The 243,929-nt window shown below is 44.0% G+C and overlaps 1 protein-coding gene and 1 long non-coding RNA gene across 2 annotated transcripts; one reads left to right on the plus strand and one right to left on the minus strand.

Annotated features, from left to right (window-relative positions):
* The first annotated feature begins 96,319 nt into the window (after positions 1-96,319).
* On the plus strand, positions 96,320-203,049 carry EGFL6 (EGF like domain multiple 6). Its single transcript, XM_068265311.1, has 12 exons — positions 96,320-96,569; positions 123,487-123,602; positions 140,679-140,771; positions 151,403-151,522; positions 155,022-155,141; positions 160,305-160,439; positions 161,706-161,828; positions 176,188-176,523; positions 187,122-187,202; positions 190,313-190,408; positions 191,856-192,118; positions 200,927-203,049. The coding sequence occupies exons 1-12, from the start codon at positions 96,463-96,465 to the stop codon at positions 201,017-201,019; spliced, it is 1,683 nt and encodes a 560-aa protein (XP_068121412.1). The 5' UTR covers positions 96,320-96,462; the 3' UTR covers positions 201,020-203,049.
* Positions 195,618-202,459, minus strand: LOC137544260 (uncharacterized). The gene is made up of 3 exons (XR_011025802.1): positions 202,273-202,459; positions 199,860-199,976; positions 195,618-196,181 (listed from the first exon to the last, which is right to left on the minus strand). It is a non-coding gene; the product is annotated as an uncharacterized lncRNA (long non-coding RNA).
* Positions 203,050-243,929: the final 40,880 nt, after the last annotated feature.

Consider the following 243,929-nt stretch of genomic DNA (forward strand, 5'->3'; position numbering starts at 1 on the left):
ATCCTATTAGCTTTTCATTAGTGCTCTGCTGGTAATGGACACCTCTATATGTGCATTGCATAGTGGTGATCCTTATCAAGCTGTTTCCTTACTCAGATTACACCTCTCTGACACTGCAGCTGTTCTTGGTAGGTTTTGGGGCTCCATATCAGTAGAATGCGTGGGGCCCCAAGTAAAACTCACACTTACTTACTCCACTGTAACAGGTGGTTTGCCCAATCCAGCCGGTGAATCAACTCGCACGACTCTTGGGCTGATATCGTGCAGTTGGCCACGTATGAAGTCATTTGAACAACTTGTACTTGTTTTAAATGTGGTCATATCGTGCAGTGTGTCATTCCGCTTGCGTACGCAGTATGTAAAAGAGTTGGTCGTTCAGTTGGTTGCTGCATGAAAAATACAAGTCGTGCAATCATTTGGTCATGCTGTCAGTCCTGCCATGGAGTTGGTCACACACTTTATTGGACGTGAGTATGAGCCTTAATGCCATGAAGAGCAACATGGAATATAACAATGACAAACATAATGTACCTGGCACACTGTGACCCTTCGTGTTCTAAAAACAATCCTTTTTCTGTTTCATGCAACATGTGACTTCAGTGTGTATGATAGCAGTAATTTCCTGCCAAGTATAACTGCAATTAACCCTCTACAGATCAAAGAGTCCCATAAGAACTGCCTGAGCTAAACAATAGATCTTATGTCATTATTCAGAAAGCTTGTCTTGGGACAAGAGAGAGTAAATATGAGGCCAGCATTTACACTGTCTTATCATTAACCGGTACAAACCAGGCCCAGAAGGGAACAAATCCAGCTATGAATAAGGTCACTTGGGTGTAATAGTTACATTTGTATTGTCATAGAATCCATTCATCCCTCTACCTACTAAGAATCATCATCAGTGCAGTCTCTCTTGACTCAGGTACATCAGAGGAATCTGCATTCATACATATTCCAGAACTGTAAAATGGTGATTCAGCAGTTTTGCTCAGTACATCAGGTCTGCCTGTTCATAGATTGATCTGCTCATCGTCTCTGATGACAGCACTTCCTGGAAGCTATAATCCAGCTGAGCTGGAAAGCATAATAAATGACTGTAAACTGAGCTACATAATGGGTATGCATACACTATCTTAACAGGAACACCACTGTAATTTAAGAGTAAAGGACCACTATAGAGGAAAGACATAAGAAGTTAAAATCTGACCGGTCTGACAGGTTTTAGGCTAGTCTATTACTCCTAGGGGGGGTGTTCTCCGTATTTATTTAATAATTTCAAAGGCATTGCCTGAATGGCAGTTGCTAAGTCTTAGATGCCCAAACAGTGGCTGGTTGGTATCTTATATATTATGACAGTTAGACTCAGTAACAGCTGTTGAGGAAATACTTTTGAAAACCCTGAGAATGAGAATGCCCCATGAGGAGATGGACTAGTACAAAACTTGTCAGATTTTAACTGCTTATTTTTTTTTGCTATAGTGGTCGTTTAAGGCAGCATGACAACCCATCCATGCATTTATTGCAATTGGTTTGTGCCTTTTTCTGATAGCACTTTAAAGGGAACCTGTAGTGAGGAAACTCACTTCAGGTTTGATACATCCCTAAGTAGATGGAAAGCTCTGCAAACCATAGAGCCTTCCCGAGTGTTGGTTTGTCCCATTGTTCCTGCGCTGTCCCCAATTAAAGTTATTCGACCTATTGAGTCGAATAGCTCTTTGATACTCCTCTGGCAGCCTTCAAAACTACTTGCATCCCCAAGTAGTTCTGAAGACAAGGGCTTCTGTACTGCACACGTGCAAGTTCGGGCTTGGGCATGCGCAGTACAGATGCGTCCCGAGCACTGGCGTAACAATAGGGGATGCGAACCCTGCCGCCGCGGGGGGCCCTAGGGCCCGCTCAGGGACTTTTGTGGGGCAGGAGGGGTCGCAGCATAAGAGGAGAGCGTGGCCGCAGATCAGTGGGGAGGGGGGACATCCCCCCCCCCTCCCTCACCTCGGGCTCTCTACTCAGTGCTTTCCCTCCTGCAATCATCGGTGGTAGCGGCGGCAGCAGGCTGAACACATTACCTCCTTCTCGCTGGAGGTCATCCGATCCCTAAGAGCTTCATGCTACTTCCTGTTTACACAGGAAGTTACATGAAGCACTTAGTGATCGGAAGACCTCCGGCGAGAAGGAGGTAATGTGTTCAGCCTGCTGCCGCCGCTGCCACCAATGATTGCAGGAGGGACAGCGCTGAGGGGAGAGCCCGAGGTGAGGGGGGGGGGGGGAATGTCCCCCCTCCCCACCGATCTGCGGCCACACTCTCCTCTTATGCTGTGACCCCTCCTGCCCCACAAAAGTCCCTGAGCCGTCCCTAGGGAGGTGGGGGGGCCAAGATTTTTTTTTTGCAGGGGGGCCCGGGGATTTCTAGGTACACCCCTGGTCCCGAGTAATTTCAAAGTCTGCCCGAGGAGTACTGAAGACCTAGCAAGTCAAATAACTTTAACCAAGGACAGCGAAAGAACATCGGGACAGACTGCAGCTTTCCCTTTACCAAGGGTTGTATCAAACCGGAAGTGAGTTTCCTCACTTCAGGTTTGCTCTAACAACTTCTAGGCATGTACAAGGAAATGCTGCAGACTTTCTGGGTTTTTTAACTCCTCTGCAAGAAATAATTTTTGTCTGTTTACATTTTACTGATAAAATCGCTGCTCTTTCAAAAGCCAAGAGGAGCATCTTCTCTTGTTTCAGTTAACTAAGGCTTTAGTTTACAAATGAATGCTTCCATCTTCTTGCTAATCGCAACAGTAAACAATGAACTTCCTGCTGTGGCTACAGGCATTTTATGACATAAGATAAAAATATTGTGAAGCATAACAAGGGCAGTCCTGACCTCTAGTGGGCAAAATGTTTAGCACTCTACATACCTGAGGTGAAACAGTGTTTACATGCTCACCATTCTTTGGTTTTATGAGGCCATGATGAATGCACAATATATGCAAACAGGACTTTCTACATGGTGTATTGGTGTAAAATATACTTACATAAACGACTTTCTAAACTACTTTAATTGTTTATATGGTTAAATGAAATTAACTGTACTTTTATTAGGTCACTAAGACCAGGCAAACTTCCAAGCATCTCAGCCAAGCTCCAAGCCTGCAGCAATTAATGCTCATAAATGGTTCCCAAGTGGTTTTTAATTCTCCCTTCCATCCTCTCTTGTTTGACTGCACTGTTTATAAGCCTTGTGCAAATGTCATCACCACCAGGGGCAAACCCAGGATTTTCAAGGGGGGATTCCTGAAAGGTCTCCCTCAGCCACACACAATACAGTATAATAATATGGTAGGACATCATGCTGGGTAAACATAGTGCAATTTCCTATCTGACAGGATCTGACAATTATTTCCTAAATGTCTGATCTGCTCCCGATCGACGGGATTAATCAGAAGCAGTTTGGATACAGATAATAATGAGGACAGCCAACATTGGTAATGAAGGGGAAAATGAAACATTCACACAGCAGGGCACAGGACTGTGCTCATACCTGACTCTGTTAAAGTGTACCAGAGCTGAATTAAGAAGAAAAATCATTACTTACCTGCTGCTAACTGGTCTGAGGGGGGATTCTTGTCATCTGTAATCCCCCCCTGCGTTTGCCTATGACCACTACAGGCATACAGCAGTACAAAAGACAAGCAGCCTGAAATTATTCATTTCTTACTGTAAACAATCTGAATCACATTCCAATATTTTAAAACATAAATGTAGGTAAACTGCATAATTGATAGCAGCCTTATTTTAAGAACTTTTAAAGTAAACCTAAGATAAAGTACACCAAAGGATTTTTACTTACCTAGGCCCTCCGGCATGTCAGATCTTTAGCAATGCCTGACACCCAATCGCATTGTTCTCACCACTCCCCCACTTGCCAAAAACCACTCCAAATATCATATGCAATCATTGTCCCCCCGCCCCTGCATAGTAACATGCGATGTCAGACAGAGGCTGATGACACATATGTACATCGTCATGGCTTCTCTGTTGCCCGGCAGTGATCAGTATCCAATCGCTTGTGAGACAGAGTACAGCTACATATCCACCCGTGGGTATGTAACTTTACTCTAGCAACTAAATCTATCTATCTTCCCTATACCCTAACCAGCCTTGTGCTATATACAATGCCAGATTTTAACTGAAAAGCTGGGGTCACACTGCACAGATGAAAAACTGATCCGGGGAAGAGATCAGTTTTTAAAAGGCATCAGTTTTTTATCCGCAACCCTCCGTTTTTTTTCAGATTTATCGCAGCCTCCCAAAGTTTGGCAGAATGGGCCGAACGGATCCATTCTAACTGAGCAATGTGAATGAATCTTATAGATTAACAAGGGTTTGTTTACCTCTGTTAGGATCCTGTCCATTTAGTTCCGCTTAACAGACCGTTTTTAAGGCCAGCATGGACCGAGCCTTAGTGCCTTCAATGAGACCTGGTGTTATTCAGTGTAATGGCAAGGTACCCGTTGCTGAGCCCATATATTGTGCATATATTTTTTGGTGCACAGCACATGCAATTCCTTTCCATTTAAAGAGGCATGAAATATGTGTGGAAATAGGGGTGTTGCTGAAATTTAAATACAACATAAAATAGAAAAACAATGACTAGAGAGATAGGATGGAATAAATCTAAATGGAGCGGACTGAGGTGAAGGGTGTGAGGAAAAAATAGGAGACATTAATGGCCTCAATTCACTAAGCTTAACTCCTGTCTTTAATAACTCTTCTGAGCTGTTTTACACTTATCACAATTATATCATCATGGTGATAACTGTAAAACAGCTCAGAAGAGTTATTAAAGACAGGAGTTAAGCTTAGTGAATTGAGGCCAATGTAGTAATTACACAGCACAGCAAGTGCAGGTGAACTATTTAGGGGATGGGAGAATACAATGAGGTGCATATTCATAAAATGCAGTGGAGTAGAGATGGCCCGAACGGTTCGCCGGCGAACGGTTCCCAGCGAACTTCAGTGGTTTGCGTTCGCGTGGAACCGGGAACTTTTGCGGAAGTTCAATTCGCCCCCATAGTGCATCATTAGGGTCAACTTTGACCCTCTACATCACAGTCAGCAGGCACAGGGTAGCCCATTAGGCTACACTCTCTCCTGGAGCCACTCACCCCCTTATAAAAGGCATGCAGCGTCAGGCTTTTCGATCACTCGTGCGCCTGCAGTAATTAGAGAAGGGAGAGCTGCTGTGCAGAGACCTATAGGGAAAGCTTAGTTAGGCTCTTGTAGGTTTGTTAGCTTGCTCCTTGCTGATTCTTATTGCTAAAAAAGCACCCCTCAACAGCTCTTTTGAGAGCTAATCTTGTTCTTCTGATCTATTTTTTTTTTGTGTGTGTGTGGCCCACTTGCATTATATACAGCCCAGTCAGTCAGTCGCAGCTGGCCTTTGGCCCCAAGATGGTATAATTACTACTGTGCCAGGTGCACATTATAATACCCATCACTGCATATACCTACCTGTTGTTCACTTCAGTGCACCCACCTACCTATGTGAGCGCATGCAGTGTCACTGTGACTGTCTGGTACCTGTCCGTGTGTGACAGGTGCACATTGTAATACCCATCACTGCATATACCTACCTGTTGTGTTCAGTGCACTCACCTATCTATGTGAGCGCCACTGTGCCTGTCCTGCACCTGTCTGTGTGATCACAGTGCACCCACCTACCTACGTGAGCTCACGCAGTGTGATACACCACTCCGTGCATACCTGTTAACTGCACCTGTGTGACTGCACATTGTATTAGTTAAGTCAGTGTATACCTTTCACTTCATCCCCCCCAATATGGACAAAACAAAAGGCAGAGGCAGGCCACTTGGCAGGTCTGCTCGAGGTCACGCTGTCATGATTTCGTGCGGCCCTCGACCAAAGTACAGTGTTCAGAAGAAAGCACGTGTCATCAACCCCCAATATTGTCAGGACGTAGTTGACTATTTAACACAGAATACCCCATCTTTCTCAGTTTCTGCACGGAAGCGTGACATATCTTCCTCCTCCTGCTCTGATTCTGGCACCCCACTTAACACTCAGTCGGCCGCCACCACCAGGGCTCAGCGGCGTGGAATTTTTTTTGTGTGTCTGCTCTCAGATGAGAGCATTGCCATCTGTACTCTCTGCCACAGAAAATTGAGCCGTGGAAAGACCAAGACCCGCGTAGGGACAACTACCTTACAAAGGCACATGATTACAAAGCACAAACTGCAATAAGATTACCGCCTGAGGAAAAGTAGCACACAAAAGCAAAGCCACACACGCCGCAGTGGAAGATACCAAGCCGCAATTTTTTCTCAAAAAAGGCGATACCTAAACTGTACCGTGATATTGAAAGGCAAGTGGTGACATCTCTGGCACACAGCGTTGGGTCAAGGGTCCATCTGACCACGGATGCCTGGTCTGCAAAGCACGCTCAGGCCTGCCCGAAGACTAAGTCAGTCCTCACACAGTATCTCTGCCTGCAGGCTGCTTGAATGCCTTCTCCGCCACCACCTACAGGGTCCAGGACTCCAGGTGGATTACTGAATTTCTAAGGCCACTGCTAGCAGCGGCCACTATACTAATTTTTCTGGTGCATGTACATGCCTGCCTAATTTTTCTGGGTGCGCTGCAGCTGCAGCAACAAAACAAAAGGCATGTACATGTGCCAATTTCGCTTCGTGATCATTACCTTGCAGTGAAGGGGCTTGCGTATCCCAATGAAGCAATGACCGACGGCTATATGAGTGTCTCAGGAGGGGAGGGGCACACCCAAGATGATAAGGTCGTTGCTTCATTGTGGACAGACCAAATTTGATCAGCTGGACAGTCACTGTTGTTCTATCATTGAGCTACCACAGCCCGGCGACCATATGGGCATGAAAACTACCACGGCCTCCACTCTCGCCATGGAGCGCACCAGTCCAGCGCGGCTGTCACAACACAAACAGCTGTTTGTGGTGCGTTACACAGTGAGTTTGGTGTGTCAGTGTGAAGCAGTACTCTAATTACACTCCCTGATTGATGTATACACATGCAAGATGTTTTAAAGCACTATAGGCCTCCAATTTAGCATGCAATGTGATTTCTGCCCTTAAAACGCTGCTTTGCGTCAAATCCAGATTTTTCTCCGGGACTTTTGGCGTCTATCCCACTCATCCATGCAAAAATTCAGATGTTAGACCTCTTGAAACATCTTTTCCATCACTTTTGTGGCCAGCATAAGTGTTTCTAGTTTTTAAAATTCGCCTCCCCATTGAAGTCTATTGCGGTTCGCGGAAGTTCGCGCGAACTGAACTTTTGTGGAAGTTCGCGGTTTGCGAACCGAAAATTGGAGGTTCAGGCCTTCTCTACAGGGGAGTTAAAAAAAAAAGTGAATTATCCTTGCGTTTTGCATGTGATTTGAAAATGCAGCAAAATTGCATGTAGTATAAAACAGCCCTGAGAGCTGGTCACAGCGTTACATGCAGGAACCAGATTAGGAGCTGCTTGGCTTTGTTCTGTGCCTCATGGCACTGCCTCTGATAGTCCATTGATTTCAAACAGTTACAACTGCTCTCTAGTGGCCCCAGTGCAAATGATTGCTGGCGAGAATGAGTACTTATTATGCAGCTAAATGTTTCCAGCCTTGTGTAATGTAAATTGTGCATTACTTGTATCTGAGTAACACCACTGGGGTTCATTTTGCATCATTATAGTTTGAGGTCTGTTAAGTGTTATTTACACCAGCTGCTGTGAAGCTTTTTCCTTTGCAATATTCGTTTGCTATCAAAAGCTTGTCTCTTCTCCTATGACTGTCTAATGTTGTGCATTAGTCAGAATTTTACCAGTAGGATCTCTGGGATTAAAAATGGAAACTGCAGCACCTTTGTGGAAAAAACTGCATCCTTTCCTCATCCTAATCCTATAAATGAAAATGTAGTTGTTGTACTTAATGTACTAGCTGATTTCTTTTACACATTCATAGAATAAGATATGAATATTTGCACAACAAACACTTAATCGCCACTCAGTGTTGAAAAAAGGCTGCAACAGTTTATCATCAATAGATATATATCAATAGAAGGATTTGGAAGAGTGTTTCAAATTGTGCACGTGTTAATTCAGCCTAATCATCTAAGTTACCATACCCACTACATGCACACACTACAAGTATATAAATAGACAGAAGATGGTTATTAATGACTGGAATACCATACAGTATATACTTGTGCATAAGCCAAGGTACCTACTTTTTGCTTAGAAACCAGGAAAAGGTGGTTGACTCACGTCCCTAGTTGACTCCATCCCCAGTATAGCCCCTCCACAGTACAAATAGTCAGATGTGCTCCCAGTATGAGGCATCCCCTTTACCAGCACAGTTAGCCAGTTGTGCCCTCAGTACTAGGCAGCCCTCCTCCCCGAAGCCAGTTGTAGCCCCAGTACTAGGCAGCCCCCTTCCCTGAAGTCAGATGTGTTCCCAGTACAAGGCAGCCCCCTCCCTGAAGTCAGATGTGTACCCAGTACAAGGCAGCCCCCTCCCTGAAGCCAGATGTGTACCCAGTACTAGGCAGTCCTCCTCCCTGTAGCCAGATGTTCTCCAAGCTGTTAGGCAGCCCCCCTCCCCATAGCCAGATGTGGCCCCAATACTAGGCATCCCCCTTCCCGTAACCAGATGCACTCCCAGTACTTGGTACCCCCCCTTCCGGAAGCCAGATGTGCCCATAGTACTAGGCAGTCCCCCTCCCCATAGCCAGGTGAGCCCCACGTTGTTAGACAGCCCCCCTCCCCATAGCTAGATATGACTGAAGGTTTAGGGAAGCCTCCCTCCCCACATTGTGAGCAGATCTTAGCAGAGTCTATAGTGGTGTCCATGGCCCACTGGGCTATGTGGATCAGAGCGGTATGGCTAGTGTAGTGATCCTGATGTTATGTGAGGTATTCCCTGCTGATTCCTTACCCCCTGCTGTGTCCGTGTTCTCCGCCCACTGGCAAAGTGGTGACCAGAGCGCAGCAATAGGTGCACTGACCTGTCCGCCCTGACAATGGTGGCTACGGTGGAGTGGAATCAGGAGAGCAGCAGCATCATGGGCAGTGCCTGGGGACCCCATAGCCTCTCTGACACACACACTGTGTCTCAATATGCCACTAGATGGGGTCCTAGGTATGAGACACCTGCATATAAGCACATTTTTGTGATGAAAAATTTGGCTTATACATACAATTGGCTTATACTGTATATATAAGTATGTGCAGCGGTATATAAGAAAACCGTTGCACTATAAAAAGTCATCTTTGAGGCCACTTGGTTTTATTGTCCTCTGTCTCTTAAAGATAATAGGATAACAGAGGCGCCAATAGGATAAAAAACACTAAAAGAACTTAAAAACCCATTTTGGTAATAGAGGAGGCAGTGGTGGACTCACCCCCTCCAAGCAGAACACACGACTGTGGATTTTCAGTCAAAACAATTTTATTGGATACTCCAAATAAAGTGCAACGCGTTTCACGGGATACAAACCCGCTTCATCAGGCAATAACAGATAGGAGTAAACAGCATCTGCCAGTATCATCAACACAGAGGCGCTCAGTGTTGATGATACTGGCAGATGCTGTTTACTCCTATCTGTTATTGCCTGATGAAGCGGGTTTGTATCCCGTGAAACGCGTTGCACTTTATTTGGAGTATCCAATAAAATTGTTTTGACTGAAAATCCACAGTCGTGTGTTCTGCTTGGAGGGGGTGAGTCCACCACTGCCTCCTCTATTACCAAAATGGGTTTTTAAGTTCTTTTAGTGTTTTTTATCCTATTGGCGCCTCTGTTATCATATTATCTACATCAAGTCCACCCTTGGTGGAGGGTTGTACCCTTCCTTCTTCAACTACAGAGAGCGACTTTTTAATCCTGAGTGGGGTCAGGACAATCTCCCCACCTGCTTTGACAGTGGTTGCCTACTTGGTAACCCTGGTTTGTGAGTATTAAATTAATATTATTACTCTATCAATTATACCTTACCAGTACATACTACACTATATTGGGCTCTTGGTGTTCTCTCTTTTTCTGTCTCTTAAAGAGACTCCGTAACAAAATTTGCATCCTGTTTTTTATCATCCTACAAGTTCCAAAAGCTATTCTAATGTGTTCTGGCTTACTGCAGCGCGTTCTACTATCACCATCTCTGTAATAAATCAACTTATCTCTCTCTTGTCAGACTTGTCAGCCTGTGTCTGGAAGGCTGCCAAGTTCTTCAGTGTTGTGGTTCTGTGATGCATCTCCCCCCCTCCAGGCCCCTCTCTGCACATTGCCTGTGTATTATTTAGATTAGGGCAGCTTCTCTCTTCTCCCTTATCTTTTACAAGCTGGATAAATCCTCCTTTGAGCTGGCTGGGCTTTCACATACTGAGGAATTACATACAGGCAGAGCTGTCTGCACTCTGCAGGAAGAAACAGCCTGACACTTCAGTGGAAGATAGCTGCAGGGGGAAAGCAACACACAAATGATCTCTTGAGATTCAAAAGGAAGGCTATATACAGCCTGCTTGTGTATTAATGTATTTTCTATGTGTGGACATACTGTACATCAACCTACTTCCTGTTTTGGTGGCCATTTTGTTTGTTTATAAACAAACTTTTTAAAGCGGTTTTTAACCACTTTTAATGCGGCGAGGAGCGGCGAAATTGTGACAGAGGGTAATAGGAGATGTCCCCTAACGGACTGGTATGTTTACTTTTGTGCGATTTTAACAATACAGATTCTCTTTAAAGATGAACTTTAACCTTGGATTTTAACTTCATCCCAATCAATACCCCCTTTCCCAAATCTTTTCCTTTTCTCAAACAGATCATCAGGTCTGTATGGCTGATATTCTGGTGAAACCCCTCCCACAGTGTGATGTCAGAACCATGATTCTGACAGTTTGCTGTCTGTGATTCTTGTTGTATTGTGGGAAATAGCAGCTGTTTCCAACTGCCAAGCATACAGTATCTCCTTTTGCGGAATGTTCATTTACTGAAAGTTATATGAACAAACATCACCTGGCAGGACTAAAGAGGTTGCCATCTGTGATAAATCAGGGAGAGGAAAGATTTTACAATGAGCAAACACCACTGACTAAATAATCTTATCAATGAATATTTTAAACAATAACCTATTTTGTTCATAACATTATTTTCACTTCAGTTCCTCTTTAAAGTTTCGCAAGCGTGAAGCCTCTGAACAAATCATAACGTGGGCAAACAAGTATGATGAAAGGCAACAGATGAAAGGCAGTGCGCCAAGAAAAAAATTCTATATGTGCAAAATTTGTCACGATTGTAAAATAAAACATTCTTAGCTCAAACAAGGGCATAAAGTATAAAAGACAATGTTTATTGTACAATAAAAATTGTCTTTTCTACCTTATGTCCTCGTTTGAGGTAAGATTATTTTATTTTACAATAATGACAAATTTTGCACATATAGAATTTTTTGTTGGGGCACCTCCTCCCATCTATAGTATCCGTTTCCTAGACAGGGGTCTTCCTTTTTGGAGAGTGACTGACAATTATTCTAAAGAAGTCTCATCCACATATCTATGTGGAGATGGGATTCCCCACTTGCTCATTAACCTGGTTGCTTTTAACAACCTGAGTTTGTAAGTAGTAATTTACTTATCATTTCATCCAATATACTGTACAGTGGGTTGCAAAAGTATTCGGCCCCCTTGAGGTTTTCCACATTTTGTCACATTACTGCCACAAACATGAATCAATTTTATTGGAATTCCACATGAAAGACCAACACAAAGTGGTGTACACGTGAGCAATGGAACGGAAATCATACATGATTCCAAACATTTTTTACAAATAAATAACTGCAAAGTGGTGTGTGCATAATTATTCGGCCACCTTTGATCTGAGTGCAGTCAGTTGCCTATAGATATTGCCTAATGAGTGCTAATGACTAAATAGAGTGCACCTGTGTGTAATCTAATCAATGTCAGTACAAATACAGCTGCTCTGTGAGGGCCTCAGAGGTTGTCTAAGAGAATATTGGGAGCAACAACACCATGAAGTCCAAAGAACTCACAAGACAGGTCAGGGATCAAGTTATTAAGAAATTTAAAGCAGGCTTAGGCTACAAAAAGATTTCCAAAGCCTTGAACATCCCACGGAGCACTGTTCAAGCGATCATTCAGAAATGGAAGGAGTATGGCACAACTGTAAACCTACCAAGACATGGCCATCCACCTAAACTCACAGGCCGAACAAGGAGAGCACTAATTAGAAATGCAGTCAAGAGGCCCATGGTGACTCTGGACGAGCTGCAGAGATCTACAGCTCAGGTGGGGGAATCTGTCCATTGGACAACTATTAGTCGTGCACTGCACAAAGTTGGCCTTTATGGAAGAGTGGCAAGAAGAAAGCCATTGTTAACAGAAAAGCATAAGAAGTCCTGTTTGCAGATTGCCACAAGCCATGTGGGGGACACAGCAAACATGTGGAAGAAGATGCTCTGGTCAGATGAGACCAAAAGTGAACTTTTTGGCCAAAATACAAAACGCTATGTGTGGCGGAAAACTAACACTGCACATCACTCTGAACACACCATCCCCATTGTTAAATATGGTGGAGGCAGTATCATGCTCTTGGGGTGCTTCTCTTCTGCAGGGACAGGGAAGCTGGTCAGAGTTGATGGGAAGATGGATGGAGCCAAATACAGGGCAATCTTGGAAGAAAACCTCTTGGAGTCTTCAAAAGACTTGAGACTGGGGCGGAGGTTCACCTTCCAGCAGGACAACGACCCTAAACATAAAGCTAGGGCAACAATGGAATGGTTTAAAACAAAACATATCCATGTGTTAGAATGGCTCAGTCAAAGTCCAGATCTAAATCCAATCGAAAATTTGTGACAAGATCTGAAAACTGCTGTTTACAAATGCTGTCCATCTAATCTGACTGAGCTGGAGCTGTTTTGCAAAGAAGAATGGGCAAGGATTTTAGTCTCTAGATGTGCAAAGCTGGTAGAGACATACCCTAAAAGACTGGCAGCTGTAATTGCAGCAAAAGGTGGTTCTACAAAGTATTGACTCACGGGGGGGGGGGGGGGGGGGTGAATAACTACGCACACCCATCTTTACAGTTATTTAATTGTAAAAAATGTTTGGAATCATGTATGATTTTCGTTCCACTTCTCACGTGTACACCACTTTGTATTGGTCTTTCACATGGAATTCCAATAAAATTGATTAATGTTTGTGGCAGTAATGTGACAAAATGCGGAAAACTTCAAGGGGGCCGAATACTTTTGCAAGCCACTGTAGATGGTAGGAGCAGGACAGAGAATGAGTCAGGAAAGAGTTATTTGAAACAAGGAAGAGATCACTGCTAGCTAGGAAAACAAAAGAGAAACATAAATTAGGGTTAGATAAAGTAATTAACATCTGCTGGGGTCAGTGTCAAAGCTGTAAAAGAGGTGAAGAAACTAGCAGAGCTCACTGATGTTTGTGAATGCCTGCATTAAAACTCAGCGGAACTTAGTTCTATCTGCTTTGTAATGTAAATCCCTGGTATTTCTCACATCGATCTGTATGTCCATCATGCAGAGGAATGGATTATCAGGTGATAGTTATGATTGATCCTGATTGTTATAACACATCAGGAAATGTAAGAGAGAGAAGCAGGGATTGGGGAATTCTGGAATTCAGCAGAGCAGGGCGCTGGTTGGCTGCGCTGCTGGACCAGAAGAGATGATTTACTTTGACATATGACCTCTTCTCTCTCCAAGTCATGCCGCCCTTCTTATCTTATCTGATTTTATCACCCTAGGCCGTGGCCTTGCTGGCCTTCCCAGAAATCCGGCCCTGTTAATACTCCACTATATAGGCACTCCTAGTGTTCCCTGTATCTTTTATTTAAAGTTCCTGAAGTTCCTTGAAGTTCTTCTACCAGACACACCCATTATCATTAACAAGTAATTATTGCTCTTGTCGATAACAACCGCCCCCGCCGATAATCAAGTGTGTGTACAGTTAATGGCGTAACTAGACTTATTAGGGCCGCCCTGAAAAAATGATAGCATGGGCTGCCCTTGGTCCCCAAACCCCTTGAGGGCCGGCGATTGACAGCAGAGTGTTCTGCTGTGAAGCAGTGTCTGGAAGCAGCAAAAAAATTAAGACACTCCCACTACTCTGCATGGTGAGAGGAGGTGGCAGGGATGGTATTGGTGAGCAACTGGAGAGGTTTTTATGCTAATTGGTAGCACTTGCAGCAAGAGGAAAGGGAAGAGGAGGGGTCCACAAAGCCTCTGGCCCCCCTGCGATGGCAGGGGTCGCAGGGGTGATTGCTACACCCATGTGTACAGTAACCCCTGACCACCGCTCCACAAGCGATCGATCCATGGATCAACTTGGCCAAGTGACAGCCAACTCCTTTGTGCTTGCTGCTCCCCCTCCCGCTGCGTGATTTCACGTATGCACCACTCCGTTCCCCCCCCCCCCCCCCCCCGCCCCGCATAGCAACAGAACACGTTGACAGCTACACAGCTGGCACACATCTGTCTAGGTCAACCTAGTGATGTTTCCCAAGGTTACAGTTCGAAAAGATACAGCGCTCACCACCCTTCCTGTACAGTTAGTTTGTATGCAGGTAGCTGCCAAGTAGGTGAAACCCGAGGATTCCACTTAAAGCAACAACGTTTTTGAGTACAGCAGCGCATCCAATGCTTTCCTTTCAATGTTGTCACCTGTTGAGAAACCTGGATGAAAGAGAAAAATATATGCACATAGCGTATGATCCTTTTAGCACAAGTACACCCTGTGTTGTCAAACACACTGTGCAGGGGATTTCTATCACCACACTCCCCCCTTCGTTTCCCTGCTCACCAAAGATAAGCTTGAAAACAGGCACATCAATGACCACCAACAGTTTGCTCTATAAAACATAAGGACATCCGCCTCCACATAGCGTAAAAAACTTCTTCTCCTGATGAGTCACGCCCATAGAGTGACAAAACGCGTAGGGCGGAGCTTCTGAACACGCACGCTTGGTAGAATACACACAGACGGAAGCAGCCGGTGCCACATCGAGGAAGCCTGGAGGGCGGTATGCGGCTTTATGTGATATGCTTTATTGATTTTACTATCTGGTATGCATATTTATGTGTGGGATTTTAACTTTATTAAAGAAGTTTTTTACGCTATGTGGAGGCGGATGTCCTTATGTTTTATAGAGCAAACCGTTGGTGGTCATTGATGTGCCTGTTTTCAAGCTTATCTTTGGTGAGCAGGGAAATGAAGGGGGGAGTGTGACCCCCAACCTGCAGAAATCCCCTGCACAGTGTGTTTGACAACACAGGGTGTACTTGTGCTAAAAGGATCATACGCTATGTGCATATATTTTTCTCTTTCATCCAGGTTTCTGAACAGGTGACAACATTGAAAGGAAAGCATTGGATGCGCTGCTGTACTCAAAAACGATGTTTCCCAAGGGAATCGGACCCCAGATCCCCGACAGACAACAAAGGTCAAAGTTGTGCACGCACCTTTAAACCACACATCAACTATGTATGTATTTGTATTGCTGGATGTCCTAATTGTACAGAATTTTGAAGGCATTATGTGTCTCTGCTTCCCATTATTTGTATTGTACTATGTACAGTGCTATTGAAGATGTTGGAACTATATAAATAAAAAAAATCATATTTACCTTCAGCAAAACACATACAATTATCGGTGAAATTTGCCTTCTTAAAACAGAAGGAAACTTGTAATAATTTAGCTATAAGTGAACATTTGTGGCTACCCACAATGCACCACTACTGGCTGAATGGAGTAATGGTTAAGGGCTCTGCCTCTGACACAGGAGACCAGGGTTCGAATCTCGGCTCTGCCTGTTCAGTAAGCCAGCACCTATTCAGTAGGAGACCTTGGGCCAGTCTCCCTAACACTGCTACTGCCTATAGAGCGCGTCCTTGTGGCTGCAGCTCTGGCGCTTTGAGTCCGCCAGGAGAAAAGCGCGATATAAGTGTTCTGTGTTTGTTTGCTTGTTTGTTTGTTTATGTAAATTCTCTCTTTTCACCCCTGTAAGCCAGACAAGCATCCAGAACCGCGGGTGTATAGCAAGCCTATAGCTTTAAATATTACACAGCTACATCAACCGCACATGTTGACAGCCTGTTTCAGGCTTTTGGCCCTCATCAGTACATGGCAATTATCTCATAAGTTTATTTTCCCTTCAAGTTTGCTTTAAACATTACACCTTCAGCTATACTAGTGGCTGCACCCAAGAATCTACATAGACCAGACATATACCCCTTAGGGCTGCATCCATGATTTCACAGCTCGCACGATTGGTTGTCTGGGGCATTGTGCATGTCAGGCAATGTATGAAATACAAAAGCCCAGGGGGGTGGCTGCAAGTCAGTAGTATTTTTAGTTTACTACAGATGATAGCATTTTAAATGCCTTTTCAACTGACACATCTGTACTTAGCTGATATAGAGTGCGCCATCATGGAGCTTTGTTGCTCCTCCATTGTCAACTTTTTTTAACAATAACAAATTAATAGAATTGCCTGCTTTAGGCACTCTCAATGCCATGTAATGGTAAAATATTTGCAATCTTTTCGTTCTTTGGACTTGTAACCCTTTAGTAGCCACGTGAGGCTGGTTTCACACTACAAATTTGCGTTAGCATTGTGGTGCGCCCCGCAACGCACTGCCAAAAACAGAACTTCAGGGAACACTGCGTCAGTACACGGTGTTCCCTGTCTGGCATCTGTCCAGAAAGGAAGTGACACGTGCTTGCAATATACCCTGTGGTAACTGTAATGATCCGCTCAGCTGGCTGCACAGGCAGACAGCTGTTTGACCATTCCTTATGTCTGAGGGATGCAGGTCTCTGGAAAAGAGACCTGGCTTCATCTTGTAACTTTCAGAGTTGCTTTGCTGAGGGATTTGCATACATGCAAATTGCCCAGCTGTCTCCTTTGAGGGCTGGCAGTATAAAAGCCTTCTGCTCCCAGAATGCTTGGCTGGTCATCCATCTTGGTTTGTTGAAACACTCCTAGAGTGTCAGCCGTGCTATTTCTTGTTATAGTTATCTTAGAGTAATTCTTGGGACTGCACTAGGCAGCTTCCCTAGTGCAGTTAGATCAGGGGTGCCCAATAGGTCGATCGCGATCTACCGGTAGATCGCGACCGCCTTTTTAGTAGATCGCGGCCGCTTGGCCGCGTCCTGTCAAATCTGAAGCCGCTCACAGTGCAGCTGTCAGATTTTGCTTCCTAAGCAGCTTCACGGAGAAAATGGGAGAGGCGCGGCTAAAGGGGAGGCGTGGCTGAGGGGGAGTGGAGCGAATGAGGAGAAAGGTCTCCTCCCCTCCAGAGTCCAGGCTGTGTGACTCATCACACAGCGTCTTCTCTGCTCCAGGCAGCAAGTACCAGTAAGTTAAATTTTTAATAAATCGGCCTCTATTTGCACATGAAGATCATTTACATGCAACAGTTCGGCCACATGAACCCAGCTGTGGCTGCTCCATCTCCCCTGCCACTTTATATGTAAAACATAAAGACATAGTAACTGTAAGCAGTTCTCTGGGCACACACACAGCACTGTAGAGATCTGTGTATTCTGTGCAGAGTATGTCCTCTTTCCCAGCCGAATCTGACTCGTACAGACCTCAGTGACACATGAGTGAAAAGTGTGTTCTGATCTGTTTTTTTATCTTCTTGGAGTGGAGACAGCAGAAACTTTTGGCATGCAGGAGAGTAGCTGACTGGGCCGCTGAGAGGAGCAAATTAAGAGACAGGTCTCCTCCCCTCCAGACTGCTAGGCAAGTGAGAACACTGGACAAATAGCTTCAGGAGGATTTCTGAAGCTATTTGCAACGTTTGAAGGGAGAAAGATTGAACTGCTGGGATAGGGAGAGGGGGTTCAGGACATGTAGGGGAGAAGGCTCCTGCAGTTACTATTTGCTAGGCTTTTTTTTTTTTGAGAGGGGGGGGGGGGTTAGGGTGTAACAAAAATCCTTATGTATGCTGGGGGGGGGGGGTAGGGGGGGTCAGGTAGATCTCCTAGACTCGTCAGGTTAAAAAGTAGCTCGCAAGCCGAAAAAGTGTGGGCACCCCTGAGTTAGATTGTTATCTGTTTTGTCTGTATTGCCTTTCTGTTGCGATTGTCCTGTCGCCAATGGTGGTTGTCAGGAAATCGTTCTGTCTGTCTGGGGGTGCTAACTAGAGCAGCGGTTGCTACTGGTAGCTCCTTCTGTTCATCTGTCTTGCTTGGATCGCACTAGCCTCTAGCGGTAGCGGCTGTGGATCCTTCTGATCTGCTTTCTTGGAGTATAGCTGGAGCAGCGGTTGCTACCAGCTATCTCATCTGCCTGTCTTGCTTGGATCGCACTAGCCCCTAGCGGTAGCGGCTGTGGATCCTTCTGATCTGCAATCCTGTTTCTGTACCTGGATCGCACTCGCTCTGGCGGAAAGAGCAGTGGATCTTCCCTTTCCTTTTCCTGAACCCAGATCGCACTCGCTCTGTCGATAAGAGCAGTGGATCTTTCCTAGCCTGTTCCTGAACCCGGATCGCACTCGCTCTGACGGCAAGAGCAGTGGATCTTTCCTTTCTTATTCCTGTTTTCCATTTGTCTGTCTTGTCTGATACGAACGCTTGCTGTAGGCTCGGTGAGGTAACCGTTAAGCAATCGCTCACGTCCTCTGTTCCGTGTTTGTCTGTCGGTGGTTAGTTAGGGTGGTGTGCTTGTCTCTGTTGCGCTTAACGTGCGGAGACCGCGCTGTGAACGCGTTCGCTGTTGCGAATGAGTGCGGTGTTCGCGTTTAGTTAGCGTTGTTGTTTTCGTTATTTTCTCATTGTCGTTTGCTGTGCCTTTGCTCCTCTCGTGTTCTGTTCTGATCTGTCTTGTGTCACTTCTGGCGATCGCCTTTCTCGCGATCGCGTTCCTGCTTTTGTTTCAGCTGATGTGTGTTCATCCTGTACCTGTGCTCTTTCTCTTTAAGGGCTGTTCAGCACCGCATTGTCTTGATCTGTACAATCCCCATCTGGCATCTGTGGCCGTGCAGCGGTTGTACTCGTCTGCACTCCACAGCGCCATCTGCCGGTGGGAATTGCCCTCTGCTGGTGCATTGCACCTAGCCTGGGTTCACTTTATTATATGCTTGTGGAGGGTTTTCGTTGTGTCAGTGCGCATCTTGTGCGCTGACCACGAAAACGATTCTGCAAACATTACAGTAACGTAGGTATGCGCTAGCTTTAATTCGGGCACTTTCGCCGCAGCGAATCGCAACGTGAAAAGTATGGACTTCCCCACAGACTTTCATTAGGCTGTTCTGGGTCCCAATCACATGATATGACATGTGATAGAGATCCACAGCATGAAGTCTCTTCCATCACCTCTCTTCCACCAGCTATCTCTTCCATCACCTCTCTTCCACCAGCGACACTGCAATGCTGACACCATCATCTGGGTCCCGGCAGTCACATGTCATATGTGATCAGGGTTTAGAACAGGATGATGGCATTGAAGTGCCACGGGTGAAGGAAGAGAAGAGGAAGTGAAGAGCCAATCCAGTGTCCAGGAAAAGTAGATATGAAACTGCTTCCTGCGGCCACTCTGTCTCAGTTCCTGTGTCTTCTGATCCTTGCTCTGTTTCCTGACCTTTTTGTAATCTATCCTGTTTAGATTGATGGCATTGTTTTTACCTTGCACTTGTACAAATTGTTGCACATTTTTTATTAAACACAGCTTGCCTGTCTTAGCTTTTGCATATGCTGCAAAGGTAATCACCAGCTCCACTCACTAGTTTTGAAGTTTATAATAGGGCTATAAATGTGTGAGAGAAACAGTGTTGGAGGGATCTATAACCATACCTATTTTTGCACTTGCCCACTCATGCCACGTACTCCACCATGTCTCAGTAGTTTTATTTTTGACATTTAGATCTACAATTTGACCCTCAGGTAAGAAAGGCTGGAGATACTGATCTAGACAATCAAGTACATTGGAACGATAGGTAGGAAAGTTGGGTTCCCACAACACAGCATAACACGAGTATCAAATATGCACTGGTCCCAGTTTTTAACAATTTCGCTGCAAGATTGCCAGATTCCCATGTTAAGTTACCAGAAGCTGACAAAGGCTAGAGAAGAGCTGGTCAGGGGAAAGGCAGGTAATCTGAGCTCTGGAGATTGGCTGGAAATATAGGCTCTGCATAGACCGCAGTGTTAATTGCAGCTACAGTGGCACCCAGTGTACAATTTGGTTGTTGGCAATAGAGTTTGGTAGTGAGAAATTTACTGTAGCAAAAATAGGCCCAAGTGTACCAGAAAGCAGTGCTCTGCTAAACTACAGCCGAGTGCCAAGGGATTATTTAGGGCAAGGGGAGTTGACTGTGGCAGGTGTAGCGGAAATGGATTACTGTTTCTACAACAACAACAATAAATAACATTTGTAAAGCGCTTTTCTCCCATGGGACTCAAAGCGCATAAGCATGGCTCTGACCATCGAGGTAAAGAGGAAGAATTTTATAAGTCCGGAAATGCCAGGCTAAACAGGTGGCTTTTCAGTCTGGATTTGAATAGCTCTAGGGATGGTGTTGTCTTTACTGGGTGTGGCAGGGAGTTCCAAAGAGTAGGGGCAGCATGACAGAAGGCTCTATCTCCAGATTTTTTGAGGTGCACTCTGGGAGTGACCATCTGAGGTTGTGAGAGGTGTGGTGCAGCTTCAGCAGGTCCTTCATGTATCCAGGGCCCAGATTGTGCAGGGATTTGAATGTCAGCAGTCCAATCTTGAATAGTATTCTCCATTCTACTGGTAGCCAGTGCAGTCAGCGAAGGATCGGTGTAATGTGACAGTGGCGACAGTGGCGAGGCTGGTTTGTTAGCAATCTGGCAGCAGCATTCTGCACTAATTGCAGGCGACGCAGGTCCTTTTTTAGGAGCCCAGCATAAAGGGCATTGCAGTAGTCCAGCCGTGATGTGATAAAGGCGTGAACTAGGGTTGGAAGAGCCTCTGGGGGAATCAGATGTTTCATCTTTGCAATGTTCTTCAGATGAAAGTAGGAAGATTTAACTACAGATGAAATTTGGTTTCTGACCTGTTTGGCACCTCAGGAAAAGCACTCTTTGTCACAGTGGTAAATTTATTTAGTGTTTGGAGTGGAAGGGGTGAGGAAAGTGTTAGGAGTAGGTGTGTGTGTGTGTGTGTGTGGGGGGGGGGGGGGGGTTAGCGTGAGAATTAGGTTAGTTATGGGTATAGCCAGGGCTGGGTTTACCATAAGGCACTGTAGGCACATTGGTAAAATTACTAATATTCTGCTGTAATCTGTTTCTGTGCCTTTTTTAGATGTATGTGGACAGAGGTATTATTTGCTGCAGTTTTCCATGAAAGGAAAATATACTATCCTCTTTTTTATGATTGTGAGACTAAACTTTTTCAGAATTTTGTGAGCATGACTGTACAAAAGAGGAAAACACTAGATCTGGAAACGAGGAGGCACTGTTTTGCAGTACCCCCTTCCTTAAGTGAGGGAGAGGGCTATCCCAAAGAATGCTGTGTATTTAATGCAAATAATATAAGATGCAAGTGTTCCAACTTCCAAATTGTTAACTTGAGTGGAGTGGATTGTAAACTTGACTATTGGTTCGTTATCCTGCGCGTTGTCAAAGGCTCAGTGCGCCATTGACCCTTTGGCACGTTGAGCCTTTGGCAATGTGCAGGAGTGCAAAAAAAATTAACTATCTTTACTGACAAAAATAACAAAAAATAACATTCTGTGAAAATCGGAAAGGCACTTACCGAAAAGCGGAAATCCGTCAGAATCGGAAATTGACATTTTTGACTATATTCAAAGGCCCATACCCACTAAGCAATTTTTTCACGATATTGTGCAACATCATTTAACAAAAATTTGTTAAATGATGTTTATAGATGCACACCAGCCACGGTGACGGTGATCATTAGTTTTTGAATGACTGACATCTACAATTGAGGATTGTGGAGCATCATTCCGATCCTCATTGACATTCATGCGTTTCTCTGCGATCGTGTAAATGATCATTTACACAATCATTAATTTCCGACGGCGCAAATGACACTTGCAGATTTGGCCAGATGGATAAGGGATGATCGTTCGTCGGAGGAGATCCCCAATGCATCTGGCCGTAATCTGCCAGTGGGTACTTAGCTTTAAGGTGGCCATACACTGGCCCGATTCGCGGCCGTTTCGACAGCAGATTCGATCCTGGGATCGAATCTGCTGCCAATCGTTCGCGCTAAACGCACCCGCCGATCCGATTTCCTCCCGAAATCGGATCGGTCCGTCGATCGCGCCGTGCGGGAAAATACCCTCGATCGCCCGCGGGTAGGGTGCGCGTCGCTAGCGGCGGCCAATCCGATCAGGTATACATTACCTGACGCTGGCTCCCGGGCGTCTTCTCCGCACTGCACCGCTCTGTTCCGGCTCCATCCCGGCGCTTCCTGTGTCACTGCAGTGACCAGGAAGTTCAAATAGAGGGCGCTCTATTTGAACTTCCTGGTCACGGAGTGACACAGGAAGCGCCAGGATGGAGCAAGAACAGAGCGGTGCGGTGCAGCGCGGAGAAGACGCCCGGGAGCCAGCGTCAGGTAATGTATAGGGGAGGGGGCACAGGCGGCAGGAGCAGCTCAACAGATTGTGATCGGTTTCAGGCTGAAATCGATTGACAATCTGTTTGCAGTAAAGGCAGCCATACGATCCCTCTCTGAGATTCGATCAGATAGGGATCTGTCAGCTGGTCGATCTAATGGCAAATCGACCAGTGTATGGCTACCTTTAGAGTCATAGACTTATAGAGCCCTCACACCCTTACTGAGAAGCAGGGTAATTCAAGCTACTTTAGAGATTAGCAGAGGAGTACAAAGAGGAGGATTAAATGTATGTGATCTATCTGAAATAGATAAAACTGAAGTCACAACCTTTACAGCCTTTGAGAAAAATGCACTTTCATAGCATGAAAGGTAAACAATCAGTTCACTGCTTCTTCTGAAAATATAAGAAAAAGATGTATTAGCTTCTCATCCTCCTTGTGCTGAAACAAAGTGAACATGATGGGCAGGATGCTTTGTTTAGCTTTAATTAACTCTGAGAGCTATGCATAAGTAGGCTGGCTTAAGATAATTGAAATTTTGTATTATAGCTTGAATTACCGTAGGTACAGCTATTATATGTCAGCTGAAGGGGCTATCACATTATACCTGAACAAGATTGAATACAACAGGAACTAAAATATTGGTAGTTCATAGAGGAAACAAAGAGATAGATAGCAATCTTTGGTTTTGAGAATGTATGTGATTTATTATTATACTTTAAACAAGGCTGATGTAAAATAGAGCACAGTAATTTAACAGCTCCTTGAAGGATTTGCTTCTTGGACAAAGCTCAATTTTTTGTTATAAAACAAAATCCTTCAGTTTAATTAACTGCATATAATGCAGATAGTTGTGTTCAAATCCACGGCCGGCCTTTGAACTGAGCGAGGGCGCCAGCTTCCAAGGGGCGCATGTTCAGGGGTTTCTATTCCCCTCACTCACGGCTCCCTCCGATCTACGGCTCTCACTGTCAGCCCTGTTCAGCTGTGGGTGAATCGGCAGCTGTGATGACAGAGGGAGCCCAGTGGTGGCGCTGTGTATCTCAAATACAGGAAGTGTTAATTTCCTGAATGAGCACTTCCTGTATTTGAAGTATACAGCGGCTTCACTCGCTCTGCCATCAATGCTGCTGGGCCACCCACCGCTGAACTACAGGGCTGGCAGTCTGAGTGCCAGGGACGGAGGGAGCCACCACAGAGGGGAACTTGTTTGCCCACAGGTCTCTGTGACAGGAGCACATCGCCCCAGCTCCCCCAGAGTGCCAGCAAACTGCAAGCAAGGGGGACTTCAGCACATAGGCAAATGAGTCACTCAGGGGGCTTTACATAATGCCCAAACAGTACCTATTTTGTTTCATCAGTCCACAGAACACTACCACAAAAGTTTTGGGATAGTGTTCTGTGGACTGATGAAACAAAATTAGAACTGTTTGGGCCCATGGATCCACGCTATGTTTGGAGGAGGAAGAACAAGGCCTATGAAGAAAAGAACACCTTGCCTACTGTGAAGCATATCGGGGGGGGGGGGGGGGGGGGGGTCAATCATGCTTTAGGGCTATTTTGCTTCTGCAGGTACAGGGAAGCTTCAGCGTGTGCAAGATACCATGATTTCTCTTCAGTACCAGGAGATATTGGAAGAAAATGTGATGAAGTCCGTCACAAACCTGAGGCTTGAGAGATGTTGGACCTTTCAACAGGACAATGATCCCAAGCATACCTTTAAGTCCACTAGAGCATGGTTGCAGATTAAAGGCTGGAACATTTTTGAGTGACTCACAGTCATCAGACTTAAATCCAATTGAGAATCTCTGGTGGGACTTAAAGAAAGCAGTTGCAGCACGCAAGCCTAAGAATGTGACTGAACTGGAGGCTTTTGCCCATGAAGAATGGGCTAAGATACCCGTAGATTGCTGCAAGACACTTGTGTCAAGCTATGCTTCACGTTTAAAAGCTGTTATAACTGGAAAAGGATATTGTACTAAGTACTAAGAATGAATGTCACTTGGGGGTTGAATAAAACTGATAATGATGTGAGCACAGAAAAGACATTTGTGGTTATTTTATTATAAATGTTATGTTATATTCAGGACAGTTTCTAGGATAAATTGCACCCAGGGCGAGGGTGTAAAAATTGCGCCCCCTTCCCCCCCCCCCCCCCCCCCCACCCCCCACCCCATGGACTCGGGAACCTTACTCTTTAGGAACAGAAACACAGCCACAGGTCACAAGTAGATCTGCCTACTTTCTAGTGACCAGCCGCTCATCCAGGAGGAAGCAGGAAAACACCCAGGCGAAGAGAGCCCGGAAAGCCGACTCCTCCATGGGTGCTGCACACTCACAGCCTGCAGTACCGCTACAAGACATCAGGTGTCATCATGCGGTGGTGATGTGATGATGACTTGAAGTCTGACGCAGGCAGCCTAGGAGGAGTCAAGAAAGGTGATCGCGCTGGTAATTTCTTTCTTCTTCCATTTAGCTGCACTGCGCATCACCAGCTCCCTAGCGGTAATGTCCTTCTGCCTGCGCCCCCCTTCATCTACTTGCTGGTCTGCGCCCAGTGCGGTCGCCCTGCCCAAGAAACGGCCCTGGTTATATTTGTCTGACTTACAAGTGCCTCTTTGATTTAATTGTAAACAAGATGACTGAAATGATCAAAATCAATGTCAAACTGGCCAAAACACTCAATTTCAGTGGGGGTTGAATAATTTTGAACACGACTGTATATTGTCAATAAGTGTCTCTAACTTGACTGCAGTGCTTTAAGGCTCATTTGCTAAGTACACACTATGAAATTATCTGGCAGCTTTAGTGGCAGATCGATTATTTCCAACATGTCCGATCTGATTTCCGAACGATTTCCGATAGGAGTGAATGGAAAACAGTTGGAAATCGATCGGAAAATGCTTGGGAATCGATCGGAAATCGATCGGACATGTTGGAAATAATCAATTTGACAGTAAATCTGCCAAAAAATCTCAGTGTGTACCTAGCAATACACACCTATCAACAATCTGTCCAACTATCTTGTCAAACTTGTCTGTTGGAAGCTAAATTGGGTGTGTGTACAGCTGATAAACAACCAGATGACCAACTGATAACAGGTTGTTTGCCAGATCCAACCGGTGGATCAATCTGACCAACTATCAGGCAGGTTGGAATGTGTGTACAACTTCTATCGTTTTGAATGCTGATATATTATAAAGTTTGTCATTTAGCTTGCATGCATAGTATTCAAGTGAGTTGGTTGTTTAGTTGTTTGGTGTGTGTACGTACTTGTCAGGTAAACAACTTGTTGTTGGTTGGTCATGTTGTGTGGTTGGTTGTGCGTTAAGTTGGACGTGTGTACAGTACTGAAGTGATTAGGAAATTATAGCCACTGAAGGTCTGAACAAAAAGGCATTTTAGCATCAGATTTCCCACTATGTGCAGTACAGCCTCATACTGACATAAGGTCATTGGGATAACATGCTCTTTTTTCTCACAATCCCCAGGATGTTCTTTGATAGTGATGAGCACAAATTAAGCATAGATTTAATTTTGCATCAAAATTCGCAATTACGATGCAAAATTGTAAAGCAAAATTTGGGGGGGAAAAATCATAATTAATTTAGTCTGTAACTGTAATCATTTGTAATTTTGCATAATTTTTAAAGCCATTTTTTCCTTTGCATTCTTGAAATTAATTTTCCTCAAAAATGACAAGGTTTTTTTTGAAACATTCTTTTTTTTACTTTTACCACTATTCTTATTATTATATGTAGCAATTCTGGTGACAATAGCATGTGTGGGGGCTTTGCTATTTACCACTAAAGTCGGCACAAAATTACTTGAAAATTAGGCAAAAAATAGGAATGATTACATGAAATCAATTGAATTCACAAATCATTATTACGTATGAGCGTAATTGCAAAAATGTATGCAAATTTTCACATACTAGTACCGTATATACTCAAACTTGTGTATAAGTTGACTCCAATATTTGACCCTCTTAAGCTGGAATTTTTTATTGGCTCAAGTATAAGTCTACCAAGCAAAGTTAATGGCTTCATTTGGGGACCAGAAAGAATTTACAGCTGCACTTGGGGACCAGGAGGGCTTAATGACTTCACTGCATAAAGTATTGCAGCCTCATGTCCCTTAAGTGCAGCCCGTAACTCCACCAGGCCCCCAAGTGCAGCAATTATTCACTCCCCTTCCTGCAGCCCAGTGTTTTCCCCCCTGCCCCTTTCCTTGTTAATTATTGGGGCCAAGACTTTCAGACCTGTGCTTTATCAAGTGTCACTTTCCACTGGGTAAATTGCTGCAAATGGGAATGTCACTAAATAGCACACACATTACTCAGTGTGCTCAGTGTTGCCAGTGACTTGTGTATAGGTCAACCCCCCATACTTTTATTATGTAAGTCAGACCTAAATTTCTAGACTTATACTCGAGTATATACAGTAATTAGCTGATTACAATCATCACTATACCTTGCAAATTAAGTGAGCTAGAAAAGTATTTTTAAAATACGTAGCCTCAATATTAAAGGGGTACTAATGTGAAAAATTGTAAAATACAAAATACATACTTATAAAAAATACATTTCTCTCACCGTAAAATGCACTGGAAATTACTTTTTCCTATTTTGTTTTGACTTATGCTAGGGACATACAATGCAATTTCAAAGCAGGTCGAAATTATAATTTCTGACATATGCAATCTGCTCCCGATCAATAATATAACCAATTTTGTGCAGTAGTGATCTGAAGTTTACCGTTATTGATCAGAAGCAGGTTGGACATGTTGGGAATTATAATTTCGACCTGCTTTAAAAGTGCTTTTAAAAATAAAGAGAACCCCCATCAGAAGATGGACTAATCCAAAACCTGTCAGATCTGTTACATTTTTACTACCTACCATAGGTGACAGCGATATATATAGAGGAAAAAAAAGTAATTAATAGTACATTTTCTGGGGACAAATGTACATCTTAAATGAATGTATTTTAAATTATACAATTTTTCGCAATAGTGCTCCTTTAACTAAAAAAAATACTCAAAACAAACCTTTCAAACAATAAGGCAGGGGAACAAAATGTAACTTCCTTTCTACTTGGCCTCAAAGGTGATTAAATATGTAGGACTTCATCTACCTGAAATTCATACTTATTATGCAATGGGTATGGAAAAGAACCAACCTCTTAAATATTCTGTATGTTGCTTTTCAGCCTGAAATGAAGACGCGCTAAAAAGTACGTTTTCCAGCTGTGGTATTTATTCAATGAAACTTATAATAACCAAATAAAACATATAGCAAATTAGAAAAGAAAAGAAAAAAATGAGAAGGATCGATAATGGATCACCTCCTTATGTCAGTACTTTGTACAACTACAGGGATTTTTCAATGTCAGCTTTGCACTTTTAGATGCAGTGTTTGTTCACTCTTTTTCAGTCATGTAACAGCTTCAGACTCTCCATAGGGTTCTTGATAGCCTCTCCTCAGGGGAGGACTGGCCCAGGGGGACGGGGGGCAATTGCCCCCCGGGCCGCCCGAATCTTAAGTAATTAGGGCCAGCCGCTGCTATATGCAGCGGCCGCAGACATACCACAGGTGACAGGTTCGCAGTGGGGATCGCAACCTCGTGCGATATTTCCTGGCAAGTTGAAGTATCCAATCAGAGAAGGGGCTGAGGCGGCCGGCCGTGGTGTGCCCTTGTGCGTGGCTGCGCCTGCGGTGGATGCAAGCGGCACAAGGACACAAATAGCTTAGGTCCTCTCCGGCCCGGTGGGTTGACCCTGCTTGACTCCGCACCCCGCCTGGAGCCATTGCCGCCCGCAACGTGCTGCTGTGCCTGCGGTGTCATCGGAGTGAGCTGTCTCACTCTTCAGCTTTCTGTGCTGGGGGGGGCTGGGGGCCTGGAGCTGTGGCTACGAGTGGCTGGCTGGCCTGGCTGGGGGAGTCGGACACAGTCCTCCCCTGTGCTGCTGTGCCTGAGGTGTCGTCGGAGTGAGCTGTCTCACTCTTCAGCTTTCTGTGCTGGGGGGGCTGGGGGCCTGGAGCTGCGGCTACGAGTGGCTGGCTGTCCTGGCTGGAGGAGTCAGACACTCGGGGGGCTTGGAGTCGGAGATGCCACCTATAGCTGCTTGCTGCTGTGGAAAAGGAGGAGGTGTAGGACTGAGGAGACAGGAGGATAGAGGAGGTCGGGTCCAGGTCGCCAGAGGAGAAGGTGTTTTTTTTATAAATTCTGTTTTTGTACTTCTCCCTTCTTGTCACTGAGTTACTCACACTTTGCTGCCTGCCTGCTACCGCTGTCAAATTCAATTCTCTGCCCAGGCCAGTGCCCTCTGAGGTTTTTTTTGTGTGATAATCATCCCCATTCTGACCCTGGCCTGAGGGGGAACGTTTTTTCTTCTTGTAGTGTGATTGGCGGCAGGGGAGGGGGGAGGCAGGCAGTTAGGCACTGTCAAACAGGTAGTTGGAGGGGGGGGGGGGGTAGGTGTCAGACAGATAGTTTGTATGGTGGATGGGCAGGAGTGGGGTTAGGCATCACCAGGTAGGTAGGTTTGTGTGTGTGTGTGGGGGGGGGGGGGGGGTTGTTTAAAGAAGTTATCAGGCATTTTTAATGAAATAAGTGCTACTTACCCGGGGCTTCCTCCAGCCCCACGCTCCCAGCATGTCCCTCGCCGCAGCTCTGCAGTCAGCCATTCGCTGCCGTTGCCTCCCAGTCCCCGGCGATGGCACCAGTCCGACCTGGATGTTGGCCTGTACTGTGCCTGTGCGAGCAGCACTGTCAATCACCGCCACGTGGACCGGAGTGTACTCCGCAGGGCGCAGGCGCACTAGTTCTGCGTCTGCACAGTACGCTCTGGTCCACGTGGCGGTGATTGACAGCGCCGCTCGCACAGGCGCAGTCGGCCTGACGTCATCGCCGGGGGCTGGGAGGCAGCGGCAGCGAACAGCTGACTGCAGAGCTGCGGCGAGGGACATGCTGGGAGCTTGGGGCTGGACGAGCCCTGGGTAAGTAGCACTTATTTTCATAAAAAAAAAAAAGCCTGATAACTCCTTTAAGGTTAGGCATTAGACACAGACATGTAGATTGTGCGAAGAAATGGGGTTAGGCATCAGAGAGAGAGAGAGAGAGTGTGTGCGTGTGTGTGTCTGGGGCTGTTAGTCATCACAATTTGAAGATTTGCACACAAGAAAGATATGGCTTTGGGCTGGGGATGGCGTGAAACGGGCCTCTAGTTTGTGTTGTCCCCCCAGGCCAAAAGGTCCCAGTCCTCCCCTGCCTCTCCTCCTCAAAGTTTCCTCTTTGGTTTTAATGCAATTTGGAGGGACGATCTGCTCTGGACACTTTCCACTTCTTAATTACAGGCCGTGTTGTGCTTCGAGGGATTGATAAAGCCTTTGAATTATTTTGTATCTATCTTCTGACTTTAGCCATTTGATCTTTCTTTTGGCAGTGTCTTGCCACCTATAATTGATTGTTTGGTTTCATGTGCACTACCAACCACTAGAATGCTCCAGAAATTGCAGTTTAAATAATGATCTCATTAAAATAAGTAAACCTGATCAAACGTAGGAGCCAGATACCTTGTAGTGTTGGGCGAACAGTGTTCGCCACTGTTCGGGGTTCTGCAGAACATCACCCTGTTCGGGTGATGTTCGAGTTCGGCCGAACACCTGGTGGTGTTCGGCCGAACTGTTCGCGTTCGTCCGAACGGCTCAATTCCTGGCCGAACCTGGCCGAACAGGGCCCCTGTTCGGCCGAACAGGGCCCTGTTCGGCCGAATACGGCCCCCCTATGGGGTCGCAGGCATAAGGGGGGAGCATGCCCCGATCGCGGGGGGGGGGGTCGGAAATTCCCCCCACCCCCTCCGCTAGCGCTCCCCCCTCTGCCCGCTTCCCCATACAAAAGTTTAAGCAAAGTACCTGTAATATGGCCTGGATGGATGGCCTGGCAGTGGCACTGTGGAGTGAGGAGGAGGAGTCCGGAGAGTGACGCTTTGAGGGAGGCCGGGCAGCGAGCGTGAGGTCAGAGAAAGGGCGGAAGTACCACAAGGGTACTACCGCTGAACCGCCCGCTGCCCGGCCTCCCTCAACGCGTCACTCTCCGGACTCCTCCTCCTCACTCCACAGTGCTACTGCCAGGCCATCCACTATTACAGGTACTTTGCTTAAACTTTTGTATGGGGAAGCGGGCAGAGGGGGGAGCGCTAGCGGAGGGGGTGGGGGGAATTTCCGACCCCCCCCCCCCGCGATCGGGGCATGCTCCCCCCTTATGCCTGCGACCCCATAGGGCCCCCAAAAGCAGGATGTTCGGGAAGTTCGGGGTTCGGCCCGAACATGCCGAACATCTCGGCCATGTTCGGCGAACTTTCCCGAACCCGAACATCCAGGTGTTCGCCCATCACTAATACCTTGGAGTAATATTAAGAAGGTAATTACAGTAGGTACACCGAGTGTAACACGGTGATCTTTTATCCATCTCAGTGATTATTTATTATTTATGTATTTATCTGTTGCTTTTATATCTTTTATTTACCTGTTATATCTTGCAGTAAGTAAATATGGATGTATTTTTTGTGGGAGGGTATTTTTTATACCCAATGTATTGTACTACTACTGTACTTAAAATGCTGAAGAAAATTGCTAGAAACTTATTGAAGGGGTGGAATCAAAAGAAGTTGATTTGGTTCATTAAAATGGCATCATTCAAAAATAGTGTGCTAGTAAAAATCTTTCATATGATATATTAATATATAGACTATACCCATTACAATACCTAATACTTCCTTTAGAAATCTGCCACTGAATTTAAACAAACAAACAAACACTGAACATTTAAATCGTGCTTTTCTTCTGGCGGACTCAAAGCACCAGAGCTGCAGCCAATAGGACGCGCTCTATTGGCAGTAGCAGGAGAGTTGCCCAAGGTCTCCTACTGAATAGGTACTGGCATACTGAACAGGCAGAGCCGAGATTCAAACCCAGGTCTCCTGTGTCAGAGGCAGTGCCCTTAACCATTAAACTATCCAGCCAATTTAATAATTTCATATAAGGAGGTTAAGTGGAAGTATTCAAATTCTCAGTATTATCCATACCTGATTTATAGGGAGGGATGAAGGTAACACATATACCTTAGCACAAGCATACCTAACAACTGCTAAAGACTGGTGCACACCCTAAAAGTCTGAATATATTGAGAAAGGGAGAGTGCAGGAAGACCAATTTCTATTCTTTTTTTTCTATGGGTAGAAAAAGAGCTTTTGCCCTTAGTCCGTAAAAAGAATCCACTCATAGGAGCAGCACTAATAACATTTCACTGAACACGCAGACATCACAAAACTCCTTGACCCCAGGTTTTGTAAGACCAATCATATTAACCCCAGGCCTAGAGCCAGGAAATAATGAGAATTTTCTGCTAGACTGCACTAAAGACCAGCTCTCATAAGCAATGCACTTGCATGTTTCAACATGCAGATTTCAAAAGGGCAAGGTCATGGAAGTTAAACTTTTGCTCCTGTTTTCAAATAAGACCCTTCCTTCTAGCAAAAAGACAAGTCTCAAGACAGCAAACATCTTTTGAGCAGAAACATACACGTGCACAACTACTTACTTAGACATATGTTATCATGGGTATACATCATGCAACAGCTAAGTACAGGCTTTGCCCCTACACTCACCTCCATCTCCCCCCGTCTTACTCCTGGAGCGCCTGCCATGCATTTTCCCTAGAATTTATGATACAATAAAGGCTCTTTTGCAACAGAGGACAGTGCCAGGTCTTTTCTCTAACAGCTAAGCAATACTCTGCAAAGCTTCCAAAATAAATGGGAATTAGACTTCAAAGGAAGCAGTTTTCTGTGAACCCCATTAATAAAGTACCGTATTTTTCGGACCATAAGACGCACCGGACCATAAGACGCACCCAGGTATTAAGGACAAAAATCAAGAAAAAAATATATAACTAAACCTAGGTGCATCTATGATGCAAGGGTGTCTTATGGAGCTTACCCCCAAGCTAGCTCTATCTCCTAAGCTACATTGCCCATTTAAAGTAACCCCTGCTGCCTTCCTCAGCTCTATTAACCCCGCCTGCCTCCCAGTTACACTGGCTCCCCCCCCCCCCTTAGACTTCTGTATCCCTTGGCAATAGCAGGGAATAGCATAGTCCCTCCTCGTTTGGCCCCCGGCAGCCCAGAATTAAAAAAATACCTGTTCCATTTTGTCCTCCCCCCTCTCCTTTCCTGTAGCCCATGGCAACTGGCCAGTAATGAAAAAAAAAACACTTTCCCCGCAGCAGCCCCTCTCCCGCTACATCGTTTAGAGCCCCAAGAATCCAGAGAATAACAAATAAAACTTTGTCCGCGGTGATCCCCGCCCATCCCCCCGCCCCCCGCTGAGTCTCTTGTTGCCCCCAACAACAACACAATAGCCAAGTGTTACAACCGGAGGGCTCCAATGCCGCTATATGCAACTCTATCCCCACTGGCAATTGCAGAGTCTGAAGCGCTAAAGCGGAAGCCTAATTACCTGATCCAGCCGCCGCGATCGTCCATCTCGTGTCCTCCCATGCTTGCAGCCTCGCGTTGGTGACCTCTCACTGCGTGACCCAACAGAGGTCACCAACGCGAGGCTGCAAGCATGGGAGGACACGAGATGGACGATCGCTGGGGCTGGATCAGGTAATTAGGCTTCCGCTTTAGCGCTTCAGACTCTGCAATTGCCAGTGGGGATAGAGTTGCATATAGCGGCATTGGAGCCCTCCGGTTGTAACACTTGGCTATTGTGTTGTTGTTGGGGGCAACAAGAGACTCAGCGGGGGGCGGGGGGATGGGCGGGGATCACCGCGGACAAAGTTTTATTTGTTATTCTCTGGATTCTTGGGGCTCTAAACGATGTAGCGGGAGAGGGGCTGCTGCGGGGAAAGTGTTTTTTTTTTCATTACTGGCCAGTTGCGGGAAGTTAACTGCCAAAGGAAAGGTTTTATTTCCTCCTTAATCCTACCGTTGCAGGATACAGTAGCCTTGGCAGGGACTGCTGCGTGTATCCTAGTGTCTTTGTGCACTTGATGGGGACACCTGGCACAATCCAAAATGCACTATTCGGACCATAAGACGCAGTGACTTTTCCCCCCCACTTTTGGGGAAGAAAAAGTGCATCTTATAGTCCAAAAAATACGGTACATACTGTAAGGATTGTAATAGAAGCCAGAGATAGTAGAAATTGTGTGTTTTTCTGGGGGGGGGAACACTGCCTTGTGAAGATTTATGTGGAATAATCTGCTTTTAACCTCTCCCCAACCAAGATTTTAAACCTCATCACCACAGCAGATAGTTCGGGAGTGAGAGACAACCTCTCTTGCTCCTAATCTGCCCAGCAGCGAGCTTGTAAGAGCTCCCCTAGTGTCTGACTGGAATTCTGAATGGATGTTTGCCTCGTTAGGAGCCAGGAGGGGTGGGCAATTAGAATATAGGCAGCAATGGCAGGCAACCTTTCTTGAGGGTGTCCGCATGAGGCTGCAGTTTTAGGAGGGAACAATCGTTACCTTGCTGCTGCAGTCATGTGTAGAGATGGCCCGAACCTCCGATTTTAGGTTCGCGAACCTACCGCAAAAGTTCGGTTCGCGCGAACTTTCGCGAACCGCAATAGACTTCAATGGAGAGGTGAACTTGGAAACTTAGAAAAAATTATCCTGGTCACAAAAGTGATGGAAAAGATGTTTCAATGGGACTAATACCTGGAGGGAGACATGGTTAAGTGGAATAGACATCAAAAGTCCTGAAAAAAAATCTGGATTTGACACAAAGCAGTGTTTTAAGGTCAGAAATCTCATTGAATGTTCAATTGCAGGCCTACACTGCTTTACAACATCAGGAAGTGTAATCTTTCTTCCTCCCTTCCTCCCTCCTCTTGTCTTCCAGGGAATTGTAGGATTTCAAAAGCCAGCTTACATACATTGGCCGGGAATTGAACCCAGGTCTAGTGCTTGGTAGGCAGCTCTCCTCACCACTATACCACCACCAACACTACATGCTGAAGCCAGCCTAGCATGTACCAGTATGATATATCCAAGAGAAAAATGAGCTTGCTTAAGGATTTGTAGTATTTCAAAAGCCAACTCACATACATTGGCCAGGAATTGAACCCAGGCCTACCGTGTGGTATGCTGCTATCCTAACCATTATACCACCAACACAACACACTACAAAGCTACATGCTGAAGCCAGCCTAGCATGTACCATTATGATATATCCAAGAGAAAATTTAGCTTGCTTAGGGATTTGTAGTATGTCAAAAGCCAACTCACACACATTGGCCAGGAATCGAACCCAGGCCTACCGCATGGTAGGCTGCTATCCTAACCATTATACCACCAACACAACACACTACAATGCTACATGCTGAAGCCAGCCTAGCATGTACCATTATGATATATCCAAGAGAAAAATGAGCTTGCTTAGGGATTTGTAGTATGTCAAAAGCCAACTCACATACATTGGCCAGGAATCGAACCCAGGCCTACCACGTGGTAGGCTGCTATCCACACCATTATACCACCAACGCTACATGCTGAAACTTCTTGGAGCAGACTTACTTCCTTCCTCCAAAAGACACACATACATCCCCATAAAATCATTCAACAGCAACTGTGTGCACAGTCTTTTGCTACACAGTCTCTGTGGCACAATTGGTTAGCGCATTTGGCTGTTAACTGAAAGGTTGGTGGTTCAAGCCCACCCAGGCCTTGCCTTTTGTGTTCAACAGTTGTCCGAAGAGAACCCCAGATAGCCATGTAGATTAATCTCTCTCTATCTCTCTCTCTCTCTCTCTCGCTAGTAGGGATGGTCACCGCTTTCCGCGGGATTGTATTTTCCGCAATTTTGGGTGGAAATTGGTCATTCCGTTCCGTTTGGTCGGAACGGAATTGCTTTTTCAATCCGGCGGAGTTCAGAAATTGCCTGTGAAATTCTGCCGGTATCCGTTGATGGTTTTAAGCTGAAAATTCAGTTTAATGGCATCAAGTCCTAGAGAGAGAGAGAGAGAGAGAGAGCTCATTTTTCTCTTGGGTATATCACAATGGTACATGCTAGGCTGGTTTCAGCATGTAGCATTGTAGTATGTTGTGTTGGTGGTATAATGGTTAGGCTAGCAGCCTACCACGCGGTAGGCCTGGGTTCGATTCCTAGCCAATGTATGTGAGTTGGCTTTTGACATACTACCAATCCCTAAGCAAGCTCATTTTTCTCTTGAATATATCATAATGGTACATGCTAGGCTGGCTTCAGCATGTAGTGTTGGTGGTGGTATAGTGGTGAGGAGAGCTGCCTACCAAGCACTAGACCTGGGTTTAATTCCCGGCCAATGTATGTAAGAAGGCTTTTGAAATCCTACAATTCCCTGGAAGACAAGACCCAAGAATAACAATCAGCCTAGGAGCAAGCTAACAAGCCTAACTAAGCTCTCCCTAGCAGAGTCGGTCAGCAGCTGTCCCTTAACTAATTACTGAAGGCAGATGAGTGAGTAAAACAGCTGGAGAACCTTCTCTTTTATAAGGCGGGGGGGGGGGGGGGGAGGTGAGGCTCCAGGAGAGAGTGTAGTCTGATTGGTTACATTGTGCCTGCTGACTGTGTTGTAGACAGTCAAAGTTGACCTTAATGGAGCATTATGAGGTGAATCGAACTTCCGCAAAGGTTCGCCTTCGCCGGCAAACGCGAACCACCCAAAGTTCGCCTGGAACCGTTCACCGGCGAACCGTTTGGGCCATCTCTAGTCATGTGGCTGCAAACGCACAGTTGTGGGGGATGGGATAAAAATAGATAACTTCGCATATTTACAGAGTGCTTCGCAGGATGGCATCCCCTGTTAAAATGGACTAGTCTGCGGTCTGAAGCTATCAGTGTCATCATGCAATGCCTTTTTTAACCACTTGCCGACCGCGCACTCATACCGCGCGTCGGCAAAGTGGCAGCTGCAGGACCAGCGACGCAGTATTGCGTCGCCAGCTGCAGGCTGATTAATCAGGAAGCAGCCGCTCGCACGAGCGGCTGCTTCCTGTCAATTCACGGCGGGGGGCTCCGTGAATAGCCTGCGGGCCGCCGATGGCGGCTCGCAGGCTAAATGTAAACACAAGCGGAAATAATCCGCTTTGTTTACATTGTACGGCGCTGCTGCGCAGCAGCGCCGTAAGGCAGATCGGCGATCCCCGGCCAATCAGCGGCCGGGATCGCCGCCATGTGACAGGGGACGTCCTGTCACTGGCTGCACAGGACGGATAGCGTCCTGTGCAGCCCTGATCTCCGGGGGGGAGCAGGTAGGAGAGGGAGGGGGGAATTTCGCCGCGGAGGGGGGCTTTGAGGTGCCCCCCCCCGCCAGCAACATGCAGGCAGGAGAGATCGGACCCCCCCAGCACATCATCCCCCTAGTGGGGAAAAAAGGGGGGTGATCTGATCTCTCTGCCTGCTACATGATCTGTGCTGGGGGCTGCAGAGCCCACCCAGCACAGATCACTCAACACAGCGCTGGTCCTTAAGGGGGGGTAAAGGGTGGGTCCTCAAGTGGTTAAGGTTGAGATGCAAAAAAAACCCCAAAAAACAGTTTTCACTGACACTAGCTTTTATTAAGCATACATTTATAAAAGGTGCCAGATAAAACTAGTAGAATGTTGGTAATTTCACCCTCTGTAACCTACCTCTAACACTAACCTCCTCCAACCTATCTAACACTAATATTCCCTCACCTACAAATGACCCACATGCCTTTCCCTGCCCAGAACTTTTACTCTCTTACTACTCTCGGTGCTCTGGGGACAAAACACAAGCAGTGAACTCCTGGGACATAAGTTGCTGCAGCCCAGCGTGTCAGGCTACCAGTACTCCACACAAGCAGCTCAGTGGTCCGGGGACACAGAGCTGCTTCAGCATGAACACACAGTGAGTGATCACAAGGGCAACATATGCAGAGAGCCCCGGCATTAAAGCATAAAGCCAATCCAATCATTTGGTGAGACAATACCAAAACGTGTAGCGCACCTGTAGGTGTAGCTGTGTTAGATGGGTTATGCTCTTTTCCAACTCTGGTGACACCAACAACCTCCAGGGATACACATAAACCAGCAGTATAATGCTAAGCAATTTTATTGGATCCTGAGACCCAGTTATAAAGATAAAATTAACAATTTACCTTCTATCAATATGTTCTAACAGATAGGTCAAAGCATCTGAACTCACAGTTATAGCAATAATGGAATATATACTAACAGTCGCTTGCAAAGGAATGCAATGGAGAATGACACCTCCAAAGCCTCTGGAAAGGGTTTGGACCAAAGAAGCCCCAAAAAATCCAGAGATGTCAAATTCCAAAATCACAGAAAATTATTAAGTGCACTTTAAATGACACCTGTATAAACAGTCATAATCAAACTGTAACGATCGGTGTAACACAGAGAGGGTCTGATTACCGGTGATCTGCAATATCACTGAGAATGCAGATATATACCTGATTATTGATGATCTGCAGTATCACCGATAATCAGATATATCTCTAACCTCTGGACACCTGAGATGAGAGTGTTTTGGTGCAACAGTAATACTTTGAGGACCGCACCTGAAGATCAGGTGCTAGAGCAATAAGGAGTACTGCTCCGCAGCAAGTTCCTTCCTTAAGTCTGAACCTTCTCTTTTATAAGGCGGGGGGGGGGGGGGTGAGGCTCCAGGAGAGAGTGTAGTCTGATTGGTTACATTGTGCCTGCTGACTGTGTTGTAGACAGTCAAAGTTGACCTTAATGGAGCATTATGAGGTGAATCAAACTTCCCCAAAGGTTCGCAAAGGTTCGCCTTCGCCGGCAAACGCGAACCACCCAAAGTTCGCCTGGAACCGTTCGCCGGCGAACTGTTTGGGCCATCTCTAGTCATGTGGCTGTCCACCGAAAATCACTCACTGACAGCTGGCCTTGTGAATAGTTCCTTCAGATTAGGCAGGAAGAAAAAGTCAGTGATCTGTGAACACTCCTCTTAAGAAAGGATGCAGAGAAAGAATTTCACCTCACAGACAGCTCAGTTCTGTGTGTGGAACACTGTGCAATCCCTCAGATCTCTCTTCAGCCTCTTCTCTAGCTCTCGCCTTTAGGTCTCCACACAGTTCTCTCTCCTGCAGACTCACGCCACTAAGTTTCTAGCGCATTCCCTGTTCTCCGAGCTAAAACTTTCTTTCATTGGCTACAAACCTCTACAGTATAAAAACAGCTCTCCTATTGGTGACAGGCATTCTCCACCTAGATGTAGGAGAGAAAGTGCAAGCAAAGCAAACTATGCAAACTATGTATCAATTAACTGTTTCAGAACTGATTTCATAGATTACTGTAATGAATAGCGGAGATGCCGCCGCATGGGAGAGCGGCATGGCGGCTATCTCCGCATCCCAGCCGGCGGCTGCTGCGCAGCAGCAGCATGATGCTGCCTTGCCTGGTCCTTCTAGTGCACACAGATGGAGAACTACGCGCGTGCGCGCCAGGTCCTTTATGCTGCTAGAAGAGGAGTCAGCTGATCATGCCGATCAGATGACTCCAGCTATGCTCCGGATTGGCTGAGTGACTGGGGCGGCGCTGTGGAGCGCTTTTAGTATATATAGGACCCGCTTGTCACTTGAAAGTTGTCTGCTGTTGCAAACATATACGTGTGAGCGCTCAGACCTGAGTCAGATCCCACAGTGTGTTAGAACCAGCCGGAGCTGGGAATTCACACTGAGTCAGATTCCATTGATAGCTTTAAAAAACTATTGCTTGCTACTGTTTATGTATTAGACTAGTTCCCAGGTGTTGAGACCAAGGACCTCACACCTAAGACTAGGAGATTGCTATATTGTTACTATCATCTGTTAGACTAGTTCCCAGGTGTTGAGACCAAGGACCTCACACCTAAGACTAGGAGATTGCTATATTGTTACTATCATCTGTTAGACTAGTTCCCAGGTGTTGAGACCAAGGACCTCACACCTAAGACTAGGATTGATTTTTATACTGTTACCTGTTATGACCTCTGGCTTTCCTGACTACTCTCCTGTTCTCTGATTCGGTACTTCCGCCCATCTGATTACCTGTTGCCAACATTGCCTGTACCTGGATACCGAATCAGTCTTCCGCTTCTGTACTTTGTCTGTCCGTGTGTTGCCGACCTGGCTTGTCTGACCTTTCTGGCTGTCACCTAGCCCCTGGGTGATCAGCCTTACTGTATACCTGTGACGCCTGCTCTTCAGGTGGTTATTAGCTGCTATATCAGGCCTATGGTCACCAGCTCCACTGGAGACCATCGTGCAGCACAGTCAGTGGGTCTCTACTTATCCAAGGTCCACTGGCTGCAGTACAGTCTGATTCCCTGCCTCTCAGGGAATCCTTGGCTGCAGTACAGTCTGATTCCCTGCACCTCAGGGAATCCCTAGCTGCACACCAATCATCATCAATACTACTCCAGACAGTGATTCCTGCTTCTCAGGTATCCACTGGCTGCAGTACAGCCTGGTTCCCTGCCCCTCAGGGAATCCTTGGCTGCAGTAGTGTCTATATCTCTCGCCTCACGGGAGATAACTTCTCTGATTACTGTTGCACCAAACACTATATCACATTGGGTGTCCTGTGTCTAGCTATACTAGCATTATTGGTGATTCTGCAGATCACACATAATCAGGTATAGTACCTGTATTATTGGTGATACTGCAGATCACCAATAATCAGAAAAAATCTGTGTTGCTGACACCATTCGTTACAATTACACAGAGAATATAATTTGTACAGGTACTGAATAGCCATGTTGGCAGGATGGCTACACGTGCTTCTGGGTAGCCATCCCAAGTAAACAGAGACATAATAGCAATATAATACATGAGAAAACTCCCACCATATAATAATTATGTCCACCATATTGTAAACATCAACCCAGTGGAGAAAATGAGTGAATATGAAGAAGCTAAAATATAATTTTAGGGCTGATAGAATTCAGCCAAAAAGCGCTCCTCCTTCTCAGTGGGCAATATAATAGATACATCCTTGGCCACACTGATCTACCATACAATTCTAGAAAGCAGTGATAGTATAAGCCACCACCACATTCTTTGAAACAGTCTTGCCAAATGTAACAATCCCCCAGTTATAGCGGGGCATAGGGCACTTTTGGAGAAATCAGGGCCTCCCCCTGCCCTCTTCTAGGTACCCTCAGTGCATGGTTTTCCTCTTCATATAATCATGTGATGTTATCCAGGGGCGTACCTGTAGATAAATTGCCACACTCCCCCTAAAATCAACATCCTTTATTGTGTACATTTGTAATGGTTGCCTGTGTTTTTTTAGCTTTGGATATTGCTGAAGTTATAAATATGTAAATATTTAATCTTATTCCCTCTCTGTACTCTATTCTAACACTAACCTTCCACTCTCTTAACACCTAACACACTAACCTCCCACTCTGAGCCTAACCTTCCCCTCTTGAGTTTTTTGTACAGGCTCCCATGTGTGGGCCCTAGGCTGGAAACAGCTTCCTCCGCCTGGACACCACATCTAGAGGCAGGGGGTTCCTCATATTCATCCACTGGACAAGCACTGTGCATGCAAGATGTAAAAGTCAGATAGACTATGAGGAATTTATCAGCAAAAGACATATTTTCAATGTTCCAATCGTCGTACTAGTTCTTCCATCACTTGTCTTCCTTTGTATTAGCATGACGAGATTGGCCTTTAGAGATTGGATGTAAAATTTAGCATAATGTTACCAGTTTTTATTCAGTGAATACATTTACTCATGCTCTGTGTTGCAGGTCAAAAAGATGGATATCAAAAGAGAAAACAGGGAGTGGGGATTTACATAAATGAGGACCTTTAGCACAATGCACTAGGCCAAGGACATTTCATCTATGATCATTACCAAGAAAGTTTACATAGCAAGTCATTTCATAAGCCATTTATTCAGATTGAATGGAGAGTTCCAGAAGGTTCAAATGCAAGATGCATGGAAAAATATAAGAGGCTTTCCTGTGTAGATCAATAGTACTGTAAACAGACTAGAGGCAACATTTCAAAGGTACTGGCTAATTCAGGAAGGGATAGTGATGAAGGGAACAAGTTAGCTAAGCCCCTCCACCCAGTGTAATTTCCAGGAAGTCACCACACCTCATAGAACAGAACAATTATTGAATGCTACAAAGGTGCAGGAGCTGAGTTATGTCACAGATTTCTACTTTCCAGTACAAAGCTTATTATAGTTCTTAGAAATTGTATCTTTAAAGAGAAACAATGTTTTCGTTTTCTTTGTTTTTTTAAATGTTTTAAACATAAGCTGCACAAGGTCATTTCCAGTTTAATGTTGTTGTTCTTTTTCTATTTCAGTTTACAATAAGCTGTAGATTTCCAGAACTGGTGGTAAGCTCAGTTTTTACTTATTAGGAATCATAGAATCTATACTCTTTCTAAAGTACAGACTGCCTATACAGGAGCTCTTCTTGATTATTTTCAAAACCTAGGTTATTCCAGGATCTTTGCTGTGTACATTTGATATTGTTGCTAAACTTTAATTTGGTGTTATATGAATGAGTAGAGGTCTGCTTTAAAGGATACTAGAGGCCGGGATCGTCTTCTTCTTGTCGGCCAGGTCGGGACATACTGCACAGGCGCCGTCCGTGCTGCCCTCGTCCTACAGCACGTGCAGGTGGCCGGGAGCGCACTGTGCATGTGTATGATGTCACTGTGTCATGAACATGATGTCATACGCATACGCATGTCATACGCATACGCAGTGTGCTCCCAGCCATGGGCACGTGCTGTAGGACGAGGGCAGCCCAGCCGGCACCTGTGCAGTAAGTTCCGACCCGGTCGACTGGAACACAATCTCGGGGGGCTTTTTGGTGAGCTACAAGGGGCAGATAGGAAAACGGGGGAGCGGTGGGCATAAGGACAGGTAGTAGTATATGCCTGCTCCCCCCATTTTGCCACAGTTTTTGGGCTCTGGTATCCTTTAAGTCAGACACCTGTGCAGTTCAGGTATGAGTGTATTAGAATGGAGAATGTGCATACCTTTCCAGTACAACCAGGTGTGCTGAAATTACCTCTTTGTACAAGTTAAAACATGCTGTTAAGGATTGCGTATAATTGACCTCTTTGTTTGCCTGTATGAAGATAGTAAACAGGCTGATGTATATTCCACTGTATCTGTATTTTTCTACTGTACCTTGCTACAATGCAGCCAAATTCTTTTCTTGTCTTAAAGCACAGTTGTAGAACTTCAGTCCTTTAGGGCCATACCTATGTCAGTGTTTAGGATGGAGTGAGAAATGAGAAAATGTGTTCCACTTGCTGGACCACGCCTTTCCTGATTCAGTCCCATCAATTAATTTGAGCTGTGCCAAAGATGTTTGAGCACCTTGGGCCTATAGGTCTAGAGTTCGACATCCCTGTCTTAAAGGAATAACACTCTCAACTACATTGTGCAGCATGAAATTATGAAATAAGGTTTTATCCAGGACCGGTTCTCTCATGAAGCAAGGTGAAACATTTGCATCAGGCGCAGAGATTACAGGGGCAGCATTTTTGTACTGTGTTTACACCAACAGCCTGCAGTCAGAGTAGGAGAGCGAGACCAAGAGGTCATCATTGGGGAAAAGCAGCTTGTTACGCTGTGTGAGGAGTCTGACAGTGAGTCAGGAGGCGGGAGGTAGGAGAGTGGCAGGGAGGTGGCACTGCTGTCCTGTCTGAGGAGGAATGGAGTTGCTGAGGATGAGTAGTTTGTTTGTCACAGACTCAAAGCCAGCCAGTGTCCTATTGTGTCGAGCTGCAGCATGTCATGTGAGAACATTAAATGAAGCAGATAAAATTGTCGGGTGCCGTGCGATCATTCTAAATCGGGGGGGGGGGGGGGGGCAGGGGAGGCGTCATCCTCACAAGTTTGCCTCAGGCAGCATAAAGTTTAGAACTGGCCTTGGTTTTATCTGTATTTTTTATGTTTTATGTCTTGTACTTCCTGCTTAACCACTTGAGGACCCACCCTTTACCCCCCCTTAAGGACCAGCGCTAGTTTGATTGATCTGTGCTGGGTGGGCTCTGCAGCCCCCAGCACAGATCAGGGTGCAGGCAGGGAGATCAGATTGCCCCCCTTTTTTCCCCCCTATGGGGATGATGTGCTGGGGGGGTCTGATCTCTGCTGCCTGCGAGTGGCTGGCGGGGGGGGCACCTCAAAGCCCCCCTCCGCGGCGAAATGCTCCCCCTCCCTCTCCTACCTGGCCCCCTTTGGTAAGCCGGGCTGCACAGGACGCTATCCGTCCTGTGCAGCCAGTGACAGGCTGTCTCCTGTCACATGGCGGCGATCCCCGGCCGCTGATTGGCCGGGGATCGCCGATCTGCCTTACGGCGCTGCTGCGCAGCAGCGCCGTACAAATGTAAACAAAGCGGATTATTTCCGCTTGTGTTTACATCTAGCCTGCGAGCCGCCATCGGCGGCCCGCAGGCTATTCACGGAGCCCCCCGCCGTGATTTGACAGGAAGCAGCCGCTCGTACGAGCGGCTGCTTCCTGATTAATTAGGCTGCAGCTGGCGACGCAGTACTGCGTCGCTGGTCCTGCAGCTGCCACTTTGCCGACGCACGTTATGAGTGTGCGGTCGGCAAGTGGTTAATATTGCTTTCTTTCAGTTTCCATACATCTCTTTATTTATTTTATTTTTGTACAGTGTACCAAGTTTTGGCATGTAAGGTTGAAGGGATGTTCATCTACACTGCATTTTGGCTGTTTGGGGTTGGGGTTTCAAAAGTTATGTACACTAGACATTCCCCTGATGATGACGGCATAGAGCCGAAACCTGGTAGGGAAGGAGAGACGGGCTATCTCTACTACACACTGTGATAAGGTGCACTTGAAGTAACTCAGTGCAAAAACCTTATGAGCGTTTTGATGCAGTTGGGTCCAGTTTGCATGGACCCATAATGTAAGTTATTTTTTAATCATTTGTGATTTTGTGAAATAAAGTGTAACCCCCTGTGATAAAAGATTTACTAAGCCTGGCATTTGGTTTTGTCCTTGGTGGTGGACACTGTAGTCTGTATACCCTGTGAGCACTGGGTGACTGCAGGCTATAGCAGCAGAATTGGGGTGGCACAACAGCGCTGAGGATTACAAGTACACTAGACTTTCATCACCCCAAAAATATTGTTTGTGAAAGTCTTGGGTGACGATCTGGAATACAGGTTCTCTTTGATGTCAGTTGCCTCCTCAGTGATTCACCAAGATGGACAATAATTGGCCGGTCACCTTCCCTCTTCCACTCTACCATCCATGGTGGCCTGGAGGGGGAATAGTATTTAAAATCAATGGGAAGCCATACAGGCTGTATCCTGCGCCCAAGTCTCCTGCGCCGATTCCTCTCCTACGCAAGTGTAAAGCCAACCCGCACATCTGTAAACACATCACTGAAAACTGGCACACAAGATTGTTTTGGGCATTATCTAATGTGTTCATAACTTTTCTACAATGCCAACTCAAACCAAGTACTTCTTCAGTCCATACTCGGGGGGCTCAAATGAATCCCCTAGTCTTTTTCTACAGACAGTCCGCTCTCTGCAGAATTGATGTGGGTATAAGGGTAACCCTGCAGGTTTACTTCTGGACCCTACCACGGCCCGGAAAGAACAGAGATTAGTTAAAGAAAACCTGAACTGAAAATTAAAAGTCAAAACAAGCATATACAAGTCATACTTACCTTTCATGTAGTCTACTCCTCAGTATCTTTCTCCTCTCCTGCGTCCTTTTTGTTCACTGTGATCAATGGAATTCGCCATCCTCCATTTTGAAAATGGCCATTACCCCATAACAGCTTTCTGGTCAGCACACAGTTAAACTGTAACATCGCCCACTTGAGCCATAGGGAAACATGGACATTACCTGGTACATCAGTTTTCTTCTCAGCTATAACTGACAGCAACTGATATTTTACTGACAGCAACTGAAATATTTCAGATCTGACAAAATATTGTCAGAACTCAGAACTGGAAAGGATCATTGTCCGAAGAAAATGGTGAGCTTCTGGAAGGAACTGACGGTGAGGTAACTATGTAATGCTCATTTGAAGTTACCTCATGTGTTTATTTTAAATATTTTTACTCAGTACAGGTTCTCTTTAAGAAAAGAAACAGTATTAAAGAGTGTACATGTTGATAAAAAGAGGGTGGAGTATAACACAAAGTGGGGCGTTACTTTATGTGGTCAAAACATCACATACCGGTAGTTGTAAAACTGAACTCCTGTTCATGGCAGGAAATTATAGTTGTATCCGGGGAAGCCAAACATTCAGAAATGTCTGATGAGTATCATCCAATAGACTAGTGAGCTTTTCACTCACCAAGAATGTGTTCATTCTAGATTTAACGTCAGAAAAATGTACCTTTTCTAGTTTAAGAGATTTTGTCATTTTGGTTACAATAAAAAACAAGAAAGCAGCCAATTTGTTTTGAGAGGCTATGAGAGCTTCTATTTTGCCTTGTAGTAAAGCCTCCCATGGATCCCTTGGGATGAGCATGTGGAATAGGGAATGCAGTCACACGTGGATCAGTATAGGGAAGGTCCATGCTTATGGAGCATGTCCCTATCACCAGGCAACCATGAAAGCAATTGGGGCTTGATCCAGGATTTAGATGTACTGTTGTGGCTAGGACCATATACTGTACCACCTGGTGAAGACTCTATAAGTGGATTCCATTGTATGCAAGTCGATAGAGGATTTTGCTATTCTGTTCTGTCTAGCACTGAACCTAGTCATCGCAGAATTTAGATATTTTGAAGTTTTGGAAATCAGGCCTAATAAACTGCAAGTTAAGTACAATGGTCCTTGTTGAATGGGTGTTGTGTGAACATCATACCTTTGCATATTGAGTGAGGTTCAATGGAATGTTTTGAACATTTTACTTTATATTAGATGGAATGTAGGTAGACCTCTGTATGCTATTCTCTTAGATAAAAAATATTGTATCACATTTTGAAACTATCTAAAGTAGGGATGTCAAACTCAATCGCATAAGTGGCCAAAATATAAAACATAGTCTAAGTCACTGGCCAAATTAATTATTAAGACTTAACATTTATTGAACAGTCTCAAGATTAAACGGTGTTACTATAGAGACTTAAGAACCCGAACATAGTGAATCCAGCGCAGGAGATTTGGGCGAACAGGGAGTAACTTCGGCGCCATCAGAAGATGGAGCTGAAGTTACTTTTAAACACAATAATTTAGCTTCCAGCAATTGCTGGAAGCTGAATTATTGAATTATTTAATTCTCCACTATCCATGGCAGCCTGGAGGGGGAAAAATATTTAACACGGCCGGGACTTGTGCAGCAGCAGGATCAGCCATATACCGGGTGTATCCTGCCCCCAAGTCTCCTCTCGTACGCCTGGGAACCTGCTATTCCCCCTTCTGCAGAGTAGAGGTTTAAAGGACAACTATCAAATAAACTGTCATTCTGTAACCCGCAAATACCTATAGAGCTTTTAGCCCGTAACAAGAGAAGGTTTTTCAGAGGTCTCTTATCAAAGCCTGTGTGAAGGAAATGCCTTGTGTAACAGGTTCCTGCTTTATAAGTCAGCTCAAAGGCAGGAATGTACCATGTAGATAGATGCCACTTCTCTGTCACTATTTACAGAGGAATGATTTACTGTTTGTTTCTTCTTTCTCACAGATCATGAGAACAGCTGAGAGATTTTTTTTTCAGCTACGGAGAAAGGATCTAAAGAGAAGGAGTCTTTATTCCTGCACTTGGATGCTTACATCCACCATTCAGAATGAGCTCTTCCCAGCTGTAATCTTGACTGTTTACTTTAGAACTGCATGAAGGAGAGACACAGGAACAAGGCACACAGAGCTGCAGCTAATGAGATATGTCGTTCTGAAGACATTTCAGTCACAGGATTACAGCCAGTAAGGACTGTTTCTGTATGCTGGTTGTGCTGGTCCATAGAAATTACCACAGTGAAAACTGTTTTCCATAAATGTCATATTTTCTTCACATAAGAAATAAAAAGATGAAAAAAGCCTTTGTATTGCTACTTGCTAGAAATATATGTGGTATTTATAATTTGAATTAACTTTGATAGTTGTCCTTTAACACTAGATTTACCAGGGCTGCGCAAATTTGCGTTAATTCACTGGAGCTCACACTTAGTAGCACCCCTGCTGAGTTTTTTAACATGCTATCAACTCCATTGTTCTCTTTCTTTTGTTCTGAAAACAAGTACATTTCCATTTGTTTACTTGAACTAAATCACCTTGGGTCTAAGTTACTATTTGCCCACCTCCCATCCCCCACAACCAGAGAATTCTGTCCTTTGAAACCTCTAAAAGCTCTTCCCAATGTAATGTTATGTTTTTTTTTTACAAAACCTCATTGCTCCAGTGTGCACAGACACTCACTGCTGCCTGGTAAATGCTTGTTGCTGCCTAATAACTGATCACTGCTGCCTGGTAAATGCTCGTTGCTGCCTGGTAAATGCTCGTTGCTGCCTGGTAAATGCTCGTTGCTGCCTGGTAACTGCTCACTGCTGCCTGGTAACTGCTCGTTGCTGCCTGGTAACTGCTCGTTGCTGCCTGGTAACTGCTCGTTGCTGCCTGGTAACTGCTCGTTGCTGCCTGGTAACTGCTCGTTGCTGCCTGGTAACTGCTCACTGCTGCCTGGTAACTGCTCACTGCTGCCTGGTAACTGCTCACTGCTGCCTGGTAACTGCTCACTGCTGCCTGGTAACTGCTTTCTGTCTGGTAACTGCTTGCTGCTGCCTGGTAACTGCTTGCTGCTGCCTGGTAACTGCTCACTGCTGCCTGGTAACTGCTCACTGCTGCCTGGTAACTGCTCACTGCTGCCTGGTAACTGCTCACTGCTGCCTGGTAACTGCTCAGACACAGTGCACAGACACATAGGGTAACATTAGCAGCAGATTTAAAAACTCAAAACGCTCAGAAAAACTCCTCTGGTGTGCACCAGGCCTATGAGTACAAGGTAATGCATAGTCAGTCACTGGATGGGAGTCTGCTAAGGTTTGTCATTGCCATAATACATATGATATTTATATAAACCCACGACGGACAATTTCTTTACTTCACTGTCGCACAGACTGCTGCAGCGCAAAACAATGCTGTTGGGCACGGTGAATAAAGTCCGGTGTGAACTTCCTCCGCTTGCAAAAGACACTGCACAGCGAGAGGTATTATTATTATTTATTGTATGTATAAAGCGCCAACATATTACGCAGCGCTGGACACTAATTTAGGTTACAGACAATATTTAGGGGTGACATACAGCAATAAGACAATACAGGAATACATGCAAACTAGATCACGCAGCACAGTATGAGTACAAGGTAATGCTTAGTCACTGGATGGGAGCATGGAGATTAGGCAAGTTAGGTTCACTCAAATGCATAGCATGGGTTCACAGTAATGGAAGTGCATGATCAGGTAGGACACAAAAGGAGGAGGACCCTGCCCAAAGGCTTACAATCTAGAGGGAGAGGTAGGGACACGAAAGGTAGGGGACCAGAGTTTAGCTGTGGGTTTAGAGCAATTGTGAGGGGTGCTAGGCCAGAGTGAAAAGGTGAGTTTTGAGGGCCTTCTTGAAGGTGTTGAAGGAGGGGCTGCCCTAATGGGTGGAGGTAGGGAGTTCCATAGTGTTGGAGCGGCTCTTGAGAAGTCCTGGAGGCGTGCATGGGACTGGGTGATGCGGGGGACGGTCAGGCAAAGTTCATTGGAGGAGCGGAGTGAGCGGCTTGGTGTGTATCGATAACGTTTATATATATTGGTTTCACGCGAAAATTCTCGTTTCCGCGCAAAAACGGTATCGTTTCACGTGAAAATTCACGATCGCGCAAAACCAAAAATTCTGTTTTATTTTTCAGTGTTTCAAACTTTACAGAGTTTACAGCGTTTGCAGACCCAGTGTCCATCGTCCCTGCATTTGGCACAGGTGAATTTTTTACATGTTGCACAGGTAAACCTGCTGCGATTCCTGTTGCAGCTCTCTTGCACCTGGCACTGTGTTGTCTGTACAGTCCCTGGCACAGCAGCTGCAACAGCTTCAGCAGCCCGCCTTTGTGCCAATATTTCCTTGTGCTGCATGAATCGGCAACGGAGTTCCTTAGCTAGAAGACTCAGAAACAATCTTCTTTTGCCTGTCCACCCTGTACATGCCTTGTACAAAATGTAGGCATTCACCACCGCCAGGTCCAGCATATTGTAAAAAACTGCTACTGGCCACCTGCGTGTTGCTGCTCTTACGGAATATATCCGTGCCATTTGGTCCAACACGTCTACACCACACTGTAAAAGCAGAGAGAGAGAGAGACATGAGTATATGTGCTTTTTTCTATAGGCCTGTATAGTACACATCAGAAAACATTGTAGCACTGGCAGGGGCGTTCCTTGGGTCCTTGGAGATCGGGGCACCTGTGCGGTCCCCCCCCCCCCCCCCCCCCGATCCCCTCCCACCCCGCCCAGCCAGCAGCGTCAGACCTCGATCAGCCGGCGACCAGTTAGAGTGGGCGCTAGGACCTACCTAGCGGACACCGCTGATATGCGGAAGTGACATCACTTCCGCATATTTGCGCCTGGCACCCGCTCTAACTGGTCGGATCGCCCGCTGATCGAGGTCTGATGCTGCTGGCGAGTGACAGCAGGGACCCCCAGTTAGGTAGTGAGTGACAGCAGGGACCCCCGTTAGATAGTGAGTGACATCAGGGAACCCAGGTTAGATAGTGAGTGACAGGGACCCCCGTTAGGTAGTGAGTGACAGGCGCCCCCTCACCTCGCAGCCAGCAGCGTCAGACCTCGATCAGCGGGCGACCCGACCAGTTAGAGCGGGCGCCAGGCGCAAATATGCGGAAGTGATGTCACTTCCGCATATCAGCGGTGTCCGCTAGGTAGGTCCTTGCGCCCACACTAACTGGTCGCCGGCTGATCGAGGTCTGACGCTGCTGGCTGTCTGGCAGCGGGAACAGCTGCGGCGGCCGGGGGGGGGGGGGGTGTTGTGTGTGTGACAGCGGGGCCGTTCTTCCCGCGTGTCCTTGTCATCAAATCGAAGGTGTTGCATAATTGAAATTAATCTATTTCGGGGCATTGTCTCTTTGATTACTGGCACCCCAGTGATGTCACTTCCGCATATCAGCGGTGTCCGCTAGGGCCCCCCAAAATAGCGCTAGCGACGCCACTGAGGCCATGGTAAAATTATACACACATTCACATACCTTCATGTGGTTATAGTCTGTTATCGTGTTGGGTTTCCTCTTTCTGCCGTCACTGATCGTCACGTCTTGGTGCATGGAACGTAGAACACACACAGTCTTGTTTTTTTTAGTTGCATAAATTGTCAAGGAGACACTGCCACTTCTAAGCACTGAAGTGGAGAATACCTCTCGCTGTGCAGTGTCGTTTGCAAGCTGAGGAAGTTCACGCCGGACTTTATTCACCGTGCCCAATAGCGTTGTTTTGCGCCGCAGCAGTCTGTGCGACAGTGACAGTGAAGTAAAGAAATTGTCCGTGACATTTCTCCCATCATCCAAAAATGGCTCCATCAGATTCATGACCACGTTCTCTGCCAGCCTCTCTCCCTCCGACAGGACAGCATCACACCTTTTGGCCACCTCTACAGCATTCATATGTTGTGAAAAGCCAGCCTAATTGCATTACAGTATCTGCCATACTGCCATCAATGCCATGGCAATGGAATGCCTGTCATCATTTGTCATGTCAATGGAACACTGCCAAAAGTGCCAATTGCCCTCTGATTGCATTTTGCTGCATGAATCGGCAACAGAGTTCTGTGTCTGCGTGGGTTTCCTCCGGGCACTCCGGTTTCCTCCCACATCCCAAAAACATACAGATAAGTTAATTGGCTTCCCCATAAAATTGGCCCTAGATGACGATACATACACTACATGATACATACATAGACATACTGTATGATTATGACAGGGACTAGATTTTGAGCCACTCTGAGGGACAGTTAGTGACGAGACAATATACTCTGTACAGTGCTGCGTAATATGATACGGCAGGCATGTCTAAAGGTTTCCATCCAAGTCTCACACAGCTACTTTGTGTAAACAAATGTGCAAGGCCTTAGGTAATGGGTGGTTTGCACAACAATAGATTGAAGATAATCAACCCTGAAGACCTGTGAACATCTCAGCAGGAGTGAATAACACCTCTAGCCTTGCCACAGAAAATAGAAAACTCGGTAATTCTAGTGTTAAAGCGGATCCAAACCAAACATTTTTTTAATTCAAAATATTTAGTTGCACCACTCTGACACCTACAAAGATAAATAAACACTCCTTCAAGCCTATGAGCATTTCAGTGCATGCTTTTCATCCTCCTCTTTGCACAACTAGGGTTATACAGGTGGCAGCCATTAGCAATTCCTCCTTTGCCGGACACCACCTACTCCACCAGTTTGCCGGATTCTGTGCCTCCAATAATTGTAAAATATTTTATATTTGTCACCATGCAGCTGAAAAAAGGCTATTATTATAATTTAGAAAATAGGTTTTATTTCTGAAATCTTGTATTTTTAATTTGGGTCCATTTTAATATTTACCTGCTTCAGAGCGGCTTTGGGTCTCCTCTAATCTTTCCGACAGACACATGCTCTATGCTGCACACCTCTGGCTCCTGAATGCATGTCACGTGATCGGGAGCTGGACGTAAGTGGCATAGAAGGTGCCACTGCAAGGAAGAACAGAAGAAACACAACGTAACACTGGAGAAGGTACATAAATCATAAATACTGCTCTGCTGCGCTACTATGCTATGTGGGGACAGGGTGCCTGGGGGAGGCAAGGCACGTGTGTGTGTGTGTGTGTGTGTGTGTGTGTGTGTGTGTGTGTGTGTGTGTGTGTGTGTGTGTGTGTGTGTGTGTTTTTTACCAGCCACATGCAGGGGGGGGGTTGTATCCAAGGACGGGTCTGGACTGACAATGAGCCCAATCCAATTCACTTTTTCTCCTAGGGGATAATTTTCCACCTTTATTCTGTGTAAAATGACTTTTGTACTCTGCAATTGGAAAGTGCCACAAAGTAGGTGATAAAGTACTGTTAAAATTATTCTGAGTATTTCCTTGCTTGCTGGTGGCTTAAAAGGCATTTTATTTATAATGTGAAAATATCCTCTAGGAAAAACGTAGGAGAGAAAGTGAGTTGAATTAGGCCCAATGTTTCAGCCAGAAACACTGTCACCCTGTGGAGGAGAAGGCAGTGTACCGTTGTTCTTTTACAATTAATATTTGAAGTCAGAGGCGGGACAAGGTCCTCCAGCACCCAAGGCTGAGACACCAAAGTGCGCCCCTCCATCCCTCCCCCCAGCCATCACACACTGATTGCTATTAGAATAAGGCCTCTTGCACACTGCAAGCGATTCAGATTCCGCTTTTTAATCAGTTTTTACATCCGATTCAGATCCTGATTTGCAGTTTGCTCCCTGCACACTGCAAATCGGAATCTGAATCTGATGTAAAAACAGATTAAAAAGCGGAATCAGCTGAATCTGAATCGCGTGCAGTGTGCAAGAGGCCTAAGAGGCGCCACAGGGCCCACAACCTCCCCAACACCTTAATATCTAGTTATCTGGCTTGCAGTCACTGCTATGAATACCCTTTTCTTATTTCTTTCTGCTTCAAACACAATTAGGAATGACAGCTAAATGAATTGTGTGCCCCCTCCTACACTGTGCCCTGAGGCTGGAGCCTCTCCAGCCTATGCCTCGGCCCGGCCCTGTTTGAAGTGCTCAGGAGCCACATAAGGTAGCAAGGAGGGATGCATTTGGAGGTCTTGAGTTTGATACCTGTGAACTAAAGGAATCTGCTAGAGCCAGTTCAAATGGAAGATTATAATAGATTATGAGATTAATTAGATTAATTATTAGATTAATATAGATTATGGGTCATTTTCACAGCCCTTACAGTGAAGAACTGAAGATTAAACTTCCCTTCTCTCAGCCTGAAGGTGTTCCCTCATAAAGTTCAAATGAACAGGTTCTCACCACAATGCTGTTTCCACATTATATCATGATCAACTCCCCAACCAGAAAAAATAAGCTATTATCTGGATCTTGGCTTCATTTGTCAAACTCAGACATCCGGTGGCTACTCCCAAAATGGTATAATCACATTCTCATTACATTCAATATAAAAACACATTGTTAGCAATCATGTACTTGCACTGACTAACTGGCTTGATTTCAGTAATTAATCTCTCCCACTTAATGGCACTCACAATAGGAAATCCAGGAAAAGGATGTCCTGGACTGGTCTACACTGGAAATGAAGGATGTACATTGGAGAACAAGTGCCTGTATATTCAATGCAATGTCATGCTTTCTGATTCATTGTATAACAACCCATTCTTAAGTGATGTTTTATTACCATTAACTTCAAGTTTCATTCAATACACCTATCTTTAGACTTTAACGCATTATTGACACAACTTACTAGAATCTGCAAAATAAAACAAACCACAGCCACACAACAGCATCCTGATCCTGCACTACGTAACCAAATGTGTGTACATAAAAAAAGGGCACCAGGAAATTTGGGTTCCAGAATGGCCAATAGTAGAATATCGGTAAATTTACCAACATTCTACTTTTACAGTGCAAATGATGATAGTAAAATATTGGTAATAGATACTGATCCCTCCCTCTACTGATGCCTACCCTTAATCATTTATTTTGGATGTCTAACCTTAACCACCCCCCATGCCAGCCTTAACCAACCCCTGCTACTTCCAATCTGCCCCCCCCCCCCAAAATAAAAAACCACACACAAATCTTCAGGCGTTGCTATAGGTACCCGTATAAATAACAGCTAAGGAGGGAAATTTGGGTGCCCGCTATTTGTAGCAGTATCTTGCATTGCAGGCTGCCAAAATTTCCATCCATATCCATTATTTAAATGGGCACCTATGGCGGCGCTACAATTTCAGACAAACGCGGTTACCCAAATTTACTGAATCTGCCAAATGCTACCAGAATTTTAATCCGAAGATAAAGTACAGTCAGCGACTTCTTTAATAAGAAGATAAAAAAAACAGGCATTAATAGGGTTATCAGGTGTGTGCAGGTGTATGCAGGCAATGGGCTGAGAGTAGAAGTACGCTCTGTGAGGGAGTGCTCCTAATCCTCCTAGCTTGTTACAGGACCTGTATATAAAACATACTTATCCACAGAAGTCATCAATCAGATTCCAAACTATTCACCACGACCAAGACCAAAGAGCTGTCCAAGGATGTCAGGGACAAGATTGTAGACCTTCACAAGGCTGGGCTACAAGACTATTGCCAAGCAGCTTGGCGACAAGGGGACGACAGTTGGCATAATAATTTACAAATGGAAGAAACACAAAATAACTGTCATTATCGCTTAGCCTGGGACTCCAAGCAAGATCTCACCTTGTGGAGTTGCAATGATCATGAGAACAGTGACTAAGCAGCCTAAAGCTACACGAGGGAAACAGAAACTCAGGGCATCTGGGACCATATTCACCAAGAAAACAATTGGTCACACATTTAGCCATGAAGGACTAAAACCTCGCAGAGCCCACTAAGTCCCTCAGCTCAAGACTGCACATGTGCAGGAATGTCTGCAGCCTGCCAATGCACATCTGCAGGGCCGGATTTGTACTTCTTACCGCCCAAGGCCGACTATTACCAGCCGCCCCAACCGAAGCCGTATCCTACCACCTCTCTCCACACACACACACACACCTAAAAAAGTTTGGGCCGCTGGTGTCCACTATTGCGGATAGTGCCGAGGTCTCCATGGCAACGTGAAGTGAATCAATCACGTCACATAGGGGAACTGGTCAATCAAGCGATCTACAGGTGAGAGGCGTGGTGGGAGCTGTCCACCACACACACATAGTCAAAAGTGACTCACAACTGGACATTGGGAGGGGTCAGCAACACGTAAAAGTGAGTCCTGTACCCACTGCTGTCTCCACGGTAACAACGCTGGCCAATCAATAATTAAGAAATGGGTACTTAGAGAGTCTGCCTTCTGTATTCTGTACTATTTGCTGGTGCTGCCCCTGGTCCTTTCATCCCCCACACCAAGTGCGTGAGACCCGGCCTTCTGTAACTGCCTGCAGCTGCTGCTATGTCATTGAACAAGGTCTGGCTTTTTGCTAGTCACACACTGTTCACAAACGTTTGATTAACGGACTGCAGCTGCCTGTAGCACAGCACAGGCAGATGCCAGCTGGTACTAATAGTGCAGTTATCCTGACCCCTTTCATTTGTTTGGACACTTGCAAATAATGCCCACTGTCTCCACTGTCTGCAGGCCGCCCCTTGTTTATCTGGTGCCCTAGGCCATGGCCTATGGGGCCTTGCCAGAAATCCGGCCATGCACATCTGAATGATCCAGAGGAGATCTGGATTTATCAAATATTTAGTGACAGAAAGGGGCTACTTCTGCTTTAGATAAAGATTGGCCATCCCCACTCTGGTGCCGAGTACGGACATCTCTGTACACATGGATATGAAGCGCTGAATTGTTTTGATGGTTTTGTGCCTGAGACCTTTCTTGTCAAAGGTGATATAAAGCTGGGATGTGTGCGCCCACCAACCTCGTTTGAAATGTTCTTTTTCATGCTGCTGAGGTAGAATACTGTGTGCTCTACAGACAGTGTCTATCTGTATACCAGAAAGCTATTTAATCTGGGAGAAGGGTACAAACCAATTGTCAGAGGTTTTCATTAGAGAGATGCTGCTTACACATGATGTACCGCTTGCATCTCACATTCAGGGCCGGCCCGCTCATGAGGCGGGGTGAAACATTTGCCTCAGGCGGCAGATCTGGGGGGGCGGCACCCGCCTGTCCATGGATGCTGGGGGCCGCCCGCCGAGCTGGAGGGGTAGCTGGCAGAAAGGGGGTATTGGGCCTAGCGGTGGGGAGGGGGGTCGGACCCCCCCTCCCTCGCCTGGGTCCCCCAATCTGCGCTCCTCCTCCAGCGTTAAGTGCCAGCGTGCATATGATTAAGAGGCAACGGGCGGGGGAATCACTCACCTCTTCCGCGTTCCATCGTGTGCTCACAGGCAGTCTAGAAAGAAAACTTACCCAAAATACCAGTTAAAATCCTTCTACTGTGAATATAACTTGAACATAGTTAAAGATTTTTCATAACTTGTATCAACACTCTTCAAATGTGTCATCAGATGTTTAGTTCAGAAAATGTACTGGAAGGTCATCTGTACTCTGTGATACTGTATGTTAGTGAATGTGAATCAAAGTCAAATAATGGAATTGTCATCATTTAAGTATGAACCATAACCATAAATGCTGGTTTGACTACCAGGGCTGGTTTAAGTAAAATTGGGGTCCTGGTAAAAAATTAATGAGGGCCACCTGGCTTCTTTGGAAAGGTATGATGAGGAACAAGGATCAGAAAAGTGGCAGCTACGCCCCTGGACACCTACTAGGCCCTATGCACCTGCCTTAATTGCCTTGTGGATGATCCGGCTCTGTATGCATGCACCTATACACTTCAAACACATCTTAAATATTCATCTATGCATTGAAAAAAAAAAGAAATCAAACATCCAGCTTTGGATTCTGGTTTAAACTCCACTTTATACTTTGTCTCTCAGCAAATATGACGTTTTGAGTCACCCTCAGTTTATGCTGATTAAAAAAACCAAAAAAACAGCCTGACCTTGAAAGCAATAGAGATGGCCCGAACGGTTCGCCAGCGAACGGTTCACGGCGAACTTCCGGGGTTCGCGATCACGGAGAACCACGAACTTTACCGGAAGTTCGATTCGCCCCCATAGTGCATCATGAGGGTCAACTTTGACCCTCTACATCACAGTCAGCAGGCACATTGTAGCCAATCAGGCTACACTCCCTCCTGGAGGCCCTCCCCCCTTATAAAAGGAAGGCAGCGTCAGGCATTGGACTCACTCGTGTGCCTGCAGTAATTAGAGACAGGAAAGCTGCTGCAGACTCTCACATAGGGAAAGATTAGTTAGGCTCTTGTAGGCTTCTTAGCTTGCTCCTTGCTGATTCTTATTGCGAAAAAAGCACCCCTCAACAGCTCTTTTGAGAGCTAATCTTGTTCTTGTGATCTATTTTTTTTTGTGTGTGTCCCACTGACACTTGTGTTGCATAGACAGCCTTGGTAATTCCTACTGTGTGTGCCACTGCCAGGCCCAGCACATTCAGTGACTACCTTTGTGTGTGACAGGTGCACATTGTAATACCTATCACTGCATATACCTACCTACCTGTTGTTCACAGTGCACCCACCTACCTACGTGAGCTGAGCGCACGCACTGTCACTGTGCCTGTCCGGTACCTGTCTGTGTGTGACAGGTGCACATTATAATACCCATCACTGCATATACCTACCTGTTGTTCACTGCACCCACCCACCTACGTGAGCACACGCAGTGTCACTGTGCCTGTCCGGTACATGTCTGTGTGTGACAGGTGTACACTATAATACCCATCACTGCATATACCTACCTGTTGTTCACTGCGCACCCACCCACCTACGTGAGCGCTCACAGTGTCACTGTGCCTGTCCGGTACCTGTCTGTGTGTGACAAGTGCACATTGTAATACCCACTGTATATACCTACCTGTTGTTCACTGTGCACCCACCCACCTACGTGAGCGCACGCAGTGTCACTGTGCCTGTCCGGTACCTGTCCCACCCTGTACACCCAAGATAATAAGGTCATTGCTTCATTGTGGAAAGACCAAATTTGATCAGCTGGACAGTCACTGTTGTTCTATCATTGAGCTACCACAGCCCGGCGACCATATGGGCTTGAAAACTGCCATAGCCTGCACTCTCGTCATGGTGTGCACCAGTCCAGCACGGCCGTCACTACACAAACAGCTGTTTGCAGTGCATTACACAGTGAGTTTGGTGTGTCAGTGTGAAGCAGTACTCTAATTACACTCCCTGATTGATGTATACACATGCAAGATGTTTTAAAGCATGTTAGGCCTCCAATTTAGCATTCAATGTGATTCCTGCCCTTAAAACGCTGCTTTGCGTCAAACCCAGATTTTTCCCCGGGACTTTTGGCGTGTATCCCACTCCGCCATGCCCCCCTCCAGGTGTTAGGCCCCTTGAAACATCTTTTACATCACTTTTGTGGCCAGCATAAATGTTTCTAGCTTTCAAAGTTCGCCTCCCCATTGAAGTCTAGTGCAGTTTGCAAAGTTCGCGCGAATCGAACGTTTGGCGAAGGTTCGAGAACCCGGTTCGCGAACCTAAAATCAGAGGTTTGGGCCATCTCTGGAAAGCAATTCCAAGCCAGTGAAAGCTAATGTATTTGCACCTTGCAGCATGTGCAGTCACCCTGTTCCTCCACACCTCTCTGGGGGTGGTATTAGTAGATGAATAAGTACTTCAGGCAGGCTTCGTTACACTTCCACAGCCTCTGACTTGGAAACTCTTAAAGGACGGGTCCGAGCAAAAAAAAAATAAATAATAATAATAATAAGATCTACTTACCTGGGGCTTCCTTCATCCCCCTGCAGCATATCTGTCCCTTGCAGCAGCTTCGGTGTCCCTAGATCCCCTCCGTTGCAGATGCTGACCTCTCCAGGTCGGCATCAATTGCGCCACGCCACTTGCGATCGCTCTCTCACATAGCCTGGAGCATTCTGCACAGGTGCAGAATTACTGTACCTGTGCAAAATGCTCCTGGCTACTGAAGCGCACTTGAGAGCGGCACACTCGCGCAGATGCAGTAGAATCTAACCTGGCAAGGTCGGCATCTGCAACAGAGAGAATCCGGGGACACCGGAGCTTCAACGAGGGACAGATAGGCTGCCAGGGGCTGGAGGAAGTAGATCCTGTTTTGTTTTTTTGTTTTTTAAGCTTGCATCTGTCCTTTAAGGAGCTTTCCAGCAATTGTCCCATTTTCCTTGTAGACATACTGGCCCTGTGTATTGTGATTATTATTGGGTGTAGAGTTATACAGATGCATTTGTTTAATTTAAATGTAATGGGTTCAGTTCTCTTTGTGGTAATTTAGTTGTAGAGCGGTGGGGGAGGATATGAGCCAGCAGCTTGTAGGCCACCTACACAAATCCAATGCATGGGTGCAGGTAGTGAACCCCTCTTTCTGAACTGTTCCTTGTTGTTATATCGGGATGTCTTCCCAGAACCCAACAATAGATTGCCAATTAGCTGAGACAGGATGAAAAGCATGAGCTGTAGAATGCAAAGGCAGAAATCCCACCTGGATCATTTTGCACGTTTTTCTCAAATGCAAATTCACATGAGAACGGACAGCTCTTGAAAATCATCGGACTTGTTCATGTCAAATATGAATTTTTGCATGCAGTTAGAAGATAGCCTGTTGCACTATGTTGGACACTATGCACATGTTCTCTATTTATAGCTGCTGTGGAATAACGTAAACTTTTTTTCACATATGTTGTGTCCAAAAAAACCTTTTCGTGCATGCAAGTGTGAGCCCTGCCGAAAGCAAAGGTGCTGAAGTGGAGCAGAACTGGAAAATGAGCTGATGGGTGCATAACACATGCAAAGTCTATCCCTGTATTTTTACTTTTAGAACAATGAACTCAAATAAAATGAAAAACCCTTTTGGCCACTATCTGTGCATGGAAAAAGGATAAAGGAGCATAAAATGTAAATACCTGGCATAGATACAAATCTGGATCGTGAATCCCATAAGCATACACAAAGCTTCAGAAAAATTGCATACATCAAAAAGCTATATATTGTGAATTCTTCAGCCATAGATCAAAGCCAAAGAAGAAGGCCAGTAATGATGCCTTTTTAATGAAATTGTCTGCAAAATGTACACATCCCAGTCATACAGCTATGTTTTCCTATCTTTGTTATACTATATACCATAGATATTTTCAGTGTCAGTCCTATAGCTTTGTTTTCTTTTATCCTCCATAACTAAAATCACAATAAGAAGGAGGAGATACGTAAATGGCCCGTAGAATATGACTGATAGTTGTGTGCTAGCTGCTACTGAATATACTGGATGTAAACACCAGGATAATCCCTTATTATCATGGCAAAGTGTAAGACAGGATCAAAAGGGAAGTAAACTGCAATACATCTTTGTGTCAGAGGATATAAAACAAATGGAACCCCTTTGATGTATTTACAAAGGAAGTTATGTACTAAGTTTATTCATATTCTCTCCTTATTGAGGTATCATGACAGGCGTGACTTTTTCACTCTATGCTGTAAAGAAAACACTTCGTAGACTATAATAGGTCATGTGGAAAATGGAGATATTGTAAATGGACAGTAACATGAACAACTAGGCCAGTAACACAACATTATCAATGTCAAAAAGACTGAAACTAAACAAAAGTGCATAAGGCAAGCGTTTTACAGGGTACATGAATGGAAATTTTGAAAGCACAAGAGTTTATTAGGGAAGAATTTTTTTTACCCTATGGCACAAAAGGACTTGTAAATTTACTACTTTTTACTTTTTTTATTTCTCCTTTTATTTTGACCCATTGAATGGTCAAGTTTAGATCTGTTATATTTCCTGTAGCACTATAGAATTACACAGTGATATATATATATATATATATATATATATATATATATATATATATATATATATATATATATATATATATATATATATATATATATACTGTATATGTTTGATATTGTCACAGACTGTTAAAATCAGCTGATAACACCATATATCCTCTGTCTATGACATGTGCTATGTTTACTTTCTTTTGATTACTAAAATGTGGCCAGTAATTTATTGGTCTTGAGGTGTATGACTGACATGTTGTATATGTGCCACAATAAAAAGTTTTAAAAACAAAAAAGACTCACTACTTATAATTATCCTGTCAAAAATAAACTACTGCATTAGACAAGAAATAAAATATCATCATTATTTACTATGACAGCTTCCCTTTTAACATTGTTTAGAAAGTGCCTCAATATAATAAGCTTGTTTAAATGATCTCATTGAAATGTTTTAAAATATTTGCATAAGGGAGATCGTATGAGAAGAAATGAATGCATCTCCATGGCTGGACACTGTGAGTCAGGGTCCTGAGATTGTCCTGAGCTGGAGAATATTACAGAACACTAGAGAATATACTGTATGTAATCCAGCAAACCTGGGCTGGGTGGTTTAAATGCGTACGTTAAAAAGGGGCGATGGGAAAAAAGGGCGCCGGGTTTTTAACGATAAACATGGATTACGTTTAAAAATGTATTTCGTTTAAAAGTAATGTTTTTAAACGTTATAAATCATTAAATAATGTGTATTAAATCGGCAATTGTAAAAACGTTAATCTTTCGTTTAAATAATGAAACGCATAATAACGTTTAAAAAAAAATTACTAAGTAACCCTCCCTGTACCTACCCCTAACCCCTAGACCCCCCTGTTGATGCCTAAACCTAAGACCCCCCCTGTTGGTGCCTAAGTAACCCTCCCTGTACCTACCCCTAACCCCTAGACCCCCCTGTTAGTGCCTAAACCTAAGACCCCCCTGTTGGTGCCTAAACCTAAGACCCCCCTGTTAGTGCCTAAACCTAAGACCCCCCTGTTGGTGCCTAAACCTAAGACCCCCCTGTTGGTGCCTAAACCTAAGACCCCCTGTTGGTGCCTAAACCTAAGACCCCCCTGTTGGTGCCTAAACCTAAGACCCCCCTTTTGGTGCCTAAACCTAAGACCCCCTGTTGGTGCCTAAACCTAAGACCCCCCTGTTGGTGCCTAAACCTAAGACCCCCCTGTTGGTGCCTAAACCTAAGACCCCCCTGTTATTTTTTTCGTTTGAAAATAATGTAAAAGAAAAAAAAAAAGTAATGTTTTTCGTTTAAAAATAATGTTTGGGAAAAATATTGTACTGGTTTTCGTTTAAAAATAATATTTAAACATGTATAAATCATTAAATAATGTGTAATCATGAGAAACAGTAATAAAACATTAAGTCTCCGGGCGCCGCTTTTAAAACGTTAGTTTTCTCCGGCGCCCTTTTTTCCTACCGGGCGCCCATTAAACGATATTTATTATAGAAGTGAATGGCGGCGCCCGATTTGTCCACTAGCCTCAGGCGCCCGAATTTACTGTTTCCGGTTTAAATAGTGTCTGCCATATAGTGACAAAAGTTCACATCCATCGCCTGGATCATATAACAACATCCAACCAATGTTACTAACGTTCCCACAAGCTGAAGGACTTACTTTATCAAAAGCATCTGCTGTTAGTTGTCAAATGTGTAGAGCCCTCATCCTGGTCATGGCAGACCATTGTGAGAGTTAATTAACATTTGTGCTTCTACAGTGGCCTGCATGCACACTCAGCGAGGATTTTAGAAACAAATAAAGGACAACTTGGATGGATTTGGAAAAAATATCTTGATGCAGCTGCAGGTATATAATTGCAGTACCATAAATGCTAACTCACAGCAGACAATGTGCCCAATCCAATTCACTTTTTCTCCCGAGTTTTTTCCTAGGTGATATTTTCACAATATAAATAAAATGCCTTTTAAGCCACCAGCAGGCAAAAAAAAATACTCTGAATATTTTTGACAGTACATTTCACCTACTCACCTACAGATCCATGCCAGTGTTTAGGATGGACTGAGAAAGAGAGGAATGTGTTCTTCCTGATGGACCACACCTTTCCTGATTCAGACCCATCAATTAATTTGAGCTGCGTCAAAAATGTGTGAGGACCTCGGCCCTCAAAGGACCGGTTTGACATCCCTATTAAAAACGTAAGATGAAAGACGCAGTAAGGATGACCTCGAGGTCGACCTCTGCACCGGTGCGGACCACGGGCTGGCGGATGCGAGCAGAGATGCTGCGAGGGACATGTTGGCTGCAAGGGGCTGGAGGAAGCCCCAGGTAAGTATATCATTGGGCAGCACATTTTGCTTGATAACTCCTTTAAAAATGACTTGCTATTCCTGGTCAATTCCCAAATCCTATGACACTGCAGGTTGTTTTATACTAGACGTTTTGCGATTTCATTTCAAATTGTATGTAAAACACAAGGACATCTTCAAAGTAAAGAGAATTGCGGGAATCCTTTTATACGACTGCGATCTGATTGTGATCCGTTTTTTCCTGATTGTAAATGTCCAGCATGCTATTTGTCTTCTGCTTTTCACCTTGTGTTCCCAGCAGCCAGAGGAAATTACATAACGCAATCACAGAAAAATCGCAGAAAATTCACATTGCAAAATAGCAACAAAATCACATTGTGTTTGCAATTTGCAGTATAAAACCACTTCATGTCATTGTGTTCTCACCTTGTGTATCCTTTGGTGCCCTCTTTAAATTCAGACAGGCAGATGCTTGGGCCCATTAAGGGCCTCTATTAGCTTTTATACGCTTTCTTTTCAGATTTATTTATAGATAGAGAAGATCAGTGAAATACCAAATGTGAACTTTCTTGCAAATCCCACCACGCGGCTTGACATTGAGGCAAACAAAATGCAACTGTGGCTAACTTTGTTAGGCCTCTACTGCACACAATTTACCAGAATTGTATCATCTTGAAAGATTATCCTGCCATTGATCATCTCTATACACAAACAATGTAAAAAGTTACAGCTGACCTTCAGGCAGAAATTTAAACACATACTGTACATAGACAGTTTAATACTTCTACCTTAATAATTTTAACATTAAATTGTACTGTTAACTAAACATGACATTGCATAGCTCTTAGAAATTGATCCTTGGTTATTGATAGACACAGAAAAATGCCTCAGCCTTGGAATGTGGGCATCCACAGGGAGCAGTGCTCAATCAGTGATATATAAGGTGAATTACCAGATTAGGACACTAACATTGCTCAGCTCTCAGCTCAGGCATCTGTTTCCATGCAGGAAGTACAGGAACAGTATATAACCAACTAAGTTTTAAATATACTGTAATATATAAAAAAGGCTGGTTGTCTTTCAAAACACAGGCATCATTTATGAAAGGCTATTACACCACCTACACAAAGCTTATTCAGTGGTGCTTGGAAATTAGCGGTAATCATTCTCTTAGATGGTATAACAAGTACGTGGAGAAATTACATTTTGGTTCAAAATAAATGTTGTAGAGAGGTTAACACTCAACTCTCTGTTTACATCAACCATATAAAGAGATAGGGACTGTGCATTTGTTTTAGTCCCTCTCCCTCCTCCATATAGGTCGTCTGGTTCTTGGTGTTCCCCTAGTGCACTGTGTCCTGTGCATATCCGAAAATGCCGTAAATGCATGTAAAAGGTATTAAAAAAAAAGAGCATGAATTACAAAGACCCTTTTTTATCAATCATCATCTAAAAACAATTAATGTTAATCTTGGTGTGTAGTCAATTTGGTTCAAATGTCTCAGGTTACATACCCACTGAGTCTCTAGTTGTCATACTGATCCCACTGATCTGAATTTATTACACCCCCTCTGACCTGGAATTAATCTTTCCACTGCGCAAATCTCGTAAATTGCAACCATCCATGTTACCTTCATATACTTCTGCAAGGAAGCTAGAGACACTGTGAATTGTAAATTCTCTCCTAAAATTGTATATGTGCTTGGCTACGCATACCTTCAACATCCTGGTGCTTCTAACAACATAATCTTGGCTGCAAGGGCAACCCAGCACCTAGGCAACAATACACATATACATCTACAAATTCTCATTCGTACACTACACAATACATACATAGACACATGATTATGGTAGGGATTAGATTGCGAGCCCCTCTGAGGGACAGAGATACTCTGTCTGTACAGTGCTGTGGAAGATGTTGGCGCTATATAAATAATAAACAATATTTGAACATTAAATGTTTTGACAAGGTTAAAGCAACTAAAGCATTTAGCAACTCATACAGCTTTTACATGTAAAAAATATGTATTACTTTAAAACTCCACTGCATTCTGTACTGGTGGGTCAACAGAACTAGATATCATCTGTTTCAAGTTATAAGTCCTCCAATATAGGACGAAAAACTGCACCCAAAGCACCTTCTGATTTCAACAATCTGCAGTGCATTCTGACAAACCTGTCAGAAGGCGTGTACTGTATTCTAACAGCATAGAATATTCCACATCTCTAGGCTTTGAATTTTTTCCTAATACCCAGAGTTAAACCATATCACTTAGCAATATTATTATTTGCCACAGTTTCAGAATCGCTATGGGCACATCCCATTTCAACAAATATTTTATTCATGACTACACTTTGTTATCTATAGTCTGTAAGCAGTGGTGCTCATCACGACATAGTGATCACGACTAACTCTTGAGCACGAGCCGATTAAAAATCCGACTTGTGATTCAGATTCCAGCTGTAATCACGAGTCAGTAAAAAACCTGCTGATTATAGCGGTTAAAGCAGTATAAAACCCTGACATAATATTCAATAAAAACATGGTTTCCTACTGTTTATGTGCCATACAGTTATCATATTTGCATCTGTGCATAAGTATTATTATTCATTTAGAAATTACATGCTCCCAAAAGTACAGTTTTTTTGCTTTGAGTGCTGACTTTGCATTTTATTTATAACTGGTTTTATTCATTATGTATTGAAGGCAGAAATGTGTTGAGTACCTGTCTGTGTCCACAAGCAGTGCAGTTTCTAGGATACATTTCTCACAGGGCAAGTGTCAAAAAATACGCCCCCCCCCCCCCACTCCCTAAACAATGATGGTACTGTGCGTAAGAGTTGTTGGGGATCTTGAAGATCTGATCCGTTGTAGTTGCTATCACCGCTTGTCGCCAGCTGTCGTCACCTGTACCCACATCTCGAGACCACGGAAACGCTCATTGCTCAAAAAAATAATTGATGATTCCTTTAAAAATTGTTGTAAAAAATATGTATTGGGTACAGGCCTTTACAATTTGTAACTGGCTATACCACCTATACTTGAGGGGAGGGGGGGCAGCCAAAACAGAGGTAGAGTTCAGAAATAAAGAAAGCACCTACTAAGCCTACACAGGCGATCACATAGCGGATTGTCTAAGCAGGAATTAAACTAACTCACTACCAGCTTCAAAGCCATGGATCTTACACAGAATATTATATAGCAGATAATGCCTGGTACACACCATGCAACTTCCCATCAGATTGGACCTGTCAGAAATTATTGATTCGACGGTCAATCTGATTTCTGATCGATTTTGTATAGAAATGATTGGAAAATTGATCAGAAAAATGATGAGGAATCAGATCAGACCTGCCGGAAATTATCGATTCAACTGTCAATCTGACGGGAAATTGCATGGAGTGTACTAGGCATTAGAGTACAACTCCGACCAGGGCAGAGAGGAGCATCCCCCCACTTCCCCCGGAGAGTGTCCACAACGGGAGGAAAAGCGATAGAGGTCAATGAAGCTAGTGGGGGAGGGAGAAAGTCACTGGAGCTAGTGGGGGGAGGGAAGTCACATGGGCTAGTGGGGGGAGGGAGAAGGTCACTTGGGATAGTGGGGGACGCAGAAGGTTACTAGAGCTAGTGGAGGGAGAGGTAACTGGAGCTAGTGGTAGGTGGCAGAAGGTCACTGGGATTACTGGGTGGGGGGGGGGGGGAGAAGGTCACTAGGGCTAGTGGGAGGAGGGAGTTGGTCACTGGAGCTAGTGGGGGGGGGGGGAGAGGAGGTCATTGGGGTTACTGGGGGTAATCAAAAGGCCACTGTAGCTACTGGGCAGGAGAGAGAAGGTCACTAGGGCTAGCAGGGTCAGGAAGAAGTTCACTTGGGCTACCAGGGGGGAGGGAGGTCACTGAGTTGGGGAGGCATAAGGTCACTGGGGCTAGTGAGGGGAGGGAGGAGGTCACTGGAGCTAGTGGAGGGAGGGAAGAGGTCACCATCACTGGGGCTAGCAGGGACATTACAGAGGTCACTGGGGTTAGTGGGGGGGGGGGGGGAAGAAGGTCACCGGAGCTAGCGGGTGGAGGAGAAAGGTCACTGAAGACAGTGGGGACAGGTAGATTCATACTTACAAAATTCTGGCTGCAGGTGTCCATTCCTCCATTGTCCCAAGGGAGCGAGGCTTACTCAGGGCAGGTCTTCATCCTGTCAAGCACTCCTTAGTGCACAGGAGGCTGGGGGTGACCTCTCCCCTGTGCAGGGGGCGGGGCTTCTTCTGGACATGAGATGGGGCTTTGTCCTGGCACACTTCCTCCTTCCAGACACGTGCTCTTAAATGAGCTTCCAGGGGCTGCAAATGGCCTTTCCTGCATACGGAGGCAGGGCTCACATTAGCCAGCCACCCTAGCCATCCGTGTCCCATGCGGGGGGCGGGGCTTCCTGGATCGGGGCGGGGCTTATGGCGGCCAGGAAACTTCGCCTAAATGTCCCAAATGGGGACAGCATGGGGATAGCTGCTTGTAGCCACCATGGACCTGACCCCAGCACAATGACAAATCAGCCTCAGCCTCCAGCTGCCTGTCAGTTCCTTCTCCTGCCCCAGTCCCCACCACATGCAGGAACACATCAGCAGCAAGTTAAACTCCTTCATTGTCCTAATGGCTGCTGCAGGACGTCAGTGTCACCACTCGGTGGTCACGTGGTGATTACTTGACATCGGCAGCCAAGGCAACAGGACGCCCAGGAGGAGTCAGACATGACAGAAAGGTGATCGCAGCGCTGCTTCTCTTTCCTCTTCAGCGCGCATCACACTCTCTCTGTCAGTCCCGTCATTCTGCCTGCGCCCCCCTTCTCCTCAGTCCCGCACTGCGCCCCGTGCGGTGGCACTGTCCGCACGCCTGTAGAAACGGGCATGTCCACAAGCTTCTGCACAGTCAGAAAATGTGTCACATTCTTCACTTAATACAATTAAGTAAACACAAGATAACATTATCTCTCACTCTCTCTCACTTCGGATGCGTCCAGATTTCTCTGCACTGAACTTTCAAGACCTGTGTGTAACCCTTTGAATGCTGTCCTAGAAAAAAAATGCTGGTTGTATATAATATGTTGTAAATAATTTTTTAGAGCAAAGAAGAAATGCTGGGTTTCATTTCACTTTAATAGCAAAGCCGCCTTACATACTATAAACACATGCAGGGTATGTTAAGTAGAACAGTGGGAACAAGAGGATTTTTTTTTTTTCAAAGAGACCTAATAGTTTTTGAGAAATCAATTTTAAAGTTTCAATAGGAAAAAAATATACATTTAAATGTAAATGATAGATAATGAAGCAAACCTAACGGTAGTGTGAATTTACATATATCAAAAGAAAGAGCAATGAATTTCATGACGGGTATTCCAGGGAGTCCGTACAATTTCCAGGCGGTCCGTACCTGGGAGCCAGGTGATAATTAGCAGTGGGCAAAAACTGTTATCTTGCCTAGGGTCCGTAAGGACTGGAATTCATAATTTAAATGAGGCTCAATTGCCTCAGGTGTGCGGCTGGGAGAGAGGGGGTTACTTACCCATAAGTCCACTGTCTTCTATGCGTTTCAAACGTCTTGCACGCATCCTATTGGATGCGTTGTAAGACTCACTACCGTGTACTTCCTCCTTCCGGCTTCAAGGAGGAAGTGCGGTAGTGAGTCTTGCAATGCGTCCTATAGGACACGTGCAAGACGTTTGAAACGCATAGAGGACAACGGACTTATGGGTAAGTAACCCCCTCTCTCCCGGCCGCACACCTGAGGCAATTAAGCTTGCTCATTTAAATCATGAATTTGAGTCATTACAGACTCGTGAGCTCATCACTGCCCATTTCATCTTAATCCATTTCTGATTAAGTTCTAGGTTTTCTAGGATTAAGTTCTGATTTGAGCTCTGCGATTTTGTAGTGTAGTGGCGTGGACAGCCACTGGGGATCGGTTGAAAAGGGCGCCCGAGCTGCCTGTATGAAAAGGGCGCCGCCATAGACATCAATGTTATTTCTGGAAATATGGGCTACAAGGTGTAGAAAAGGGCGCCCAAGTTTTGATATAGGCTACAAGTGGGCTCCCCTTTGTAGCCCATATTTTTTCGGCTACAAGGTTTTCGGCTACAAGCGGGCTCCCCTTTGTAGCCCATATTTTTTTCGGCTACAGTAAGGTGCCCCTCTGTAGCCCATATTATTGACTTTTTTTGTAGCCAAAGTTTTTATATGGGCTACAAGCACTGTAAGCTGAATTATTTCATTCCCCCACTATCCATGGCGGCCTGGAGGGGGAATAGTAATTAACACATCCCGGAGTTTTTTTCTAGCCGAAGTTTTTATATGGGCTACACCAGGCGCCTTGGTTTTTTTGTAGCCGAAGTTTTTATATGGGGTACACCAAGCGTCTTTTTTGTAGCCGAACTTTATATGGGCTACACCAGGCGCCTTTTTTGTAGCCGAAGTTGGTATATATATGGGCTCCACCAGGCGCCCTTTTTTACCGGCGCCCTTTTCATGTAGACCCCAGCACTGTTTTTTTCAGCTCTTATCTCAACTGTCTCTCATTGTTTCTTCTTTGTTTATGTTTTTTCTGCAGAGAAAAGTTTACAGAGTGAGAGTCAATAGACTGATCAGTGAAATCATTGAAAATGCTGAGTGTATTGTGGAAATTGCAATTATTAGAGAATGATGCAATGCTATAAAAAAAAACTATATACGGTATATGAAAATTAAGATAGGACACTATTTTCTTTGCTTCTAATGTTCTAAAAATTATCCGTATTACACAACCAATTCATTATATCATGAGTTTTTTCTCTCTCCAGTGTTACTTTAAGTCTTAAATATACAGTTTTACACAGTTTGATTTCGAGGCTCTTTGAAGGAAGACATAAGCAGGTAGCTCTACAGAAGAACAAATCAAGATCTTCATAAAACACAGCTTACGGGGGAGATGCTGTTCACTAGGCATAATCTCTGTTCCAGAATAGTGACAGGCATTTGTATGCAATTTGCTGGGAATAAAGGTTTATGAGAAAACAGGCTGAAGGCCATTGATATGGATTTAATGCATGTACGAGTAGCTGCATTAAGCAACTTATTTTTTAATAATGTGTGAGTTGTCTTTTCCTAATTAGGAATATTACTGTTACAATGCGTACTGTACAGGAGATCACAGAACATAAGCTGAGGGCATGAAACCCTCATTAAAATGAAGTGATTTAAGATAAAGAACGTAATTTGATTCTTTGCAGACAAGCAAAACCCAGGACTAAAGATGACTGGTCATATAAAGTGTGTGTGCCGCAAAGTTTATGCATCCTATTTATTAAACTTTGCCGTAGTTTTAGATCATTGAAGCACCTAAATGATCCTGCAGACCTAGCGCATTAAAACAAGGGGGTGAAGGTTTCCAGGCCTTGCCGGGATCTTATCACACCATTCTGATGCTTGCTGAAAGGTAAATGGCTGTAGGCCTTAATACGTTGCATTGATTTGCGTCGCATCTCATTTTGGCACTTGGGACGCAACTTGAATCATCCCGATGCAATGCAACGCATTCAGCCATGCACACACCAGCATTTTCTGGTTTTACAGAACTAACTGAATTGACATACAGATTATTCAAAGAGAACAAATGCTGTTGGTCTGTGGGTATGCTGTGGGTGTGTACATTGCAGCATGAAGAATAATCACTCCCATCTCATCAGACATCTATTGCAAATGGCCTTGTGCAGAGGTATAGCACAGTGTAAATACCAGAGCGCTCACAGGTGTGTCTTTACAGCAACTTGGTAAAATGATTCAAATATATAAAGATGATTTAACAAGGATTTGTTTTTCTAAGGCATGATCACAGTGACTGTTGCGTCACATTCCCTGTGACAGCAGGAATGCAGCGCAACAGATCGGGACAGCTGCGCCACATGGTATCCATACGTTGCGTCAGATACAGTGATGCATGCAGTTAATGGGAAGTATTCTTCACTTCTATTGCTAACACGCATGTTTACCTGTAATGCAGTGCATGCAGTGCATTACCAAACCTCAACTCGTTATACCGCATATCAATTATTCTTTATTCATGTTTGTGACCTTGTTACAGGATTTTCATTAATTTCCTGTTCCTCTTACGGATGTCACAAGAAGCAAGACATCTCTAAAATACAAGGCAAACCCAATGCCTTAATGAAGTATGGATGTATTCAGTTCTTTAGCTCTGAGGTCTTTATTTCTGGCCAATGATTCGTGCCCCACAATTGAAGCAAGTAAAAACCGAGGGTAGTTTTAAACCTTCTCCACTTTATCCAAAGCAGAAAATAAATCCCTGGAGAAAAAGTTTAAGTTTCCCGATGATCGTCAGACCTAGAAAAGCTTAGTAAATTGGATTATATATGTTTGCATGTCTTAAACAAAGAATGTATTCATTGTTCCCAAGCAAATCTTGTTATGGCTGTACGTATTTTATGGAGGCAGAAAAGGGAAAAGGCACCAAAAGCCAAAGAGGAGAAACAAAAACACAGCCACACGGCTCACGTAATACAATTCACAGAGTTGCATACTCACACACATACACATTGTAGCTTTGGTTAACCATTAACATGAAATTGGCTGTCTTCATACATCGCTTTGTTCCCAGTATAGTTATAAAAGGAGAATTCTCAGTGTGAGGTGTCAGCCAAACTTTTACAACCTACCTTAATGTCTGTCTTTAGTTTTGATGGTGTCCTGATGAAATCTGCTGTAATTATCTGCAGCCTATACATATTATGCTGGGTACACACGGTATTATTTTCCGTGCGATAGATGGATCAGATAGATAAAATCCGTCATGTCTGATATTGCTCCCGATCGTTTCGGCGCTTGATTTCTCATAGCGGTGAATGGAAAAAGATAAGAGGAAAAAGGAATGAGGATAAGAGAATCGAGCGCAGAATCAAGTGCGGAATCGTGCCGAAAAAACGATCGGGTCGAAAAAAATCGCACGAAAAAAACATAATGTGTGTACCCAGCATTAGATTGTTTGAAACTGACCAACTGTTCCTCTGTAAAATATATAGTAATATCACATTTAATTTGATGAGAGTCCATATGCAGGAATTCAGAATGAGAGAGGGAGGGTTTCTTACAGGTGGAGAGACTACAATCATGTGCTCATCATTTGCTGCTGTTCTACATAGCTAAGCATGTCTATGATTGGGCTACCTTTACTTAAAGAGGAACTTCAGCCTAAACAAACATACTGTCATTAAGTTACATTAGTTATGTTAATTAAAATAGATAGGTAATATAATCTCTTGCCAACTCTGTTTTAAAAGAACAGGCAAATGTTTGTGATTTCATGAGGGCAGCCATCTTTTTGGTGGCACATGAGACACATTTCCAACTGTCCTTCCCAGTTGCTAGGCAACGAGAACAACAGCATCAGAATTCCCATCATGCTTTGCACAGCATCAGGGGAAAAAAGCCCGGGCAGTTTTCTGTGATGGGGCGGAGCTTAGCTAAAAATGCAGCTAAAAATGAGACTTCGGTAAGAAAAACAAAGTTCTGATGCTGTGAAACTGTTAAAGAAACACCAAGCCTTTTCAGTTCTGCTGAGTAGATTTTTAGTCTGCAGGTTCACTTTAAGCTGTTACTTGGAGTGCAGCCAAGAAAATTGAGGGAATATTGCCGGCTTGGGCCTGGACTATCACTTTTTGATGAAACAATGGATCATCTAGATTTTACTTAAAGCACTAGCGCTATCTGTCCACTTGGATGGCCTTGTTTCACTGCAAATCACCAAATGCAAAAGACAAACACAATCCTATTTACTCTGTGTATGCTGTGGTACAATTGCAGAGTCCCATTCCATTGTGTTGCATTACAACATACGTATAACCCAGCAACCAAAAACAACATTTTCAGGGGTATGTAATTTAATGCATGCAAATAAACAACTGACCAATATGCACCTTAATTGACAAAGATTGTGCATGTCAGCTTGTGCTATTCTAGCCTGTTGGTATAACACAACTTTAATCCCTTGCATCACAGCACAACTGATGTGTGAGCTGTTCATAGACTTTGAATCACACCACTTTACAGTGTTCAAAATAGTGCCTGTTACAGCACAATGTATTAGTGGGAAAGTACCCAAAGGCTACTTGCACACTGGAGCGTTGCTTTGTGTTGCAACTGACAATATAACGGCATTGCCACTGTGATGCAATTATATTGTAATGGTGCGTTCACATCAGTGCGTTAGCAATCTGGTGCAGTGGAATCCGTCAGAATAATGTAAGGCATGCTGTGTGTTACCGGCTGACATGCGCTTTTACATGCTGTGAAGAATACTTTTATATACTGTTCGCTTCACTGTATGTGTTACATCACACACAATGCGACTTTTCCTCTACATTGCAATTTAATCCTGCCTATACAGGATGTGAAATGCAATGACCCAGTATACAATTAGTCTTATCCTCAAATCCTAAGAACAGTTAAGGAACAATTAAGCATTTTAGGATATATTTTATAAAACTGGGATAAGTATGTGTTTACATCCACTGTGGCAAAGATGCGATGTAAAGACTGTTGCTCCTTAAAGGATAATATTGGCAGAGAGATCTGAGATATACACTGAAATGTTAAACATATCAGCTCTTGCAGAACAGGAAAGAGGCAATTTATTTTGAACTTTAGCTCTGTTTTCTCTCTTTGTTCTTTGCACATGTATTTTTATTGGAACCATTTTTTCATTTTTTTTCATATAAATAAAAGATCCTGGCAGACTTTATAAGCCAGACCTAAAGTATGGAATGAATATACATTGGTGATCTACCTTAAAGAAGAACTCCGTGGAGTATTACATAACAGTATTCATTAACTGCTTGTTTACATACTGGTTTTACTGGTTTGAGGATAAAATCATGCTGCATTTAGATCTATTTTTTTTTTTATCAAATGATGGTATTTTTGATGGTACAGTGACTCTGGTGGAGTGACAGAGTTCCTCACCTAATGAAATGGCATTGATTTTTTAATGATGGACAGCTTGATCATAGATGGCCTGTACTAACACTCTCTGACAACTTTATAAGGTGGATTGGCAGTGGCTGATAAGACTCTTTTTTATCTCTAAGGTGGTGTGTACACTCAGTTGAAGGAAGGGCCGTTTCCAATGCAGTGGAAATCGGGCCAAATCCGCAGAGTTTATCCGCATGCAAATCGTGCGGGAAACTTTGCCATAGGGGATAATGCTGCCGCCGTCCGAATCACTTGCCTTAGCGATTCGGACGACATTGCAGCCTTTTTTTTGTGCGGGAGGCAGCGAATCCCATAGCCATGCATGGCACAGCTTCTGGGATTCATCTGCGTACTCACAAACCAGGAATTGCCGCCGCACGTCTCTCAGCTGCGCGCGGGGGCTAGTGGAAACAAGCCCTTAAGCACTGCAGTGATTTGGATTATCTTTTTGCACTGAGATATTACTATACTGTACAATTGTATGGACACTGCACACCCATGTGGCAAAGCAGCACAACTCATAGCCCACAGTCTTAATGCACTCTAACTGTCCTACGGTCTATCAATTTCAGCTGAGATGAGGAATAGCTACTCGGGGTATGCAGGTTGTAGATAACAAAAATGCTCTTAATGTATGAAAATAATAACTGAGAACGCTTTGGAACAATAAGAGGGTTTTCTAGTGTGCCTGACCCGATAATGGCCTCTAAGTGTGTCACATGACATGCCATGGTTATTGTATTTACCTACTGTAATCTAAAAATTATTAAACAAACACTAAATATAGTTTACAGTGCATTCATGGTATAGGATGTCTGTTATTTTCTTTCACCCAGTGTTTGGCCTCATACCATAATTTATTAGTGTCTTCTGCATATCCCAGTCAGACACTGATGAGAATACCAGAGCACACAGGAAATATAAATACCTATAATCTGTATGCAGAAATTTACATGGTTAAACTGTAATGATTACTTTAAATATTATACTGTACATCGTAATATCAAAATTATTTTAATGGGGAAAAAATCCTACAATATGTAACTTTATACTTAATTACTGCATCTGTTGCCTCTTCTGCTTATACAAGTTTTTGAAGAACCGTTGTTATTATTATTACTAGTACTATTATAATTAGTATTATTGTTGTTGCTCTTATTATGTAATCTCAGTGACCCTCCATAAAAGATCATGCTTGCCTCAATCTATACTTGCACTTTTATTTGCTGTAGAGGTTTTTGATCATGCTTGAAAACCCTAGCAGCTTTATAAATATTTGTATTAGCAGACTATTCACCTCGTTGTGATTCAATCATTTATCTACATATTGGCTAATTTATTGCCAGGGATGGTAGCATTTGTTGTGCTGACAGTGATACTGACTGGGAAAGTTTCATACCAACTTGGAGACTGTTGGTTCAGTCCATTAACTCAAGAAAAAGGAGAAGTACATGAAAAAAGTCTTCTATTGAGATGGAGTGGCCACCAGTTCAGACATCTGGTGCAGAAAACGTTCAGCCTTTATTAAATCCTCCCACTGTCATCCACACTTTATATGGTCATGAGCAGCAGATGTTGGCTGGATCTGGCATCAATAATACCGATGGTTTTATTTTCAGAGTGTTTTTTTAGTGTTGTGTTGCAAATCTGAGGTCAAAAATGTGCCCAATGTCATCATCTGTCAAGTCTTTATGAGAAGCAGTAAAGGGACTCGTGCAAAGAGAAGGACAACTGCATGATACAAATTATTTTTTATGTCATTGTTAAACTAATCCTACAAGCTGGCTGGAGGCTTGAGAGAGCCAGCTGGGAGAATATCCCTCATCTGGGCAAATATCCATCAGGGGGAATGTCTCTTGTGCTAACAGTACATGTCTCCAATAGGGACAGATACGATGACAAAATAAAAAAATATACTTCATGGAATGGGAAGAATCAGAACCCTGATCAATTTTTTGTTTTTTGTACATTTCCTTTCCTCTAATAACTTAGTGCTTGGATACTACTTTTTACTTCTTCAGCTAAAAAAAGTATTTGAGAGAACAACTGGCTTGGACACTCTATGTGGCTCCCAGTGCTACTTATATTGTCTTTTTTTCCCAACATCTTAGGAACCCAATAACTCAAGACTACATGTATGTTACATTGTTTGGTGATAAATGAGACTTCTGCAGGTAAATAATCCTGCCTTGTAATTTTGAACAGGTGACCAGAATCAGAGGAGTACACATGTAAGATTTCAAGCACTGTGGATGTGGTTGCTTCAACTGCCTGGATTGCATCATGACACTATTCAAACTGAAAGGGCTGGCACAGTCTGAATCTGCAGCCTACAGAACAGATAGTCTGTCGAGCAGGCAGTGGCCAGTGTCTGGACTTGTTATTAGGTATTTCACAAGTCATTTATTTGACATTTGCAAATAAAGGAGTTTACACACGAACATAAAACACTGAGGGAGAAAAATGTAATTGCATATCGACCTGAGTGTCTACAGAGATCTATGAACACATTCGCCCATATGCAATTCCCTTTTGCCTCCGAGTTTTCTCCTAGGAGATAATTTGTCATCTTCTATTTAAAATATCTTTCCAGCACTTTTCAACTGAAAAAGTACTGAAAAGTATGTGAAAGAGTACTATCAAAATTATGTCGAGTATGTTCTTGCTTTCTGGTGGCTTAAAAGGCATTTTATTGACAAGTTTAAAATTATCCAAATTATGCAAAGGACAGAAAAGATGTGCAGCACTCCATGCAATCTGAATGTCAGTATAGAGGAAGGAATAAAAAAGCAATTCTCTCACCACCTTAGCCGGGTCTTTTGTCTTCCTCACTAAGGGACATGTGCTCCGTCAATGTAATCGAGAAGAAAGACTTGTAGTATTGCTTGCAACAAGAAAAAGATACATGCACCATCCGTCCTTGTGGTGGAACAGGTGGAACGCAGCGTGACCAAGTGTCTGTTTGTCACGAAACGGCCGTCGCTTCTCCCCCGTTACTGCCCGCCACCCACCTCCTGTACCACCACCGCCACACAGGCCAGTATGATGTACTGATACTGTAATGGTTCTTTTTGTGATGGATGTTTTCCAACCTCAATAAACACAAGCAGATAAGGACGGATGGTGCACGTATCTTTTTCTTGTTGCAAGCAAGTTTAAAAATATCACCTAGGAGAAAACTCAGGAGAAAAAGTTAATTGCATATGGACCATTTTGCCTGAAGTTGGACTTCCAAGAGAATTTTGCTGAACTGCTGAAATCAACTCAGTTGCTTGAATATCTGGATAGATCATGTTATGTTCAAATACTAGCCAGTATGTTTTTTTACTTAAAATGAAAAATTTAAAAACCATTGGATTTTCTATTACTGGCTATTTAAAAAATTGTAAGGTCCCTGACTGTCATGATAAATGTATGTCTTTACTATTTATTGAACCAGTAACCTGCAACAAGCATGCAGTAAGGGACTTTTGAGTTTATTGTTTGCATGCTGGTCCCAGGTCTTTATGGGATGAGCCTGATTGTCAATGAGAGAGCACCATCTAAACAATCATTATTGCCAGCTCTCATACCTCTATCTAGACATGTATACTTATAGAACAACCCGGCCTTTTCCTTGCAGCTCTGTTATCCTGGTGTTAATGACAAACAACGTCCTTTATATGATTCACACAGTATTTTGTGTATTTCCCTTGAGTCCCCTGATTTCCTCCAACATTCCAAAACATACTAGTCAGTTAACTGACTTCTCCCAAAAAACTAGTAGTGGACTCTGATAGGGCCCTTTTCCACCAGCGCGTTTGCGCTGGCTGAATCGCAAAAACGCAAACCGCTAGTGATTTTACAATCACTACGGTTTGCTTTTTAACATAGGAATCGCGGTAGGTCATTTCCACTACCGCGATTCGTTTTTTACTTGATCGCGATCGCGCCGCGGAGCGACTTTTGCCGCGATTTTGCTATGCAGTGCATAGCATAGCAAAATCGCGGCCGCGAACGTCGGTGAATCGCCGCTATTGCGATTCAGCAATCGCTAGCGTTCAGCGTGAACGCTAGCGATTGCTAGTGGAAAAGGGCCCATAGGGATATCAAATTAAATGGTCACATGTGCTCTGTAAAGCACTGTGTAATTTAAGAGAATAATATTGTTACATTTATATTGACTTGTTGAATAATAGTGCTTGTTTGACATCATACTTTTGTATTTTCACACTTGTGGATAGCCTAGGAATAGGCCACTGTGTATGCATATGTATTAGGGGTGTAAAGAAGAGTATTCTAATCATTCTATCAGTCAATGAAGGAAAAGGGGAAGACCCTGAACCATTGGATCAATGAGGTCCCAAAGAGCCTGAGACTCATGTAGAGAGCAAAACTCATAATAAAATATACAGTAGCAATAAAAAGTAAGTGAACCCTTTGGAATTATATGGATTTCTGCACAAATTGGTCCTAAAATGTGATCTGATCTTCAATAGACAATCACAGTCTGCTTAAACTAATACCACACAAATAATTAAATGTTTCCATGTTTTTATTGAACACATCATGTAAACATTCACAGTGAAGGTGGAAAAGGTATGTGAACCATTGGATTTAATAACTGGTTGGACCTCCTTTGGCAGCAATAAGTTCAACCAAACGTTTCCTGTAGTTGCAGATCAGACGTGCACAACGGTCAGGAGTCCTTTTTGACCATTCCTCTTTACAGAACTGTTTCAGTTCAGCAATATTCTTGGGATGTCTGGTGTAAATCGCTTTCCTGAGGTCATGCCACAGCATCTCAATCGGGTTGAGGTCAGGACTCTGACTGGGCCACTCCATAAGGCGTATTTTCTTCTGTTTAAGCCATTCTGTTGATGCTGACTTTCCAGCCCATTTAGCAAAGTGTCCATTCATAAAAGCTGTTTCCGCATGAAAAGCTACAATTCCTGAGCAGTGTGGGAAATTGCCGCCTTGTGCCGAGATTATCACAACACATGTCACTGAAGGTTAATTCATAAAGATGAGAGCAGGCGTAATGGGAACGGAGAGAACATGGACTGTTTAGAAAAGGAGATAAGCCAGCGATAACAGGCAAGATAATAGGCAAGCTAATGTGGACAGACCTCCCAGACAGCTGCAGTGAGAGCAGAACAAAAAAGGCACCCTGGAATACCAAGGCTGTGTTTTTTAACCCCTTGGGTACCTGTTTTCAGATATATTTCACATCAGAAAGCCTGCATGTGTAACATTTCTTGAAGTTCTTCTAAGCTGCAGCAATTAAATAGATTGTTTAGAAAGACTATTAGACAGAATCAGCGCAGATTCAGGGCAAGGAGAGGCAATTAAAAAAAAATGCACATGTAAAGGGATGCTGGGGCTGCCTCCTTTATACTAACTCTGTCTCTGCACAGAGAAAATGTATCAACTCAGCAGCACCGCCAGTTTAGTGCGGGAATTCCCCGACCTATTATCGGATGTGTAAACTTTTTTATGAATTAGCACACAAAAGTCTAAAATACCGATGCAGTATTTTCCCTCCAAGATTTTTTTCCCCGCAAATGTTTTATGAATAGAGCCCAAAATGTCTTGATAAACTTGATAAACTTGGGAATTCATTTTGCTTCAATGATAGCAATCTGCCCAGGGCCTGATGCAGCAAAGCAGCCCCAAACCTTGATGCCCCCACCACCATACTACACAGTTGGAATGAGGTTTTGATGTTGGTGTTCTGTGCCTCTTTTTCTTCACACATAGGCTATCGTTCATGTCACTAAATGTCAATTCATAAAGATTAGAGCAGGCGGTATTGGGATGGAAAATACCGCTTGCTTTAAAGATGCAATAAGGGTGCGGATAACAGCAAATTTAATGGAGACAGATCTCCCAGGCAGCAGCGGTGAAAGCAGAACAAAAAAGGATTTCCAGAATACCCCAGGCTGTGTTTTTTAACGTCTTGGGTACCTGTTTTCATATGTTTTTTATTACATCAGAAAGCCTGCATGTGTAACATTTTTTGAAGTTCTTCTAAGCTGTGGCAATTAATCCTAAAGTTAAAGACAGGCTGTTAATTAACTGCATGTAAAAATAACTACAGAGGAGGTAACTTAAAGCAGGAGGATTTTGGCAAACAATATTTCAACTTTCTTATCTTGTTTTATGTCCATAAACAAATGCAACCATTCCCCAGGGTTCCTGGGTGTATCAGAGGCTCTTGCAATCAACCAAAACTTCCTCCTCTCAGCCTATACTAAACCTCCCTTAGCATCACAGGCCTAACACCAACTGTAACACCTTCCTAGCCATTACTATGCCTGGGCAGCCCTCATTTTAAAGCAGTAGGATCAGCCATACTATGCCCAGGAAAAAAACACATATATAAGTAGATAAATACTTGATCTACTTACCGGTACATAGCACATGTATTGTAATGTCCACATTTTGATTTCAGTGAATTTTAGATAGTAAATGAAGAGATTTTTGATCCTGGTGGGAACCATGTCTTTTGCTTACCGTTTGAGGCTAAATCCTGATGTAATTTCTTCCCTTAACTTTTTTTTCTTTGCCCCTCCAATCGCTGAGTCACCTCAGCCTTGCTTGTAAACACAAGTGAGCAGAGGATCATGTTTCAGCGAGGTAGCTAGGCAGGGAAATAAAGGGAAGAGGAGGAATATATTATAGATAAAAAGAACCCCCAGCATGCAATTGAATGGCAATGGCTATTAAAGGGCCAGTGCTCCTAAGGTATGTGATAACCAAACCATAACAGCAGAAAAGGTTTTGAATGTAGGATTAGCATCTTTATCACTTAATACACTTAGACCAGTTGCTGTTGAAATTTGATTGTTATGGTGACTTTAAAGTGAACCAGAGACGAAGCACCCTCATGTATTTTACCATATAGTTCAGTGGGAACATTAGAGAAAACCCATACCATGCTTTCTGTTTCATTCTGCACTGCATAGCTTGTTTCTTATCAGACCTGATAAAATCCCCGACTGGCTTTGTCATAATGACTCAGCTATAATGATTCCTGAGCAGAGCCAGCAGGGGGCAGGCTTGGACTTGAAAAGACATGAGAGAACACAGACTGAGCTATAAATATTCCTTGAGAAAGCCAGACTGAATGCTCAGTCTGGGATTTTATCAGGGCTTATTAGAAGCAAGCTGTGCAGTGCAGAATGAAACAGAAAGCAGGTGTTTTCTCAAATGTTCCCACTGATATATATGGTAAAATACATGAGGGAGCTTCGTCTCTGGTTCCCTTTAAGGCTGCATTTCCACTTGTGCGGTGCGAATCGCCGCGGTAAAAATTTGCATGCGGATGCGAATTTCGCATGCGGGTCTATGTGAATTTTTATGCGAATTTGCATGCGAATTCGCAGGGATGACGATGTATGCGAATTTAACCATGGCAGTGCTGGTGTGCTTTTCCATTGTTTCTATGCGAATTTGCATGTGAATTTGCATGAAAATTTGCATAACCAAACCTCATGCAAATTTCCTATTAAAGGGAACCAGAGAGGAATGGGGGTGAAAAAAGGAAAAGATTTTATACATACCTGGGGCTTCTTCCAGCACCATAAGCCTGAATCACTCCCACGCCGCCGTCCTCCGCTTCCTGGATCCGTCGGTACCGGGCTCGTCACTTCCGGCGGACACGGCCAATTGTCCGCATCACAGGGGCTCCCTCCATACATGAACGCATGCGGCTGCGCAGTAGGCAGCCACATGTGTATCTGTATGGAGAGAGCACCCTGTGATGCGGAGAATTGGTCGCGTCCGCCGGCCGACTGGCCGACTCGCGGCAATGACGGGACCCGGTGGCGGCGGATCCAGGCAGCAGAGGACGGCGGCGTGGGAGCAATCCGTGCGTATGGGGCTGGAGGAAGCCCCAGGTATGTATATTTCATCCTCTCTGGTTCCCTTTAAATACATTGTATGCGATGCGCATAGCGGTATGCAGTATGCAAATTCTGATGGCTCTGCCATGCAAATTTTTTCTGCACAGAAAAATGCAAAGGAATCCTGACAAGTGGAAACAGTCCCATTCACTTGTATTGCTATGCGAATTTGCATGCAAAAAACACATGCAAATTCGCGATAGTGGAAATGAGCCCTAAAGAAAACCTGAACTGAAAATTAAAAGTCAAAATAAACATACACAAGTCATACTTACCTCCCGTGTAGTCTACTCTTCAAACTCTTTCTCCTTTCCCGCGTCCTGTTTGTCCACTGTGATCAAGGGAATTCTCTGTCCTCCATTTTGAAAATGGCCATTACAAAATGTTGTCAGAACTGGAAGGGATCATTGTCAGAAAAAAAGGTGCGCTTCTGAGAGGAACTGATGGCGAGGTAACTATGTAATGTTCATTTGAAGTGGGGGCAGCACAGTGGCGTAGTAGTTAGCTCTCTCGCCTTGCAGCGCTGGGTCCCTGGTTCGAATCCCAGCCAGGGCACTATCTGCAAAGAGTTTGTATGTTCTCTCCGTGTCTGCGTGGGTTTCCTCCGGGCACTCCGGTTTCCTCCCACATTCCAAAAACCTACAGATAAGTTAATTGGCTCCCCCGAAAAAAATTGGCCCTAGACTACAGTACTTACACTACATAATATAGACATATGGCAATGGTAGGGATTAGATTGTGAGCTCCTTTGAGGGACAGTTAGCGACAAGACAATATATATACATATACACATACACTGTACAGCGCTGCGTAATATGTCAGCGCTATATAAATACTAAATAATAATAATAAAAAAGTTACCTCATGTGTTTATTTTAAATAATTTTACTCAGTACTGGTTCCCATTAAGGACTGAAGTGATAAGATAACTCTCTCACTGTGAAAACTTATCTCTACACCTTAATAAGGCAAGCTTCTTTAGTGAATTAATACTGAACATACTGTACTGATCGATGTGTGGTGATAAGTTTTCTCTTGCCTTATCTCCAGCATAATCTTATTGAATTGAGACCAATGTCCTTTTCCTCCTCTGCAAATGTTCAAAGGTCCCTCCTCCTGCACATCACAGTACATGGGAGGGTAAGTGTATACAAAGTTATAGAGTTCTATAGCCTATAAAAGAAACACACCACACTAGTATCTGACAGACAGCCCTATATATAAAGAAACCTGACACCACTGGATTGGATGATGATTCTCCCGCATTTTTGGCAGCCGTCCAATTGACAGGTGAGGCAGAAAAAGGTCCAGCCTGACAACAGCATCTCCTCACAGGCTCTGAAAGGGCTGGTGCACACCGAGCGGCTTTTTGGGCGTTTTCAGATCCGCTTGCGGCTGCGGATCTGCTTGGTCAATGTATCTCAATGGGGTGGTGCACACCAGAGCGGCAGGCGTTTTGCAGAAACGAAAAATGCCTGGGTGAGGCATTTTTTGGATTTCGGATGCGTTTCTGCCTCAATGTTAAGTATAGGAAAAACGCAAACCGCTCTGAAAAACGGCACTTCAGAGCGGTTTTGCAGGCGTTTTTGTTACAGAAGCTGTTCAGTAACAGCTTTACTGTAACAATATATGAAATCTACTATACTGAAAACCGCAGCAGCAATCCGCAAAACGCTAGCAAAACGCCTCATAAAAATAAAAAAAAGCGTTTAAAAATCTGCTAGCATTTTGCGGATCTGCTAGCGGGTTTTGGTGTGCACCAGCCCAAAGAGAGGAGAGATCAAGGCAGGACACAGCACACAATACATGTATATATAGAGTACCACACTGCTACAGAGCAAATATTGATAACCCGATCAGTGTAATCAAACCCTTTGATACACCACCCACCCATGTAGCACCATGTATTTTTATGCATGAGGCTTTTCACCACCACACCCAATCAGGAGCCACTCACAACATGCGATGGCCACCATGGTCTAGGAGCACATTGCATAGTTCTAGGGTGAAGCTATACTTCGTCTGGTCTATATGCTGTAAAGATTAACAGCAAAAGCATTTCAGTTTGCTTACATTGATTTAGGTGCATATAAAATAAAGGTATTCTACCCCATTCCAAACAATGTTTGAGAATTTTATGGCTTGGTGGAGGTGTTCAAAATGAGTAACAATAAGACTGGTTTCACTGGGGCATTGTATTGTGTTATAATGCAACCAAATAAAGCAACCAAACATAACATTTGTGGTGACATGTAATATAACACAGGCAAAGAAGCAAGTGACAAATGTGCACCTTGATTGACAAACAGTGGGCTCAATTCTGGTAGCGTTTAGTAAATAATTACCTCATGGAATTGGGTTTATCTCATGAGGGAAATCAACTTTTGAATTCTGGTAGTTTAAGTAAAGTTTTACCTCATGTAATTTCATGAAGTAATTCATGTGGTAATTTTCCACAAAAAATGTGTGGTATTTAGAAGTGAAATACCTCACACTTGAATTCTGAAGTGAAATAAGGTGCATGTTTGCATGTCTTTTACCTCACATAATTAGACCTACCTCTACCACATGATAAATGCAGTGTTGTGACATAATTGTGATATCTGTCACATAACATGGAGCCTTTTCAGTCCCCACTCCCGACCCCCAGCCTCTAAAAGTGCTCCGACCTACCACCCCCCACCCTCTAAAACAGTGCTGTCCAACTTTGCGGACTCGGAGAGCCGTGTTTTTTCCAAACCACATGGTGGAGGGCCAGCCGCCCCCCCCCCCCCCACCCATAGGGGAAAAAAAATAGCAGCCGTTTCACCACAAAATGCAATTAGAGTGATAGCAGATTCTCCAAAAAATGCAATCAGATTGGCAGCAGATATCCCCACAAATACAATCTTATTGCCAGCAGATTTCCCCACAAATGCGATGAGATTGGCAGCAGATTTCCCCACAAATGCGATGAGATTGGCAGCAGATTTCCCCTCAAATGCGACGAGATTGGCAGCAGATTTCCCCACAAATGCGACGAGATTGGCAGCAGATTTCCCCACAAATGCAATCTTATTGGCAGCAGATTTCCCCACAAATGCGACGAGATTGGCAGCAGATTTCCCCACAAATGCGACGAGTTTGGCAGCAGATTACCCCACAAATGCAATCTTATTGGCAGCAGATTTCCTCACAAATGCGACGAGATTGGCAGCAGATTTCCCCACAAATGCGACGAGATTGGCAGCAGATTTCCCCACAAATGCGACGAGTTTGGCAGCAGATTTCCCCACAAATGCAATCTTATTGGCAGCAGATTTCCCCACAAAGGCAGGTCCCCAGTTAGTGGGGGTCCCAGAGATGAGGAGGGGGGCACAGCGCAGGAAGGGGGGAAATTGTGCACAGAGCAGCGGGGAGGGGGGAACCCTCCCCCTCCTCACCTAGGGCCCCCCCCTTCCTTGCTCCCCCCTCCCTCCTAAAGTGCAGCCAGCCAGCGGCAGCAGCGAGGAATCACTTACCGGCATGATCAGAGCAATAGCGCTGCATGCCGCTGGGCTGGGCTTGTCTCCGTCTCCTGCACTGATCAATCACGCTCTCACAGTACTTCCTGCGAGAGCGTGATTGGTCAGTGCAGGAGACGGAGACCAGCCCAGCGGCACACAGCGCTATTGCTATGATCATGCCGGTAAGTGATTCCTCGCTGCTGCCGCTGGCTGGCTGCACTTTTAGAGGGAGGGGGGAGCGCAGAAGGGAGGGCCCCTAGGTGCGGGAGAGGAGGGGGGGCATCCCCCCCCCTCCCCACTGCTCTGTGCACAATTTCCCCCCTTCCTGCGCTGTGCCCCCCTCCTCAACTCTGGGACCCTCAGGAGGCGTGCTGGCCGGGGCTTCCAGCAGTCTGGAAAATACCTCACTGTTTTCCCCCTGCATGTCGGTAATTTAGCGACCATAAGCAGCAGGTGGGAAAATGTACCGGAATTAAGCAAAGCAAAAAAAAATAACGAGTGAGGTATTTTCCCGACTGCTGATTACTTCGCCTCGCACAGCTACCAGAATTGAGCCCATTGTGTCAACCTGTATGATTCTAACAACGCACTGCACGTTCTGTGTTGTAACAACAGAATCTCTTGCATCGCAATTGATATGGTGTGATCTTTATAGACAGAGTAATTTCTAGGCAAAAATACACCCAGGGCAAGGGTGTAAAAAGTGCCCCCCCCCCCCCCTTCCCTGTGGAGCCAGGGATAGGTTCCCGCAGTATAGTTTAGCCAGGTCTAGTTGCACTCAGTATAGGTAGTCAGTTATAAGTCCCCCCAGTATAGGTAGCCAGACATAGGATCCCCAGTATAGGTAGCCAGCTATAGGTCCCCCCCCCCCAGTATAGGTTAGCCAGGTAGGTGCCTCCAGTATAGGTAGCCAGTATAGTTGCCCCAGTATAGGTTAGATAGGCAGGTGTCCCCGCTATAGGTTAGATAGATAAGTGCCCCCAGTACAGGTTAGCCAGGTAGGTGCCTCCAATATAGGTAGCCAGATTAGTTGCCCCCAGTATAGGCTAGCTAGGTAGGCATCCCCAGTATAGGTTAGCTAGGTAGGTGCCCATAGTATAGGTTAGATAGGTAGGTGCCCCCAGTATAGACTAGATAGGTAGCTGTCCCAATATAGGTTAGTTAGGTAGGTGCCCCCAGCAGGCCCCTTTTTAGGGCCATGCGGGGCGTGCCGCCGCCCGGGGCGCTGTTGGGAGGGGGGCGCTGTAATGGAGGGGGGAGCTGGAGCCGCGGGGAGGGCAGTCCGACCTCTCCCTCCCTCTCCCGGGCCGCCCTCCGTGCTCACCCATCAGATGCAGAGCGAGCAAGCAGGCAGGGAGCGCTGTTTACAACTCACCTCGCTGGCTCCAAGCGCTGCTCTCTCGCCTGTTTACCCGGAAGCAGCGTGTGTATCAGCGCGTAGGCAGATACGAGAAGACCGGCGGCGAGAGAGCAGCGCTTGGAGCCAGGGAGGTGAGTTGTAAACAGTGCTTCCTGGCTGCTCACTGACTCTGCATCTGAGGGGGGAGCACGGAGGGCGCCCGGGAGAGGAGAGGGAGAGGTCGGGCTGCCCTCCCCGCGGCTCCGGCTCCCCCCTCCATTATAGGGGACAGCTACCTATCTAACCTATACTGGGGGGCAGCTACCTAATCTAACCTACACTGGGGGGCAGCTACCTAATCTAACCTACACTGGGGGGCACCTACCTAATCTAACATACACTGGGGGGCAGCTACCTATCTAACCTACACTGGGGGCACCTACCTAATCTAACCTATACTGGGGGGCAGCTACCTATCTAACCTATACTGGGGGGCACCTACCTAATCTAACATACACTGGGGGGGGGGGCAGCTACCTATCTAACCTATACTGGGGGGCAGCTACCTATCTAACCTATACTGGGGGGCACCTACCTAATCTAACATACACTGGGGGCAGCTACCTATCTAACCTACACTGGGGGGCAGCTACCTATCTAACCTATACTGGGGGGCAACTACCTAATCTAACCTACACTGGGCGGCAGCTGCCTAATCTAACCTACACTGGGGGGCAGCTACCTATCTAACCTATACTGGGGGGCACCTACCTAATCTGACATACACTGGGGGGCAGCTACCTATCTAACCTACACTGGGGGGCAGCTACCTATCTAACCTACACTGGGGGGCAGCTACCTATCTAACCTATACTGGGGGGCAGCTACCTAATCTAACCTACGCTGGGGGGCAGCTACCTAATCTAACCTACGCTGGGGGGCAGCTACCTAATCTAACCTACGCTGGGGGGGCAGCTACCTAATCTAACCTACACTGGGGGGCAGCTACCTATCTAACCTATACTGAGGGGCACCTACCTAATCTAACATACAGTGGGGGGCAGCTACCCATCTAACCTACACTGGGGGGGCTGCTACCTATCTAACCTATACTGGGGGGCAGCTACCTAATCTAACCTACGCTGGGGAGAAGGTACCTATCTAACCTATACTGGGGGGCACCTACCTTATCTAACCTACACTGGGGGGCAGCTACCTAGTCTAACCTACACTGGGGGGCAGCTACCTATCTAACCTACACTGGGGGGCAGCTACCTATCTAACCTATACTGGGGGGCACCTACCTAATCTAACCTACACTGGGGGGCAGCTACCTATCTAACCTACACTGGGGGGCAGCTACCTATCTAACCTATACTGGGGGGCACCTACCTATCTAACCTATACTGGGGGGCACCTACCTAATCTAACCTACACTGGGGGCAGCTACCTATCTAACCTACACTGGGGGGGGGGCAGCTACCTAATCTAACCTATACTGGGGGGCAGCTACCTAATCTAACCTATACTGTGGGGAACCTACCTAACCTATACTGGGGGGAACCTACCTAACCTATACTGGGGGGGGGAGCTACCTAATCTAACCTATACTGGGGGGCACCTACCTATCTAACCTATACTGGGGGGCTGCTACCTAATCTAACCTATACTGGGGGGCAACTGTCTAATCTAGCCTGTACTGGGGGGCAGCTACCTAATCTAACCTATACTGGGGGGCACCTGTCTAATCTAGCCTATACTGGGGGGCAGCTACCTAATCTAACCTATACTGGGGGCAGCTACCTAATCTAACCTATACTGGGGGGCACCTACCTAACCTATACTGGGGGGGCAGCTACCTAATCTAACCTATACTGGGGGGCACCTACCTATCTAAACTATACTGGGGGGGGGGCAGCTACCTAATCTAACCTATACTAGGGAGCACCTGTCTAATCTAGCCTATACTGGGGGGCAGCTACCTAATCTAACCTATACTGGGGGGCACCTACCTATCTAACCTATACTGAGGGGCACCTACCTATCTAACCTATACTGGGGGGGGGGGCAGCTACCTATCTAACCTATACTGGGGGCACTCATCTAACCTGTATTGGGGGCACCTACCTACCTAGCTTACCTATACAGGTGGCAACTATACTGTCTACCTATATTGCAGGCACCTACTTAAATAACCTATACTGGGGGCACCTACCTATCTAACCTATGCTGGGGGCAACTATTCTGGCTACCTATATTAGAGGCACTCATTTAGCTAACCTGTACTGGGGCACCTACCTATCTAACTTATACCGGGGGCGCCTGCCTATCTAACCTATACTGGGGGCAACTATACTGGCTACCTATACTGGAGGCACCTACCTGGCTAACCTATAGCGGGGGCAACTATACTGGCTCACCTATGCCTGGCTACCTATACTGGGGTACCTATAGCTGGCTACCTATACTGGGGTACCTATTCTGGGCTACCTATACTGGGGGTACCTATACTAAGTGCAACTAGACCTGGCTTACCTATACTGCGGGCACCCATACCTTGCTTGAGGGGGGGGGGGGGCACAATTTTTACACCCTCGCCCTGGGTGCATTTTAGCCTAGAAACTGCACTGGCCCCCAGTATAGGCTAGATACTTAGGTGCCCCCAGTACAGGTTAGATAAGTAGGTGCCCCCAGTATAAGTTGGAAAGGTAGGTGCTCCCAGTATAGGCTAGATAGATAGGAGCCCCCAGTACAGGTTAGATAGGTAGATGCTCCCAGTATAGGCTAGATAGGTAGGTACCTGCAATATAGGTTAGATAGGTAGCTGCCCTCAGTATAGGTTAGATAGGTAGGTACCAGCAATATAGGTTAGATAGGTAGGTAGCTGCCCCCAGTATAGGTTAAATAGGTAGGCACTCCCAGTATAGGTTAGATAGGTAGCTGCCCCCAGTATAGGTTAGATAAGTAGGTGCCCACAGTATAGGTTAGATAGGTAGGTGCCCCCCAGTACAGGCTAGATAGGTAGGTGCCCTCAGTGTAGGTTAGATAGGTAGGTGCCCGCAGTATAGGCTAGATAGGTAGGTGCCCCCAGTATAGGTTAGATAGGTAGGTACTCCCAGTATAGGTTAGATAGGTAGCTGCCCCAAGTATAGGTTAGATAGGTAGGTTCCACCAGTATAGGCTAGATAGGTAGGTGCTCCTAGTAAAGGTTAGATAGGTGGTTACCCCCTGTATAGGTTAGATAGGTAGCTACCCCCAGTATAGGTCAGCTAGGTAGGTTCCCCCGGTATAGGCTAGATAGGTAGGTGCCTCCAGTATAGGTTAGATAGGTAGGTACCCCCCATTACAGGCTAGGTTGGTACAAGCCCCCAGCATAGGATAGATAAGTAGGTACCCCCAGTATAGGTTAGATAGGTAGGTGCCCCCAGTATAGTTTAGATAGGTATGTACCCCCAGTATAGGCTAGATAGGTAGGTGCCCCAGTATAGGTTAGATAGGTAGGTTCCCCCAGTATAGGTTAGATAGGTAGGTGCCCCCAGTATAAGCTAGATAGGTAGCTGCCCCCAATATAGGTTAGATAGGTAGGTACCCCCAGTACAGTCTGGATAGGTAGCTGCCCCCAGTATAGGTTAGATAGGTAGGTGTCCCCAGTATAGGTTAGATAGGTAGGTACCCCCAGTACAAGTTAGATAGGTAGCTGCCCCCAGTATAGGCTAGATAGGTAGGTACCCTCCTCCCCCCATAATGGAGGGGAGAGCGGCCCGACCACTCGCCCTCCCTTCCTCTCCCCAGCCGACCTCCGTGCTCCCCCCTCCAATGCAGAGTAAAGCGCAGCAGTAAGCAATGTAGAGAGCAATTCACCTGCCTGTGTTCCAATCGCCGGTCACTAGCCGCTGGTCTCTTCCTCTGCATATCCGCTTATACACACTATACTTCCTGCTAAGCTTTTCTCCATGGAGATAATTTTTCATCTTATCTAAAAAAATAACTTTTTAACACTTTGCAATTTAACCTCTAGCCGACCGCGTCACACTGCGGCGGCAGCCCCAGGACCGCCTAATGCCGATTGGCGTAAAGTCCTGGGGCTCTGTTTTGCAGGAGATCGCGCTCAGGCTGCGCGCGCATCTCCTGTTTCGTGGGCTGTTACACGGCGAAACCGCCGTGTATTTACATGTACAGTGTTGCGATCAGCAGCAGCGCTGTACTGGGGACAGCCGTATGACACGGCTGTCCTCCTGGGGGACAAGAGAGCGATTGGCTCTCATAGGCAGAAGCCTATGACAGCCGATCGACAGGATTGGCCGACTGGGGGGAGGGAGGGGTTTTAGTAAAACAAGAAAAAAAAGAAAATGACCATATTCATTATAAAAATAATAAAGTAAATATTTGTAAAAAAATAAAATAAACACTGTGGGGGGATCAGACCCCACCAACAGAGAGCTCTGTTGGTGGGGGGAAAAGAGGGGGGGAATCACTCGTGTGCTGTGTTGTGCGGCCCTGCAGCTTTGCCTTAAAGCTGCAGTGGCCAATTAAATAAAAAATAGCCTGATCACTAGGGGGTTTAACATCATGGTCCTCAAGAGGTTAAAAAGAACTAAAATGTAGGTAAAAAGGTAATATCAAACTTATAGTCATTTTTTTCTTGGTGGGAACCGTGAATTATTTTATTGATAAGTTTTGAAAATATCTCCTTTACAAAACTCAAGAGAAAAGTTAATATAATATGGCCCTATAGATCACACCATGCAGGGACGGATCTAGGGGGGGGCAAGCGGGTCTCTTGCCCCAGGCGCAGTTTGTTGAATACTTAAAAAGGCGGCAAAATGTGGATGGGGAATGGCAGTTTAGGCGCCAAAACCTGACCTTGCCCCAGGCGCAACTTGGGGCAACTTGGTCTAGATCCGTCCCTGACACCATGTTACCGTTGGCAAAAGAGTGTGCATTAAAACACTGCCGTGTGTCAGTGTAAAACACAATGCAGTGTGTCGCCTGCTCAGTGCAGCTAATTACTCAAGCAGTAAGATGAAGATTTGCATGCAGTCTATGTTCCTAATTAGGCACAATTTTCAGGCTTGTATTTTTGTGCAATTTGCAGTCAACGTTGGAAATGCATACTGGCTGCCAGTCAAAACTGAGATGATTTAATCATTTTAAATTACATAAAAGTCTAGTTTTGCACTAGGATATGGTTTCAGTTTAGATTTTCAGTGACCCTAATATATTCTATATATATAAAATCGGATGTATGTGTGTGTGTATGTGTGTATGTGTGTATGTATGTGCCGCGATCACTCAAAAACGGCTTGACCAATTTGAACAAAACTTGGTATACAGATCCCTTACTACCTGGGATGATATGTTCTGGAGGTCTCGCGTCCCCCCTGCACACCTGTGCGGAGCTACAAACAGCAAATCAGATTTCACCCATTCATGTCAATGAAGGTCAAGGCTGCCATTCTCACAGTAATCAAGCCAGAGTCCCCACACTTGGCACAGTTGGTCACTTGCTGACCGAGGTTACAAATCCAGGAAAAGTGGGCAGAGCATAAAACAGCCAATCAAATTTTAGCCATTCATTTTTAATGGGAAAATGTAAACTGCAGCCATTCTTAGACTGTTAATTGCAGGGTTCTCAAACTTGCCACAGTCGGTCACTGGGTGAATGAGATTAATACTCAAGAAAGTGAGTGGAGCCTACAACAGCCAATCAAAATTGACCTATTGATTTTCAAGGGGAATATTTAAACTGCTGCCATTCTTACACTGTTAATGGCAGAGGCTTCATGTTTGCTACAGTCGGTCTTTGGGTGACTGGGATTCAAATTCACTAAAGGGGCGGGGCCACAAACAGCCAATCAAATTTCCTTGCTGGATAAACTGCTTACATTCACACATTTTTGATGCCAGGAACCTCAAAGCTCACAAACTTGGTCATTGAGTGACTGTGTGTCAAGGTTACAAAAAAGTGGGCGGAGCCAAAAACAAATTTCACTGGTGAAATATAAACTGCAGCCATGCTTACACTGTTAATGGCAGGGTTCTCAAACTTTGCACAGTTGGTCACTGGGTCACTGGGATTAATATTCAGCAAAATGGGTGGAGCCTACAACAGCCAATCAAAATTCACCTGTTTATTTTCAAGGGGAATATTTAAATTGCTGCCATTCTTACACTGTTAATAGCAGATGCCTCAAACCTGGTATAGTTGGTCACTGGGTGACTGGGGTTCAAATTCAGAAATGGGGCGGAGCCACAAACAGCCAATCAGATTTTTTGCATTTCAATGGGAATATACAAATGATTGATACCAAGAACCCCAAAGCTCATAAACTTGGCAATTGAGTGACTATATGTCAAGGTTAGAAAAAGGGGGTGGCACCAACAACTACATTTTTTACATGGGAAAATATAAACTGCAACCATTCTTACACTGTTAATGGCAGGGTTCCCAGACTTGACACATGTGGTCACTGGGTTACTGGGATTAATATTTAGAAAGTGGGTTGAGCCTACAACAGCCAATCAAAATTCACCTATTGATTTTCAAGGGGAATATTTACGTTGCTACCATTCTTACACTGTGAATTGCAGAGGCCTCAAACCTGATACAGTCAGCCATTGGGTGACTGGGATCCAAATTCACTAAAGCAGATGGAGCCACAAACAGCCAATCAAAATTCAGGAAATTGGGTGGAGCCTACAACAGCCAATCAAAATTCACCTATTGATTTTCAAGGGGAATATTTGCATTGCTGCCATTCTTACACTCTTAATAGCAGATGCCTCAAATCTGGTACAGTCAGTCACTGGGAAACGGGGGTTTAAATTCTGAAACGGGGCGGGTCACAAACAGCCAATCAGATTTGTTTAATTTCAATGAAAAAATTATTGATGCCAAGGAACCCAAAGCTCATAAACTTGATCATTGAGTGACTGTATGTCAAGGTTAGAAACAGCCCAAAATAACTAACCTTTTACATGGGAAAATATAAACTGCAGCCATTCTTACACTGTTAATGGCAGGGTTCTCAAACTTTACACAGTTGGTCACTGGGTGACTGGGATTAATATTCAGAAAAGTAAGGGGAAGCCTACAACAGCCAATCTAAATTCACCTACTGATTTCCAAGGGGAATATTGAAACTGCTCTCATTCTTACACTGTTAATGGCAGAGGCCTCAAACTTGCTACAGTCAGTCATTAAGTAACTGGGGTTCAAATTCACTAAAAGGGGCGGAGCCACAAACAGCCAATCAAATTTCTTTGCTGGATAAACGGCTTCCATTCACACAATTTTGATGTCAGGAACTCGAAAGCTCACAAACTTGGTCATTGAGTGACTGTGTGTCAAGGTTACAAAAAGTGTGTAGAGTCAAAAACAGATTTCCCTGGGAAAATATAAACTGCAGCCCTTCTTCACTGTTAATGGAAGGTTTCTCAAACCTTTCACAGTTGGTTACTGGGTGACTGGGATTAATATTCAGGAAAAGTGGGTGGAGCCTAAAAAAGCCATTCAATATTCACCTGTTGATTTTCAAGAGTAATATTAAAATTGCTGGCATTCTTGCACTGTTAATGGCACAGTCCTCAAACCTGGTACAGTTGGTCATCGGGTCACTGGGGCTCAAATTCAGAAAAGGGGTCGGAGCCATAAACAGCCAATCAGATTTGTTTTTATTGATGCCAAGGACCTTAAAGCTCACAAACGTGGTCATTGAGTGACTGTGTGTCCAAGTTACAAAAAGTGGGGAGAGCCAAAAACAAATTTCACTGGGAAAATATAAACTGCAGGCCCTCTTACACTGTTAATGGCAGGGTTCTTAAACTTTGCCAAGATGGTCACTGGGTGACTGAGATTAATATTCAGGTGGGTGGAGCCTATTATGGCCAATCAAAATTTACCTGTTGATTTTCAAGGGTAATATTTAAATTGCTGCAATTTTTACACTGTTAATAGCAGATGCCTCAAACCTGCTATAGTTGGTCATTGGGTGACTGGGGTCCAAATGCTGGAGAGGGGTGGAGTCACAAACCATTAATCTGATTTATTTAATTTCTATGGGAATATACAAATTATTGATGCCAAAGCTCACTAACTTGGTCATTGAGTCTTTGTGTGTTAGGGTTAGAAAAAGTGGGTGGAGCCGACACCGGCCAAATACATACCCGGGAAACACCGGGTCATCAGCTAGTTATTAATATTATTATTTATAAGTTGCCAATATATTATGAAGCAAATGTTTAATAACAAATAAGGGACTGAAAATACAAACTTTGACATATAAAAATACAAAATATGACATAGGAGGAGAAGAAACCGTACCACAGATTTGGCTCACGAGTCTTTTAACAGCTTTATAAAGGTAGCCACACATACTATGAAAAGAATAAATATTATGGCAATTTAATAACAACAATCAGTTGTACAAAAAAATCAAAAGGTTTCTTTTAGTTTGAGTGAGAAATCTGATCAATTTTTCCTTTTCATCTATACAGGTCGATGTGGAGTGGCAAAAAATTCTGATAGATTTTTATTAAATTATAATGATGTAGGATAGATTGACCTACGCAATTTTTTCATTATTTTCAATCATTCTTTCCATAAAGATATAAATGAAAATAAAAAAAAAGTCATAAAATATAATAGTAATGTATTATGGATTGCATCATTTCCCGCAGCATCAAATGTTCCTGCACAAATTAATGTAACCATGTCAGTCCCCTGCGAAAGCATCTCTGTGACAAGGTATGATTAGCACCTAAAGTTAAACTCAAAACCCCACAAAGATGCACAAACTTCATGATAGAAATGAAAGGTGCAGAAAGTCAGTAGGTCAGAGTTATGCATGGCTGCAATGTTTTATTACTTCCCCGGTGTTAATGGGAGTCTGGGGGTTAAACTTTAAATACACTCACATACATCCATACACAGGCAGCCCACTCCTCCCAATGTAAGATCTTGCCACAGCCCACCAACTATCATTGACTGCTAGGGCAGACTGGATGGAATTTCACTACAGCTAAGTGTTGTATGCAGCTGCTGAAGGCAGGAAAAAGGCAGAGCTTACACCCAACAAAAGACAAGCCAGCGCGGAGAACACTTCCCCATTGCTTGTATTACTGCTGCTAAAGCAACACCAGGGATGGAGTGACCAGCCCTGCAGGGAAGAAGCCACATTGATCAGCACAGGAGGAATAGGACTGATGAAGAGGGAGTGAATTAACACACAGCAGTGAGAAGAAAAAGTTTTTCCCTAGCTTGCATTGTAGAATGAGACTTCCTGGAGCTGTGCTGGGCTCAGACATGCTGCTGCTGCTATGGATAACTGTTGGTGCTTACTTCACCCCTGCTGCAAGTAGGTTTGCAGAGTTTTCAAGGTGAGTGTGTATACACACATTAGCTGTATAATCATGCAATAGTAATACTGAATAAATACAGCTTTGGGGGGGGGGGAGTTATAACTTATAATACAGGAGCTGCTCAGAGCAATCAGTCTGATAAAACAAGGGAGCAGATTTGTCACTTCTAGTGCAATGAAAAGTGGAGCAGTTGCTCATTGACCAATCAGAATCCTTGATCTGGTCCTCTGCTCCACTTCTACTCCAGCTTTGCTCCAATAGCAGTGGCTGTGATACATCTGCTCCCTGATTCTGATTTCTGTCTCCAGGTAACCACATCACTTCAGTTTACTTGGCACCTGTCTTGGTAAATAAAGCACATCAATAATATCTCACCTTCCACATGATTTGGTATTTGTAAATTGTATATGCAATCTTATTGGGTATTTGTAGATTTTTTTTTGATACTCTGCAGTCCAAAACTACTATAGAGAGTGGAGTCGATGTGTCCCCGCTAGCCCCAGCAGCATGCATGCTGGAATGTTTGTAGTCTTATGATGGCTTGTGAATTTGTGAATGTATGGGATGCTGCTTTTAGATGAACACAAATGGATGCTTAGCAGGAGGATTTCCAGCCTAGAGTAAACAGTCTGAGCTGTGTTAAGCTATGCTGCAGGTCTGGCTCTTGTCATCCTAAGTGGTGCCTTGTGTGTGTGTCATTTGCCTGCTCTGTGCCAAGGTACTTACTCTGTAGGCAGGACCCAATGGACCTTCCCTAAGTGGCGGACAATTGAGTAAAGTGGCTGCAGGAAATTAGCGGTAGACAAATGTTCAGTGTGCCTTTCCGGGCGCTAGGCTGGGAGCTGATTAGATGGAAAAGTAGCATGTTTTTGCACCAGCATAATTGCCATGCATTTGTTTATACTGACACGTTCATTGGTTTCTGTGGGAGAAAGCAGGTGCAAGACTGGTGTGGAGACCCAAATCCATAATTGTTTCCAGATGTGTCATGGAGAGTAAGCCAGCAGCAGAGAGTTCCAGGAATCCCGCTGCCCTGGAAATCAGGAGTGTGAAGTGATGTGTTTCTCGCATGTCACCCCGCTCTTCCCTGGAGTCACAGCAACTCCACCAAGATATTTCCTTAGATGAAATATATAGTGGTTTTCTATTATAGGTTGACCACTATATGCCACTACAGTATAAGAAAAAAAAAATAGGAAAACATGAAAAGGTTACTTATAATAGTTATAATTGTATAGAGCTCCCCCTGCTACTTTGTAAGTGTAAAAAGGTTCTTGTTTTACTGCTGTGTTGTATATGAGATACGTTAATAATAGGACATAATTATCCCTCATCACGTCTCCAAGTCATTTTAGAGACCTGTTTAGAACAGCAGTAATGAGATGTTTTCTGTTTTCTAAAAAAAAAACGAAAAATAAATCTTTAACAGTTAAAGCAACAGGTGGAACACCAACAAACCTAAACATACATTGGAATATACTATATTTCCCTAACTGCAAAAATTAAAATATATTTTTAATATCAAAATAATATATAAATATGTTTTAAAACAGTATATATTTCTTTAACATATACTTCGTAGACCATCCTTTCTCAACCTTTGAACTGTGGAGGAACCCTGCAAATAACTTTTGGATTTCAAGGAACCCCTGCAAATAATTTTTTGGTCTTGAGGAACCCCTGCATTTATTTTTCAGGAGGCATTGTTTTTAAAAGTAGGTGAGGCTGTTATGTTACATAGTTACATACACCCCTGCAAAACGTTGATGCCCCCCCAATGTTCACACCCCTTTCCCTTACCTCTCCTTGGTGCTCTTCATGGCCTGGGGCCCCATCTCACAAGGGTCATAAAACAAGTGTGGCCATCGTGCCCTTCACACCCATAACAAGTGTAGGAACACATACGCCTGATCTGAAGCATACTCCCCTGTATCGGAGGAAGGGAAGGTTACTAGTTGGGGCCACCACAGCTCTGGGGAGCTGTGCCCCTCTAGTTATGCCCCGGGGCATGCCATACAAGCAAGACAAATGTTTTTCAGCCTAGCCATTATAAAATGGATAAGCTTTTATTTAGAGACTGTAGGACAAGCTATGTCCTATAGCCTAGGTTCTCATCATACAATATGCATACCCAAGAGGGTACATTAGCAGCTCATGGCAACCCACCAGCTCAGGACTTTGACTACAGAAATGTTTTCCCTTCCAGAACCTTTCGACCTTCCCACGCCATCTAGTGGCTGGAATTTGCTATGCATCCCTGTTTGCATGTGAGCAGGTGAGCTCACTTCCTGCATAATGTTTTATAAGCACTTCCTGGTCTCAGGCCTGGTTGCCTGAGCATCAGGTTTTCTGAGTCCTTGTTCCCTGTGTTCCTGTGTCCTAAGAGACTTTCCCTTATGAACTGATATCCTGGTTTTGATCCTTGGCAATCCTTTGACTACCCGTTTGACTTGCGTTCCTGTACCTCACCTGTTTCGGACTGATTTCCTGTTAATGGACTCCTGGCTTATCCCTGACTACGTCTACTGTCAGTTGTACCTGTACTTCGCATTGGATTATCTAGTCGCACTCAGCAGTCGCCTTCAGACGCACCCACCTTGACTCCAGGGCTGCGCCTATCCGGCCACACAGAGGATTCACGTATCCCAGGTACGTGACAGCAGGGTTCTGAAAGTACTTGGACCTTTCATAGTTAAAGCAAATTTGAAAGCAAAAAAAGAGAAAAAGAGATGCTTACCTAAATAGTGGGAAGCCTCTGAACGCTGTGGAGGCTTCCCATGTTTTCCTTCACCACATTGCTGTTTGCCGGGAACCTCATCTTGTTCCCTGCCAGGCCCCTGTCCATGTACAAGCACAGCCATAATGCCTGCACCTGCACAGAGAAGCCGCTCGTGAACAGATGAAAAATCCAAGCATGAACAGCTTTGTGTTACTGCCCTGCCATGGGCAATCTGCACGCATGCGCACTACTGCCGCACTCATATACGGAGGTAAGTGCGGCCACGAAAGTAAAACCCAACAAGCCATTGTAGGATATGTTCAGAGGGACTCCTGCGTGGGAAAGGTGGACTTGAGGATGATCCAGGAAGCCTCTGAATTATCCAGAAGCTACCCTCTACTGAGGAAAGAATCTAATTTTTCTATAATTCAGGTTTACTTTAATCCACTAAAGAAAGTATTAAGATTAAAAAATGGCAAATCTAATAACAGAAAACCTGAACAAAGTATTTTAGCTAAATAAAAGCATCAACACATGTCTGGACACATTTACGAATAATGATGTCATCATTCTGACAATAGGAAGGCTTGAAGTGTATTTGAGATGATGTTTCCTACATACTCAGGGGTGGAAAAATATAATATGGCATTTATACACCAGTCTTTCAGAAGCCAATGGAAACATTTCAGGAACTTCTTTAATTGAAAAAAACTCAAAAAGTAGGCATGGCTTCCTGGTGTAATGTGTGATGGCTATACAAACATGATACACCAGGAGATCATGCTTGTTATACGGACAGATAGTACAGGATTGTATCCATATCTAAATATACATCTACTAACTTGTTTTTTTTCAAGACATAGACACAGATGTGGTTTTCACTGAACCCCTGATTTTTTTTAAGTGCAAATAACACTTATGAATAGTATCGCACCAAAGCATTCAAATATTTATGCCTTACTTTGCCTCTGAGAAATTCATTTTTACGACATGAAAACACACAGAGCCACCTGAGCTTCTGTTTTGTGATTCCTTGAACAAGATTGTGTCTATCAAGATGCCTATTGCAGTTATAACTAGGTCCAATTTTCTGTATCTCCACGACAAAAGAAGCTGTTATTTTTTTTCCTCAAAACTACACAGGCTTATTTGGGTCACATTCTCCATTCCCACCATTGCTCATGCACTCTACATATCCCCATTTTACAACAAACACCTGCAAAAATTTCCAAAAAGATCAAGCATCAAACTTTCCTGTATGTTAGCTGTATAGTGCTTTCACAAGTGATTATGTTGTCTTAGAAGTGCTCTTGTGAGATGTTCATAGGCCAAAGTCACCCCTGACATTGTCAGCAACCCACCTAGTAATTGGATAGGTATCATGGAGGTTGGCATGGGCAGATCCTGCTGGACACAACCAGGAGGGATGTATATATGGGTGGATTAATGCATATCGCTAGTGACATCTTTTCATTGGTGTGGTTTTATCACCTTAAAGATAGTGTTTTTTTCCTTTCTGCAGCGTCGTTGAGGAGCTTACCCTTGCCTCCTCCAGCCACCAACCACAGCCATTTTTATATTGAGAGGGGTGAGGCACAGATACCGGAGCTTATAACACAGCAAGGAAAAAAACTGCACTATTGTGCACCCTGCTTAATTGCACTATTTAGAGCAAACAAAACTTTGTATGCCACTCATTGATGTTGATCCTGCAGCTGTCATGCTGACATGCATCATGTGATGCATGCTGGCCAGTGAGGGTGGGATTGCCAGGGTCCTCTCATCTACAGCTCAACAGTCAAATTCTATATTTGGCTACAGCACCATAGATTGTGATTCTTCTTGTTTGATATCTGACTTGGTCAAATTAAAAAAGCACTAAGAGCAGAGAACATCCAATGGATGAGCTGCAAACTGCAGATGCGTTTACCTGGCTGGCACATATGCAGGAAAATTGCAAATCACTTCCAGCTGCCCATACTGCATTGGTGACAGGAGTGCAGCTGCCAGTAGAAGGCGGGTCATCCATATTCAAGCACCTCTGCAGCACCAGTCACCACTGCAGTCACCCCAGGCGCTGTGTTTGTTGGTATTCCCAACGCCTTGTAGTGTTTTTGGTGTAAACAAGCCAGAGGGCATCCTATGACTAATAATGGATGTTTAGGGACATTGCTGTGTGGATAAACACAAAAGATGGGAGGCTCGTTTTTTTTTCCCATGGTGCAATATCTACCTCCAGTATATGCTCTAGGAATTTTACAAATACTATGGTGCATATTTGCATACGTAGACAAAATATTGAGCATCACAGCAGATCTAAATCTCTACTTCAAGGTTCTCTCCTAAGAGATAACATTTTTCTTTAACAAATTACTGAGTGCATGTGTTTCTAAGAGCTTGTACGTAGAAAACAAATGTATCTTTGTAATATATCTACAAAAGGAGGCATTGCTTAAACTACATTGTCAGGCTACCAAACAACAAAAAGACTAAGAATAAAAAAGTGGGACTTTTTAGTGGCAGCTTTAGAACTGATTTGGGACTAAAATACTGTCGAAGGGCCCTTTTCCACTAGCTGCGATCCAATTCAAAAAGCGGATTGCAGCCGTTTTTCTGAGCATCGCTAGAGCATCGTGATAACATGTAAATCACAGTGCTCATTTTCCACTACGACGTTTCATTCGTGATTCATTTTTTGCTGAATGACGATCATCGGCCAGTGAGATTTTTATCACGATCGCACTACATTCCCAATGGCGGCACAGTGCAACGTGGACAGTGGGAAAAGCAGCTTGCGTGATCGCAAGCGCAGGTGATTTGCGCTTGTGATCGCACTTGCTAATGGAAAAAGGCCCTTAATGCTTCATGATAGTCATTGACATTGTGATTTTTGTTAACTCATGAGACAAAATAACTATAGTGTAACTTTAATATTAATGTTTTTTAGTGTATTAACTATATTCAGTATTAGGCACAGATTTTTTTAGCATTTACTTAAATAAATATGAAATATTACCTCTGAATATGTCATATTTACCATGTGAAGCCATCATTCTAATCTGATGCCAGTATGGGCACACAAATCCAATACTCATTTTGTCTATTACTGGGACTTTATTTCCTATACCTTCTACATATATCAACATTGTATGTATAGATCGGCTGCCATTTGCCTGGAGGGTAAAACGAGTTCAGGCAGCAGAGATCAGGTACTAGAAGTTAAGTACTTCCAGGTTTGATCTTTGTTATTTTAAATCACTTGTCTGAAATTTAATGATACACATTCTGACAGAATTGGCAGATGACACCAAATGGAGAGAATACAGGCAGAGAAAAAAGCGCACAAAAGCACATAATAGATTTCTGGAAGGTAAGCACCATGTTAAACTGTTTACATTTTATATGTCAGTCTAGTTCAGTAATGTAAAAGTTCATCAATAAAAAGAGCTTAAAAACAACCAATAGCAGGCAATCTCCACAAGCTTGATGGCTGATTCTATGGAGGAACCACTGTCTGAAAGGTCTGTCAGATAGCACAGTAGCACTTGCTGAAAAAGAAAACTTTAATGTTACAAATACTTCAGAGATCAGGACCAAAGGTATTCAATTTCCAACTAACATTATCATATAGGATTAAAGAGACTCCGTAACAAAAATTGCATCCTGTTTTTTATCATCCTACAAGTTTCAAAAGCTATTCTAATGTGTTCTGGCTAACTGCAGCACTTTCTACTATCACAGTCTCTGTAATAAATCAATGTATCTTTCCCCTGTCAGACTTGTCAGCCTGTGTCTGGAAGGCTGCCAAGTTCTTCAGTGTTGTGGTTCTGCTATGAACTCCCCCTTCCATGCCCCTCTATGCACACTGCCTGTGTATTATTTAGATTAGGGCAGCTTCTATCTTCTCTCTCATCTTTTACAAGCTAGATAAATCCTCCTCTGAGCTGGCTGGGCTTTCACATACTGAGGAATTACAAACAAGGGCAAAGCTGTTTGCAGGAAGAAAAGAGCAGCCTGAAACTTCAGTGCATGAGAACTGCAGGGGGAAAGAAACATACAAATGATCTCTTGAGATTCAAAAGGAAGGGTGTATACAGCCTGCTTGTGTATGGATGTATTTTCTATGTGTGGACATACTGTACATCAACCTACTTCCTGTTTTGGTGGCCATTTTGTTTGTTTATAACTGTTTTTAACCACTTTTAATGCGGCGAGGAGCGGCGAAATTGTGACAGAGAGTAATAGGAGATGTCCCCTAACGCACTGGTATGTTTACTTTTGTGCGATTTTAACAATACAGATTCTCTTTAAATGACAAATAAATAAATACATATTCTACACATGAGCCTTTGTTTAACACAATTTTAATTTACATTTGAAAAAATACTACTTCTGCATTATAAATATATAACACTGTTTGTCCCAGGATTTAATACATATGCGCAAGAGTGATATTTCAGAAGGTTCAAGCATTTGCTTTAATGCCCTGAAGCATCCAATAAGGCTTTTAACATTTGGAAGGTTCCTTGCAATGGAGAGGGGCCAGAAAGTTGTCCTCCCCATTGAAGACCACCCTTGTGTGAATATTGACTGGCAAAAGCTCTTTCCCATGCCCATGTTCTAATAAACATAGGAGTATTAGTTTGGGGTGCTTATAGCATTGACTTACTTTACTTAATTCCTATGTCTATGAGCAAAGGATCTCAATAAGTGCTTTCTACCGTTTCCTGTCCTGTGCGATCTTGCCAATCTTGGTCCATGATGTCCTTGCATTCTTTATTTACTCCTCCACACTTTTTCTCCGAGTTGCTTTTGGTCTCCCTCTTTTACTTCCTACTTGGAGAATCCACCTTAAAGGACAGGTCTGAGAAAAAAAAAAACAAGATCTATTTACCTGGGGCTTCTTCCAGCCCCTCGCAGCCTATCTGTCCCTCACCGCAGCTCTGGTGTCCCCAGATCCCCTCCATTGCAGATGCAGACCTCGCCAGGTCGGCATCTACTCCGCCTGTGTGAGCGCATTCACATAGTCTGGAGCGTTTTACTCAGGCGCAGAAGCACTGCTCCTACACAGAACACTCCCGGCTGTGAGTGGGGCGCTCGTTCTGGCGCAGCAGATGTCAACCTGGTGAGGTCGACATCTGCAATGGAGGGAATTCCAGGGACACCGGAGCTGCACCGAGGGACAGATAGGCTGCCAGGGGCTGGAGGAAGCCCCAGGTAAGTAGATCCTGTTTCTTTTAAGCTCTCATCTGTCCTTTATGAATTCTTTCTCAATGGTGTTGTTCTTGTGATGAGTGTGGCCAATCCATCTCCACTTTCTTTATTTGATCTGTAAATCCACTGGTTCTTCTTTGGCTCTCTCCCTCAACTCTTTATTTCAAATTATATTTGGCTACCAGATATTGAATGTTAAGCACTATCCCTCTTCCGCATATGACCTTTCAGGGCATCTGAAATATGAGGAGAATGGAACATGGGATTACTTATCTCTTTCTTTTATGAAAAAAAATCAGAATAGAAATGTGTTTAAACAGGTGATCATAGTATTATCTCCCTGAAGTTAGAGACTGGCAATAATCCTTTAATTGTTGCTATTACAGAGTGATGAGCAAGCACCAAGAATTTCTGTGAATTTTATGTTACAAAACAGCTGTTCATTGTGTACGTCTCACATTACAAAGAGGTGCTGGCGACAATGCCATGTTTAAATACCTGTTATAAAGACAGAGGAAAAGCACTGTACAGTAGACAAATTACTAAAGACCCTTTTATCTCCTTCTCAGATCTTCACTTAAACTTGATTTTGTGACTCTGTCTGTGGTCTTACTTTTGCTGAAATAACATCATACAATTGAGTTTTCCAACACATACTTTTGTGGCTTATAGTAATAGTATTTGCACAGCAAATGTAGCTGGACCTGTGTATGACAACTAAGAGTCCTCAATATTTACAGGAAAAAATATATAAAACGTCTTGTTAGCTGTAAATTTAGCTAAAAGGTATCAAGTCAGCTGTGTCATTGTAACATCCTTACCTTCCAGCGGCAGGTCCCGCGGCGTCTTCAGCATGGTCCGGGCAAACAGCGGGGCTTTTGTGCCGACATCCTCTGGCGGCGTCCCCACTTTCCCTGTGGCGGTGAGTTCCGGCGCGCGCGTGCACAGTCCAGCCAATCGAGCGCGCGCGACTTCTGACAAGCCTTATAGGCTAAGGAGGAGGATCTAACTGTTTTCAGCAGTGATGACATCACTTTGTGGGAAGTGCTATCAATTGTGGGAGTGGTTGGCTGTCAAAGATCATGTGTATTTAAGGCCAGAGCACTCAGTCACTCGTTGGCTTTGATACTAATCAGTTCGCTGGTTCCTAGCCTAGATAGCATTCTTGAGCTACATTAATATATTGTGTAGATGCACAATATATATGTACTCTAGTTAGTCAGTTAATTATTTTGTAGTTATTTGTATATTCGTAATATTATCTTTGTAATATTATTGAAGTAACATCTATTGTATATTTATCTGTGTACCGAACCTCTTGCCTGCCTCTTGACCTTGCCTTAGTTTTATCCTTTTGTAACGCTGCCTTCTGATACATGTGTTCGACTTGGCCTGTACCTGACTACTCTATTGCCTCATCCTACTAATACGATTGACATCTGATTCACGTGTATGATCCTTCTTGATTACTGACTCTGATTTTGCTTAAACGACTTTGTACCAGGATATCTCTGACTCTGTGTATGACTTCGGCCTGAAACTGACTACGCTTACTTACTGCTTGTGTCTCGTGCTAGTTACACTAACACTTCGCTAATAAGCGTGACAGTAATATCAGAAAAACAGAACAAAAGATGAAACCAGAACATGATAAACCTGGATCTAAAGCATCTCACTCTATTGGGATTTAGTTTGGTAAAAACAGTTGTTTACCGAGTACTCCATTTTCATTTCACCCTCCTGATCTCATAAAAAGCCAAAGCAGAATTCCAGATGGACAATAGTTAAATGCCCAAGTATTAATAGGTTAATCATTAAAATATATAATTATATTTTCAAGTAGCTGGAAGTCAATTTGTAGAATGTACATAGAATGATATAACAGGCTACTGCTTTTTGAGGTGACAAGCTTGCTCGGTTGTGTGGGCTGGGAACGTGCATAGAATAAAGTATAAGCAGTATGGCTAAGAGCAGTGGCATATCTACAGTTCATGGAGCCCCACTGCAAAACTTTGATGGGGATCCCCAAAGTTCACACCCCTTCCCTTGTCTCCCCTTGGTGCCCTCTACAGCCTTGGGGACCATTTTACAGGGGTCATAAAACAAGTGTAGCCACCATGATCTTCACACCCATAACAAGTGTAGCCACAAAAACACCTGATCTGACATATAGTCCCCTGTCTCGGGGGAAAGGAAGGTTGGTAGTTTGGGCCTCAGCTCTGGGGCCCCCTGCAAAGGCAGATGCTGCTCCCCTCTAGTTACGCCCTTGGCGGAGAGGGAGGCATAGAGGCCCATTCTCTCTAATCAATCATTTATGCAACTCCATCTTCATGCTGGGTTCTTATTAGATGGGTTAAAAAGTGGGGCCAATAAAGAGCAGGATCCACCACCTGATCACCACAGTGCTGAGAAGACTTACTCAGTTTGTTGACCTCCTCTAGATTATACAGAACCACTTTTCCTACATTAGCAGTCCCTTTTCCATTTCCATTCTTCTCAGACTGAAGGGTTAATCACTCACACAGCACAATCATATTTTATCAGTGTAAAATTAGGAAATTGCACAGACTAGTCAATATAGTGAGTCTAAATTTTAGTGGGCTTTCCCAACATCCAATGTTGGAATTGTATGTTTCCCCACTTGAGACTCCTTAAAGAAAATGATGTCCACAGTCCAACCTCACCTCATAATAGTTCTGGCTTCTCTTCCTTGAATGCAGAAAAGAAAAGAAGGCAGCTGTGGCGAACGATGATCTAAAAGCAGTTCTGACCAACTTCTTTAGGTGGCCAACAAACAGTGTGTAGTTACCACTAGGGTGAACAGGTGGTGGATCATGCTCTGTAACAGGGACACCTCTTGTTTTATCTGCAGTTACATGAACCATGACTAATGGTGAAAGAAGTAATAAGTGCAGCTTTTTATAATATACTAGACTATTGTTTTTGGGACAGAATACCCGCCATTTTCTATATAGGCACACCAAATACCTGGTTGATGTAGGCGCAGGGCACTAACCTTGCCTGATGGCTGTTTTGCTTGTCAGAGCTTCTTCCAAGGCACTGTGGTACTTGCCTCGGAAGAAGCTCTTACCAGCAATAGGGCCATTAGGCAAATATAGTGCCTTGTGCCCAGCACCTTTACATCCACCAGGTATGTGCTCCTTCATCCACTGCATGGAGCTGAGGTGTTCATGATACAATAATGGCCTCAACAATGTCGGATGGCTCCTTCTCTTGTTTGCAAATACACTATTACTTGGTCCAGAGCACGCTATCCAGGCAGATGGTGAATGGAGCCGAAAACTGGGTATCTGAGTTTGGTAATGCCGGTATCTTTCATCTCTCTGATTAATATAACATGATAATAGTAAACTATTATATTTGTGTGTAGGACTTTGTTCTTCTCTGCTTGAGAATGATATAGAAGTTAGAAAGAAACTATACCTTCAAGAGTTTTGTGACAAATAACTGGTGAAAAACTGGAAAGCAAAAAAATATTCTTCATTTATATCTTGGTAAATAGGTCCATTACATTGCAGTGAAGCAATAAGCTGGCACAGCTCACCTCTACACATAAGACATTTTCCTAACAGGCATTCTAAAACTGAAGTAATCAGGCACTGGTGAACAAACACTGAAAATGGCATTAAAAAATTGAAGCAGCGTTTTTCACCACTGATTCATGTTGATATCAAAAGTATTATTGGAAATTTGGAACTGTCTGTGCCAATAGGTGAATAATGCTTGTATCACTGGTTGGGAAGGTGAGAGAAGGTTTAGTGTAGGGCTTTAGATTCTTGCTGAGGTATTTTATGTTTAGAATAGGGTTAATAGTTACATCTGGGGAAACGTGTTGGTTTAGGTTTATATTATTGATAGATAATTAAGTATGTAAGTTGGGGTTAACCATCAGTCAGAGGGTATTGTTTACTGCTAGGCTAATGTAAAAAAAATCAGGTTAGGATAAGGTACTTGGAAGGGAAAGGGTTACATTTAGGTAGAAGGTTAAAGCGGTATCGTCACCATAAAAATCAAATTTCAACAGCAACTGGTCTGAGTGTATTAAGTGATAAAGATGCTAATCCTGCATTCAAAACTTTCAAAACTTTTTCTGCTGTTATGATTTGGAGTTATCACATACTTAAGGAGCACTGGCCCTTTAGTAGTCGGTGCCAAAGAATTGCATGCTGGGAGTTCTTTTTATCTATAATGTATTCCTCCTCTTTCCTTTATTTCCCTGCCAGCTGCTTATCTGAAACCTAATCCCCTACTCACTTGTGTTTACAAGCAAGGCTGAGGCGTCTCAGCGATTGGAGGAGACAAGAAAAAAAGTAAAGGGCAGAAATGACATCACGAGTTAGCCTAACTGTGGGCAAAAGACATGGCCACCACCACTAACAGAATTCTCGTCATTTACTATAACATTTATATAACTCTCTTATATAATTCTCGTCATTTATATAACATTCACTGAAATCAAAACGTGGACAGTATAATACATGTGTTATGTAAGTAGATCAAGTATTTATCTACTTATATATGCGCTTTTTTCCCTGGCATAGTATGGCTGATCCTACTGCTTTAAAATGAGGGCTGCCCAGGCATAGTAATGGCTAGGAAGGTGTTACAGTTGGTGTTAGGCCTGTGATGCTAAGGGAGGTTTAGTGTAGGCTGGTAGAGTTGGGCCGAACGGTTCACCTGCGAACGGTTCCATGCGAACTTCAGTGGTTCGCGTTCGCGTCCCGCAGGCGAACCTTTGCGGAAGTTCGGTTCGCCCCATAATGCACATGGAGGGCCAACTTTGACCCTCTACATCACAGTCAGCAGGCCCAGTGTAGCCAATTAGGCTACACTAGCCCCTGGAGCCCCACCCCCCCTTATATAAGGCAGGCAGCGGCGGCCATTACGGTCACTCGTGTGCTGCCTGCGTTAGTGAGAGTAGGGCGAGCTGCTGCAGACTGTCTCTCAGGGAAAGATTAGTTAGGCTTAACTTGTTCCTGTCTGGCTGCATACCTGTTCTGTGAACCCACCACTGCATACCTGTGCTGTGAACCCACCACTGCATACCTGTGCTGTGAACCCACCACTGCATACCTGTGCTGTGAACCCACCACTGCATACCTGTGCTGTGAACCCACCACTGCATACCTGTTCAGTGAACCTGCCACTGCATACCTGTTCTGTTCAGTGGACCCGCCACTGTATACCTGTTCATTGAACCCACCACTGCATACCTGTGCTGTGAACCCACCACTGCATACCTGTTCTGTGAACCCACCACTGCATACCTGTTCAGTGAACCCGCCACTGCATACCTGTTCTGTTCAGTGGACCCGCCACTGTATAACTGTTCAGTGAACCCGCCACTGCATACCTGTTCTGTTCAGTGGACCCGCCACTGTATACCTGTTCAGTAAACCCGCCACTGCATACCTGTTGTGTTCAGTGAACCTGCCACTGCATACCTGTTCTGTGAACCCGCCACTGTATACCTGTTCTGTTTAGTGAACCCGCCACTGTATACCTGTTCTGTTTAGTGAACCCGCCACTGCATACCTGTTCTGTTCAGTGGACCCGCCACTGTATACCTGTTCAGTGAACCCGCCACTGTATACCTGTTCTGTTTAGTGAACCCGCCACTGCATACCTGTTCTGTTCAGTGGACCCGACACTGTATACCTGTTCAGTGAACCCGCCACTGCATACCTGTTGTGTTCAGTGAACCTGCCACTGCATACCTGTTCTGTGAACCCGCCACTGTATACCTGTTCTGTTTAGTGAACCCGCCACTGTATACCTGTTCTGTTTAGTGAACCCGCCACTGCATACCTGTTCTGTTCAGTGAACCTGCCACTGTATACCTGTTCTGTTTAGTGAACCCGCCACTGCATACCTGTTCTGTTCAGTGGACCCGCCACTGCATACCTGTTCTGTTCAGTGGACCCGCCACTGTATACCTGTTCTGTTTAGTGAACCCGCCACTGTATACCTGTTCTGTTTAGTGAACCCGCCACTGCATACCTGTTCTGTTCAGTGGACCTGCCACTGTATACCTGTTCAGTGAACCCGCCACTGTATACCTGTTCTGTTTAGTGAACCCGCCACTGCATACCTGTTCTGTTCAGTGGACCCGCCACTGTATACCTGTTCAGTGAACCCGCCACTGCATACCTGTTGTGTTCAGTGAACCTGCCACTGCATACCTGTTCTGTGAACCCGCCACTGTATACCTGTTCTGTTTAGTGAACCCGCCACTGTATACCTGTTCTGTTTAGTGAACCCGCCACTGAGTTTGGTGTGTCAGTGTGAAGCAGTACCTTAATTACACTACCTGATTGATGTATACACATGCAAGATGTTTGAAAGCACTTTAGGCCTGTCATTTAGCATTCAATGTGATTTCTGCCCTTAAAACGCTGCTTTGCGTCAAATCCAGATTTTTCCCTGGGACTTTTGGCATGTATCCCACTCCGCCATGCCCCCCTCCAGGTGTTAGACCCCTTGAAACATCTTTTCCATCACTTTTGTGGCCAGCATAATTATTTTTTTTTTTCAAAGTTCGCATCCCCATTGAAGTCTATTGCGGTTCGCGAACTTTAACGCGAACCGAACCTTCCGCGGAAGTTCGCGAACCAGGTTCGCGAACCTAAAATCGGAGGTTCGGCCCAACTCTATAGGCTGGGAGGAGGAAGTTTTGGTTGATTGCAAGAGCCTCTGATACACCCAGGAACCCTGGGGAATGGTTGCATTTGTGTATGGACATAAAACAAGATAAGAAAGATGAAATATTGTTTGCCAAAATCCTTTTACTGTATAGAACTGAACTCAGGGGAGTCATTTTTCTCCCAGCAAAAGAATGATTTCACTTTAAAGATATGTTATGGCATCCTATGGTGTCTGCCCCAATGTACAGCAGTTACAGCTGTTTGATTGACTACAAGTTTGCTTTACATGAATAACGTTGTTAAGTGGAACGTGTCTGATTGTTCCCACATGAACCATCAGGAATCTAGTTAGAGGGGAACTTTTATAGGACACATAAACTGTTCCTGCTTGTCAGATGTCACAAAATCTCATCACAATCATGACTTTTGCCAGACCGTCTGTATAGATCAGTATTTGGATAATCACAGGTATGTAAAAATTGTATTGTATGATTTATGTATCTTTAGTGCCACTTTGCATATTATAAAACGTGTCTTTTTATCCAGTATTTTCATTTCCATAATACTGCAGAAAAGCTTTCTCAAGTACTGGTGCAAAGTAATGGAGGAGAGCTGCAAAACTATAAAAGTTACTATTTTTACACACATGCAGCTTTCAGTGCCCATTGAGAATGTTGTTGGTGGAAAACAAACAGCTTCTAAAATTTGGTGTTCCACAATAAAGTAATTAGGAATCACTATGTGCACATTATGGGCTTGATTCACTAAACTGTGATAACCCATAGCACAGCTGCGCTAGCGTTTCTGCGTGCGTTTCCGTGCACAATCGTGAATTTCCACACGCAATCACGAATTTACGCTCACATTTGCATGGGAAAATTGGCTATGAGTTATCATGGTTTAGTGAATCAAGCCCTATGTGTGAAGAAAACAATTCATTTGCACCACTTTCAGGGCAGCTGATGGAGACGTATACAGTATATGATTTCTTCACACCCCTGTAAGCTATGCACTGGACTTCTGGTTTACAGCCTTTACATTTTAGGTTTTAAAGTTTCAGACAGCTGTTTCTTTCTTTCTTGGTCTTCATGGGTGAAAGGTATGGAGTTTAATGACTGTGGGCTTTCCATTATCTAAAAATGTGCAAGAAGTTAGACCCATAATCCATCACTAAAAGACACTGGATGGAGCCAGGCAACAAAAACTGTCATGACAAGCTCTACTACAGAGTTATTAAAATCCATCGCCTGCACCCCCCAGCCTCCCCCTCCGGGGTGCCGCTGTGTGAGTTCCAGGCAGTGAGAGAGCCTGGGACCCCCGCGGCCCCCCGGTTGTATGGGGGCATTGGGAAGCCTCCTCGTGGCGCCCCTGGATAGTGCTAATGTAGCATGAACTAATTCCCGCAGGGCGATTGCTTTGCGGTGTTGGTTTTTGACCCAGCATATTTTGGCATGCGAAAGCAAATGCATATTTGCATGAGCAATGTCTTGTGATTAGCCAATAGGCCAAATTTGCAAAGCCAGATTTGTCAGGTTCACTTGGTTGATGCACACATTTTATCTCTGGTGTAATTTGCGTTATTAAAATCCATATCTTGCTCTGTGGTCGGCCAAAACACACAGCATAATATATGTTTTTTTCTTTAGCATCACTAGATGCATGCCTACTGATGATTTTTTGTAAGCATGGTGCTGAATCCACCAGGGCTAGATTGCTTAGCGTCAGCCTGAAACAGATGTATATGTGAATAACTGAAAAAATGGCTAGAGGGTATGTGTGCTATAAACCATCAGTTCTGTTGTAGTGTTTGCTTTACATGCCTTGGGGACTTAACTTGTGTACACATGGAAATAATCACATGTACATAGCATATTTTTAAGAAGGCAAACTTTTGATCTAATATAAAAAATCCTAGTAATTCTGATTCTCTGTCACTTAACCCCCTTGCCATTCCAATTATGTCAGCAAGGGGGCGGCGCAGCACTTTTTTTAAAATTTTTAATTCATGTAGCTAGCCTAGCGCCAGCTACATGATAGCCGCTGACAAGCGGCATCTCCCTACCTACTCCGATTGCTGCCGGCGCTCTTTGCAAGCAGGAAATCCCGTTCAGAACGGGATTTCCTGCTCGGCTTCCCTGTCGCCATGGCGATGGGGCAGGATGACGTCACCGACGTCATGGACGTCAGAGGGAATCCCGATCCACCCCTCAGCGCTGCCTGGCACTGATTGGCCAGGCTGCGCAAGGGGTCTGGAAGGGGGAAGTGGCGCGGCGCGGCGGGTAGCGGCGAATCGTCGGCGATCGAGATATGCATGCAGCTAGCAAAGTGCTAGCTGCGTGCAATAAAAAAAATTGTGAAAATTGGCCCAGCGGGGCCTTAGAAATCCTCCTGCGCAGGTTACCCCGAGCTGAGCTCGGGATAACCGGCAAGGAGGTTAACTGGGCACCCTGACTCAGTATGTGTAAGTAACTTTGAAAGAAGACTGGCATCCATGTGAACAATCCATATCAGGGGCGTAACTAGACTTCATCTGGCCCCCTTGCAAAAATGATAGCATGTGGCCCACTTGGCACCCAAACCCCATGTGATCGGGAGCAGGTGAATGGCAGCATAGAGTGTTCTGCTGTGTAGCAGCATCTAGAAGCAGGAAGAAATTACACACTCTCCTGCACACGTTTTTTAGAGTGAATAGGGAACTTGGAAAGAGGTAGGAGGAGGGACCCCAAAGCCCCTGTGCCCTGTGATTGCTACGCCCATGATCCATATAATTACAAATTTAACATTATTGCATATTTCTTGTTGACAATTTTGCTCTCCATGATTGGTCTATGTACAGGATCTTCTCAAAAAATTAGCATACTGTGATAAAGTTCATTAATTTCTGTAATGTACTGATAAACATTAGACTTTTATATATTTTAGATTCATTACACACAACTGAAGTAGTTCAAGCCTTTTATTGTTTTAATCTTGATGATTTTGGCACACAGCTCATGAAAACCCAAAATTCCTATCTCAAAAAATTTGCATATTTCATCCGACCAATAAAAGAAAAGTGTTTTTAAAACAAAAAAAGTCAACCTTCAAATAATTATGTTCAGTAATGCACTCAATACTTGGCCGGGAATCCTTTTGCAGAAATGACTTTTGCTTCAATGCGGCATGGCATGGAGGCAATCAGCCTGTGGCACTGCTCAGGTGTTATGGAGGCCCAGGATGCTTCGATAGTGGCCTTAAGCTCATCCAGAGTGTTGGGTCTTGCGTCTCTCAACTTTCTCTTCACAATATCCCACAGATTCTCTATGGGGTTCAGGTCAGGAGAGTTAGCAGGCCAATTGAGCACAGTAATACCATGGTCAGTAAACCATTTACCAGTGATTTTGGCACTGTGAGCAGGTGCCAGGTTGTGCTGAAAAATGAAATCTTCATCTCTATAAAGCTTTTCAGCAGATGGAAGCATGAACCCACTTTTGACTGTTGCTCAGTGGTCCAAAGTACTTTTTTCGGATGAGAGCAACTTTTGCATGTCATTCGGAAATCAAGGTGCCAGAGTCTGGAGGAAGACTGGGGAGAGGGAAATGCCAAAATGCCTGAAGTCCAGTGTCAAGTACCCACAGTCAGTGGTGGTCTGGGGTGCCATGTCAGCTGCTGGTGTTGGTCCACTGTGTTTTATCAAGGGCAGGGTCAATGCAGCTAGCTATCAGGAGATTTTGGAGCACTTCATGCTTCCATCTGCTGAAAAGCTTTATGGAGATGATTTCATTTTTCAGCATGACCTGGCACCTGCTCACAGTGCCAAAACCACTGGTAAATGGTTTACTGACCATGGTATTACTGTGCTCAATTGGCCTGCCAACTCTCCTGACCTAAACCCCATAGAGAATCTGTGGGATATTGTGAAGAGAAAGTTGAGAGACGCAAGACCCAACACTCTGGATGAGCTTAAGGCCGCTATCGAAGCATCCTGGGCCTCCATAACACCTGAGCAGTGCCACAGGCTGATTGCCTCCATGTTACACCGCATTGAAGCAGTCATTTCTGCAAAAGAATTCCCGACCAAGTATTGGGTGCATAACTGAACATAATTATTTGAAGGTTGATTTTTTTCGTTTTAAAAACACTTTTCTTTTATTGGTCAGATGAAATATGCTAATTTTTTGAGATAGGAATTTTGGGTTTTCATGAGCTGTATGCCAAAATCATCAATATTAAAACAATAAAAGGCTTGAACTACTTCAGTTGTGTGTAATGAATCTAAAATATATGAAAGTCTAATGTTTATCAGTACATTACAGAAAATAATGAACTTTATCACAATATGCTAATTTTTTGAGAAGATCCTGTATATTTTCCCCTTTTTATGAGGCCCTGTATTTTTGTACCACTGAAAACAAATCCTTGCTTTCAACATCTGTTTGGTGATGCCTGTTATACATCAAGCAGTGATAATACAAATATGCTAGGACTTTCTTTTCCCACCCTTTTTCTACAACAGCACTCTTAAAAGTGGTCTTGGAGCAGCACACATTTTGTACATCAACACTTCGGTAATTTGTGGGAATCCAGATGTCCAAAGAAAATAAAATGATAACAAAGTTTATTTTTTTCTCATTGCAGATGTGCTGATTTCTGTGAATTAACAAATTATTATTAGGAAGTTATAGAGGATGATCAGCGTAACCAAACACTTTAACACCACTCCAGCTATTTCCTGCATAATCCTCTCCGCTGATCTTATAGTTTCCCCTATGGAGACCTCAGGAGATAAGAGACTTGTCCTGAAGGCTAGTTTCGTGATTTCATTGTATTAACATGGGAATTCTCAGTTTCATTCGCTAATTTAATTTTCTTTCCTACGTCCATTTAGAATATAAATCCAGTTATTTTGCTATGAAACTAGCCTGAATCTAAATAAAAACATACATCCTTTTTTGAGATTATTTTGTTTCTAAAAGTCAATGTAATGTAATGCTGTGCTAATAAATAAGGAAATGTACATTTGCCCATAAACCACTATCACAGTTTGGCAATCATCAAACTTACGGTAATAGTAGTTTAGTTTACTCATAGAGGGATAAGTGGTGGGCATGGAGATGATTTGTGTTCATTTCTTACTTCTGATCATGCAGTTTACATTGGTAAGGTAACCAGTAGTTCTTTGCTTAGCAAGCTAGACCTTGCCCTGAGTATTGGTATAGTAGTGCCATGGTTACTGAGAGTAGTATACTTGTGCTGTTGGTATTGGTAGTGCTCTCAGTATGGGTTTGGACATTGGCAGTGTGGTAATGCCCCTGGTATTGGGAGTGGTATGGTAGTGCCCCAGTATTGTCACTGGTGTGGTAATGCCCTTAGTATTGGCAGTGGTGTGGTAGTGCTCATGGTATTGGCAGTGGTCTAGAAGTACCCCTGGTTTTGGAAGTGGTATGGTAGTGCCCCTGGTATTGGCAGTGGTGTGCTGGTACCCCTTGTGTTTGCAGTGGTATGGTAGTGCCCATGCTATTGGCAGTGGTCTGGTAGTGTCCTTGGTGTTGGCAGTGTTGTGGTGGTAGTGCCCCTGGCATCAGTAGCGGTATGGAAGTGCCATGAATATTTTAGGTATAATAGTGTTTCTAATCATTGCCCATAACTAGTATGCCTGCATTTCGCTATATTCATAGTTTACGCTCATGTATTTAAATAAAGAAAAACTAAAGAAAATCTACAAACGAACAAGCAATATTTTACGTTAAAAACCTATACTAGTGATCACCAAAAAATAGGCAAAATTTTTCCTAAGGCAAAACTGACTCACATCAAAACCTCTTGGACTAAATTTAGGAGGCGTTGGAATTACAGTCCTTTAAAATTAATGTTTGTTTAAATTAAAGAAAAACAAATATCTGTATGTGTTGGTTGATAACATCAGCAGACCCCCGTTTGATACAATTTGACTGAGCTTGCCTCTGTCCTTAGAGGACATGCAGACATGAGGTCTTTATTTATCACATGAAGTTTGTTGCTTTGTCACAAAGCAGCTGAAAGTCAGTAGGGGGTCAACCAGAGATTAAGCCACACATTTCTCTCAGAGTGATACAATTAATTATAATATGACCACGATTGAAGTGTCTTTGCTTTTGATGTGCAGTTATTGAGAGAATCACATTTTTGACATTGGTAGCCAGGATTCGTCACAACTGCCAGCTAATCTCACAGTATCTACTATTAATGACATTTAGACACTTTAAGGGTAGTAACCCAGAACAGCCAGGCAGATTTTAGCTTATTTCAACGAGATCTAAGAAGTCATTTCTGGTTTTTACTAGTTTAGTGTACTTTACATATTATAATTTCGTGAAACTGCTCCCCATCTCCCCTGTTTGGTAGAGTGATGTATCCAGAAAAGCTCCGCTGAACAGAGGATAGCATCCAGTACTGTTTAAATGGACATCAAACCATTCATCCAAGGAAGGGGACAGACACTGCATTGCTAAACTTCTCACCGCTGATGGATGAAGATAGATACCTACAGATGAGTTGCCCAGGGCCGGATTTGTACTCTTCACCACCCTAGGCCACTGTCACCAGCCACCCCCTATCAGTATAGGTAGCAAGATGACCCCCCCCCTTTTCTCTGGTATATGTAGCCAGATGACTCCTCCCCCCTTTCCCTCCAGCATTGGTAGCCAGATGACTCCCTTAATCCCACCTTTTCCCACCCCCACCGTTCAGTATAAGTAGCCAGCTTACCTTAACACCACAGCAGCCATCTGTGTCACTCGTTTCTCCGCTTGTCTCCAGTGCAGAAGCTTCCTCTTCCTTTCTGTCTCCAATGCTGCCCAAGTCCATAGCAGCCGGCCACAATGCAAACGTGCAAAGAGAACAAGGTGGCTGCTGCACAGGTGGCTAGCAGCAGAGTATCATGGCCAGGTGCTCGCCTGATCTCCCTGCATTGCAGCATTTGCAAGCTAGCAAATGCTGCACCAGTTTAGCCTGCTGCTTTGGTGCCCTTCCTCCTGTGGTGCCCTAGGCCATGGCCAAGGTTGCCTTTTCCTAAATCCGGCCTTGGAGTTGCCAAATTGTTGATGAGTATCCCCTGGGGAACCCCTGAGTCAAGAATGTGAAAGACACATATTGCAAGATTCAGGCTCCCACAGAGGACACAAAGTTTTCCCTTTATAATGCACTGTGACAGTAATGGGAGGACATAGGCGATTCTAGAAACAGAGCTTGTAAAAGGATGGCAGTGGTGGCTACAGAGCAACTTCTACAAGATGGGAGACATGTGGTCAAGGTTGTTACAATAGAGTAAACGTAAGTTTTGCATGAGGCACAAAAAGTGCACAGTATGAAAAAAATACTGATTGATGATTCAGAGGTTTTCATCCATTACCAAAGAGCAACAGTGATTGTAGGTATGACAGATGGATACACTGTGATAATAGTTGCTTCACAGGGTACCTTTTCCTTCTGTGCCTCCCCATCAGACATCAGACCAGTGACTTCCTAATCACTAAATAATGGAACTACTGAATTAAAATAGCATTGGATTCATGATGGCAACAATGTCATGTCATGGTCATTGTAAATTGTACAGTATAGGGCAGCTACTTTATTTAAAGACCTCAGATTTTAGAGATCTGTTACGTCACAGTATACAGTACAATGTGCTATGTGGCGGCATTCACATGTGTACTGCTGCAATGGCATAGAGGACACCACATGATAATGTCCTGCTGAGACAAGAATACATTGCCATGGACACTGCAGTGCTGAATAGGGATGGCCAATGAAATGTAAATATTTCCAAGTTTATGCAGGATTATTCAAACTTTATATGCAAATTTGTGCAGCTTAAAAAAAAAGGCCCAATCGAATTACACCTCGGTGGGATTCAATTGGTCCATTTTCAAGTTGCATATATGTGCATACAAAATTTGCATAATCCTACATCAGTTCAGAATTATTTGCATCTCATTGACCATCTATAATGCTGAACAGGAAAAATGTGAACCTTATAGGTCATTTTATATACCAAGTTGCTTATTTATTTACAATACAAACACTTTCTTTCTGCATTTTAGTCATTCAAGGAATTTGTATACATGTTTAGCATGTCTCTATTTTCACTGTAAATCACCTGCACACTAAAAAGATCAGGTCAATAATTCAACCAACTGACTTTTACGCCTGTGACTGAGTCTGTTGAAAGACAAAGATTAATCGACATGTTGGATGAGATTTTTGACTGGTAGTGCAGATTTCTGTAGATTAGAAATGTGTACACTCTTCTCTATAATAAACTGATTCCATTGTATTGAGATGAAAAAAGGGGGGAAAAACTTACTTTGAATTCCTATTTTTATAAACGTTCTGTTTTTCTCCTATGGAAAGTGAAGCATAAGATATCTACCACAATAACTTCTGTATAAGTGTGTCAGCAAGCAACATGTGTATGTGTCTAACCAAGTGGTTAGAAGGCCATAGCATTACAGTAACATACATAACCCAAACCATGCAGAAACATTCATATCATTAGAAATAAAGCAACTTACAGTATGGCAACTTAGGGTCTGACCACTGGTGAAACACATCCCGGAGGTAGGGGCAGCTATGGGGGCCTGCTCCATCTCCTCCTACCATGCAGAGTAATGCAGGGAGCAGTGCAATATTTACCTGTCCACACTGTGTCAGGTCTTCCCTCCCTCCCAGCACCCTCATGCTCCATGCTGTCATCCTTCTATCCTACAGCTCCCGATGCCAGTAGGAAGAGGAGCCCTGACAGAGCAGGTTTTACTGGCCACTGATCATGGGGAGTTTTGCTTGGGGCACACCAGTTGGTGCGCCCTGTAATGCTGTATACATGGTTGTCTGTAAAGCAGAGAGACCTAGGGCCATATGCAATTCACTTTTTCACCTGAGTTTTCTGCTTGGTGATATTTTATAACTTGTCAATAAAACGCCTTTTAAATCACCAGCAAGCAAAAAAATACTCAAAATAATTTTGATAGTACTTTTTACCTATTTTCAAAACTTTTTTCCATTGCAAAGTGCTAAAAAGTTATTTTAAATCAAAGATGAAAATGTTTCTCCTAGGAGAAAACTCAGGTGAAAAAGTGGATTGCATATGCTAATAATTCTGGCTTGCATGCAAATGTAATTCAAATTATAAGCAGTCAGGAACTGGGCCAATCAAATGCACTCCCTGTTGTTTTTGTTTGGTCCAAATCTTGGATGCATACAATTTGCATTACATTTATATACAGGACGGAAATATTAGCATCTTGTTGACCATCTCTAGTGTTCATCGTAACAATATCTAACTATATTGAAATGTAAGTGTGAAGGTCTGTGGTACCTTCTTCCAGTGTGTGGTGTTATATATCACTCGATCCAGTAACCAGAATGGATTATACAATGATCCATGACCAAACTGATATAATCAGTTAAGATCTGGGGCCCATATGCAATTAACTTTTTCACCTGAGTTTTCTCCTAGGTGATATTTTCTAAACTTGTGAATACAATGCTTTTTAAACCACCAACAAGCAAATAAATACTGAAAATAGTTTTGGCAGTACTTTTTAACATACTTTTGGTACTTTTTCCATTGTAAAGTGCTAAAAAGATGAAAAATCATTTCCTTGGAGAAAACTCAGGAGGAAAAGTGAATTGCATATGGCCCATAGACTCCTAACCGATTCACTTTTTCTCCCAAGTGATGTTTATCTTACCTTTATATAAAATGCCTTTCAAGTCACCAGCAAGAAAGACAATACGCAGAATAATTTTTTGACAGTATTTTTTCTACTTTTTGGTAATTTTCAAATTGTAAAGCGCTGAAAGGTTATTTTAAATAGAAGATAAACATTATCTCCTAGGAGAAAACTCGGGAGAAAAATGGTGGATTTTCGGCACAGGGGGGGTTAGGTTTAGGCACCACGAGGGGGGGTAGGGTTAGGCACCACCAGGGGGGTAGGATTAGTTACCACTGGGGGGGGCAAGGTTTAGGCACCACCGAGGGGGGGGGGCTAGGTTTAGGCACCGCCGGGGGTTAGGTTTAGGCACCACCGGGGGGGTTAGGCACCACCGGGGGGATTTTAAGGTAAGGTACCTTCAGTGGAGGTATTAGGGTTATGGGAGGGTTCTGTGTGAGAGTAGGCTTAGCAATAGTAAATTATTGGTGCATAATATTGATATTCTACTATGGATATTTAGTAGTAGAATACTGGGAATTTTAGCGAGATTCTACTACCGGCAAACCCAGCGCCCTTTTTTCCGAACGCCTTTTTACATGTATGCTAAATTAATTTCAAATGGGCCCCTGTGTCTAGATTCCCATTTGCAGACACTCTACAAGTACACAGTGGTTCACAGTGGCACATCTCTATACATCTTGAGCCATGACCATAAAGAACTCACCACCTGAGCTGGTCTGTAGTGGTTGACATTGGCTGGCCCAGCCCGCTGGCTTGTATGCATCATACAGTGACTCCCACCAGCATTGCTCTAAAATGCTATAGTAAAGCCAGTGAAGTATCTTGTAGGACTGTGTACGCAAATGTATGCAAAGGTGCTAGCCGAGATATTCAGATCAGATCTCTGTATTCCGTGAAAATCCATGCATACAAGTTCTGGGGCTCCAAACTATGCTTGTAGATTTATTTTGTATGGTTAGGCTTTTTTGGTGGGTTTGGGTTTTGTATATAAGAACTTTCTTATTATATCACAGCAACACTTGGTCTTTGTTTTATAGTAGAATGTTAGAAAATTGTTTGAATTTGGTGAAGTTGACAGCACGTTTTGCCACAATTTTTTTTACAAAAAAGCGATCCAGGAGAAAAATAAACTATAAATAACATTCAGAACATTGGAAACTAGGGATATGGATGTTATTTCATACTGATCAGTTACTAGCAGGTGTAATTTTGTAATCCAAGTAACAGCTGGTAGAACTGAATTTGCCTCTTACTCTATCACCTGTGTGGGAAGCACTGGGTCTCCAGTTTCTATAGAGAGAGTTATGTTTTCATATACGCTGTGCTCTCATATTGTGCTCACACACTGCCGGAGGCTACTTATACATGTCACATATGTATGAACCTGAGATGAACAAAAATCTCAAGGGCCACTGCAATTTATTGTACTACTCATATAGCTCTTTTTTTTTTTTTTTTTTACAATGCATTGGGTTGCACAGTGGAATTAATACTGACCTTACATGAACTATATTTGTATGAAATAAAGATTCAGTTTTCACTCGCAACACTCAGACAGCATAGCAATGATGAGCAACAGAGTCTATCCAGGGCTGGTGCTATACTTTTTACTGCTTTAGGCAAACTTGTGAGGATGTGCCCCTCCCCCAGCATAGGTATCCAGTATAGTTGCCCCCAGTATAGGTTAGCCAAATAGTTGCCCCCAGTATAGGTAGCCAGTATAGTTGCCCCCAGGCCTAGTATATGTAGTCAGTTTAGTTGCCACCAGTATAGGTTAGCCAGGCAGGTGCCCCCAGTATAGGTATCCAGTAAAGTCGCCTCAGTATAGGTAGCCAGGTAGGTGCCCCCAGTATAGGTAGCCAGTATAATTGCCCCCAGTATAGGGAGCCAGTATAGTTGCCCCGGGAAAAGGTAGCCAGGTAGGTGCCCCCAGAATAGGTAGCCAGTATAGTTGCCCTGTATAGGTAGCCAGTATAGTTGCCCCAGTATAGGTAGCCACGTAGGTGGCCCAAGTATAGGTAGCCAGAATTTTCTTTTGATTCATTCAAAGAATATGGTTTTTAACATATTTTGAAAGAACCACAGGAAAACTAACAAAGTGTTAGGTCAGTATCAATTCATTTTACCCATGACTCCTGACTCATGTTCTGAAGTTGAACATTTCTTCATAATTATACCCTGCAGGTACCTATATTCCCAACAGGGACGGATCTAGGGGGGGGGGCAGGCGGGTCTCTTGCCCCAGGCGCAGTTTGTTGAATTCTTAAAAAGGCGGCAAAATTTGGATTGGGAATGGAAGTTTAGGCGCCAAAACCTGACCTTTAGGCGCCAAAACCTGACCTTTAGGTGCCAAAACCTGACATTTAGGCGCCAAAACCTGACCTTGCCCCAGGCGCAACTTGGTCTAGATCCGTCCCTGATTCCCAAGTAAAGTAGGTTATTCCTCCAGGTACAGTTACAGTTAGATATGCTAGTTTCAGAGTTTTAGCTTTGAGAGCACATAGGTAGTTCTGCTTGGCTACACAGTGTGTCATGGGTTTCTATATTACAGGACTGGCTGAGTCACAAATGTTTGATAAAGCAAGATTATCCTTACAGTCTATTGTTTTGAAATGTGTGAAATTTTTTCAATGTTTCTGCAGTTCTAGAGGACGTCGACAGCTGGTACTATCTCCAAACATACCCGGATTATGTCGGTATGGATCAAAATCAGAGTGCTGTTATGGATGGAAGCGAAACAGTAAGGGACTATGTGAGGGTAAGTGGCCTTCCTAAACCTTCTGCTGACCAGGACTGCATGTGTACCTTATACTTCCCACAGTAGCTAAACATTACTGGAATATTTCACTCATATGGAAAGGTTATTGTTTTTCTTAATATTTATTAAGAATTGACTGTATATAGCAACTTTATTTCATACTAGTGACCTTAGCCCGTTTAAAAACAGGCTAGTTCTTGTAACGATCGGTGTAACACAGAGAGGATCTGATCATCGGTGATCTGCAGTATCACCGAAAATACAGATATATACCCAATTATTGATGATCTGCAGTATCACCGATAATCAGATATATTTCTAACCTCTGGACACCTGAGAAATATGGGTGTTTGTGCAACAGTAATACTTTGAGGAGAGCACCCGTATAGAGGGTGCCAGGCAGTAAGAGATACTGCTCAGAGAACAGGTTCCTTCCAATGGTCTGATGCTCCCCAAGGGGCGGAGCCAGGCTGAGAGTGGGAAGGGCCAGAGTGTGAGTGACACCAATGGTGAGGTGTCACTGACAGGTCTGTGAACTATCTCCAAACAGGGAAGATAGTTCTCGAGGTCGGACAGGCCAGGTCGGCAACAGACAGACAGATCAGATACAGAGACAGGAGACAGATTCGGAGTCTAAAGACAAGTAGGGTTCAGCAACAGAGTATCGGTTATAGCGAAGTACCAAATCAGAGATCAAGAGAGTGGTCAGGAAAGCAGAAAGTCATAACAAATAATAACAATGCCTAGTCTTAGGTATGAGCTCCGTGATCATCAACACCCTGGAACTAGTCTGATATATAACAGAGTGATAATACAGTTCCCTAGTCTTGGGTGTGAGTTCCTTGATCATCAACACCCTGGAACTAGTCTGAAGTATAACAGAATGGTAATACAGTTCCCTAGTCTTGGGTGTGAGTTCCTTGATCATCAACACCCTGGAACTAGTCTGAAGTAATAACACAGAAAATATCACAGATACTGACAAGGTCTGAGTGCTACCACGTAGTGATCGCAACGCCAGACACCAGAGAAATGACCAGCACCCAGTATATATACTATAGTGCTCTCCAGCGCCTCCCCTAAGTGCTGGACCAATCAGAAATGGTTGAATTGTCAGCTGACCGGCTTGGTCAGCTGACACCCTTCTGGCTGTCATAAAAGTTCTGCCTCTCCACGCACGCGCGTGTCTTTCTGAATCTGTGTGGACTATCAGTTCCAGCCACGCCAGACATGTTTTGCAATGTATCGGCTGTGCAGGGCGCGGAACCAGCCGCACCGCTATCCGAGCATGCGGCGCTTTCTCCGCGTTCAGCCATGCTGACAGATGTAGGCCTATGCGTGCAAACCGCCGCGTCAGATGCGGAATCCGCCGCATTGGACGCGGAAACAGCCGCCTTGCTCTGAGCACCCGCGGCGGCTTTTCCGCATTTTCTCACAGTTCTGTCTTTACTTTGCCTCCCGCCGAGCGCATGCCCGCCCGCAGCCCGCACGCATGCCGCGTGCACACACGCCAGCCCCTTCTGGCCCCGTCCTCCCCTGGCTCTCGGCAGTGTCTCTGCGTCTTATTGCATTTTATTGTATAGGATAGTTCCACAATTCCACTACATAGTCCATAAGGTAATGACAAACCTGGTAATACCCAGACAGACTGACTGTCTTGAACCTATGCTTTTCTACAGCTTCGCCGTCTGTCTGGGTGTGTCCACCTTGCATTCATGAAATAGAGGTGCAAGGAAAAATGGGTGCGGGGTAAGCTGATATTTACAGCGGTAATGACAATAATAAAACATTGGTACATTTTACCGATATTTTACTACAGCTAAACCTAACCCTACTCACACAAAACCCTACTCAACTCAAATGCTTAACCCTAAAATCCCCTTTCCTGGTGCCAAACCTTAACCCCCCTCCCTTCCTGATGCCTAAACTTAAAACCCCTTTCCTGTTGCCTAACCTTAAAACCCACAACCTTTAAACCCTCCCCTTCCTGATGCCTAACTTTAACCACTAGCCACGATTGTGGCAGTATATCTAAGCCCTGCTTGAAGACTGTTTCCATCCCCGGGGCATTTAAATACACCTTTATTTCCAAATAAAATATTGTCACCATACATTGTACTAGGGACATATTTTAAATGTTGTAATAACCGTGACAAATAGACAAATAAAATGTGCGGATTTTATCAACAGTATCACGTTTTATTGTAAAACTATAATGGCTGAAACTTGAGAAATAATTTTTCCCATTTATTTTCTTATTATTCCCCATAAAATGCATATAGAATAAAATAATTCTTAGCAAAAATTACCACCAAAGAAAGCCTAATTGGTGATGAAAAAAACAATATATATAGATCATTTTGTTGTGACAAGTAGTGATAAAGTTATTGAATGAATGGAAGGAGTGCTGAAAGGTGAACATTTCTATTGTCCACAAGGGGAAAAAACCAGTGGTGAACTGGTTAAAACCCCCCTTCCTGACGCCTAACCGTCAAACCCCATTCCTGACGCATAACCTTAAAACCCCTCTTCCTGACGCCTAACCATAAAACCCCTTTCCTGACGCCTAATATTAAGAACCCCCTTCCTGATTCCTAACCTTAAACCCTCCTTCCTGACACCTAACCCTAAAACCCCTTTCCTGACGTCTAACATTAAAAACTCCTTCCTGATACCTAACATGAAAACCCCCCTTCCTCTGACGCAAATAACGTAAATCCTTAAAATTATGAATTTCAAAAACAATACATTTTAAAAACAGTACATTTAAAATTGATAAATTTCAAAAATGTAAAACAGTACATTTCAGACGATAATTTTCAAAAACTAAAAATTTCGGTTGAACAAGCCTGGTGCCCACCATTTATCAAGCACCCACATTTCTGATTTTGACACCGAATAGCTGATATTTGCATTAGGGCCTATGGGGGTGCCCAAATTGTCGATTAGCCGCAGGCGCCCAAATTTCCTGCTTCCATCCATCTTTGTCATAATCTTATGAACTTTTTAGTGAAATTGTGGAACCATATGAAATAAAGATTTCTAGCTACGAGCAGTGCCAGGAAATTGAATATGTACAAAGACTTTGCTGCATATGTATGCTACAGTTCTTACCCACAGCACACAGATCTCAGAGAAAGTTCCACACATACCTTGAGTGCTGCATAGGCTTTCATACCAGAACCGTGCACACAGGTTGTAGCTGTTTATCCTGGAGTGCCTGTATCAGTTTCTTTAACGCAGTGGATACATGAGCTATTTTTGCAGAAGATTTGCATGATATGTGCATAAGTGGAGAGCTCTTTTAATTGCAGTAATAACTTTTAAAGGTCTTTAATCACTCCATTTGGGTATACTTATTGTTCTTTCCAAATGGACTGTTAAATGCTGGCTTAAATAAGTAAAACATTTCCCTTTAGATGCTGTTGGCGAATATCTCCGGATGTATATGGAAACTTCACACTGTGTTGAGACTGCTTTATTATTTTCTGGCTTGGGCTCTACTCTTGCTTTTCCCTGCCAACTTCAATGCAGTGGTTTGGTCTACACAAGCTGACATCAGCACAGTTTGTTTTTAGTGATGCTTATTTCATTAATAACACTTTTTATTAAAGCCACCAGTATACGTTTGTGACTTTTTATTACTTTATCTGGAACTCTTGTACATTCCTCTTTTAAGCCTCATACATACACATGTCCAACAAAGTGCATGACCAACATTACAATATGACCAACACCACAACAAACTTTTTAAACGACTTGTATTTTCCACGCACCACCCAACTGAACAACCTGACCGCAATCAAAATAAGTGCGTCATTCAAACGATGTTGTACACAAGTGTCCAACTGCACGATATCAGCCCAAAAGTCACGTGAGTTGATCCACCAGATGCATTGGAAAAGTCGTTCGTCTAGTCATTTGCCACACGTACACACACCTGATTGTCATCCAACAGACTAAAATCAGACGACAATCAGGCAATTTGCTTGAGCGTGTGTACAGGCCTGTAGAGTTTTGGATGTATGGAGTAATAAAGGTTTTGTCTGCATTTTCTAAGGTGTGAGTCTTTGCTGCTGGAAAAAATTAAAGGAGTTTTGCCAACCAGTACACAAGCAGAAATAAATGCAGATTTTTCAAAAGTCTGAAAAGGGGCTAAATATGGGTGTGTGAGAGGTTCCTTCACTTTTTGTATCACACCTCCCACCACCTCAGATCAACAGGATCTATTAACATGGTCACCCCCAGACTGCACCGTAAAATCTATGAAGCTAGAGCTTTCTGTCATGCTGTTCCTACCCTTTTGAACTCCTTTCCATACCCATTTAAGACAGCTTAATCCCTGGAGGCATTTACTGTAAGTCTACACTGAAAAGCCACCTGTTTAGTCTGGCATGATTGGACACATAACTTTCCTCTTTAACACAGTCCACCCCACCACTAGCTATTGATCTCAGACATATCTATGCACTTTGAGTCCTATGAAAGAAAATCACTTTACAGAGGTATGCATGTTGTATTATATAGTATTGTATATTGTGTTGTACAGTATGTCTGCTGTCTCGCTCCATAAATGTACATATATCTGACATTTACACCTACATTTACATACTGTATACTCTACTTTAAAAAATCACTTATTTGGCCTTGGTCTGAAACAAGCTGAAATAATACTAGCATTAATTCCTGCAATATATATAAGTCATCTTCGCTGAACAAAAGTTGAATTTCCCTTAAAAGCATAATTATACATAGGTCAGAATTCAGATTTTTTTTTTTCCAAATGTAGTTCCCTCCGTAAAAGGAGCAGACACACCGGGGCACCTGGTATTTTCCTTGTAACAGCAGTGGTCCGAACTTTGCCCAAGCTTCATCTCTTCACAGCTGCTGTGTCAATCCGTTCCTTTCCAGCTGGCTAAAACATTTACATTCTGCACATAGACAAAAGCACAAGACTGCTATTTGGCTGCTGTAAGATTGCAGGGAGAACCTTTGCTGGGTAGTTTAGTGACTTTGTAGTTTTTTTGTCATGCATTTATACATGCCTGGCTTTTTTCACAGTGCATTACAGAGTACATTGGATTAATTTGTCATTATCAGCCTTCAAAACTGCTTACCATCTCATACCTCCCACCTTTTTGAGTTAAAGCGTACCTGAATTCACAAGTTCCTCTCTGATCTAAAAGATACTCAACAGCATAATAACCTTTTAAGAAAAAAAAATCTGTTACAACTGATACAAATCCTTCAATAAATCTACACTGTCTATTTCCTGCTTTCATGGAAGCAGACATATTGTTAACACCCTGTGTACCAATTAGCTCTCTGCCATGGCAGGTAGCTGACACAGCTGAAGGATCAAACGACAAATTGTGATTAGTCACAAATGAGGGGGAATTGGACAGGCTAAACTCTAAATACATACAGGGTGCATTTCTATATGTTTTCCTTCTCTTTTCAGGTCCACTTTAAAAAGGACCACTCCAGCGAAAAAAGTAAGAAGTTAAAATCTGACAAACGACAGGTTTTGGACTAGTCCATCTCCTCATGGGGGATTCTCAGGGTCTTCTTTGTTTTCAAAAGCATTTCCTGAACCGCAGTTGCTAAGTCCAACTGCCAAAATAGTGTGCATGTGAGTAGAGGCTGGCTGGTCTTACAGTTATGGCAGTTAAACTGCCATTCAGGAAATGCTTTTGAAAATAAAGAAAACCCTGAAAATCCCCATGAGGAAATGGTCAATTCGCTGGAGTAGTCCTTTAACCACTTAAGTGAAGTGAATCAAAAGACCGCACTCACGTCAGTGGGTAAGCTGGTGCCGGGCCCCAAGGCCATCAAATACTTTCGTCATGAAGGAGTCCGCACACAGACTGATCGGAGCAATCACCACAAGTTTATTGTCCCATCACATGTATATAAGTCCACAGTCTGACCTGCATAGGCCGACGATCGTTTCGGGGCCACTCAGGGTCCCCTTTATCAAGGCGGGTAGCAGAAAAGACATATACACCTTATCAGTGCAAAAACATCACAATAAATACCCCCAAACACAAATCCCCAACTCCGCCCGTGGGCGTGTACATCAATCAAAAAGACGTTTCACATTTGAATGACACAAACTATGTCCTGTCATTGGGCTTCCTCACCTGCCAGTCAGTCCGCCCTGCCCTGCTCACAGACTCAACAGGCCCACATCAGAGTCCACCTCACAGCGCTCACCTCCATGCGTGGGGTGGGCGTGGCCCATGGTCACTCGAAGGACCAATCCACCGTTTGGGCACTATCAACCAATCAGAGTGCCAGTGCGTCATGCATCACGCGTACGCACGGACGCATTGTCACATGGCGCACGTCCACCAATCGGAGTGCCAGTGCGTCACGCGTCACGCGTACGCACGGAAGCATTGTCCCATGGCATATGAATACACGCCATGACACGCGCACGCGTACAACCCAGCTGCATAAGGCAGTCTCCAAGGGGCGTGTGACTATGACGTCACACGTCACCATCATGTGGGTATATGCGTAATCAACACGGGGACGGCGCAGTACGTTTCACGCGCATGCGTACACTCCGCATCCCGTTGCCATGGTGGCAGACTATAACATTAAATGCAGTCCCATACTATTACAGTAAGGAACCGCACCACAAACATAATGTCCCTCTGACGGGCATGTAGAGCCCTAGAACAGGCGGACTGTATACTACACAGGTGAAGCTAATTCAAGCCACTGCTCAAACAGCATCATATTGTAAAAACATACATATTCACATTTAGGGATGTAAAGGATATGTTGAAGGGGGCATCCGACAACCCTCGAAGTGCACGTGACAACCCCTATGAAACATAAACATGAAACATATGTAATCATAAAAACATTTAAAAACAACCTGTTGCAAAAATTTTTTTTTGTTATATAGCACATTATCGCTCACCCAGAAAGCATGCCAGCCCATTGTTACTGTTAAGACCATTGGGTTTCACAGTATTCAATGTAAAAATCCAAAACGCTTCCCTTTGTAGCAAACGTTTTTTCCGATCCCCCCCTCTTCTAGGGGCCATTACCTGTTCAATAGCCATCCCCCTTAAGCTGTGCATGCTATGTCCTGCCTCAAGAAAATGCACTGCCACTGGTTTAGTGGCATCTGGTTTTCTACCCTTCTCCTCTGCCTCCAGCGCCATTGTAATGTCACTGCGATGCTTCTGAAATCGCTTCTTGAACGGCCCCGTGGTCTTACCCACATAGGTCAGGCCACAAGGACACTTCAAGAGATACACAACGAAGTCAGAATCGCAGTTCAGATATTGTTTAATGCTGTACTTCTGGCAAGTATGGGGGTGTACAAAATACCCTCCGGTGTTTAATGCTGTACATACATTACACTTGAAGCACTTAAAGCACCCAGTTTTCTTGGACAACACCACTTGGGGTTTGGCATATTTCTGCCAAGGATCGGCCTCCACCAATCTGGCTCTGAGATTGGGACATGACCTGTAGGAGTGCAGAGGTTTTTTCTTAATCAAATTTGGGAGAGATTTATCCGCCGTCAATATAGGTAAGTGAGTCTCCACAATACGCTGTATTCCCCTAGCTGCACGACTGAACGTCTGCACAAAGGGAATTCCCGTCTCTCTATTACGGTCCCGTCAATCCAATCCTCGCCATCTATCCTCTGCCCTCCTCAAGGCCATCTCAAGAACATCATCAGGGTAGCCCCTCTCCTTGAACCTGCGTGTCATCAGAGAAATCTGGGCCGCTCGATCGGACGCATCATTACAAATGCGCAGCACCCTCAGGTACTGAGACACTGGCAATGAATTCTTTAGGTGCTCAGGATGAAAACTTTCATACCTTAACAAACTATTGCGATCGGTGGGCTTCTGATACAGGGTCGTACGAAAACCCCAGTCCTCAATGATGACACGCACGTCCAGAAACATGACACTCGTCGGGGACCATTCAGGATTGAACACAATACCACTGGTTAGGCTGTTCAAAAACTCAATGAATGCCCGCAGGGCACTCTCGTCACCTCTCCAGACCAGAAAGATGTCGTCAATGAACCTCAGCCACTTGACGACACCCTCCCGGAACGGTGAGCTAGGAAAAATCATGGTTTCTTCAAGAAAACCCACAAAAAGATTTGCAAATGCGGGGGCTGCCGAACTTCCCATGGCAGTCCCCCTGCACTGTCTGAACCACATGTTTTCAAACCTAAAACAATTGTTTTCCAAAATCAGCTCAAGACAACTCAAAACAAACTCAGTGGGCAAACATTCCTGCTGAACATCAGGTTCTAAGCCCTTGGCTAGGAAATGTCTAATGGCAACAAGACCCTCCTGGTCTTGAAGAAACCATGATTTTTCCTAGCTCACCGTTCCGGGAGGGTGTCGTCAAGTGGCTGAGGTTCATTGACGACATCTTCCTGGTCTGGAGAGGTGACAAGAGTGCCCTGCGGGCATTCATTGAGTTTTTGAACAGCCTAACCAGTGGTATTGTGTTCAATCCTGAATGGTCCCCGACGAGTGTCACGTTTCTGGACGTGCGTGTCATCATTGAGGACTGGGGTTTTCGTATGACCCTGTATCAGAAGCCCACCGATCGCAATAGTTTGTTAAGGTATGAAAGTTTTCATCCTGAGCACCTAAAGAATTCATTGCCAGTGTCTCAGTACCTGAGGGTGCTGCGCATTTGTAATGATGCGTCCGATCGAGCGGCCCAGATTTCTCTGATGACACGCAGGTTCAAGGAGAGGGGCTACCCTGATGATGTTCTTGAGATGGCCTTGAGGAGGGCAGAGGATAGATGGCGAGGATTGGATCGACGGGACCGTAATAGAGAGACGGGAATTCCCTTTGTGCAGACGTTCAGTCGTGCAGCTAGGGGAATACAGCGTATTGTGGAGACTCACTTACCTATATTGACGGCGGATAAATCTCTCCCAAATTTGATTAAGAAAAAACCTCTGCACTCCTACAGGTCATGTCCCAATCTCAGAACCAGATTGGTGGAGGCCGATCCTTGGCAGAAATATGCCAAACCCCAAGTGGTGTTGTCCAAGAAAACTGGGTGCTTTAAGTGCTTCAAGTGTAATGTATGTACAGCATTAAACACCGGAGGGTATTTTGTACACCCCCATACTTGCCAGAAGTACAGCATTAAACAATATCTGAACTGCGATTCTGACTTCGTTGTGTATCTCTTGAAGTGTCCTTGTGGCCTGGCCTATGTGGGTAAGACCACGGGGCCGTTCAAGAAGCGATTTCAGAAGCATCGCAGTGACATTAAAATGGCGCTAGAGGCAGAGGAGAAGGGTAGAAAACCAGATGCCACTAAACCAGTGGCAGTGCATTTTCTTGAGGCAGGACATAGCATGCACAGCTTAAGGGGGATGGCTATTGAACAGGTAATGGCCCCTAGAAGAGGGGGGGATCGGAAAAAACGTTTGCTACAAAGGGAAGCGTTTTGGATTTTTACATTGAATACTGTGAAACCCAATGGTCTTAACAGTAACAATGGGCTGGCATGCTTTCTGGGTGAGCGATAATGTGCTATATAACAAAAAAATTTTTTGCAACAGGTTGTTTTTAAATGTTTTTATGAGTACATATGTTTCATGTTTATGTTTCATAGGGGTTGTCACGTGCACTTCGAGGGTTGTCGGATGCCCCCTTCAACATATCCTTTACATCCCTAAATGTGAATATGTATGTTTTTACAATATGATGCTGTTTGAGCAGTGGCTTGAATTAGCTTCACCTGTGTAGTATACAGTCCGCCTGTTCTAGGGCTCTACATGCCCGTCAGAGGGACATTATGTTTGTGGTGCGGTTCCTTACTGTAATAGTATGGGACTGCATTTAATGTTATAGTCTGCCACCATGGCAACGGGATGCGGAGTGTACGCATGCGCGTGAAACGTACTGCGCTGTCCCCGTGTTGATTACGCATATACCCACATGATGGTGACGTGTGACGTCATAGTCACACGCCCCTTGGAGACTGCCTTATGCAGCTGGGTTGTACGCGTGCGCGTGTCATGGCGTGTATTCATATGCCATGGGACAATGCTTCCGTGCGTACGCGTGACGCGTGACGCACTGGCACTCCGAATGGTGGACGTGCGCCATGTGACAATGCGTCCGTGCGTACGCGTGACGCATGACGCACTGGCACTCTGATTGGTTGATAGTGCCCAAACGGTGGATTGGTCCATTCGAGTGACCATGGGTCACGCCCACCCCACGCATGGAGGTGAGCGCTGTGAGGTGGACTCTGATGTGGGCCTGTTGAGTCTGTGAGCAGGGCAGGGCGGACTGACTGGCAGGTGAGGAAGCCCAATGACAGGACATAGTTTGTGTCATTCAAATGTGAAACGTCTTTTTGATTGATGTACACGCCCACGGGCGGAGTTGGGGATTTGTGTTTGGGGGTATTTATTGTGATGTTTTTGCACTGATAAGGTGTATATGTCTTTTCTGCTACCCGCCTTGATAAAGGGGACCCTGAGTGGCCCCGTAACGATCGTCGGCAGATGCAGGTCAGACTGTGGACTTATATACATGTGATGGGACTTTAACCACTTAAACCCCCGCGGTACGAATTTCTCCGTCCCTTTTTTCCCACCTAAAAAACCAGGGACGGAGAAATCCATACCTTCCGCGCTTCCGCCGCTGTCCGTGCTCCCGCCGCTCGTGCGCGTGCACCCGCCGCTCGTGCACGCCGCCGCCTGCTCGCACGGAGATCAATGAACGGGAAAATCCATTCCCGTTCGTTGATCTAAGCCCCCGCAATGATCGCGCTGCTTCTATTAGAAACAGCGCGATCATAGTGATTCTCCCAGCCTCCTACTGCTTCCTATAAGCGTCCAGAAGGACGCTTACAGGTCGCATGTAAACAAACACACTGTGGCCATCTTGTGGCCAAATAGTAAACTACACCCTAAAACCATTTTACATAAACAAACATTACATTTACACAATAAATTAACTCATTACCTCCAACACTCCCCAATTTTTTTATTTTTTTTTGTAATTAAAAAAAAAAAATACAATAAAAAAAAAACCATAAATAGTTACCTTAGGGACTGAACTTTTTAAATATTTATGTCAAGAGGGTATAACACTGTTACTTTATAAACTGCGGGCTTGTAATTAGGGATGGATGCAAAACTGAAAAAAATGCACCTTTATTTCCAAATAAAATATTGTCGCCAAACATTGTGATAGGGACATAATTTAAATGGTATTATAATGGGGACAAATGGTTAAATACATTTCATGGGTTTTAATTACAGTAGCATGCTTTATTTAAAAACTATAATGGCTGAAAACTGAAAAGTAATAATTTTTTCCCACATTTTTTCCTATTTTCCCATTAAAACACATTTAGAATAAAATAATTCTGGGCATAATGTCCCACCTAAAGAAAGCCTAATTGGTGGCGAAAAAAACAAGATATAGTTCATTTCATTGGAATAATTAATAATAAAGTTATAGACGAATTAATGGAAGGAGCGCTGAAAGGTGAAAATTGCTCTGGTGTTCAAGGGGTAAAACCCCTCAGTGGTGAAGTGGTTAAGAGAGAGGGACACTTTTAAGACACGTCCTGTCTCACCTCTCATCACTATTGTGTCAGACCCCTAGTTATTCTTCCCACAAAGAATTCATATGCAAAAGATGTCATTTTATACTTCATACCACACTGGCCCATTCTATCATCATTAGTTTTCCTTCATCTCTTAACCGCTTGCCGACCGCACGCTTATACCGTGCGTCGGCAAAGTGGCAGCTGCAGGACCAGCGACGCAGTACTGCGTCGCCGGCTGCAGGCTAATTAATCAGGAAGCAGCCGCTCGCGCGAGCGGCTGCTTCCTGTCAATTCACGGCGGGGGGCTCCGTGAATAGCCTGCGGGCCGCCGATGGCGGCTCGCAGGCTAAATGTAAACACAAGCGGAAATAATCCGCTTTGTTTACATTGTACGGCGCTGCTGCGCAGCAGCGCCGTAAGGCAGATCGGCGATCCCCGGCCAATCAGCGGCCGGGGATCGCCTCCATGTGACAGGGGACGTCCTGTCACTGGCTGCACAGGACGGATAGCGTCCTGTGCAGCCTCGATCGCTGGGGGGGGGGGCAGCAGGTAGGAGAGGGAGGGGGGAATTTCGCCGCGGAGGGGGGCTTTGAGGTGCCCCCCCCCCGCAACACCCAGCAGGCAGAAGAGATCAGACCCCCCCTGCACATCATCCCCATAGGGGGGGAAAAAGGGGGGCAATCTGATCTCTCTGCCTGCTACCTGATCTGTGCTGGGGGCTGCAGAGCCCACCCAGCACAGATCAGTAAAAACAGCGCTGGTCCTTAAGGGGGGGTAAAGGGTGGGTCATCAAGTGGTTAATTTTTGAAAATAAGAAATACATCCATTTGAAGGAAGAGTGTAAAGTAAATAAAATAAAATTTTCAATAGAAAAATTAATATATTTACATAAATAGTTGCATCAGTCCTGAAAGAGGGACAGATGAGGCAGAAAGAGCGACAGAGGGATTTGGTTCCCAAAGAGGGACTGCTCCTCCTTAAAAAGACAGTTGAGAGCTATGTAATCTAATGTCCCTACCACAGTCATAGTCTAATGTCCCTACCACAGTCATAGTCTAATGTCCCTACCACAGTCATAGTCTAGTGTCCCTACCACAGTCATAGTCTAATGTCCCTACCACAGTCATAGTCTAATGTCCCTACCACAGTCATAGTCTAGTGTCCCTACCACAGTCATAGTCTAGTGTCCCTACCACAGTCATAGTCTAGTGTCCCTACCACAGTCATAGTCTAGTGTCCCTACCACAGTCATAGTCTAATGTCCCTACCACAGTCATAGTCTAGTGTCCCTACCACAGTCATAGTCTAGTGTCCCTACCACAGTCATAGTCTAATGTCCCTACCACAGTCATAGTCTAATGTCCCTACCACAGTCATAGTCTAGTGTCCCTACCACAGTCATAGTCTAATGTCCCTACCACAGTCATAGTCTAGTGTCCCTACCACAGTCATAGTCTAGTGTCCCTACCACAGTCATAGTCTAGTGTCCCTACCACAGTCATAGTCTAGTGTCCCTACCACAGTCATAGTCTAATGTCCCTACCACAGTCATAGTCTAGTGTCCCTACCACAGTCATAGTCTAGTGTCCCTACCACAGTCATAGTCTAATGTCCCTACCACAGTCATTGTCTAGTGTCCCTACCACAGTCATAGTCTAGTGTCCCTACCACAGTCATAGTCTAATGTCCCTACCACAGTCATAGTCTAGTGTCCCTACCACAGTCATAGTCTAGTGTCCCTACCACAGTCATAGTCTAGTGTCCCTACCACAGTCATAGTCTAGTGTCCCTACCACAGTCATAGTCTAATGTCCCTACCACAGTCATAGTCTAGTGTCCCTACCACAGTCATAGTCTAGTGTCCCTACCACAGTCATAGTCTAATGTCCCTACCACAGTCATTGTCTAGTGTCCCAACCAAAGTCATAGTCTTATGTCCCAACCAAAGTCATAGTATTTTTTCTAAATTATTTTTGTTAAACTTTTTTCAGTTAGAAAAAGTAACATTTGCATCCAGTTCCACACCCAGATTGGGAAGCACAAATACAACCAACAAGTTACCTTCAAAAAGCTCCTAACCAGTGGACATTCCTCCCCCAAACCAAGCCACAGTCCAGCAGTTCATACTTTTTTTTTGTAAAGGCTCCTGCGCCCTTTCTTCCTAATTCGCCCTACTACAGCCTAAGGCCAAACAGCTAACTTACTACTATACTCTTGGGGTGTGTGAAGAAACTGGAGCAGCTGGAAAAAGCACACACAAGTACCGGGAAAATACACAAGCTCCATGTAGATAATGGCCTTTGTTAACCGAAGGACATGACTGCACTGTGTATTAGTCATTATCTCTAAAATAAATGTTGGTACAAGTAATTAAACATAACAACACACTGGTATTAAAACAAAGTAAACATAGTCTTTAAACTGAAAATAGTGTAAAAAAGAGGTTTAATCTTTCTTTGAAATTGTTAGATTCTGCAAATAGAATGAATAGTGCTTACTCTGACTCGAGACAAGGTGTCCTGGGAAATTATATATTTTCCTGGAACGTGTTAAATTGTTTAACACATCAACAGTCAAGCATTAATAAGGTTTATAAATGATATGAGTTTTCATTGGTGGTATCATTTGTACATTAAATAAATGTGTACGTTGTGATGGACTATCAGTGCATTGACTGTAATTCACATATCCAGTTTCAGTGTGTTGATATATTTATGGTTAGTCTGCTATGGTTTAACTACTAACAAAATATTTTTCTAAGGAACTCAGCCATGATTATAATCCTCTTTAAGGTCTTGGAGCCTTTGAGGGATTTGTTAAAACATTATTACGATACATTTTACAATCATACATTTGAATATAGTAGAGTTATACTTAGTATCAACCTTGAAATGCATACAAATGCATACTTTCTATTACTATAAGATTGCCATACATCTAGATTTGTGCTGCACAACTTTTTGCAACTTAGTGTTATTAAAAATATTTTATTATCTACAGCAGGTAATCACCTTCAAAACTGAGAGTAAGCTCAAACTGTGTGTTCTCTGGAGAATTGGTAACATTTCTCCATGTGTTCTGTTTGGAGTACTGTTGCCTTGAGACTGTTCGGAGACTCCCACCTTGCTGCATGAGTAATTCGCTACACAGAGTAGGATCCTTTATTATTAGTGTAAAAAGAAAACCTGGACTGATTCTTTAGCTGGCAACAAACTGTGATGCACCTACCTGACAATTTGTGGTAGAAATACTGTGGAATTTTGTGTTTTTTATGCATATAATAAAATAACCAAGCTGTTATAAGAATTGCAATTAAAGTAAACTTGAGATGAGTGGTATTTTACTTAACCGGGTTTGTTTCAGTCCCCATAGCCTTACAGGTCCCTCGGTTTCCTACTGGTCTGCTGCGCCAGCTGTGCCCCTCTATAAGGGGCTACTGCACATGCGCAGCCTGGGCTGCACATTTCATTGATCATGCACTTATGGCAGGGAGCATTCAGCCATCCATACGCAGTAGCCTGTGACTGGTCTAGTCAGCAAACTTTTGGAAGGGTGCAGTGTTGGAGCACAGCAGACAAGGAGGAAACCAAGGGACCTGTAACGCTACGGAAGTGGGGCTTGGGAGAAGTCCCAGGTATGTTAAATATAACTTTTCCCCATCTCAGTTACACTTTAATCGTTGCAAATATGAAGCTGAACTGAGTTTTTTTCTCCAACAAAGATTTCATAACATGTTTGTAGATTGTTAAAATTTACAAAAGGCAGAAAGATAACTAGAAAGGTTAGTAAGATACTAGAAGAACATATTTTTGTGGTTAAATACAGTTCAGCGAGAGTCCACACCAAGAGTTCAAGGAATCAAGTTTTTCAGTTTTTATAATTCATTTAGAACACATTTTTCCACTTGCTTATACTCCACTGAGAATGTGATTGTTATATACATGTGAATTGCAATGAGTGGCCTGTCCTTTGCTAGTCCCTGAGGAGGTAGTGTGTAGAGGTAGTGTAGTGTAAGACAAAACTAGTAGTGCAGAGGCTAAAGCAATCCCTAGACCTATCATTTCAAAGGAACCTAAACTGAGAAGGATATGGATTTTTCCTTGTAAAATAATACCAGTTGCTCGACTCTCCTGATGATCCTGTGTCTCTAATACCACAGCCCCTGAACAAGCATGCAGATCAGGTGTTCTGACTGAAGTCAGCCTGGATTAGCTGCATCCTTGTTTCAGGTCTGTGATTAAGAGACCAGCAGGACAGAAGCAAGTGGTATTGTTTAATAGGAAAAATCCATATCACTCTCAGTTAAGGTTCCCTTTTCGGACCGACGCAGTTTAAATCTACGTTGGGCGGTTGGCGCTGGAGTTCTGACCGGACGGAAACTCTATGTCCCATTCACCGTGCGTCCCCGCCCGTTCCCGCCGCTCTCGCCGCTTTTCATTGGCTCCTGGTCCTATCATTACTATAAGCCAATCCCATTGACTTACATTAAGTGACAGGGTCAGGAGCCAATGAAAGCGGCTCCTGACCGGCGCACAGCGCTCTGCCATCATAGAGACGGCAGAGCGAGCAGCCTGCGGCGGGGACAGAGGGGCGTGACCGGCGGGAGCGACGGATTATTGCGGCGATTCGTCGGTATGCAGCGTTTTAGCGTACCAGCAGCCTCTGGTCCTTAAGGGGGCAGAGGCTGCTGGTACCAAAGTGGTTAATGTTTATACAGTTGGTGTGTGCTGTGTTTACAAATGTTAAGATCATTTTTGTAAATTTGGTGTCATGAAAATTTGTAAAATTTGGGTTGGGGTGAGTACACACTAAACAAGCAATTGGGCACCAGCCAGTACATTCAATGGAACCCAGCAACACAAATATATGTCATTTGCTGCCTGACAAAGCAGGGTGTCCCTACGAAACGGCTCTCAGGCCATTTTCATTGCAATATATGTTGGTAGGTTTGAGCAAGAAATAATGGTGACCTTATTGGATGCACTGGCCGATGCCTGATTCATTCTTTACTCAACGTTTGCTACTTAAATCTTTCTTCTGGAGGCACGGCCACCGCACCTTCCTCCCCAGCTCCCCCCCCCCCCTTACAGTCAGACTTAAAGTGCCAATTTTTTATCTCTTTCCACATTATATAGTAACACACCCCAACACGCTAAGTGTGAACGTACCCTTATAGTCATTTTTGGGGAGAAAGTTAAACGTTTGGGGTAAACAAATTTTCTTGTGAACTTACATTTTTTTATTGCCCACTGACACTTTCACATACATGTGAAAGCGCTTGTTTTTACAAAACTAATAAAATGGACTAACTTACTTGAGACTAATGCCCCATTACTAGCAGCTATATAATCAACATTAAGAGGACATCTAAGTCAATAAAGCTGAGAGACACTGGTGTAAATAATCCTAATCAATGATAATAAATGACATTTAATAAAGCCGCTTCCTGGCACAAAATCTATTGATTTGTTTTGTCTCATTTCCTAGCTGTATGTGAGGAAGGCTGCAAGCATGGGGAATGTGTGGGACCAAATAAATGCAAATGTTTCCCTGGATTCACTGGGAAGAGCTGCAGCCAAGGTATGTATCATTTTATACCTGCTTTATGCGCATAATATGAATACAATATGTTTTTTTATTGCATCCTCTCTGTCTCTCTTTCCCTTGCCCTATTTGGCTGTGCCAAACTCTGAGAAAAGTATATGGAAGAAATGCTTTAGGTTCATAGGCATGCATGCAATACACTGCTTTGTAAATTCTCAGTAACAGGAAATACTGACATTTTCATTATTTAAACATAATAAATAAATAGTAGCCCTTCTGTCAGTTATTTTCTCTATCCCCATCTTCCAATACAGAATTCATTCAGTAAAAGGAAATGGATCACAGGTACAGTCTTATGTGTCTTACAGTATCTGGTTATCATCCAAAACAGAATATATGCTGATCTGTTCTGTACATGAACTGCATAATCAAAGTCTGGAACTCTTCAGTGCATCAAAATACATTTCCGGATTAATCATTATTATTATCTGTGCTTGATGACAATGTTGCCAAAAGAAATACTCCATGTATTTCTGGATGTTCTCTAAAGCAGTCTATCTACCGCTCAAAAGATCAAGAAAGCCCTGCACTGGAAGTTCCACTGTTTTATTGGCCCATATGCAAGTAACCTTTTCTCCTGAGTTTTCTGTTAGGTGATATTTTCACACCTCGTAAATAAAATGCTTTTTAAACCACCAGCTAGTTAGCAAATACTCAAAATAATTTTGATAGTACTTTTTAAAGTTATTTTAAAAAGATGTTGAAAAATGATCTCCTGGGAGAAAACTTGAGTTGCATATAGGCCATTATGTCTTACCTCTAAAAAGCCATGATTCCTTGGTCCCATGCTCTAACCTCCCAAGAATTGCAGTTTTCCCTAATTGAGGCTGTATGCTTGTATGCCTGAGAAAATAAGTATTCTCAGCCCTGTACTTTTACTTAATTAACCACCCGAATTACAAAAGCTTAAAGGGAAGCTAAAAAAAATTAAAAATCCAAATCCACTTACCAGGCTCCCGGTCTTCTCCGGTGGCGCACTCGACCTGGCCAGGCCCGGCTGCCAGGTCGGGCTCTTCTGCGCTCCAAAATGCGCCTCACACGGGCGCGCTGACGTCATCGGACGTCCTCTGGGCTGTACTGTGCAGTACAGCCCAGGGGACGTCCGATGACGTCAGCGCGCACCAGTGACACGCACGTTGGAGTGCAGAAGAGCTAGACCTGGCAGCCGGGCCTGGCCAGGTCGGGTGCGCCACCGAAGAAGACCGGGAGCCTGCGGAGCCGCGGCGAGGGCACGTCCTGCCTGCCACGGGCTGGAGGAAGCCCCAGGTAAGTGGATTTGGATTTTTATTTTTTTTAAGCTCCTGCGTAAACCTTCCCTTTAAAGTTGTGATTGATTGGGAAACAGATTTGGGATTAAAATGATCTTTTAAGGCGCCTACACACGCCATACTTCAGCCAACGACTGGTCCATTGTTGGTGGAAATATGGTGAGTGTACACGCCTTTAAAGCGGACCCGAACTCTTGCAAAGCATACAATGAAAAGTCTTTATTCCACATATACTGTATTTACTGAAGAAATACTGTGTTCTGTGTTTGATAAGGCAGATAAACCTGTCTAATTAGTTCTTAGCAGCAACTGTGAATAGACTGCAGAGAAGCTCTCCACACAGTGAAAACTGAGGCTTAACCCTTTCAGTGGCTTCTGCAAAAGTGTAACCTAGTAAAACAGGGTTTTTTTGGGGGTTGGAGGGGGGGGGGGGATTTCCATAAATTGTAATGAAGGATGTATTTTATCCATGAAGGTTATCATGCCGTAGCTACTCTTGTAGAGCAAATAGAAGGTTCTGCATTTATTTCCACTTTAAGGAGTGGCACTTGTGCTCAGAAATTCGGTCTAGAGCAGGCATGGGCAAACTTGGCCCTCCAGCTGTTACGGAACTACAAGTCCCACAATGCATTGCAAGAGTCTGACAGACACAGTCATGACTCATAATGGCAAATGCATTGTGGGACTTGTAGTTCCGTAACAGCTGGAGGGCCAAGTTTGCCCATGCCTGGTCTAGAGCTAACCTTCAGGGCTCAAACTCCTATACAGAGTCTACCTTGTTCCCTAAATACTTCCTTAGGGTAGCCAAAATACCTCACCGAGATGTTTCAAAGGTTGCCAGGCCATAGGCATTTTTTATTGCAACTCCTATGTTGCTGATATACCATGCAATGTAAGTGTTGCATGTATTGAGTGAATTTGCATAACTCAATACGTAAATTGCATGAACCCGGTAACACTAACATGTGCTATCTGCACATGTTACATTTACTGTCCTTTTGTGCACATACCCCATGATGGCTGTGCCCCAAGGTATCTTATATTTGTAAAATATTAGCAAATCATGGGGTGTATCACTAAACTGCCTTAAACACAATAACGTGCAAAAAGTCTTACTGCACAATGAGTAGAGCTGAATGCAATATATTACATGCAATTAATTACACTCGTGCACAAGACTTAAAGAGGAACGTTAACCAAGGATTGCACATCATTCCAATCAGTAGCTGATATGCTCTTTCCCATGAGACATCTTTATCTTTTCTAGACTAGAGCATCAGGAAGTCTGTGTCGATTATATTGTGGTGAAACTCCTCCCACAGGGTGATGTCATGAACACGGTCCTGACAGTTTTCTTTCTGTGAACCTTGTTGCATTGTGCAAAATAGCGGCAGTTTGCAACTCTCAAGCTATCAGTATTTCCCTCTGTACATATATAGATCAATAAAAAAACAACCGTTTAGCCTATCCAATTGTCAGTGTGTGTGGTTATAGATAATGGCAGTTGGTGCTGTCTTTTTTGTTCTTGTCTGCCAGCAGTAAATATGGTGATGTGCAGGCTCATTGTAGATCAAAATCAGTGGCATAGCAATAGGGGTTGCAGAAGTTGCGACCACATCGGGGCATTATTGGTCACTTCTATAGATGCTGTGAATAGTAGTAATCATTAATAAACTGTTCCCAGTCCCCCTTCTCACACTGTCTTTGGCAGGTTTTGGAGCACTATATCAATTGTTATGTATAGCGTTCTTGGGGGGCCCCAATGTAAAATTTGCACTGGGGCCCAGAGCTCCTTAGCTACGCCACTGATCAAAATAAATTAACAAATTACATGGCGAATATTAATAATTTCCTGATCTCGCTTCTATTTTTTAATTCTCACTTTGCAATGTATTTTTCCCCTACTACTATTGTTCTTTTTTTTTCCCTACTACTATTGTTGGGTAAAGTTCTCCAATGCACTTAATTCTGTTCAGTGTAGTGCACGTATCCTCTAGAATCTAACAATGGTTGATTTGCATATATTCAGCAGTGATGCCCTGGGAGAAATCTCAGCACTCACTCCAACCTGAATTATCGCAAATTATTTCTGTTTTAAGAAAGCAAAATTTTGTTTTTCTCTAGAATCTAACATGTTCATCTGCAATGTTTTTTGCATTTCCTTGATCATCATTCCCTAGTTGCAAGGTACAATGTTGCTTGAACACTATTTTAACTTGTAAGAAAGGGAGAGCTGTTTTTATCTTTACATATATAGTTAATTTCTTTTCTGTACATAGATACGTCCAAACATTTTTTTGCCAATAAAATATATCAAGGGATTTAAGGTCTCATTAAACAAAGCTAACATACATCTTTGCTGTCAAGCATGCCTGCCTATTACACAATAACAGCTGTGTGCTAAAAAGAAGTACAACTATCCCCTAATAACCTTAGAACTCTGCAAGTAATAAAAACATTCCTCGGACATGAGTATACAGTTTCGTTTTTAAGATTTTTTTTTACAAAAAAAATCTTGAAAAATCTATTTAATGAAATATTAAATGATGCCATTCATTCTGACAAAAAAAAGTAAATATACCATAGAATCTCATATTTGGCATTGTCCTACCCCCCCCTCCCCAACCTAACCTAACCCAACCTCAAATAGGCATTTTACAAAAATGTCTGCCAGTCTTTGACTTACACTGAGAGCATTTATTCCTCCTTCTTCCCCGTGCAGAATGATTTTGTCTGTTGTGTTTAAAAGGTTTCTCACATCAACCAGTATTTGAAATCCACAAACCAGCATTACTAGCCTTTTAGGCAAGGCCACATGGGTTTCTCGATGTAGAATGGCTGCATATACAGTACTGAGCAGATGGCACAAGCTGGTGTGTACCCCACCCCATTATGTCTGCACCTTTTCATTGGGGTGTACTCCATCCCCAGAGATAAGACAAGATTCCAATTCTACAAATACATTTCTACTGCCTCCTCATAGTGCTTTGGAATTTAAACAGCACAGGTGTGTTCCTGTTGCAATCAACCTCTTGTGGTCCCCAACCAGACCAACATTGGGCTGGATGCCAGTAGCAGTTGCTCAAGTGCATCTCCACTGTCCAACTCTGGCAAATAAACTTACTCCGCTGGCAAATAAACTTCTGTTTATCTAATATGTAGTAATATACACTATATAGCAGCTCATGCAGTTAATGACACAAATTGAATGATGTTTCAGGGAAAGGGGGTAGGAGAGATTTGGATCTCTAGATCCAGCAGTGTTCCGTCTTACCTGCCACATTATGTTCTGGCTCCTGTCTTCATCACCTCTTCCATTCCAGCTCCTACTAGTCCTGAGTCTGTGGAACCTATACATCTGGAGTTTGCTTAACCTCCGCTGCACACCACAGAATGCTTAAAGAGACACAACTCTTATCTATATCTGTACTACAGAGAACCTGGTCATTTTCCTCTGTACCACACATGTACTGCACATTAAGAAAAGGGCGGAGGCTACATCAGTAGCACCATTGTCCTCACTTCTGTCAGCAACCTATGTCTTTATATTTATTTTCTAACAAACCCAGAAAAATACATTAAGGTTCATGATGTTACTGACGTCAGGGCTGGTAGTTGCTTTCTGGACATCCAGCTGGCCAAGCAGCTCCATCTTTCACTCAAGTAAAAACTGCCAAGGTCTCCTTATCTGGCCAATAGTTCTGATATGAGGTGTGGCCCAAACACAAACTACATTTATCCTTTCCTGGTGTCTTAACCTACATTTTTCTGTTTCCTTTCAAAGTTGTACATGACAAGAAGACACATATACACATTCACTCCATTCAATTTACAATTACCCTTCTGAAATTGCTACTGGGACCAAAATTCTATTCTGTCATATCCAGCCAAAATAAACTGCTCTGAAGGCATAGCTCAATAGAATTTAAATAATGCATTCATCTAACCCTACTCTTCTTCTGCTAAACCAAAAATCCTAAACTTTTACTACCGAGACTTTAACAAAGTAAAGTTTACTCAGAAGTAACTACGCTCTTCCACTGGTCCTAGAGTTATTATAAAATGAGGTTTGCCTGCCTACAGTCTGGCCAGGGTCCAGGAAAAAAATAAGAGAAAAAAATGCCTCTCCAATTAATTTGGACTACAACTTTTAAAGAAAATCCGCGAGGAAAAAAACCTCCCCTCGGGGTACTCACCTCGGGAGAGGGAAGCCTCTGAAACCTAAAGAGTCTTCCCCTGTCCTCCCTCACAGACTTCCTCCATGACTGGGACTTCCCTACAGAGGCAAACAAACACAATGCCAGCCGCTGTTGCGCTCAGGCATGCTAGCAGCTTTCTGAAGGGCTACAGCAGAAATAGCTGAAACGGGTCTGCAGAGGTGGATAAGGGAAGCCTCATCAGGATCCAGAGGCTTCCCCCTCCAGAAGTATGTACCCCCCAAGGGCACTTTTTTCACCACAGGTTCTCTTTAAGTAGATTTCCAGTTACCAGACACAGCTATAAATGGGGCATACAGTGGGTGGGGAGGCTGGAAAAAATAAGCGGTCATGCAATCTCTGAACAACTTATACATTACACAGGTATGTACTTGGATTATTTATGTCATTGCAGGTACACTTTAAAAATAAAGCTCAATAGATGCTACGTCCAAGCTTCACTGAGAATGAATAAATTACTGTAAAACTTCCTTGACCCTGGGAGGTAATTAAATGTAGTCAATCAAATAATCTGGTTGATTAACCAGCCGTCAGCCAATTTACTCGCAGATGGTGGCTTTGATAGCTCAATTTCTTTCACTTCCTGGGTCAGTGGGCATTTTCATGTTAGAAGATTCCTTCATCACAACTTGTAACCAGTTCTGCTCCACCAAAGACTTTGTACACTAATGGCATTAGCATTATGGTAGCTAAGTAACCATGATATTTATGTTTCTAGGCACCCTTACTAATTAAATCATCATTTTAATTATGCAATGTTGTGCTAGGCTTCAACCTCCTTTCTGATTATGTTGAACATAAGTTAAAATTGTAATGTCTTTTCAGTCCTTCGGAAGGTTAATAGTTAAGGACCTGTTTCTTGGCAGTGCTGAAGAATGTTATGCTGACTGGTAATCCATCAATGAAAAGCCCTGGGAAGATCATACATGTCTGGACAATTTTTGTACCATGTACATTTTTCCTAATACTGTATTTTCTATACTCACTATTTTTAATGTGGCAGCAAATGTCAATTTATCAAATTCTCAGTTTTGATGCTGTTGAGCATGTGAAAGATGAGCCCCTAGAGTAGTGATAAGGGTTGCTTATCGTGACATGTGAGCTTCATATGTATGCTGGAAACACCAATCAATGATATTCCTCATTTAAAACATTTGTATTTCACACATAAGGCCCTGGTTGCTAGTGAATGCTGTACTGGAGATCAGCAGAGAATGTAATTGGCTCTCCAACCCTGGTGTGGGTTTATTAAAATTGTCAGCTATCAGGTGGTTAGAGTTTGCAAATTGCTCCTGGGTCATATTGGTCCATAACAAGCATTGCTGAGAGGTTAACCACTTGAGTACCAACAGTCTCTGGTCCCTTAAGGACCAGAGACTCCTGGTCCAAAAATGGGGCTCGCCAACGTCTCGCTCCATGGACTTGTTGTTCTCGCTGTTCACACCGTTCTTACATCGCTGAAACCCACTCGTGATTGGCTCACAGTGATCACAGGGCCAGAAGCCAATTAAATTGGCTCCTGAGTTGTTCATGAAGCTCTGCTGTCATAGCGACAGCAGGGCGAATGAGCTTCAGCGGCGCGAGAGTGGCATGATCGGTGGCAGCGGTGGTTCCATGCAGCGCGCTAATTGAAATCTACACCCTGGCAGAGATAACGTGGTCTAGAAGCATTTAAAGAATTTGAAATTACTATCATGTGCATACACCTGCCAGGTCGGCCTAAATTAATTTTAAAAAAGGGTCTTGATGGAATGGTATAAGTGACTGCAATTGGACAAGTTCACTAACCTTTCAGCAACCACCATTATGTCTTGATATGGCCGAGACCGAAGAACAAACCACGGCCAGCTAGCAGCAGTCAGGTAAGACCTGCAGCAGTGGCGTAGCTAAGGAGCTGTGGGCCCCGATGCAAGTTTTACAATGGGGCCCCCCCTAGCACTTCATACATAGCAATTGATACGGTGCACCAAAACCTGCCAATGGCAACTACAGAGTCAGAGGTGCAAGAAAGGGATGGGAAACAGTTTGTTAATGATTACCACTATTCAAAGTATCTATAGAAGTGATTATTCTGAGCACAGGACCAATAGAGAGCTAATACTGTAGTTGAGGGAGGGCCCTTCGGGGCCCCTCTGGCCCAAGGGCCCCGATGCGGTCGCTACCGCTGCACCCCCTATTGCTACGCCCCTGACCTGCAGCATTCCTTATGGTTTCTCAATTCTAGATGTAGACACTGGAAACCATAGCACAAAAGACTGGACTGGCATTGATGAGCTTGGGAAAAATGCAGGCAGAATTTGAAACTCAGATTTCAGACTGCCCATTAGAAAGTTTAAATTGGCATTGGAAAGGAATGAAATGTCATACCACATAAAGCATGGTGATGTTAAAATGTCAATGTCCCCGCACTAAATGTGATTGTTACACTTCAACTTGGACCTTGTAGTACCACAATCATGAAAACTAGTAAAATGTAAAATACACTAACATATGGAACTACATTCCAACCAGAGTAAAATGCACTGTAAATTATTTTTTTCTATGTTGCTGTCGCTTACAGTAGGCAGTAAAAATCTGACAGGTTTTGGACTAGTCATCACCTTAAGGGTAAATCTCAATATTTCCTTTTCTTTACACCTGTGAAAGGATCTATACAAAAATGCCGGCCACTCATCTACTCTCTTGTTCACTATTCTGCCAGCTGGACTCAGCAACTGCCATTCAGTAAGTGCTTTTGAGTCCGAAGATGTTCACCATCAAATATAATAAAGAATGTACAGTTCTGTAAAGAATAGTTTCAAAAATTCCAACAGATTCTATTCTACAATTAAAAGTACATCTGAAGTATTTTTAAATAAAAATGTTAGATACTTCTCTTGGGAGTGGAAAGACTCTGGAGGGTCCAAATGATTCTTGGCTTCCATATTGTCCATCTATCCAGCAAAGGGTCCCCCTAAACTTATTTGACTTGTTCTAGTCAAATACATTTCTTCTGGCCTCCCTTGTAGCCAAGGGCAAGCACATCCAGACTGTATCATAGAATGAAACTGCTCCTGCATGGCTTTTTTCCTCGTGCAAGTGCAACTTAGCAAGGAATGCTGGTAGAGGGTCGTCATAGAACTACAGTGGGTTGCAAAAGTATTCGGCCCCCTTGAAGTTTTCCACATTTTTTCACATTACTGCCACAAACATGCATCAATTTTATTGGAATTCCACGTGAAAGACCAATACAAAGTGGTGTACATGTAAGCAGTGGATCGAAAATCATACATCATTCCAAACATTTTTTACAAATAAATAACTGCAAAGTGGGGTGTGCGTAATTATTCGGCCCCCTGAGTCAATACTTTGTAGAACCACCTTTTGCTGCAATTACAGCTGCCAGTCTTTTAGGGTATGTCTCTACCAGCTTTGCACATCTAGAGACTGAAATCCTTGCCCATTCTTCTTTGCAAAACAGCTCCAGCTCAGTCAGATTAGATGGACAGCGTTTGTAAACAGCAGTTTTCAGATCTTGCCACAGATTCTCGATTGGATTTAGATCTGGACTGGGCCATTCTAACACATAGATATGTTTTGTTTTAAACCATTCCATTGTTGCCCTGGCTTTATGTTTAGGGTCATTGTCCTGCTGGAAGGTGAACCTCCGCCCCAGGCTCAAGTCTTTTGCAGTCTCCAAGAGGTTTTCTTCCAAGTTTGCCCTGTATTTGGCTCCATTCATCTTCCCATCAACCCTGACCAGCTTCCCTGTCTCTGCTGAAGAGATGCACCCCGAGCATGATGCTGCCACCACCATATTTGACAGTGGGGATGATGTGTTCAGAGTGATGTACAGTGTTAGTTTTCTGCCACACATAGCGTTTTGCATTTTGGCCAAAAAGTTCCATTTTGGTCTCATCTGACCAGAGCACCTTCTTCCACTTGGTTGCTATCCCCCCACATGGCTTGTGGCAAACTGTAAATGGGACGTCTTATGCTTTCTGTTAACAATGCCTTTCTTCTTGCCACTCTTCCATAAAAGCCAACTTTATACAGTGCATGACTAATAGTTGTCCTATGGACAGAGTCTCCCACCTTAGCTGTAGATCTCTGCAACTCGTCCAGAGTCACCATGGGCCTCTTGACTGCATTTCTGATCAGCGCTCTCCTTGTTCGGCCTGTGAGTTTAGGTGGATGGCCTTGTCTTGGTAGGTGTACAGTTGTGCCATACTCCTTCCATTTCTGAATGATCGCTTGAACAGTGCTCCGTGGGATGTTCAAGGCTTTGGAAATCTTTTTGTAAACTAAGCCTGCTTTAAATTTCTCAATAACTTGATCCCTGGCCTGTCTTGTGTGTTCTTTGGACTTCACGGTGTTGTTGCTCCCAATATTCTCTTAGACAACCTCTGAGGCCCTCACAGAGCAGCTGTATTTGTACTGACATTAGATTACACACAGGTGCACTCTATTTAGTCATTAGCACTCATCAGGCAAGGTTTATAGGCAACTGACTGCACTCAGATCAAAGGGGGCCGAATAATTATGCACACACCACTTTGCAGTTATTTATTTGTAAAAAATGTTTTGAATCTTATATGATTTTCGTTCCACTTCTCATGTGTACACCACTTTGTGTTGGTCTTTCATGTGGAATTCCAATAAAATTGATTCATGTTTGTGGCAGTAATATGACAAAATGTGGAAAACTTCAAGGGGGCCGAATACTTTTGCAACCCACTGTATGTAAATTTTTTTATTAATTAATTTTTATTTTTTTGTGGCTTTTGCACGACCTTTCCAAAAGAATGGTCCTGTTTTTTAGTGTAAGTTACAGAACTGACGAATTTACTATTTTAAAATGAGCAGGTCCCATTTGCCTTCCAGCCGTGAAGAGTTATATGATTAGATTCCTAGTTACAGATATTGGTATGCAGCCTAGTCAGTTTCTGGTCTCCCATTAATTATCTACAAGTCTTCTGTTTTAGTGTTTATAGTGCTATGCAGGCTAAACTTCAAATCCCCCCAAAACTGCATGAACTGCCAGTGACCTAATTATTCTTTCCAGCTCCAAAACTTTGTCTCAGCTATAAAACTGCTGTAGAGTTATGTGGCCACATATTTCTGAATGAAATGTCTTTTGCAGATCTGAATGAATGCGGTCTTAAGCCCCGTCCTTGTGAACACCGGTGTATGAACACTCATGGCAGCTATAAATGCTATTGTCTTAATGGCTACATGCTGATGCCAGATGGATCTTGTTCAAGTAAGTTAAATAAACAGTAAATATGTATCATTTTCTTTTGTTCCCAATTATATCCATGGCAGGTTGTACTTTTCTACATTTTTGCATCCACCGGAGAGGAAACAGCCTAGATATGAATTTCTTACTGAGTACAGTATACTATAGATTGTTGGAAATAATTCATAATATTTTTAATCAGTTGAACTACACAGATAATATTTAATCATGGAATATTTTTTTTTAGCACTGTGCACACAATGCAACCCACGGTACATAGGTAACAAGAGCGTTAACATAGCAATTCTTGCCTTACCCTGCAAGCTTGCTTTGACTCTGCAACACATGCTACTCTGCTGGCGTAAGTACCAGTAAAAATGCCGTGCAATTTCTACACTTGGCAATATTACTGGCTTTTAGTGCATCAAGTTCCTTATCTCTTTTCACCTTATGTATACAGTACTAATTTTTAAAGTACCAAAGAAGAAATAAAGTTCAAAAAAGAAGGTAGGGAAAGTATTATTGAACTTAATCAGGAACAACTTACTTGGGTTATGTTTATTCTTAGAAAGTGTTGAAAAGTTATTTTATAAATAAGGTAAAAAATAAGTAGAGATAGATAATGTGTAAGATATGTTTTGTTAACCAAACCCTGAAAGAGAACCCGAGGTGAATTTCAGGTAAAAAAATTAAATACTTACCTAAGGAGAGGGAAGCCTCTGCAATCTTCAGAGGTTTCCCTTCCCACTCCGTCCTCCGGTCTTTTACCTCTGCCGGGGACCCTCCAGCAAATCACGACCGCTCTCCTCTTCATGCAGGAGCGCGGCCGCGCTGCACTCAAGCATGGTCATGCCTGTGCAGATGCATGGAGCCACTAGTGTTACTGCGCAGGTGCAGCCGTGCTCGTGGAGTTGCAGTATGGACACACTCATGCTTGCAGAGGACCACAGTCACAAGCTTGGAATCCTACAAGAGCTTGTTGGTTTCCTTTGTGGGTCTGAGCTCAGCGACAGTGGACCAGAGAACGGCATGGGAATCATCTACAAGATCCAAAGGCTTCCCTCTTCTTAGGAAAGCATTTAACTTTTGACCCGAGGTTTGTGTCTGGTACAATTTAACATTAACAAATACATAAAAAATGTTAATCACTGAAGGGCTGAGAGTTTAGTACAATTATGTGCGTACCTAATGAACCCGCTTTCTGAGGTATCTTCTTGTATTTGGCTTTTGGTTTCATCTGAGTTTGACATGCCTGTTTTACACAGACACAGAAGACATACTTGTCAGGTCACACTGCAATGGACCCAGTAAGAACACCAGAGTAGCCACATTGTACAGATGAGTTTCACCAGTCCAGTGATCCTGTATGGTCCGTTGCAGGGTCTTCTGCCACTTTGGAGCAGATGCATGCCATTCATCCTGCTCTAAAAGTAATCATACTTGTTGAGACTGTTCATAGATGAAATACAAAGGACAGAATGGATACATCACACATATCATTGCCAGCTTTGTCACATCTGTTTTGTCTAATGTGCATTCCATGAGAAGTGCAGGGCAGCAGACCTAGTGAACCGAGCCTGAGGCTGCTTGGTAAAGGCATTTAAATCATTTCACTGCTTAAGTGTACTATTCCATTGTTCCCACCTACATTTTTGCTGAAAAGAAAAAGCTATAAGCTTGATTCATTAAGCTGCTAAAGCAGCACAGCTTAAATTGAGCAGCATAAGGTAAAATGCCAGCATGCAGGCTACGAGCAGTAGTGCTGCGTTGCATGCGCTGGTAACTCACGCGCGCTCCTTTTAAATAACGGCCGCTCCTTTAATCATGCCGTGAAACCCTCCGGATCCAGTGACTTTCTAGGACATGATCCCCGCACTTTGATTGGCCCAATAGACTGCCTGCCACTGAAATTTCAACTCGTGCTGCTCAATTTAAGCTGTGCTGCTTTAGCAAAGCAGTTTTATGAATCAAGCCCATATATGTCTGCTGCAGTTAAAAAAAGGTTTGTCCTGTTTTGCACTACTGTCTGGGGTATTTGTAGTAACAAATATTGCAATAAAATAGGATTCAAAGATCCAGTTAAATATACTACATTATTATTATTATTATTTTCTAGTATTTATATAGTATTGACATCTTCCGCAGCACTGTACAGAGTGTGTGTATTACTAACTGCCCCCTAACTGAGGGGATCACAATCTAATCCCTACTATAGTTACATGATATCCATAATAGTCTAGGGCCAATTTAGACTGGAAGTCATTTAACTTATCTGTATGTTACTATGGAACATACAGATAAGTTACAGATTAAACTCTTTCCAGACTTTCACACATTAGAGGATGAGAGAAAACTCTACATTCTACTAGGAGAAGAATAATCTGCAGTGACAATCGCTGCACACTACGTCGCAGCATGCCACAGACTGAGAGGAGCATAAAGGAACTATAAACCTTAAAATATCCATGAACTGCTTACCCATTGTACCCCTCTGCTTTGGCAATGCCTGCATGAATCTTGGTCATGCCAATAAAGCTATATTTGATTTGATGTTTTTGGGTTGTGGGAGGAAACTGGAGTGCCCAGAGGAAACCCACACAGACACAGGGAGAACATACAAACTCCATACTGATAGTGTCCTGGCTGGGATTCGCACTCAGGACCCATCACTGTAAGACGAGAGTGCTACCCACTATACCACTGTGCCACCCGTACTATATTTAAATCCAATGGGCATTGATAAAAAAACAATTAGCCAGAGGGAAGGCTCTGGGCTCTATAGAGCACTCTCATGCACTCACGCATGCGTAGTATGGAGCCGCCTGTTTTGGGAAGGATTAGGCTGCCAAAGACTTCCAAAGTCCCCCGTGGCGGGGGATTCAAATGGGGAAGCCAGCGCTTAATGGAGGAGACCAGAAGAGGAGCGGGAATGCTCTATAGGACCCAAAGCCTTCCCTTTTTTTTGGTATCTGGCTGATTTGTTTTTTTTCCAAACTAATTTTGCATTTTAAATCAAGCTTTCCACTTACATTGCCCTGGCATAAAGGTCCAATGGACCCGTTAGCAGCACTTTATAATTGAGAGACTGACTGCAGAGTGAGCTATGTCTCTTTCCCTTCATGTCTAATTTAGCTCACTGTGGATCAGCCTATTAGCACTGACCTTTTAATGTTATAGCCTGGTACTGGTACATATCCCAGCCTGTTATTGATTACACAATCTGCATGTCATTAGAAAAGGAAAGCTGAAACTGAAGCAAAATGTTTATTGATTTGAAAACTTTGAATAATTTGTAATGTTCTGTGTACAGCTTCTGCTTGCAAATGTATAGACGACTGTTGAAAAGCATATGACTTAGCTTTAATCAGTGTAACAAAACACAGCCTCCTTTAAGATACATTTTATGAAACATCTGATAAGGGCAGCGTTTAGTAGGTCCCAGTGAAGGTATCCAATTTTCTGTGTGTTATAGATGAGAAGCCTGCCATAATTGAAACCATGTGCTATTAATCTTGTTTCTCAGATTCCAGGACTTGTGCGATGGCAAACTGCCAGTATGGCTGTGAAGAAGTCAAGGGGGAGGTGCGATGTTCCTGCCCATCCACTGGACTGCAGCTGGGACCAGATGGAAGAAATTGCATAGGTGTGTTAAAATATATAGCCCAGGATTTCAGATGGCCACAAATTGCACCATTTGTGTCAGATCATGAGAAAAGGACCTCAAAACAGACGCTTAGCTAATTTTATAAAACCCTCAATCAGACAATACTTGCTGTAACTAAATTGTATCCTCTAAATACCGTAAGTGCCACTAATGGCTTGAATATGTAGTACAGAGTAACTTATATGTAGCAGTACCTTTACCACATCCTTATTTCTCAGTTGCAGTTTCTGTTCAACAAAGTAGCTGGATCTCATTACGGATTTTAATAGCATTAGCAACAAGGAAAACAGGGAGGGGATCAAAGGCCTGGCTAGAGAAGGGCGCAGATGGGCATCAGTCTTCTCGCTCAATAAATGACACAGAGATACCAAGCAGTGCAATGGAGATATTAAAAATATAACATGTTTATGCTATGTACAGAAAAACCTAATAGTTTGCTCATTGCCTAAAAACCTACAATGCATGAAGATTACCTGTATAAAACATTAAGTCCCTATTCACATAAGCGCAAAACGCAGTTGCACTTTGCAATTCTCATTTGTGTAATGGCAATCGCATTGCAATCACTCCGAAAAATGCAGGCAGTTAAAATCTGACAGAACGGACTCATCCCAGTGGCGTATCTAGGGAAGACAGCACACACACACACACACACACACACACACACACACACACACACACACACACACACACACACACACCACACACCACACACCACACACCACACACCACACACCACACACACCACACACCACACACACCACACACACCACACACACCACACACACCACACACACACACACACACACACACACACACACACACACACACACACACACACACACACACACACACAAACATCCACACACCTACACTCAACAGCATCCTGTCTAACCTTTTTGGACTGGTTAACCCCATCATGCAAAAAGAACACATGCGCACACACAAATACCAGAATGTAACAGTCACTATAAAATTATTAGGCTATCCTTCTGATCCTCTGCCTTAAGGCAAGGAACATACTTGACTGTTACGCGTTTTATGCACAGAAGGACTCATGTTAATTAAAGGGCTAGTTCCCACTTAATGTGTTGGGGTTTTTTTGCACTGAAAAAAAACTGACATTCTGCATGATAATTCTTCTCATTTTGTCAGTTTTCTGTATCAATTACATTAGCTGTTGTGAAAAAAACGCACGTGTTCTTCTGCATAGAAACACACTTACGGCCCATACTCACGGGCAACTTTTTGTGCCTGTCGCCAGCACACGTGAGCGTGTGGGAGACAGGCCGGCGACAGCTCCTCGCCAGGTCCCGTGCGACGGCGCATACTCACGGGCGACCTGTCGCCGCAACACGCGCGCGCCGCGTGTTGCGGCGACAATTGTAGCCCGTGAGTATGGGCCATTAGTGTGCAGAAAAAGTACACAGAAAAACACAAGCTGAAAACTGAAAGGCAAGTGTGTTCCCTGCCTTAGCCATAGACCCTGAACAAGCATGCAGATCAAAGGTCTATAACATCTGACATTAGCTGCATGCTTGTTTCAGGTGTGTGATTTAAACCCTAGTGCCCAGAAAGATCAGCACGATTTCCATGCAACTGGTATTGTTTAAAAGGAAATAAATATGGCAGCCACAACTCTCATATGAATGAAAGCAATGAAACTTTTGCAGTGACGATTATAGCATAATAAAAGCCTGACAACCTATTAAATATCAGTAGATAGATACTGAGCTAGAAATATAATGCATTTTAACTATTGAGGTACACTGTACAATAGAGAAGTTGTTAAAACTGGCCACAGAGATGCCAGCAGGATAATGGTGAAAGTGCAGAGAGTGTCATAAATAAAATAAGTAAACAGCACATTGAGATAAGGCTGAGGAATGTGTAAATGACAAAGAGGAGAATGAATAGGAGGAGATCATGTAAACTCCAGAAAAAAAGCATTTGCTGCTATCTCAGGGGACTGAGACATGATCTGTGGTAGGGAGAGTGGGAAAAGTTTGGAGCTCACCTCTCAATAGCGTCTAATGTAGATATATGACAAAGACTGAGACGGCCAGGCTGCTGGATGATTGTTACTCCCTTAGACTCAGGAATGCTGTCAGCAGCACTGCGCTCCCCCTGTTGTTTGAAGAAGGAGGTTGCCTGGGGCACGTGCCATGCCTGCACCCTTTTAGATACGCGTCTGCAGAGCCGGGACAAGGTCCTCCAGCACCCAAGGCTGAGACACCAAAGTGCGCCCCTCCATCCCTGCCACCCCAGCCATCACACACTGATTGCTATTAGACTAAGAGGCGCCACAGGGCCCACAACCTCCCCAACACCGTAATATCTAGTTATCTGGCTTGCAGTCACTGCTATGTATCCCCTTTTCTTAATTCTTTCTGCTTCAAACACAATTAGGAATGACAGCTGAATGAATTCTGCGCCCCCACCTACACTGCGCCCTGAGGCTGGAGCCTCTCCAGCCTATGCCTCGGCCCGGCCCTGCGCGTCTGACTAGTCCATCTTCTCATGGAGAATTCTCAGGGTTTTCTTTGTTTTAAAAAGAATTTCCTGTAATAATAGTTTAACTGCCAAAATAGTAAGATACCAGGCAGCCTCCCCACTCACTTGCACAGTATTTTGTCCGTTAGACTTACCAATACCAACTGCAGTTCAGGAAATTCTTTTGAAAACAAAGAAAACTCTGAGAATCCCCTATGAGGAGATGGACTAGTCTAAAACCTGTCGGTTCAGTCAGATTTTAACTGCCTACTTTTTTCGCTGCAGTGGTCTTTAAATGATATATTATATTCCCTAATATATAATATCACAATAATTATTATTATTATTATTGATTTATAAAGCGCCAACATATTCCGTGGCGCTGTACAAAGTAAGAAACAAACATGGCGTACATGATACAGACAATGGTGTACACTCATATACAAAATACATAATTAGTGACAAAATACAAAAAATTATACAGCATACAGAATACAAAATACAGAAGTGGTAATGACAGTGATAAAAGTAACATGATGAATAAAATGTATAATGATTTTCAAGACACAACAAAACAGGGAGAGAGCCCTGCCCTTGCAAGCTTACAATCTAAAGGGAATGGGGGGAAACAAGAGGAGGGGTAGTAAACGATAAAATATATAAAGGCAGTGTGTTTTAGGACAGTGTTTCTCAACATTTTCATGGTATGTACCCCTTTTAAAACCCTATACTCACCAAGTACCCCCTAACATAGTTAACATTATTACAAGTACCCCTTGACAAATATATATTAAATCGTAGTACATGAAAATTGGTTCTAAACAATTTCCAAGCATTTACCATTACTTTTAATTAGCTACAACACCAATTTGGTCTTGTTTAAATAATATTTATTATTTTCTAAATTCTAAATGTGTTGTTCTTGGTTAAGTATAACAAGCCCGAGTACCCCCTGGAACCATCAGAAGTACCCCCTGGGGTACGCGTACCACACGTTGAGAACCTAGGTTTTAGGATACCTAGTAGGAGTGCAATTTGGTCTTAGGACAAAGGGAAGCGGCATATGCTTGTCGGAACAAATGAGTTTTTAGAGAGCGTTTAAAAGTAACAAAGGTTGGCAAGTGATGGATGTGTTGTGGGAGGGGATTCCAGAGAAGGGGTGAAGCGCGTGCAAAATCTTGTAAGCGTGAATGTGAGGAGGTGATTCTAGAGGAGGACAACAGAAGATCGTGTGCAGATCTGAGATTGCGATTGGGTTTGTATCTGGAAATTAGTGAGGATATGTACCGGGGAGAGAGATTGTGGAGAGCTTTGTAGGTTAGGGTTAGGAGTTTGCACTGGATCCTGTGGTTAATTGGCAGCCAGTGAAGAGCTTGACAGAGAGGGTCAGCAGGGGAAGATCGAGAAGAAAGATGAATGAGACGAGCAGCTGAGTTCAGTACCGACTGGAGCTGGGCCAGTTTGTTAGAAGGTAGTCCACAAAGTAGTATGTTGCAGTAGTGCAGACGAGAAATTATAAGAGCATGTATTAACATTTTGGTTGTGTCTCGAGTGAGAAAGGGATGGATGCGAGAAATATTTTTGGGATGAAGATGGCAGGAGCTGGTTATGGAGTTAAAATGAGGAATAAAAGAGAGAGAAGAGTGGAATATTACCCCCAAGCACCGTGCTTTGGGAACTGAAGTTATGGGAGTGTTATTAACATTTATAGTTACTTCAGGCAGAGAGGCGGCTAGAGACGGTGGAAAAATTATTAGTTCTGTTTTACTCATATTAAGTTTTAGGAAGCGAGAGGACATGAAGGAGGATATAGCAGACAAGCAGTCAGGAACACGTTTGAGGAGGGAGATAAGGTCTGGGTCCGAGAGGTACAGTTGTGTATCGTCTGCATACAGGTGGTATTGAAACCCGAATGAGTTGATTAAGTCACCAAGACCGTGCATGTAGATGGAAAAGAGGAGGGGACCAAGGACAGAGCCTTGAGGAACCCCGACAGACAAAGCATGAGGAGAAGAGATCTGATCTGAGTAGGAGACTGTGAAGGACCTGAATACCAGCAAATTGTATCATTAGTGGCCACCTTTAGAATTACTAAAGCATAGGTTATATTAAGCATAATTAATAGATAAATGTCAGTATTGAGGCATTTAAAGGGTAAATTGGTGTTAAAGAGACAGCGCGCAGGGGGGTCTTTGGAGGAAACTAACTAGCAACAGAGGCTGGGCTCTATAGGCAGACCCAGCCTCTTTATAAGGATTGCGATGTAAGAACCCCGCCTCGGGTTCTCTTTAAGCATAATGTATGGGTGAATTTTAGTTTTGGGATGATTTTTAGGAGGTATGACATCAATGTAGAATGCACTGTATAATGGAATAACCTTTTACAAATATTCTTGTAAATATACCAAGAATGTCACAGGAACCATTAAGCAATCAGCTAACCTGAACTAGAGCATTAAGCTAATGTAGAAAGTATGAATTCCACAATGCATTGCTGCAGAGACTGGGCCTGGTCGCTCCTGGAACTCAGAATACCATAAGGAAGTAATCAAAATATAGGTTATTTTGTGTTGCTGACAAAATTGAATGTGCAAGTACAAATTTGTTCACTGTTAAAGTATAAAATTAACAAATATTATATCCCTTACAGATATTGATGAATGCGCTGTTGGAAAAGTGACATGTCCGTTTAACAGAAGATGTGTGAATACATTTGGAAGCTATTACTGCAAGTGCCAGAATGGTTATGAATTAAAATATGTGAATGGCAGATATGACTGCATAGGTGAGTCACCTAACAATGATCTAGTTGTATGTGGTCCAGTGTTAGACATGGTGAAAAATCCCCCCCCCCCCCCCCCCAAAAAAAAAAGAAGATGTTGACAGATTGCAAGGAATGTTGTACAGTTAGTCATTAAAGGTATTAATTACCTAAACAACTTTTTGTTGTTAGTTCTTCAGACTAACACAGTTTTATGTTCATAGTATTGTGTGATTTGATGTTTATGGAGCTAGTTTGTTTTCTGTTTAGATAGCAGACTTGTTTAGTATGCTTTTAAATTACTAATAGATTTCCTAGATTTCAGTACATGACCACTTCAGCCTGTATTTTCACCTTATGCATCTGAGCAATTTTCACATTTCAGTGCTCCTCCTATTCATTCGCCAATAACTTTATCACTACTAAATGATCTTGTTTTTTTCCGCCACCAATAAGGCTTTTATTTGGGTGGTACATTATGCTAAGAATTATTTTTTTCTAAATCCATTTTAATGGGAATATTAAGAAAAAAAAATGGAAAACAATTCATTATTTCTCAGTTTTTGGCCATTATAGTTTTAAAATATTACATGCTACCATAATTAAAACCAACTTATTTTATTTTCCAATTTGTCCCAGCTATTACACCATTTAAATTATGTCCCTATCACAATGTATGGTGCCAATATTTTATTTGTAAATAAAGGTGCATTTTTTCCAGTTTTGTGTCCATCGCTATTTACAAGCCCATAATTAAAAAAAATAATAATAATATACCCTCTTGACAGACATATTAAAAAAAAAAAAGTTTAGCCCGTAAGGTAACTATTTATGGTTTGATTGTTTTTAATTTTTTTTTTTTTTTTTTTTTTGCAAAAGTTTAATGTAGGTATTTATGGGAGAGTGTGGGAGGTAATGGGTTAATTATAAATTATGTGTAGGTCTCTTTAATAAAATAAATGGATGTAGGTGTAATTTTACTATTTGGCCAAAAAATGTCCTCACTCATTACCTTCCTGCATGTGCTTTTAGTACGCAAAACAGGAAGTACTGTAATGAGTGTTGGAGTAATTACAGTGTTTACAAATGACCGCAGGCATCACATTGATTCTGCAATCATTGACACGGGGACCTAGAATAATGAATGGGAACTGCGTTATAGTCAGGTTATAGAAAGACCATCTCTCATACATGTCAGCTCACTCAGTGTGAAGACATGTACCTTGGGACTACATCAGCACACATAATTCTATGAATGTGGGCTCATGCATGCTTGTTTCATATTCACAGATATAAATGAGTGTCTGCTAAACACTCACAAGTGCAGCCCTAACAGTGATTGCCTCAATACTCCAGGCTCCTATAAATGCCGATGTAAGCAAGGGTACAAGGGCAGTGGATACCAGTGTTCAGGTAAGCTTACCACGCTTTGTAATAGTCTTTTTTTTCCTAAGCGGACAGTATAATCACACAATTATCACTGAACATTTTGTGTTCCTCTTGCAAAGTAGTAAAGATAATATTAATTATTAATATTGTTGTTGTCAGTAGAGATTATTCATGAAGGGTACAGAAATTCTTCTCAAGGAGAGTTCAGGGAGAAGCTTGTGACTAAATTGATCAGTCTAATAAAGTGACACTGAAGGAAAAAAAAAAGTATGATATAATGAATTCTATGTGTTGTACGGATATTTAATAGAACATTAGTAGCAAAGAAAAGAGTCTCATATTTTTATTTTCAGTTATATAGCTTATTTTATAACATTGCATCATTCTCTAATATTTGCAGTTTACAAACTACACTCTGCATTTTAAACTAAGAAACAGAGCAGAGCTAATGACTCTTTTAAGTACCCTGCAGTAAAATCTTATCTGAAGTTGTCTTTTACGGTTTCTTTGATGTATAAGTGCTTCAGAAAATAGCACTGCTCTCTGACTAAATTAGTCGGAGAGCTCATAGAAGCTCTTTTGCATAGATAACAAGTAAAGCTTCTTAACTCTTCCTGTACTGGAAACAATATGAAACTCATATCTGTATTACTAATGTTCTATTTCTTAGCTGTACTACACATACAATTCACTATATCATAAGTTTATTTTCCTTTCAGATTCCCTTTAATTTGTAAGTCTATGATTAGCTGGTCACAATCATGTGATCATAGCTCCCCTCTGTGTGCTGTATAACCAACAAAGAATACAGAAATGCCATGATTACAAACAGCCAATCAGAAACCTACAAATCAATCATGCAATCAAATCCAGCACATGCTTCTCAATAAATTCTCCTCAAGGAAAATCTGTGTATAATAAACTGATCTTCTTAACCATCGCTATTATTATCCACAGAAGAAGCATCATTAGTAAACTCTTTGAAAATTATGGTTTTAAGCGTTGCAGAAGAGTTTACATTGCTTTATTCAGTATTTAATCTAATTAGTTTTGCCCTCAAATAACGTTAGAGGACTCTGTATAGGCCTTACCATTAGAATTTTTACGAAAAAGAGATCCCCCTACTTTGTCCAGCAAGAAGGGTGCCACACTCCTCACCTTGTGACTTTGAGTCGACACTGTAGCACCCTCGTAAAATTGAATGTCAATACCATCCCTACAAATGTAGGCCACGATGTACTGGAAGAATTGGTGAGGGTTGTGTACAGATTGTTATGTTGTTAGGTGGCACCTCCTTGTACTATTCTGTCTCTCAGGACTATATTTTTACTCCATACTGGAAGAGAATTATTGACCTGCACAGCAACTGAATCATGCAAAAGCAGGTTGTATTGCAATTCCAAGCATATTTTCTCATGAAACAGGTACTCTGCTCATCAATTGCTGTTAGAATTTATTTTTTTCAGTGTTGGACTCTGTTGTACTTAGGTAGCAGTGATTGATTAAACCCAGGTGATCCTAATGGTAAAGGTAGGAGAATTACAGGAGTAAAGTGTGTTGTAACTTATTGAGGGGGTCATGTTTGAGGGCCTATTACAATGATGAAAACTGAAGTCTACTTACAAAGCCTTCTCACCAATGAATGATACAGTATATGCTTTGTGCATAATTGCAGTCAGGCATTACCTTGCAGTCATCCACATCTGTGCTTTTATCTTTCCCCATTACATTGGAAAAGTGAACTGAGGTATGAAGTCATCAATGTAGAATGCACTGTATAATGGAGTAACCTTTTACAAATATTCCTGAAAATATAACAAGAAAGCCACCACGAAAGTTACCTGCGTTAGAGCATCAGGCTAATGTAGAATATATTGAAGAGCCAGGAATAATCAAATCCGTACTTCTAACAGAGCCTAACATTCATGCTAAACAGTCCTTTGTGGGTGGCCTGCTGCAGAGCCGTACAACTCAGTACACAAGTGATTACCGCGTCCCCTTTTTCTGCCCACCAACAGAGATTTCTGTTGGTGGGCTCTGATCGCTGCTGGGATGTTTGTTTATTTTTTTAAATGTATTTGTTGTTATTTTTTTGAATAAATGTGTGTATTTTTTTTATATATTTCCCCCCCTCCCTCCCCCCACCAGTCAATCCCAGCGATCAGCTCTCATAGCCTCATCAGCCTATGAGATCTGACTGCTCTCTGTGCCTCTCCAGGGGACAGCCGAGTGACACGGCTGTCCCCAGTACAGCACTGACGTAGATCGCCCTGCTGTACATTGTAAATAGACGGTGGTTTCGCCGTCTAACAGTTTCCTAGCGGCAATCGCCGCTATTAAACTGATGGCAGAGCTCCGTCATTTAAGCGGGGATGTGCGCGCATTGGTGCGCGCAATCCCCAGCAAAACACGCCCCCAGCAGTTCACGCCAATTGGCATTGCGAGGTCCTCGGGCTACAAATTGGTGTTAGGTGGTCGCAAGGAGGTTAAAAGAAGAAGAACACAGCTCAGACTATAGGAAGTCACAACGGCAGTAATGTTTAAATCCTTTAAAAGTATATCATTTTGCAGATTTAATCTATAAAAGTGTTAAAGAGCATCATTAAAACTATGCTTTTTTCCCAATACTTATCTGGTTTTTAAAACTTTTTTCCTTCTCTTTATTTGCATTCTTCTTTTCTTCATCTGTAATATTTATCCAGAAAGTAGCCTCCCAACCATCTGCATTCCCAATGAACCATTGTGAATCCTGTGCTGGAAATTCAAATATGCCAGCTCCAGGGTATCTGCCAGTTGGCAGCAGTAATGTATCATACGCAGACAGCTAGTCATGCAGTCTATCGGGGAAGATTGTTGAAGATGGTGAACAGAAGTTAAGGAAAAGTGGGATATTAAAAGTAGACATGGTTGGATTTTGAAAAAATTTAGCTTAAACGCAGGTGTCAGTGTTTTGTTTCAATAAAGCTTTTTTTGTGTTAAACCCTTAGGCTGGATACACAGTGGTCCATTGTATAACACATGTGTTATAATATGTGTGAACAGCAATGAAGACTGAACGTAGATGTTAATTCAGAGCCTCAATGTAGCGTGATAGAATAATGTGATCCATTACAACGCAGAGATGTGTGAACAGGCACACATGAATGTATGGGCAGCGAGCTGACTGCAGCACAACTGATGCAGTTACTAGGGGGCGGGTAGCGCCCGTGGGTTTTGAACCCCTAAGGATTGAACAAATTAATTATTGATTGTTACGTCAAGAAAAAAACACTGAGCTAGGTTTCTTCTTGACTTAAAGAGAGACCGAAGTGAGTGAACCAGCATGTGTTTACTGTAAAACACCTTACATAGTGCTAAACCTCCGCTTTCCCGCAACAAAACGAGGGGTTTATACCCCCCAAATCCCCTCTGTAAACTCGGGGGAGTGCTTCTTGAAGAGGCAGAGCTTAGCCCTGTAACTCTGCCTCTCAGCGCGTCAATCCCTGCTGATCGCTGCCTCTCCCCGCCCCTCTCAATCAGCCTTCACAGAGAGGGGCGGGGGAGAGGCGGAGATCCGTGCGGCGATTGAGATCCGTGCGGCGATTGACGCGCATGGAGGCAGAGCTGCAGCTCATAGCTCTGCCTCCATGAGCGGCAAAATCCACGACCAAGTAAGTCGTGGATTTTGCAGGGGGGATTTGGGGGGTGAAACCCCCTCGTTTTGCTGTGGTTTAGCACTATGTAAGGTACTTTACAGTAAACACATGCTGGTTCACTCACTTCAGAGTCTCTTTAACAATCAATAATTAAGCAGTTACTAATGGGGTCTGAAGAAGAAACATTTTATTCTTTCTACTGCATGGAGGTTCCAATATGATCACATTTTTATTAAAGTGGAACAGCATATAGTCCCATAATCTCCCCTTTCAGTTACTCTATTTTTGCCACTACTTAAAGGTCCCTGCCAATGTTGAAAGACATGTGAGTTGGTATGTCCCTGTTGGTATGTCTCAGGAGGGATGGGCCACATGTTTCTGTTCTTTTTTTCCGGCCCACACGCATGGACAAATAAGGATTCACATACAATACCAGGAAGAGGGATGTTTAATTAACATTTCTTTGTGACAGAATCATAGTTATAACAGCCATCACCGGATGCATATAAACCTACAGGAATAGACAGTAAATGGTTAGTAAATCCGCAATGCAACATCACAGGTGTGTTCATGGACTTTTCAAATGCTCACTTAAAGCTGAATTATCGCAAATACCTTCTATTTTAAGAAGGCAAACTACACTGAGCATTGCTTTTTAGGAGGGATTTTCAGTCTCTTTTAGTCCCCTATACATTCCTAGGGATTTTGGGTGATCCTGAGTTGCTTAGGCATTTTGTTGTTCTGGTCCAAGCCCTATCCCATAGAGCCATATCAATCCCTGCCATGCACTGATCAGGATCAACAGTCTGAAAAAAGCTGCCTGCATGTTGGGTTGATTTATAGGCTTGCGAAACACCAGCGGTTCTGGATGTAAGTCTGGCTTCAGGGGTTCAAAGATATAATTTGCATATTCAGTAGTGATGCATTGTGGGAAGCCACAGTTGCTCACTTAAAGCTGAATTATTGCAAATACCTTCTGTTTTAAGAAGGCAAATTACACTGAGAATTGCTTTTAGTAGGAGGGCTAGGAGGGCTTTTTGGTCTTTTAGTCCCCTATACTTTTCTAGTGGTTCTGGGTCACCCTGAGCTGCTTGAATATTCTATAGTAAATATTGTGATTGGAATTCAACAGATTGCCACTTGTTGCAATGATAGTAAATTGGGCCCACTGGGCTGCTCTACATTTCGTTGATCACATTCAGGTTTTGCCTTGCTTTTTTACCTCTAGGTTGTTTTAAATTTCGTATGCAAACATTCTTAAAAGTACAATCAAACCAAAGTCACATTCTTTTAAAAATAAAATATACAGTTGACATATCTTTTTCCTGAGCAATGGCCAAACCTTTCTTATTCCCGTAAGTTGGAAGTGATGGATGTGAAACACAATGGCATTTACTCTTCTCATGTGTAACCAATGTACCTTGCCAAGATCTGACATGATGATATATTCATTCATTCTTTCATTAGGTTTTCTTCTGTATTAGTTGTCACAATGCAATGATCATAAGTTAAATGTAGCGTTCATTTTAAATGCCATCCATTCTTGCTACTTTACATCAGAAACAAATAGCATTCCAGGGTGTTAATCCAGCTCCAAAAATCTAATGTGTATTGTTAATTCTGATTCTGGGAATCATTTCATCACTCCCGCAATACATTCTGCTATAAACTAGAAACAGGTCAATGACTGTCATCATATCTTATGTCACGATATTTTGCCAGTACAGGTCTGCTGTGCTTTGATATTAGAGGGTACGTGGTTTAGATTGGTCATGAACTCTTGCACAGAAGGAAAGCATAGAGAAATGCACCCTGTATGTATTTAGAGAATTTAGCCTGTCTAATTCCTCCTCATCTGTGACAAATCACAGTTAATTTGATCTCTTGGCTGTGTCAGCTGGTTGCCTTGGCGGAGCACCTAATTTGTAAACATTCCTCCAATATATCAGCACACAGAGGTTTCTGGAATCGCGCTCTTTTATTGAGTCATCTGTATCCACAAAGTAATAGCCGACAATTGTTTCGGGGGCCTCGCAGGGTCCCACTTTATGAAAACCACACGCCTTGATAAAGGGGGACCCTGCGAGGCCCCCAAAACAATTGTCGGCTATTACTTTGTGGAAAACTCGGTGTGCTGATATATTGGCGGAATACTTTGCAAGTGACATTTGCCTAGGTCACAGTATCAGGCACCCGACTCTATACACAGAGGCGTGCCCATCCACTGCTTAAAATCAATAATTTGTAAACATGGGATGTTAACCCTATGTCTGCTTCCATGAAAGGCACTGCAGATGTATTGCAGGATTTGTGTCAGCTGCAACAAAGAAATGTTTTTCTATAAAGGTTATTATGCTATTGCTTATCTTTAAGAGCAGAAAGGAAGTTCAGCATTCAGGTCCACATACGGTGGCTATACCTTGGGGAATCTTCAGTGCATCCATAAGCTCAGTGGCCTCTCAGCTTAGCCGACCTCACCTCCGTTTCTGTGCCCCCCCCCCCCCCCCATTTTTCTTGAAGGACACATTCTCTGTTCACTCACGCAGCCTCTTTTTAAGCGTTCCTTTGTGGCTGTGCACAGCAGTCACCTCTGGGAGTATCCTGGGTGTGCACAGTTTCTGGCAAGCAGATGCATACATAGGTTAGTACGCATGTTAATTTGGGTGCTGGGTGAGGGAGACAGAGTGCCAGTAAATGACCATTACCAGTATTCTCCTTCGGCTTTGCAATGGTATTGTCTATAAAAAAATATCAGTGCGCACTCCACAGTGATCAATATCTGAAAAGAAAGAACAAGCTCCCATAGCGTAATACTGTAGCTGATAAAAGGTCAGCAGCACACAGGGACCATAACCAGTTCAGCACCACAGTGCCGAAAACCTCATGCATCCGAGCAACGTTCACCTCCCATTCATTCGCCAATAACTTTATTGCTACTTATCACAATGAATTGATTTATAGCTTGTTTTTTCCGCCACTAATTAGGCTTTCTTTGGGTAGTACATTTTGCTAAGAATTATTTTTTTCTAAATCCATTTTAACAGGAAGATTAAGAAAGAAATGACAAAAAAAATCATTATTTCTCAGGTTTTGGCCATTATAGTTTGAAATTAATTTACGCTACCGTAATTAAAACTGATGTATTTTATTTGCCCATCTGTCCCGGTTATTACACTGTTTAAATGATGTCCCTATCACAATTTATGACGCCGATATTTTATTTAGAAAATAGGGTGCACTTTTTCAATTTGCGTCCATCACTACTTATAAGCTTATAATTTAAAATAATATAATAGCATACTCTCTTGACATGCATATTTAAAAAGTTCAGACCCTTGGGTAACTATTTATGTTGTTTTTGTTTTGTTTTTTTATTGTATTTTTTTTTCCTTAACAAAAAATGTATGTGGGTAATTTTTGGTGTGGGAGGGAAACAGCCAATTTTAAATGTAAAAGAAGATAATTGTTTATTGAAAATTGTATGTAGGTGCAGTTTACTATTTGGCCACAGTCAAAAAAGTCCTGGATGCGACCGATCTCGCATCCAGGAACTAAAAATCAGAGGAGAAGTTTCCTGGGGGCAGAAATACCGTGCTCTCTGGATAGAAAGCGTCGGTATTTCTGCGGGGAAGGTAGATCGGTGAATGGGAATTATATTCCCATTCACTGATCGGGGGGCTAGCGGCGGGCTGCGGGAGCGCGCGCGGGAGGGCACCCGATCGCGCGCACCATGCGGGGGCAGCAGCAGTGCCTATCTGGACGAGGAAGCTCTTCCAGATAGGCCGAACCGGATAACATCAAAATCCTCAATCAATCAGACAGGGGCTCACCAGATTGTTGCCACTTCATACACCAGGTGGATCTAGTGCTTAGGCTGTCATCCAGCCAGTAAGGATAACCCAGGAACGATTCCACCGAAAAAAGTTTATTCCAGCAAGCATCCACAAGGATCCATAAAAGATAAGGTGCACAGCACGTTAGATCTCCAGGGCACTGTAAGTTTAAACACCGTGGTGTCCTGCCAGTAAACTTTCCCAGGAGCATACAAACTACACGAGCGCTCTATTCCTCAAATGTAATGACGTCAATGCGCACTGGCTCCGCCCAATGCAATGGTATTATTGACTGTTTTTTTTGCAGTCGATCAGCTATCCATAAACTATGTCTTTTTCTTCCTAATGCCTACCCCTAAACCCCCAAATAAAGGAAACTTTGATGTTAAGTACTTCCTGATACCTAACTGCAAATAATAATTACTTCTTAAAGACTAACTCTAATCTTGCCCCAGTGTGCAGTCCTTTCTTTTTTTAACCTTCAAGGGGTATCGTAACTACATATTGTAGAATGTAACAAATTATTCAGGATATCCACTTTTACATAAATTATCCTGGTTTCAGCAGCAGAAAAGCTTCTTATGACTATGTATTGCTCTATATATTGGTATGTTAACCCACCCTCCCAGTGATGCTTAGCCTAGCTTATGATGTCATGAAGGCTTCTCCTCCTAGTGCATTCTGGGAGACTAGGGGCTTGATTCACAAAAGAGTGCTAACTGTTAGCACGGCCGTTTTCGCACGAATTTTCACGTTTGCGCGCGATCGCGAATTTTCGCGTGCAATTAAACGGTTTAACGCACAAACGTGAAGTTTTGCGCAAAATCATTATCGTTTTTGCGCGCAAACGTGAATTTTCACGCTAAAACAATAGCGATTGCGCGCAAAAATTCGCGTTTGCGCGAGAAACCATTTAATTGCGTGCAAAAAATGTGAATCAAGCCCTAGGTGTTGTTGCTGCTCAATTCGCAGAGGGGAAAACATTCCACAGTGCCAGCAGTAAAAATATAGCAATCTGTGATATATTGATAAATGCAGAATGTAAATCAGGGGAAGGTAGAATTTTACAATGGGCACACATTGACTACAAAATTTATAAATGAATATTATATAAAATAAGCTATTTTATTCATTCAGTTATATTCAGTAAAGTTCCTCTTTCAGTTCCCTCTCATTTGCACAGTTCTTCCATATTTCTAACCCCAACCCTAATCTGATAGACCCAACTGTACATCTTTATTCTCCTAAAATAATGCCCAACCCTAGCCTTTAACCCTATTTGATACTCTTTTCAGGTGCTTGATAGGGACATTGCTATGTAGAGTCTGAAGCGAGAATAAATATCGCTTTCCTACCTTATAGTCAGCAGGGGCATGTGTGCCCCTGCTAAAACGCCGCTATCCCGCGGCTAAACGGGGGTCCCTTACCCCCCGAAATCCCCTCCGAACAGCGCATACCCTCTTCCGGATTGAGGCAGGGCTAACCGCCGCAGCCCTGCCTCTTGCGTGTCTGTCAGCGCGTATCTCCGCCTCTCCCCCGCCCCTCTCAGTCTTCCTTCGCTGAGAGGGGCGGGGGAGAGGCGACGATGCGCCGCTGATAGACGGCGCTGAGAGGCACGGCTGCAGCCGTTAGCCCTGCCTCAACAGCAGCAAAATCTACGACCAAGTTGGTCGTTGATTTTGCAGGGGGGGGGGGGGGGTTGGGGGGTCAGGGACCCTCGTTTAGCTGCGGGATAGCGGCGTTTTAGCTGGGGCACACATACCCCTGCTGACTATGAGACAAGAAGCGAAATTTATTCTCGCTTCAGTGTCTCTTTAAGTACAATACTTTACAATAGGCAGTAATGCTCCGCTATAAATTAATCAATGCTGGTTAATTAACTTTAATTGAGTTCCGGTGCTCAAATCTTGGTGTCTTGCAAATAATTCTTTGTTTAGTTCTATCTGTAGATTAGCACTGAGATTGTGAATACAGATGTACATTGGATCATTTTCAGTGGTGTAGGAATAATGGATGCAGAGGTAGCGAATGTACTGGGGCCCCTGGACCAGAGGGTTCTATCAAGTGCCTCCTTCAACTGCTGTATTAGTTCTTCATTGGTTCTATGCTGATAATTACCGCCTTTATATATGCTTTGCCGTGTTCTCCCCAGAATTTTTTTCCATGTCGGGTGGCATGAAAAAGTAGCTGGGTGGGGCACAACAGGGGAATGCAAGTATGGTGCTTGCTCTGAGCAACTCTGCTTACAACATAGGAAGAGGATAAGGAGGGGAGCTGATGACAGCCGGGTGCTCCCCAAAATTAGCCTGGTGGAGCACCCAGCTAAAAGTGCCTGGGGAGAACACCGCTTTGAATAGTAGTAATCATTAGCAAACTGTTCTCCTCCTCTTGCTTACAGCTCTCTGTCACTGCAGATGTTTTTGCAGATTTTGGTGCTCCAATGTAATACTTTTCCTGGGGCCCCTGGCTACTTAACTACACCATTGATCATATTCCTAATAATCTTATTCTTCTGTGAAATAATGTTTCTTTTCAACCCACCAATATGATACCTAAGAACATCCATGGGTTACTTTGGAAGTATTACATGAACATTATGTTTATTTTATTACCGTGGATATTACATGTTTAATCATGTGTACAGTAATCACATAATACTGGCATTGTGGATATCAGTACACTTTATCACTTATCCTGCCATCTAAATAAATAACATGTGTTTGGACTTCAGATCACTGACAGTGATTTGGCAGTGGCTGCACATTTTTGTTCCCTAGAAAAGTTAATGTGTGGTATGTTTAATTTAACTTACATATCAACATACAGCAGCCATGTCAAGAATGTGTAACCTATATTCCCCTTAACAAAATAAAAAAAATGATCAAAGAGTCTGAATCTGTGTGATATTTATTTTCCTGCAGCACCACGATAAACATTAAATGAAATCTAGAATAGCTATGATAACATAACTACAGTATATAAATAACGAACATGAGCATGATGGATATAGCCTGTTAGATCTTACTGTAATTCATAATGCAGATCAGCCTTTAGCTCGGTCAGCTAAATGGTCATCTGGTTTTCTACCAAAACACCCCTTACTGAGAACATCTGATACAGATAAGCAGCTGCTAGTTAAAGTAAAACCCTACATCCTTTCACTGAAATAATTATATATGTTACGGCCAGAACCCAAAGTGTGGCCACTTCTAGTTCTGGCCGGCCACTTCGGGTTCTGGCCGGCCAATGTGCGAAGTGGGTAGAAATGTTATGTTTACGCCGTCTCGCTGCGGCCAAATTGATGACAACATGCCTAATTTAATGAAATATAGCCGGCGGCAATGTAATAGATGAAGCCGCCGGCTTTCGCACTGCCTCCCTCCTCTCACCCCCATCCCCCCCCCCGCCTCCCATACAATAAGTAGCAGCCGGCGGGGACACGCGTGTCCCCGAGAGTCGTTTGTTGCGACAGGGGAATCCTTCCGTTTCTGCAGAGCGGGTGCTGGCAGAAGCAATGTCTGCAGCCTTCCCTCTCTGCTGTCCTGCTGCGACGAACGACTCTCCGGCTGCATGTCCCCGCCGGCTGCTACTTATTGTATGGGAGGCGGGGAGAGGAGAGAGAGGGGGGCGGGGAGAGGAGAGAGAGGGGGGGGGGAGGAGAGAGGTAGTGCGAAAGCCGGCGGCTTCATCTATTACATTGCCGCCGGCTATATTTCATTAAATTAAGCAAGTTGTCATCAATTTGGCCACAGCGAGATGGTGTAAACATTACATTTTTAACAATGGCCGCTGCGCTGCGGCCACTTCGCACATTGACCGGTCAGAACCCAAAGTGGCTGGCCAGAACGCGAAGTGGCCACACTTCGGGTTCTGGCCGTAACATATATACATTACAGCAGATATGCAAGTCATTTTTAACTTACTACTACTAAAAATTGTTTTTCATTTTAGTGTGCAGACAGCCACCATTTTTTAGTTGTGCCTGATAACTTAGATTATGCCTCCTAGCAACTATGGAACTAAACATAGTTTGGTGTACAACACTTTCCAAAATTCTCATCTCACTTCTTCTGTAAAAGAGAGTGTTAACATCTACAGGTAACATTTTTATGGAGAGGCATAACTAGCGGGGGAGCAGGCCTTGCTGCTTCAGGGAGACCAGGCTCTGGGGATGCTTAACCACTTGAGGACCCACCCTTTACCCCCCCTTAAGGACCAGCGCTGTTTTAGGTGATCTGTGCTGGGTGGGCTGTGCAGCCCCCAGCACAGATCAAAGGGCACTCAGAGCGATCAGATCGCCCCCCTTTTTTCCCCACTAGGGGGATGATGTGCAGGGGGGGTCTGATCGCTCCTCCTGGCTGGCATTTTGCGGGGGGGGCACCTCAAAGCCCCCCTCCGCGGCGAAATCCTCCCCCTCCCTCTCCTACCTGCTCCCCCGGGAGATCTGGGCTGCACAGGACGCTATCCGTCCTGTGCAGCCAGTGACAGGACGTCCCCTGTCACATGGAGGCGATCCCCGGCCGCTGATTGGCCGGGGATCGCCGATCTGCCTTACGGCGCTGCTGCGCAGCAGCGCCGTACAAATGTAAACAAAGCGGATTATTTCCGCTTGTGTTTACATCTAGCCTGCGAGCCGCCATCGGCGGCCCGCAGGCTATTCACGGAGCCCCCCGCCGTGAATTGACAGGAAGCAGCCGCTCGTACGAGCGGCTGCTTCCTGATTAATTAGGCTGCAGCTGGCGACGCAGTACTGCGTCGCTGGTCCTGCAGCTGCCACTTTGCCGACGCACGTTATGAGTGTGCGGTCGGCAAGTGGTTAACATGAACCCGAGGTGAAAATAAACTGAAGAGAGAAAAACAATTGTATTTATGCTCATACTCCCAAAAATGACTTTTTTTTTTAGATATCCCATGGTTTCATTTTATATTTAAACATTTCCAAACTAGATTGAATGTTTTGCTGCCTCTGCGCAGTGGCAGCCTAATAAGTGTTCCAAAGTTAGAAAAAGGTCAATAGTTCATGTATTTTATCTCCCTCTGTTCTCAGAGGTTACTATACTGCCAGGAAAACTTTTATTGTTGTAACCTGCTCATCAGTGATGCTTAGTATATTCCCTACAAGCTACCAACAAGACAGATGTTGCCACTTCCATGTCTAAAAATTAACTCTTTCAGGCAGCAAAATATAGCAAGTGAAACAGCCTTGTTATCAATATGTTTTGCACTGTACATACAGTACACTTGTTTATCTCATCATGTCACATGTTGCCTTGGGTACACTTTAAGTTCCTACTCTCTTACTTCTCTCTAATATAGGAGGCTTCCCTCTGAAGACCCCTCAGTGTCTTCAAATAAGGGTCATACAGTCAGCAGCACAGGGAAGCAAGTGTTGTTATATTATGACTTATATTTATGTCTTTTCATCTATGCAGATATAAAGGAAGTACATTTAAAGTGATGTTAGATTGCCATGCTTCCATTTCACTCCTGTCAGCTGAACATATGATTACAACAGACAGACCTATCCACTTCCCAGAAGATTCTTCCCAGTGATTTGCTGACATGTTGTTTGTGGGTCAGCAAGTGCCCATACAGCAATCCATCAATGTCCTCTTAATATCCAGTACAATAAGTATTTTCTACCTGCATAGTTACAGTCCTTTTTCACCTCCACAGTCACACTGCATTTATTGTCTCTGCCATCTACCACATTATCCTTTCTCCTACTTACAATATCTACCTTGATCTGGGTCATGAGCCAGGGGACACAAATCTGCTGTTCTTCATAAAATCCCATACTTTATTCATGAAGGGCTTCATTGCACTGATGCCTGTGCAAAAATAATCTGAGAATTAGAAATAAGCCTTCCAGGATTGTTTCAGGGTGAGACAGGCCTTTACTGAGTTGTTGATGTTATTGCTGGGCTGCAGACAGGGGCGTAGCAATAGGGGTTGCAGAGGTAGCGACCGCATCGGGGCCCTTGGGCCAGAGGGGCCCCGAAGGGCCCTCCCTGAACTACAGTATTCGCTCTCTATTGGTCCTGTGCTCATAATAATCACTTCTATAGATACTTTGAATAGTAGTAATTATTAACAAGCTGTTCCCCATCCTCTTCTTGCACCTCTGACACTGTAGTTGCCATTGGCAGGTTTTGGTGCGCCGTATCAATTGTTATGTATAGAGTGCTTGGGGGGCCCCATTGTAAAACTTGCATCTGGGCCCAAAGATCCTTAGCTACGCCACTGGCTGCAGAGAAAGCTTTGATACCAGAGATAAATATAAATATTGGTTGCCTATGGTAGTAATTGATTATTATCTCATACAACTGCATTCTCAAGTGTTTAATAACACGAAAGCCTTGATTTACTAAGGTTGGATAACAGTTGAAAGCCTGTTTGATCCAGCAAACCATTCTTTTATAAATGCTCTGCTGTTAAAAGTCATAACAGTTCATGAAGTTTGCAAATATTATGGTGAAATAGCAGGCACATAACCACAGTCAGGGGCATCAGCTACAGTGCAAAATCATTATAATATATCCAAGTGGTCCTGGATGTATTGCAAACAGTTCTCACTATACAGTAGTACAGGAGCAGGTTGTGGGCTATTTTTCAACTGCTACTGCATTGACGTTTAAGATATATTTACCAGGATCTGATATGATCCTTGCCCAAACCCAAAATCAGACATTTTTTTATGAATGTAGTGCAGGTTTGTTGGGCTTTTCACGACTTTTCACGACTCTGCAAAATTAGTAAATGAAGGCCACAGTGTTTTCAAGGATAAGTCAAAGACTAACATATAGTATGAAGAATCATCTGTTTCTGATATTACTTTAGTTAAATTATGTCAGACTTATTTTTGTCATTGCACGGATTATGTTTTAAATTAATGATTTGATGGTTTTACATTAGTTATTACAGATAAACCTGTTAAAGAAGGACCTAAAATAACAGGAAGTGCAAAAGACACAATAAAGAAATTATTGGCACATAAAAATAGCCTAAAGAGGAATGAAGATATAAAGAACATAATACCTGAGGTGATTATTACATCATCTCCTAAAACACGCCTGCAGCCGTTTGATTATGAAGATGGAGTCTACATAGGGGAGCCTTACAAAGAGGTGGAAGATGATAGAGAAGAAGATGACCAGGATGACAATGAAGATGATGATGATGAGGAAGAAGATGATGAGGACTATGAGAACACAGTTGGACAAGAGAAAATACTGAGAGGCGATGTGTTTGGTAAGTGCTATTTACCTGTATCTGTTGATACTGTTTGTTACTACTTTAACAATGAATTCTAGAATTATTTAAAAGAAACCTTAAGTAAAATGAATATAAAATTATTATGGCTGAGTTCCTTTTCGAATTGTTAATAGCCTGGCTAACATGAGTATTTACGTTACTATATTCTTAACCACTGACACTGATTGTGTATGCAGATCGACTCTTGTTTGTCTTGTTTGATGCAGATGTGTAATTCAGAAACTACTGAAGCATTACTATTTTTATTTTCCTTAATCTTATCTGACCTCCTTTTAAAATCTTTGAAGATAATATATCTTCTTTGACATATGCTGACTTCTGCTCATCACCCTTTCAACACAATAAAAAATACACATAAGATGAAAGAAGCCCAAGTATTTAGTGCTGATTTTAATTTAAGGTTATTTAAGTGCAACAGTTCAAGTCCACTTAAAAACACATTGTGTAGCTACTTGATGTGATGTGGATTCTACATAGTAACAAGGTCTTAGGCAGTTACAGCATTGAGATGTTACATTCAGTGTTCAGGAAGTTTTACTACCTAATCACATGAAATAGTTTGGCGTGGAATGCAGACTGCTTCAGGCTACAAATAATGGCATGTGGAGTATGACATTTAAGTTTATATTTATTAGATTGAGGTGAACAAGGAAGTCAGAATTATCTGCTTAAGGCAATGGGTTACTGGTCACAGCTTTTATCAATTCAAAAAATATACCACTAAAAAAATTAAGTAAACAGTATTATAAGCTCCTACAATGAAAGATAGTGATGATGATATGAACATTCATTCTACTTTCATCTCTTTCACAAGGGTCATGACCAAGACAGAAGCTTTGTATGAAATTGTGACAGCGTGCTACAGCATGCATTATCGTATTTTGGATCTTGGCAGTGATTGTTGATCATTGATTGGCTCCTGGTCTTACTAGTAATACAGAATGCTTCATACAGACTTCAAAAACTGTTTTCTCTGTTACTAGATTTCTGCTTACTGGATATTTTATTTAATAAGTCGACACTGCCATGTCACTCCATTTACAAATACTGCTATATATATTCCAATAAAAGTTCAAGATAACTGGCCCAATTCAATTCACTTTTCCTCCTAGGAGATAATTTTTTATCTTCTGTTAAAAAAAACTTTTCAGCTCTTTGCAAAAAGTACCAAAATGTAGGTGAAAAAGTACTGTCAAAATTATTCTGAGTATTGTCATGCTTGCTGGTGGCTTAAAAAGAATTTGATTAAGTGAAATTATCACCTTGGAGAAAACTTAGGAGAAAAAATAAATTGGATAGGGCTCAAGGTGTGTATCAATGCATCCTTGTACAGGTTAAAGTGCTTATAATAGTCCTGGATACATGAAGGACTTGCTGAAACTGCACCACACCTCTCACAACCTCAGATCAGCAAGTTCTATAAACTTGGTCACTCCCAGAGTGCACCTCAAAAAATCTGGAGATAGAGCCTTCTGTCATGCTGCACCTACTCTTTGGAACTCCCTGCCACACCCAGTAAAAACAGCACCATCCTTGGAGCTATTCAAATCCAGACTGAAAAGCCACCTGTTTAGCCTGGCATTTCCGGACTTATAAAATTCTTCTTCTGTACTATATTGGTCTGAGCCATGCTTATGCGCTTTGAGTCCTACGGGAGAAAAGCGCTTTACAAATGTTATTTGTTGTTGTTGTTGTTGTTATTATAATAAGTGTTACCTTACAGATCATCACACAGGTGCATATTGCTAAATATAGTCCTAGGAGTTCAGAGGAGTTAAGTCTTGATAGGCTGTCAGGAGGGAGGAGTGGTTTCAGTGATTTGAATCTAGAGAAGATGAGACATGATAGGCTGTCTGGTGGGAGGAGTGGTTTGAATCTAGAGAAGATGAGACATGATAGGCTGCCAGGAGGAAGGAGTGGTTTGAATCTAAAGAAGATGAGACATGATAGGCTGTCAGGTGGGAGGAGTGGTTTGAGTGGTTTGAATCTAGAGAAGATGAGACATGATAGGCTATCAGGTGGGAGGAGTGGTTTGAATCTAGAGAAGATGAGACATGATAGGCTGCCAGGAGGAAGGAGTGGTTTGAGTGGTTTGAATCTAAAGAAGATGAGACATGATAGGCTGTCAGGTGGGAGGAGTGGTTTGAGTGGTTTGAATCTAGAGAAGATGAGACATGATAGGTTGTCAGGTGGGAGGAGTGGCTTCAGACAGGCAAAGAGCTAGACCAACCCCTCAATATGTGGCTCCATCACTGTACCCTATATGAAACACAAGGAGGCATAATTGTGGTGTCCTAGCAGGGGCAGTGGAGCGACAAAGCTCCATTCTGTTACTGAGATGTTAAATAATTACCTGCAAATCCATACATCTGAAATTTGGACACTTAATACTGCAAATAGGAGTACTGTAATAATATTAAAAAGAAGATAAATGTTTAATTTTTTAAAAATGCATTTATAAATAAATGCATGAAAAACAGTAGCCTGAACTTGGACCTCAAAGTACAATATTCAGCTAAAATGTATTTAACTACTTGAGGACCGTAGGCTTTACCCCCCTTAAGGACCAGACCCTTTTTTTCCATTCAGACCACTGCAGCTTTCACGGTTTATTGCTCGCTCATACAACCTACCACCTAAATGAATTTTGGCTCCTTTTCTTGTCACTAATAAAGCTTTCTTTTGGTGCTATTTGATTGCTGCTGCGATTTTTACTTTTTATTATATTCATCAAAAAAGACATGAATTTTGTCAAAAAAATGATTTTCTTAACTATCTGTGCTGACATTTTTCAAATAAAGTAAAATTTCTGTATACATGCAGCACGAAAAATGTGGACAAACATGTTTTTAATAAAAAAAAACCCATTCAGTCTATATTTATTGGTTTGGGTAAAAGTTATAGCGTTTACAAACTATGGTGCAAAAAGTGAATTTTCCCATTTTGAAGCATCTCTGACTTTTTTGACCACCTGACATGTTTCATGAGGGGCTAGAATTCCAGGATAGTATAAATACCCCCCAAATGACCCCATTTTGGAAAGAAGACATCCCAAAGTATTCACTGAGAGGCATGGTGAGTTAATAGAAGATATTATTTTTTGTCACAAGTTAGCGGAAAATGACACTTTTTGACAAAAAAAAAAAGTTTCCATTTCTTCTAACTTAAGCGACAAAAAAAAATGAAATCTGCCACGGACTCACCATGCCCCTCTCTGTATCTCTGTAAATGACACAGAGATCTTTTTCCCACTCAGCATGGGTATGTGTAAAAATACACCCCAAAACACATTATACTACTTCTCCTGAGTACGGCGATACCACATGTGTGGCACTTTTTTGCACCCTAACTTCGCTAAGGGGCCCAAAGTCCAATGAGTACCTTTAGGATTTCACAGGTCATTTTGCGGCATTTGATTTCCAGACTACTCCTCACAGGCCCGTCTTCTTCTTGGTGGCTGCGACGGGGGTACTACTGCACGTGCCACCAGTGGCGTAGCTAAGGAGCTGTGGGCCCCGATGCAAGTTTTACAATGGGGCCCCCCAAGCACTGTATACATAACAATTAATGCGGCGCACCAAAACCTGCCAATGGCAACTACAGTGTCAGAGGTGCAAGAAGGGGATGGGGAACAGTTTGTTAATGATTACCACTATTCAAAGTATCTATAGACGTGATAATTATGAGCACAGGACCAACAGAGAGCTAATATTGTAATTAAGGGAGGGCCCTTCGGGGCCCCTGTGGCCCAAGGGCCCCGATGCGGTCGCTACCTCTGCACCCCCTATTGCTACGACCCTGCGTGCACCCGTACCAGTTTCAACTTCCATGCTGGCGCTCACCACTTCACCAGGGTCTACGGAAGTACTGGTACTAAGTCCAGGAGATGCTGCGCTGCTGGTGCCTGCCTCACCAAGAAAACTCTCATCAGCGCTAGCACCACCCTGCTGCCCTTGAGGCGGATCCTGCGCCACCTGCGGTCTAACGACATGGGGTCTGGTACACCTGGCTCTAGCCGGGACCAAAACCTCGTCATCACTTACGGTCAGAGAACCACTGCTTTCCACAGGTTCAAATTCGGACCCGGATGATTCGTCGGCTGAGTCCTCCCAAACGCTCTCATCCGACTGGTCCATGTACCTGTATACCTCCTCATTGGAAATCCCCCTTCTTGCCATTGTGGACTGCTAAATTTATGGGGTTTTCCTCCAAGACTACCCAGAAAAAAAGAGCACCTACCTAGCAAAAGGGAGTATTTGAGAGGTAGAAAGCTGTGGTCACTGAGTTTTGATAAAAAAAAAAAATCAAAACTGATCTTTACAGCGCCACAGCTAGTGTACAGTGTTTTTGCAGTGATCAGAAAAAAAAATCTGTCACTACAGTGGGGCGGCTGAACGCAAGTGCGGGCGAACGATCAGGCCTGATCGGGTAAACACTGCGTTTTTAGTGGAGCCTACACTAAGGTGACCCTAATGTACTGCTATAGATCTGTCCGATCAGGAATGATCACTAGATACTATTTAGTACCAATGCTGATTAGCGACAGTGATGGCGTTAATCGGCGACTAATCGGTGAATGCAGTGCAGTGGGCTGGGCACTAACTGACCCTAACAAAGGGGCCTAGCTAACTGGCCTAACTGCTAACACTAGTGATACTAAAAAAGTGTCAGTTTTCACTGATCACTGTTTTTAAATCACTAGGATAGTAACAGGGGGATGATCTGGGGTGGGGGGGTTTGGGGGTGGTTGCGAGTGGGGTCTCAGAGGCAATCAAACAATCACGGGACAATCAAAGCCGATCACGGGACAATCAAATACAATTACAGCACAATCGAATCCAATCACAGCACAAGCAAATCTGATGCACTCGGAAGGTGGTGGTTGGAGGTGGTGGGGGGGAGGGTGGGGTTGGGGGTGGTGGGAAGTGGGGTCTCAGAGGCAATCAAACAATCACGGGACAATCGAAGCAGATCACGGGACAATCAAATACAATTACAGCACAATCAAATCCAATCACCGCACAATCAAATCTGATGCACTCAGAAGGTGATGGGGGGTGGGGGTGGGGGGGGTGGTGGTGGTGGTATGGGGGTTGGTGGGAAGTGGGGTCTCAGAGGCAATCAAACAATCACGGGACAATCAAAGCAGATCACGGGACAATCAAATACAATTGCAGCACAATCGAATACAATTGCAGCACAATCGAATACAATCACAGCACAGTCAAATACAATGCACCGGACGGTGATTAGGGGGGGTCTGAGAGCAATTTGAGGGGGTGGGGGGTTGATCAGGAGCCCGCACAGGGCAGACTGAGTCCTGATCTGCTGAGAGGCAGACACAGGGGGTTACTGATCGAAGATCAGTTAGTGATTGCTGGGGAGGACAGATGTAAACAATGCGCAGGGGATGTAATCAGGAGGGGGGTCTGAGGGTAATCGAGGGTCTGGGCAGGTGATCGGTTGCCCCCACGGGGCAGTTAGGGTCTGCTCTGATGGGTGGGGGTGCTGAGGGGTGATGGACAAGTGATAGACAGGTGATCAGAGGGGGATCAGAGGGGGATCAGGGGGTAAGCTAGCTGTATACAGATGTATACAGTATACAGGGGGGTAGTCTGGGATGGGGTCTGGGGGTGATCTAAAGGTAGGGGGGATCAGGGGTGATTAGGAGGCAGTTAGGGACCTAATGTAGGGGATAGCATTGATAGTTAGCGACAGGTGGGGGGGGGGTATGCTGGCAGGGGTCTGCTGGGGTGATCAGGGGGGGGGTCTGAAGGCTGGGGTGGGAGATCAGGGGGGGCTGTTTAATAAAAAAACAATTTGTGGTGTATACTCACTTCTGCTTCCTCCTCGCTGGTGATCTCTGGAGCAATGAGACCACGAGGCGAGGAGGAAGCATGTATAAGGCACTTTGTATACCTAACAAAGTGCCTTATACGCATTGATTGGCGGAGATTTGTATTCCTCCGCCCGCCGGCGCTGCTAAGTGGCCGGCGGACTGGAGGCTAAATCCCCAGCCATCGATCCCCGGCGGAGGATCACGTCACGGATGTCGCGATCGCTCCGCCCATGCCCGTAAAAGGACCGCCCCCGCTGTGCATGCGGCGGTCCTTGCGGGATCCACTTTCCGGTCGCCCCTGTGCAGTGGGCGGTCGTTAAGTGGTTAAAGTGAACCTAAAGTGGTTAGATACTTACCTAAGTAGAGGAAAAGCTCTGCATACCATAGAGCCTTCCCAGTTCTTGGTCCATCCCATCGTTCCTGCGGCATCTCCCGGTGAGCTTGATGAAAGGCTGACTGCCTGAAACAGTCAGGCTGTCACTGCGGGCTGTCACTGAGATGCAGCACCCACATGCTATTTTTTTCTTATATTAATAAAGAGCTTTGTTTTACAAAGAGCTATTTTTTGAAAATTGACAGGAAGCTTTTAGTTCTATAGAGTGCCCAGTTTAAGTCATGGTGAATGAGAAACAGTAGACTTTTGTTAGCTACTAAAAGGAACCTAAAAGCCCCTGTACTAAAGAAAACAAAAAAGTGTGAAATATAAGTTGTCTTTCTTATAACAGAACGTATTTAAATCTATACGTGGTTTAAAGAAAAAAAGAGTAAAAGCTAATATCTTATTAGTTGCCCTGGGTTGCACATCCTTAATTTCTACTGAATTAATGTGGGGATCCTAATAAAGTCTATTTAAAGCCATTGAAATTTACTGGAGAAGAAAATGATTTAGCAGAGGATTCTATCCTAGTCACGTTTCATTAACATTTTGAAATAAATGTAATAAAGATTACACCGCAATTCATAAATCAAAATGTTGAAGAAACAAAAGTAGTTTAGCCTTCTATGCGAGAAATGAAAGCCTATTTCAGTGAAGTTATATATCTCCTTGCTGTCCTATACTACATGAAAGTTTACACCTCTGACTGCCTTTCCAGCAGTGGAGGCTCACTGTATTTATGTCTTATATGTTCACTGCACATAAAATATAAGACTTTTCAAACTGTCTGGAAAAAAAAGGAGTTTTCCATGAACTGAATGGATGTAACATATACAGTAGTGTATTTTTTCCATCTATGGTTTATTATGTGCAGACACTGTAAAAACATTTAAAGAAGTTCAGAGACCTCTGCAATCACAACTTGTTAAGAAGGATGTAAACATGAGGGTAAGGAATAAAGATCACCCGTCTAAAAATAACAGTTCGGAAATTGGCAGTTAACTTTGGACCACAGACAATAGACTGTGCATATTGTAACAGATTCTTACATACTTTCCTAAGGCACTTTGAGAAAGAGATGTCTATGGTCTAGATGTATCCTTGCCCAGCCATGCCCTTGGGTGACCTTGCTCCATCCTCTGCAGTGGTACAGTAGCCAGGAAATTACATTAGTCATTAATGCTTATACTTTATCTAGAGGCATTACTAGAATTCATGGGGGCCCTCCAGCAAACATTTGAAGGGGTCCCCCTATTGTTCACACCCCTTCCTTTACCTCCTCTTGGTGTTCTTCAGGACCTGGAGGGGTGGAGGGGGGACATCTTACAAGGATCATAAAACAATTGTGGCCATCATGATCTTCACACCTTGACATGTACCACAAAAACACTTGATCTGAAGTATAGTCCCTAGTATTGGAGGAAGGGAATGTTGCTAGTTTGGGGCCACCCACAGCTGCTATTGCAGTGGCTGCCCCCTATAATTACGTCCCTGGCTAAGCAAAGCACAGCAATAAATTACCTTGCTAGGGCTCACCAAGTGAAGCATTTCCACACAAAAGCTTCACCACGTTATGTTACTACCTTTCTGTGGCAATCCCATTATTTATATCATGACTAGTTTACTTTAATAACTTGGATCATTTATAGCATATTTAGCTTATGACTCAATAAAACACTGTCCACTTCTCAGTATCCCTTTGCATGATTCTTGGCGTTATTGCTTTAAAACCGCAAATGATTCTGCTAATGGATTTTGCAGATATTCAGACTACTATGCATTTCACGTCTGTCTCTTGTTTAAGACTAAGTCGAAAGGCATAGTGGTCTCCAGAGTTTGTTCTCCCTGGTTTAAAATTATTATCATGACACCACAGTGCTGTGTTAATCCACAACTGGGAACAAGTCCCAGTAGCAGGTTTACTAAGCAAGACAGGCTACTTACGTGAGTCCTGATAGGTTATCAGGAATTCACTATGTTTTTTCCACCATTGCTATGCTCCTGACGGTGGCTGCAGTGGTCACTAGCTAATGGTTAGTGATGCTACTTTATTAATATTGTGCTTTATGGAGTAAAAACAAAACAGTGTGCCCACTCCCCCAACCACCACCAAATTCTTTAAAGAAGATCTGTGGTGAATTTACAGCACATTAAAATAAACATATTACGGTTTACCCCATTATTTCCCCTCTTCATTTCTTCTATTTTCGCCGCTCCCCGCTGCCAATAAATAACTTAATTAATAAAATATAATTTTTAAACCTTTGGGCAAGATGGCTGCAATGTAAAGTGCTTCCGGGTCAGTACACAGTCTCCCTGTACTGCTGTGAGCTGAGAGATGAGCTGAGCTGAAGCCACACAAGGCAGATCTCCCTGCTGTCTGGAGCTTGCAGAAAGGTCGGGGATGACTCATCAGATGATGTGCAGCAGATTGAGGGAGAGGCAGATAGCAAGGAGGAACAGCTGCGTATTGTCTGCCTCTTCCTGCAGCACAATATTCGTCTAACTAGACGAATAATTAGAAAGGAGCAGGAGAGAGACAGCACAGCTGTTTCTACAGGAGACAGGGAAAAAAAGATTAGTACTTTTGAAAGGAACTTATCTATTAATTTAAATTGCATTTTGAAAAAGGGACACAGAACCCCTTTTAGTCATTATATATGATGGGTAGCTAGGAAGTCAGAACAAGCTGGGGGCATTGCCATCTGGCCACAACCAACCCATGTAATAATAATAATTCCAGCATTTGTATAGCGCCTTTCTCCTCCTGGACTCAAAAGCGATTGCGAGGCAACCACAAGAGCACACTCAGTAGGCAGTAGCAGTGTTATGGAGACTTGACCAAGAAACTCCTTACTGAATAGGTGAACCCAGGTCTCATGTGTCTGAGGCAGAGCCCTTAAAAAATACACTATTCAGCCACTGTAGCTTTAAACATTGTGAGGGAACACTTGCAAAATGGGGTAGCACCTCTCAGCTAATCGCCCTTGACCCACTGACAAGGATAAGGTGCTCTTCACCATCTGTGGCACCTGTGAGGGGGTGGGGATACTAAAAGAGGCCCCCATGTTCATGTGCTCCACATTCCTGGCCACCTACTTTGCATGGTGAATGAAAAGTATATAAAGAATTCCGCCCATCCGCCTCCCATTCCTTCTCCACCACAACAGCAACAACAGACCGCATTGCTTGCATTCAGGCTAGCGATGTGTCTGTACAACACAGGCCCCCAAATTGTTGCCCAAGGGATTGTTTCCCAGTCTTCAACAGGCAACAATTATCACATGTGTGTAATTAGCTTTAATCAGACCCTATGTGTATTATTGGTTATTTGCTCTCAAATAATTCGGGAATCACAAACTTGACAGTTGAAAATACATTTTATTTAACCACTTGAGGACCGTAGGCTTACACCCTCCTAGTGATCAGGCTATTTTTTTTACAATTAAGGCCACTGCAGCTTTAAGGGCTTGCTGCAAGGCCGCACAACTCAGCACACAAGTGATCCCCCCCTTTTCTGCTCACCAACAGAGCTTTCTGTTGGTGGGGTCTGATCCCTGCCGCCCTGTTTGTTTATTTTTTTATTTGGTTTTTTTTTTTACTAATAAATGTGACTAGTTTTTTTTCTACCCAACCCCCGCCAGCCAATCACCACGATCAGCTGTCATAGGCATCAGTCTATGACAGCCGATCGCTGCTGAGCCTCCCAGGGGGACAGCCGTGTCACATGACTGTCCCCAGTACAGCGCTGCCATAGATCACAGCGCTGTACAGTGTAAATAGACGGTGGTTTCGCCATCTAGCAGTCTCCTGCAAAACCCTGCCCCAGTGGCGATCTCCGCTCGGAGACTGATGATGGAGCTCCGCCCCGTCATTCAAGCGGAGATGCGTGTGCATCGGTGCCTGCAATCTCCTGCAAAACCCTGCCCCAGGAATTCACGGCAATTGCCATTGAGTTGTCCTGGGGCTACGGCCATGTTCACGCCAATCGGCGTGGAGTGGACGGCAAGCGGTTAACTTGAATAACTGGAAAAGAATAACATACACACATGCACCAGCCACGAAAGCACAACAGTATAATCAGCAACTTACATCCTGATACAAATTTAGAGGTACACAACTGTTTTCATATCTTGTACCCTATAATTGTATTTCAAAGTATCTTTTATTTGGGAATTATCTATAGTGCTAGGAATTATGTGTATATTATCCCTTGCATTATACACTGTACAAAAAGTTAGTGACAAAACAATGTTGTATATACTCTGTAAAGCGCTGCAGAAGATGTCAGCACTATATAAATACTGAATAAAGATATTTACAAAATGTGACTATCAATTTGACTTTCTTTCTATTTAGCTCTACATCTTAAAGAGAGGGTGAGAGATGAGGCCGCTGTGAGCGCACAGGGAGCAAAGATCCCATCACAAAAATCAGATGGTAAGTTGTCATGAATGAAATGTCATTTACCCCCCCCCCCCTCTTTTTGTTACAATACTCGTTTATATATGAATATTTAGTCCGTGTTTGACCATTGGAAAATCTTTCCTCACCCTCATTTACATTCTGAGATTTACCACAGGTGGCAACATCTTTAGTTCTGTCAGGCGCAGCTCTGCAAAATGTTTTTCTCTTAGAATTCCATTGAAAATAATTTTGTGTCTCCCAGAATGCTCTGGGAGGAGCATTCTGCATAGTTAAACAGTGTAATAAAGCATTATATAGACACAAAGTTTTTCTGATACTAAAACCAGGAAAATTACCATAAAAGACATTCTGATTAATTTACTGCATTCTACTACATGTCACTACAGTGCCTCTTTAATGACTTTTCATTAACATGAACTATTTACCCACACAAAAACACTATAATAATGTGCTAAAACATTCCTTTACTTTTGTCTCTGCTCTAGGTAAAAGTGGATATTTTTGTCACAGCATGTACTTTAAAGTATTGTATATTATTCAGCATTGCTCAGGAAACCTTTTATACAGAAAAAAAAATGTCTCTTATGCCGTGCATACACGGCTCGCTTATTGCGTCGGATCGAGCCAGCGGTGCATCCCCGCTCGCCGGCACAGACAAGCGCCGCTCGTCCCCGCCGGCGCTTCCTTATCACCGCTCGATCATGCTGGGGATACACGGTACGTTTCTGTACCATGTATCGACCAGCTGAACCGGCCAGCTGATAATATTCAGCTTGCCCGATCATGCCGCTCGACCCGCGTCCGCTCGATTCCCGCCGGCGGACAATGGCAGGGAATCGAGCGGTGATAACGAAGCGCCGGCGGGGCCGAGCGGCAATCAATCCGCGCGCACATGCGGACGAGCGGGAATGCTCTGGCATCGAGTCGCTGGCTCGATCCGGCACAATAAACGAGCCGTGTATGCACGGCATAAGACACCAGAATGCCGAGATCTCCATGGCTGAAAACAATGTGCGAAATGCCTGCTAATCAGGAGATATAGCCACTTCCTGTTCACTGGAGCTGCATACTTTTCTCAAAAGATGGGATGTTCATCTTCTCCCTTCTGCAATCACTGTGTGTAATAGCGGTGGTTTTCTAGCTAAGGCCCTGTGCAGACAGATGATTTTTGCTGATTGCCTGGGTTGTTCATAATTATTTGGGCCAATAGTGTGCATGCATCCAAACAGTAAACGTACATGCATGACTGGCTGGTTTATCACTGTTTTGATTGGTGCAGAAAATGGGAATGCTCATGCAGACATCAGAGAGTGCAGAAGACACATTTACAATTCACTCTCAAGACACCTTTTCCAAAGTGCATGGGTACCCAATCAAGACACCCACTTGTATTGAGTTGTTGAGAAGTAAAACTGTAAACACTACACATACAAGCAATAGTCAAGTGTTCCTGTGTTGTCAGCTGAATGGTCAGTTCAGGTTTAAGTCTTCACAACGCACTGTACTAGTGGCTAGTTCCTGCTTGTTCCTGTAAATATTTTGCTTGCCTCTCTGTTGGTTCTGTTGGTTACTTAGATTCTTCTCATCTGTCTGCTCTTTGATCTTGAAAGCTTAATTGCCATACTGGTCAATCCTGTCTGTCAGTAGTTACTGCCACCCTTAGAACACTGTGAATCCACACTTGAGGAGATGGACTAGTCTGTTCTCTTTGTCACTGGTAGGTAGGGATGGTCGGAAATGCCAATTTCCGATTCCGTGGAAAATCCGCATTCCGCCATTGCCAATTACCGATTCCGCTACCAATTTCCGCATTCCAATGCGGAATTTCCGCCGGAAATCGTGGAAATTCCGCCCACCTTTAACATCGATTTTCTCAAAAACTATAATGTCTTTTTGAAAACTTTTTTTGCATCTTGTTCACAAGATTCTGTTTAATAAACCCTCACCTGGTGTTTCTAGGACTTATGGTGGCTTTGCTATTAACCGCTAAAGTCGGCTGATTTTTACTGTAATGTAAAATGCAGAAAATAGGCAAATGCAGATTTTCTGCATTTTACATTACAGTAAAAATCAGCCGACTTTAGCAGTTAATAGCAAAGCCCCTGTAAGTCCTAGAAACACCACTGAATGTTGTGAACAAGATGCAAAAAAAAAGTTTTCAAAAAGACTTTATAGTTTTTGAGAAAATCGATGTTAAATTCGGCAGAAATTTCCGCGATTTGCGGCGGAAATCCGCCTACCGCACTTGCATTACCGATTTCCCCATTCTGTTGCGGAAATGTACTTTCCGATCAGAATTTCGGAAATTGCATTTCCGCGGAATCCGAATGAGCATCCCTACTGGTAGGGCAAGGTTGTAAACTATGATACAGAAAAGCAAACAGGCCCTGCCTAATCGAACTTACATTGTAAGAGGTGGGGAACATAGCATGCAATAGGTTAGGCAAATGGGTCAGCAATTAACTAGCAATGGAGGATTTGGACAGAGAGGAAGTTGAGTAAATTAGATTGATGACATGGGTGAAAGACTTTCTACATAAAATGAGAATAGACATAAATGTGACCATATATGGGGTTGGCTTTCTGACTGATCCATGCACCTGCCAGTGATCATTTGACTCCAGCAAGTCCAATTGATACAGCTATGAGTGATTTCCATCATCAGCCAAAAAAATACATATAAAATGAATGGTTGGGGACCGGGGTAGGAGCAACAGGGGACCAGTGATTACATAGATCTGCATTCAGCATCGATTCTTGACCAGATTTCTTCATAAATCTTATCAAGACTGTGGGCAAATTAGTACATCGATCATTACTGCCCAAACATGGAGTGACTAATCACTAGCCAGATCAGGCCATAATTAGTGGGTGTTAACTTTACACCTAGGAAACTACTAAATGTTTATGCAGGACTCTCAAAGAACCTGCATGTCATCTTTTATTGAGATTTATCACATTAAAATGATCCTTTCTTCATTTTATACTGCCTCATAGTTTCTTGTATTTCTACAGAATGACCTGACTTAATACTACTGCACTTGTTTCCTGACCAGCTACACAGTCATTACTTTTAAATTGCACTGAAAATAACCATTTCTTTGATCTTTCCATATATTTAGAGGTGTCTATTGACTGTAGCTTTGACCATGGAGCTTGTGACTGGAAACAGGAAACGGAAGATAACTTTAATTGGAGACGAACAGAAAGGAGCCAGGGTAAGTAGTGTATACACTAAGATAAACATCATTTCCCCAGCTCCACTAAAGCTGTCTAACATTGGGAAAATGTTCAGACTGGACAAGCGATTTTTATTTCTGCAAACACTATTTCTTTGAAATCTTCTGGAATAGTGGAGGCTTTTATATTGTAATTACCTAAAAACATGTTGTGCATATAAGGAGCAATAAAGTTATTTAGAATTCAGGTGATGCTAGTAATATTGTTGAGAAACACATACAGTATGCTTCAGGCAGAGCAGTTGAATAAAGGTAGAATACATACAGGCACATCATTTAATATATTCTTTTCCAAAATGGGACTTTGGGGAAATGGAAATAAACACACCTTTAGTCAGGTTATTTATTCAGAAATCCTATTCACTAGCGGGTGATAAATACCCCCAAAACATATAGCAGCATCAAAGAACTCTGCAAAGTAATCTAGGAACTATTTATAAAAGAACTGAAGTTTTTTCCTGAGAAGCTTATATGGATTAAAATGGATTATTGATGCAGTAACACCCCACTTCTGTTGCTATGGCAGGGCTGATATTGAAAGAAGGAATTTCCTTCATCATTTCTCATCATGAATAACGTGATTTTTGTCCAAATGATGCCTGCAGTGTACACAGTGACAAAGCAGTGGACCCCCCTCTATATCATTATAACAGGCAGTGGAGATAGAAAGCTGCAGTGAGGCCCCCTGAAAAGTAGGGCAACATCCACTGTATGCAACTTAAGATTCCTCTGACACAAAGTCAACTGTTAAGAGTCCCTCTGGTATCCTAAACAGCAGTGATACAATAGGAGTACTGTACATTTGAAACTAACATACTAACATACTTCATCATTATTATCCTGGTTCAAAACTTCCTGTCTGTAGCTTCCTTTAGCTTCCTTTTAATGTTGAAAAACATCTCTACATTAGAGACACTGACAAGGAAAAACAACACCCTCCCTTTCACTGTACTGTTGCTCTCTTGTACTGGTCCAAGCCCTATTTCATACAGCCTTATCAATCCCTGCCATGTACTGATGAGGACCAAAAGTCAGAAACAGGCTGTCTACATGTGTGTTTGATATGGCTGTGTAAAACTTAAAGCTATAGGCTTGCTATACATCAGCGGTTCTGGATGCTTGCTTGGCTTAACAAGGGCGAAAAGGGATCATTTGCATATTTAGTGGTAGTGCATTGTGGGTAACCACAAATGTTCATTTATAACTGAATTATTGCAAATTTCCTTCTGTTTTAAGAAGGCAATTACACCAAGTTTCACTGTACAAAAAATACATCTCTTGACGTCTGCATTCAAGTCTACCTTTGTGCTACTGTATCCTGCCCACATACAATATTATTCATCAGAGTTTAGCATCATATAGCATATTTGAAGGGATGAGAAATTTAATGGCTTCTGTCAAACACGGCTTTTCTCTTATGTTGCAGGTACTGGGTTTTATATGTCAGTTCCAGCAAATGTTGGTCAGAAAAAAGATATTGGACGGCTGCGACTTCCACTTACATATTTGAAGGCAGATAGGAAAATTTGTTTAACATTTACCTATCAACTACTTGGTGAAAGATTTGGGAAGCTGCGTGTGTTTGTGAATGACAACAGTGTCCCAGCATGGGAAGATCACAGTAAGAATGAAGGATGGAGGATAGCAAGACTTGAAATTCCAAAGACACAGACCAAAATTACCCACACTGTAAGTCACCGAAAAGGGTGTTTCTTGTTCATGTTTTTTCCATAAACTAAACTGACCATTGAAGGACAACTGACCTGAGGCAAAGCTAGATAAAGAAAGCACAGAGGTATATTCACACTGGGTCTACATACCTTTGTGTGTTGTCTGTTCCTCTCTTAATTCCCTGATAATCACTCCTTGAAAAATATGACTTTTAGCTAAAGTCAAATTTGCAAACAGGAAGAGGCAGGCATGTGTATAAGTAAAGATGCGTATATACACTTTATTTCTTGTCACTTTGAAACTTGATTCAGGCCCCATGAGATACAGATGTGTTGCTAATCCCTAGGCTAGCAGCATGTTTTGTTGCTATGTAGGGAGGAGGAAAGCCAGCAGGCGGCACACGTCTGAGTAGCATGGAATATGCAGTGTAAGTAGAAGCAATGCCCTTGGCGTGCACTCAGTCGAATGATCTGCCAATCTGCATGCCGATGCATTTAGGTGGATTGGGGCTACTGTTCACATGCTGGATTCTTGGCAGAGGCAGCCCTGGCAACCTGCCTTAGCCAGGAACCGTCTAGTGTGTGTACAAGGCTTTATACTTATTGTAATTGTACACTTATTGTCAGGGTTTTCTAATTGTAAAGCTTTCTGTTTGAACTGGATTTTACATTGTCATGCAAGATGGCAGCTTCTATTAGTAGATGAATGTGATGTGGTGGGTATTGTGATTTTCACAATGATTACATTACTTTGCATCAAAGGCATTTAGTACAACTATATCATCAAATTGGGGTTGGGAGATAGAGTTTTAATTGTATGTTATGCCAGATTGTTAGTTACACTTTAAAGAACACATAAAATTAGCACAAGAATGTTACTTATCTATTACCTGCTTGCCCTGGCTGGTCGAAATGTCAACGCAGCCAGTACATATGAGCTACTGATTCCTCTTCTCACCACGTACATATGAAATCGCCGCATATAGAAATGGGCGCGGAATAATGATTATAGAATATTATACCAATATTCTGTTATGCAACATAGTAGAATATATTTTACTTATATCTATGTCCTAACCCAACCCTATTCTCACAAAGAACCTTCCCTCAAACCCTCCCCTCCCCACGCTTAACCCTTAAGACCTCCAGCCTCCCCTCCCGGGCGCTGCCATAGGTGCTCATTAAAACAACAACGGTTATGACAGTAAATTTGGGTGCGGGACACACCCAATATAGTATCGGTACCCGGGGCCACCTGCATTGCAAATTGTGGGTATAAATAGCGGGCACTCGTCTATGGCCATGCCTATATACGGATCATGCCAAAATGTACGTGATCGCTTTTCACCTATCTTACCTAGTGACAGGCAGTATTAAGCCACTGCTGCCTCAGCAGGGAAGGTCCCACATGCAGTATTTGGGATGATTCATTTTTCTGACTTGATGCAAATTTGGTTACAATTTGTATGCAGATAGAAATTGGACTACATAACGTCATTTGCAGCTGCATTGGATTTTGCCAATTCTAATCTGTATGTGAATTGCAACCAATTTTGCAAATTGAAATATGCTGTAGAGGCCCAGTAGCTGTGGAAGGTCTGGCTATAACAGAATTCATTTTGTGCACATTGTACACAATCGGTGGTGGTGGTGGGGGGGGGGGGGGGCGGATGTCTTCCAGTACTTCTGTGATTCCAAAGGGTTTCCAAGTGTATAGACACTTTCCCTCCCACTGCATAAATCATATATGAGATCTAATAAAACCACAGATCTAATTACTAGTGTGCGATTGTGACTGTCACTGTTTTGATTCACAGTTGACTTGTGACATTGCTATTTGAATATTTAATGTCTTTAAAAAATTAAGTAAACATTTTGAAATAGAAAACCGCAGATCTTATCAAATCTGCTGTTAAAGTTCTGGTTACATGCTTAATTGTAGGTAAATGGGCAAAAGTGAATACACTAAATTTCACGATATACTGAAAATAACAATAAGCTATTTTATCCTGGCCACATGTTAAGCAATTATGTCTTGTTTCTGTAATTAGTGTTGCAAGCCTCACCATGGCGCATTTCCTCCTTAAAGATAATCTGTATTGTTAAAATCACACAAAAGTAAACATACCAGTGCGTTAGGGGACATCTCCTATTACCCTCTGTCACAATTTTGCCGCTCCCCGCCGCATTAAAAGTGGTTAAAAACAGTTTTTAAAAGTTTGTTTATAAACAAACAAAATGGTCACCAAAACAGGAAGTAGATTGATGTACAGTATGTCCACACATAGAAAATACATCCATAAACAAGCAGGCTGTATACAGCCTTCCTTTTGAATCTCAAGAGATCATTTGTGTGTTTCTTTCCCCCTGCATCTCTCATGCACTGAAGTTTCAGGCTGCTCTTTTCTTCCTGCAAACAGCTTTGCCCTTGTCTGTAATTCCTCACTATGTGAAAGCCCAGCCAGCTCAGAGGACAATTTATCCAGCTTGTAAAAGATAAGAGAGAAGAGAGAAGCTGCTCTAATGTAAATAACACACAGGCAGTGTGCATAGAGGGGCCTGGAAGGGGGAGTTCATAGCAGAACCACAACACTGAAGAACTTGGCAGCCTTCCAGACACAGGCCGACAAGTCTGACAAGAGAGAGATGAGTTGATTTATTACAGAGACTGTGATAGTACAAAGTGCTGCAGTAAGCCAGAACACATTAGAATAGCTTTTGGAACTTGTAGGATGATAAAAAACAGGATGCAATTTTTGTTACGGAGTTTCTTTAAAGCCGGAAGGAGGAAGTGCACCGGTGTGAGGCTTGCAACGCGACCAATAGGACGCATGCAAGATGTTTGGAACACAGGGCGGATGGCGGAATTATAGGTAAATAACCCATTGTATCCCTGCCGCACACTTGCGCCAATTAACCCTCATTTGAATCACGAGTAATCACTCATTATTACTCGTACACTATCTGTAATGAGATACACACTTTAAATTCAGCTCAGCCCATCTTCTTCAAGTGTCTGGCTTCTGGGATGATCTACGGTAACTGTTAACTCATCCTCAATCAGGGACAGGGTCCTCCCTTCCCTAGAGTATTCTACATGAACGTATGCTTCTTTCCTATGACCACCTCACACTTGTATAACTGGGCCTACCTAACCAGCCCAAAATTGCATGGATCGTGTAGATTGTACCGTTTGCATTGTATAGCCTTATCCTATGTTGTATAACCTTATTACGGCTGTCATCCCTTGTATTCATTGTCCAGTGCTCATTACATGCAAAGCGAGATATTTCAAGCCTTTATTAGTTATAATTTTTATGATTATGGCTTACAGCTTATGAAAACCCCAAAATGAAAATCTCAGACCATTGTGGAAATGTTCAATATTCTAGGCTCAAAGTGTCAGACTCTAATCAGCTAATTAATCCGAAACACCTGCAAAGAGTTCCTATTTCATATATTATTTTAATTTTTAAGTTGAATTACTGAAATAAACAAACTTTTGCACGATATTCTAATCGGTGTTTTGAATTTCACCTGTATTTTGGTGCTTTATAAATACAATAAAGATAAAATAATAAAGCTGCTGCTTGAAACTAAGAATCTCAACTTTGGTGCCAGTCACAACTTCCCTCTTAATTTTGCAAAAAAAAAACTGCTTAGAAAAAAAAATGTCAGATGATGGAGATTGTCCAGTTTTCATGTTGTGCAAAGTGAAACCTCCTGGGACCAGCATTATGCAGTTGCAGATAATCTGCACTTAATTCCTCTCCAGTTCGGTCAATTAAGCTGTCAGGGATGTTAATGCATGGATTTTCCATATTTGTAGTAGACAATATGCCAACCATATCTGGACTCATCTGCTTTGGATTGCTTCCAAGTTGTAGCTCTGCTATGGCAGGTTAGGGAAAAAGCACAAATCTTATCATAATATTATCAGGTTCCCACATGTGGAGCAGAGGATATTCTGTCTATCTGAAAGGCAAACATTTCTCCTCTGTAATTCTGTGAGCTGGCAGCTCTGACAGACATAATCTTGCCAGATTCCTTTGTCTTCTGTTAGCCTTCCTTTAATGAATTCCCTGCAAAACACAGTCAAATATTTCAGTTCATCTTCAAGTAGATCAGAGACCTGAGAAACTGAGCTCTCAGAGCATGGGCGTAACTAGGAGCCACCGGGCCCCCCTGCAGAGATTCTGACGGACTCCTCCCCCTGGGGCCCGCACAGGGCCGTTTTGGGGGGCTGGAGGGGACACAGCATGAGGGAAAAGCCATGGCCACACTCATCGGGGAGGGGGGACGGTCCTCCCCCCCTCCCTCACCTCGGGCTCCCCCCTCTACGCTCCCCTCCAGCTTAAATAAGTCTTTGGGCAGCGGCGGGCAGTGGGCAGATACATACCTTCCTTGCATTGCACTGCGGATACTCCTCGCTCTAGTGTCTGACGCTACTTCCTGTTTATACAGGAAGTGATGTCAGATGCTAGAAAGAGGAACATTCCCGGTGGAACGCAAGGAAGGTATGTATCTGCCATTGCTTGCCACTGCCCAGACAATAGGGCCTGCAGCCCCCCCAGGAACAGGGGCTGCAGGCCCTATTGTTACGCCCATGTCTCAGAGTGAGTGGCCTAAGATTACCTAAAGTGGTTTCATAATCTAAAACTATCGGTTTCTGCATCACTGATCAAACAATACCAAAGATTTTACATTTGGTGAACCAAACTTAGCAGCAAAATATGATATAGAAAATACAGAAAAAAAAAGAGTCCCTGAAAGTACAACTGAAGTGAAAAGAATAAGGAGGTTGCCATATTTATTTCCTTTTAAACAATACCAGTTGCCTGGCAGTAGAGTTGAGCCGAAATTTTCATAATTTCGCATTACTATAATTACGCATGCGAAATTTGCGATTACGATGCGAAATTACCATTTGCGAGATTACGATGCGTAATTGCCATTAAAATCGTAATTGAAAATACCGTAAGCGTAATTTTCAACGCGTAATTTCGCGTTTCGTTCATGCCGTAATTTCGCATTAAACGCTACCGTAATTTCGCGTTAAACCGTAACGCTCCGTATAATATAAAAAAGCCGCCGACTTTAAGGGTTAATAGCAAAGCCCCCTTAAATGCTAAGAGCCTCAAATTTGGAGAATATATTAAGGAGATCAGGAGGAATAAGAGGAAATTTTTTTTTTTCAAAAAGACCTTATAGTTTTTGAGAAAATCGATGTTAAAGTTTCAAAGTAAAAATGTATACAGTTAAAAACCCGCCGACTTTAACGGTTAATAGCAAAGCCTGCTTAAAGTTTAGGAACACCAAATTCCTAGGGTATATTAAGGGGATCAGTGGGAATAAGAGGAAAATTTTTTTTTTCAAAAAGACCTTATAGTTTTTGAGAAAATCGATTTTTAAGTTTCAAGGGCAAAAATGTCTTTTAAATGCGGAAAATGTCATTTTTTTTTTTGCACAGATAACAATAGTGTATTATTTTCATAGATTCCCCCAAGTGGGAAGAGTTTTACTTACTTCGTTCTGAGTGTGGGAAATATAAAAAAAAAAACGACGTGGGGTCCCCCCTCCCAGACCCCTTTAACCCCTTGACCCCCATGCAGGCTGGGATAGCCAGAATGCGGAGCACCGGCCGCATGGGGCTCCGCACCCTGACTATACCAGCCCGCATGGTCCATGGATTGGGGGGTCTCGGAAGGGGAGGGGCAGCCAAGCTTTCCCCTCCCCCTCCGAGCCCTTGTCCAATCCAAGGACAAGGGGCTCTTCTCCACCTCCGATGGGCGGTGGAGGCCGCGATTTCTTGGGGGGGGGTTCATGGTGGAATCTGGGAGTCCCCTTTAAAAAGGGGTCCCCCAGATGCCCACCCCCCTCCCAGGAGAAATGAGTATAGAGGTACTTGTACCCCTTACCCATTTCCTTTAAGTGTTAAAAGTAAATAAACGCACAAACACTTAGAAAAAGTATTTTAATTGAACAAAAAACATAACCACGAAAAAAGTCCTTTAATATTCTTAATTAACCATTAATACTTACCTGTCCCTTTAAATAAATGATCCCTCGCAATATCCTCGGAAATGTTCTATCAGTTACAATGTAACAAAGTTATTACAATGTAACAACTTTGTTACATTGTAACTACGCCGCACCCGACGCCACTCGCCGCTCAGCCACCGCTATTAACCCTTAAAGTCGGCGGCTACCTTACATTGATCCATGCGTCAACTTTTCCGCTTGGGAGCATGGCCATACGCATTAATTTCGTAATACCCACAGTAATGCGAAAATTACGCGAAAAATTACGCTTACGCGAAATTTCGCTAAATCCTTCTTCATTACGATTATGTATTTACGGCCATAATCGTAATTACACTAATTACGTGAAATTTCACGAAATTGTAATTACGTCATTACGCTCATCTCTACCTGGCAGCCCTGATGATCTATTTAGCTGGAGGACTGTCTGAATCACACCCGAAACAGTGGTGCTAATCATGAGGTCGTGATCGTGAGTAACTCATGATCACGACCTGTTTTTTGTGATCACGAGTTCGTGATCGGCACTAGTGATCGGCTCTCAATCACGAATGCCGATCACAAATGCACTTGTGATGGCATTCATTACCCGACACAATTAAAAGCCTGCCAAATTTAACGGTTAATAGCAAAGCCCCCTTACATGGTAGAAACACCAAATTTGCAGGTTATGTTAAGAAGAACAGTGGGAACATGGGGAATTATTTTTTTTTTTTCAAAAAGACCTTATAGCTTTTGAGAAAATCGATTTTAAAGTTTCAAAGGAAAAAAGTATCCATGTAAATGCAGTAAATGACAATTAGCGTAGCAAACCTAATGGTAGTGTAACTTTACATATATCAAAAGAAAGAGCAATGAATTTCCTGACAGGGTTTCCAGGGGTTGCGCACGGACCCCCTGGTAACCCCTCCGAAGCCGCAATGCTTTGGCCAGGGATCGCTATACAGCCGCAATATGGATGGATAAAGATCCCTGGCATCTTTTCCTGTTTTTTTTAACTTTTTTTTTATGTTCAGAGGGTGGGAATTTTTTTTAAAAACATAACGTGGGGTCCCCCCTACCGAGCAAATGTAACCCCTTGTCCCCATGCAGGCTGGGATAGCCAGAATGCAGAGCCCCGGCCGACTGGGGCTTCATACCATGAGCTATACCAGCCCGCATTTTTCCCCTTGTTCCCACTGTTCTTCTCAACATAACCTGCAAATTTGGTGTTTCTACTATGTAAGGGGGCTTTGCTATTTATTAACCCTTAAAGTTGGCGGGTTTTTAATCCCCAATAAGGACTCATGATTAGTGATTACATGCACAAACTACACTCGAGTCGGATATCCGTTTCTACTCGTGATGACGAGACAATTTATAAGTGGGCGGAGTCATGCCTGTGAGTCGTGATCACTCGTACTCGTGATAAGAGCTATCCGAGCAACCCTGACCAGAAACAAGCATGGAGCTAATCTTGTCACATCTGACAATAATGTCAGAAACATCTGATCTGCTGCATGCTTGTTCAGGGTTTATAGCTAAAAGTTTTTGAGGTAGAGGAACAGCAGGATAGCCAGGCAACTGGTATTGCTTAAAAGGAAAGAAATATGTTAGCCTTCATATCCTTCTTGTTACAGTTGGCTTTTAAGATGCTTTTTCACTTAGATCTTCAGTGGCTATAACTTCCTAATCCTTCCTAATGGGCAGCATGGTAGCATAGTGGTTAGCGCTCTCACCTTGCAGCGTTGGGTTCCCGGTTCAAATCCCAGCCAGGTCAACATATGCAAGGAGTTTGACTATTCTCCCTGTGTCTGTGTGGGTTTCCTCTGGGCACTCTGGTTTCCTCCCACATCCTAAAAACATACAGATAAGTTAATTGGCTTCCGCCTAAAGTTGGCCCTAGACCAGGCATGTACAACGCTGCGTGATATATTGACGCTATATAAATACTTAAATAAAGATCACTTTCCAAAGGTGATTCTACCTTTGAGTTTATGCAGCCCATTAGTATCAAACGAACGTAATATTGCTCATGAGAGCTCGTTAGAGATTTTTAAGTGACTGGTTAGCGCTATTGACCATTTCATTTCTTTCCGCCTAAAGTTGGCCCTAGACCAGGCATGGGCAAACTTGGCCCTCCAGCTGTTACGGAACTACAAGTCCCACAATGCATTGCAGGAGTCTGACAGCCACAGTCATGACTCATAAAGGCAAATGCATTGTGGGACTTGTAGTTCCGTAACAGCTGGAGGGCCAAATTTGCCCATGCCTGCCCTAGACTATGATACATACACTACACAATACATACATAGACATATGACTATGGCAGAGTAGATTGTGAGCACCTCTGCGGGACAGTTAGTGACAAGACAATATACTCTGTACAACGCTGCGTGATATATTGACGCTATATAAATACTTAAATAAAGATCACTTTCCAAAGGTGATTCTACCTTTGAGTTTATGCAGCCCATTAGTATCAAACGAACGTAATATTGCTCATGAGAGCTCATTCGAGATTTTTAAGTGACTGGTTAGCGCTATTGACCATTTCTTCTGTGTGTTAAGTCTAAGGGGTACACTCCCTCATAGCGAGCGATCCAGCTGCTAATGTGCATTGATATATTTACAATTTTTATGCTGCAACCAAACTGTGTTCTGGTATATAGGAGGTGTGGATATTGCAGGAGCGCACTTGACTCTCTATAGTTATTATTCTGTATTACTTTGTAAGTTAGCAAATAGGTCTTATCTGATTTACTTACAACACATTCTAACATTTCCTACTGTTGTCTGTTTTCAGATTACATTTGAAGCTGAACGTGGAAAGGGCAAGATGGGCGAGATAGCATTGGACAATGTCTTCCTCACCTCTGACCAATGCTCTGAGGACTGAACCAATAATAATGCTGCTTCATCTAATTATACTGTATGCTAAATTAACAGAACTGTGCCTTTAATCTAAAAAAAACAAACAGTGTTTTTTTTTCTGAGATGTGACTGCATGGACCCTGGTCACAGTACCAACATGTTTACAGGCAATAGGGACACCTGAGTGGAAAGTGTCAAGTATGTGTGTCTAGCATTAGTGTGTTGTAGGCAAATCTCCGAATGGTGCTTATACCTGCTTTAGGTAGAATTATCTTTACTGAACCTATTTAGGACAGTTGAGGTCATCTGTCACTGAATTAGTGACTTATTTTCTTATCTGCTATTAGTAACTTGCATTATTGTGATTGAAAAGTATTATGTAACACTAAAAGGTGTACTGTGAAAATGACATACTTGATACAGCTTAGCACATATAGACATAAGAGCTGGGTTTCCACTACATTTGATACTACATTTACATTTTACACGTAAAGGACATTTCCTTTGTAAATATAAATACTCTCTCTGATGATATTCCCCAATGCAAGGGCCTAACAGGCCAGGGTTACCAGCAAATGCAGGGCTCTTGGAAAGAGCAGCATGCCGATTAACTATACAGCGCTCTGGCAGAGTGGAGTTCAAATATTCAGTATCACATTTCCCACCAGCAGGTGAACCTCTGTTATCCATACCACTGTGTTCCCCAACCCTGTCCTCAAGGCTCGTCAATAATGCATGTTTTGGGGAAAGTCACAGAGGTAGTTATTCAGCTCTGGTAAGACACATATCACCCAATGGGCTTGATTCATTAAAGCGGGATAACTGCTATCACAGCAGTTATCACGCGATCTGCCTAGTGCAAAGGTTTGCGCGCAAACGCCATTACTTCGCATGAGACGAAGGTTTGCACGCGATCATGGGCGTGATCACTTTGCGTGCGGCAGATCGCGTGATAACTGCTGTGATAGCAGTTATCACGCTTTAGTGAATCACGCCCCATCTGTGAATGTTTGTGGTTTCCTGTAAAACATATGGCTGACAGGGAACTCTGTGCTACCATACCTATGGGTGAGAGAATCTTTTATTTTATTTTTGCTAGACAGATTCCAAGCAAAGTGGTGTCTCACTTTAGCTGAAAAGTATCAGCTTCAAATGTGTGGTCAGTGATCTCACTTTTTGGCTTCCCTCATTCCTAAAGCCCATACAGAGAGATAATATCAAATAGAACTCAATGCAGGACTCGCATATTCTATTAAAAAAACACACATAATGACTCACTGCTTCGGGGTGATTATTAGATCTGTTCTAGACTGCCAGAAGAAACTGCAAATGATCTCTTCTTTCCAAACACGCTGCTGCCCACAACTCTGACTTTTCCTCCACGATTTCTCACTGTGATCAAGTAAGTATAGCATTCCACACAAGAACAAAAGACCACACCATCAGTCATGGAGCGATCAGGGATATCCTGAAAATATAAGGTCTTTCTTAAAAAAAAAAAAAAGTGATAGAGTGATACAGTATATGGAAACATGACAAAGTACATGCTCATAGGCTACCTTGAACCTAGAGGTCAAAGGGGAGGCACTGGCACTGAAGAATGTCCTCTTCACAACTGGCTTATACACACATTCAATAAGTGTCAAGCTAAATGGTTGTTTACCTCGGTACAGACACCATAACAAAAGGACACAACACACCAAAAGCTTTCTGACCATTGGCACCAGCTGACCATACAGTGTACTGGTTTGACACCCTGGTGAATTCAGTTATAGCTAATCACTGTGTGTGTGTTATTCTATGCAGAACTGCATAGGGTTGAAAGGCAGCAAACATGCAAGCAGCATTCTACAGCATGGGGGACAAAATAGCACAATATACTGAATTCATTTTTTTGAGGCGATCCACCATGGCGGATCACTTAACAGTCTCAGTGGGTAACTGTACACATACTTGATTTTCGCCTGAGGTGACCCATAATGTAACATGCATACAGACTGTTTCGGATTGTTTGATCCTCATCAGTGCATGGCATGGATTAATTTGGCTCTATGGAGTAGGGCTTGTAAATGCGAGAGGCACAGACTAACCAGCAAGCTCATGGTGACCCAGAACTCATTGGAGTGTGTAAGGGACTACAATGGTCCTAAAAGCCCCCTTACTAAGATGTTAAGAAAAACAAAAGTTTGCTTTCCTAAAACAGAATTTGCGATAATTCAGGTTGGAGTGAGCTTGAGATGTCTCCCAGAGCAACACTGCTGAATATATGCAATTAAATATTGTACCCTTAGAAGCTAAACACACCTCCAGAACCGCTGGAATGCAATGATGTGTCAGCTTGTTAATTTGTACAGAGCCATAATAATCCAACATGCATACAGACTGTTTCGGATTGTTTGATCCTCATCAGTGCATGGCATGGATTAATTTGGCTCTATGGAGTAGGGCTTGTAAATCCGAGCAAATTCTTTCTGTTTTAGGAAAGCAAACTTTTGTTTTTCTTAACATCTTAGTAAGGGGGCTTTTAGGACCATTGTAGTCCCTTACACACTCCAATGAGTTCTGGGTCACCATGAGCTTGCTGGTTAGTCTGTGCCTCTCGGATTTACAAGCCCTACTCCATAGAGCCAAATTAATCCATGCCATGCACTGATAAGGATCAAACAATCCGAAACAGTCTGTATGCATGTTGGATTATTATGGCTCTGTACAATTTAACAAGCTGACACATCATTGCATTCCAGCGGTTCTGGAGGTGTGTTTAGCTTCTAAGGGTACAATGGTTAATTTGCATATATTCAGCAGTGTTACTCTGGGAGACATCTCAAGCTCACTCCAACCTGAATTATCGCAACTTCTTTCTGTTTTAGGAAAGCAAACTTTTGTTTTTCTTAACATCTTAGTAAGGGGGCTTTTAGGACCATTGTAGTCCCTTACACACTCCAATGAGTTCTGGGTCACCATGAGCTTGCTGGTTAGTCTGTGACCCATAGTGATTGCCTTGACTGAGGATTACCATTTGCAACGGTTGTATTCATGATTGTTAGTGAATAATTTAAAGCCCAGGTGAAATATCCACTGTTATGACTACTATGTCAGCATGGTCCTAGAACACCGTACTCAAACTAGAAAAGCTTGGGGAAAAAAAACTTTCTTTTAAAATCTGAGCAGAATAGAAAATGTCAGCAGCAGTTTCCTCTTTTAGGACTTTTATATGTGTGTGCATTGTGAATGTTCCCAGAACAGTAAGACAATGAATAAAGAAAAATGCTAAAATGACTACAGGCTCAATCAGCACATTAATAGCACCTGCCACAGCACTCCAATCAGAGCACCATTGTTATGCTAACTAGGTATGGCTAATTATTTTCTTGCTATATAGTTTCACCATAGCAACTTATCCATTCCATCATGTAACCAGTTGTTATGTACAACAATAATATTAATAATAATTCATAAGAGTAATGTGCTTGGCATGGTGCTGAAGCACACCCTCTAGCAAGCAGTGCCTTAGGACTTGTGCACACTATGGGCTTGATTCACTAAACCATAATAACTCAAATATAACACCTTATCAAAGTTAACACACCTTATCAGAGTAGCATAGCGAGTGCTACGAACGTATGTTAATTGGCAATGGCACTCGTCCTGCCCTGAGCCCCTGCGGGTTTGTAGCGCTCGGTATGCTACTCTGATAAGATGCGTTAACTTTGATAAGGTGTGATATTTGAGTTATCACGGTTTAGTGAATCAAGCCCTACGTGCGGTGCTCTCAGCTTTGATGCATTGCATATGGTGGGTAATTTGCATGGGAATATGCATGTCCATAGACCTTCATATTAATGTGCACAACTCTGCAACTTGCAATTCGCTAATGCTGAGCAGGGAACATTTTTAACAGTGCAGTACTATGCTGCATCGCGTCCGCAAACACACATTTAAAAGTGTGCAAGCGTGCGTGGTTGGCGCCAAAATATGTGTATGCAAAAGCATGTTTGTGTAAATGTTAAACAATAAGCACTCAGGCATCTGCATAGATTGCCAGTGCATAAAATTTCTGATCGATTATCGCAGCGATCAGAAATGATTGATCAGCCGCTGGATTGTATTGTTAGTGGACTACCTTTAGTAGTGCTTTTCTTGGGTATAGCTCTAGCAAATATATATATATATATATATATATATATATATATATATATATATATATATATATATATATATATATATATATATATATATATATATATATAATTTTATTTTTTCTGATTATTTCCATTATAATGCATTTAGAATAAAATATTTCTTAGCATAATGTACCACCCAAAGAAAGCCTAATTGGTGGCGGAAAAAAACAAGGTATAGATCATTTCGTAGTGATAAGTAGTGATCAAGTTTTTGGGGAATGAATGGATGGAGAGCTGAAATGTGAAAATTCCTCTCGTCCATAAGGTGAAAAATACCCGCGGGCTTAAATGGTTATATTATATACACATATATTTTATCTTAAAAAGGTGAAGAAAACTAGTGTTGCTGTTCAAGTTCATTTGAAAGCTGCAATATTTATTTCCTTTTAAACAATACCAGTTGCCTGGCAGTCTTGCTGACCTTCTGGCATCAGTAGTTTCTGAGTCACAAACCTGAAACAAGCATGTGGCTAATCCAGTCAGTCAGGCAACTTGCGCTGTTTAAAAGGAAATTAATATGGCAGCCTCCATATCACTCTCACCTTGGGTTCCCTTTAAGGTTCTGTTTTCAGTAGGATTTGTGAGTTTTTTCAGTGCACAATTTGAACAGCAATGATTTCCTATGGGCCCGTTTCCATTAAATGCAAAAATTGCATCCAGGAAAAACTGACAACCACGTAAGGGCTCATTACCACTAAAGCTGAATACGCAACATTTCCCCACACGTGAGTTGGATGGGGAAACACTGCCTATTCAGACACCAGCATGCTGTCCAAATCGCTTGCCAGTACATTTCAGGATGGCATGCTGCACAGCTACAGGGATTCGGGTGCATACTCGCATCAGTGCAAGTGCTGCCGTGCACCTCTCAAGACGTGTGCCAGTGTAGCGAAAACCGGCCTTTACTAATCTGTTGGATGTCGCATGTAGAAAACCGCACACAATGCAATTTTCCTATTTCCACAGGTGTTTTTGCATACTCGAGCTATAATAACAACAGGACTTTCTTCTTTGTAAAAATCGGACAAAAACAGTTGTGTGAATGCACTTGCTAATATGTACTTGCTAATACTGTATGTATGTAAAAAAAAACCCATACGTGAGTATGCTATTACGCATATAAAAAAAAATCACATGCAATTTGCATGCTTCTAGTGGAAACGTACACCTGAAGTGAAAGGGATATGGAGGCAGCCATAGTTATTTCCTTTTAAACAATACTAGTTGCCTGGCAGTTCTATTGATCTTTTGTGGATGCAGCAGTGTCTAAATCACAACCTGAAACAAACATGCAGCTAATCTAGTTAAACTTCAGTCAGAAACATCTCATCTGCATCCTTGTTCAGGGTCAATGCCCAAAAGTATTACAGACCAAGGATCAGCAGTGAATTTACCGCCTGTCAGCTGCTCTTGTGCATAAACCAGGTGCTTGTTAGCGCTTGGTACCAGCGCTACACAGGAGGCTGACCCATAGTCACATCTGAGCGCGACTGCAGACTTGCTCAGACATTTTATGTTGCAGTCCGGGTGTCAGCGCTTGACACGCTTGGTGTTACAACAGCTCCAATTGGGATGCATTTAAATTGCACCCATATTGCACTGGCAGATGGCAGACGTAACACTGAACTGCTCGGCAAGTGCGCAGTTCAGTCGTCTGTCTGAAAGAGGCCTAACACAGTCAATGGGCCTGATTCACAAAGCGGTGCTAACAGTTAGCACCGTGGTGAAAAGCCCTTTATCACGCCTAAACTCTGTTTAGGCATGATAAGTTTAGGTGTGATAAGTTTAGGTGTGATAAGTTTTTAGGTGTGATAAGTTTAAGCACCAACTAGGCTAGCACCGCAGTGCACAGCTGATCAAAAGTTTTGCGCTAGCAAAGTCTGGTGCACTTTACATAGAGTTTAATGGCGCTACTTTGCATGCGGGACTTTGCGCACAATCTAAACTTATCTAAACTTATCATGCCTAAACTTATCATGCCTAAACTTATCATGCCTAAACTGAGTTTAGGCATGATAAAAATGGTTATCACGCCTAAAGTCTCTAACTGGGTTAGCACCGCTTTGTGAATCAAGCCCAATGTGTGGTAACAGTGCACAGTATTCTTATTACTTTTTCTCTGCAGGAATAGAAAATAACCACACCCGCTTGCACAGAGGTTATGCAGTTGCAAAACCACTGTATTGCTTGACGATCAAATTGTTATTGCCGTTGGTATTCAAGTGGGGAGCACAACTCAGCAAAATGCAGCAGCAGAATAGAAATCATTTTGTACTGAAAATTTGCTTCAGTGAATAACTGCTAACATGTTTTATGTTGTAAACAAATGAACAATGTGTGTTTTTATAAACCGTGTAAGCAACATATTGCATATTTTTTAAATTAAACTGAGACATTCTTGTTACACAAAAATTACTGTCTATTTATAAGAATACTAGGTTTAAGAACTACGTTTATATCTCTTGAGTTCTACAAAATCTCATCCTTAAAAAGGACATACAGATCAAAAGCACAAGTTTGGCAGGCTTGGCAGCAAGTGAAGCAATTCAAGAAACTACTTGAAATAAATGAATGCAATCAGGGATGCTCGGATGTGCCTCATCCACGAATTCGGCAATCCGCGTGGTTGCAAAAAAAAATCCGCATTCGGCCCCGCCGCATGCGGATTTTCGTCCGCGTCCACGCAACCACGCGGATTTTCTGCCGTGAATGGCGTAATCACGCGTGGATTCCCGCCCGGAGGCGGATTTTCTTTTAACGTTAATAACAAAGCCCCCATACATGCTACAATCCCCCAAATTGCATGGATTATCGAGGTGATAAGGGGCAACATAACTTCAACATAAAAAATTCCCAAAAAAATTTTTTCTAGAGAAAATGGATTTTAAAGTGAAATCAACACTTTAAATGGGGCTATTAATTGGTAATAAGTGGTTTTAAAAAGGGATATACGCGTTAAGCAGTCAAAGAGGTGAAGGCGAGTTCCAATGGCACTTGGCGGCGAAGGTACCGCTGGAGGAGGATGAGTGGCTGACGCCAAAAAGGCCCCAGAGAGGTTTTTGTAATTTTTTTTTTGTTTTTTTTTGCAGCAATTAGCAATGACATCGCAGCAGAGTTGTCAGTGGACACGGGCAGTGTGAACGCAGAGTGCAGTGGTGGTAGCGACTGAGTCAGGAGAAGGACTATGCGGGCGGTCAGTTCAGCAGCACAGAAGGACCACGGCAACATACTGGTAGTAGTAGTAGCAGCACAGTGTCATAGTGCTGGCCAAAAAATTAAATGCACCCGGTGACCCGGGCAGTGTGAACGCAGACAGAGTACATTAGTGGAAGCGAGTGAGTCAGGAGGAGGAGGACAATGCCGGCGGTCAATTCAGCAGCACAGAAGGACCATGGCAACATACTGGTGGTAGTAGTAGCAGCACAGCGTCATAGTGCTGGCCAAAAAATTAAATGCACCCGGTGACCCGGGCCGTGATAACGCAGACAGAGTGCATTGGTGGTACCGTGGTAGCAGGAGGAGGAGGAGGACAAAGCGGGCGTTCAGTTCAGCAGCAGCAGCAGCACAGAAGGACCATGGCAACATACTGGTGGTAGTAGTAGCAGCACAGCGTCATAGTGCTGGCCAAAAAATTAAATGCACCCGGTGACCCGGGCAGTGTGAACGCAGAGTGCAGCAGCGGGAAGCGACTGAGTCAGGAGGAGGAGGACAATGCGGGCGGTCAGTTCAGCAGCAGCAGCAGCAGCAGCAGCACAGAAGGACCATGCCAACATACTGGTGGTAGTAGTAGCAGCACAGCGTCATAGTGCTAGCCAAAAAATTAAATGCACCCGGTGACCCGGGCAGTGATAACGCAGACAGAGTATATTTGTGGTACCATGGTAGCGACTGAGTCAGGAGGAGGAGGAGGACAAAGCGGGCGTTCAGTTCAGCAGCAGCAGCAGCAGCACAGAAGGACCATGGCAACATACTGGTGGTAGTAGTAGCAGCACAGCGTCATAGTGCTGGCCAAAAAATTAAATGCACCCGGTGACCCGGGCAGTGATAACGCAGACAGAGTGCATTGGTGGTACCGTGGTAGCGACTGAGTCAGGAGGAGGAGGAGGACAAAGCGGGCGTTCAGTTCAGCAGCAGCAGCAGCAGCACAGAAGGACCATGGCAACATACTGGTGGTAGTAGTAGCAGCACAGCGTCATAGTCCTGGCCAAAAAATTAAATGCACCCGGTGACCCGAGCAGTGATAACGCAGACAGAGTACATTGGTGGTACCGTGGTAGCGACTGAGTCAGGAGGAGGACAAAGCGGGCGTTCAGTTCAGCAGCAGCAGCACAGAAGGACCATGGCAACATACTGGTGCTAGTAGTAGCAGCACAGCGTCATAGTGCTGGCCAAAAAATTAAATGCACCCGGTGACCCGGGCAGTGATAACGCAGACAGAGTACATTGGTGGAAGCGACTGAGTCAGGAGGAGGAGGACAATGCAGGCGGTCAGTTCAGCAGCACAGAAGGACCACGGCAACATACTGGTAGTAGTAGTAGCAGCACAGTGTCATAGTGCTGGCCAAAAAATTAAATGCACCCGGTGACCCGGGCAGTGTGAACGCAGACAGAGTACATTAGTGGAAGCGAGTGAGTCAGGAGGAGGAGGACAATGCCGGCGGTCAATTCAGCAGCACAGAAGGACCATGGCAACATACTGGTGGTAGTAGTAGCAGCACAGCGTCATAGTGCTGGCCAAAAAATTAAATGCACCCGGTGACCCGGGCCGTGATAACGCAGACAGAGTGCATTGGTGGTACCGTGGTAGCAGGAGGAGGAGGAGGACAAAGCGGGCGTTCAGTTCAGCAGCAGCAGCAGCACAGAAGGACCATGGCAACATACTGGTGGTAGTAGTAGCAGCACAGCGTCATAGTGCTGGCCAAAAAATTAAATGCACCCGGTGACCCGGGCAGTGTGAACGCAGAGTGCAGCAGCGGGAAGCGACTGAGTCAGGAGGAGGAGGACAATGCGGGCGGTCAGTTCAGCAGCAGCAGCAGCAGCAGCAGCACAGAAGGACCATGCCAACATACTGGTGGTAGTAGTAGCAGCACAGCGTCATAGTGCTAGCCAAAAAATTAAATGCACCCGGTGACCCGGGCAGTGATAACGCAGACAGAGTATATTTGTGGTACCATGGTAGCGACTGAGTCAGGAGGAGGAGGAGGACAAAGCGGGCGTTCAGTTCAGCAGCAGCAGCAGCAGCACAGAAGGACCATGGCAACATACTGGTGGTAGTAGTAGCAGCACAGCGTCATAGTGCTGGCCAAAAAATTAAATGCACCCGGTGACCCGGGCAGTGATAACGCAGACAGAGTGCATTGGTGGTACCGTGGTAGCGACTGAGTCAGGAGGAGGAGGAGGACAAAGCGGGCGTTCAGTTCAGCAGCAGCAGCAGCAGCACAGAAGGACCATGGCAACATACTGGTGGTAGTAGTAGCAGCACAGCGTCATAGTCCTGGCCAAAAAATTAAATGCACCCGGTGACCCGAGCAGTGATAACGCAGACAGAGTACATTGGTGGTACCGTGGTAGCGACTGAGTCAGGAGGAGGACAAAGCGGGCGTTCAGTTCAGCAGCAGCAGCACAGAAGGACCATGGCAACATACTGGTGCTAGTAGTAGCAGCACAGCGTCATAGTGCTGGCCAAAAAATTAAATGCACCCGGTGACCCGGGCAGTGATAACGCAGACAGAGTACATTGGTGGAAGCGACTGAGTCAGGAGGAGGAGGACAATGCAGGGGGTCAGTTCAGCAGCACAGAAGGACCATGGCAACATACTGGTGGTAGTAGTAGTAGCACAGCGTCATAGTGCTGGCCAAAAAATTAAATGCACCCAGTGACCCGGGCAGTGTGAACGCAGAGTGTAGTAGCGACTGAGTCAGGAGGACAAAGCGGGCGGTCAGTTCAGCAGCTCAGAAGGAGGACCATGGCAACTTACTGGTAGTAGTACCATAACACCAAAAAATTAACCAAGGTAGGCACTAGGCAGGTAGTAACTGTCTTTATAAAAGGCAGGCATAGTTAACAACAGCACATGCAGCAGCCACTTCATGTCCCCCTGTGTCCGACAATAGGGGCCAGGAACTCACCTTCCACCCAAGCCTGGTTGATTTTCAGGAAGGTGAGTTTGTCCACAGAGGCGTGGGAGAGCCGAGAGCGCTTCTCTGTGACCACGCCACCAGCCGCACTAAAGCATCTCTCTGAGAGGACACTGGAAGGAGGGCAGGATAGGAGTTCCAGGGCGTACTGGGAAAGCTCGCTCCAGATGTCCAGTCTCTTGACCCAGTACTCCAAGGGTCCACGGGGCTGTCGGTGTCATTGAGCCCACTGGATGACCCCATATAGTCAGACACCATGGTGGTCAGTCGTTGCTTGTGCTGGTTGGTGGTGGATGCTGTGGCGGGCACCTCTGTTCTGGGCTGCTGCACTGCATACAGGCTCTTGCTTAGGCTCTTCAGGTCTCCGGGGCGCCAGTTGCTGCTGCTGCTGCTGCTGGTGGTTGTTGTTGTGCTGCTAGTGGCAATGGCAGGCACCTCTTGCTGGCTTGGCAGAGCAGTAACAGTGGGGGTGGAAGGCTGGGGGAATGCTTCCAGTAGTCTGCGCACAAGGGCCTCCTTCAACTCCCTTGTGCGTTGCTCGGTGGTGGATGGCGTCATTAAGTCTCCCAGCTTCCCCTTCAGACGGGGATCAAGCATCAAGGTAATCCAGATGTTCTCCCTTGAACGCATCTGGATCACCCGGGGGTCCCTGCGAAGGCAGCGCAACATGTGCACAGCCATGGGAAACAAGTGGGCCCTGCCAGCAAGATCTTCCTCGTCCTCGCCATTGTCCCATAACGCATGCCTGTCCTCTTCCTGTGCCATGTCGTTGTCCTCCTCAAACCGCCATCCACGTACAACGCCTGCTGCACTCTGCTTCTCCTCCTCCTCCTCATTCAGGTTAGGGACCTCCAACTCTTCCACTACCTGCTGTGAGCCCTCCTCTGAGCTGGACTGTGCTGCCATCTGCTCCTGTTCTTCCAACTGCCTCAGGGCTTCATCCCCACGCTCAATTAAATTGTCCATTGCCTGCTCCAGTAGACAAACCAAGGGCACCCACTGGCACACAGAGGCCCGCTCCTCACTGACCATCTTGGTTGCCTCCAGGAAGGGACTCAGCACCAGGCATACTTGCTGCATCAATGTCCACTGAGTGGCAGTAATCAGGGGACTTGCTGGTTGCTGGGGACACTTGGGTCTAGCATGTAGGCCCTAAGAGCCAGCCTGTGCTGACACAGCCGCTCCAACATGGCCAGAGTCGAATTCCAGCGAACTGGCATGTCGATGATCATCCGGTGTTGTGGCCTTCCATACTGCTGCTGTAAGGTGGACAAGAGTGCAGAGGCAGTGGCTGACAGGCGGAAAAAGCGTACCACCGCCCGGGCATCCTGCAGCAGCTCGCTCATCCCCTGGTAGGTGCGCAAGAAGAGCTGCACCACAAGATTGAGCACGTGGGCCAAGCAGGGGATGTGCTGGAGGTTTCCCTGCTGCACTGCTGCCACCAGGTTGGCCCCGTTATCGGCTGCCACATACCCCACTTCCAGGCCTCTGGGGGTCAGCCACCTCCGCTCCTGCTTCCTGAGGGCGGCCAGGACGTTGGTGGCCATAAGCCTCTCCTTCCCCAGGGTCACCAATTTTAAAAGGGCTTGGCAGTGCCGAGGCTTGGCGCTGCTGCTGCTGAGGCGGGCTAGCTTTCCGGGTGCAGAGGGAGTGTCGTGACAGGACCCTTCTGCATCGCCCCTGATCCCGCGTGGTGGCACCACTAGCTGGGCTGATGCGCTCTTGTCCTCCCTCCCTTCCATCAGTGTCACCCAGTGGGCCGTAAAGGACAGGTAGCGACCTGTCCCAAATCTGCTACTCCACGAGTCCATGGTCACATGGACCCGCTTGCCCACAGAGTAGTCCAGGGAACGGGCCACGTTTTCCACCGCAAACTTGTGGAGTGCTGGGATTGCGCTCCTGCTGAAATAGTGGCGACTGGGGACTTGCCACTCGGGGATGCCAAATTGGAGCAGCGTCCGCATGACGTTCCTCTCCTGCACCAGGGAGTAGGGAAGCAGCTGTGATGCCATGGCCCGGGCCAGCAAGCCATTTAGTTTGCGGATCCGCCTGTGGCTTGGAGGCAGAGGCTTGGTCAGACCCTGAAAGGTGTCGCTCAGCAGGGTCTGACGACGCTGGGATGCAGGGGAGACAGAGGAGAGAGACGAACACTGGCTGCCAGCCTCAATGTCTGTGTCCTGAGTAGCCGAGGTGGAAGAGCGCTTGCGTGCTACTACTGCTGCTGCTGTGGGGGATTCACGACCCTGAGGGAGGGATGATGCTGCTGCGCTGGTGGGCCTTCTGCTCTCAGGAACCCCTGCCAGCAGTGCCTGCTTCCTCTTAAAGTCCGCATACTCGCGGCAGTGGCGGCTTCTCAGGTGGCCCTGGAGGGATGAGGTACCCATCTTGCTCAGACTTTTCCCACGGTTCAATCTTTTGCTGCATAACCTGCACACCGCATACCTTTTGTCATCAGTACATTCCTCAAAGCAATCCCACACTGGTGACTTTAATTTACTGCGGCCCCCACTAGCAGAGGGTGCAGCGGAACAATGTGTGGTAGTAGTTGCCAGGGGTTGCATGGTGGTGGTGCCGGCTGAAGCAGTGTCCTGTCTACTTCCTCCACGCCCACTGCTGCCGATGCCCCTGCCCCTGCCTGACATATGGCGATATCCTTGCCTAGGCCGAGGTGACTCGTCATCCTGCTCTGCCTCTGACCATTCTTCCACGGACTCAGCAGGCTGCACATAGTTAGGGTCCACAACATCGTCATCATCAGCAGCATCTTCATAATCCAGCTCTTCCTCTGACTCCCCCGCCTCCTCTTCTGTCCCTACATCCCCAGACACAGACCCCTCTTCTTCATCACCAGAACTCAACAACGCTTGTGATTGTGGCCCGATCTCAATCTCTGCCACATCAGTCCCCAGTAAGTCCTGAGCTTCTTGCATCAGCAGGTTCCCAGAAGCCGGACTGAGGGACAGAACGCTGTCATCCTGGGAGGGCTGCTGACCAGTGGGCAGGGCCCCCAACCGCCCCGTTTTCGGCGGGACGGTCCCGATTTTGGGGGGCCGTCCCGCTGTCACGCGGTGCCCCCCCCCCTGGTCCCAGCCGCTGGGGAGTGAGGGGAAAAAAAGCCGATCGAGGCACCAGCCCGCCCGGTATGCGGCATGGACGGCCGCCGCCGCCATCATTATCCTTCTCCCTCCTCCTAATAGGTCCCCCAGTGTCCCCTTCCCCCCCCCCGCACAGTAATATGGGCAGCGGAGCGGGCAGTTAAGTCTTATCACTGCCTCTCCGCTGCGTACCGGGATCTCCTCTGATCTTCCTGCTTCCTGTGATGTCACAGGAAGCGAGATCAGAGGAGTTCCCAGTACGCAGCGGAGAGGCAGTGGTAAGACTTACTGCCCGCTCCGCTGCCCATATTACTGTGCGGGGGGGGGGGAAGGGGACACTGGGGGACCTATTAGGAGGAGGGAGAAGGATAATGATGGCGGCGGCGGCCGTCCATGCCGCATACCGGGCGGGCTGGTGCCTCGATCGCCTTTTTTTTTCCCCCTCTCTCTGCCTGGCCACCCCCTCCTCCTTCTCCTCACCACCACCACCCCGGCACCCTCCCATTTGGGAGTAATTTAGCAATTATAAAAAAAAACAAAAAACTTTTTTTTCCTGGGGTGGGCGTGACTAGGGGGTTGGGGGCGTGGCCAGGGGTGTGGCCTAATTGTCCCGTTTTGGGACATTAAAATGTTGGGAGGTATGCAGTGGGTGCTGGGGTGGATGTCACAACAAGCGTGGGACGTTGGCTGCTGCTGCTGCTGCTGCTTGGAGTGGTGCTCACAGTAGAGGTCTGGGAGGAAGTCATGATGTCCATGAGTACGTCAGGTTCCATTTGCTCAACCACCACACGGGGACCAGAAACTTTAAAATATTTGGACAATGGCGTCCGCTGACTCGGCCCAGGCTTTGCTGCCCCCCTTTCTGCTGCATCACGACCACGTACAGCTGGGTGTCCTCTCCCTGGACGTGGAGCAGTCCCAGAAGTGGCTGAGGCAATTGAACTCCCTTTCCCCTCACCCCGCGAAACCCTGCCAGACATGTTGCTAGTAATGAATCACTGGATGCAGTGGGCACAGTACAAGGTCACTGAAGGATGCACCAGGCACAGTACAACAGCACTGAAGGATGCAGTGGGCACAGTACAAGGTCACTGAAGGATGCAGTGGGCACAGCAGTGGGCACTGGATATACAACTAGGTCACTGAAGGATGCAGTGGGCACAGTACAAGGTCACTGAAGGATGCAGTGGGCACAGCAGTGGGCACTGGATATACAACTAGGTCACTGAAGGATGCAGTGGGCACAGTACAAGGTCACTGAAGGATGCAGTGGGCACAGTACAAGGTCACTGAAGGATGCAGTGGGCACAGCAGTGGGCACTGGATATACAACTAGGTCACTGAAGGATGCAGTGGGCACAGTACAAGGTCACTGAAGGATGCAGTGGGCACAGCAGTGGGCACTGGATATACAACTAGGTCACTGAAGGATGCAGTGGGCACAGTACAAGGTCACTGAAGGATGCAGTGGTCACAGTACAAGGTCACTGAAGGATGCAGTGGACACAGCAGTGGGCACTGAATATACAACTAGGTCACTGAAGGATGCAGTGGGCACAGTACAAGGTCACTGAAGGATGCAGTGGTCACAGTACAAGGTCACTGAAGGATGCAGTGGGCACAGCAGTGGGCACTGGATATACAACTAGGTCACTGAAGGATGCAGTGGGCACAGTACAAGGTCACTGAAGGATGCAGTGGGCACAGTACAAGGTCACTGAAGGATGCAGTGGGCACAGCAGTGGGCACTGGATATACAACTAGGTCACTGAAGGATGCAGTGGGCACAGTACAAGGTCACTGAAGGATGAAGTGGGCACAGTACAAGGTCACTGAAGGATGCAGTGGGCACAGCAGTGGGCACTGGATATACAACTAGGTCACTGAAGGATGCAGTGGGCACAGTACAAGGTCACTGAAGGATGCAGTGGGCACAGCAGTGGGCACTGGATATACAACTAGGTCACTAAAGGATGAAGTGGGCACAGTACAAGGTCACTGAAGGATGCAGTGGGCACAGCAGTGGGCACTGGATATACAACTAGGTCACTGAAGGATGCAGTGGGCACAGTACAAGGTCACTGAAGGATGCAGTGGGCACTGGATATACAACTAGGTCACTGAAGGATGCAGTGGGCACAGTACAAGGTCACTGAAGGATGCAGTGGGCACAGCAGTGGGCACTGGATATACAACTAGGTCACTGAAGGATGCAGTGGGCACAGTACAAGGTCACTGAAGGATGCAGTGGGCACAGCAGTGGGCACTGGATATACAACTAGGTCACTGAAGGATGTAGTGGGCACAGTACAAGGTCACTGAAGGATGCAGTGGGCACTGGATATACAACTGGGTCACTGAAGGATGCAGTGGGCACAGTACAAGGTCACTGAAGGATGCAGTGGGCACAGCAGTGGGCACTGGATATACAACTAGGTCACTGAAGGATGCAGTGGGCACAGTACAAGGTCACTGAAGGATGCAGTGGGCACAGCAGTGGGCACTGGATATACAACTAGGTCACTGAAGGATGCAGTGGGCACACAAGGATGTCACACTGTGTAATGAGATGCTCATATGCCAGCGAGCGAGCAGTGGGCACTGGGCACGGCACAAGGTCAGACAGAATGAATGAACAGCGCTGGCAGAGAGTGGCGGCGCCGGCGGTGTGACTGGCTGCCTGCAAATAGTACAAGTGTATAACTGTCACTGGAATATGCAAGTGAACACTGCAGCTGCACTAACCTGCCTGCCTGCACTACACACAGATAATCCCCACTCCCACTACACAGTTAAATAATCACTAGACTCCCACACTCCCACTACACTACACTGACTACAACTAACTACAGCAATCACTCACTGACTAGCTAACTGTGTACAGTATAAGAGCAGTGTTAGCAAAAAAAAACGCTTTGTTTTTAACACAATAAATGCACTTGCTCAAACAACAATGGCCTGGAGATAATCCTCTCAGCACCACAGTCTAGCAAGGACAGAGCTTTTCCATCATGGCCGCCGCTTTATTTTCAGGAGGGGAGGGCATAGCTCCCCTCCTGTGATTGGTTGCTAGGGCCTGGCTGGGGCACTCTGATTGGCCTGCAATGTGTCACTTCCGCATAGTTTGACGCATTTCCGCAAACCACGACTTCAGCACCGGGTTTCACGAGCGTGAATGCGGATTTCTGTCCGCATTCACGCGAAGCCGAAGTAGATTTTCGTGGTTGAAAATCTATTCACGGCTTAGCGTGTCCGAGGCGGAATGCGTCAAAATGGTTGTGAATCCATGCGTAAGCGTGATCACGACCTGGCGATGAGCACCACTGAATGCAATCATATACTGCCTCACATATCTCCCCTGTGTAGCATTATCGTATAATTTCCTGTACAGAAGGAAAACTTAGCACAGCGTCTTATGTGGTCTACTTCCTACTTCATTTATGAGTTTCTTTTAGGCCTCGTTCACAGTGGGACATCTGCTACATAAGTGGATGCACTGTAACACAGAACGTTGCACTGCAATGTAAAACCAGTGCGTCCAGCACAGTGTGATCAAACAGCACGCGACACGACAAAACGCGCACGTCAACAGTGACCGTAAAGCATACTTTTCACTGACTGTATGCATCACAAAACTCGCATGTTGCCACTTTTTCGTTCCGTTGTGTTCCTGCTTTTACAGGGAACGCAACACCCCACTGTGAACTGAGAGATTTCTTGATTCAAATCCTAGGGAGGTACATGAACTGTTCTCTCTCTTTATTATCAGTTCTGAGATGAATTTGCTGAACCAGATTTTCACACCTATTCATAAACACACAGATCTTGAAGGTGATTAGATCTTACCACTCTCAAAATGGACACCATGTGGGTTCTACAGCAACATCCCATAGGATGGTATGTGAGAGCCATAACATACAGTTGAATTTATTAACCATATCATAACCCACAACATAATCTTACCACAATGGGCTCTATTCACAAAACTTCTCATACATGACATCACCTATTTCATAAAAAATAACCTTTCAGCACATTTAGAAGCAAAATAATCACTCAAAGTCAGGCCTCTTTTCCACGGACTGTTGATAGGCCTCTCAAACTCTCACAACTGCTGCCTGGTAACTGCTCACTGCTGCCTGGTAACTGCTTGCTGAGCACACAGCTCAACAGTCCGTGGAAAAGAGGCCTAAGCTGTTCCTGATTAACTTTATTTCATTATTACTTTGCTTGCCTTAATTATATTATAAAAAGTCACGACAGACCAAAAAGGGGAAGGGGGAAAGGGGTAGGGAAAATCCTGTGGCTTCGGTTTGGTGATACAGGTGAGTGAGCTAAGCCCCGTGCACTCCGATCTCATAAGCACATCAGGTGCCAATCACCTGTTGTCTCCAGGCAGGCTTCCTCCAGCAGGCCTTGCATAGGCCTACCTGATTAACCAGCTGTGCTCCCCAGCTGAAACATAAAATAATAATTTTTTGCTAGAGAACTGAGGCGCCAACAGGATAAAAAGTGATAAAAACTTTAAAATTGCTAGGGAGGCAGTGGTGGACTTACCTCCGAAACTTACCTCTGAGGCACTCTTCGAGTTTCTACCGAGCTACTGTTTTTTGTCCCCTATTCTATTGCCTGATGAAGCGGACTGTGCCTGCGAAACGCGTTGCATTTCTTGGGGTACTCTTAATAAATTCAATTGTTTGATTCAGACAGTTGTTCGTGTCTGCTTTTTGGAGGTAAGTCCACCACTGCCTTCCTAGCAATTTTAAAGTTTTTATCACTTTTTATCCTGTTGGTGACTCTGTTTTCTAGCAAATACACTGTGTCCACCCCTGGTGAAGGGGTGACCTACCCCTACCTTTCCGATCTACAGAGAGCGACATCTTAATCCTGAGTGAGGACAGGTCTAATCTCCTCACCTGCATTTACAGTGGTTGCCTGAGTGGTAACCCTTGTTAGTGAGTATATATATATCTCACTGTTTATCATTTACACATTATCCTGTACATACTACACTATATTGGGCTCTCGGTGTCTTCCTTTTATAAAATAATAATTAGTAACCAGAGGCCCCACAGTCAATCCCATGGGGTTTCTGGTTATACACTCTGCTTCTGGCCATTCCATTGTTTCATACACTGACTGATATGATACAAGTTAGAGGCACTGTTCCCTTAGGGTAAGTTTCCACTATCTTAATTTCTGGGTGTTTCCCTGCATGTAAATCTGGATGTGGTATTACAGCCCACTGAAATCCATAGGCTGCATCCGTATCCACATGCGGGGAAAAATAAGGGTGCCTGCTGTATTTTTTATCATGCATATGAATCCCCATAGCTATGCATGGCATGGCTACATAGAATTGAAGACAAATTCACACCCTAGTGGAAACGTAGACTAAGGGCCATTTCTAACTACAGTATATAAGTTGTGTTGCAATGATATTGCAACGCAACTGAGACGAAAAGTCCTACCATGCAGTACAACCATACAGTGAGGCATACAGTACAAACAGGGCCGGATTAAGGGGCCCTAGGGCAAACTTAATTGCCCCGCCATGTTTATTACCCCACTGCTCCCCGGGGCCCTCACATGTAGTAGCATTAATCACTCACTGGCTTTCCTGGGGGGTGGTGGATGCACTGTACTTTTCAGCCATGCTGTCTGCCTCCTCTCTACCCGGTCCGTTGTATATTATGTGTAAACATGCGCCAGATAGAGAAGAGACAGACAGCATGGCTAAAGGTGCGTACACACATGCGACTATAGTCGTTTGTAACGATCGTTCCCCGATCTTTACCAACGACGATCGTTACAAAAAATGATCTACCGGCTATTAAGGTAAACGACGAACGAGCCAAATCGCTACAAAAGAAAGTTCTGATTCGGCGGATTTTAACCAACGACGATCGTTTGCGAAAGTAGTACATCGTTGGAAACAGTCGTTCATACTAGGCTTGACATGCGCATTTCACTTTTTCTCTGTGAAACTTCTCATTTTTATGCGCAGGCGCAATAGTTGCTTTACGTGATGTAACGTTCGTTCTAACGATCAGATCGTTACACACCTTTTAAAACTATCTTTACTTAGGTCGTTCTTTCATCAATTAAAAGTTCGTTCGTCGTTCTCAACGAACGATCGTTGTCGCATGTGTGTACGTAGCATAAGAGTGCACGGACGGTGCATCCACCACCCGCTGGGACAGCCAGAGAGTGATGAATACTGCTACATGTGAGGGGGCCCCAGGGAGCAGTGGAGGGAGACAAATTGGCAGTGTCCGGCAGCCTTGAAAGGACACATCCGAGGTCTTTTAAAGAGAACCTGAACTGAAAATAAAAAGTCAAAATAACCATACACAGGGCATACTTACCTCCTGTGTAGTCTACTCAATCTCTTTCTCCTCTCCTGCATCCCATTTGTCCACTGTGATCAATGGAATTCTCCATTCTCAATTTTAAAGATGGCCATTACCCCATAACAGTTTCCTGGTCTGCACATGGTTAAACTGTAATATCACCCACTTGAGCCATAGGGAAACATGGACATTACCTTGCACATTCAGTTGTAACTGACAGCTGCTGATATATAACATATATATATATATATATATATATATATATATATATATATATATATATATATATATATATATATATATATATATATATATATATATATATATATATATATATATATATATATAAAAACTGGTATATTTCAGTTCTTGTCAGAACTGGAAGGGATCACTGTAAGAAGAAAGTGGTGAGCCTCTGAGAGGAACTGATGGTGAGGTAAGCATGTAATATTCATTTGCAGCTACATCATGTGTTTATTTTAAATAATTTTACTTGCTTCAGGTTCCCTTTAAAATAAAAAAATCCACTTACCTGGTGCCTCCTCCAGCCCCTGCCAGCCATCCTTTGCCCACGCCGCAGCTCCGCTCCATGCTGGTGGTCTGGGGTCCCCTCTGGCACAAGATGCCGGCTGCGCCTGCGCGATCAGCTCTCGAGTCACGCTACAGTCATCCAGACTGTACTGTGCAGGCGCAGGACAGGCGAAGTTCCTCGGACCTTCCATTTAAAGCTAGTCTTGCAGTGTAGCAACTGGGAGTCTGTTTGTGGAGATGCAGACCTCATTATCATACATCGCACACAGCTGTGGTTACAAGTGCTGAAACATGAGAGAAGACACACACAAACAACAGATGAACAATGACAAGGCCAATAGCATCTGACTAAAAGTACAATTTTACTATTATTTCACATGAGAAACCTGATATTATTTAAAGGGAACCTAAACTTCTCCTTTTAATACAATACCAGTTGCCTGACTCTCCTGCTGATCAATTTGCTGCAGTAGTATCTGGATCTCACACCTGAAATAGGCATGCAGCTAATCCAGTCTGACTTCAGTCAGAGCACCTGATCTGCATGCTTGTTGAGGGGCTGTTTCCAAAAGTATTAGAAACACAGGATCAGCATGAAAGTCAGGCAACTGGTATTATTTTATTAGGAAAAATCCATATTCTTCTCAGTTTAGGTTCCCTTTAACTCCTTCATAGAAGTAGAGTACATCAAAAATTTCAATGAAAACTTGAATATGAAATTAAAAATGTATAGACTATAGAAATTTGAAAATGTGACAATTTTTAAAATAATGAATTCCCCATACTGGACCCAAACAAAAACTGATCATGCTTGCACAATAATTAACAATACATTTTAATATGAATTCCTGATTATTGCTATCCCTCCCCTTAAACATTCAAGTGAAGCTGCAATGAAACTTACCTCAGGGGGGCTGATAGAAGCCCCAGGTGTCTGTTTTTACCCTCCACACCCCCCTACAGAACCCCTTTAAAGGGGTTCTGTGGAGTCCTTCAATAAACATAAACAGACACTTACCTAGGGCTTCTATCAGCCCCCTGTAGCTGTAATGTCCCACCATGTCCTCCTCCGATCACTCGTTCCCCGCCGCCGGCACCAGGCAATTATTTGTCTAACAAGACAAATAATGCGCACTCCCGCTGGCGTCTCCGGTAGCTTACTGCGCCTGCACAGTACTCTCTCGGAGACAGGAGCGGGGCCGCACAGCCGCGTGACACACGTAATTAGACCGGGACCGGTGGCGGGGAAGGAGTGAATAGAGGACGGCGCAGGACATTACAGCTACAGGGGGCTGATAGAAGCCCCAGGTAAGTGTCTGTTTATGTTTATTGAAGGACTCCACAGAACTCCTTTAAGCACTTGAATTCGTGATTTAAATTAGCTTTAACAACTTCAGCCTACAGTGTTGTTTCACCTTATGCATCCAAGCAACTTTCACCTCCCATTCATTCGCCAATAACTTTATCACTACTTATCACACTGAAATGATCTATATCTTTTTTTCCAGCCACCATTTAGGCTTTCTTTGGGTGGTCCCTATTGCAATGTATGGTGCCGATATTTTATTTGGAAATAAAGGTGCATTTTTTTCAGTTTTGCATCCATCAGTTATTACAAGCCCATAATTTAAAAAATAACAGTAATACACCCTACTGCAAACATATTAGAAAAGTTTAGTAGCTATTTATGTATTTTTAGGTAGCTATTTATGTATTTTTTAAAAAACATTTTTACAAAACATTTTTGGTGTAGCTGTTGGGGAGTACGGGAGGTAAGGGACTATTTTTAACAGTAAAAAAAATATTATCTGGACATTTTTTATTTCCAGATGTAACTATGTGCAGTGTTGATTGCATGAGAAATGAGAACTGTAACTTGCCCAATTAACTCCTATTCATAGGGTAGGGGCAGGTGACATTGCTTAATAGTGCCTACATCTGAATGCCCCATTAAAGTTTTGCTTTGGGGCCCCATGATTTCTAGCTACGCCACTGCTGCTGATGCATGAAAAATCATTAGGATTGCCAGGCAACTGGCATAGCTTAAAGGATACCTGAACTGACATGTGACATGATGAGATAGACATGTGTATGTACAGTGCCAAGCACACTAATAACTATGCTGTGTTCCTTTTTTTTCTTTCTCTGTCTGAAAGAGTTAAATATCAGGTATGTAAGTGGCTGACTCAGTCCTGACTCAGACAGGAATTGACTACAGTGTGACCCTCACTGATAAGAAATTCCAACTATAAAACACTTTCCTAGCAGAAAATGGCTTCTGAGAGCAAGAAAGAGATAAAAAGGGGAATTTCTTATCAGTGAGGGTCACACTGTAGTCACTTCCTGTCTGAGTCAGGACTGAGTCAGCCACTTACATACCTGATATTTAACTCTTTCAGACAGAGAAAGAAAAAAAGGAACACAGCATAGTTATTTGTGTGCTAGGCACTGTACATATACATGTCTATCTAATTATGTCACATTGCAGTTCGGGTATCCTTTAAAAGGAAATAAGGCAGCCCCAATTTCCCTCTCATTTCAGGTATCCTTTAAAATAAGCTGTTTCTTTTCTTGCTTTATTTTTAGTACTTTGCTTGTTGGGTAAATCAAAGGTTTTATACAGACAATATGAAAAAAGTTTAAGGAGTTAAAGAATATGGAGGGTGCCATATTTATTTCCATTTAAACAATACCAGTTGCCTGACAGCTCTGCTGATCTATTTGGCTGCAGTAGTGTCTGAATAACACCAGAAACAAGCATGCAACTAATCTTGTCAGATCTGACAATGTCAGAAACACCTGATCTGCTGCATGCTTGTTCGGGGTCTATGGCTAAAAGTATTAGAGGCAGAGGATCAGCAGGAAAGCCAGGAAACTCATATTGCTAAAAAAAACCTGTACTTTTCCATTAGCCGGGCGCATCCACTAGGTGGCGTTAATTACTATTCTCCCTCCGGGCCGCCATGGATAGTAAGGAAAGATGTAATTCTGGTGTTCTGGAGTTTTATCGCCACCTAGTGGATGCGCCCTGCTAACGGAAAAGTACCAAGAACAAACAAACAAAAAAAAACACATGGCAGCCTCCATATCCATCTCACTACAGTTGTCCTTTAAGGTGAGATAATCTATGAGAAAAGTTCTGTGAATAACTTTTATGGGAAAAGTGGCCCATTCCTGCTTCACTAAGCTGCGCCCAATTGTCCTGTCCCTGTCTCTAGTCACGTGATGTTGGTGACAGGACAAGAGGGCATTAAAGGGACCCTGAGTGGTAAAAAAAGAAAATTGGACTTACCTGGGGCTTCCTGTACCCCAACCCCCCCACCCCACGAGGTCCCCTAGCATCCTCTTCTGCTCCTCCTCAGTCCCGCAGGCTCCTCCGGTAATTGGCGACTTTGGGTGGAATCGCACGTTCGATGTCCCGCCGTGCGCCTGTCACGTCATCACGCCAATCGCATTAGGCGTCCAGTGTGTGCACGGTTCTCTATGGACTAAACCACGCAGCCGCAGGATGCTTACAGTGACCGGCATGATAACGTGATGGGCATGCTCTGGGGGCGTGCACGTGTGACTCCCAAAGTTGCTGATTATCGGAGCAGCCTGCAGGACCAAGAGCGAACAGAAGAGGATGCTGGGGGACCTCGCGGGCTATGAGGGCTGGAGGAAGCCCCAGGTAAGTCCAAATTTTGGGGGTTTTATGCCGCTCAGGGTCCCTTTAAGGATGGATAATGAGATGTGAATACTTCCAAGCTGAGGCAGATTTTATGCATTTTAAAAACAGACCAATGTAATGAAGCCACTGATTGGACCATTTTTTGGTTGCACAAATTTGTATGAAATGGACATAAAATGTGTAACAAATTAGGCAGCTTGGTGGCATAGTGATTAGCACACTTGCCTTGCAGCGCTGGGTCCCTGGTTCGAATCCCAGCCAGGGCACTATCTGCAGAATTTGTATGTTCTCCCCTTCTGTGTGGGTTTCCTCTGGGCACTCCCAGTTTCCTCCCACATCCCAAAAACATACAGATAAATTGGCTTCTCCCTAAAAATTTGGCACTAGACTACGATGCATACACGATACATACATAGACATTAGATTGTGAGCCCCTCTGAGGGACAGTGAAGTGATAAGACAATATATTCTGTACAGCACTGCAGGATGGCGCTATATAAATAAAACAATGATCTGTAGTGGGTATCAATCTTCTCTTCTTGAGAGAAAGATAAATGGGCATCCCAGCACCTCATGTGGTAAGTATTTGTGTTTGCTGCCCCCAGGCTGTTCCCCCGGAGGCTAAGCAGCATCCCTGTACATTGGTCCTTCCAAATCAATCAACGGTTGCTTCAGGCAACAATGGTTTAAAGTGAGTACGTACCTTTACCTTCAACAGACACTTTCTCAAATTTCATATGGGTTTGCTTGAAAGTATCTAATTAATAATATGCATTTGCCTTGTTTTACAATATTGGCTTTACACTGCCGATACACACTGTATTTGTGCTTTTACCAATAGTAATCCAACTACAAATGCTAGCAGTGTTCTTCCAACTTTTCACCATCAGAGGGAGCTCCTGCATTACATTAAAGCCACAGGAAAGCAGAACTTTTTTTCTCTCCTGTTTCCAGTTGTACTCGATTTTTTTCTTTCACAGGTATATATAGACTACACATTGGGAAGAAGGGCTACCCACTACGGCATTTTTGGCAGCTTTTTGGGATCACCGGTGATTTCCAACACCACTTTCCCAATGTATTTTAATGGGGCTGAACCCACCAGGGCGATTGAGATTAGGGGTAATTGCAGACCATACAACATTTTAAACACAATTATGCTCAATGCTGTGTAATTGCTTTGAAAATCGATTTTCAGTAATTTGGGGGCCAAGCCATTTGCATTTTTAAAAAGATAATTATACTTACTGGGTGTCCGCAAACTGATAATGATTGGACTCCTCCCAAGACTCCGGCTCAGTTAGGGCTAAAGTCCAAATGTCAATATTTCTTTTAGCTATACATTACTAAAAATGTCAGCTGTGATGCCAGTGCCGGGCACACATTATTTCAGCAGGTTTATGAATGGAAATTAAATTTAGATGTTCTCGGAGTCTGAAGTAGTTGTTCATTATGGGAAAGTGTCCATACATCTATGCACTTTGCGACCATCCAATTTGATCATTTTATCAAACAGGATGAAAATCAGTGATGCAACAAGCATATCCGATTAAAAATTTGATCAATTTCAGGACATCGTTCATGATGGAACAATGGTCTGCAGCCAGGAGTTCCATGAAGCACAATCAGCATGGGTCCAAATTTTATTTTATTTTTTGCCAGGGCGGTGACAAAAGGTGTGTCAGCGCACGGGGGCGGCTCCTACTGTTAGTGTAGGTGCCAGTAACGAGTCTGCTCAGGTAATAATAATACTCGATTATCGTGAATATTGGGTGGAAGGTCACTATGCAGGTACTCAGCGCAGAAGATAGGGAGGCTGACATTTATATCTAACTTCCTCCTCTCATCTTCTGCCCCCCCCCCCCCCCCCCAACTTCTGCAGGTTGAGCAGTGCAGTTACCACCACCGCTTCACCTGACCCGCCCGGCAACGTTATGGAGTGCAGCGCCCGAGTGGGGAGAATTAGAAGCAGCCCACACACACTCACCTCTCCTAGGTTCCAGGTGCTGGAGGTTCCACCTGTCTGCCCTGCAACACCGCCACTCTGAACTTAAAGCAGAGTGGCAGTATTGCCGGGTAGGTAGGCGAAACCTCCTGCTCCTGGAACCTAGGAGAGGTGAAAGTGTGTGGGCTGCTTATAATTCGCTACACTCCGAAACACTGCCAGGAAAAGGAGGAGGGTGGCAGTGAGCACACCACACAAAACCTTCAGGAGGGGGGCAGAGGAGAGGGAAAAATTAGATATGGATGTCGGGCCCCCTCTCCGTGTCCTTGCAGCCCTGCACTCAGAGGGCCATATGCAATTCACTTTTTCTCCTGAGTTTTCTCCTAGGAGATAATTTTTCATCTTCAATTTAAGTTAACTTTTTACCACTTTGCAATGTAAAAAGTACCAAAAAGTAGGTGAAAAAGTACTGTTAACATTATTTTGAATATTTGTTTGCTTGCTGGTGGTGTAAAAGGTATTTTATTTACTAGTTGTGAAAATATCACCTAGGAGAAAACACAGGAGAAAAAATGAATTGCATATGGCCCAGAGGCTGGAGTCCATCCAGCCTCTGCCTCGGTCCAGCCCTGGCTTCGACACCCAAGCCTTCACTGCAGTAGCGAACTTACTAGCTAGTCCAACAGACTTGTAAACCTTTTTCAATTCTGTATCCAGTTTACAATCCAGGGCATCCTTAAACAATGTAGAATTTTCTAGAGGTAGTTTGTTTTATGTGCCGGGCTAGGTGCCTAATTGAAGCATCAATGATTGGTGGATTCTCTAATGCTGGGAATACACCATACAATTTTCTATTAGAATATATAATTAGATTACTTTCTGTAAAGAATGGTCATTATCTCTGGTGCATTGTCTTCTGTTTATCTCCTGCTGAGTAGAACAATGCCTAATTGCTTGGCAGATAGATGGTAAGACAGATACATTTCCAACATGTTGAACTTATCTATCTGGCAGGTAAATCTAACAGAAAATTGTATGGTGTAGCATTAAGGTCCGTACACACGCCGGACTTTAGGCAACGACGGGTCCGTCGTTGCCTCCCGCTGGGTGGGCGTGCCAGCGACAGTCCGGCGTGTGTACGCTCTGTCGTCAGACTGATACGGCTGTTTCTGAGCGATCCGCCCGGCGGATCGCTCAGAAACAGCCGTATCAGTCTGACGACAGAGCGTACACACGCCGGACTGTCGCTGGCACGCCCACCCAGCGGGAGGCAACGACGGACCCGTCGTTGCCTAAAGTCCGGCGTGTGTACGGACCTTAAGGGCGCAGAAGCTTCTGCTAATAGCAGTTACAACTTGGATAAAAGATTATTTAAAGTAGGCTTTTGTTGACCTTTGCCTACTCATCATAGATGATTTCCTTGATTTCTTCCATTAATGGGAAGGCTGTGACCGAGTTCTTCAGATGTTTATAGAAGTGTTTTACTTCTTCTTTTCTGATGGGGGAGGAGATTCTTCCTTCTAATCAGTGGCTTCACAGACTAGCTTGACAAAAGGCATCAAGAAGTCAAATCCTTCTTCTGGCTCCCTCCTATATCACTCCCTCCGGATTGAGCAGCAGAATGATCTACTAGCGTATCAGAATCTTCCGGAGGCGCCTGTGTGGCCAGATGAGGTAACTTTTGCTATATAATCGTCCATAGACTCTTGGGCAGCTGTTTTAATCATAGCTGAAACATCTGCAGGCTGCTGGTCTACTTCATTTGGCATGTGATTGAAACAAGTAGAATAAACCAACTGGCCAGGTATCACAGCATTCTCAAAAGACCAACAGTGGGAAGGTCTGTGCGTTCATGACCGTGGAGGAGGAGTGTAATGATGTCTGTGGAGACTCCTTGAGCGAGAGTGTGACCCTGTTTTGGATGACCTTGATCCTCCTGAATTGAGATGAGAACTGTGATGAGAACTGTGTCTGTGATGATCCCAATCACTTCTTCTTGGCCTGGATAAGAAGCTTGCACACTTTTATTAAAAATCAGTGTCACTTACTTCATCGCTCTTACCTATCAACCTGAGGCTGGTGTATAGATGGCACAGGTCCCTCAGCAAGAAATTAGAAAGCTGTGAAAGCAATAGAGATGGCCCGAATGGTTTGCATGCGAACGTGAAATTCGATGGCTTGCGGTGAACCGCAAACTATATGCGAGTTTGACCCACCCCCTATACTACATCATTAGGGTGAACTTTGACCCTCCACATCAGTCAGCAAACACAGGGTAGCCAATCAGGCTACACTCCCTCCTGGAGCCCCCCCCCCCCCCCCTTATAAAAGGCAGGCAGCATCATGTGGCTGCAGTAATTAGAGAAGGGAGAGAACCTGATGACATAGGGAAAGCTTAGTTAGGCTCTTGTGTTAGGGCCTATTTCCACTACACGCAGATTGGATGCAGAATGGATGCAGAAAAACTGACTCCAATGAATGCCTATGGGAAAATCTGCATCAGAAAAATCGCATTTAGTGGAAACAGGCCCAAAGGCTTTCATTGGAGTCAGTTTTTCTGCATCCATTCTGCATCCAATCTGCGTGTAGTGGAAATAGGCCCTTAGGCTTGTTAGGTTGCTCCTTCTTGCTGATACTTATTGCTAAAAAGCACTCCTCATCCTCCTCAACAGCTCTTTTGAGAACTAATGTTGTTCTTGTGATCTATTATTTTTTTTGTGTGTGTGTGTCCCACTGACATTTGTTGCATATACAGCCCTGTCAGTCAGTCGCAGCTGGCCCTTGGTAATTCCTACTGTGCCACTGCCAGGCCCAGCCCATTCAGTGACTACCTGTGTGTGTGACAGCTGCACATTTGTAATACCAATCACTGCATACCTACCTGTTCAGTGCACCTACCTACGTGAGCGCACGCAGTGTTATTTACCAGTCACTGCACCTGTTCACGGTACGTGTGTGTGTGTGTGTGTGTGTGTGTGTGTGTCAGCTGCACATTTGTAATACCAATCCCTGCATACCTGTTCAGTGCACCTACCTACGTGACCGCATGCTGTGTTATATACCAGTCACTGCACCTGTTCAAGGTAACTGTGTGTGTGACAGCTGCACATTGTATTGATACCAGTCACTGCATACCCGCTCACAAGTCATTATAAGATTTATTCTCTCAAGTATTTGTAGGTATGCAAGGTGGGGTGAATTCCAGTTCGCAGCAATATGCGTCTTTGTTGCAGAGATTATGAATTGGACAAGTTTATGCTGGGCATGCAACAGTGTTTTTGGTTTGTAGCCTAAGAGAAATATTCTCGGGTCGAGTGTGATAGGTTTAGGAATTAATTTGTTGAGTAAAAGACGGATCCTTCCCCAGAGGCGAGAGACCCTTGGGCATGAAAACCATATATGGTGCATAGTACCTGTAACTTTACAGCCTCTGAGACAAAGGGGGCTCTTTGTGGGGTCGATTTGGTGTAATCTATGAGGCACTAGATACGTGCGGTGTAGCAAACGTAAGGACACTTCCATGTTCGTGGCTTGCAGGCTTCCCCTAGATAGGGTCTCCAGGCACTGGGACCATTCATCGTCATCGAATTGGATGTGAAGATCATACTACCATTGTTTTTGATACTGATGCGTATAGTAAGATGGTGGGGCGTTAAGCATGGAGTAAAGGTATAAAAGCACACCTTTCTGCATCGGGTCGTGTAAGCATATGCTTTCAAAACACGTAGGTTGGATAAATGAACCCGGCTTAGCTAACTTTGAAAGGAAGTGATATAGTTGTCGTACACTGAGCCAGGCTGAGGCCCGGGGCTTCGTAATGTCTATCAGCTGTTTCCATGTGGGAATCATTCCCCTGGCTAAGTAGGCTTTGATTGTGGGATTAGATTCTGTAGACCACCACGAGAATGACGGTGCCTGGAGACCCTCAGGGAAGTCTGGGTTAGATTTAATTTCAGTTAATATGGAGGGGGTAGATTGGATGGATATCAGAAATCTAATTGATCTCCATAGTTTCAGCGTATTGTAGGTGATAATAGAATTATCACGCACTGAACTTATATTTTTAGTATGGGACCATAGTAGGCCTTTCCATGTGAAGGGGGAAACAAGAAGGTTTTCCAGTAAAACCCATCTAGGAGCGTGGTCCTCACTGTAAATGGTTGGGAGGATCGCGAGTTGAGCTGCTTTATAGTATAAATGGAGGTTAGGCACAGATAGGCCTCCTTCCTTCTTATGCCACTAAAGTATTCTACGAGAAATTCGAGGTTTTTATCAGCCCATATGAATTTGATTATTTCTTTCTGGAGTAGCAGTAAATCAAATTTTTTGATTGGGGTTGGGAGGACCCTAAAGTGGTATAAGATTTTGGGAAGGAGGGTCATTTTCACACTCGCGATCCTTCCTCACCATGAGATATTTAACTTATTCCACGACCTGAGCAAGGTAACCAGATCCCTATACAGGGGCACATAGTTTTTAGTGTATAGCTGGGTATAGTCATTGGTGAGTTTAATTCCTAAATATTGTGTATAATGTTCACGATGTTGAAAGTTGTGTTGATTGGAGATGGCTATGGCCTGGGCCTTTGTGTAATTACAGTACATTGCCTCTGATTTTTCGTAATTAAGCTTTAGGCCAGAGAACCGTTCGAAGAATTTTAGGGCTTTCATTAAGTTAGGGATTGATATGTGGGGGTTAGTGATTGTAAGGAGTATGTCGTCAGCGAACAGACTAAGTTTAAATTCTTCACCTGAAATCTTATAGCCCTGGATTGAAGTATTTTGTCTAAGATAAGATGCCAGTGGCTCTATAATAATTGCAAATATGGCTGGGGATAGGGAGCACCCTTGCCTTGTCCCTCTTTGTATTGAAATTGGGGCGTTGGGGGATCCGGGTAACTTGAGGGTTGCGTGTGGGGTGGAGTATATTTGGGTAAGCCAATGTTTATAGGGCTCTGGTAGGCCTAGATATGATAGGACATCAAACATGTAGGGCCAAGAAATCATATCGAAGGCTTTTTCGATGTCTAATGTCAGAGTCATGAGCGGTCTTTTGGTTCTATTCGCATGAGTGATCAGAGCGACATTTTTTCTGATGTTGTCTGTGGCCTGTCTAAAAGGGATGAAGCCAACTTGGTCATTTTTGACAACGGAGGGTAGGATACTATTTATTCTACGGGCCAAAATAGCGGTGAAGATTTTATAATCTATATTAAGAAGGGAAATGGGTCTGTAATTCTTGGGTTGGAGGGGGTCTCTGTTAGGTTTCAGGATTAGGGTGATGAAGGCGTCCAAGAACTCTGGATGAGTTAGCTCCGTTTTCCTCATTGCATTTAGAAAAGCTTGCAAGTGTGAGCAGAGTAGGCCCTGGAATTTTTTATAATAAAGAGCCGTTAGCCTGTCAGGGCCTGGGGCTTTTCGACTTTTGAGTTTTCCAATAACAGCGTATATTTCTTCAGAGGTTATAGGAGCACTAAGTAGGTTCTTAGAGGCCTCCGCCAGCCTAGGAAAATGTATTTGGTGGAGAAAGTTGGAAACTTTCTGATGTTGGGGTGGAGTTGTATCGGAGTATAGGGATTTATAGAAGTGGCGAAAGGTCTGCATGATCTTATTTGGGTCGCTAGTGACTTGAACTTGTTGAGTTCTAAGTTTGTAGATTGTGTTGGTCTTGTGGGAATTTCTCAGTTTAGCTGCAAGCCAGCTATCTGGTTTGTTCGCATATTTGTAATAATTGGCTTTTGTCCAAACTAGAGCCTTTTCAACTTTATCTGATAGGAGAATGTGCATCTGTAATTCTACATCTTTTATTTGTTTCAATATAAAGTTAGAGTGCTCAATTTGATGCAAAGATCTAACACGCTGAAGTTTGTATGAGAGGTTGGCTATGTCCTCAGACCTTTTCCTTTTCTTTTGAGCCCCAATTTGGATAAATTTGCCCCGTATGACGGCTTTATGTGCCATCCAGAGTGTGGCTGGGGAGGTAGCAGGCTGGTCATTTTCGGAGAAATATTGTTGAAGACAAGATAATATTTCTGACCGTGATTTAGCATTAATGAGTAAAGATTCATTTAGACGCCATACTCGAGGTTTGGCAACTTCAGCGTGTAGATCAAAACAAGCTAGGAGCATATCATGATCAGAGAGAGGAGTGGGTATATGCCTAAGGTAGGTTAGATGTGGCACCGTTGATGTAGTCACCAAGAAATGATCAATTTTGGCATAAGTGCGGTGAGCTGCAGAAAAGCGAGTATAGCCCTTTTTGTCACCGTGAAGTTCCCTCCAAGCGTCTACTAGAAAATTATTTCCCATGAGGATTTGGAGATGTTTCCTTTGCGTTTTAGTTAGTTTATCTGGGGATGGTTTGGACTTGTCCAACTTTTCATTCAGTAAATGTGAGGTTAAAATCGCCACACCAGATGAAGAGCGTGTTAGGTTGGATGGAAATTTTCTTTTGGATGATTTGGAAAGTCTTAAGGGCCTGGTCAGGAGGTGCATATGAGCTGATAAGATGAATGCGCTAGGATAACGGCGTACCAGTCAAAATTACGTATCTACCTGCGGTATCAATTTCTGTGTTAGCTATTTCTAGGGGAGGGTTTTTGTGGATTAGGATCATTACCCCTGTATGTTTTTTAGAGGCATTAGCTATGAACTTTACTGTGTAATGTTTATAAAAGTAAGTTGGACATGAGGCTGTGGAGAAGTGTGTCTCCTGTATACATACTATGTCAGGGTTGTGCCTGCTCAGGTCGTGGAACAGCTTCCTCCTCTTTTGCGGGGAGTTGAGACCCCGTGCGTTGAACGATAATACCTTTAGGAAAACTTTGTTAGTCATAGGTATCGATGTAGTAGAAGAACATTGCTAAACATTGAACACGTGCTATATTAATTACAAATGGTGAGGCCGGCCGTGAAGGGGGAGTGGAGTATGAGAACGTAATCTCTAGGATTGGTTATACAATCCTATCGGAGTGGGGATGAGAGAGGGTAGGCTTATTAATGCCTTCCTCTAGCATGCCACAGTGTGCGGGTGCAGCAAGAGAACCATGAAGAGCAGGGGGTTAGTTCTTATTGCTACACGTAGGACTGTTAGATGTGTAGGACTCTAAGGCTAATAAACATTCCTAACACTTTATTGTCTAACTGAGAATATGGGTTCCACCGTCTTTTGTCCCGTAAGAGGTCCTGGGCCCGTCAATGTGCGGGAACACAGTAAACAGTAAAGAATATATATATAACAATTGAAAGTTTAGTTCTTCAACATGGTTAATCATAGGGGACAGACCACCCTCCCAGGAGGCCCCCGCGCAAGTTTCCTCAGCTCGGGGGGCACACCTGGGCCACCGCCCTCCACAAAAAGGGGAGGTTAACCAGTGGCCCAGGCAGGCCCCCCCAGCCTCCACCCCAAATATATAAGATATTTTGCGGCAACAAGTTATTTGAAAGGTAACAAAAGTAACAAATTAAGCAATAAAGGGTGCTTTATGTACGTATCCTCAGGACCTATAACCATTGTACCTAGTACTCAGCTGCAGTATCTGCGAGAGTTCCTGTCTAGGTCCTTATTCCGAAGTGGGGCATCCAAAGCCCCCCCACCCCACGAGGACACCAGCCAAGTCTCCTCGGCCTGAGGAGCAAGCACGGGCACGCCAGCCACAACCATGGCCAGAGGCGGAAGCGCCCCGCGCCCCCCCCCCCCCCCCCCGACCTCCACTCTAGAATCCGGGGCCCACGAGGGGGGGGGGGGGGACACATACACTCCCACATCAGCTTAGCCTAGCAGTGCCATATAGATGTTTAAAATATAGTGCTACCAGAACATTATTGAGAGCAATAACAGACCCTAGGATGTGATAAGTAAACTCTGGCAGTTTGATGGCCCATAACTCAGGGGCCTATTAGTACCGAGTACCAAGTATAAAAATAGGGAAAAAGCAAGAAAAAGAAAAAAGAACTGTTCTGAGGTTCTGTCGATGTCAAAAATGGCCTCTAACTGGGCTTTACGAGCAAACTAGGGCTCAGACGGGGAAAGTCATAACAAACATTTCAGTGAACTCACGGACTTCGAACAGAGGAGTCCTGGGAGGATGAGGGCCCCCCCCCCCCCGGGCCCACCCCCCCCCCCCCCCAGGTCGTCTTCTATGTACTGTGTTCCATTCTCTCTTTGGTCTTGAGAGCCTAGGCTGAAGATGTTGTTGCAGTGTGGGATCAGGGGTCTCAACCCTTATATCTGCTTCTTCTAATATCAGCCTTCCTTCCTCTAGGGATTTTGCATGGTGGGAGATGCCATTTATTTGAAATTGTAAACCAAAAGGAAAGGTCCATCTATATCTGATGTTCTCTCTGATGAGGGACTGTGCAATCGGTCGCATGGCTTTCCGCTTTTGCAGAGTGAGTGAAGACAGATCCGCATAGAGGCGCACTGACTGCGGAACGCCTGGTAGATTAGTGAGGTTCCGTGCGGCGATCATAACTCATTCCTTGACATCGTAATAATGGAATTTTAGGACAACATCCCTAGGGAGGTCAGGATTGCGCGGCCTACCAAGCGCCCTGTGGATTCTGTCGAGGCGGAAATCAGCGGGGTCAGTTTGCGGGAGAAGGGTTGCAAAAAGGGTTAGAGCTGCTTCCTTAATGTCCACTACACTCTCCGGCAGGCCTCGGATACGAATGTTCGAGCGCCTCGCCCTGTTTTCATAGTCCTCAAGGCGTGCTTCTAGGAGGGCTATTTTAGCATCCTGGTTGTCAAGTCTGGTATTATCTGACTTTAAGGCGTTGGCACAGGCGTCCACCCTTTGTTCCAGGTTATGTACTCGGCCCCCGATCTCGTGTATCTGGGCAGAGACTCCAGCTACTGCCGTTGCTAGCTCATTGCGCAGTAAGATTTAAAACTCTGCGAGGAGCTCTGCATTAGATCCTCGCGTGGCTGAGGGTGCTGCCATAGGCTCCTGGTTGGGAGGTGTAGTAGGTCCCTGGGGCACTGGTGAGGGCTGCGAGCGTGTGCTCACGGGCGGAGACGCCGGCATCTGGCTGCGGTCTGGTGGGGAAGCCGGCTGGGATTGTCGCTCCGATGAGAGAGCAAGGGGAGACTTCCTCACGGAGCTGGAGGTTGGCGGGGACCCCCGTGAGGAGGAAGAGGCGGGTAGGTGACTCACGTGGTGCTGGTGAGCTATGGTCTGAGGCCTGGCTGGAGGTGGGTGATGCGGCCATCTTGTCTCTCTCCTTCCGCTGCTTCTTAGTGAGAAGCTCTGCGATGGATGGCTGTGCGGTGGATTCCCCGGTTTTCTCCGTTTTCTTTCCTCTCCTGGACATGATGGAGAGTGGTCCTCAGTAGAGTAGCGACTTGTAGGGCCCTTTAGATAACGTTTTACTACCCTTTTCTGCTGTTCAGGCACGGAACTCACACGGAGTACATCTACTTCCGTTGGCGCCGCGCATGCGCCCCCCATCTTTTTATGTTTAAATCATCCAATCACTTTCTATCTAGAAGTCTGCGGACCTAATGGGGAACTAAAGCTGAAAGAGAAGAGCCACTCACAGTGTCTGCACTAGACCTCGTGACCGTCCAGGAAATGTCAGGGGAAGAGGAGGCATGACAGCTCAAAGAGCGCACGCCCTTCTGCCGCTCGTCATATCTCCGTCTCCACCTCCAAGTCCGCGGACCTGATGGGGGACAGGAGAGCCGGCACGTCATCTCTGGCAGCTAGCTAGAGAGAAGCGACCAATCGCCGCGATGTGTACGCCCCCCCACTGGCACGTCATTCGCCACAGTCCCACCCACCCACACCCCAGCAACCAAGCCAAGCGTTGCTAAGTAGCCTCGCTCGGACTAGCGCATGAGGTCTGCGAGTAGGTAAAACAGCGGCAGACAGCGGCATCAGCCACAGCCTGCATACGCCGCATGACACTAGGTCACCCACCCCCAAAGAGTGGGTTATTCCCAGCGCCACCCGGAGACACAGACTGCGGCCGATCATGGGGGGAGCAACACAGCACGGCGAACAGTATAAGCTGACAATAGTCAGTAGTTGGTACAACCGTGCCGGGACCAGCGGCAGAGAATCCCCCGTCCATCTGGGATCACATATGCTAGAAGAAATAAAGAGACAGTAAATTAATAACAGTATTCACAATAAGGGCAATAAGTCATATTCTCGATTGAGACCATTAGGTTCTAATGCATCTAAGGTCCTGATCCAATATGCCTCTCGTTCTAATAGTTTCTTATATCTATCCCCTCCCCTCTTAAGTGGAGGTATTCCTTCAATTATCTGGCATCTAAGCTGGCTGACATTGTGATTATGCAGTCTAAAGTGATTTGAAACTGCCTGATCTGTCAGTTTTTTTCTAATGGCATGTTTATGAGAGGACAGACGCACCTTAAATTTTGTGGTCGTCTGTCCCACATAAATTAGTCCACATGGACATTTAAGTAAATATACTATGTATTGTGAATCACACGTATAACAGCCACGGATGTCATATCGTCTGCCAGTTAGGAGATGGACAAAGTGACGACTTCTGATTATAGAATTACAATGGACACAGTTTAGGCACAGAAACGTCTTCTAGATAGAAAGACTTCTAGACAGAAAGTGATTGGATGATTTAAACATAAAAAGATCATTGGCTGTATTAGCTAGAGTGAGGATATAAAAGGCATGTGATAATGTGAATATATGTCAGTCTGTCTTACACTTGATAAAGGAGGTTACTCCGAAACGTCGTGGCTGTTTACCTATGACATGACTGAATAAAAGAGCTTAAAGAGACTCTGTAACATCAAAAACATCCCCTGGGGGGTACTCACCTCAGGTGGGGGAAGCCTCCGGATCCTAATGAGGCTTCCCACGCCGCCCTCTGTCCCACGGGGGTCTCGCTGCAGCCCTCCGAACAGCCGGCGACAGACCCGACTGTCAGTTCAGTATTTACCTTTGCTGGCTCCAGCGGGGGCGCTGTGGCTGCTTTCGGCTCCGAACTACACGGAAATATCCGATCTCAGTCGGGTCCGCTCTACTGCGCAGGCGCCAGAAACTTGCGCCTGCGCAGTAGAGAAGACCCGACGGCGATCGGGTATTTTCGCCTACTTCGGAGCCGACAGCCGTCAGATCGCCTGCGCAGGAGCCGGGAAGGTAAATATTGACGTCATCTTTCACGGAGGGCTGCAGCAAGATCCCTGAGGGACGGAGGACGGCGTGGGAAGCCTCATTAGGATCCGGTGGCTTCCCTCACCCAAGGTGAGTACTCCCCAGGGGATGTTTTGATGTTACAGATCCTCTTTAAATACAGATGGTGCCAGCGTATAGATTTCTATGATCGATGGAGTGGTGATTCCATTGCTGGGCACATCGAAGACTACTGGTGACAGGGTGCATCTCTGCAAGATTTTATGTTCACTGCACCTGTGTAACCACACATTGTTGTACTAGCAGTCACTGCAACCTTTTCACTGCACCTGTGTAACAGCACATTGTTGTACCAGAAGTCACCTTTTCACTGCACCTGTGTAATCACACATCGTATTAGTCAAGTCAGAGCATACCTTTCACTTCATCCCCCCCAATATGCACAAAACAAGATGCAGAGCCAGAGGCAGGCCACCCGGAAAGTCTGTTCAAAGTCGCGCTGTCGTGATTTCGTGCGGCCCTCTACCAAAGTACAGTGTTCAGAAGAAGGCACGTGCCATCAACCCCCAATATTGTCAGGACGTAGTTGACTATTTAACACAGAACACCTCATCTTTCTCACGGAAGCGTGACATATCTTCCTCCTCCTGCTCTGATTCTAGCACCCCACTTAACACTCCATTGGCAGCCATCATCAAAGAACCATCATCCCAGGGCTCAGCGGTGTGGACATTTTTTTGTGTCTACCTCAGATGAGGGCAATGCCATCTGTACTCCCTGCCACCAAAAATTAAGCCCTGGAAAGACCAAGACCCGCGTAGGGACAACTACCTTACGAAGGCACATGATTACAAAGCACAAACTGCAATGGGATGACCACCTGAGGAAAAGCAGCACACAAAAGCAAAGCCACACACCGCAGTGTAAGATACAATCACGCAATTATTTCTCAAAAAAGGCGATACCCAAACTGTACCGTGATGTTGAAAGGCAAGTGGTGTCATCTCTGGCACACAGCGTTGGGTCAACGGTCCATCTGACCAAGCATGCCTGGTCTGCAAAGCACGGTCAGGCCTGCCCCAAGACTCAGTCAGTCCCCACACAGCATCTCTACCTGCACGCCGTGTGACTGCCTGCCCCAAGACTAAGTCGGTCCCCACACAGCATCTCTGCCTGCAGGCCGCTTGACTGCCTTCTCCGCCACCACCAACAGGGTCCAGGACTCCAGGCGGATTCCTGAATTTTTAAGGCCACTGCTAGCAGCGGCCGCTATAATAATTTTTCTGGTGCGTGTCCATGCCTGCCTAATTTTTCTGGCTGCACTTCAGCAACAAAACAAAAGGCATGTACATGTGCCAATTCCCCTTCGTGATAGTTACCCTGCCGCGGTAAAGGGGCTTGCTTATCACAATGAAGCAATGGCCGCCGGCTATATGAGTGTCTCGGGGGGGGGGGGGGGGGGGAGGACCACACCAAAGATAATAAGGTCGTTGTTTCATTGTGGCTAGACCAAATTCGATCAGCTGGACAGTCACTGTTGTTCTGTCATTGAGCTACCTCAGCCCGGCGACCATATGGGCTTGAAAACTGCCATGGCCTGCACTCTGGCCACGGTGCGCACCAGTCCAGCACAGCCGTCACTACACAAACAGCTGTTTGCGGTGCGTTACACAATGAGTTTGGTCTGTCAGTGTGAAGCAGTACACTAATTACAATACCTGATTGATGTATACACATGCAAGATGTTTTAAAGCACTTTAGGCCTCCAATTTAGCAATAAAATGTGATTTCTGCCCTTAAAACCTGCTGTGCGTAAAATCCAGATTTTTCCCTGGGACTTTTGCCTTGTATCCCACTTCGCCATGCCCCCCTCCAGGTGTTAGACCCCTTCAAACATCTTTTCCATCACTTTTGTGGCCAGCATAAATGTTTCTAGTTTTCAAAGTTCGTCTCCCCATTGAAGTCTATTGCGGTTCGCGGAAGTTCGCGTTCGAGGTTCGCGAACTGAAAATCAGAGGTTCGAGCCATCTCTAGAAAGCAAGCATAAAAATATTTTATGCCAAAATCATCCCCACGATAAAAATAAAACAGCAATAGAAGATATAACATTTCACAGAAAAGAAGACCTGAAGAATCACAACCCCCATATTTACTCAGACACACTAAGTTATACTGGGAACACACAATGCAATTTCCCATCCGATCAACTGGAATCGGGCAATTCTTTCCCACATGTCCGATCTGTTTCCAATCGAGAAACAAATCGATTTTATGAAATCTTTGGAACATCAATTCCTTTATTGATCAGGCACAGACTAACCAGCAAGCTCATGGTGACCCAGAACTCATTGGGGTGTGTAAGGGACTACAATGGTCCTAAAAGCCCCCTTACTAAGATGTTAAGAAAAACAAAAGTTTGCTTTCCTAAAACAGAAAGAATTTGCGATAATTCAGGTTGGAGTGAGCTCGAGATGTCTCCCAGGCACCACTGCTGAATATATGCAAATTAACCATTGTACCCTTAGAAGCTAAAAACACCTCCAGAACCGCTGGAATGCAATTATTATTATTATTATTATTATTGATTTATAAAGCGCCAACTTATTCCGTGGCGCTGTACAAAGTAAGAAACAAACATGGGGTACATAATAATACAGACAATGGTGTACACCAATATACAAGATACATAATCAGTGACAAAATACAAAGAATGATACAAAATACAAATTATCGAATTGGTAATGACAGTGATAAAATTAACAGAATGAATAAAATGTATAATGGTTACCAAGACACAAAAGGGGGAGAGAGCCCTGCCCTTGCGAGCTTACAATCTAAAGGGAATGGGGGGAAACAAGAGGAGGGGTAGTATGCAGCAAATATATAGAGGCTTTGTGTTTTAGGATACCTAGTAGGAGTGCAATTTGGTCTTAGTACAAAGGGAAGTGGCCTAAGGTAGAGCATATGCTTGTCGGAACAAGTGTGTTTTTAGAGAGCGTTTAAAGGTAGCAAAGGTTGGCGAGTGACGGATGTGTTGTGGGAGGGCATTCCAGAGGAGGGGTGAAGCGCGTGCGAAGTCTTGTAAACGTGAATGTGAGGAGTTGATTCTAGAGGAGGACAACAGAAGATCATGTGCCGATCTGAGATTGCGATTGGGTTTGTATCTGGAGATTAATGAGGATATGTACCGGGGGGAGAGATCGTGGAGAGCTTTGTAGGTTAGGGTTAGGAGTTTGAACTGAATCCTCTGGTTAATTGGCAGCCAGTGAAGAGCTTGACAAAGAGGGTCGGCAGAGGAAGATCGAGAAGAGAGATGAATGAGACGAGCAGCTGAGTTCAGTACTGACTGGAGCGGGGCCAGTTTGTTAGACGGTAGTCCACAAAGTAGTACGTTGCAGTAGTCCAGACGAGAAATTATGAGAGCATGTATTAACATTTTAGTTGTGTCTTGAGTGAGAAAGGGACGGATGCGAGATATGTTTTTGAGTTGGAGATGGCAGGAGCTGGTTATGGAGTGAACATGAGGAATAAAAGAGAGAGATGAATCGAATATCACCCCCAAGCACCGAGCTTTGGGAACTGAAGTTATGGGAGTGTTATTAACATTTATTGTTACTTCAGGCAGGGAGGTGGACAGAGACGGTGGAAAAATTATTAGTTCCGTTTTACTCATGTTAAGTTTTAGGAAGCGAGAGGACATGAAGGAGGATATAGCAGACAAGCAGTCAGGAACACGTTTAAGGAGGGAGTTAAGGTCTGGGGCAGAGAGGTACAGTTGTGTATCGTCTGCATAGAGGTGGTATTGAAACCCGAATGAGTTGATTAAATCACCAAGACCATGCATGTAGATGGAAAAGAGGAGGGGACCAAGGACAGAGCCTTGGGGAACCCCGACAGACAAAGCATGAGGAGAAGAGATCTGATCTGAGTAGGAGACTGTGAAGGACCTTCCAGAGAGGTAGGAAGATAACCATGTGAGAGCAAGGCCCTTTATTCCGACATTTGAAAGTATTTGTAGGAGTAAGGTGTGGTCGACAGTATCAAATGCTGATGACAGGTCAAGAAGGATGAGTATGGAAAATTGACCTTTGGATTTGGCTGTAAGAAGGTCATTGGCCACTTTGGTAAGGGCTGTTTCCGTGGAGTGGTTAGAGCGAAAGCCAGACTGGAACTGATCAAGTAGGGAGTTAGCAGATAAATAATGGCTTAATTCTGCATGTATATGGCGTTCAAGTAGTTTGGATGCAAATGGGAGAAGTGACACTGGGCGGTAGTTGGCAAGTGTGGTAGGATCTAGAGAGGGTTTTTTAAGTAGTGGTGTCACAACAGCTTTTTTGAGTGGGGACGGAAAGATGCCAGTAGAGAGGGAGAGGTTAAATAGCGTTGTTAGTGCAGGCAAGAGAGATGAGGATAGCTGCGGAATGAAATGGGAGGGAATAGGATCCAAAGAACAGGTGGTTAGATTAGCTTTGGCAATTTTAGAGGAAAGAGAGTGTTCAGAGAGTGGAGAGAAGGCAGTTAGAGAACAGTCAATGAGAGGTGTGGAGGTGGGATTTGAGGGCCGCATGGAGAATTCACTTCTGATTTTGTCAATTTTATCAGTGAAGTATGTTGCAAATTCTTCAGCTGATAAGCAAGATGAAGGAGGAGGAGGAGGGGGATGGAGAATGGAGTTGAAGGTGCTGAACAAGCGTTTTGGATTGTGTAAATGGGCGGATATTAGGGAAGAAAAATAGGACTTTTTTGCCACAGAGAGTGTGTTTCTGAAGTTGTTCAAGGCAATTTTATATAAGATGAAGTCCTCACTTGTGTTACTTTTCCTCCAGCGCCGTTCAGCTGCTCTAGAGCATCTTTTTAACTGTTTAGTGGTTTTGGTCATCCAGGGTTGGCGACAGACATGGTGAGGGCGGGCCTTGACAAGGGGGGTGAAGTCATCCATGACTTTTGTAATGGAGCTGTTGTAGTGTATAGCAGCCGAGTCTGGGTCAGTGAAGGATTGTTTGAGGAGAGGTGCCAGGGCATCAGAGACAGTTTGAATGTCAAGATTGCGATAGTTTCTTCGAGTATGTGAGCGTGCTTGTGCCAGGGTGGTAGGAAAAGAGGAGGAGAGAGAGAAGCTAAGTAGGTTATGGTCAGAGAGTGGTAGTGGATCATTAGTAAAGTCAGTGACAGAGCAGAGACGAGTGAATACAAGGTCAAGCGTATGGCCAACAGTGTGGGTTGAGGTAGAGGACCACTGAGACAAGCCATAGGAGGAAGTGAGTGATAGAAGTTTTTTGGAGACAGTGTTATTGGTGTCAATAGGAATGTTAAAATCACCCATGATGATGGTAGGGATATCAGAGGAGAGGAACTGGAGAAGCCAGGCAGAGAAATGATCCAAGAAAACAGAAGCAGGGCCTGGAGGGCGGTAAATAACTGCAATTTGGAGGTTCAAGGGAGAGTATAGTCGGACTGCATGGACTTCAAAGGATGGCAGGGAGAGAGAGGGAATAGGAGTAAGAGGCTTGAAGGAGCATTTGTCTGAGAGGAGAATGCCCACACCACCACCATGCTTATTCCCACCTCTAGGAGTGTGGCTAAAGTGGAAACCTCCATAGGAGAGGGCGGCAGGTGAGACTGTGTCAGAAGGGGTCAGCCAGGTTTCAGTGATCCCAAAGAATGTGAAAGCATTGGAAATGAAAAGATCATGGATGAAGGGCAGTTTGTTGCAGACTGAGCGGGCATTCCAGAGGGCAGCCGAGATCGGAGGGGGTGTAGGGGGAAGGAGTGGAATATTAATAAGGTTACAGTAAGAGGGAGGGAAATTTGATTTATTGCAAACAGTGTGATTAGCAGGGGGGAGTGGGGGTCCAGGGTTAGGTGAAATGTCCCCAGCAACAAGGAGGAGGAGT

Source organism: Hyperolius riggenbachi, chromosome 2 (genome assembly GCF_040937935.1).
Source record: "Hyperolius riggenbachi isolate aHypRig1 chromosome 2, aHypRig1.pri, whole genome shotgun sequence".
In the NCBI taxonomy this organism is placed as follows: domain Eukaryota; kingdom Metazoa; phylum Chordata; class Amphibia; order Anura; family Hyperoliidae; genus Hyperolius; species Hyperolius riggenbachi.

Bases quoted from the DNA above. Each gene is read 5' to 3' on its own strand.
- EGFL6 (XM_068265311.1), top strand. From the start codon at position 96,463: ATGAGACTTCCTGGAGCTGTGCTGGGCTCAGACATGCTGCTGCTGCTA. The intron at 151,523-155,021 runs GTAAGTTAAATA...CTTGTTTCTCAG, and splicing joins GCCAGATGGATCTTGTTCAA to ATTCCAGGACTTGTGCGATG. The intron at 187,203-190,312 runs GTAAGTTGTCAT...CCATATATTTAG, and splicing joins CCCATCACAAAAATCAGATG to AGGTGTCTATTGACTGTAGC.